The sequence below is a fragment of the Salmo trutta genome, unplaced genomic scaffold (genome assembly GCF_901001165.1).
Source record: "Salmo trutta unplaced genomic scaffold, fSalTru1.1, whole genome shotgun sequence".
Lineage (NCBI taxonomy): Eukaryota > Metazoa > Chordata > Actinopteri > Salmoniformes > Salmonidae > Salmo > Salmo trutta.
The window spans coordinates 4084153-4302933 of NW_021822962.1; the positions used below are offsets into that span (position 1 = coordinate 4084153).

At 44.0% G+C, this 218781-nt stretch overlaps 10 protein-coding genes and 1 pseudogene across 18 annotated transcripts; 1 reads left to right on the plus strand and 10 right to left on the minus strand.

The window, feature by feature from the left end:
• Nucleotides 1-10086: 10086 nt before the first annotated feature.
• Nucleotides 10087-31743, minus strand: LOC115187749 (gasdermin-E). Its single transcript, XM_029746774.1, has 10 exons — nucleotides 31451-31743; nucleotides 29686-29938; nucleotides 28454-28658; nucleotides 25910-26084; nucleotides 21960-22080; nucleotides 21660-21785; nucleotides 20613-20740; nucleotides 12654-12825; nucleotides 12474-12547; nucleotides 10087-10513 (listed from the first exon to the last, which is right to left on the minus strand). The coding sequence occupies exons 2-10, from the start codon at nucleotides 29906-29908 to the stop codon at nucleotides 10286-10288; spliced, it is 1452 nt and encodes a 483-aa protein (XP_029602634.1). The 5' UTR covers nucleotides 29909-29938; nucleotides 31451-31743; the 3' UTR covers nucleotides 10087-10285.
• A 5069-nt stretch (nucleotides 31744-36812) lies between these two features.
• Nucleotides 36813-55816, plus strand: LOC115187657 (gasdermin-E-like). Its single transcript, XM_029746625.1, has 10 exons — nucleotides 36813-36836; nucleotides 40837-41425; nucleotides 41493-41778; nucleotides 45905-46079; nucleotides 49903-50023; nucleotides 50935-51054; nucleotides 53873-54000; nucleotides 54330-54552; nucleotides 54746-54819; nucleotides 55580-55816. Exons 1-10 carry the CDS (start codon nucleotides 36813-36815, stop codon nucleotides 55805-55807), a joined length of 1968 nt encoding a protein of 655 aa, XP_029602485.1. The 3' UTR covers nucleotides 55808-55816.
• Nucleotides 55817-58637: 2821 nt separating this feature from the next.
• Nucleotides 58638-97150, minus strand: LOC115187793 (MAGUK p55 subfamily member 6). Of its 4 annotated transcripts, XM_029746832.1 has the most exons (13): nucleotides 97010-97149; nucleotides 92791-92890; nucleotides 84905-85023; nucleotides 82481-82633; nucleotides 74025-74174; nucleotides 73367-73594; nucleotides 71291-71422; nucleotides 66490-66586; nucleotides 65930-66001; nucleotides 64007-64168; nucleotides 62367-62569; nucleotides 61673-61801; nucleotides 58638-61319 (listed from the first exon to the last, which is right to left on the minus strand). In XM_029746832.1, exons 3-13 carry the CDS (start codon nucleotides 85019-85021, stop codon nucleotides 61143-61145), a joined length of 1620 nt encoding a protein of 539 aa, XP_029602692.1. In that variant the 5' UTR covers nucleotides 85022-85023; nucleotides 92791-92890; nucleotides 97010-97149; the 3' UTR covers nucleotides 58638-61142. The 4 variants fall into 4 exon arrangements, with proteins under 4 accessions (XP_029602692.1, XP_029602693.1, XP_029602694.1 ...); XM_029746833.1 differs by lacking the exon at nucleotides 92791-92890 and having other exon boundaries at nucleotides 97010-97150; XM_029746834.1 differs by lacking the exon at nucleotides 64007-64168.
• Nucleotides 97151-98464: 1314 nt separating this feature from the next.
• On the minus strand, nucleotides 98465-100203 carry LOC115187794 (pro-neuropeptide Y-like). 2 transcript variants are annotated; one of them, XM_029746836.1, is made up of 4 exons: nucleotides 99987-100203; nucleotides 99448-99629; nucleotides 99072-99161; nucleotides 98465-98770 (listed from the first exon to the last, which is right to left on the minus strand). In XM_029746836.1, the coding sequence occupies exons 1-4, from the start codon at nucleotides 100131-100133 to the stop codon at nucleotides 98743-98745; spliced, it is 447 nt and encodes a 148-aa protein (XP_029602696.1). In that variant the 5' UTR covers nucleotides 100134-100203; the 3' UTR covers nucleotides 98465-98742. The 2 variants fall into 2 exon arrangements, with proteins under 2 accessions (XP_029602696.1, XP_029602698.1); XM_029746838.1 differs by lacking the exon at nucleotides 99987-100203 and having other exon boundaries at nucleotides 99448-99919.
• A 4876-nt stretch (nucleotides 100204-105079) lies between these two features.
• Nucleotides 105080-144790, minus strand: LOC115187702 (serine/threonine-protein kinase 31-like). The gene is made up of 19 exons (XM_029746693.1): nucleotides 144673-144790; nucleotides 129996-130140; nucleotides 129760-129885; nucleotides 122664-122779; nucleotides 122238-122394; nucleotides 121895-122020; nucleotides 121446-121628; nucleotides 120956-121078; nucleotides 119845-119964; nucleotides 119210-119341; nucleotides 115940-116041; nucleotides 115025-115105; nucleotides 114653-114778; nucleotides 114149-114280; nucleotides 113556-113642; nucleotides 112307-112456; nucleotides 106142-106273; nucleotides 105751-105822; nucleotides 105080-105568 (listed from the first exon to the last, which is right to left on the minus strand). The coding sequence occupies exons 1-19, from the start codon at nucleotides 144741-144743 to the stop codon at nucleotides 105467-105469; spliced, it is 2283 nt and encodes a 760-aa protein (XP_029602553.1). The 5' UTR covers nucleotides 144744-144790; the 3' UTR covers nucleotides 105080-105466.
• A 458-nt stretch (nucleotides 144791-145248) lies between these two features.
• Nucleotides 145249-147756, minus strand: LOC115187658 (serine/threonine-protein kinase 31-like). The gene is made up of 5 exons (XM_029746627.1): nucleotides 147653-147756; nucleotides 147493-147545; nucleotides 147221-147319; nucleotides 147048-147116; nucleotides 145249-145434 (listed from the first exon to the last, which is right to left on the minus strand). The coding sequence occupies exons 1-5, from the start codon at nucleotides 147657-147659 to the stop codon at nucleotides 145249-145251; spliced, it is 414 nt and encodes a 137-aa protein (XP_029602487.1). The 5' UTR covers nucleotides 147660-147756.
• Nucleotides 147757-154412: 6656 nt separating this feature from the next.
• LOC115187723 (mitochondrial assembly of ribosomal large subunit protein 1-like) lies at nucleotides 154413-159088 on the minus strand. Its single transcript, XM_029746721.1, has 4 exons — nucleotides 158612-159088; nucleotides 157357-157535; nucleotides 157024-157105; nucleotides 154413-155049 (listed from the first exon to the last, which is right to left on the minus strand). Exons 1-4 carry the CDS (start codon nucleotides 158919-158921, stop codon nucleotides 154889-154891), a joined length of 732 nt encoding a protein of 243 aa, XP_029602581.1. The 5' UTR covers nucleotides 158922-159088; the 3' UTR covers nucleotides 154413-154888.
• Nucleotides 159089-159357: 269 nt separating this feature from the next.
• Nucleotides 159358-167041, minus strand: LOC115187642 (sphingomyelin phosphodiesterase 5-like). 3 transcript variants are annotated; one of them, XM_029746613.1, is made up of 8 exons: nucleotides 166834-167041; nucleotides 164584-165783; nucleotides 164059-164134; nucleotides 162579-162719; nucleotides 162237-162326; nucleotides 161778-161841; nucleotides 161146-161305; nucleotides 159358-160182 (listed from the first exon to the last, which is right to left on the minus strand). In XM_029746613.1, exons 2-8 carry the CDS (start codon nucleotides 165760-165762, stop codon nucleotides 160072-160074), a joined length of 1821 nt encoding a protein of 606 aa, XP_029602473.1. In that variant the 5' UTR covers nucleotides 165763-165783; nucleotides 166834-167041; the 3' UTR covers nucleotides 159358-160071. The 3 variants fall into 3 exon arrangements, with proteins under 3 accessions (XP_029602473.1, XP_029602472.1, XP_029602471.1); XM_029746612.1 differs by having other exon boundaries at nucleotides 164584-165870; nucleotides 166834-167040; XM_029746611.1 differs by having other exon boundaries at nucleotides 164584-165873; nucleotides 166834-167040.
• A 1389-nt stretch (nucleotides 167042-168430) lies between these two features.
• LOC115187601 (speriolin-like protein) lies at nucleotides 168431-174801 on the minus strand. 2 transcript variants are annotated; one of them, XM_029746555.1, is made up of 5 exons: nucleotides 173883-174801; nucleotides 172809-173009; nucleotides 170319-170443; nucleotides 168954-169159; nucleotides 168431-168562 (listed from the first exon to the last, which is right to left on the minus strand). In XM_029746555.1, the coding sequence occupies exons 1-5, from the start codon at nucleotides 174046-174048 to the stop codon at nucleotides 168436-168438; spliced, it is 825 nt and encodes a 274-aa protein (XP_029602415.1). In that variant the 5' UTR covers nucleotides 174049-174801; the 3' UTR covers nucleotides 168431-168435. The 2 variants fall into 2 exon arrangements, with proteins under 2 accessions (XP_029602415.1, XP_029602413.1); XM_029746553.1 differs by lacking the exon at nucleotides 173883-174801 and having other exon boundaries at nucleotides 172809-173642.
• A 377-nt stretch (nucleotides 174802-175178) lies between these two features.
• On the minus strand, nucleotides 175179-188087 carry LOC115187600 (protein lifeguard 1-like; annotated as a pseudogene).
• An 8363-nt stretch (nucleotides 188088-196450) lies between these two features.
• LOC115187703 (RNA-binding protein 24) lies at nucleotides 196451-207731 on the minus strand. Of its 2 annotated transcripts, none has more exons than XM_029746694.1 (4): nucleotides 207253-207731; nucleotides 206461-206650; nucleotides 205823-205877; nucleotides 196451-197485 (listed from the first exon to the last, which is right to left on the minus strand). In XM_029746694.1, the coding sequence occupies exons 1-4, from the start codon at nucleotides 207424-207426 to the stop codon at nucleotides 197128-197130; spliced, it is 777 nt and encodes a 258-aa protein (XP_029602554.1). In that variant the 5' UTR covers nucleotides 207427-207731; the 3' UTR covers nucleotides 196451-197127. The 2 variants fall into 2 exon arrangements, with proteins under 2 accessions (XP_029602554.1, XP_029602555.1); XM_029746695.1 differs by having other exon boundaries at nucleotides 196453-197485; nucleotides 206527-206650; nucleotides 207253-207727.
• Nucleotides 207732-218781: the final 11050 nt, after the last annotated feature.

The following is a 218781-nucleotide window of genomic DNA, read 5'->3' on the forward strand; positions in this document are numbered from 1 at the left end:
GGGTTAGAAGTTTACATACACTCAATTAGTATTTGGTAGCATTGCCTTTAAATTGTTTAACTTGGGTCAAACGTTTCAGGTTGCCCTCCACAAGCTTCCCACAATAAGTTGGGTGAATTTTGGCCCATTCCTCCTGACAGAGCTGGTGTAACTGAGTCAGGTTTGTAGGCCTCCTTGCTCGCACACGCTTTTTCAGTTCTGCCCACACATTTTCTATAGGATTGAGGTCAGGGCTTTGTGATGGCCACTCCAATACCTTGAGTTTGTTGTCCTTAAGCCATTTTACCACAACTTTGGAAGTATGCTTGGAGTCATTGTCCATTTGGAAGACCCATTTTCGACCAACCCTTAACTTCCTGACTGATGTCTTGAGATGCTGCTTCAATATATCCACATAATTTTCCTTCCACATGATGCCATCTATTTTGTGAAGTGCACCAGACCCTCCTGCAGCAAAGCACTCCCACAACATGATGCTGCCTCCCCCGTGCTTCACGGTTGAAATGGTGTTCTTCGGCTTGCAAGCATTCCCCTTTTTCCTCCAAACATAACGATGGTCATTATGGCCAAACAGTTCTATTTGTGTTTCATCAGACCAGAGGACATTTCTCCAAAAAGTATGATCTTTGTCCCCATGTGCAGTTGCAAACCGTAGTCTGGCTTTTTTATGGTGGTTTTGGAGCAGTGGCTTCTTCCTTGCTGAGCGGCCTTTCAGGTTATGTCGATATAGTACTCGTTTTACTGTGGATATACATACTTTTGTACTTGTTTCTACCAGTACCTTCACAAGATGCTTTGCTGTTGTTCTGGGATTGATTTGCACTTTTCGCACCAGAGTACGTTCATCTCTAGGAGACAGAACGCGTCTCCTTCCTGAGCGGTATGACGGCTGCGTGGTCCCATGGTGTTGATACTTGCGTACTATTGTTTGTACAGATGAACGTGGTACCTTCAGGCGTTTGGAAATTGCTCCCAAGGATGAACCAGAGTTATGGAGGTCTACAATTTTTTTTCTGAGGTCTTGGTTGATTTCTTTTGATTTTCCCATGATGTCAAGCAAAGAGGCACTGAGTTTGAAGGAAGGCCTTGAAATACATCCACAGGTATACCTCCAATTGCTTCAAATGATGTCAATTAGCCCACCAGAAGCTTCTAAAGCCATGACATCATTTTCTGGAATTTTCCAAGCTGTTTAAAGGCACAGTCAACTTAGTGTATGTAAACTTCTGACCCACTGGAATTGTGATACAGTGAATTATAAGTGAAATAATCTGTCTGTAAACAATTGTTGGAAAAATGACTTGTGTCATGCACAAAGTAGATGTCCTAACCGACTTGCCAAAACTATAGTTTGTTAACAAGAAATTTGTGGAAAGGTTGAAAAACAAGTTTTAATGACTCCAACCTGTGTATGTAAACTTCCGACTTCAACTGTATATCTGCTGTATAATGACAGTCAGCTCACCTCTCAATCTTTTGATCTCCAATGGGTTACTCTTAGAATTAGAATTAGAAAACCAGACATTAAACTCCATTAGGAGCACATCATCCTCGACATCATGAAATAAACTTTACAAAGTACACAAGTGCTAGTGTGCAAGTGTAGATTTGAGTTCACTGGTTACTGTACATCATTGGTCTAAAACCGTAATCTAACCCTTCTGTGTTCACTGGTTACACTACATAATTGGTCTAATACCATAATCTAACCCTGCTGTGTTCACTGGTTACAGTACATCATTGGCCTAATACCATAATCTAAACCTGCTGTGTTCACTGGTTACAGTACATCATTGGTCTAAAACCATAATCTAACCCTGCTGTGTTCACTGGTTACAGAACATCATTGGTCTAAAACCATAATCTAACCCTGCTGTGTTCACTGGTTACAGTACATCACTGGTCTAATACCATAATCTAACCCTGCTGTGTTCACTGGTTACAGTACATCATTGGTCTAATAACATGAGTTTTAATGACTCCAACCTAAGTGTATGTAAGCTTCCGACTTCAACTGTATACAGTGAGGGAAAAAAGTATTTGATCCCCTGCCGATTTTGTACATTTGCCCACTGACAAAGAAATGATCAGTCTATAATTTTAATGGTAGGTTTATTTGAACAGTGAGAGACAGAAAAACAACAAAAAAATCCAGAAAAACACATGTCAAAAATGTTATAAATTGATTTGCATTTTAATGAGGGAAATAAGTATTTGACCCCTCTGCAAAACATGACTTAGTACTTGGTGGCAAAACCATTGCTGGCAATCACAGAGGTCAGACGTTTCTTGTAGTTGGCCACCAGGTTTGCACACATCTCAGGAGGGATTTTGTCCCACTCCTCTTTGCAGGTCTTCACCAAGTCATTAAGGTTTCCAGGCTGACGTTTGGTAACTCGAACCTTCAGCTCCCTCCACAGATTTTCTATGGGATTAAGGTCTGGAGACTGGCTAGGCCACTCCAGGACCTTAATGTGCTTCTTCTTGAGCCACTCCTTTGTTGCCTTGGCCGTGTATTTTGGGTCCTTGTCATGCTGGAATACACATTTTCAATGCCCTGGCTGAGAGAAGGAGTTTCTCACCCAAGATTTGACGGTACATGGCCCCGTCCATCGTCCCTTTGATGTGGTGAAGTTGTCCTGTCCCCTTAGCAGAAATACCCCCCAAAGCATAATGTTTCCACCTCCATGTTTGACGGTGGGGATGAGATTCTTGGGGTCATAGGCAGCATTCCTCCTCCTCCAAACACGGCGAGTTGAGTTGATGCCAAAGAGCTCCATTTTGGTCTCATCTGACCACAACACTTTCACCCAGTTGTCCTCTGAATCATTCAGATGTTCATTGGCAAACTTCAGACGGGCATGTATATGTGCTTTCTTGAGCAGGGGGACCTTGTGGACGCTGAGGGATTTCAGTCCTTCACGGCGTAGTGGGTTACCAATTGTTTTCTTGGTGACTATGTTCCCAGCTGCCTTGAGATCATTGACAAGATCCTCCCGTGTAGTTCTGGGCTAATTCCTCACCGTTCTCATGATCATTGCAACTCCACGAGGTGAGATCTTGCATGGAGCCCCAGGCCGAGGGAGATTGACAGTTCTTTTGTGTTTCTTCCATTTGCGAATAATCGCACCAACTGTTGTCACCTTCTCACCAAGCTGCTTGGCGATGGTCTTGTAGCCCATTCCAGCCTTGTGTAGGTCTACAGTCTTGTCCCTGACCTCCTTGGAGAGCTCTTTGGTCTTGGCCATGGTGGAAAGTTTGGAATCTGATTGATTGATTGCTTCTGTGGACAGATGTCTTATATACAGGTAACAAACTGAGATTAGGAGCACTCCCTTTAATAGTGTGTTCCTAATCTCAGCTCGTTACCTGTATAAAAGACACCTGGGAACCAGAAATCTTTCTGATTGAGAGGGGGTCAAATACTTATTTCCCTCATTAAAATGCAAATCAATTTATAACATTTTTGACATGCGTTTTTCTGGATTTTTTGGTTGTTATTCTGTCTCTCACTGTTCAAATAAACCTACCATTAAAATTATAGACTGATCATTTCTTTGTCAGTGGGCAAACGTACAAAATCAGCAGGGGATCAAATACTTTTTTCCCTCACTGTATATGTTATTGTATTTTTTATTTGATGTTCTTGTCGTATTTGTGTTATCAGTTGCAAACCGAGACATCATCCTCGACCATTTCTGTGTCTGTCTTCCATTGAAGGTGTTTGTTATGATGATGTTTGCTGTTGATGAATGCAGCCTGATCCCTGTGTCCAGTCTGATTGACTCAGACAAACTGGTCCCTCTCTCATTGGTTGTCAAACGCAAGCGTTTCTGGATCTGGCAGAAACCCAAGTACCTGCCCACTGACTTTATCCTCAGTGATGTTCTGACTGGAGACATACCGACCCTTAACCCCAGAGCTGCCCCTCAGTTAAAATGATAGGCTGCTGCAGGCTGCACACCAGGGGGGTATCCTACGAAGCAAGCTAGTTCTACTCAGGGTCTTCTAAAGCTAACCAGCTTCAGTTAGCTTCACATTCCAGCTCAGACTTTATCCGTACTACGACAGTGGATATTGGTCGTCCGCCTGCCGCAAACTCTAGCAGCCTTGTAACTGGGATTGCATGTTGCACATGGATCGTCTCTCCAATAGCGTGTGATTGTTGCCCGCAATTTGAGGCGTTCCTGCATGTGGGCATCCCATTTGGGCACGCCCCCCCTCAAGCATCCCATTGGTTCCTTCATCTGTGGGGTTTGACGGTGGTTGACATCCAAAGTTATGGTACCTACTGTACTGGAGCGCCCCCATCTCCTGCCTGTCCTAGTTTAAATAGGGACCAACAGAAGTATAAAGAGGGGTTCCTGCAGATGCAGGAATGCTCACATGCAGGAACGCCCGGAATTGCAGACCGCAATTGCACCCTTCTCAGTCAAACAACAAACTCTTAACTGTGCATGAAGTTTCACATATATTCTAAATGCAAATGTATTCAAAATAAGACATTTACATAAGTATTCAGACCCTTTACTCAGTACTTTATTGAAGCACCTTTGGTTGTGATTACAGCCTCAAGTCCTCTTGGGTATGACCCTACAAGCTTGGCACACCTGTATTTGAGGAGTTTCTCCCATTCTCTGCAGATCCTCTCAAGCTCTGTCCAGGGTTGTTCAATCGGGTTCAAGTCCAGGCTCTGGCTGTGCCACACTCAAGGACATTCAGAGACTTGTCCCAAAGACACTCCTGCATTGGCTTGACTGTGTGCTTAGGGTCATTGTCCTCTTGGAAGGTGAATCTTCACCCCAGTCTGAGGTCCTGAGCACTCTGGAGCAGGTTTTCATCAAGGATCTCTCTGTACTTTGCTCCGTTCATCTTTCCCTCGATCTGGACTAGTCTCCCAGTCCCTGCCGCTGAAAGACATCCCAACAGCATGATGCTACCACCCCAATGCTTCACCGTAGGGATGGTGCCAGGTTTTCTCCAAATGTGAAGCTTGGCATTCAGGCCAAAGAGTTCAATCTTGGTTTCATCAGACCAAAGAACCTTGTTTCTCATGGTCAGAGTCCTTTAGGTGCCTTTTAGCAAACTCCAAGTGTGCTGTCGTGTGCCTTTTACTGACGAGTGGCTTCCGTCTGGCCACTCTACCATAAAGGCCTGATTGGTGGAGTGCTGCAGAGATGGTTGTCCTTCTGAAAGGTTCTCCCATCTCCACAGAGGAATTCTGGAGCTCTGTCAGAGTGACCATCGGGTTCTTGGTCACCTCCCTGACCAAGGCCCCTCTCCTCTGATTGCTCAGTTTGGCCGGGTGGCCAGCTCTAGGAAGTCTAGGTGGTTCCAAACTTCTTCCATTTAAGAATGATGGAGGCCACTGTGTTCTTGGAGACCTTCAATGCTGCAGAAATGTTTTGGTACCCTTCCCCAGATCTATGCCTCGACACAACCCTGTCTCGGAGCTCTACGGACAATTCCTTTGACCTCATGGCTTGGTTTTTGCTCTGACATTCACTTTTGAACTGTGGGACCTTATATAGACAGGTGTGTGCCTTTCCAAATCCTGTCCAATCAATTGAATTTACCACAGGTGGACTCCAATCAAGTTGTAGAAACATTTGAAGGATGATCAATGTAAACAGGATACACCTGAGCTCAATTTTTGAGCCTCATAGCAAAGGTTCTGAATACTCATGTAAACAAGGTATTTCTGTTTTTTATTTTTTATACATTTGCTAAAATAACTGTTTTTCTTTCTCATTATGGCATATTGTGTTTAGATTGATGAGGACATTTTTTTATTTCATCCAATTTAGAATAAGGCTGTAACGTAAAAAAATGAGGAAAAAGTCAAGGGGTCTGAATACTTTCAGAATGCACTGAAGAGCATCTATACATACATACATCTAAATAATACATAACAAACCAAAGTATCTCTTTGTACTTGAAGCACTATGCCTTTTTATGCCTCTGCTAATGTACCAACAACAAAAAACAGTGAATACATTGAACATACATTTAAATAAAGTCTTCCACTTAAGTATTGTTATCAGCTTGTATTACCTTATAAATGTAAATTAAAGTATAGTGGCTGGTGTGGGACTGCTTGGGGTGAGTGGGTCCTCTGAGAGACTGAAATGGGATGAGTGGGGGCCCCACACATACCTCAGAGAAGTGTCTAACGCCCTCCCAGTCACCTCATCCCAATCCCCTGGATATAGCCCCTCTCACCTCAGAGAAGTGTCTAATGCCCTCCCAGTCACCTCATCCCAATCCCCTGGATATAGCCCCTCTCACCTCAGAGAAGTGTCTAATGCCCTCCCAGTCACCCCATCCCAATCCCCTGGATATAGCCCCTCTCACCTCAGAGAAGTGTCTAATGCTCTCCCAGTCACCCCATCCCAATCCCCTGGATATAGCCCCTCTCACCTCAGAGAAGTGTCTAATGCTCTCCCAGTCACCTCATCCCAATCCCCTGGATATAGCCCCTCTCACCTCAGAGAAGTGTCTAATGCCCTCCCAGTCACCCCATCCCAATCCCCTGGATATAGCCCCTCTCACCTCAGAGAAGTGTCTAATGCTCTCCCAGTCACCTCATCCCAATCCCCTGGATATAGCCCCTCTCACCTCAGAGAAGTGTCTAATGCCCTCCCAGTCACCTCATCCCAATCCCCTGGATATAGCCCCTCTCACCTCAGAGAAGTGTCTAATGCTCTCCCAGTCACCCCATCCCAATCCCCTGGATATAGCCCCTCTCACCTCAGAGAAGTGTCTAACGCTCTCCCAGTCACCCCATCCCAATCCCCTGGATATAGCCCCTCTCACCTCAGAGAAGTGTCTAATGCTCTCCCAGTCACCTCATCCCAATCCCCTGGATATAGCCCCTCTCACCTCAGAGAAGTGTCTAATGCCCTCCCAGTCACCCCATCCCAATCCCCTGGATATAGCCCCTTTTCATTCTCACCAATAACCACCATTACATCTTAGTTGTAATGACAAACAAGGAATAATAATGATTCGACATCCTTTCCTAATCTGTCCTGAACTCTTACTAATTTTGTAATGGTTTTACAAGTCATAAAGAAAGAAATACAATGACATCGTAGCATAATTAAGTTGTTCCTTCTCTCTCTCTAACAAAATCCATCCCTCTCCCCCCTCCCTGTTCTCCCCCTTAACCCCACCAAATCCACGCTTAACCCCCCCTCCCATCTTTACTCCCCCTTGCCTCCCCAAGCCAAGCTTGTCCCACCCTTCCATCCTTCCCCTCTTACCCACCAGACCCAGTTTGTCACCACCTCCCCTCTACTTCCTCATCCATTCTCCTTCATTCACACACAACATATAGTCCTCCACACACCCATTCTCTTCCACCCTCCTACACATATTCACATTCACCCTCCTTCACTCTCCCATTCATATGTATAGACACACCCACACATATACCCTCTGTCGTGACGTTGTATTAGTTAATGTGACGACTGTTGCTCATCGAATGATTAGCGGTTTATAATTGCGTGATTAAATGAATTAAGCAATGAATCAAGCAATTATTAACTCATTAACCTGGGGCACCATGGGAACATTGTTTTGATTGCGTTTCTATTTCCCAAATTAACTCAAAGGATATCAGAATATCGATTTTCCAACAGTCGCTAAATTAATCAATTTCCTCTACAGTCTCATAATCTGAACGTCGCATAATCCGGGAATCTGCACGGACCCGGGCTTTACCACTGAATTTACCACACCAATCTTAGTTGATTATTTATTTACTAGCAAGCTAAAATGATGATAAAAATACACATACACAAAACACAGTCTAGCTATTGATTAGGACTTAGTATAACGGGCCAACACACTATGGCGCTTGTTACCCAAAATGGGGATTTTAAAGAGAGAGAAATAAAGGAAGTACACGAGAGAAATATACATTTGGGTTCATTTGTCAGCCATGCTTATTTAAAATTAGCCTTGCCCCGAACTGCCGCTCTTATGGGTCAGAATATAATGATGTAATTACGTGTTGCAGGTCTCAGGTGGGAAGCTCCGCGTGGGTCGTTTAGGCTTCTAAATGACGCAGTTCTCCGGCGCAACTCTCTGGTTGTCCTCACGATGTCAGTGTCCTTCTTGGCTAAATGGTCTGATCCCTTGCCCTTGATCTGAAAGGGGTCTTCTGAGGACAGACAGCTCTGTAGCTCAGAGCTCACAACTTCGGCCCGAAAGGGGTCGATACCACGATTCAATGGAGAGTGGAGGCTGGGTGGTTCGGCTTGAATTCACCCGCTTAGACACAGCTACTCGTCCGTAGCTCGTGTAGAAAAAGATTTCTTTGTCTTCAACCTTGTGTTTCGTTTTGGGGTTCGTCGACTTTGTTAGACCTTAGCTGCAGCTTGGGGTCAATTAGTCTCCCTTGTTAATTCTTCACTCTCCTGTCTTATACCCTCGGGTCAGAAGTGGGTGTAACCGCCTTTAGGGCAATTCTCTGGGCGGACCAAGTAAAAGGGGGCAAGGCTTAGATTTGGCTAAAAATCCGATTTTAGACACTAACTTCACATATCATCTTTACCAAAACATTCTGTTTGATTTGGATATTTTCCAAACAGCGTACAATGTATAAACATCAGGCATATACTGGGAAAACTCTTAAAGGTACAATGTTTTCATAATAACGTCATCTCTTAACCTTTAAAAACAATACAAAAGTTACATACATTTTAATATTCCACCTCTCGTCATGACCACCATTGTGGCTGACGGAAACCATTGTTCCAAAGTCCCTTTATTGCATGTTTAATGTTCTGAGGCCAGTTCTCCATTGTTAGGACAAAGGAATTTCTCTGTGGCCTAAGGTTTATTATGGGCGTGAGGTGTCATAAACCCGCACATCTTCAGACCCCTAGATCTCTCCTCCTCTGTTGGGGATTTGGGAGATAATCTGTAGGGTGGTGGTCTCCTGTACCCTGACCTGATCAGGACAGTCATGACACCTCTCACCCACACACACACACACACCCACACATATACCCTCTCACACACCCACACACACCCACACATATACCCTCTCACCCACACACACACACCCACACATATACCCTCTCACACACACACACACACACACCCACACATATACCCTCTCACACACACACACACACCCACACATATACCCTCTCACACACACCCACACACACCCACACATATACCCTCTCACCCACACACACACCCACACATATACCCTCTCACCCACACACACACCCACACATATACCCTCTCACACACACACACACACACACCCACACATATACCCTCTCACCCACACACACACCCACACATATACCCTCTCACCCACACACACACACACCCACACATATACCCTCTCACACACACACACACACACACACCCACACATATACCCTCTCACACACACACACACACACACACCCACACATATACCCTCTCACCCACACACACACACCCACACATATACCCTCTCACACACACACACACACACACACACACCCACACATATACCCTCTCACACACACACACACACACATATACCCTCTCACACACACACACACCCACACATATACCCTCTCACACACACACACACTCACCGCATAGGGTTTCTGATGACAAAATGTCTTTGTTGTTCAAACACTGATTCTCACAGATATCACAGAGATGGACCATCATACTGACTCCACATATTGAGCATTGGGGATGTGATCTTTGCGTAAAGAATCATTATTAAAAAGAATAACAACTTAATCACACTGGTATTCTAGGCATTAAGATTACCAGGGTGCTGGACTTCCTCTTTGTTTGAATAAGTATAATTTTTTAACCTGGTAGCACAGTAATGTGAGAAAGTTTACACTTTCAAATGAGTATACAATAATAACAGACTTCACAGAAATGTTTTTGAATATTCTTTGGACATGATTCTGGTGAACAGTATTTTGAACAGGATTCTGTTTCTGTTCTTGTCATGTGGATCACTTGACAATGCTCAAATCTAGGACCCCCCCTCCCTCTGTAATGTGCCTTTATGTTGTATTATCTAATGATTAGAAGAATGGAGGTCGGGACGTCTGATCGTTTGTTGAACTTTATTGAAAACATTACAAGGATACATACACTGTTGTTCACTAGTTCTTTAGCTCAACTAGTGCAGGAGTAAAACATGGAATGGAATTCTGAGTGTATCAGTTCAAACTGGATTTACAAGTTGCATGGACTCTCTCTCTCTCTCTCTCTCTCTCTCTCTCTCTCTCTCTCTCCCTCTCCCTCTTTACAGTAAAGAGGCCAGGCCTTTCACAGTGATACTCATGACTAGAGGAAGGTATCCAGGCTGGTCCTTCATCTCTGTCCTCAGTGTGTCCTCCTCTCTCTTCAGTGTAACTTTAGAGTGACCAAAGAGACTCTCTGTCCTCCCAAACACCACCTCCTCAGTCAGAACAGCCAGACCTGCATCTCTCAGAGAGAGGGTCTCCCCACTCCCTGCTGCCACATGCTGCACCTGGAGGACAAGCAGCACAGGAATACATTGATATGCTTTATTTTCTGGGTCATTCTTGAATTAAGGTGGCATTTGTATCCCTCGACTTTGCAATAATGACAAACACTTTAAAATGACAAATAGTTAGAGATTATACATGTTTTAATTGATATTTAACTGTTTATCAATGTGAAACATAATGGAAGTCCTGTATACTACAAAACTTGATTTTTATGCATTGTTTAAAGTACTTAGGGAAAGCAAATAGTCTTGTCCCAGTAGTGATGAGTAGAGCTGTAGTGACATGTTTCAGGGATTTAGAGACGTCTATCTATTATTTTGAATGCTATAAAATAAACAAATGTTTTTAATATCATTAGTGTTACCGCCTTGTAAATCACTCATTACAAAGACATACAAGGACCGTGAGCTTTCTTTCCAGTGGCAAACTGTTATCAGGGTAGGGGTCTATATTAAATCAGATGATCAGCTAATCACACCCTTTTAGTATGTCATACATGGTATCATTCCAGTGATCATTTGGTGTTTAAATAAAACATGTAATTGGTGTAACTCAATTTAAATGAAGGGAAATTACACTGAGGAAAATTATTAATCAAATTACTTTTAAAGGTTAAATTACCTTAGATTTGAGATCGGTGGCCTAAATTACTAACAAATGTGTCATTGGTGTGACCTGTACTTTGATGCAACTCATCATTCAGGGCAGCCCCACCACTATCCAGTAGATGGTGCTGTTCTGCATGTAATTCTGGTTTTCATTCATGTCACAACATTATATCAGTAAGAAAACACATTTGATTTGTAATTGCTTGAGCTAATAAAGCATACAGGACGTCCTCGCTTCCCTGTTGTATTGTTATTTTGGTACATTTTATTTGAGGAAAGGCAGCTCCCTAATGTAGCTGTTTCAGCCTCCCTCAGTGATCTGGTGTGGAGAGGCTAGCCAGGGAACTCAGTCAGCTGTAGCCCGGTGCTGCTATAGAGATTCATTAGTAGTGTCCGCCCAAGAAGGCTTGATGTCATTTGCCACAGATAAATATACATCTTATCTCCTGTAGCAATTTCATAGTTGTTTATCGTCTTCTAGTTAGCTAGCTGAAAAGTCATCATGAATCATGTCAACAATCACCCAGCAAATAATTTTAAAACGTGTAGAGCTAAAACATCTTTGTGCTCATCAACCACTGAACAGGCCTCAGTTAAATTAGAGCAAGGTAGAAAATAATTAAACCTGAGTGGTTTGGATGGAACTTGCGGTGGCTAACAGCTGTTTGAGGAGGCTAGCTAGCTAGCTAGCTACTACATGTTGTTAATGATTGATGTCAGAATGTAATAACCCAGGGAACTGTATCTATACAATGGTTGAAGGGAGTAGCTTTATAAACGTTGTTGCTTTATTCATAACCTGAGCATCTTGTTAACAGACAGGCAACTGCACTCAGAATGGTGTTCTGCTGTGTCCCAATACTCTAACAATGATTATCAATATTGCAGACCGATGGTGATATATTTCTGAAGTAAAATAGACTTTACTCTATAAAGTATGCTGGACTACCGTGGTCTTCCTTGCAATAGGAGCCAAAGATCTGGGCAGTAGCTTTATACACTGGTCATAACCCTTATGTAATAACGTTTGTGTGTGTGGCTCAAACTCACTGCTGGGATTGGTTATTATTTAGGATGGTGCATTCAATGTGTAGTGTAGTAATTTATCGATGCATATTCACTTTTTTTCATTGAGTTTCCCCACCAATATTTTTATGTTAAAAATCACCACTGGTTCCCGTCATTGGTGTTACTACTGCTAGTGGTGGTACAATGTTATCATAATGGTATAAATATTAGTTTATTTAACATGGGAAGATATGCCCCAATACATTTACATGAACAAAAAGCTAGAAAAATGAACTCCAGGTCATACAGGACTGGAGGCTCAATCAAGCAGGTGTGAACTCACCAGGATCTGCAGGGCCTGTAAGACTGGAGGACTGCAACAGGATCCCAACACAGAGAGACCCTCATCTGTCATTCCTGAAGAAATTATTATGCACACATAAAACCACAGTAGTGAAGCTAGTTTCCCAGGAACTGATCAAATAATAACTGGAGAATAACTGAAAACTGCTCGCCATCTCACCGTCCATGGCACTGACAATGAGGTGGACGGTACTGAGAAGTGAGGATCTGATCTCATCCTCATCCTTCCCAACACATTGGTCTACAAGATCCAGTATGGCCTGGACTGTTTCCCTCTCAGACTCTTCCAGATCACCCAGGTCAGGAGTCTCACCATCACACGTCTGATCCAGCTGTGATGAGAGAGAGAGAGAGAATATATTTAAGACAAGAGCATGTTACAGATTTTCTGGTTGATATATTAACCCCCTAGAGTTGATTGATCCACTGGTGCGTCAATCTAAGTTACATAACAAAAAAATCCCCATCAAAATCTGTTAGTTAAAGCTAGAGATATGTGGTATCTTCCGAACGGTTTGACCTACAAACTACTCCATGGAAAAGGGAGAATCCCACGAAGGTGTTCTCTGTTTTGCTCTACGATCCCCACAAGTGTCAGGAGACTAGTCTGAAGTCGGTACTGTCGATGTGTCAACTACTGATTGGTAGCATCCAAACGTTTGCGATACATAGTAAGGGGACCCCAAAGGGGAGATTCTCCCGAACACGATGGTGTTCTCCGTGTTTCTCTACGACCACAAGTGTCACGGGACTCGTCTGAAGGTAAACATTACCGGAATAAAAAAACAAATGGAAGTATGAAGGTAATTTTGTGCCCTGGTTCACATTTATGTATCCTTAAAAACTGCCTTTAACAAAAGACAAAATAAATTAATCGTTGTGTTTCGATGTGAAGTATTGGTTTTTACTTGCCTAAAACAATAATTGTTCATCTCTCAGTTCAGCTGTCAGAGATTTGAGCGCAAATGCATCAGGGCATTGCATGCATACATTCCTGTAGGTATACTGTATTATATGAATAGAAAATAAATATATGGAAGCTTAGGCCCACTCTAGGGAGACCGAGAGGAAGATAGAGATATAGCGGTGCCATGTTCACCACACCAACATTTCTTTATCCTTGACAGATACTACTGCTATACAGAATGTCTTTATCCTTGACAGATACTACTGCTATACAGAATGTCTTTATCCTTGACAGATACTACTGCTATACAGAATGTCTTTATCCTTGACAGATACTACTGCTATACAGAATGTCTTTATCCTTGACAGATACTACTGCTATACAGAATGTCTTTATCCTTTACAGATACTACTGCTATACAGAATGTCTTTATCCTTTACAGATACTACTGCTATACAGAATGTCTTTATCCTTGACAGATACTACTGCTATACAGAATGTCTTTATCCTTGACAGATACTACTGCTATACAGAATGTCTTTATCCTTTACAGATACTACTGCTATACAGAATGAGTGGAATGAGTTTGACACATTCTTAACGCCATTAAAAACTATAAAACAGCCCTTTACTAAAATTCGTATATTTTCGAGCAGAATATTTGTTTATAAAGATAACCATTATATTAGTAGAATAAATGAGTAAATCCGGTAGACCTAAAACATTGTTCCTCACCTCAAGTTCAACTGTCGGCGCACTGCATTCATAGGCCTGCAGTAGGACTATAGCCTACTAATAACCACACCATCACAAAAGTTTCTTAACTTTATCAGGGTAATGTCAACAGTTTCTTAAATTTATCAGGGTAATGTCAACAGTTTCTTAACTTTATCAGGGTAATGTCAACAGTTTCTTAAATTTATCAGGGTAATGTCAACAGTTTCTTAAATTTATCAGGGTAATGTCAACAGTTTCTTAACTTTATCAGGGTAACGTCAACAGTTTCTTAACTTTATCAGGGTAACGTCAACAGTTTCTTAACTTTATCAGGGTAATGTCAACAGTTTCTTAACTTTATCAGGGTAATGTCAACAGTTTCTTAACTTTATCAGGGTAATGTCAACAGTTTCTTAACTTTATCAGGGTAATGTCAACAGTCAGTCAAGTCATTGTTAATAGGGACAACAGGATCAGGTTACTATATTGTGGCATTACATTTAGAATGATGTCTGGCCCTCTGTTTTTTCTTTGTCATGGTTTGAGTGTAAGTAGGCCTGTAGTAGCCCTATAGTAGCCCTATGGTAGTATCCCTATAGTAGTAGCACTATAGTATCCCTATAGTAGTAGCCCTATAGTATCCCTATAGTAGTAGCCCTATAGTAGCCCTATAGTAGTAGCCCTATAGTAGTAGCCCTATAGTAGCCCTATAGTAAACCTATAGTAGTAGTCCTATAGAAGCCCTATAGTAGTAGCCATATAGTAGTAGCCCTATAGTAGCCCTATAGTAAACCTATAGTAGTAGCCCTATAGTAGTAGTCCTATAGAAGCCCTATAGTAGTAGCCCTATAGTAGCCCTATAGTAGTAGTCCTATAGTAGCCCTATAGTAAACCTATAGTAGTAGTCCTATAGAAGCCCTATAGTAGTAGCCCTATAGTTGTAGCCCTATAGTAGTAGCCCTATAGTAGCCCTATAGTAAACCTATAGTAGTAGCCCTCAATAGTAGTCCTATAGAAGCCCTATAGTAGTAGCCCTATAGTAAACCTATAGTAGTAGCCCTATAGTGGTAGTCCTATAGAAGCCCTATAATAGTAGCCCTATAGTAGCCCTATAGTAGTAGCCCTATAGTAGTAGCCCTATAGAAACCCTATAGTAGTAACCCTATAGTAGTAGTCTTAGAGTAGCCCTATAGTAGCAGTCCTATAGTAGCCCTATAGTAGCCCTATACAAGTAGTCCTATAGTAGCCCTATACTAGTAGTCCTACAGTAGCCCTATACTAGTAGTCCTACAGTAGCCCTATACTAGTAGTCCTATAGTAGCCCTATACTAGTAGTCCTATAGTAGCCCTATACTAGTAGTCCTATATTAGTAGTCCTATAGTAGCCCAATAATAGTAGTCCTATAGTGGCCCCATTGTAGTAGTCCTGTAGTAGTAGTCCTATAATAGTAGTCCTATAGTAGCCCTATAGTAGTAGTCCTATAGTAGTAGTCCTATAGTAGTAGCCCTATAGTAGTAGCCCTATAGTAGTAGTCCTATTGTAGCCCCATAGTAGTAGTCCTATAGTAGTAGTCCTATTGTAGCCCTATAGTAGTAGTCCTATAGTAGTAGTCCTATAGTAGTAGCCCTATAGTAGTAGCCCTATAGTAGTAGTCCTATTGTAGCCCCATAGTAGTAGTCCCATAGTAGTAGTCCTATTGTAGCCCTATAGTAGTAGCCCCATAGTAGTAGTCCTATAGTAGTAACCCTATAGTAGTAGCCCCATAGTAGTAGCCCCATAGTAGTAGCCCAATAGTAGTAGTCATATAGTAGAAGTCCTATAGTAGTAGTCCTATAGTAGTAGTCCTATAGTAGTAGTCTTATAGTAGCCCTATAGTAGTAGTCCTATGGTAGCCATATAGTAGACCTGTAGTAGCCCTATAGTAGCCCTATAGTAGTAGTCATATGGAAGCCATATAGTAGCCCTGTAGTAGCCCTATAGTAGTAGTCCTATAGTGGCCCCATTGTAGCAGTCCTATAGTAGTAGCCCTATAGTAGTAGCCCTATAGTAGTAGCCCTATAGTAGTAGCCCTATAGTAGTAGTCCTATAGTAGTAGTCCTATAGTAGTAGCCCTATAGTAGTAGTCCTATAGTAGTAGTCCTATAGTAGTAGCCCTATAGTAGTAGCCCTATAGTAGTAGTCCTATAGTAACCCTATGGCAGTAGTCGTGTAGTGGTCCTATAGTAGTAGTCCTATAGTAGTAGTCATAGAGTAGTAGTCCTATAGTAGTAGTCCTATAGTAGCCCCATAGTAGTAGTCCTATAGTAGTAGTCCCATAGTAGTAGTCCCATAGTAGTAGTTCTATAGTAGTAGCCCTATAGTAGTAGTCCTATAGTAGTAGCCCCATAGTAGTAGCCCTATAGTAGTAGTCCTATAGTAGTAGTCCTATAGTAGTAGTCCTATAGTAGTAGTCCTATAGTAGCCCCATAGTAGTAGTCTTATAGTAGCCCTATAGTAGTAGTCCTATGGTAGCCATATAGTAGCCCTGTAGTAGCCCTATAGTAGTAGTCCTATAGTGGCCCCATTGTAGCAGTCCTATAGTAGTGGTCCTATCATAGTAGTCCTATAGTAGTAGCCCTATAGTAGTAGCCCTATAGTAGTAGCCCTATAGTAGTAGCCCTATAGTAGTATCCCCATAGTAGTAGTCCTATTGTAGCCCCATAGTAGTAGTCCTATAGTAGTAACCCTATAGTAGTAGCCCCATAGTAGTAGCCCTATAGTAGTAGCCCCATAGTAGTAGCCCTATAGTAGTAACCCTATAGTAGTAGCCCCATAGTAGTAGCCCTATAGTAGTAGCCCCATAGTAGTAGCCCTATAGTAGTAGCCCCATAGTAGTAGCCCAATAGTAGTAGTCATATAGTAGTAGTCCTATAGTGGTAGTCCTATAGTAGCCTCATAGTAGTAGTCTTATAGTAGCCCTATAGTAGTAGTCCTATGGTAGCCATATAGTAGCCCTGTAGTAGCCCTATAGTAGTAGTCCTATAGTGGCCCCATTGTAGCAGTCCTATAGTAGTAGCCCTATAGTAGTAGCCCTATAGTAGTAGCCCCATAGTAGTATCCCCATAGTAGTAGTCCTATTGTATCCCCATAGTAGTAGTCCTATAGTAGTAACCCTATAGTAGTAGCCCCATAGTAGTAGCCCTATAGTAGTAGCCCCATAGTAGTAGCCCTATAGTAGTAACCCTATAGTAGTAGCCCCATAGTAGTAGCCCTATAGTAGTAGCCCCATAGTTGTAGCCCTATAGTAGTAGCCCCATAGTAGTAGCCCAATAGTAGTAGTCATATAGTAGTAGTCCTATAGTGGTAGTCCTATAGTAGCCTCATAGTAGTAGTCTTATAGTAGCCCTATAGTAGTAGTCCTATGGTAGCCATATAGTAGCCCTGTAGTAGCCCTATAGTAGTAGTCCTATATTGGCCCCATTGTAGAAGTCCTATAGTAGTAGCCCTATAGTAGTAGCCCTATAGTAGTAGCCCCATAGTAGTAGTCCTATAGTAGTAGTCCTATAGTAGTAGTCCTATAGTAGTAGTCCTATAGTAGTAGTCCTATAGTAACCCTATAGTAGTAGCCCTATAGTAGTAGCCCTATAGTAGTAGCCCCATAGTAGTAGCCCTATAGTAGTAGTCCCATAGTAGTAGTCCCATAGTAGTAGCCCTATAGTAGTAGTCCTATAGTAGTAGTCCTATAGTAGTAGTCCTATAGTAGTAACCCAATAGTAGTAGTCCTATAGTAGTAGCCCCATAGTAGTAGTCCTATAGTAGTAGCCCTATAGTAGTAGCCCTATAGTAGTAGTCCTATAGTAGTAGCCCTATAGTAGTAGTCCTATAGTAGTAGTCCTATAGTAGTAGCCCTATAGTAGTAGCCCTATAGTAGTAGCCCTATAGTAGTAGCCCTATAGTAGTAGCCCTATAGTAGTAGCCCTATAGTAGTAGTCCTATAGTAGTAGCCCTATAGTAGTAGCCCTATAGTAGTAGTCCTATAGTAGTAGTCCTATAGTAGTAGCCCTATAGTAGTAGCCCTATAGTAGTAGTCCTATAGTAGTAGCCCTATAGTAGTAGTCCTATAGTAGTAGCCCTATAGTAGTAGCCCTATAGTAGTAGCCCTATAGTAGTAGCCCTATAGTAGTAGCCCTATAGTAGTAGCCCTATAGTAGTAGCCCTATAGTAGTAGCCCTATAGTAGTAGCCCTATAGTAGTAGCCCTATAGTAGTAGCCCTATAGTAGTAGCCCTATAGTAGTAGTCCTATAGTAGTAGCCCTATAGTACCATAAATTCCGGACTATAAGCCGCAACTTTTTTCCTAGCTTTGAACCTCGCGGCTTAAACAATGACGCGGCTAATATATGGATTTTTCCCGCTTTCAATTTTTTTTCTTCCAAAAAAACATTCTGTGACGTGCTCAGTTTTTTGGCGGCATGAAGCTTTCATTAGACCAATGAAATTGCCGAACGGGTTAAGGTCAAACAACTTTTTTGTTTACTGTTTAGATTAAATCGAGCGCTCTCAAACTTCCCATCATTCTGATTACGGTAGTCATTTTGACACCCTCATCATGGCAAAGACACGGAGAAATGCATATGATGCAGCTTTCATGTTGAAGGCGATTGATCTGGCTGTTGGAAAAGGAAATAGAGCTGCTGCACGGGAGCTTGGTCTTAATGAGTCGATGATAAGACGTTGGAAACAGCAGCGTGAGGAATTGACTCAGTGCAAAAAGACAACTAAAGCTTACTGCAAATGTTTTATTTTTTGTTACAAGCGGTGTTTCGTTAAAGCCTATTTATTTTTGTTACAAGCCGTGTTAGGGTTACTATAGGACTACTACTATAGGCTACTACTATAGGGTTACTATAGGACTACTATAGGGCTACTACTATAGGGTTACTATAGGACTACTATAGGGTTACTATAGGGCTACTACTATAGGGTTACTATAGGACTACTATAGGGTTACTATAGGGCTACTACTATAGGACTACTACTATAGGGTTACTATAGGACTACTATAGGGTTACTACTATAGGACTACTACTATAGGGTTACTATAGGACTACTATAGGGTTACTATAGGGCTACTACCATAGGGTTACTATAGGACTACTACTATAGGGTTACTATAGGGCTACTACTATAGGGCTACTACCATAGGACTACTACTATAGGGCTAGTAGTCCTATAGTAGTAGTCCTTTACGGCAAGCGGATTGCCATCGGACCCCGGCATCGGATCCCAGCATCGTCTCGGGCAGAATGTATGGCTCTCCACCCGGGATCTGCCCCTCCGGGTGGAGTCTCGCAAACTGTCCCCACGGTTTATCGACCCCTTCCCCATCTCCAAGGTCATTAGCCCCTCTGCTGTTCGTCTTCTATTGCCCCGTACCCTTCGTATACACCCCACCTTTCATGTGTCCTGTATCAAGCCCGTGTCTCACAGTCCCTTGTCTTCCATTTCCAGGCCCACCCCTCCTCCCCGGGTCGTCGATGGCCATCCGGCGTATACGGTGAGACGCCTCCTGAGGGTTCGACCACGGGGCAGGGGTTTCCAGTACCTGGTTGACTGGGAGGGTTATGGTTATGGCCCGCTAGAGACATCCTGGACCCAGCCCTCATCACCGACTTCCACCGCTGGCACCCCGGTCAAGCAGGTATGCGCCCATGTAGGACGCCAGGTGTCGCTCCTAGAGGGCGGGGTACTGCCATGCCCTGATCTGTTTCACCTGTCTTTATGCTTGTCTCCAACCCCCTCCAGGTGTCGCCCATCTTCCCCGTTATCCCCTGTGTACTTATTATACCTGTGTTCTCTGTTTGTCTGTTGCCAGTTCGTCTTGTTTGTCAAGCTTACCAGCGTTTGTCCTGTCAGCTCCTGTCTTTTCCCAGCTTCTATTTTTCTCGCCCTCCTGGTTTTTGACCCTTGCCTGTCCTGACCCTGAGACTGCCTGCCGTCCTGTACCTCTGCCCCTATCTAGATTTCCGACCTCTGCCTGACCTGACCCTGAGCCTGCCTGCCGTCCTGTACCTTTGCCTCTGTTGCTGAAATAAACATTGTTACTTCGACTCGGTCTGCATCTGGGTCTTACCTTATCCTGATAATACTCTTTTTCCTCTAACCTTGGCTTTACTTCATTGAAAAAGGCCTCAATCTTCAGGAATAACAGTAGCCTAGACAAAGGCTCCTTTTACTCACTCGCTCTCTCTCTCCCTCTCCTCAGCAGCAGGGGCACGTCAGGTGAGCGGCCGGAATCAGTTTCAGTTGGACATAAGCTATACATTTTATTGAGTTGCAATTGGCTGAAACAGACATCAAGAGGACGGGTCCAATCAGGTCCATTCGGTTAATCAATTGTAATTGCACATACCCAAAACCCGTGGCAATTAGATCAGACCCGACCCAGAGCCGAGACAAAAGTCAGAATTTAGGATTTCGGATCTGTTGGACCCGTGAAGACCTCTACCACTCACCACACTCTCCAGCACACTGACTGCCTCTCTGTCCTCCATGGTTGTCTTGAGGAGCTGGAGCAGAGAGGAGCGTTTGGCCACCGGAAGGGTTAACAGGAGCTGGAAATGACCACTCAGTTTGTCCAGTTCTGTCAACACACAAACAACACAGAGACCATTTTGTCAAAGTGTCATATTTTTATGTAGCAAATCATTTATTTTTATATTCCAAAAGTGTGGAAACATTGTAATTACCAATCAAAGAGAAAGATTTAAATATGGAACATTCCATTAAGTAGACAACATGTTGACCAGACGTTCCATTCAGTAGACTACATGTTGACCAGATGTTCCATTCAGTAGACTACATTACATGTTGACCAGAAGTTCCATTCAGTAGACTACATGTTGACCAGATGTTCCATTCAGTAGACTACATTACATGTTGACCAGACGTTCCATTCAGTAGACTACATTACATGTTGACCAGAAGTTCCATTCAGTAGACTACATTACATGTTGACCAGACGTTCCATTCAGTAGACTACATTACATGTTGACCAGACATTCCATTCAGTAGACTACATTACATGTTGACCAGACGTTCCATTCAGTAGACTACATGTTGACCAGACGTTCCATTCAGTAGACTACATTACATGTTGACCAGACGTTCCATTCAGTAGACTACATGTTGACCAGACGTTCCATCCAGTAGACTACATTACATGTTGACCAGACGTTCCATTCAGTAGACTTCATGTTGACCAGACGTTCCATTCAGTAGACTACATTACATGTTGACCAGACGTTCCATTCAGTTCCATACATGTTGACCAGACGTTCCATTCAGTAGACTACATGTTGACCAGACGTTCCATTCAGTAGACTACATGTTGACCAGACGTTCCATCCAGTAGACTACATGTTGACCAGACGTTCCATTCAGTAGACTACATGTTGACCAGACGTTCCATTCAGTAGACTACATGTTGACCAGACGTTCCATTCAGTAGACTACATGTTGACCACTAGACAGGAGACATTACCCTCCACTGGCATTATTACCTTCGTTCAGATTTAGGGGGCTGTTGGGAACAAAGTCGCCTCTCAGGTCCACAATTCCATCCTCTTCAATCTCATCCTTTGACCAAACCTTTTCAAAGCCCCCATTGTTGCGGATGAGGCACAGCTCTGTGGACAAGAGCAGACAACCAGTCACATAACCAGACATAACCAGTCACACACAGACAGATACAGTGGCTGTACTAAATACACTGAGGAACATAGACTCTGGCTGTGTACTTTATCATGGTACTTAACCATGCAGCTATACCTGGGACATTGATAAACCATACACTTCCTCACCAAACGTTCCATTGCATTTGACGTAGAGTTCAATCAGACTGTAGGCCATGACAGTATTTGCAGGAATACCCAGCGACACATCACTTTCTGTCTGTGTACTACCGCTCTGCTTCATAGAGGCCTGTGGAAAACATTTAAAATTAGTCAGAGACGTTTGGTGCACAGATGACCCAGATTCTAACCCAGACAGTCACATATACTACACCATTACATTTTCAGGAAGTGGTTCTAATGATAAAAACACGATTTGCTGCCTTTTGAGAAGTGTAACTTGCTCAAATGTATTTGGGGATTTCACCTAATTTGAACAGTCTCTCATAAAGAGCATAGGTTCAACTTCGTAAAAAAACATGTTTTCCCATCTCAAGAGGTATTTTTTTAATGATTATAGTAAGTGCCTATTAAGTAACAGGGTTGACCATTTTAAATCAGCCATAAATATCCTTGTGACAGGGGGAATGGAAGCCTGTTGTTCTCAGGGAGTGGCAGTGGAAAGAAAGCTTCCCCATTTATTTGTTTACATCTATGGATAACAGGTTTGAAGTGTTATGCTCGACCCACTCAGTTTTCCACCACAAAACACCAGAATATTGACTAAAAGAGTAGAAGCAGTTTACCTGCTTTTACACTTTCATTTGACTATTAGATGTTCAGTATTTCTTTAGAAAACAGTTTCACCATATTAAAACAAGAGTTCACTTCACGTAACAGGGTTGACCTTAAAAAGATGGACAGACGTAAATGAATCACAGTAAATAAATACAAATCTTCAGATATGACTTTGTCAAAACAACAAAAGAACTAGGGTTTTTACAATGATGGTGAAAACGTGGAGAAATGTTGGGATAAGTGGGTTAAACATTTTCCAGAAGTCACAGTCAAAATGCTGAATTGTGGCATTTTAGAAAGTCTTTATTCAAATAAAAAAATGGTACTGAAAATATCAAAGGTACCCTGTGAGTATTACGACTACTGAACAGACATCTGTGAGTATTACGACTACTGAACAGACATCTGTGACTATTACCACTACGGAACAGACATCTGTGAGTATTACCACTACTGAACAGACATCTGTGAGTATTACCATTACTGAACAAACATCTGTGACTATTACCACTACTGAACAGACATCTGTGACTATTACCATTACTGAACAGACATCTGTGACTATTACCACTACGGAACAGACATCTGTGAGTATTACCACTACGGAACAGACATCTGTGAGTATTACCATTACTGAACAGACATCTGTGACTATTACCATTACTGAACAGACATCTGTGACTATTACCACTACGGAACAGACATCTGTGAGTATTACCACTACGGAACATACATTTGTGAGGATTACGACCACTGAACAGACATCTGTGACTATTACCACTACTGAACAGACATCTGTGAGTATTACCACTACTGAACAGACAGACATCTGTGAGTATTACCACTACTGAACAGACATCTGTGAGTATTACCACTACTGAACAGACAGACATCTGTGACTATTACCACAACGGAACATACATCTGTGACTATTACCACTACTGAACAGACATCTGTGACTATTACCATTACTGAACAGACATCTGTGACTATTACCATAACTGAACAGACATCTGTGACTATTTCCACTACGGAACAGACATCTGAGTATTACCATTACTGAACAGACATCTGTGAGTATTACGACTACTGAACAGACATCTGTGACTATTACCACTACGGAACAGACATCTGTGAGTATTACCACTACGGAACAGACATCTGTGAGTATTACCACTATGGAACAGACATCTGTGAGTATTACCATTACTGAACAGACATCTGTGAGTATTACCATTACTGAACAGACATCTGTGAGTATTACCACTACGGAACAGACATCTGTGAGTATTACCACTACGGAACAGACATCTGTGAGTATTACCACTACTGAACAGACAGACATCTGTGAGTATTACCATTACTGAACGGACATCTGTGACTATTACCATTACTGAACAGACATCTGTGACTATTACCACTACGGAACAGACATCTGTGAGTATTACCACTACGGAACAGACATCTGTGAGTATTACCATTACTGAACAGACATCTGTGACTATTACCATTACTGAACAGACATCTGTGACTATTACCACTACTGAACAGACAGACATCTGTGACTATTACCACTACGGAACATACATTTGTGAGTATTACGACCACTGAACAGACATCTGTGACTATTACCACTACTGAACAGACATCTGTGAGTATTACCACTACTGAACAGACAGACATCTGTGAGTATTACCACTATGGAAGAGACATCTGTGAGTATTACCACTACTGAACAGACAGACATCTGTGACTATTACCACTACGGAACAGACATCTTTGAGTATTACGACTACTGAACAGACATCTGTGAGTATTACCACTACTGAACAGACAGACATCTGTGAGTATTACCACTACGGAACAGACATCTGTGAGTATTACCACTACTGAACAGACAGACATCTGTGAGTATTACCACTACTGAACAGACAGACATCTGTGATTATTACCACTACTGAACAGACATCTGTGATTATTACCACTACTGAACAGACAGACATCTGTGAGTATTACCACTACGGAACAGACATCTGTGAGTATTACCACTACTGAACAGACATCTGTGATTATTACCACTACTGAACAGACATCTGTGAGTATTACCACTACTGAACAGACAGACATCTGTGAGTATTACCACTACGGAACAGACATCTGTGAGTATTACCACTACTGAACAGACAGACATCTGTGATTATTACCACTACTGAACAGACATCTGTGACTATTACCACTACTGAACAGCAGTTTTTAGTTCATGTCAATTTACTGTACTTGGGAACTGTTCAATTTCTGTGAACCCAACTTTTAATCTCCATTGTGTAGAATGGCCTCTTAAAATATGTAAAACTGCCTAGGTAAAGAATTGTGAAATTTCCATCACCATTACGACTACTGAACAGACAGACATCTGTGACTATTACGACTACTGAACAGACATCTGTGACTGTCACCACTACTGAACAGACATCTGTGAGTATTACGACTACTGAACAGACAGACATCTGTGAGTATTACGACTACTGAACAGACAGACATCTGTGAGTATTACAACTACTGAACAGACATACATCTGTGAGTATTACGACTACTGAACAGACAGACATCTGTGAGTATTACGACTACTGAACAGACAGACATCTGTGAGTATTACGACTACTGAACAGACAGACATCTGTGAGTATTACGACTACTGAACAGACAGACATCTGTGAGTATTACGACTACTGAACAGACATCTGTGAGTATTACGACTACTGAACAGACAGACATCTGTGAGTATTACGACTACGGAACATACATTTGTGAGTATTACGACCACTGAACAGACATCTGTGACTATTACCACTACTGAACAGACATCTGTGACTGTCACCACTACTGAACAGACATCTGTGAGTATTACCACTACGGAACAGACATCTGTGAGTATTACCACTACTGAACAGACATCTGTGAGTATTACAATTACTGAACAGACAGACATCTGTGAGTATTACCATTACTGAACAGACATCTGTGAGTATTACGACTACTGAACAGACATCTGTGACTATTACCACTACTGAACAGACATCTGTGAGTATTACCATTACTGAACAGACATCTGTGAGTATTACGACTACTGAACAGACATCTGTGACTGTCACCACTACTGAACAGACATCTGTGATCTGTCAATATGGTCCTGACATTTACTTTATTTATGAAAGCCTAGCTATCATAAAGTGAGATTATTGAGATTAAAAATCTATTTTACAACTAAATCTGAGTTACCAGTAAAATATGAGGAAAATATCATTCACTTCAACAGAACACTTGGTAATCTTTCCTCCTACCTTCCCGCTCAGGAACACACAGGCACTCACGTTGGCTCCTACATTGCCACGCTTCTGGACATTGTTTGTGACCGGGCAAGGTAGTGACGTCATAATCCTCTCCGTCAAGACGCCTAACACTGCCCTGGGATTCACACGGGTCTGCTTGATCACAGGATGGGACATGTCCAGAACTCTGCAGGAGGGACCCATTTTAGGTAATATTACATAGAAATCTGGAAACACTGGAAAGCTACTTTAAAAGTAAAGAAAATGGATGTACCAATCACAGATTGTCCCTTTAAGCTAAGCTAGTAGGGAAAACAGTGAGGATGTTGTTTAAGTTTAAGGAAGTTGCTAAACCAGTACAGTTGCACTTCTTTGTTATCTGAAAGCACTTCAACCTGAAAATGACATTTTTACACAAAAGATGCCAGCCTGATGTCATTGCAAACAGTTTTGCTCGCTGGTCTTGGGTCTGAATATTGACTCCTTGGGAAAGTGAACTGTATGATGTATTATGACTGTATTATGATGTATTATGATGAATTATGAATGTATTATGATGTATTATGACTGTATTATGACTGTATCAGAATGTATTATGACTGTATAGGACTGTATTGTGACTATATTGTGACTGTATTATGATGTATTAGGACTGTATATGACTGTATTATGATGTATTATGACTGTATTATGACTGTATTGTGACTGTATCGTGACTGTATATGACTGTATATGACTGTAATGACTGTATTATGACTGTAATGACTGTATAATGACTGTAATGACTGTTTATGACTGTATAATGACTGTATATGACTGTATATGACTGTATAATGACTGTATAATGACTGTATATGACTGTATAATGACTGTATATGACTGTATAATGACTGTATAATGACTGTAATGACTGTATATGACTGTATATGACTGTATAATGACTGTAATGACTGTATAATGACTGTATAATGACTGTAATGACTGTATAATGACTGTATAATGACTGTATATGACTGTATAATGACTGTATAATGACTGTATAATGACTGTAATGACTGTATAATGACTGTATAATGACTGTATAATGACTGTAATGACTGTATAATGACTGTAATGACTGTATAATGACTGTAATGACTGTATAATGATTGTAATGACTGTATATGACTGTATAATGACTGTATAATGACTGTATAATGACTGTAATGACTGTATAATGACTGTATAATGACTGTATAATGACTGTAATGACTGTATAATGACTGTAATGACTGTATAATGACTGTATAATGACTGTAATGACTGTATAATGACTGTAATGACTGTATAATGACTGTATAATGACTGTAATGACTGTATAATGACTGTATAATGATTGTATATGACTGTATATGACTGTATGTTGACTGTATGTTGACTGTGTGTTGACTGTATTATGACTGTTATTGTCACGACTTCCACCGAAGTTGGTTCCTCTCCTTGTTCGGGCGGCGTTCGGCGGTCGACGTCACCGACCTTCTAGCCATCGCCGATCCACTTTTCATTTTCCATTGGTTTTGTCTTGTCTTCCATCACACCTGGTTCCAATTCCATCAATTACATGTTGTCCTTGTCCGTAATTGTTTGTTGTAGTGCTGGTGCACGGTATGCTGGTATTTACTGGGTTTTGTTTGATCCATTTATTGTATTGTTCTGTTGACGGTGGTTTATGGTTATTAAACACAACCGTTGTAAATCAGTTTCCGCTCTCCTGCGCCTGACTTCTCTGCCACCAGTAGCATCGCATTACAGTTATGACTGTATTCTGACTGTATTCTGACTGTATTCTGACTGTTATGACTGTATTCTGATGTATTCTGACTGTATTCTGATGTATTCTGACTGTATTCTGACTGTATTCTGACTGTATTCTGATGTATTCTGACTGTATTCTGACTGTATTCTGGTGTATTCTGATGTATTCTGACTGTATTCTGACTGTATTCTGACTGTATTCCGATGTATTCTGACTGTATTATGACTGTATTCTGACTGTATTCTGACTGTATTCTGATGTATTCTGACTGTACTCTGACTGTATTCTGATGTATTCTGACTGTATTCTGACTGTATTCTGATGTATTCTGACTGTATTCTGACTGTATTCTGATGTATTCTGACTGTATTCTGACTGTTATGACTGTATTCTGACTGTATTCTGACTGTATTCTGATGTATTCCGATGTATTCTGACTGTATTCTGACTGTATTCTGATGTATTCTGACTGTATTCTGACTGTATTCTGACTGTATTCTGATGTATTCTGACTGTATTCTGACTGTATTCCGATGTATTCTGACTGTATTCTGATGTATTCTGACTGTATTCTGACTGTATTCAGACGTATTCTGACTGTATTCTGATGTATTCTGATGTATTATGACTGTATTATGACGTATTCTGACTTTATTCTGACTGTATTGTGACTGTATTATGATGTATTGTGACTGTATTGTGACTGTATTGTGACTGTATTATGACTGTATTGAACATACGTACAGTATAGGGTAACTCACCTGTCTTTTGAGTAGTTATGTAACTCCTTCACATCAACCTTCTCTTTGTTCAGGCTGCCAAGGGACAGCTTCTGTTTGGTGGACCATTTCCCTCCCACGGTAATGTTGAAATCAGCCAACTTTGCCTCCACGCTTTCGTCTGCGTTCATTTCTTTCTTGTCACCAAATATCCCACTGTAGTCCACAAAGTCAGACTCCTTGACAGCTGAGGGAATGTTCAACATTTGAATGGACTCTATGCTATTATACCACAGCACATATCTATAACAGCCACATCCATGACATTATCATTGTCCTATTCTGCTCAGAAAAACAAGAGTAGAATAAGTAAGTAAATCAATGGTCAGATATTTTAGAACAACAACAACCCATATGTTACGGATACAGGTATCCTGTGTGTGTATCCTGTATGTGTGTTTCTTTTCTCTCCTTCTCCCCTCACAGGTGACAATCATCACTCCCCAATCAGTCATCAATCAGTCCCCAATCAGAAGACACCTGCTCCTTTTCCCTCAACCAATCACAGCCCCTTTCCCTTGGTTTAAAAACCCAGTCAGTTGTTTTCTCCCCAGATCAATCTTTGTGTTCATTTTCTCAATCTCGCTCTGTGTCCCTCTCGCTCTATTTTGTTCTTGCAACGACATGTCACATTTGTCCGGTAATCCTGTGAGTATTGTTTTGTTGTTTGACTGTTTGTTAGTTTGGTGGGAAAAGGGGGTACCAAGACAAGTCGCCCATGGGCATACATTACCCGTAGGAATACTTTGTCTAAGTACCCAAGTTAGAACTGGGCGGACCACCCACTGTATTTTTGGTTAGTTGGCTAGCTGTTCTTGAGGTAGGCTAGTCTAACTTAGGGGTGTTTTGGATTATTGTTTCTTTGCTTGGGTCCAGCTCAGCCCCTTTTCTCACACCCCATTACCGTGTGTTTAGCAATAAACCTTTAGAGTTTGACGGTAAACTTAAGTTGTCTGTGGTTTTTGGTTCTCACTGTTACTCGTCACTATAATTTGCATGAGTTATGTTACGGGTCTCGTATCCATCCCCCCCCTAGACTGCAGGGCTGAGTTATGTTACGGGTCTCGTATCCATCCCCCCCTAGACTGCAGGGCTGAGTTATGTTACGGGTCTCGTATCCATCCCCCCCCCCCCCCCCCCCCCTAGACTGCAGGGCCAAAAGGGATTCGTAACACCATAGTTATTTGTCACTAGCGGGATGCTCTGGTACTTACTTGGGCTTAAAGGTGTGTTTCCAGGCTCTCCAGGCTTCAGGACATCACCGAGGGTAAAGCCAGGGGACTGGTATTTGGGTTCCTGCCAGAAGCATCTGTGCCTGGTCTTGACAATGAGTGATCGGAGATTCAGTTTGTCTGTGTCATTCAGACTGGACACAGGGATCAGGCATCCCTCATGATCTGTGTCCTTCACGAAGGCTTTTGTGGCTTTGGCAAACATCTGAGAGATGGTGGTGGATCGTGTTTCTGCCTGCAGCAGATGGCAAAGACACAAATGACAAAGACATCTAAGAAACAAAACTAGGATGAACACATCGACACTCAATACATAACAGCTTCTGAAGAGCATTCTAAATACATTTCACAGTTGGCAAGACACTCAATAATGCAAACACAATCTCTTAGAAAGGTTCCCTTTTGCTGGGAAAAGAGTGGATCAGAACAGAGTGGCATTGCTTTTGACAAGACAGGAAACAGGATATAAACACAAACAGGATATAATTTCAGTCAAAACCATTGGTTGTGTATCATTCAAGGCTATTCATAGCATGCTGTAGATTTTTCTTCATTTTTATATCGCAAAAATCAGCCAGAGTTTCAATACTAGGTTCTCACTGCTTCTTCCTCTGGGTCCTTATGACACTGATAAATTGTAAAGATACAGTTTGTTATTAAGAATGACATTCTAGAATGTCTAAAGTGCAGGGAATTGGCTGTCATCCATGTTTAGGTCCTTGGTACATGCCAAGTTACTGATTCTGGATGTTTGTGACAAAGCAAGGTAGTGATGTTATAATCCTCTCCGTCAAGATGCCTAACACTACCCTGGGATTCTGCTTGATCACAGGATGGGACATGTCCAGAATTCTGCAGGAGGGACCCATTATAATCTGAGCCCTGACATTAGCCCTGTACAAACTTAAAGGAGAATGCCACCACTTTTTAACCTCATATTCATAATCAAATGTTCTTAATAGATCATTTGCTGAATACCTGACACCTAAATTAGGATTTCAAGTCAGGAACAATTTTTTTATTAACATTCAACAGTTAGCAAACAACCTAATGTTCACTTCTAATAAAAGTTGTGTGTGTATCCCTTGCTCTTACAACAAAGGGTATAAAATAAACAAGCAGAGGAAACTAAAATAACCACACTTCTTAACCTTTACTTTGAGAGTTTAAAATAGTTTGATCTTGATTCAAATAAGCAATGAACAGATACTGTACTATTAGATAAGTTGCAAGATAATGCCTTTGAATTTGGCTTATCTACCAAATGAGTGGTAGAAAATATCAGTCCAACTTCCGTTACTAGCAAATTCAGACTTGACACCAAGGCTTTGTTAACCACAGAAGTATAGCTTACCACTTTAGACAGCCTACATCTGTGGTTATGCATGTGCGACTTAACCAAGTCACATAAATCTACACTCTTAGAAACATTTTTCCAAAAGTGTTCTTCAGGCTGTCACCATAGAACCCTTTTAAGTTCCAGGTAGAACCATTTTGGGTACCATGTCGAACCTTCTGTAGAAAGGGTTCTACATGGAACGCTAAAAGGGTTCCAAAAGGGTTCTACCTGAAACCAAAAAGGGTTCTTCAAAGGGTTCTCCTATGGGGACAGCCAAAGAACCCTTTTAGGTTCTACATAGCACCTTTTTCTGTGTGTGGCTAAACTTCCAACATTCTAATATCAATGATGCATATATGTATCCAAAACAACCTGTATTTCATAATCTGCAAGAGCTTCAATACTTACAGTTTTTCAGTTTCTTCCTTCAGGTCCTATTGAGTCTGACAATTATTGACTTCAATCACTGTGTAACATCATGGGTAACTCTGGGCATCGGCTTTCAGTTGAAAAAAATGCACGCTCTTTTGGTACTTTAAACCAGCACAGCAGCTTTCACCGATCATAGTGTGTGTATGTTTCTAAAGATGTTACTTTTCTTTTTAAACGTCCTCTTCCACATATATAAGAGGGTAACTTACTTGTCTTTTGAGTTGTTAAGTAACCCTTTTACTTTTACTTCCTCTCTCTTCAGTCTCACTTCCTCTTTCTTCAAAGGACGACTCGAGTGTGGAGACGTGTTCAGTCCAAGAATTAAAGTTTAAATCCACTGCATCTGCTGCCAATTGTGTCCCCATGTCTACGCTGGCTTCTCCGCTGTCACAAAATGTCCCACTGTAGTCCACAATGTCACTCTCCTTGACAGCTGAGGGAAAGTTCAACATGACCATGGACTCTATTATGCCACAAAACACATCTGTGATGGCTACGTCCATGACATGATCATTTTCATAATCTATTCAGACATAGACTAACATAAATAATAAAATATCTATCACAACAACGACACAGGAGATGCATTCCAAATGCCCCCATAGTTTGAGTTTCTACACCCATTGTGCCTCAACACAATCCTGTCCTTGGAGCTCTCCGGAAAATTCCTTCGACCTCATTGCTTATTTTTTACACTGACATGCACTGTCAACTGTGGGACCTCATATAGATAGGTGTGTGCCTTTCCAAATCATGTCCAATCAATTGAATTTACTAAAATCAAGTTGTAGAAACATCTCAAGCATGATCAATGGAAACAGGATGCACCTGAGCTCATTTTTGAGTCTCATAGCAAAGGGTCTGAATACTTATGTAAATAAGATATTTCTGATTTTATTTAATACATTTCTAAACCTGTTTTCGCTTTGTCATCATGGGGTATCTAAAATGGATTAATTATATTTTTTTAATACATTTTAGAATAAGGCTGTAGCATAACACAGTGTGGAAAATATTGTACGTATTCACACCTGAGTCAATACTTTGTAGAATCACCTTTGGCGGCGATTACAGCTTTGAGTCGTCATGGGGATGTCTGTATCAGCTTTGCACATCTGGATTTGAGGATTTTCTCCCATTGTTCCTTGCGGATTTTCTCATGCTCTGTTAAGTCAGATGGGGATTAGCAGAGAACAGCAATCTTCAAGTCTTTCCACAGATTTTCAATGGGATTCAAGTCTGGGCTTTGGCGGGGCCACTCAAGGACTTTCACATTCTTGTTCTGAAGCCCTTCCAGCGTTGCTTTAGCTGTATGCTTCAGGTCACTGTCCTGTTAGAACGTAAATCTCCGCCCCAGTCGAAGGTCTGTTGCACTCTGAAGTAGGTTATCATCGAGGATTTGCCTGTATTTGGCTCTATTCATTGTTCCTTCTATCCTTACCAGTCTCCCAGTCCCTGCCCCTGAAAAGCATCCCCATAGCATGAGGCTGCCACCACCATGCTTCCCTGCGGGGATGGTGTTAGACGGGTAATGAGTTGTGCCTGGTTTTCTCCAGACATAGAGCTTTGCATTCAGGGCAAAGAGAGAAATTTTTGTCTCATCAGATCACTGAATATTTTGCCTTATGCTCTGAGTCTTTCACATGCCTTTTTGTGAACTCCAGGCATGCCGTCATGTGCCTTTCTCTGGAATGGCATCTTTCTGGCTACTCTCCCATAAAGCAGAGATTGGTGAAGTGCTGTCGAGACTGTTGTCTTTCTGGAAGGTTCTCCCATTTCCGCTAAGGAACTCTGTAGTTCTGTCAGAGTGGTCACTGAGTTCTTGGTCACCTCTCTGACCAAGGTCTTTCTTGCCCGGTTTCTCAGTTTGGTCGGACGACCAGCTCTAGGCAGAGCCTATGTAGTTCCATATTCCAGTGACGGAGACCACTGTGCTCTTGGAAACTTTCAACACTCTAGAAATTGTTTTATACCCTTCCCCAGATATATGCCTTATCTCAGAGAGCTACAGACAGTTACTTGGACTTGGTATAGTTTCTGCTCTGAAATGCAATGTCAACTGTGGGACCTTATATAGTCAGGTGTGTTTCTTTCTAAATCATGTCCAAGCAACTGAATTGGCAATAGGTGGACTCCAATCAAGTTGTGGTGATAACTCAAGCATGATCAAAGGATATTGGATGCAGCTGAGCTGCTTATGTAAATTGGTCATTATAGGGTATTGTGTGTACACGGCTGAATGAAAACAATAAATTTTTAATAAATTTTTATTTCAGGCTGTAACAACAAAATGTGGAATAAGTCAAGGGGTATGAATACTTTCTGAAGGCACTGTATGTATTGACTGGTGCAATTAATGAAGTACTATCTGTTACATAGTATAAGATACATAGCATGGTTGGGGTCAATTACAATTTCATTTCAAATTCCAAATCAATTATTTAATCCACTAATGAAATGGAGAATTTACACTAAATTCAATTCTAATTTCAACAATCTTCAAGTTAAGGAATTTATTTAGAATTAGAATGTTTAGACAAAGACTTTGAATTGGAATTGAATTGGAATTCTAAAAATATGTTATTATGGAATTGAATTGGAGTGATGTCTCAAGGATGATCAAAGGAAATTGAATGCACATGTTTCCAGTTAATGGAATTAATGCACTTAGTAGCAACATTTTACTGCCAAATTAGTTTTAAATCATTTCAACTTGTATTTCTATATTTCCAGTATAACTAGGATGTCTGAACAGTGACATGATCATCCTGAAAGTCTGAGGGAATTGAATTTGAATTTGTGGAATTCTGGGGGATAATATTGAATTGGGAATTCCATTATTGGAATGTACCCAAACGTGGAATTGAGAGGAATTGAATTATCTATTAATACAAAGACTGGGGCAGCAGGTTAGAGCGTTGAATCCCCAAGCCAACAAGGTAAAGCATCTGTCTGTGCTCTTGAGCTAAGCACTCAACCCTAATTTGCTTCAGGGGCTCCGTACTACTATGGCTGACCTTGTAAAACAACACATTTCACTGCACCTATCGGACAGTTTTCTGTATAGAGATCTCAGAAATGGTGAAATTGAAATGGTGAGATTAATGCTACCTCCATTATGTGTACCTGCGTCCTCCACATATGCTACAGAAACATCGCCATGCGTCCAATCTATTTAGCAGGCAAGTCCACATTATTCTCACATATTTTAGAATGTAATAATCATTTGAATATCAATGCATTGGCAAGGCCTAAAAAATACATTATTCTTAAAGTGGTAATGGGCTACTTTTTAGGCCCTATACGTACAATTATATAACATTAAGGTCCTTGAAAATTACAATGATGAAAGTCCTTGAATTTGACTTGTGAATGTCTGTATGAAGCCTGCTTAAAGGATGTATAGTCCTAGGACTATGTTGTTGTATAGGTGGAGTTAAGGGTCAGTTAGCATGCATTCACTTTTATTCCTCTAAAGGTGGAACTGCATAAAAATCATTTTTATTTGTTTTTAAACATTTTGAAATGTTGATCCCAATGTCACACATTGGCCACATTATTTATAGAAAGACCCATATACAAGATCTTCAACGGGATTCTATTTTGAACAATCATTTTTTAAAACATGATTCTGGTGTTAACAGTTCTTTTAAACAGGATTCTGTTTCTGTTCTTCTCATGTGGGTCACCTGAGGCGTGACAATGCAAAAATGCAGGACCTTCCCCAAGCACTTTGTTTTCTGGTTTCTCGCCCTTTTAGATAAGCAAAGGCCTCTTTTCCAGGTGAGGAACTACAACTTGGCTCATCCCACTAGGGTCATAGACACACCAGCAGGGCCTCTCCCTGTTTGAACGATGCAAGTAGAACACCATAGAACATAATACGACAACGGTGAATTGAATTCAACCCCAGCTTACCCCCGTGCCAAACCAACCCCAAAACCAAACCACCCTGAGCGGTCAGATAGCTAGCAACAATGACAAGATGTCACGTGTGGGGAATCGTAGATGGCTTGTTTCAGCTTGTATCTTGTCTTGAGGTGTTTTGACTTATGTCACCTCTATGCTAATATGGCAAAAAAATTGCTAGCTAGCTAACCAACCAACTACTCTAATGATGTATTTGAGACAAGTGCCCTTTTGCAAATGTATTTGTTTTTAATAAACATACAGTTTACATGTTGTCAATAATCCTTTGATTGTAAGCCAACCATCTGTTTTGCCCCAAAGTTGTACACTTGTGAGTTTTGTTGGTCTGTACATCCCTGTGTGTAGCCAGCTGCAGTGAGAGGTGGGAGTAAGGGTGCGGTATCCGGAATTGATAGGTGATAGTCGGATCGGATGATACTCGTCATTTTTTATTTAACTAGGCAAGTCAGTTAAGAATATCTTGTAAAGTGTTTTAAGATGCCTAAGTAAAAGGTTGGCAATTGAGTACCATAGTTTGGTGTAGGCTTACCCTGGCATAACGTTTTGATAACTGCTCAAATCTCTCACGGACAAGGTAACTTTGATCAATAATTAGCATTGCATATATTGATAAAACTCACCTTGTCCAAGCGAGAGTTATTGTCACGACTGTGTAGGAACGGACCAAGGCGCAGCGTGAATATCGTTCCACATATTTTATTTTAATGTGAAACTATGCAAGACATACAATAAACCATAAACAAAACAACAAACCGTGACGAAGAGGTGCTACATGCACTAACTCAAAATAATCTCCCACAAACAAAGGTGGGAAAAACAACTACTTAAATATGATCCCCAATTAGAGACAACGATGACCAGCTGCCTCTAATTGGGGATCATCCAAAAAACACAACATTGAAAACTAGAACCAAACAACATAGAAAAATAAAACTAGAATAAACCCCCCCAGTCACGCCCTGACCTACTCTACCATAGAAAATAAGAGCTCTCTATGGTCAGGACGTGATAATTATACGGTTATCAAAATGTTACGCCAAGGCAGTGGCGGTTCTCGCTTGTATGGCTCCCTGGGCGAAATAATAAGACTCATAAATATTAAAAAGGAGTCAATCTACCCCCTCTCCATCTCGTACTTCTGAGTGGGAGACCTTCCCAGGCAGTAGCCTGCCAAGCTCACAAACTAGAATCAGGGTGCCCACTCCGACAAGGTTAATTGACACACAATCCCACACGGTGACATGATATCATTGATGTGATGTGCAAATGAGCAATAGAAAACCGATCGTGCAAATTCAGAATATTATTTTTCTTCATCGTTTTATTTAATTTTTTATTACATTTATTTATTTTTTCATCGGGCGTTCCCACGGCAAAATGACGCCATGGGCGGCTGCCCATGTCACCTATGCCTAAACCCGCCACAGCCAAGGTAAGCCAACATCAAAAGTTATTAATTAGATTTTTTTAATCAAATGAATGGTGGAAAAACCATTGTAACCATTTTTGTGTTTTTATGGGTATTATAATCTCTCAGGTCTGGCTGTTCTGACGGAGGAGGAGGAGGAGGAGGGAGAGAGGGAGAGGGGGAGAGAGAGATCATTACCTCAGTGAAGGGAGCATTCCTCTTGGAACGGCACGACAGAGGACCTGTAGGATGGCCGACCTTTGCCCACGCTTTTCTGGACTCTGGGCTTTTTCAAACCCACCTTTTCCAAAGTGACGCACCTCTATAGCCAAGAGAACACAGCAAGGTTAGAATCTGGTTTTAGACCAATGATGTAGTGTAACCAGTGAACACAGCATTGTTAGATTATGGTTTTAGACCAATGATGTACTGTAACCAGTGAACACAGCAGGGTTAGATTATGGTATTAGACCAATGATGTAGTGTAACCAGTGAACACAGCAGGGTTAGATTATGGTATTAGACCAGTGATGTACTGTAACTAGTGAACACAGCAGGGTTAGATTACGGTCTTAGCCCAATGATGTACTGTAACCAGTGAACACAGCAGGGTTAGATTATGGTATTAGACCAGTGATGTACTGTAACCAGTGAACACAGAAGGGTTAGATTACGGTTTTAGACCAATGATGTACTGTAACCTGTGAACTTGAATCTACACTTGCACACTAGCACTTGTGTACTTTGTAAAGTTTACTTCATGATGTCGAGGATGATGTGCTCCTAATGGTGTTTAATGTCTGGTTTTCTAATTCTAAGAGATCAAAATATTGAGAGGTGAGCTGACTGTCATACAGCAGATATAGACTTTCATATGTCCCTTTCACATTAAATTACACACATGCAGTCAGGCTACAAATAGCATAGTTCTAGCTTTTGGTTTATCTCCTAGACTAGCAACATTGGGTATATGCTACAAATAGCATAATTATAGCCTTTGGTTTATCTCCTAGACTAGCACGGCTGTATCAGGATGTTGGTTAGCTTTAGGCTGTGACAACCAATGATGTATATAAACCTTGGATTGCTGATGCTATGTATTGGCCAATGAAAGGCTTTGAAGCCCCCGATCATCCATATTGGCACTCCCCAGAAGAATAAATCCAACAAACACTGAGTGTACAAAACATTAAGAACACCTGCTCTTTCATGACCAGGTGAATCCAGGTGAAAGCTATGATAAATTATTGATGTGACTAGTTAAATCCACTTGAATCAGTGTAGATGAAAGGGAGGAGACAGGATAAAATAGATTTTCAACCCTTGAGGCAACTGAGGCATGAATTGTGTATACAATGCATTCCACTTTTTGTTATGTTACTGCCTTATTCTAACATTTATTAAAGTTTTTTCCCCTCATCAATCTACAAACAATACTCCAGTATGACAAAGCAAAAACAGTTTTTAGACAATATTTTAGCAAATTGATAAAATAAAAAAACAGATATTACATTTACATACAGTTGAAGTTGGAAGTTTACATACACCTTAGCCAAATACATTTAAACTCAGTTTTTCACAATTCCTGACATTTAATCCTATTAAAAAGTCCCCGTCTTAGGTCAGTTAGGATCACCACTTAATTTTAAGAATGTGAAAGGTCAGAATCTTAGTAGAGAGAATTATTTATTTCAGCTTTTATTTCTTTCATCACATTCCCAGTGGGTCAGAAGTTTACATACACTCAATTAGTATTTGGTAGCATTGCTTTTAAATTGTTTAACTTGGGTCAAACGTTTCGGGTAGCCTTCCACAAGCTTCCCATAATAAGTTGGCTGAATTTTGGCCCATTCCTCCTGACAGAGCTGGTGTAACTGAGTCAGGTTTGTAGGCCTCCTTGCTCGCACATGCTTTTTCAGTTCTGCCCACACATTTCTATAGGATTGAGGTCAGGGCTTTGTGATGGCCACTCCAATACCTTGAGTTTGTTGTCCTTAAGCCATTTTGCCACAACTTTGGAAGTATGCTTGGGGTCATTGTCCATTTGGAAGACCCATTTGCAACCAAGCTTTAACTTCCTGACTGATGTCTTGAGATGTTGCTTCAATATATCCACCTAATTTTCTTTCCTCATGATGCCATCTATTTTGTGAAGTACACCAGTCCCTCTTGCAGCAAAGCACCCCCACAACATGATGCTGCCAGCCCCGTGCTTCACGGTTGGGATGGTGTTTTTTGGCTTGCAAGCCTCCCCCTTTTTCCTCCAAACATAATGATGGTCATTATGGCCAAACAGTTCTATTTGTGTTTCATCAGACCAGAGGACATTTCTCCAAAAAGTACAATCTTTGTCCCAATGTGCAGTTGCAAACCGTAGTCTGGCTTTTTTTATGGGGGTTTTGGAGCAGTGGCTTCTTCCTTGCTGAGCGGCCTTTCAAGTTATGTCGACATAGGACTCGTTTTACTGTGGAAATAGATACTTTTGTACCTGTTTCCTCCAGCATCTTCACAAGGTCCTTTGCTGCTGTTCTGGGATCGATCTGCACTTTTCGCACCAAAGTACGTTCATCTCTAGGAGACAGAACGCGTCTCCTTCCTGAGTGGTATGTCGGCTGAGTGGTCCCATGGCGTTTATACTTGCGTACTATTTTTGGTACAGATGAACGTGGTACCTTCAGGTGTTTGGAAATTGCTCCCAAGGATGAACCAGACTTGTGGAGGTCTACAATTTTTTCCTGAGGTCTTGGCTGATTTCTTTTGATTTTCCCATGATGTCAAGCAAAGAGGCACTGGGTTTGAAGGTAGGCCTTGAAATACATCCACAGGTACACCTCAAATATATTCAAATGATGTCAATTAGCCTATCAGAAGCTTCTAAAGCCATGACATCATTTTCTGGAATTTTCCGAGCTGTTTAAAGGCACAGTCAACTTAGTGTATGTAAACTTCTCACCCACTGGAATTGTGATACAGTGAATTATAAGTGAAATAATCTGTCTGTAAACAATTGTTGGAAAAATGTATTGTGTCATGCACAAGGTAGATGTCCTAATCGACTTGCCAAAACTATAGTTTGTTAACAAGAAATTTGTGGAGTTGTTGAAAAACGAGCTTTAATGACTCCAACCTGGGTGTATGTAAACTTCCGACTTCAACTGTAAGTATTCAGACCCTTTACTCAGTACTTTGAGGAAGCACCTTTGGCAGCGATTACAGTCTTGAGTCTTCTTGGGTATGATGGTACAAGCCTGGCACACCTGTATTTGAGGAGTTTCTCCCGTTGTTCTCTGCAGATCCTCTCAAGCTCTGTCAGGTTGGATGGGGAGCGTCGCTGCACAGCTATTTTTAGGTCTCTCCAGAGTTGTTTGATCGGGTTCAAGTCTAGGCTCTGGCAGGGCAACTCAAGGACATTCAGAGACTTGTCCCGAAGCCACTCATGTGTTGTCTTGGCTGTGTGCTTAGGGTTGTTGTCCTGTTGGAAAGTGAACCTTCGCCCCAGTCTGAGGTCCCAAGCGCTCTGGAGCAGGTTTTCATCAAGGATCTCTCTGTACTTTGCTCCATTCATCTTTCCCTCAATCCTGACTAGTCTCCCAGTCCCTGCCACTGAAAAACATCCCCACATCATGATGCTGCCACCACCATGCTTCTCCGTAGGTATGGTGCCAAGTTTCTTACAGAAGTGACGCTTGGCATCCAGGCCAAAGAGTTCAATCTTGGTTTCTTGTTTCTCATGGTCTGAGAGTCCTTTAGGAGCCTTTTGGCAAACTCCAAGCAGGCTGTCATGTACCTTTTACTGAGGAGTGGCTTCCGTCTGGCCACTCTACCATAAAGGCATGATTGGGGGACTGCTGCAGATATTGGTTGTCCTTCTGGAAGATTCTCACATCTCCACAGAGGAACTCTGGAGCTCTGTCAGAGTCTAAAGCAAAGCAGTGTGACACAGACAACAACACAGAGTTACACATGGAGTAAACAATAAACAAGCCAATAACACAATAAACAAGTCAATGGCACCGCTGAGGAGATCACACCCCTGCTACTACTGCTGCTGCTCTGTGGCATCGCTGAGGAGATCACACCCCTGCTACTACTGCTGCTACTGCTCTGTGGCATCGCTGAGGAGATCACACCCCTGCTACTACTGCTGCTACTGCTCTGTGGCATCGCTGAGGAGATCACACCCCTGCTACTACTGCTGCTACTGCTCTGTGGCATCGCTGAGGAGATCACACCCCTGCTACTACTGCTGCTACTGCTCTGTGGCATCGCTGAGGAGATCACACCCCTGCTACTACTGCTGCTACTGCTCTGTGGCATCGCTGAGGAGATCACACCCCTGCTACTACTGCTGCTACTGCTCTGTGGCATCGCTGAGGAGATCACACCCCTGCTACTACTGCTGCTACTGCTCTGTGGCATCGCTGAGGAGATCACACCCCTGCTACTACTACTGCTGCTGCTCTGTGGCATCGCTGAGGAGATCACACCCCTGCTACTACTACTGCTGCTGCTCTGTGGCATCGCTGAGGAGATCACACCCCTGCTACTACTGCTGCTGCTCTGTGGTATCGCTGAGGAGATCACAGCCCTGCTACTACTGCTGCTGCTCTGTGGTATCGCTGAGGAGATCACAGCCCTGCTACTACTGCTGCTGCTCTGTGGTATCGCTGGAGATCACAGCCCTGCTACTACTGCTGCTGCTCTGTGGCATCGCTGAGGAGATCACACCCCTGCTACTACTGCTGCTGCTCTGTGGTATCGCTGAGGAGATCACAGCCCTGCTACTGCTGCTCTGTGGTATCGCTGAGGAGATCACAGCCCTGCTACTACTGCTGCTGCTCTGTGGTATAGCTGAGGAGATCACAGCCCTGCTACTACTGCTGCTGCTCTGTGGCATCGCTGAGGAGATTGTTTCTAATTCTGCACTGCAACTCAGTGCGGGAGATGCGCTGGGGGCCGATCACCAGTCAGTACTGGGGGCAAAGGTAGTGTTTAGGGCCGGTGAACGGGCAGCGCTGGGGCTCAGAGATCAATACCAGATGCTGTCTCCATTCACTGGTGTTTGTGCCTTAAATAAAAAAAGTAGAGGGCTATTTAGTAACATATCCAAAACATTAATGAACATCAAATATCATTAACCGAGACTATATACTAATAGACTATATAATGTTACAAACGTTTGAGTAGAGTAGGCCTGGCCTAGGTACTTAACTCTGCTCAAATGTTTGCAACATTTTGACTAGCTGGACCTTGCTACCAAACTTTAACTTTGGTGTTACCAATGTAGGAAGCTTATGATTTACTTTCTATTACTAAATTATGTTTGTTCAAAAGTTGTAAAGATCTTTAGTTTAGTTGGTTGGCTTGTTTTCCCTGCACAAGTGTGCTGCTAGGCTAGTTAACCACTAGCCAGCCAAGTAGCTAGCGCTAACTGGCTAGCTATTGTTAGCAAAACAGATACTCTTTTTGCTTATGGCTGTAATGACAGGCTACATTTGAGGAGCAATTATGCGCGCATGTTCGCGTGTGCACACGTTCATCACAAGTTTTGTACCACTCCTTTTTGGGAGTCCGGGGTCAAAAACGTTAAACCCACTGGGATACATGACCGTGGCAACAAATAGAGTTGGGTTGGATATAGTAATGGCAGTCTACAGTATTTCTTACAATGTTCTATTTTGACTAGAATTGTGTTGATCATTATTAACAGGTGCAGCATTTAGGCTATTCCAGTTCAAAATAGTTTCGCAAAATACTTTACCCCCAATAGGTCTGTGCACAGGCTGGCGCTGCTCATGCTAACATATTGTTGATGATGCAAAGAAACTTGGAGCGGTGAAAAAAATGTAAGAATAAGTAAATAGACACGTGTGAAGAAACATTTATAAAACAATATACGAATAAATCAAAACAGAAATGCCCATTACTGTACATTAATTCGTTTTATTTTTTTGCATGTAGGCATACTGTAGTTTATGTATTTACTTATACTTTAATATGTATCATATGTGTCTTCGTGGAACCAAGCTTGTCTATCTATGAATTGAAAGTTCCGTTACATGTAATAAAATCTTATCATCATGGCTACATTATTTTGCAATGTTTTACCACAGCAAGAACAATGAGAACCTGTGGTTTGACTGTGAAGCTGGTGTGCCCTGGACAGGAGGTGGAGATGGAAGCACAGAGAGACAGAACCAAACCACACCCCGTGAACGTGGCTGGAGAAAGGGCTGGGGCGAACCTCTTGTTATTACGGTGTTTCTTCTGCTGTTGCGACAGAATATCTACCTCTATCTAAACCGGTAACTCTAACTTGGAACGGGCTTTCGCGTTCGGATAGGACATAGCCAGGATAAACGGTCAAATATATTGCTCCTGTAGGTAGCCGTAGTTTCAATTTTGAACATATTGAGTCGTGAATTATGAACGCATAGATGGACGTCCATGAACGTTTAGGAATAACAACCACAGTATTTTGACTCTGTGTAATGTCTGATTTCTGAGCGTATCCAGACTGCTACTCATATGGTTCATAGGTCATGGCTTAACGTTTTATTTTTTTAGATAGTAAATGAATGAGAACTTTTCAATGTGAATATTATCGTATTATTAATCTTGTGTTCTTGTCGTGTTTGTTATCAGTTGCAAACAGAGACATCATCCTCGACCATTTCTGTGTCTGTCTCCCATTGAAGATGTTTTCCACGGCCACAAGAAACTTTGTGGAGGAGATAGATGATGGCAGCTTGATCCCTGTGTCCAGTCTGATTGACTCAGACAAACTGGTCCCTCTCTCACTGGTTGTGAAACGCAATCGTTTTTGGATTTGGCAGAAACCCAAGTACCTGCCCACTGATTTTTACCCTCAGTGATGTACTGACTGGAGACACACCCTTAACCCCAGGTAAACACAAGAGCAGCCCTTCAGTTGAAATGATAGGCTGCACACCTGTACTTGCTACCTGTTTGTTTGCAGGTATAGGCTCCTCTCTCCCTCAGTGTGACACTGTGTGAATGTGTTCCTTGTGAAAGATCTGAGCGTCGATTCTGTTATCCATGCTACTGGAAAGATTATGAAGAGGATCCTATCATGATACATAATGATACATACAGTGACTTCAGAAAGTATTCACACCCCCTGACTTTCAACATTTTGTTGCGTTACAGACGGAATTTAAAATGGATTACATTTAGATTTTTTTTTGTCAATGGCCTAAACACAATACCCCATAATGTCACAGTGGAATTATGTTTATCTGTTAGGTCCCTCAGTCGAGTAGTGCATTTCAAACACAGATTCAACCACAAAGACCAGGGAGGTTTTGCACCTATTCAAAACAGCAAATATTGACTCTTTGCATCAACTTCATGTAATTGTCAATAAAAGCCTTTGACACTTATGAAATGCTTGTAATTATACTTCAGTATTCCATAGTAACATCTGACAAAAATATCTGAAGACACTGAAGCAGCAAACTTTGTGGAAATTAATATTTGTGTCATTCTCACAACTTTTGGCTACGACTGTACAGTGCATTTGGAAAGTATTCAGACCCCTTGACTTTTTCCCCCAAAAATGTAACGTTACAGCCTTATTCTAAAATTGATTCAATAGTTTTTTTTCTCTCATCAATCTACACACTACCCCATAATGGCAAATCAAAATCAGGTTTTTAATTTTGTTTGCTAATAAATGTTTAAAAAATTAAACACTGAAATATAATATTTACATAAGTATTCAACCCTTTACTCAGTACTTTGTTGAAGCACCTTTGGCAGCGATTACAGCCTAGAGTCTTGGGTATGATGCTACAACCAAGATTTAACTCTTTGGCCTGAATGCCAAGCGTCACGTCTGGAATAAACCAGGCACCATCCCTACAGTGAAGCATGGAGGTGGCAGCGTCATGCTTTGGGGATGTTTTTCAGTGGCAGGGACTGGGAGACTAGTCAGGATCGAGGAAAGATGAACGGAGCAAATTCCAGAGATCCTTGATGGAAACCTGTTCCAGAGCGCTCAGGACCTCAGATTGGGGCGAAGGTTCACCTTCCAACAGGACAACAACCATAGGCACACAGCCAAGACAACGCAGGTGTGGCTTCGGGACAAGTCTCTAAATGTCCTTGAGTGGCCCTGCCAGAGCCCGGACTTGAACCCAATCTAACATCTCTGGGGAGACCTGAAAATAGCTGTACAGCGACGCTCCCCATCCAACCTGACAGAGCTTGAGAGGATCTGCAGAGAAGAATGGGAGAAACTCAACAGATACATGTGTGCCAGGCTTGTAGCGTCATAACCAAGAAGACTCTAGGCTGTAATCGCTGCCAAAAGTGCTTCAACAAAGTACTGAGTAAAGGGTCCGATTACCTTTTATAACTGCATTTTTCAGTTTTTAATGTTTTATAAATTTGCTATTTAAAAAAAACAACTGTTTTTGCTTTGTCATTCTGGGGTATTATGTGTAGATTTACGAGGGGAAAAAACAATTTAATCAATTTTAGAATAAGGCTGTAACGTAACGAAATGTGGAAAAAGTCAAGGGGTCTGAATACTTTCCGAATGCACTGTATATCACAGCATCTTTCCTCATGATCAGTGTTTTCTTCTTTGCTAACTGTATGCACTGACTATATTCCAACTACCCATATGGGCTGACTGTATTCTAACTGCCCAACACCATATGGGCTGACTGTATTCTAACTGCCCAACACCATATGGGCTGACTGTATTCTAACTACCCATGTGGGCTGACTGTATTCTAACTACCCAACACCATAAGGGCTGACTGTATTCTGACTGCCCAACACCATATGTATGCTATAGTTGAAAAAGGAAAATAGATTTATAATACCAGTAAATGTATTAATGAAGCTGAATACAGCTTTATGCGTAGCCTGGAGAAATCCACTCTATCTGTGCTAACATTCCACTCCTTGCCACTGCTTGTCATGTTTGGCACAATGAGAAGTGGAATGTTGTCACAAACAGACTGGATTTCTCCAAGCTACTTTATAATCATCCCAGAAACATGACTGGAATCATGTTTGCACCCATCAAAGGACAACTTTCTGATTTGTCTCTCCTGCAGGCTTTTGGACATGTCCCACTGTCTGATCCAGCAGACCTGTGAGAAGACCAGGGAGGTGTTTGGGGTGGTGAAGGAGAGGATTGTGACGACCCAGCCGTGTTGGGTCATAGAGGAGGTCCAGCAGGGAGGGCAGTTAGGGGAGCTGCTGATCTTCTGTGGGCCCAAGAGCACCCAGGTAGATGGAGAGAGTTGTAGGATTTATATATAAAAAATAAATAATAATAATGATTGAACCTTTATTTAACTATTGTTAGGCTTGGATAATGTATTTTACTAATGTTGAAGTTAACCATGTAGTTTACCCTGTATAGATGAATCTTTAATATATAAACATATATACGAGGTATTTTCTGACTTTATTAAACAGAGAGAGAGGATAACAGCAGGGAAAGAAAGAGGTTGCCTCAAAGGGCAGCGGGCTGGATTGGACCTATGCCAACACCGCAGATAGGCCTATGTGTGCTGGAGGCTGGATTGGACCTATGCCAACACCGCAGATAGGCCTATGTGTGCTGGAGGCTGGATTGGACCTATGCCAACACCGCAGATAGGCCTATGTGTGCTGGAGGCTGGATTGGACCTATGCCAACACCGCAGATAGGCCTATGTGTGCTGGAGGCTGGATTGGACCTATGCCAACACCGCAGATAGGCCTATGTGTGCTGGAGGCTGGATTGGACCTATGCCAACACCGCAGATAGGCCTATGTGTGCTGGAGGCTGGATTGGACCTATGCCAACACCGCAGATAGGCCTATTTGTGCTGGAGGCTGGATTGGACCTATGCCAACACCGCAGATAGGCCTATGTGTGCTGGAGGCTGGATTGGACCTATGCCAACACCGCAGATAGGCCTATTTGTGCTGGAGGCTGGATTGGACCTATGCCAACACCGCAGATAGGCCTATGTGTGCTGGAGGCTGGATTGGACCTATGCCAACACCGCAGATAGGCCTATGTGTGCTGGAGGCTGGATTGGACCTATGCCAACACCGCAGATAGGCCTATGTGTGCTGGAGGCTGGATTGGACCTATGCCAACACCGCAGATAGGCCTATTTGTGCTGGAGGCTGGATTGGACCTATGCCAACACCGCAGATAGGCCTATGTGTGCTGGAGGCTGGATTGGACCTATGCCAACACCGCAGATAGGCCTATGTGTGCTGGAGGCTGGATTGGACCTATGCCAACACCGCAGATAGGCCTATGTGTGCTGGAGGCTGGATTGGACCTATGCCAACACCGCAGATAGGCCTATGTGTGCTGGAGGCTGGATTGGACCTATGCCAACACCGCAGATAGGCCTATTTGTGCTGGAGGCTGGATTGGACCTATGCCAACACCGCAGATAGGCCTATGTGTGCTGGAGGCTGGATTGGACCTATGCCAACACCGCAGATAGGCCTATTTGTGCTGGAGGCTGGATTGGACCTATGCCAACACCGCAGATAGGCCTATGTGTGCTGGAGGCTGGATTGGACCTATGCCAACACCGCAGATAGGCCTATGTGTGCTGGAGGCTGGATTGGACCTATGCCAACACCGCAGATAGGCCTATTTGTGCTGGAGGCTGGATTGGACCTATGCCAACACCGCAGATAGGCCTATTTGTGCTGGAGGCTGGATTGGACCTATGCCAACACCGCAGATAGGCCTATTTGTGCTGGAGGCTGGATTGGACCTATGCCAACACCGCAGATAGGCCTATGTGTGCTGGAGGCTGGATTGGACCTATGCCAACACCGCAGATAGGCCTATTTGTGCTGGAGGCTGGATTGGACCTATGCCAACACCGCAGATAGGCCTATGTGTGCTGGAGGCTGGATTGGACCTATGCCAACACCGCAGATAGGCCTATGTGTGCTGGAGGCTGGATTGGACCTATGCCAACACTGCAGATAGGCCTATGTGTGCTGGAGGCTGGATTGGACCTATGCCAACACCGCAGATAGGCCTATGTGTGCTGGAGGCTGGATTGGACCTATGCCAACACCGCAGATAGGCCTATTTGTGCTGGAGGCTGGTTTGGACCTATGCCAACACCGCAGATAGGCCTATGTGTGCTGGAGGCTGGTTTGGACCTATGCCAACACCACAGATAGGCCTATGTGTGCTGGAGGCTGGATTGGACCTATGCCAACACCGCAGATAGGCCTATTTGTGCTGGAGGCTGGATTGGACCTATGCCAACACCGCAGATAGGCCTATGTGTGCTGGAGGCTGGATTAGACCTATGCCAACACCGCAGATAGGCCTATGTGTGCTGGAGGCTGGATTGGACCTATGCCAACACCGCAGATAGGCCTATGTGTGCTGGAGGCTGGATTGGACCTATGCCAACACCGCAGATAGGCCTATGTGTGCTGGAGGCTGGATTGGACCTATGCCAACACCGCAGATAGGCCTATGTGTGCTGGAGGCTGGATTAGACCTATGCCAACACCGCAGATAGGCCTATGTGTGCTGGAGGCTGGATTAGACCTATGCCAACACCGCAGATAGGCCTATGTGTGCTGGAGGCTGCGTCATTACTGCTGGACCAGCAAAGCCACAGATGAATGGTTTTTAATGTATGTGGAGTGAAATGAGTAGTGAAGCGTGGATATACTAGTCATGTGAATGACTAATCAGGATTTATTAACACTGCCTTGTCATGTTAGGCTCTTATTCTATATCCCAGTTATCCCTCATGTGCACTTGTTCATTTCCCTTGACTGGTTTGAAAGAAAATCACTCAAGTAAAGTGAAAGTCACCCAGTAAAATACTACTTGAGTAAAAGTCTAGAAGTATTTGGTTTTAAATATACTTAAGTATCAAAAGTAAATGTAATTGCTAAAATATACTTAAGTAGTAAAAGTATAAATCATTTCAAATTTCTTATATTAAGCAAACCAGGTGGTTCCATTTTCTTGTTTTATTTAATTTACGGATAGCCAGGGGCTCCAACACTCAGACATCATTTACCAATGATAGCCAGGGGCTCCAACACTCAGACATCATTTACCAATGATAGCCAGGGGCTCCAACACTCAGACATCATTTACCAATGATAGCCAGGGGCTCCAACACTCAGACATCATTTACCAATGATAGCCAGGGGCTCCAACACTCAGACATCATTTACCAATGATAGCCAGGGGCTCCAACACTCAGACATCATTTACCAATGATAGCCAGGGGCTCCAACACTCAGACATCATTTACCAATGATAGCCAGGGGCTCCAACACTCACATCATTTACCAATGATAGCCAGGGGCTCCAACACTCAGACATCATTTACCAATGATAGCCAGGGGCTCCAACACTCAGACATCATTTACCAATGATAGCCAGGGGCTCCAACACTCAGACATCATTTACCAATGATAGCCAGGGGCTCCAACACTCAGACATCATTTACCAATGATAGCCAGGGGCTCCAACACTCAGACATCTTTTACCAATGATAGCCAGGGGCACACTCCAACACTCAGAAATCATTTACCAATGATAGCCAGGGGCACACTCCAACACTCAGAAATCATTTACCAATGAGCGCTTGTGTTTAGTGAGTCCGTCAGATCAGAGGCAGTAAGGATGACCAGGGATGTTCTCTGTTTAGTGAGTCCGTCAGATCAGAGGCAGTAGGGATGACCAGGGATGTTCTCTGTTTAGTGAGTCCGCCAGATCAGAGGCAGTAGGGATGACCAGGGATGTTCTCTGTTTAGTGAGTCCGCCAGATCAGAGGCAGTAGGGATGACCAGGGATGTTCTCTGTTTAGTGAGTCCTCCAGATCAGAGGCAGTAAGGATGACCAGGGATGTTCTCTTGATAAGTGTGTGAATTGGACCATTCAAAATGTAGCGAGTACTTTTGAGTGTCGGAGGAAAATGTATGGAGTAAAAAGTACATTATTTTCTTTAGGAATGTAGTGAAGTAAAAGTTGTCAAAATATGAATAGTAAAATACAGATACCCCCAAAAACGACTTAAGTAGTACTTTACACCACTGTCCACAGGTGTCTGTGAAGGAGAACAGCAGTCTGCACAAAGACAGCAACGTGTCTCTGGAGATTCCTGCCCATACCGTCATCGCTTACTGCATTATTGAGCTGGAGATCAAGCTCAACGGACACTATGGTGAGGGAGCCTTTATTTTCCAATTTATTTTCCACTTTCTCAGGTGAAAACAAATGTTTTAAACTGTAGTGGGAATGAACAACTCTCACCTGGACCCATAATCAGACTGTAGGTTGTATATTACAAAGCCTTATTAAGTACATGGTCTCTGTTCATGTTCAGTTTGTCCATTGTATTTGAATGTGTCTGTATTAATAGGTTCATACTACTGTCTCCTTGTCTTGTCCTCAGAGCTGTGCCTAATGTCCCACACTCTTGTCCTCAGAACTGTGCCTAATGTCCCACACTCTTGTCCTCAGAGCTGTGCCTAATGTCCCACACTCTTGTCCTCAGAGCTGTGCCTAATGTCCCACACTCTTGTCCTCAGAGCTGTGCCTAATGTCCGTCACTCTTGTCCGCAGAGCTGTGCCTAATGTCCGCCACTCTTGTCCGCAGAGCTGTGCCTAATGTCCGCCACTCTTGTCCGCAGAGCTGTGCCTAATGTCCGCCACTCTTGTCCGCAGAGCTGTGCCTAATGTCCCACACTCTTGTCCTCAGAGCTGTGCCTAATGTCCCACACTCTTGTCCTCAGAGCTGTGCCTAATGTCCGCCACTCTTGTCCGCAGAGCTGTGCCTAATGTCCGTCACTCTTGTCCGCAGAGCTGTGCCTAATGTCCGCCACTCTTGTCCGCAGAGCTGTGCCTAATGTCCGCCACTCTTGTCCGCAGAGCTGTGCCTAATGTCCGCCACTCTTGTCCGCAGAGCTGTGCCTAATGTCCGTCACTCTTGTCCGCAGAGCTGTGCCTAATGTCCGACACTCTTGTCCTCAGAGCTGTGCCTAATGTCCGACACTGTTGTCCTCAGAGCTGTGCCTAATGTCCGTCACTCTTGTCCTCAGAGCTGTGCCTAATGTCCGACACTCTTGTCCTCAGAGCTGTGCCTAATGTCCGACACTCTTGGGGGGTTTGAGGTGGATGGGCCTGTTAAGAAGAGCTTAGTGGGGGTGTCTGGCGCTCACGACGACACCCCAAAGAAGAGCTGCTTTCAGAGAGGTAACGAGACTAATGGAAGTTCCCCTCCTTTTGTAGGCCCACGTACCAATTTAAATAGTTGTTGTTATTATTATTGTTATTATTATTATTATTATCATTAGATTTCTGGCAGGGGAACTCAGTCAGGGTCTCAACTTCCTGTTGAGAGTTAGAATAGTAGAATTCACAAGGTGCAGTTTCAACATTTGGTTGTGGATCAACATGTTTTAGATTGCTAAGTTAGTCTAACCAGCTGTCTAAACTTTGTGACATCAGCTGATATCTCAAAGTGCTGTACAGAAACCCAGCCTAAAACCCCAAACAGCAAGCAATGCAGGTGTAGAAGCACCCCCGTTGATTTGGTTAGTCACTCTCACTCATATCATATTAAAAACTGCAAACATTGTTGCTTAGGGCAAAATCTGACTGCATTTGTGGGAATGGATGTGGGTAGGCAGACCCGCGAGCCACTGCGGCCCCTCAGGATGAGTTCATATTTTTTGTGGCCCCAACCCCCATCAAAGTTCCCGTCCCTGGTCTAGTGGTGGACGTATACTGAATGGAATGTTATGTTGTTCTTTATGTGAAACTCTTAATGACCCTGTCACACTCGGGTTGTACAACTGATTTACAGCACATTTAACACAATGGTTGTTGTGATACAACTGTTATTTTTGTGATAAATTGTCCCCACAGAAATGTTTACTCAATCATTGTGCCGTGGCTCCACAGTCCACAACGCTTGTGTAATTATTTTTGTCCAGAAAAGCTTGTTGTGCCAAATGCATTGTACATACGACATGAGTGTGTACAGGGCCAATGTCTAGCGTATCCTACCGTAGGACCATGAAGGTCCAGAGGTTGTTTATGTAGGGCCGGCAGGGTAGCCTAGTGGTTTAGAGCGTTGGGCCAGTAACCAGCAGGTAGCCTAGTGGTTTAGAGCGTTGGGCCAGTAACCAGCAGGTAGCCTAGTGGTTAGAGCGTTGGGCCAGTAACCAGCAGGTAGACTAGTGGTTTAGAGCGTTGGGCCAGTAACCAGCAGGTAGACTAGTGGTTTAGAGCGTTGGGCCAGTAACCAGCAGGTAGACTAGTGGTTTAGAGCGTTGGGCCAGTAACCAGCAGGTAGCCTAGTGGTTTAGAGCGTTGGGCCAGTAACCAGCAGGTAGCCTAGTGGTTTAGAGCGTTGGGCCAGTAACCAGCAGGTAGCCTAGTGGTTTAGAGCGTTGGGCCAGTAACCAGCAGGTAGCCTAGTGGTTTAGAGAGTTGGGCCAGTAACCAGCAGGTAGCCTAGTGGTTTAGAGCGTTGGGCCAGTAACCAGCAGGTAGCCTAGTGGTTTAGAGCGTTGGGCCAGTAACCAGCAGGTAGCCTAGTGGTTTAGAGCGTTGGGCCAGTAACCAGCAGGTAGCCTAGTGGTTTAGAGCGTTGGGCCAGTAACCAGCAGGTAGCCTAGTGGTTTAGAGCGTTGGGCCAGTAACCAGCAGGTAGCCTAGTGGTTTAGAGCGTTGGGCCAGTAACCAGCAGGTAGCCTAGTGGTTTAGAGCGTTGGGCCAGTAACCAGCAGGTAGCCTAGTGGTTTAGAGCGTTGGGCCAGTAACCAGCAGGTAGCCTAGTGGTTTAGAGCGTTGGGCCAGTAACCAGCAGGTAGCCTAGTGGTTTAGAGCGTTGGGCCAGTAACCAGCAGGTAGCCTAGTGGTTTAGAGCGTTGGGCCAGTAACCAGCAGGTAGCCTAGTGGTTTAGAGCGTTGGGCCAGTAACCAGCAGGTAGCCTAGTGGTTTAGAGCGTTGGGCCAGTAACCAGCAGGTAGCCTAGTGGTTTAGAGCGTTGGGCCAGTAACCAGCAGGTAGCCTAGTGGTTTAGAGCGTTGGGCCAGTAACCAGCAGGTAGCCTAGTGGTTTAGAGCGTTGGGCCAGTAACCAGCAGGTAGCCTAGTGGTTTAGAGCGTTGGGCCAGTAACCAGCAGGTAGCCTAGTGGTTTAGAGCGTTGGGCCAGTAACCAGCAGGTAGCCTAGTGGTTTAGAGCGTTGGGCCAGTAACCAGCAGGTAGCCTAGTGGTTTAGAGCGTTGGGCCAGTAACCAGCAGGTAGCCTAGTGGTTTAGAGCGTTGGGCCAGTAACCAGCAGGTAGCCTAGTGGTTTAGAGCGTTGGGCCAGTAACCAGCAGGTAGCCTAGTGGTTTAGAGCGTTGGGCCAGTAACCAGCAGGTAGCCTAGTGGTTTAGAGCGTTGGGCCAGTAACCAGCAGGTAGCCTAGTGGTTTAGAGCGTTGGGCCAGTAACCAGCAGGTAGCCTAGTGGTTTAGAGCGTTGGGCCAGTAACCAGCAGGTAGCCTAGTGGTTTAGAGCGTTGGGCCAGTAACCAGCAGGTAGCCTAGTGGTTTAGAGCGTTGGGCCAGTAACCAGCAGGTAGCCTAGTGGTTTAGAGTGTTGGGCCAGTAACCGAAAGGTTGCTAGATTGAATCCTGAGCTGACAAGGTAACAATCTGTCATTCTGCCCCTGAACAAGGCAGTTAACCCACTGTTCCTAGGTTGTTGTTGTAAATAAGAATTTATTCTGAACTTTCTTGCCTAGATAGATAAATAAATGGGTAATATCAACAAAAGAGCTCATAAGCAGGATCGTGTGTCTTCATGTTAAAGGTTAAAGGATAGCACTGCCTTGGAGAGATCATTATCTTTTCTCTGACAATTCATTTTTTTAAATAAATTCATACATTATTTATGTCCCATCGTGGTTGCAGAATAAATCGTACATATGATAGTTTTCTGGTTGTGAAATCTCTGTGATACGGTGGCAGCTGAGTCAAACTTCCACTGGATGCAAAGTGTTTGTGTGTTGACAGAACTGGAGAAACTGAGTGGTCATTTCCAGCTGCTGTCAGTCCTGCCAGCAGCCACACGTTCCTCTCTGCTCCAGCTCCTCAAGACAACCATGGAGGACAGAGAGGCAGTCAGTGTGCTGGAGAGTGTGGTGAGTGGGACGTACAGAAACAGGGCCCAAACACACACACAGTCCTACAGTTAGACACACTTTATTATGAGCGGATTACTGGACATGAATCAGCAGCTTTCTGAACATACTAACTTCTCATTACATCCTGTCTGTCATCATTATAGTCTACCATAGTATCCTAAATATCTTCTGTCTCTAACCTTCACTCTTGTGTTTACATGTACATATGACTCATTTACCAGACACTCTTATCCAGAGTGACTTAGTCAGTACATTCAACTAAGTTTAGCAGGAAAAAACAAACCACACATCTCACCTATTCTTTCTAATGTCTCTTCTTCTCGCAGCTGGACCAGATGTGCACAGGTAAGACAGCTGACCTGGGTGAGGTTAAGGAAGCGAATCAGATGCAGACAGTCCAGGCCATACTGGACCTTCTAGAGCATTCCGACTCCAGCCCGACACCCTCCCTCCTCAGTGATTCCAGCCAGACACCCTCCCTCCTCAGTGATTCCAGCCAGACACCCTCCCTCCTCTGGGCCACTCATCTCATTATCAGTGCCATGGATGGTGAGACACTGAGCAGTGAATATTAGTTGACTTGTTGAATATTACGTGCCAGTTCAGTTCACAACAGTCTCTAGCAATTGCATTTATCAGGAAAACTGTCATCTCACTTAATGAACATTTTATTTTCTCAGTACCCACAATGCTCTGAAAACCACTTCCTGTTTCACGCCATCTGTGAATCTTTATTTCTCAGGAATGACAGATGAGGGTCTCTCTGTGTTGGGATCCTGTTGCAGTCCTCCAGTCTTACAGGCCCTGCAGATCCTGGTGAGTTTGTTGCAGTCCTCCAGTCTTACAGGCCCTGCAGATCCTGGTGAGTTTGTTGCAGTCCTCCAGTCTTACAGGCCCTGCAGATCCTGGTGAGTTTGTTGCAGTCCTCCAGTCTTACAGGCCCTGCAGATCCTGGTGAGTTTGTTGCAGTCCTCCAGTCTTACAGGCCCTGCAGATCCTGGTGAGTTTGTTGCAGTCCTCCAGTCTTACAGGCCCTGCAGATCCTGGTGAGTTTGTTGCAGTCCTCCAGTCTTACAGGCCCTGCAGATCCTGGTGAGTTTGTTGCAGTCCTCCAGTCTTACAGGCCCTGCAGATCCTGGTGAGTTTGTTGCAGTCCTCCAGTCTTACAGGCCCTGCAGATCCTGGTGAGTTCACACTTCCCCTTTGTTACACTTAGCCTGGTAAAAAAAAGTCTGTATACTTCTTCAAAAATATTGTACTGTGTGACCTGTTCACCACTTGGCTAAGCTAAATAAAGGTTCAATTCCTCCAATAGTTGTTTGGAATAGATTAAGGGTGGCAGGTAGCCTTGCAGTTAGAGCGTTGGGCCAGTAACCCTAGCCGTGACCCCACTCCCTGTGGGTGTCGGGATATGCAACAAACACCTTTCCATTACACACTTGTGTGTAACAGGACAAATATAAACACCCCCAAATTATTATTACAATACTTCATTCTCCATTTTGAAATTGTCATTGCATCTTACAGACATGACATCGCAGTATATAATCATATTCCTGTGCTGCTTGTCCTCCAGGTGCAGCATGTGGCAGCAGGGATTGGGGAGACCCTCTCTCTGAGAGATGCAGGTCTGGCTGTTCTGACTGAGGTGGTGGTGTTTGGGAGGACAGAGAGTCTCTTTGGTCACTCTAAAGTTACACTGAAGAGAGAGGAGGACACACTGAGGACAGAGATGAAGGACCAGCCTGGATACCTTCCTCTAGTCATGAGTATCACTGTGAAAGGCCTGGCCTCTTTAGTGTAAGGAGAGAGACTGAGGAGCGGTTTCCTTCCTCTCCGGCAACTGAGTTAGGAAGGGCGCCTGTATCTTTTGTAGTGACTGGATGTATTGACACACCATCCAAAGTGTAATGAATAACTTCACCATGCTCAAAGTGTAATGAATAACTTCACCCTGCTCAAAGTGTAATGAATAACTTCACCATGCTCAAAGTGTAATGAATAACTTCACCATGCTCAAAGTGTAATGAATAACTTCACCATGCTCAAAGGGATATTCAACGTCTGCTTTTTTTTACCCATCTACCAATACGTGCCCTTCTTTGCGAACCATTGGAAAACCTCCTTGGTCTTTGTTGAACCTGTTCTTGAAATTCACTGCTCGACTGAGGGACCTTAGTTAACTGTATGTGTGGGGTAGTCATTCAAAAATCATATTAAACACTATTATTGCACACAGTCCATGCAACTTGTGATTTTACTCCTGAACTTTAGGCTTGCCATAACCAGGTTTTCATTTTTAATTCCTTTGTAAACATTTCGAAAAACAATTCCACTGTGACATTATGGGGTATTGTATGTAGATCAGTGACACAAAATCTCAATGTAATCCATTGTGAAACCCGGTTGTAACAACAAAATGTGAAAAAAAGTCAAGGGGTGTGAAGACTTTCTGAAGGCACTATTACCGGATGACGTTGTCATGGCCAATAGGAGTGGTATAACCTTACAGGATCAGTATTAAGACTACACCCAAGAACTGTTGAGTGTTTTAAAAGCCGGTATTCAATCCAAGGCACGTTATGGAATAGTGCACTGGACAGCTGACAATGATCCTTTTAAAGGCATTTTTTGGTTTGTGGAGATTTGCATTCACGGCAAAAGGTGCATAAAGCGTAAATGACCTTTAAAAGTCGTTATTATAGAGCAGTGCATTACACGTGTCTTGGATCCTGGCCTAAAACTACTCCTCAGAATTGGGAGCATTAAGGGATTTATTAAATCCGTACCGCAAAAGTTCAGCGTTCCAGTGTGTTAAATTTAAAGGCAATGTTCCTGCTTTAGCAGAGAACTCATTCACGGTAATCGCTGAATGTCGGCTTAAAAATCAGGAAAATGTTCTTAATTTCTACTGTGCAATCTAACTCTTCAGTGATACAGACTGAGAAGTTCTTTGTTTACCTTTTTCCATGGATCTTTTCTCCTGCATGGCAAGTTACAAGGACGGTCCTCATTTCATTATGCTCTTTGTCAGGATGCTAAAACTTTACACCATTTATAACAGCTGGAGAACATATGGACATCCAGGTACTTTCCGCAGGTGCTGGAGTTGTAGGCAAAACTCATGGAAAACGCTGCTCACGCTCCCAGGGTCGAAACGTTAGAAAATCACCTGGGAGCATGAGCAGCAGTGTGAGGATTTTCCTTTCCATTTTACTGGTGTTTACCACGCCATATATTCAGGTCACTCTAGATAAGTGTTGGCTAAATGACCTACAGTACATTTAAATGTAAAAATGGCAATGATCGGACAGTTGGTCGACTCTACTGGCTTTAGAAAAGTAAAGAGTAGTTTGGAGGAAAACAGGGGGTCTGGTAACATGGTACTGTATGGACCAAACATCAATTATGAGGCTTTTCAGGGAAAATGGCCTCCAGCAAAGCTACACTGAACAAAAATATAAACAACAATTTCAAAGATTTTACCGAGTTAGTTCATATAAGGAAATCGTTAAATTTAAATAAATTCATTAGGACCTAATCTATGAATTTCACAACTGGGAATACAGATATGCATCGGTTGGTCACAGATACCTTTAAAAATAGTTGATCAGGCTGTTGATTGTGGAATGTTGTCCCACTTCTCTTCAATGGCTGTGTGAAGTTGCTGGAAATTGGCGGGAACTGGAACAGGCTGTCTTACGTCGACCCAGAGCATTCCAAACATGCACAATGGGTGACATGTCTGGCCATGGAAGAACTGGGACATTTTCAGCTTCCAGGAATTGTGTACAAATCCTTGGGATATGGGGCTGTGCATTATCTTGCGGCAGATGAATGGCACAACAATGGGCCTCAGGATCTCGTCACTGTATCTCTGTGCATTCAAATTGCCATCGATAAAATGCAATTGTGTTAGTTGTCCGTATCATATGCCTGCCCATACCATAACCCCACCACCACCGGGCACTCTGTTCACAACGTTAACATCAGAAAACTGCTCGCCCACACGACGCCATACACGCTGTCTGCCATCTGCCCGGTACAGTTGAAACTGGGATTCATCCGTGAAGAGCACACTTCTCCAGCGTGTCAGTGGCCATCGAAGGTGAGAATTTGCCCACTGAAGTCAGTCACGACACCAAACTGCAGTGAGGTTAAGACTGGTGAGGATGACGAGCACGCAGATGAGCTTCCCTGAGACGGTTTCTGACAGTTTGTGCAGAAATGAATCAGTTGTGCAAACCTACAGTTTCATCAGCTGTTCGGGTCTCAGACGATCCCGCAGGTGAAGAAGCCTGATGTGTAGGTCCTGGGATGGCGTGGTCCACAGTTGTGAGGCCAGTTGAACATACTGCCAAATTCTCTAAAACGACTTTGAAAGCAGCGTATGGTAGAGAAATAAACATTGAATTCTCTGGCGAAAGCTCTGGTGGACTTTCCTGCAGTCAGCATGCCAATTGCACTCTCCCTCATAACTTGAACACAAGGTGCACCTGTGTAATGATCATGCTGTTTAATGAGCTTCTTGATATGCCACTCCTGTCAGATGGATGGATTAAATTGGCAAAAGGAGAAATGCTCACTAACAAGGATGTTAACAATTGTGAGCACATAATTTGAGAAACTTTTTGTGCGTATGGAACATTTCTGGGATCTTTTATTTCAGCTCATGAAACATGGGACCAAAACGTTACATGTTTTGTTCAGTACAGAGATTGTCTTCAGTAAGTTTTTATACCCATTGACTTATTCCATATTTTTTGTTATAGCCTGAATCTCCTCACCCATCTAGACACAAATACCCCATAATAAAAGTGAAAACATGCATGTTAAAAAATGTTTTCAAATTTACTGAAAATGAAATACAAAAATATAATTTACATGAGTTTTCACACCCGAGTCACTATTTTGTAGAAGCACCTTTGACAGTGATTACAGGTGTGAGTCTTTCTGGGTAAGTCTAAGCACTTTCCACACCTGGATAATGCAACATCTGCACATTCCTTTCTAAATTCTTCAAGCTCTGTCAAATTGGCTGTTAATCATCAGACCACCATTTTCAGGTATTGCCACAGATTTAAGTTAAAGGCTTGCCATAAAGTGGGTTTAATTCTTATTGACTCAAGACATTTCAGCTTTTCATTTATAGTTAATTTGTAAAAATAAAGAATTCCACTTTGACATTATGGGGTGTCATGTGCAGGCCAGTGATAAAAAATGTACATGTAAATCAATAAAAACAATTCAGGCTGTAACAACAAAATGTGTGAAAAGTTGAGGGTTGTGAATCTTCCTGAAGGCACTAACTACTGCCATTTAGTGAACTAAGCCAAATGGTTGTTTCTATTGACTAACAGAGACATTTTGAAATATTATTTGTTCTTTTTTTAATAAACAAATTTACCCTTCTGTGAAACTAATTAAGTCACATTTTTTACACACTCCGGATATGATGAAGATATTACCTGAGATAAGTGCAAGTTGTAAAATAAAAATTTAAAAAAAGTTAATTTATTTGACACATTTGAAAATACAATGTTTTGCTCTGTTGAAATTGTAAAATATATAACTTTTAAGTAGATATGGCAATTGGTTAAGAAAACGGTTAAGTTTCAGTAATATCACATGAAAAAGGGATGGTTCTCTGAGATGCAGTACACTGTCAAGGTCCAGACGAGTATCCTGGAAATATTATTCCAACATAAAACACAGCACCGTACAGACCGGGCTAACAGGCAGACATTTACTGACAGAGTACTGGTAGACCGTCCGCTGACAATACAATGGAATTAAAAGTAGACTCCTCGAGATGGCGTTGCAACGAAGATGTAGAGATGAGCAAGATGCAAGACTATGCTCTCATACAGTCACACAAAGTATCTGCGCATGTGCACTTCACACTGCTACAACGTGGTAGCTACGGGACCAAAACAGCGGAGTAGTTTAACCTCGCGCTTCAACGCTCCCTAGTTGTCGAGGAAATGGATCCACTACGTGTTAACTGTGTGCACACAACGTCATCTGGCTGAGTCAACCTTTAATGAAACCATTCTCCATCTCCTAACACAGAAAGCGATGTAACAAGGGGGGAAATAGTATTAGAAACAGCAACAAAGACCTTTATCTCACAGATGTGGTGTGATATTACCATCTCTCTCTCTCAGCCCTTAGTCTGCCTTAAAGAGAGAACATGGCTGTTATTCTACATGGAGGGTTCAGAGATGACGTGAGACCAGGTGTGAGTCCCAAATGGCACCCTATTCCCTACGTAGTGTAGCGTCCCAAATGGCAGCCTATTCCCTATGTAGTGCACTACTTTTGACCAGGGCTGATAGGGCTCCGGTGAAAGTAGTGCACTATATAAGGAACAGGAGATGAAGTACTGTATGCGATGTAAACTGAGAAGAGGTTTAACACACTGAGGTATCGTCACAAAGCAAGCCCTCCTCACATCTTCTTTCAGAATAAATACTCGTATTATTGTTCTTAACCTTATGATAAATATTGTAGTAGTTGTGAGCAACCAACAGTGATAAAATAAAACATTAAATATTTTTAAAATATCCTCAACTCCATGATTTTGTTTCTCGTTCCATATGGACAGAAAGGTAGTTAAGTTAAAGTTAGAAAACTATGTTCAATAAATAAAGTACTTCTTGTATATTGTGAACATTGGTTCTATTCCGAATAGCTCCCTACTCCCCATGTAGTGCTGGTCAGAAGTAGTGCACTACATAGGGAATAGGGTGCTATTTGGGACATATCCAGGGTGTTGCATAGTGTACAGATGGGGCCTGTGGTGCAGAGCAGACAGCCTGGTGGGGTGGGGTGGGGCTGCATGGTAAAGTCCCATACATACATAAGTCTCAATGGGTCCTCAGCCCTCACATCCCTGTAGGGGTCAATTCCATTTAAATTCTGTCAATTTAGGAAGTTCACTGATATTCCACTTTTCCTCAACGGGAAAAATGTGGAATTGTAGTTTCAGTCTACTTCCTGAATGAACTGAATTGAAATGGAATTGACCCCAACCGTGGTGGTTAGGGACAACCTGGGCCCAGCAGCAGGCGGCGTGTCCTCCAGCCCAGTAGGGAGCAGCCTAACCAGGCAGGGCAGCAGGAGAGGACCGGTGTCTCTCAGTACACCCAGCTGACGGGGACCCACTGGGGCTCAGAACACAGCTGCTCCACGGCCGCCTGCAGCTGCTCAAAGGCCTTGTCCAGGTTGTCGTTAACGATGGTCAGGTCAAAGTAGTGGCTGTAGGCCCGGCGAATCCTGGCGCTCTCATCCACAGTCTTCTTCAGATCTGTCTCCTGGGGGGGGGGGGAGAGAGAGAGAGAGAGAGAGAGAGAGAGAGCAGAAGAGAAGGGGGGAGAAAGAGGGAGCAGGGGAGAGAGAGGGAGCAGGGGAGAAGGGGGGAGAGAGAGGGAGCAGAGAAGGGGGGAGAGAGAGGGAGCAGAAGAGAAGGGGGGAGAGAGAGGGAGCAGAAGAGAAGGGGGGAGAGAGAGAGGGAGCAGAAGAGAAGGGGGGAGAGAGAGGGGGGGAGAGAGAGGGAGCAGGGGAGAGAGAGGGAGCAGGGGAGAGAGAGGTTTCCATCAGTGATTATCTTCTGAATAAGTACAACACTCAGAATTGTGCACAGATCCACCAACATCCAGAGACTGACCGTGAGCAGTTTGGTGGTGAGTCCAGCGTCCACCACGGCTTTGTGCATAGCTCTTAGTGTGTCCAGTTCTGGAGCAGCAACAAACACTACAAACGGCATGAACTCTGCCGTCTTCAGCTGCTTCAGCGCCTGACGACACACACACACACACACACACACACACACACACAACCCATCAACACACACGACTCATCACGTAATTATGCTTATTCAGGTTTTGCTTAAGACCCATGCATCTGTATTTATCTCAATATCAAATCATTTCTGGGTAACAAATTAGGTCCCTTACTGTCATTATTTTCAATCAAAATAGTCAAAAAGAAACAAAAATTGCTTCTTAGCAAAAGCAATTTCTCAAGAAAGAATTTAGCCAAGACTGTCTGGGAGTGGTCTGAATGGGGAGGGGAAAACTAAAAACTAGCTGTTATTGGTAGAGAGGTTTGGAACTCTGTTTCTTATTGGTCTATTAACTCATTTTCCACATGGTGATGTCACCAGGCAGACCAAAACTCCATCCCACAAAAACAGTCTGAAATTTCAGGCGGTCTTTTCAATCAGCTCTTACACTGAAAGGCATGATCATAATGTTCACATTACAGTATTATTCCAACCTAAGTACGGAAATATATATAAAGACCCAGGAGAATCCCATTTTTGACAGCACTGGGCCTTGTGAAATGTGTGTCAGCCCTACCTGTGGGTTAACATCCAGGATGCAGGTACGTCCTGCAGCCACCACCTCGTGGATGGAGTTCATCTTGGTTCCGTAGAGGTTTCCATCGTACTCTCCATGCTCCAGGTAGCGACTGGCCTTGATGTCTGCCTCCATCTGGGACCGAGACACAAAGCAGTATGACTGGCCGTCTCTCTCCTCCTCCCGAGCAGGCCGAGACGTGACTGGAGGGAGGGAGGTGAGGAAATGGTGGGAGGTAAGGAGGGGTGAGGAGAGAAAGAGGGGGGGTGAGGAGAGAAAGAGGGGGGGTGAGGAGAGAAAGAGGGGGGGTGAGGAGAGAAAGAGGGGGGGTGAGGAAAAATCTAATTAATCCATAGGAGACTGAAGTTTGTCTTCTGCTGTACCCCTGACACACACACACACACACACACACAACGGTGGTTCCATAGAGCAGGGGGTTGATATACACACACACGGGGGGGAGGACTGAGACTCACAGGGGACGGTGGTTCCATAGAGCAGGGGGTTGATATACACACACACACGGGGGGGGGGTGGACTGGGACTCACAGGGGACGGTGGTTCCATAGAGCAGGGGGTTGATATACACACACACGGGGGGGTGGACTGAGACTCACAAGGGACGGTGGTTCCATAGAGCAGGGGGTTGATATACACACACACGGGGGGGTGGACTGAGACTCACAAGGGACGGTGGTTCCATAGAGCAGGGGGTTGATATACACACACACGGGGGGGAGGACTGGGACTCACAGGGGACGGTGGTTCCATAGAGCAGGGGGTTGATATACACACACACGGGGGGGGGGGTGGACTGGGACTCACAGGGGACGGTGGTTCCATAGAGCAGGGGGTTGATATACACACACACGGGGGGGTGGACTGGGACTCACAGGGGACGGTGGTTCCATAGAGCAGGGGGTTGATATACACACACACGGGGGGGAGGACTGGGACTCACAGGGGACGGTGGCTCCATAGAGCAGGGGGTTGATATACACACACACGGGGGGGAGGACTGGGACTCACAGGGGACGGTGGCTCCATAGAGCAGGGGGTTGATATACACACACACGGGGGGGAGGACTGGGACTCACAGGGGACGGTGGTTCCATAGAGCAGGGGGTTGATATACACACACACGGGGGGAGGACTGGGACTCACAGGGGACGGTGGTTCCATAGAGCAGGGGGTTGATATACACACACACGGGGGGGGAGGACTGGGACTCACAGGGGACGGTGGTTCCATAGAGCAGGGGGTTGATATACACACACACACGGGGGGAGGACTGGGACTCACAGGGGACGGTGGTTCCATAGAGCAGGGGGTTGATATACACACACACGGGGGGGGTGGACTGGGACTCACAGGGGACGGTGGTTCCATAGAGCAGGGGGTTGATATACACACACACGGGGGGAGGACTGGGACTCACAGGGGACGGTGGTTCCATAGAGCAGGGGGTTGATATAAACACACACGGGGGGAGGACTGGGACTCACAGGGGACGGTGGTTCCATAGAGCAGGGGGTTGATATACACACACACGGGGGGGAGGACTGGGACTCACAGGGGACGGTGGTTCCATAGAGCAGGGGGTTGATATACACACACACGGGGGGTGGACTGGGACTCACAGGGGACGGTGGTTCCATAGAGCAGGGGGTTGATGATGATCAGTCTGTTCTTCAGGCTGCGCCGGCCCACTCCCTGAGCACCAATCAGAACCAGGGTCTTCCTCTGGAACGGAGGCATCTTGGCCACCTCTTCGTAGATCTGCAGCTCGTGGCGGTCAAATTCTGGTCGTCACGACAACAGACACACTACCACCATCAGCTTAGTTTGCTCAGTAACAATACTAACACATAACTACTGAACAAAAATATAAAAACACAACATACAACAATTAACGATTTTACTGAGTTAGTTAACAAAAGAAAATATGTCAATTGAAATAAATTCATTAGACCCTAATTTATGGATTTCACATGACTGTGCAGGGGCATAGCCATGGTTCGGCATAGGTCCACCCACTGGGAGCCAGGCCCAGCCAATCAGAGTTTTTCCCCACAAAAAGGGCTTTATTACTGACATAAATAATCCTCAGTTTCATCAGCTGTCCTGGTAGCTGGTCTCAGACGATCCTGCAGGTCAAGAAGCCGGATGTGGAGGTCTTAGGATGGCGTGGTGTCACGTGGTCCGCGTTTGTTAGGCCAGTTCAACGTACTGACAAATTCTCTAAAACGACATTGAAGGCGGCGTATGGTAGAAAAATGTACATTCAATTCTCTGGTGGACAGTCCTGCAGTCAGCATACCAAATGCACACTCCCTCAAAACTGGAGACATCTGTGGCATTGTGTTGTGTGACAAAACTGCATATTTTAGAGTGGTCTTTTGTCCCCAGCACAAGGTGCACCTGTGTAATGATCATGCTGTTTAATCAGCTTCTTGATATGCCACAACTGTCAGGTGGATGGATTATCTTGGCAAGGGAGGTATGCTCACTAACAGGGATGTAAACTAATTTCTGCATAACATTTGAGAGAAATAAGCTTTTTGTGCGTATGGAACATTTGAGATATTTTCTTTCAGCTCATGAAACCAACACTTTACATGTTGCGTTTATATTTTTGTTCAGTATAATATAGTCATTTATACTAGATATATACACTGGGTGTACAAAACATTAAGAACACCTTCCTTCCTACTATTGAGTTGCTTCCCCTTCATCTATACTGATTAAAATGGATTTAACAAGTGACACCTGGTCAGTCTGTCATGGAAAGAGCAGGTGTTCCTAATGTTTTGTACACTCAGTGTAGAGCCCACAATAGATGGAAAATGAACCTACTCCACACATACGTATTAGTTAGGCTATACTGTAGTACACTTTTATATCACTGAAATATTAAATGAATGGCTGCCAATAACGAGAGATAGAGGTATAATCCAGCTGTTTTTTGCTTTGATATGCATTAGGAGATGGCTCTGGCCAACAACATGTTACTGATAACAACACCCACATGGTGAACTGAAGCCCTTTAGAGCAGGATCAGAGAGGTCTAACGGCTGGAGCTACTGTTATCAGTATAACAACACCCACATGGTGAACTGAAGCCCTTTAGAGCAGGATCAGAGAGGTCTAACGGCTGGAGCTACTGTTATCAGTATAACAACACCCACATGGTGAACTGAAGCCCTTTAGAGCAGGATCAGAGAGGTCTAACGGCTGGAGCTACTGTTATCAGTATAACAACACCCACATGGTGAACTGAAGCCCTTTAGAGCAGGATCAGAGAGGTCTAACGGCTGGAGCTACTGTTATCAGTATAACAACACCCACATGGTGAACTGAAGCCCTTTAGAGCAGGATCAGAGAGGTCTAACGGCTGAAGCTACTGTTATCAGTATAACAACACCCACATGGTGAACTGAAGCCCTTTAGAGCAGGATCAGAGAGGTCTAACGGCTGGAGCTACTGTTATCAGTATAACACCCACATGGTGAACTGAAGCCCTTTAGAGCAGGATCAGAGAGGTCTAACGGTGCTGAACTCACCTGCATTCTTGGACATCAGGTACATCATCTTCTTCTTCTTCTTCTTTCCTGTTAGTGTTCCACAGAGAACACCTAGGAGGAACAAAACACATTAAAAGTTCACTGAACCACAAGAGGGCACCAGAGTAAACATATTTCCTAAGTACGTCTGAGTTGTGGACACAAGTAGAGGGGAAGTAGAGGGGGGGTTATTCATTAGAGTGTGGATTCAGCCTATACTTTCATGGCAGTTTGCTGCCAAATGTGATCATTTGAGAAATAAACTGTCATGTATAGAGGCTGTGTGTATATAGTACACTACTTTCACTATATAGGGTAAAGGGATCCATTTGGGACACAACCGAGGACACAAACAGGTGGGAAGAAGATACGACTTTGGGGTAGATGTCAGTACTTTGTTGAGTATAGAGATGTGTGTTACAATTCCATTTCACCTTAGAATACTGCCTGGTTCAACTGAGTTATATAGGCGGGTGTAAAAAAGTCTAACTACCTAATAATAATGACATTTTAAGCACTTTTCAAACACCCAAAGTCACTTTACATAGTCAGAAATGTACCTGATCCATTCCATTCTCTCCTCACAAAGGCCTTCCTCTTTTCCTCTAAGAACTGACTGGGGATCAGTCCTGTGGCTCCTCCCACAATGTTGACTGCCTGAGGGACAGGATGTGAGGTCAGAGACGTGCTACTTCCTGCTTCTCTTGCTCTACTCTTAAGGATCAGTTCATTTTTTGTAAATTAAAAGTCACAAATGGAATACTAGTCCCTATCCCATTAGGGGCGCTCAGGGCCGGGTAGGACAGTTGGAAGCAATACGATTAAAAGTAGTGACGCACCGATATTACATTTTTGGCCGATACCGATATCTTCCTTGCCAAAAAAAAAATACCGATATCCCCCCAGAAAAAAAAAATGGGCCTTTTAAGCATTCTAGTACAGTTAAATAGTTAACACACACACATGGACGCAGCGGTCTAAGGTACTGCATCTCAGTGCAAGAGGCGTGAATCCAGGCTGTATCACATTCGGCCATGATTGGGAGTCCCATAGGGCGGCGCACAATTGTCCCAGCGTTGTCCGGGTTTGGCCGGGGTAGGCCGTCATTGTAAATAACAATTTGTTCTTAACTGACTTCCCCAGTTAAATAAAGGTTACACACACCAACAAGTTCTTTTGTTGGCATTTACGCATGTCCCCATTACCAGTAAAACATAATCAAAACATATTTATTTCACTTACTTGCTGTGCTGTTTCGTTGTTCATTTGTTCAGTCGTTTCATTCTCAACCAGGATTTCCATGGAACGCCGTTTGGGTCTTTGCGTGTCAAAAAAGTTACACCTCAAATGTGTCAAATAAGCTTGTTGACCAATCAGGATATGACTGCACGTCACATAATAATTTAACAAGTTTTTTTTTACGTAGTTATTACACTAGCACTCGTATTTCATGTCACAACGATTCATCGATACGTATGCTATGATGCTGATAAAGTCGTCTCGTGTACCTATAGTGCTGGTCATAAAAAAAAAGCTAGCTAGCTCATAGATGCAAACAATGTTCTACCCCAAAAACATAGCAAAACGACATCATCTGTTTCAGTAGCTATAGTTACCTGGCTAACTATATAGCTAGGTGTCATCATCTAAAATAACCCTCATTTATAAGACAGTTCTTATTTGATTAATGGTGGTCGGACACATGTGAAGATAGCCACAATAAGGATTAGCCAAAATAGTGGACTTTGCGGTTAGCCTTCAAAATAAAAGGTATGCCATTGACAGTGATGCAAATGAATACAAATAGTATAATTATGGCATAGTTTAATTGATCATGCTAAACGAGGTTGGAATGTTATATAAAATCAACAAAAGACAATTTGTTAATTTGACAAAAGCTTTTGAAAACACACTGGATGTATACTGCTCAAAAAAATAAAGGGAACACTTAAACAACACATCCTAGATCTGAATGAAATAAATAATCTTATTAAATACTTTTTTCTTTACATAGTTGAATGTGCTGACAACAAAATCACACAAAAATAAATCAATGGAAATCCAATTTATCAACCCATGGAGGTCTGGATTTGGAGTCACACTCAAAATTAAAGTGGAAAACCACACTACAGGCTGATCCAACTTTGATGTAATGTCCTTAAAACAAGTCAAAATGAGGCTCAGTAGTGTGTGTGGCCTCCACGTGCCTGTATGACCTCCCTACAACGCCTGGGCATGCTCCTGATGAGGTGGCGGATGGTCTCCTGAGGGATCTCCTCCCAGACCTGGACTAAAGCATCCGCCAACTCCTGGACAGTCTGTGGTGCAACGTGGCGTTGGTGGATGGAGCGAGACATGATGTCCCAGATGTGCTTAATTGGATTCAGGTCTGGGGAACGGGCGGGCCAGTCCATAGCATCAATGCCTTCCTCTTGCAGGAACTGCTGACACACTCCAGCCACATAAGGTCTAGCATTGTCTTGCATTAGGAGGAACCCAGGGCCAACCGCACCAGCATATGGTCTCACAAGGGGTCTGAGGATCTCATCTCGGTACCTAATGGCAGTCAGGCTACCTCTGGCGAGCACATGGAGGGCTGTGCGGCCCCCCAAAGAAATGCCACCCCACACCATGACTGACCCACCGCCAAACCGGTCATGCTGGAGGATGTTGCAGGCAGAACGTTCTCCACGGCGTCTCCAGACTCTGTCACGTCTGTCACCTGCTTTCATCTGTGAAGAGCACAGGGCGCCAGTGGCGAATTTGCCAATCTTGGTGTTCTCTGGCAAATGCCAAACGTCCTGCACGGTGTTGGGCTGTAAGCACAACCCCCACCTGTGGACGTCGGGCCCTCATACCACCCTCATGGAGTCTGTTTCTGACCGTTTGAGCAGACACATGCACATTTGTGGCCTGCTGGAGGTCATTTTGCAGGGCTCTGGCAGTGCTTCTCCTGCTCTTCCTTGCACAAAAGCGGAGGTAGCGGTCCTGCTGCTGGGTTGTTGCCCTCCTACGGCCTCCTCCACGTCCCCTGATGTACTGGCCTGTCTCCTGGTAGCGCCTCCATGCTCTGGACACTACGCTGACAGACACAGCAAACCTTCTTGCCACAGCTCGCATTGATGTGCCATCCTGGATGAGCTGCACTACCTGAGCCACTTGTGTGGGTTGTAGACTCCGTCTCATGCTACCACTAGAGTGAAAGCACCGCCAGCATTCAAACGTGACCAAAACATCAGCCAGGAAGCATAGGAACTGAGAAGTGGTCTGGTCCCCACCTGCAGAACCACTCCTTTATTGGGGGTGTCTTGCTAATTGCCTATAATTTCCACCTGTTGTCTATTCCATTTGCACAACAGCATGTGAAATTTATTGTCAATCAGTGTTGCTTCCTAAGTGGACAGTTTGATTTCACATAAGTGTGATTGAATTGGAGTTACATTGTGTTGTTTAAGTGTTCCCTTTATTTTTTTGAGCAGTGTATTATACTTTAGAATTGCATTGTGGGCATACTTATTTCACTGTACAGCCTTACCTATGGATTGTGGATCAATGACATGGGGTATCAGTCTACTCAGTGACACCCAGAGAACATTAGCATTATAGTTCTTATTGCAGGACTCTGAAACAACTGAATTGAGCCACATTTATTGTCAACCTATACTACGTGGATGTTTTGGAGTCTGATAACTGAGGAGGACGTTGGGAAAAAATATATTGGGTATTGAGTAGACTGATACCCCATTTCATTGATCTCCAATCCTTATGTAAAACTGTACAGTGCAATATGAATGTCAACACGCACAATAGGCTGACTGTGGAGGTGATTTCACACAGTCACAGTCCCGCGATAAGAGCTACAACGCTAATATTTGCGTAAACTCTTCAGTTGTGTTCTGTGGGTGTCACCGAGTAGACTGATACCCCATTTCATTGCTTCACATTCCAACCTTGTTTAACTTTATCTAGTCTAAATATGGCATGATTCCACCAATTGTAACCTTCTGCATCACTTTCAAACGGGTACTTTTATTTTGAAGGCAAACCGCAAATTCCTCTATTGTGCTTAATCCTTTTTGCGGCTAGCTTCACAACACATAACCCAGTCCCATTGAGACTCACTAGCCAGATGAAGCTAGCTGGCTGCTTATAACATTAGCTTTGGGCAACAAGGTTAATTAGCTGGCTAGCTATTTATCTTCATGAACTGAAGTTCAATTTCAATAGGCGAACAACAAGTGGCTACCTAGCTAATACTTACTCACTCACAAGGATTCCTAAATCATTGCTAAGAATAGTGAAAATGACTGCAGTTTCTACTGGTCATTATTTTCAGGCTGGTTGTATTGGTGCTAGCTAGGTACCAAGCTAAAGCTAGCTAGCTACCCCAGAAGTTGCAGTTGAACAAATAATGCTTTATTACCAACGCGGTATTGTAAACACATCGTTCGTGGCCGGTGTTTGCAGACTTTTTTGTACAATTTTGACAGTGCTACTGATAGTAGAGGTGGTGCTTGGCTTGCACGTGCAAATTCACAACACACAACTTTCTACAACAGAACTGTGTTATTTTACGTGTCAAATTAAAAGCTTATTTAACGCATCAAATAGTGTTATTGTGAAATAGTGTTATTTGACGTGTATCTTTTTTGACACGCAAAGACCCAAACGGCGTTCCATAGTATGTCGTGAAGCTAATACTGTGTAACTCCGGTAGGGCAACATCTGAACAATAGCGCACTTGGTGGCGTTAGTGTGCCGGTGCTCGACCAGTTGCGAAAGCCAACATCACCCACGACAGAGAACGGTTGATTGTCAAGAGCAATGAATTCCATTATCTTGGCGTTAATGGATTTCGCCTTTGAGTTGTCTCGCTGAAATGTTCTTACTCTTTCAAATGACTGCTCGATCCACACAGCAGACATTGTGGGCTAGGTTAGGAATGCACGTGTAGCACCACATTTTACGTGGCGTCATTACGTCATATAGGTATGCACGTCAGCTTTGACATCTGTTTTTAACATCGGCGTTAAACTAGACATTGGGCCGATGTTCAACATTTTTAGCTAATATCGTTCGATTCCGATATATCGTGCATCCCTAATTAAAAGTTCCACCTAGCCAATCAGAAGACAAGATGGAGCATGGAGCTATTACCATATTGCTTACACTGCATCTATCCATCCAGTTGTTGTCCATCCTAAGGGTGGATGTGGGAAAGTCATTCAACCCTGAGTCTAAGAGAACGTTCCTCTGAAAGTAGTAGCAGAGCCATATATTTGATCAATAAGGCATGAGGACCTGTGGATTACAGATGAATAACACACAGCTAAGGGCTGTTCTGGGGTCAGCAGTACCTACCTGCCACCAGTTAGGGTCCTCTCTGTTGACAATGTGCAATACATCTCCTTTAGAGAAGGCCAGGCCAGCCTCCTTACAGGGGATCAAGTTGTCTGTGGCTGGGCTGTAATTAAAGTGGGTTTTCAGATGCACCTGGAAAACAAGGTCTGTGTTACCATAGATACGGCTTCAGGTAGAAAAAGGAAATAGGAGGGGTGTTTAACAACAATGACATCCTCTTCAGATTGTAAATCACCAACAGCCCAATGCTCTACAGTCTGTACTGTGAGAATCTACAGAGAGAAACAATCTACAGGACTGTATCTCTCCAGGAACAGGGTTAGAGAGCCCTGTCCTACAGGACTGTATCTCTCCAGGAACAGGGTTAGAGAGCCCTGTCCTACAGGACTGTATCTCTCCAGGAACAGGGTTGGAGAGCCCTGTCCTACAGGACTGTATCTCTCCAGGAACAGGGTTGGAGAGCCCTGTCCTACAGGACTGTATCTCTCCAGGAACAGGGTTGGAGAGCCCTGTCCTACAGGACTGTATCTCTCCAGGAACAGGGTTGGAGAGCCCTGTCCTACAGGACTGTATCTCTCCAGGAACAGGGTTGGAGAGCCCTGTCCTACAGGACTGTATCTCTCCAGGAACAGGGTTAGAGAGCCCTGCCCTACATAAGGCCTCACAGCAGAATGTGCTCTGGTTGGTGTGTATATGTATACAGTTCCCTACTCCTCCCCATGCCCCAGATCAGCTGTCCTTTCCTTTACTCCTCCCCATGCCCCAGATCAGCTGTCCTTTCCTTTACTCCTCCCCATGCCCCAGATCAGCTGTCCTTTCCTTTCCTCCTCCCCATGCCCCAGATCAGCTGTCCTTTCCTTTACTCCTCCCCATGCCCCAGATCAGCTGTCCTTTCCTTTACTCCTCCCCATGCCCCAGATCAGCTGTCCTTTCCTTTCCTCCTCCCCATGCCCCAGATCAGCTGTCCTTTCCTTTACTCCTCTCCATGCCCCAGATCAGCTGTCCTTTCCTTTACTCCTCTCCATGCCCCAGATCAGCTGTCCTTTCCTTTACTCCTCTCCATGCCCCAGATCAGCTGTCCTTTCCTTTCCTTTCCTCCTCCCCATGCCCCAGATAGGCTTTCCTTCTCTTTCATACACTCTCTCCCTCCTCCTCGATCTTCAGCCCTCCCTCCCCTCCCTCTCTCCTTCCTCTTCCCTCCCTCCTTCCTTCCTTCCTTTCTCCCTCCCTCCCTCCTTCCTCTTCCCTCCCTCCTTCCTCTTCCCTCCCTCCTTCCTTCCTCTTCCCTCCCTCCTTCCTTCCTCTTCCCTCCCTCCTTCCTTCCTCTTCCCCTCCCTCCCTCCCTCCCTCCTTCCTCTTCCCTCCCTCCTTCCTTCCTCTTCCCTCCCTCCTTCCTTCCTCTTCCCTCCCTCCTTCCTTCCTCTTCCCTCCCTCCTTCCTTCCTCTTCCCTCCTCCTTAGTGCCCCAGTTATCCCATGAAGTGTATTAATAGGACCAGTGTGTCCCAGGCAGGGTAACAGTTCCAGCCCCATGCCCTGTCATTCTGGGTTAGGACCAGGTCAACTGTCTCCGCCTCAACCACCCTGACAGGTACAAAAACAGAGGGATGTTAAAAGGCAAAGATTACTTGAGTCATTTTCTATGAAGTTAAAGTCACCCAGTAAAATACTACTTGAGTCAAAGTGTTTGGTTTTAAATATGTATCAAAAGTAAATGTAATTGCTAAAATATACTTAAGTATCAAAAGGTAAAAGTATAAATCATTTCAAATATTTTTTTTACTGTAGAAAACCAGACGGCAACATTTTCTTGTTCCAGCCCTGCTTTAAAACATCTGACTCTACTAATCACCTCAATGAAGTGAATCAGGTGTGTTGGTGTAAAAAGTCTACATTCCCAATGTCACTCCAAGAGGAGGATGGTTATCCACCCGTGTTGGAGTCATTAGGATGTGAATGGAAGCTAACTGAAACTGAGGGACCTACCTGAAATATGGTCAATAACAAACTGTTAATTTTGTTTTCTGTTGCAAAACATTTTGCTACGGTTCGCTAATAAATAGGACCCTGTTCTCACCTGTGGGGGTGCTGGAGTGTCGCGGTAGCTGGGCAGGATCTTGAGGGTGATGCCCCCCTGGCAGTCCCTCAGCAGCTCCAACAGCTCCTTGGGATCGCTGCCCACCTCACGCCCGTTCACCTCCCTGATGACGTCTCCCGCGTGCAGCATGCCCTGCCGGTCAATCATACTGCCGTGCAGGATCCTGGCGATCACCATCTCCCCGCGTGCCACCCTGAACGTCACGCCCTGAGGAAGAGAAGAGAGGAGAGAAAGACAGAGGGGGATTGAGAGAGAGAGAGAAAGAGGGGGTTGAGAAAATGGAGAGAGAGAGAGAGAGAGAGAGAGAGTGAGAGAGACACACAGAGAGAGAGAGAGAGAGAGAGAGAGAGAGAAAGAGGGGGTTGAGAAAATGGAGAGAGAGAGAGAGAGAGAGAGTGGTTAATGCATCAGATAAGGGATCTAAATATTCCATGTAACTAACCTGCTAACTACAAACTATGAACAGTCATCCAGATCTTGCAGATTGATTGGTAATGTCTGAGACAACGTCCTAAATGGTACCCTGTTCCCTACATAGTGCACCACTATTGACCAGAGCCCGGCTATTGGTCCCTGGTCAGAAGTAGTGCACTATATAAGGAATAGGGTGCCATTTGGGACTCAGTCATTAACTCACCAGTGGTTCGCCAGCCTTCTTCTGAATGCCAATCATCCTGACAGCGTCAGCGGGCACAAGCTGGCCGGTCGCCATGGCATTACTGTTCACCTCCGACGGCAGCATCTCATAACATTTAGCTGCCACCTTGTCATGGGCCTCAATCAGAGACTGGAGAGAGAGAGAGAGAGAGAGAGACAGAAATACAGAGAGAGAGAGAGCGAGAAAGAGAGATCGAGATAGTTAGCTGCCATTTTGTCATGGGCCTCGATCAGAGACGAGACAGAGAGAGAGAGACTGGAGGAGAGGGACAGAGACTGGAGGAGAGAGACAGAGACTGGAGGAGAGAGAGACAGAGAGTGGAGGAGAGAGAGACAGAGAGTGGAGGAGAGAGAGACAGAGACTGGAGGAGAGAGAGACAGAGACTGGAGGAGAGAGAGACAGAGACTGGAGGAGAGAGAGACAGAGAGTGGAGGAGAGAGAGACAGAGAGTGGAGGAGAGAGAGACAGAGAGTGGAGGAGAGAGAGACAGAGAGTGGAGGAGAGAGACAGAGAGTGGAGGAGAGAGACAGAGACTGGAGGAGAGGGACAGAGAGTGGAGGAGAGAGACAGAGACTGAGAGAGACAGAGACTGGAGGAGAGAGACAGAGACTGGAGGAGAGAGACAGAGACTGGAGGAGAGAGGGACAGAGACTGGAGGAGAGAGGGACAGAGACTGGAGGAGAGAGACAGAGACTGGAGGAGAGAGGGACAGAGACTAGAGGAGAGAGGGACAGAGACTGGAGGAGAGAGAGACAGAGACTGGAGGAGAGAGAGACAGAGAGTGGAGGAGAGAGACAGAGACTGGAGGAGAGAGGGACAGAGACTGGAGGAGAGAGGGACAAAGACTGGAGGAGAGAGACAGAGACTGGAGGAGAGAGACAGAGAGTGGAAGAGAGAGACAGAGAGTGGAGGAGAGAGACAGAGAGTGGAGGAGAGAGAGACAGAGAGTGGAGGAGAGAGAGACAGAGAGTGGAGGAGAGAGAGACAGAGACTGGAGGAGAGAGGGACAGAGACTGGAGGAGAGAGGGACAGAGACTGGAGGAGAGAGGGACAGAGACTGGAGGAGAGAGAGACAGAGACTGGAGGAGAGAGACAGAGACTGGAGGAGAGAGACAGAGACTGGAGGAGAGGGACAGAGACTGGAGGAGAGAGACAGAGACTGGAGGAGAGAGACAGAGACTGGAGGAGAGAGACAGAGACTGGAGGAGAGAGGGACAGAGACTGGAGGAGAGAGGGACAGAGACTGGAGGAGAGAGGGACAGAGACTGGAGGAGAGAGGGACAGAGACTGGAGGAGAGAGGGACAGAGACTGGAGGAGAGAGACAGAGACTGGAGGAGAGAGACAGAGACTGGAGGAGAGAGACAGAGACTGGAGGAGAGAGACAGAGACTGGAGGAGAGGGACAGAGACTGGAGGAGAGGGACAGAGACTGGAGGAGAGGGACAGAGACTGGAGGAGAGAGACAGAGACTGGAGGAGAGAGACAGAGACTGGAGGAGAGAGACAGAGAGTGGAAGAGAGAGACAGAGAGTGGAGGAGAGAGACAGAGAGTGGAGGAGAGAGACAGAGAGTGGAGGAGAGAGAGACAGAGAGTGGAGGAGAGAGAGACAGAGACTGGAGGAGAGAGGGACAGAGACTGGAGGAGAGAGGGACAGAGACTGGAGGAGAGAGGGACAGAGACTGGAGGAGAGAGGGACAGAGACTGGAGGAGAGAGACAGAGACTGGAGGAGAGGGACAGAGACTGGAGGAGAGGGACAGAGACTGGAGGAGAGGGACAGAGACTGGAGGAGAGGGACAGAGACTGGAGGAGAGAGACAGAGACTGGAGGAGAGAGACAGAGACTGGAGGAGAGAGGGACAGAGACTGGAGGAGAGAGGGACAGAGACTGGAGGAGAGAGGGACAGAGACTGGAGGAGAGAGACAGAGACTGGAGGAGAGAGACAGAGACTGGAGGAGAGAGACAGAGACTGGAGGAGAGGGACAGAGACTGGAGGAGAGGGACAGAGACTGGAGGAGAGGGACAGAGACTGGAGGAGAGAGACAGAGACTGGAGGAGAGAGACAGAGACTGGAGGAGAGAGACAGAGACTGGAGGAGAGAGACAGAGACTGGAGGAGAGAGAGAGACTGGAGGAGAGAGACAGAGACTGGAGGAGAGAGACAGAGACTGGAGGAGAGAGACAGAGACTGGAGGAGAGGGACAGAGACTGGAGGAGAGGGACAGAGACTGGAGGAGAGGGACAGAGACTGGAGGAGAGGGACAGAGACTGGAGGAGAGGGACAGAGACTGGAGGAGAGGGACAGAGACTGGAGGAGAGAGAGAGAGACTGGAGGAGAGAGAGAGAGACTGGAGGAGAGAGAGAGAGACTGGAGGAGAGAGAGAGAGACTGGAGGAGAGAGAGAGAGACTGGAGGAGAGAGATAGAGACTGGAGGAGAGAGACAGAGACTGGAGGAGAGAGACAGAGACTGGAGGAGAGAGACAGAGACTGGAGGAGAGAGACAGAGACTGGAGGAGAGAGACAGAGACTGGAGGAGAGAGAGAGAGACTGGAGGAGAGAGAGAGAGACTGGAGGAGAGAGAGAGAGACTGGAGGAGAGAGAGAGAGACTGGAGGAGAGAGAGAGAGACTGGAGGAGAGAGAGAGACTGGAGGAGAGAGACAGAGACTGGAGGAGAGAGACAGAGACTGGAGGAGAGAGACAGAGACTGGAGGAGAGAGACAGAGACTGGAGGAGAGAGACAGAGACTGGAGGAGAGAGACAGAGAAATGATTATTAAAGAGTGACTGTATTATTCCAGTAGAACACTAAGCCAACAGGGGAACTAAAAACATCACCACACAGAAAGGAAACAGAGTAAAGAGTTGGATTCGTAACCTCACTCCTCAGCTGAACATGTCTCCACTCACGCTAGAAAAAAAATTAAAACAATGGCTCACATTTCTATAGAGCAGTTCTGCTAAGACGTTGTCTAGTGTGTAGTCATGTTTGTTTGTGAGGCAGAGGATCCCTGGTTGCAGCCCAGTAAGGGACAAGGAAGGACGTGACACTGTTAATCAAGTACACACCTGTTACAACATCCCAAGACACACCAACATATCACACAGACCTGTATCCACACCCTCCTCCTCAACAACACTATTTATCATGTCATAGTCAAGCAGCACTCACTGATTTACTACCAACTGACAAGAGAAACACACAGCCTACTGGGTAACTGCTCCTCCAGGTATATGAACCAATCACAGCTCTTCTTCACAAATAGACTAGACTTCTTCCAACACAACCAGTGCATGTTTAAGACCAAAAGCAGCATGCAGGAAATACAATCATGAATCAGTCCCAAAGGAAGGAAAGGAGGAACAAGACTGTTAAGTTCTCACCTGCAGAGCAGCCATATCACAGGATGTCTGACTGACTCACACACACAGAGACACAGAGAGAAAAACAGAAAGAGAGAAAGACACAGAGAGAGAGAGACAGAGAGAGACAGAGAGAGAGAGAGAAACACAGAAAGACAATGAGAGAGAGCAGCAACATGCATCAGTACAGATCTGGTTCACACATGATAGAACTCCCTAACCCAGAAATCTGTGTCTACCTCCCCACTAGACCCCTCCACTCCCATTGGACCAGGGACATAGCCCCCCTCAGGCCGCAGTTTCTCATTGGTCCAGACAGAAAAGGCTATTTTTTTTCTCTCTAGGAGGGGCAAGTAGCAGAGGCAGAGAGAGTGAGAGTCAAAGACAGATTATTAATAACCAATTGAGACCAGGGTCTCCTTTACAATGGTGCCCTGAGGACAACAATTTATTATTAATAATAATCATATTATAAATGACAAACTTAACACAACGGCTTCCAACACCACAAAAACAATTATTCAATCCAAACAGTTGCAGTTCTCCTTAAACACATTCAGTATTACAGCTCTGACTGCCGTAGAGGCATCAGAGAGTCAATATGTCTGACGTTCTGCAGGCTTTTACAAAAATGGAGGTCACCTACATCGGTACGTACTAGTGGAACCTGGACAGTTCACCATCCCTGTGAATGGGTTTTAACAGTGAAGTGAGGTAGATCAGAAGCTTGTACAGTAAAGCTTTGTCAACAGAAAGAGAGTAATGAAGTGATGTACAGGACTTTAATGAGGACCAGCCAACCTTTTGATACAGGATGCAGTGATGCGTATTAAAACGGTCACCTGTGATAAAGTGAAGGAAGCTACGGTAGACAGACGGCATCAAAAGGTTTAAGGTTAGTGGCTGCTACACTCCCATGGATGGTGTCACCATAGTCAAGAAGTGGCAGGAGGAGTTGACTGTATAAATCTCCTTCCTGCTGTTTAGGGAGAGGCATCATCTATTTACATAAAAAGAAGCCTACATTCAAATATCCGCTTCTTAAAGGAAAACTCTTTTGGTATTTGTTTCATTAGTCCAGTGTTGACATACAGAATTCATCCCCATATCATGTCAAATGCATCATACAGGGATGGTTTATGTATTTTCAAAGTTACATATCTTGAAAACCTTTTGGGACTATGTCAACAATGGACTAATGAAACAAATACTAAAATATAGTTTTGTGGTGGAATTTTTCCTTTAAACTAGCTCATCTAGGTCAAATTATTGTTCATCCATAAGCCCAGATATTTATAGGCAGGAACCTGCTCGATGAAAGAACCATCCACTGCATAAATGTGTAAGCCATCTGAAGTATTTCTACGAGAATTAGAAAACATCATACATTTAGTTTTTACCGCATGAAGAACCAATTTTAAGTCAGCAAGGACTTTCTGCTAGGTGACAAAATCAGACTGCAGCTCCAACAGCCTGGTCAGCCGTAGGGGCAATAGCGTACATAACAGTGTCATCTGCATACAGATGAAAGTTACAGGTTTTTGCAGATAGACCGTATATAAATAGTAAAGAGGACAGGTCCCCAAAATCGACCACTACAGGCCACCTTTAGTAATATCGAGGTAACTTGACACCATCAGAAAGCACACATTGTGTCCTGTCTGATGGATACTGTACACAAAAGTATGTGGACACCCCTTCAAATTAGTGGATTCGGCTATTTCAGCCACACCCGTTGCTGACAGGTCTATAAAATCGAGCACACAGCCATGCAAACTCCATAGACAAACATTGGCAGTAGAATGGCCTCACTGAAAAGCTCACTGACTTTAAACGTGGCACTGTCATAGGAATTCAGTTCGTCAAATGTCTGCCCTGCTAGACCTGCCCCGGTCAACTTTAAGTGCTGTTATTGTGAAGTGGAAACGTCTAGGAGCAACAACGTCTCAGCCGCGAAGTGGTAGGCCACAAGCTCACAGAACGAGACCGCCGAGTGCTGAAGGCCGTAAAAATCGTCTGTCCTCGGTTAAAACACTCACTACCGAGTTCCAAACTGCCTCTAGAAACAACGTCAGCACAAGAACTGTTCATCGGGAGCTTCAGGAAATGGGTTTCCATGGCCGAGCAGCCGCACACAAGCCTAAGATCACCATGCGCAATGCCAAGCGTCGGCTGGAGTGGTGTAAAGCTCACCGCCATTAGACTCTCTAGCAGTGGAAAATCACTCTTGAAAGATGAATTACACTTCACCATCTAGCAGTCTGACAGACGAATCTGGATTTGGCAGATGCCAGGAGAACACTACATAGTGCCAACTGTAAAGTTTGGTGGAGGAGGAATAATGGTCTGGGGCTGTTTTTCATGGTTCAGGCTCCTGAGTTCCAATGAAGGGAAATCTTAACGCTACAGCATAAAATTACATTCTAGATGATTCTGTGCTTCCAACTTTGTGGCAACAGTTTGGGGAAGGCCCTTTCCTATTTCAGCATGACAATGCCCCAGTGCACAAAGCGAGGTCCATACAGAAATCGTTTGTCAAGATCGGTGTGGAAGAACTTGACTGGCCTGCACAGAGCCCTGACCTCAACCCCATAGAACACCTTTGGGTTGACTGCGAGCCAGGCCTAAACACCCAACATCAGTGCTGACCTCACTAATGGTCTTGTGGCTGAATAGAAGCAAGTCCCTGCAGTAATGTTCCAACATTTAGTGGAAATCCTTCCCAGAACAGTGAAGGCTGATATAGCAGCAAAGAGGGACCAACTCCATATTAATGCCTGTGATTTTGGAATGAGATGTTCGACGAGCAGGTGTCCACATACTTTTGACCATGTAGTGTAGTTCCAACCAGAGAGAAAGAGAGCGAGAGAGAGGCAGAGAGAAAGAGATTATGATTTTTATTTTAATAATGTTCATCTCCAAAGTAAACTTTGGCAACATGTACATTGTTACATCATGCTAATAAAGCAAATTGAAATGAGAGAGAGCGAGAGGCAGAGACAGTGAGGCAGAGAGGCAGAGACTTCAGGAGTAATATGGTGATTGTTGCTGTAAACAGCTCTGACAGGAGAGTCATTCTCTAGTCTACTCTCAGACTAGCTCTAACAACTCAACGGTACTTGTGTGTGTGTGTACACATAGGGGTGTGGGTGTATACATGGGTGTGTGTGTGTACACATAGGGGTGTGGGTGTATACATGGGAGTGTGAGTGTGTACACATAGGGGTGTGGGTGTATACATGGGTGTGTGAGTGTGTACACATAGGGGTGTGGGTGTATACATGGGTGTGTGAGTGTGTACACATAGGGGTGTGGGTGTATACATGGGTGTGTGAGTGTGTACACATAGGGGTGTGGGTGTATACATGGGTGTGTGTGTGTGTACACATAGGGGTGTGGGTGTATACATGGGTGTGTGAGTGTGTACACATAGGGGTGTGAGTGTATACATGGGTGTGTGTGAGTGTGTACACATAGGGGTGTGGGTGTATACATGGGTGTGTGAGTGTGTACACATAAGGGTGTGGGTGTATACATGGGTGTGTGAGTGTGTACACATAGGGGTGTGGGTGTATACATGGGTGTGTGAGTGTGTACACATAGGGGTGTGGGTGTATACATGGGTGTGTGAGTGTGTACACATAGGGGTGTGGGTGTATACATGGGTGTGTGAGTGTGTACACATAGGGGTGTGGGTGTATACATGGGTGTGTGTGTGTGTACACATAGGGGTGTGGGTGTATACATGGGTGTGTGAGTGTGTACACATAGGGGTGTGGGTGTATACATGGGAGTGTGAGTGTATACATGGGTGTGTGTGTGTACACATAGGGGTGTGGGTGTATACATGGGTGTGTGAGTGTGTACACATAGGGGTGTGGGTGTATACATGGGAGTGTGAGTGTGTACACATAGGGGTGTGGGTGTATACATGGGTGTGTGAGTGTGTACACATAGGGGTGTGGGTGTATACATGGGTGTGTGAGTGTGTACACATAGGGGTGTGGGTGTATACATGGGTGTGTGAGTGTGTACACATAGGGGTGTGGGTGTATACATGGGTGTGTGTGTGTGTACACATAGGGGTGTGGGTGTATACATGGGTGTGTGAGTGTGTACACATAGGGGTGTGGGTGTATACATGGGTGTGTGAGTGTGTACACATAGGGGTGTGGGTGTATACATGGGTGTGTGAGTGTGTACACATAGGGGTGTGGGTGTATACATGGGTGTGTGAGTGTGTACACATAGGGGTGTGGGTGTATACATGGGTGTGTGAGTGTGTACACATAGGGGTGTGGGTGTATACATGGGTGTGTGAGTGTGTACACATAGGGGTGTGGGTGTATACATGGGTGTGTGAGTGTGTACACATAGGGGTGTGTGTGAGTGTGTACACATAGGGTGTGGTGTATACATGGGTGTGTGAGTGTGTACACATAGGGGTGTGAGTGTATACATGGGTGTGTGTGAGTGTGTACACATAGGGGTGTGAGTGTATACATGGGTGTGTGTGAGTGTGTACACATAGGGGTGTGGGTGTATACATGGGTGTGTGAGTGTGTACACATAGGGGTGTGGGTGTATACATGGGTGTGTGAGTGTGTACACATAGGGGTGTGGGTGTATACATGGGTGTGTGTGTGTGTACACATAGGGGTGTGGGTGTATACATGGGTGTGTGTGAGTGTGTACACATAGGGGTGTGGGTGTATACATGGGTGTGTGTGAGTGTGTACACATAGGGGTGTGGGTGTATACATGGGTGTGTGTGTGTGTACACATAGGGGTGTGGGTGTATACATGGGTGTGTGTGAGTGTGTACACATAGGGGTGTGGGTGTATACATGGGTGTGTGTGAGTGTGTACACATAGGGGTGTGGGTGTATACATGGGTGTGTGAGTGTGTACACATAGGGGTGTGGGTGTATACATGGGTGTGTGAGTGTGTACACATAGGGGTGTGGGTGTATACATGGGTGTGTGAGTGTGTACACATAGGGGTGTGGGTGTATACATGGGTGTGTGAGTGTGTACACATAGGGGTGTGGGTGTATACATGGGTGTGTGTGTGTACCTTGAAGTGTGGTTCCTGGAGGATGTTGGCTAGTTCCTCAGCGGAGGCGTCTCTACTACTCAGTCCTGTGAGGGAGTCTAGGATCTCTGAGACCAGCTGCTGGTTGTTGTCTCTCACAGCCTCCAGCTTCACATCCGCCAGCCTCTCATGGGCCTGCAGAGACACATTAATACACACAGTATTTAGTTCAGGTCCTTTGGTACTGGCCTTTTAACTATCCCAACGCCTAGGACCAAGAGGCATGGAGAGACAACGTTTAGTTCTGCCCCCAGCCTCTGGAACAGCCTGCCAGAGAACCTGAGGAGGGCTGAAACTGTGGACATATTTAAAAGACATCTTAAAACATCTTTTAAGTTGAGCTTTTCCTTTGGGTGCTTTTTAGTCGTTCAGTTTTTATTCTTATTCTTTCATTTGTTGTGTAGTAAATATGAAATATTTCAGTTTTTATTTGTTTTTTCCTATGAAGCACATTGTGTTGCATTCCATGCTGTAGAAATAAAGCCTGATTTGATTTATGCGTGCCCTGGTCAGTTTTCTTCCTGTGAAAAGTGTAAATGTCCACCAGATGTCAGCATGTCACAACAAGCAAACAAACACTACTCCTTATGGCCTTTCTCTTGCATTTCAAAGATGGTACAAAAAAAATACTAAACATTAAACAATTTTTTTTTTTCTTTGTGTTTAGTGAGTCCGCCAGATCAGAGGCAGTAGGGATGACCAGGAATGTTCTCTGTTTAGTGAGTCCTCCAGATCAGAGGCAGTAGGGATGACCAGGGATGTTCTCTGTTTAGTGAGTCCGCCAGATCAGAGGCAGTAGGGATGACCAGGAATGTTCTCTGTTTAGTGTGTCAATTAGACAATTTTCCTGTCCTGCTAAGCATTCAAAACATAACGAGTACTTTTGGGTGTCATGGAAAATGTATGGAGTAATAAGTACATTTTCTTTAGGAATGTAGTGAAGTAAAAGTAGTCAAAAATATGATTACTATAGTACAGATTCACCCCAAAAAATACTTTAGTAAAAATACTTTAAAAGTAGTAAAGTACTTTACACCACTGCAAAAGGAAAAAAGATTTAATCAAATATGACCAAGGGACAACTGCACAGTGTACTGTACACACTCCCTCTCACCCATACAGCCCAGATGCAGAAACAAGTTTTAAAGTAAAGTACAGATACCCCCAAAAACTGCTTAAGTAGTACTTTAAAGTATTTTTACTTAAGTACTTTACACCACTGCAGTTTATAAATTAGGCAGGCCCCTGGCCTCTACAGACTCTGTGACATGGCTGGCCCTCTGAAACACGTTGTAGATGACATTTCACTGCAGTGTTAAACATAGATGTGCAGCTGTTAACCCCATGCACCCGGCAGTAACTACCGAGACGTAATCTCAAGCAACTTTGCTGTTACATGAAGCAACTCAAATGTGATTAAAATTGCATGCAACAGCCAATCAAATTGAAGCTGATGGTTTGAGAATTCTAAACTCAACCCATGTGATCTGCTGCATTACGTTGTGGTTTCACTAATGTGTTGACCCAACTGTTTGGTTATTGTAACAGCAAGGACACAGTAGAAACGCAGCCTGTACAATTTAGCTAGTTAGCCTAAAGGACATTGCAAACACCAACACCTAGCTAGTTAACAACGAGCTAACCAAGTTAGCACAGTTCATGGTGGACAATTTCAGTTGAAACTGGTCAAAGAGAGGTTTGGCTTCTCTTCGAAATTACATTTATTGACTGCTAAACCATGTACAAATAATGAGTATACAATTCCTGTTGTGTTAGTCTCTGTTCTGTCAACCCTGAACGCGGGTTGTTCTGCGCAGCGCGGATAGCTGTGTTGTTCTGCGCAGCGCGGATAGCTGTGTTGTTCTGCGCAGCGCGGATAGCTGTGTTGTTCTGCGCAGCGCGGATAGCTGTGTTGTTCTGCGCAGCGCGGATAGCTGTGTTGACATGATAGCTGTGTTGTTCTGCGCAGCGCGGTGTGTTGACATGACAGTTGGGTCGGAATTCCGAACCTTCAAATGGATCATGTGACAAAAGTGTTTGTTTTGATTGGCTGTTGCTTGCAACTAGTTGCAAAGTTTCAACTGGATTCAACCAAGTTGAAGATGAGATGCTTATTGGTTGCAGGGGGGTGTTTCCCCAAGCAATCAATAAACAACTCGGTTGCAAGCAACTAAAATTGCTGGCAAGTTGTGCCTTGTCCTGGCAGACTGGCTGGCTAATGGGCCATACCCTACATTCAAACACTCGTGGCCAAAACGTTCCAGACTGCTGCTGTTTGACTCATGGCCGTTATCGGCACAGTCCATTCTGACAAGATGGAGGAGACATTTATATGGTGGCACTGAGTGCCTCTTCCTCTCCTTCTCTACTCTCTTAACTGATGATATGATGGAGTGTGTATGTTACCTTGGCGAGGGAGCGGACTATAGGGCTCTCTATGATTCCCCTGAGGAAGAGGAGGTCGATGTCTTTGGCCCCCGTGGTGGGAGGCAGGTCTCTCAGGTTATCCAGCACCTGCTGCATGGCTGGAGGACAAACACAAAACGGCCTGGTATTTCAGAAACTTGGTAGCAAAGGTCTGCTCCATGTAGGGATAAAAAAAAGAAAAACACTCCCAAAATGAACACCTCCCTCTGGTCTTCCCCCACAACAACACCTGGCATATTCGGTACATAAGAACACACATCATCAACATCAAACCAGGATGTTCTGACAAGAGAATGTTTGTAAATGTGCACTGATGGTGGGACTCATGCCCAGCTACAGTGCATTCAGAAAGTATTCAGAACCCTTGACTTTTTCCACATTGTTACGTTACAGACTTATTCTAAAATTGATTATATTATATTTATTTTCTTTCCTCATCAATCTACACACAATGCCCCATAAACAGGCTGAGAAATGTTTGCCAATTTATTACAAATAAAAAAATAGAAATACCTTCTTTACATAAGTATTCAAACCCTTTGCTAGGAGAGTCGAAATTGAGCTCAGGTACATCCTGTTTCCATTGATCATCCTTGAGATGGTTTCTACAAACTTCATTGGATTCTACCAGTGGTAATTTCAATTACATTTTTTTTTTTTTGGGGGGTGGTTATCACTTGATTTACACAACATGCCTACCACTTTGAAGATGCAAAATATTTTTTATCATGAAACAAAGAAGAATTAAGACGAAAAACAACTAAAACTTGAGCGTGCATAACTATTCACCCCCCCAAAGTCAATACTTTGTAGAGCCACCTTTTGCAGCAATTACAGCTGCAAGTCTCTTGGGGTATGTCTCAACTTGCTAGACACATCTAGCCACTGGGATTTTGGCTCATTCTTCAAGGCAAAACTGCTCCAGCTCCTTCAAGTTGGATGGGTTACACTGGTGTACAGCAATCTTTAAGTCATACCACAGATTCTAAATTGGATTGAGGTCTGGACTTTGACCAGGCCACTGAGATCATGTGACACAGATTGCACACAGGTGGACTTTAACTAATTATGTGACTTCTGAAAGTAATTGGTTTCACCAGATCTTATTTAGGGGCTTCATAGCAAAGGGGTGAATACTAGAGGTCGACCGATTAATCGGAATGGCCGATTAATTAGGGCCGATTTCAAGTTTTCATAACAATCGTAAGTCTGTATTTTTGGCCGCCGATTTGGCCGATTTTCAATGACGGCCTAGGAACGGTGGGTAAACTGCCTTGTTCAGGGGCAGAATGACAGATTTTTACCTTGTCAGCTCAGGGATTCAATCTTGCAACCTTACGGTTAACTAGTCCAACGCTCTAACCACCTGCTTTACATTGCACTCCACGAGGTTACGCGAATGCAGTAAGAAGCTAAGGTAAGTTGCTAGCTAGCATTAAGCTTATCTTATAAAAAACAATCAATCATAATCACTAGTTAACTACACATGGTTGATGATATTACTAGTTTATCTAGCCTGTCCTGCGTTGCATATAATCGCTTAGGTACACGTTGCTCCAACCATAAACATCAATGCCTTTCTTAAAATCAATACACAAGTATATATTTTTAAACCTGCATATTTAGCTAAAAGAAATCCAGGTTAGCAGGCAATATTAACCAGGTGAAATTGTGTCATTTTGCGTTCATTGCACGCAGAGTCAGTGTATATGCAACAGTTTGGGCCGCCTGGCTCGTTACGAACTAATTTGCCAGAATTTTACGTAATTATGACATAACATTGAAGATTGTGCAATGTAACAGGAATAACGTTTTGTTTTCGAGATGATAGTTTCCAGATTCGACCATATTAATGACCTAAGGCTTGTATTTCTGTGTGTTATTATGTTATAATTAAGTCTATGATTTGATAGAGCAGTCTGACTGAGCGGTGGTAGGCAGCAGCAGGCTCGTAAGCATTCATTCAAAATAGCACTTTCGTGCGTTTTGCCAGCAGCTCTAAGCAATGCTTCAAGCATTGTGATGTTTATGACTTCAAGCCTGTCAACTCCCGAGATTAGGCTGGTGTAACCGATGTGAAATGGCTAGCTAGTGCGCACTAATAGCGTTTCAAACGTCACTCGCTCTGAGACTTGGAGTAGTTGTTCCCCTTGCTCTGAATGGGTAACGCTGCTTCGAGGGTGGCTGTTGTCGATGTGTTCCTGGTTTGAGCGAGGAGAGGGACAGAAGCTATACTGTTACACTGGCAATACTAAAGTGCCTATAAGAACATCCAATAGTCAAAGGTATATGAAATACAAATCGTTTAGAGAGAAATAGTCCTATAATATCTACAACCTAAAACATCTTACCTGGGAATATTGAAGACTCATGTTAAAAGGAACCACCAGCTTTCATATGTTCTCATGTTCTGAGCAAGGAACTTAAACATTAGCTTTTTTACATGGCACATATTGCACTTTTACTTTCTTCTCCAACACTTTGTTTTTGCATTATTTAAACCAAATTGAACATGTTTCATTATTTATTTGAAGCTTTATTTAACTAGGCAAGTCAGATTTAAGAACATTCTTATTTTCAATGACGGCCTCGGAACAGGGGTTAACTGCCCTGTTCAGGCGGGATTCATTTCTGCAACCTTCCGGTTACTAGTCCAACGCTCTAACCACCTGCCTTACATTGCACTCCACAAGGAGCCTGCATGGCAGGCTGACTACCTGTTACGCGAGGGCAGCAGGAAGCCAAGGTAAGTTGCTAGCTAGTATTAAACTTATCTTATAAACTATCAATCTTAACAATCACTAGTTAAACTAGTAATATCATCAACCATGTGTAGTTATCTAACTTGTCCTGCGTTGCATATAATCGATGCGGTGCCTGTTAATTTCTCATCTAACATGTCCTGCGTTGCATATAATCGATGCGGTGCCTGTTTAATTTCTCATCGAATCACAGCCTACTTCGACAAACGGGTGATGATTTAACAAGCGCATTTGCGAAAAAAGCACTGTCGTTGCACCAATGTACCTAACCATAAACATCAATGCCTTTCTTTAAAATATTTTTAAACCTGCATATTTTGTTAATATTGCCTGCTAACATGAATTTGTGTCACTTCTCTTGCGTTCCGTGCAAGCAGTCAGGGTATATAAAGCAGTTTGGGCCGCCTGGCTCATTGCGAACTGTGTGGAGTCCATTTATTCCTAATAAAGGCCATAATTAATTTACCAGAATTGTTCATAATTATGACATAACATTGAAGGTTGTGCAATGTAACAGGAATATTTAGACTTAGATAAATACGGTTCCGTATTTCACTGAAATAATAAACGTTTCGTTTTCGAAATGATAGTTTCCGGATTCGACCATATTAATGACCAAAGGCTCGTATTTCTGTGTGTTATTATGTTATAATTAAGTCTGATTTGATAGAGCAGTTTGACTGAGCGATGGTAGACAGCAGCAGGCTCGTAAGCATTCATTCAAACAGCACCTTCGTGCGTTTTGCCAGCAGCTCTTCGCAATTCTTCAAGCATTGCGCTGTTTATGACTTCAAGCCTATCAAAAAAAATCTGGCAAATCGGTGGCCAAAAATACCGATTGTTCTGAAAACTTGAAATCGGCCCTAATTAAAATCGGCCATTCCGATTAATCGGTCGACCTCTACACTGCATGTACAGGTCCTTGTATGAACGGCCTGTCTCACACCTCAGTAAATATCGGGAAGACCAGGCGGTCAGGTCTAGTTTTATACAACGGGTCGGTCTAATCCTGAACCGCATTCCAGCCTGTGTCTATTCCACAAGTTACCAGCAGCTAAATTTATTAAGTTAAAATGCCTATTTACTCTGTTCCATCTGACTGCGCAATCCACTGTCTCATCTACCCTGCCAGGTCATTTATGAACTTCATCTCCACTATAAAAAGTATGTAGACATTATCTACCATTTCTTTTAGACTAACATTTCATTTTCAACAGCGGAGATTTGTATAAACCTTGCTGTCTGTCTCTGACATTTGCAAAATGTTTTCAATATTCAAATTCGATCTCCAGCTGTCCCATAGTAATAAACGAGTCGGGACGAGACAGACAGACAGACAGCGTTTCTCAGCCACAGACAGGGAGGCAGGCAGGCAGGCAGCGTTTCTCAGCCACAGACAGACAGACAGCGTTTCTCAGCCACAGACAGGGAGGCAGGCAGGCAGCGTTTCTCAGCCACAGACAGGGAGGCAGGCAGGCAGCGTTTCTCAGCCACAGACAGAGAGGCAGGCAGGCAGGCAGCGTTTCTCAGCCACAGACAGAGAGGCAGGCAGGCAGGCAGCGTTTCTCAGCCACAGACAGAGAGGCAGGCAGGCAGGCAGCGTTTCTCAGCCACAGACAGGGAGGCAGGCAGGCAGGCAGCGTTTCTCAGCCACAGACAGGGAGGCAGGCAGGCAGGCAGCGTTTCTCAGCCACAGACAGGGAGGCAGGCAGGCAGCGTTTCTCAGCCAGTTTAATCATGAATCAGCTGGCATCATTTTTACATATATACACACATACACAAAGAAATGTCAATTGAAAAAAGGTCAAACGAAGTGCAGCTAGTTTCCAGTCTTTCCAGCTTCAGTTTGATGTGATTGTGTTGGCTGTGTTGTTGGCTAGCTCCTATGAACAACAGAGTCCTGACGAGAGAACACATTTTCTATGCCAGGTGAAATCACGCCTCATTAGCGCATTGGATGTATCCAAATAAATGTCACTAGAAAACAGGTTAAACAAATGAAAATGCAGCTCCTTTGCTGTTTGATGTGACTGTAAGTTATCTGTAGTTGGCTAGCTAGCAAGCAAGGGATAAGAACGTTACCAGCCAGTATGGCAATAGAACATTTAGAACAAACAAACCAGAAAAATGATGCCAGCTGATTCCTGATATGGAATGGCTGAGAAAAGCTGTCTCCTGTCTCGTCCTGAATCCTTCATTACCATGGGACAGCTGGATATTACACTGTTTCAATATTCAAATGTTGCAAATGTCGGAGTGAAAGGTTTATACATATCCCCACTGCTGTAAATGTTAGCCTAAAAGAAACGTGAGGTAATGTCTAGATACTTTTTATAGTGGAGATCAACTTTATAAATTGCCTGGCTGGGCTGATGAGACAGTGGATTGCGCAGTCAGAAAGAACAGATTACATTTAAAAAGTCATAGATTTAGCCGGTTGTAACTTATGGAATAGACACCGGGTGGAATGCAGTTTTAACCAACCAGCATTCAGGATTAGACCCACCCTTTGTATAATTCAAGATGGATGTTGATGAAACACGTCACGCCCCTTTAAACTGTCTATTTTAACTTCTATGGTAACGACATTTGATTTGGATATTAATGAGTGCACAGTGACAAATTCCAAAAATCAAGATCAAACACAAATGTAGGGCCTTGATGTAAAATACCCGGCATAACAAGGCGTGAAACAACTGGAGCAGTAAGCTACCATCAATGGAGTGATTCAGTATGAAAAGCCTTCATTTCCATAACAAGCAACTCGCTAAAACAATGGAGAAGTTCCAAATGGCATCCTATTCCCTTTATAGTGCACTACTTTTGACCAGGGCCCATCATAGTGCACTATATAGGGAATAGGGTGCCATTTGGGACAGACATGGATGGGTCCCACTGGTAGATGTCTCCAACATTAACTATATAAGGGAACAGAACCGTTTCCCAATTCAAACCTGTAAGTGGTTACTGGTGAAACTCTCAAACCAAGGCTTGACACAGCCTACTTACAGCTTTCTCTGGTCTAAGTTCTAATCTTCAGAAGAAAATAAATAAAACAGGAGAAAAGCATAAAGGACGTTGACTTGCACACACTAACATACAGGTAACAATATAAAGGAATCCCCAACATAGGGTGTTGGGCACCAGGAACCAACAGAACCGCTTCAATGCACTAACCAACCCTAGGCTAACCAACCCTAGGCTAACCAACCCTAGGCTAACCAACCCTAGGCTAACCAACCCTAGGCTAACCAACCCTAGGCTAACCAACCCTAGGCTAACCACACACTAACATACAGGTAACAATATAAAGGAATCCCCAACATAGGGTGTTGGGCCACCAGGAACCAACAGAACCGCTTCAATGCACTAACCAACCCTAGGCTAACCAACCCTAGGCTAACCAACCCTAGGCTAACCAACCCTAGGCTAACCAACCCTAGGCTAACCAACCCTAGGCTAACCAACCCTAGGCTAACCACACACTAACATACAGGTAACAATATAAAGGAAACCCCAACATAGGGTGTTGGGCACCAGGAACCAACAGAACCGCTTCAATGCACTAACCAACCCTAGGCTAACCAACCCTAGGCTAACCAACCCTAGGCTAACCACACACTAACATACAGGTAACAATATAAAGGAAACCCCAACATAGGGTGTTGGGCACCACGAACCAACAGAACCGCTTCAATGCACTAACCAACCCTAGGCTAACCAACCCTAGGCTAACCAACCCTAGGCTAACCAACCCTAGGCTAACCAACCCTAGGCTAGCCACACACTAACATACAGGTAACAATATAAAGGAAACCCCAACATAGGGTATTGGGCACCAGGAACCAACAGAACCGCTTCAATGCACTAACCAACCCTAGGCTAACCAACCCTAGGCTAACCAACCCTAGGCTAACCAACCCTAGGCTAACCAACCCTAGGCTAACCAACCCTAGGCTAGCCACACACTAACATACAGGTAACAATATAAAGGAAACCCCAACATAGGGCATTGGGCACCAGGAACCAACAGAACCGCTTCAATGCACCTTGGCAAAGATTCTACAAGTGTGTGGAACTCTATTGGAGGGATGTGACACTATTCTTCCATGAGAAATTCCATCTTTTGGTGTTTTGTTGATAGAAAACACAGTCTCAGGCGCCGCTCCAGAATCTCCCATAAGTGTTGAAATTGGGTTGAGATCTGGTGACAGACACACCCTTTAAACCCCTATGATCCTTTGAGACTCACTATTAGGGCAGGTGTTCCTAAGGTGTGGTATACTCAGGTGTATTATACAACAATACAACCTGTAAACAAACCCCATGTAGCCACAATGCAAACAACAGCGTCCAAATTATAACACCTTGTAAATAATGTGTTTTTGAGAGACATTTGAATGGAACAATAACACTACAGGATGAACTTACCCCTAGGTACAGATCTAGGATAGGCTTCTGCGCCTCCAATCCTAACCATTAGTGGGGGAAAATGCTAAAAGCTGTTCCAAGATCAGTGTCTAAGGGCAACTTCACCCTACATCAAAACCAGTCTGTCGGCCCTACCTCAGGCAGACAACACAGCACCTGGAAGGCTGGAGAGGGTAGGGACCCACATCAAAAGGTTTCCACTTCATCAGCTACCAACCAGGATGTTAACAACAACATTGATCACTCTCTTTCACAAAGTTTCAAAGCCTTGGTGGAGAGGATGGGTTTTTTTCCCCACTCCTCCTGGATAAAGGTTGTGCCCCAAATAGCACCCTATGGGCCCTGGTCAGAAGTAGTTCCTTATGAAGGGAAAAGAGTACATACTGCCCTAACCAACCCCGCCGTCCAGACAGAGGAGAGTACATACTGCCCTAACCAAACACGCTGTGGCTGTGTCATCCGGACGGACGGACGCACACACACACCAGAAAAGACATTTCCACAAGACACATTGTTGTCCCTCTTCACACCTTAGTTACTCAGACATCATCATGAATGGAGCATTGTTTCAAATAGAGATTCATGCTTAACCAATCAGTGTTAAAAAAATGGGGGCCGTACGTGACAGAAGAATGGTAGTAGTAAAGTAGGAAGTGAATCTCTGACACCCACCTATGAATTGTGCTCCAATGCAGCGCAGCGGCTCAAAGCCCTACTCCCAGTACACACCAGTCATCTGGTGCCCTGCCTGCCTGTGGCAACACAGAAGAACCTGAAGGGAACACAGGGAGACAACAACTTGTTATTACCCAATGCCCAATAATAAGGGATTGCTAGCTAACCTGAAATGCTTGCTTTCCAACTTAAATACCTTCAGAGTGACTCATCTGAAATAGCCACGTCGACCTTTAAAGGACAATAGTCCAACCATTTTAGTCTTGCTGTTGACAACATGCTGTAATGTTCAACAGTTTCTATTTGGTCAGATCACTGCCACTCCAGAGGGCTTTCATTCCTCACTCTTAGTGTGTGCTTTGTGATTGGACAAAGAAAGTCATGTGGTCATACCGGTCTGGGGGGGAGACTGAAAAGCATTAATGGCATTATGTTGATTACCCTAGAGGTCAAGAGTGCAAGTAGTCAACTCCAGAGCTGCCAAGTCCCGGGTATCATTAAAAGGCCTATATCTGTCAGGTTGGTTTGCATCACCACAGGGATCAGTAGCATTTAAAGTGTTCAACATTCAAACCGTCCAGATTCTCTACCCAGGCCTTCTCCCTGAGGTGTGTGTACTTAACTCACTACACCTTGTGGGTTCCCACATGAAAGAAATACTATAGTGTTATAGTGTATACTATGGTAGGAATACTGTAGTGTTCACTGTATTGTTGCAAAAACACTACAATACTAGGCTTGGGCGATATACCGGGGTATTTCGAAATACCGACAGTATGATTTTCAATACCGTTTAAAAAAACATATGACTTATTTTGGGGTTGGGGGCACCCCTGCACGCTGGACTGAGGGTGAGTGCCTACGCCACTGCTTATAACTAACTACAAGAAATCTGTGTGTCAAATAAATCCCTGTTTACTATAGTAAACAGTACGGTACAGAATCAATATGACGGTATGAAAATCAGGGTATCGCCCAACACTAATATATACTGTAGTGCTTACAGTTTACTATAGTATAAATACTGTAGTACATTTTTATGTAGAGAAAAAGTAATTACTGTAGTGTTTTTGCAGACTGTAGTATTTACAGTTTACTATAGTACAAATACTGTAGTATTTTTTTATATAGAAACAGTAATTACTGTAGTGTTTTGCAGACTGTAGTATTTACTGAAGTGTTTTTGGGGACATTACTGTATGTAGTATTTACTGAAGTGTTTTTGTTTATCTTTGAGATAGAAGTGGGGAGCTTTCTCCTTGAGGAAACCTACTGGAGAAATACTAAAAGATCAGATAACCTGTAGATAGGTAGGACTGGGTTCTGTGAAAGACTAAAAGATCAGATAACCTGTAGATAGGTAGGACTGGGTTCTGTGAAAGACTAAAAGATCAGATAACATGTAGATAGGTAGGACTGGGTTCTGAGAAAGACTAAAAGATCAGATAACCTGTAGATAGGTAGGACTGGGTTCTGAACGGGGAGTTCAGAGCTTCTACTCTTTTCTATAACAATAGGTAACACATTATATGGTCTGTACTTGTCATGTAGGTTTCTCACTTACAGGTGGCACAAATTGGGATATGGGGGAGGGGGAATGGGCAGGGTATATGCAAATTAAATAGAAGTATTTACTAGTGTTTTGTGTGTGGATAATAACAATATTTATTATAGCATTGTACACTATACTACACAATTCTATACTAAGTACTACACATGATCGAGGGATACTACAGTGTAGTATAGTATTATACTATAGAATTCTGTAGTAAACTGTAAGTACTATAGTAAACTGTAGTATTTTTATTATGTGGGTTTAAATTAGAGCACTAGATCGGTTTAAGCATGAATTTGAGAGGGGATTATATCCACCATATTCCTTAAAGCTACAATCCTTAGTTGCTACATTCATTTTTGGACTTCAATATGAATGCTATATACCCATTGATTGTTGAAGAATATAGGCTAACTTATGTCTCATGAGCTTAGTTCAACTGTTGTACCCCATCAGAACACAAAATATAAACTCCAATGTTTGGAAACAATGTAAATGTAAACAAACACTGTATAGCCTCAAAACATGGTTAAACCTATAATTCTGATATCATGGATGGTCAGTCCTTGCATCCATAGCTCTGTCTATGCATTTGAGAGTGGTTACATTTCTCCAGGCTCTTCCCTCAGCTTCTGAACAAACCTGAAACGGGGTGGGTCACTTTGTTATTGTTTCAACTGAGGTTCACACCAGTCCATTCCTTTACAAATACTGTATGTGAGGGGGAGTGAATGAGTGCAGTACACACTGACTGCACACTTCAGAGGGAATCAGAATTCACACCCTGGTTCTCTCCCAAATAGCACCCTTTCTCTATACAGTACACTACCCTATGGGCCATGGTCAAAAGCAGTGCACTATAAAAGGGAATAGGGTGCCATTTTGGAGACAACCAGGGTATGTTCCCCACTGCTGCTCTTGCCAGCAGCATTCCCACAGAGGCTGAAATTCTCTGGATTCTCCAACACCTCAATTAAACCCTGATGCCAGCCAGAGTCCCAGCCAGGGACCAGGGAGAAAGGGACCAGACCAGGGACCCAACTAAGGACCAGGGGGAAAGGGACCAAGCTAAGTACTCGGGTGAAGGAAGCCAGCCAGGAACCATGGGGGAGGGACAAGGGACCCAGCCAGAGACAAGAGACCAGGGGGAAAGGAGCTGGGAAGGGACCCAACCAGGGACCATGGGGAAGGGGCCAGGGTATATAATAAGCAGCAGGCTACAGGGATGAATGGGTTTCACTGTCAGACCAGAGGCTTATTCAGGAGAGTGCTTCAGTGTAATGTTACAGACCATTTAAATAGAAAAGTATACTTTCCTATCTGAAGCATCGTACTACTGTACTCCATTGAATAAGACACCTACCTGTCTGTCCCCTGAGCTTTGCTTTTATTTCATTAACGGCTTTTTAAAGATGAAAGATGTTTAAAGCTCAATCTCAGACGCAAACAAGGATTTGAACACTACCACAGGAATGAACAAAAAATACACTAATTACAGGAACAAGTCCAAATTTGGCACGACGTTAATTTCTGGTCTGTGTTTTACTGTTGATCCAAAACAGATCACGTCTCCCAAATAAAGGCATTAAAAAGACTTCCGTCCCACCTCGGACCCTTTCTCTGTATAGTGACGCCACGTTTGACCAGGCCACCTAGTGTACTATGTAGTGAATTGGGTATCATTTGGGACACTGGTTAGATGGGACAATCTGTTTTATCATTCATTGTGGCAATGGAAACGTCAAAGTCATGGTGAAACGATGGGCTCATTATGTGAGCAAGCCGGCACTGACAGAATAATGTATAGGGTAACTAACTACACATAGCCAACAACAAAAAAAGGGCCGATCCATGCAAAGTAAAACATGTGTCTACCTTCTCCATTGTTGACACTAAAGTGTTCTTTCTCAACGTGTCTAACATAGCTATGTCTGACCCTTACAGCTCAACACGTGGAACCTTCCAGAAAGCCAACACAAATCTCACAAACACCCTAGTTACACTCCACATAACACATTTGGGACTCACAACTTGTTACAAAGGCACACACATTATTAGCTAGCTTCCTGTGCGGGGTGCGGAACACGTGTAGACATTTTTGGTTTCCCATTCGGCTGAGACGGAGCAGATGAGAGGTCGCATTGAACCCATTCCTAGTGGTTTACTAACTTTATTAGTAAACTGTCCCGTTAGATAAAGCAAATACCACTTTTCTGGTCAATTAACTAATTGGTATTTGAGCTATTTAGAGCACAATTTGACGCTAATCAAAATGACAGCGGAGCATTGGTCCAATTCCACGTCATAACTTGTGGCAAACAATCCAACTGGATATATGGCTTAGCTAGCCAACAAGCAAACTAGTTAAAACCTAGTCTAGAAATACAGCTAACAAGCTCGATGTTAGGTTAGCAATGGTAGCTAGCATGTTATTATTAGCTTGCTAGCAATCAACTGAGTCCCAGCCTGACTGGATCCAGCTAGTGTCAGCTAGCTAACGTAGTTGGCTAGCGAGTGTTGAAAGAATGGTGAGTGGATTGCTAGCCTAACCTGACTTGCGTTTCGCTATTTGAACCCATTTTCGTGGCGCTGAGCCCCTCACGCTGTTTCGAAGTCCAATGCGCTACGAAGAAGATGGTCATAAAAAATGTATGACTTTACCTGACGTTCTCCGTGTCAGAATTTCAAGTCTCCATAGACTCGTTGCACCCCAGACGAGGCTAGTTTGTCTAGCGCGCAGCTCTCCTGTCACGGAGACATGCCGCCGGGTGACGTTTGATCTCGAAGTCCCCTTTAGAGACGAGCAGCTAGCTAATGTAGTTCCCACCCACTCCTTAACGTACTACAGATAGTGTGTGAAAACTTCAGACATGCTCTTTTCTCTTCATATAGTTTAATAGCAGTAATTATTTCATAAATTATAGATTCTGTATTTGACATCGACTATGACCATCTGGGTCTCCTGAGCTCCACAAACCGTTTTAACCCACATAAACACCTCAAATGGCACCCTATATAGTAAAGCCCACTATAAGTAGAGCACTATATAGGGAATAGGGTGCCATTTGGGACGGAAATGCCCTATGTTAGTTACACAACTAGGCACTGTTACACATTCATACTCCTTGTGAAATAAATAACAAGCATTAAACACCAGACAGCAGTAGCCTATGTGTTCAGTACCGCCAAAGACATTACATATAGACCTGACATGATTCTCTGGCTGTCAACATAAAGAATCCTACTGTATGTCTAGTCTCAAATTGGCACCCTATTCCCTACATAGTGCACTACTTTAGACCAGAGCCCTGGTCAAAAGTAGTCCACAATATAGAGAATGGGGTGCCAATTTGGGACAGAATCTTGTTTTACATTTGAGCATTCTAGAACAATGACCCCATTAGTATGCAGGGACTGTTCTATCTTCTGTCTAAAACGGGACTTAGTCCCAAGTGGCACACCACCAGGCAATAAATAGTGCACTACAGAGGGTGCCATTTGGGACACAAATTAGGTAACTGGGTTCATGCACCAGATCTCATTATTACATGTCCCTTTGGAGGTAACTAGGTTAGTGTCCCAAATCGTACCCTATTCCATAGTGAACTACTTTTGACCAGGGATCCCAGGCCATTTAATATGATTCTACACCTTACATTTGTTTTCACGTTAGGCAAGGTGCTGTTATATAGAACGATTGTACACAATCAAAATCTACTCAGACCAGTGAAAGGTTAACAATGTTACACATTGAAATAATGGACAGAATGAATAGATTGTTATTCTCACCTCTCACCCCAGACAGCTGTTTGAAGGCTACATTCCAAGCAGGAGTATAACGGTATCAGAGTACTAAGGCCAGTCCAGAAGAGGGCAGTATATCTTAGTAAAACCAGTGGGAACAAAGAGAACCCTGTGCAGCAGTGGTTCTAGGTGTAGATCCTGGTCCTGGTTGTGGCAGGAACAACTAGTATCCAATAAGTGTAAAAACCACACTAGAAATGTTTTTCTTTAAGACCACGTTGCTTACTTTCTGATTCTGGAGTCCTAGGATTTTCTTGTTTATATTCTTAAAAACAGAGTCACATTATAAACCAAATTCCAAGGTACTTTATATGATGTATTTAATCCAACCAGTAAATGTTTATTTTGGTTTACAGTACACAGTGTGATGCACAAAAGAAGAAAGTAATATATGTACAGGACACTTCTACTATGACAGACAGACAGAGAGAGAGGTGGTTGCATGCAGGCTGCAGATATCTATTAAAGTCCAGGTCGAGTCGGTGACCAACAGGCAGTGTGGTGTTGTTGTGGTGTTGTTGTGGTGTTGTGACAAACAGGCAGTGGGTTTGTTGAAAGGGACTGGTATGGAAGTCCGTAATACACTGGCTTCACCACCACAACGGTAGGTCTTCATATCTGTCAGGAGAAACAAGCAAAGTGTTCATTTATGTTGGGCCATTATTATGTTGGCATTGACTAATAACTAATTGACTACTGCTGTGTCTGTTATTCTCAAATGCACAATATACTATAGCCTATAGGTTATAGTGGATCAATAAACAATGAGGAAACGCATCTCTGACGGTATAAAACTACTTAAAACAAAAATAATGGATTAGATGTAGGCTACTAATCCCCACCCCCAAAAAGATGATGGCTAAAGCTGATCATTCTGAGGACAGGTATATCGGTATCCTTGGTATGTTTTTACACCCACCTTCCATAGCTTGCTAGTGGGACGCTCTCTGTGCTCTCCCTCTGTAGCAGGTCAGAGAACACTGTATCAGGGCTAGATCTTTTCCCATACCTGAGAGAGGTAAAGAAAAAGTCAAAGAAAACAGGAAAACAGGTTTTATTGCAACCCTTTATTTCCTTCAAAGTTAAACCTTATATGAAATACAGATATTTTGTGAAAGGTAACAAAACAGAAGCATCATCATCAGAACCACTTTGGAAATAAGTGTTTTTCAAGTGTTATCTTCTGGGATCAAATGCACATCTTGTTGAATGTATGCATTTAATGGTTTACCCAAAAGAATAATAATAATCTTCATCATATGCTGTATCTTCCCATCACCAGATGAAGAACTCACCGCTGTCGAGTGATTTGGTTGATGTAGTGTCTGAGTGCAGAGAAGTACTTGGCGAAGTCCTCGACAGGTGCATCTTCTGCGGGAATGACAGGTTTGGATGGATACGCGTCCATCAGAGTGGACATGCATACCAGCGAGTACACCGCCAGCAATCCCAGAGACATCGCTGCGTTAGGGCGCATCTAAACCACACAAAAGCGCAGAGAATCAAACTAGAAAACAAATGCACTGTGACTGTGCTCCTGTCCTTAGTTCATAATGTAGCCAATAAAATGCAATCATTTTTATTTGCTACTGTGCGTAATAACTTGTAAAACCATAAAGCCAACGACACCTTGTTATCCAAAACAATATTCCATCATCTTTAATAACCAACTGAAAAAATATGAACCAACTCTGAAAATATAAATGTGCAGAAAACAAGGTTTTCCATGAGAACAAATATTTTCTTTAGTAATTCAATCAAGAACAACTTTACAAAACCCTGGAAGTCGATACAAAGGCAAATAGTCAGCGACAGAAAAGTGCTTTTTACTCACTTTATTTTGTGAAGACTGGAGATGGTTTCGTTGAATGACTGTTCTGTGCTCGCAACTGTCTTTGGCAGCAAGCATCCTGGGAGTTTTATATCTGTGGCATGGAGCGCATTTGGAGGAGGAGAGGGGAGGGTGCCCAAAAGAACACATAAGTAATGTTCACCTCAGACTGCAAGGAAAATAATTCAGGGATGGGTAATAGCACTCTGACAAACGTTAAACCAGGATATATATATATATATATATATATATATATATATATATATATATATGCCTACTTAACTAGTCATCAGTGTTTGACATGAAAATACTGATTTCATGTTGAGATTTAAAGTAAGGAAATGTGTCATTGTCATCGACAGCTTTTATTTGGGTGTGTAATCAAATGTCTGGACGGACATCTGAATAATGTCGCATACCAAATCAATCATTTGTCAACTGTAGGCTGAGTAGAATCCTCTTTGAAGAGACGTAAACTTGTTAAGAGCATCACATCCATAGGAAACTAAATATTTGCGATGAGTCACTAAAAACTTTGCTCAACCATGCCATCGACCTCTGACAACTGCAATTTATGTTATGATAAGCAATGCCAGTGGAAGTCCATGTCTCAATAATGAGCTTCCATTGAAAGGCTCTCTGGAATATGGATGTACCCAGATTCAAGTCTGAATCCAGATAGCATGTACTGAATACTTCAGAAACTGTGCTATAGCCGGAATTTAAAATGGATTCAATTTAGATTGTGTCGCTGATCTACAGTTGAAGTCGGAAGTTTACATACACTTAGGTTGGGGTCATTAAAACTCGTTTTTCAACCACTCCACAAATTTCTTGTTAACAAACTATAGTTTTGACAAGTCGTTTAGGACATCTACTTTGTGCATGACAAGTCATTTTTCCAACAATTGTTTACAGACAGATTATTTCACTTATAATTCACTGTATCACAATTCCAGTGGGTCAGAAGTTTACATACACTAAGTTGACTGTGCCTTTAAATAGCTTGGAAAATTCCAGAAAATTATGTCATGGTTTTAGAAGCTTCTGATATGCTAAATTACATAATTTGAGTCAATTGGAGGTGTACCTGTGGATGTATTTCAAGGCCTACCTTCAAACTCAGTGCCTCATTGCTTGACATCATGGGAAAATCAAAAGAAATCAGCCAAGACCTCAGAAAAAAAATAGTTGTAGACCTCCACAAGTCTGGTTGATCCTTGGGAGAAATTTCCAAACGCCTGAAGGTACCACGTTCATCTGTACAAGCAATAGTACGCAAGTATAAACACCATGGGACCACGCATCCTTCATACCGCTCAGGAAGGAGACATGTTCGGTCTCCTAGAGATTAACGTACCTTGGTGCGAAAAGTGCAAATCAATCCCAGAACAACAGCAAAGGACCTTGTGAAGATGCTGGAGGAAACAGGTACAAAAGTATCTATATCCACAGTAAAACGAGTCCTATATCGACATAACCTGAAAGGCCGCTCAGCAAGGAAGAAGCCACTGCTCCAAAACCACCATAAAAAAATCCAGACTACGGTTTGCAACTGCACATGGGGACAAAGATCATACTTTTTTGGAGAAATGTCCTCTGATCTGATGAAAGAAAAATAGAACTGTTTGGCCATAATGACTATCATTATGTTTGGAGGAAAAAGGGGGAGGCTTGCAAACCGAAGAATACCATCCCAACCGTGAAGCACGGGGGTGGCAGCATCATGTTGTGGGTGTGCTTTGCTGCAGGATAGATGGCATCATGAGGCAGGAAAATTGTGTGGATATATTGAAGCAACATCTCAAGACATCAGTCAGGAAGTTAAAGCTTGGTTGCAAATGGGTCTTTAGAATCGACAATGACCCCAAGCATACTTCCAAAGTAGTGGCAAAATGGCTTTAAGGACAACAAAGTCAAGCAATTGGAGTGGCCATCACAAAGCCCTGACCTCAATCCTGTAGAAAATTTTGTGGGCAGAACAGAAAAAGTGTGTGTGAGCAAGGAGGCTTACAAACCTGACTCAGTTACACCAGCTCTGTCAGGAGGAATGGGCCAAAAATCACCCAACTTATTGTGGGAAGCTTGTGGAAGGCTACCTGAAACGTTTGACCCAAGTTAAACAATTTAAAGGCAATGCTACCAAATACTAATTGAGTGGATGTAAACTTCTGACCCACTGGGAATGTGATGAAATAAAAGCATCTCTACTATTATTCTGACATTTCACATTCTTAAAATAAAGTGGTGATACTAACTGACCTAAGACAGGGAATTTTTATGAGGATTAAATGTCAGGAATTGTGAAAAACTGAGTTTAAATGTATTTGGCTAAGGCGTATGTAAACTTCCAACTTCAACTGTACACACACTAGCCCAAGATGTTAAAGTGGAATTATGTTTTTCGAAAAGTTGACTAATTAAAAATGGAAAACTGAAATGTATGTACGTGCCTTTTATAATAATCTAAGTAATAATCGTTGGCTCCAGTCTATTCAGTGAATCAATCCTTTAGAGACTTATTTTATGGTCATCAATATACTGCAAAAAAAATGAAGAAACCAATAATACATTTCCTGATCTAGAACATTCTCCCGTCTTTTCGCTCACATGATTGACTTTCCTGCATCTAGTCAGACAGGAGAGGAGTTTAGCTGCTTAGCCCTTGTGGCCTTCAGCAATTAAGAAGAGTTTAGCTGCTTTGCTCTTGTGGTCTTCAGTAATTATAATTGACCGTTAATATTGATGGACGTATCGGAGGGAGGATCAACTCCAAGGCAGCGTCCCAAATAGCACACTATTCCCATTGTAGTGCACTATGTAGGGAATAGGGTGCCATTGTAGTGCACTATGTAAGGAATAAGGTGCCATTTTGGATGCACCCCAAGCAGCTAGAGAAAGCAGCAAAGCAGGTTCATTACTTCCAGTGATCCCATCAGTTCATACCATAACATTATTTGGAGAATTTGCATAGTAAAAATCACATCAGTTTGTTTGATGAGGCAAGTCTGTCTACAGCTATACCCCAGACTGTATGTTATTTTACTATCACTGACACCAATATGGATAGCAGAGTATTACATTGGGATCACTGTGAATCATATTCCCTAGTCTGTATTCAGAGCTGTAACCTAATGCATCAGGAGTACATGTGTGAGTGAGGGCACAGCAGGTCACAGTGATCACAGATACGATCACAGCATGCTTTTCATCCAGTCCCTTGTTCACCTAAATGGATCTGTCCAGAAGAGAGATTGCTGTACAACTGCCAGAGTCCAGGCAGGGACAATGTCTTGAAGTGGATTTATAGTTTCAACGTTTCATTTAAAAAGAGTGCCCACTTTGAGATAACTGCTTGCCTGACAAGCTCTTCATGGTTTTCCACTAGAAAACCACTGATGCTTATCTTGAATCGACTGATGGTTCATTTGTTCATTTTGCATTAAAATGTGTTTATGAAAAATATGTCCCAGTGGTTCTGGTGAATGGAGAATTTAGTTCTGTTAGTTTAAAACACTAAAAGGGACAAGAAGTGTATTTTAAAACAGGCTGACAAGTCCTAACAGTAAAAAGTAGTGTTTACATGAACTGTCTGCTCATCTTCCTCCATCAGCCCTTCCTATTACAAAGTGAAGTTTATCAGAATGATGCATCTTCCAGGGGGATAGTGCCTCTTCCAAACACTGAATCACAACAACGTCCTGAGACTCCTACATACACCAACAGGGCAGCAGATAGCCTAGCGGTTAAGAGCATTGGGCCAGTAACTGAAAGATCGCTGGATTTGGAATCTCTAAGCAGACTAGGTGAAATCTGTCGATGCACTCTTGAGCAAGGAACTTAAACCTAATTGCTCTGGATAAGAGCATCTGCTAAAATGTAACAGCCATTACTTGGGACATGTTCAAAGTTGACCATGTGTAAAATAGCAACTTCTACCACATAAGATGCAAGCAATTCAAACAGCCACCCATTAGGCAAAAGGGCATAAAAGTATAGTTAGGTAAGGTTTTGTAAAGAACCGCTCCCGATGGACAGCCATTATTCCTCCTGAATAATTTACCTATCAATTTCAATGCAAGTCTACTCAAAGAAGATGGGCAGCAGTAGTCCTCTCTCACGGAAGCCTGATGTTCCACATCAGAACAACAAGGATTAAGGAAGTAACCATTCCCAGACAGGCAGAAGATGGGCAGCAGTAGTCCTCTCTCATGGAAGCCTGATGTTCCACATCAGAACAACAAGGATTAAGGAAGTAACCATTCCCAGACAGGCGGAAGATGGGCAGCAGTAGTCCTCTCTCATGGAAGCCTGATGTTCCACATCAGAACAACAAGGATTAAGGAAGTAACCATTCCCAGACAGGCAGAAGATGGGCAGCAGTAGTCCTCTCTCACGGAAGCCTGTTGTTCCACATCAGAACAACAAGGATTAAGGAAGTAACCATTCCCAGACAGGCAGAAGATGGGCAGCAGTAGTCCTCTCTCATGGAAGCCTGTTGTTCCACATCAGAACAACAAGGATTAAGGAAGTCATCACCACATAAGGACAAGCCCATATACACATCTGGCTCCATATGGAATGAGGCATTGAAGCAAAACAACTTTAGTATTTTTACTCCAGCAGTTTGGATATGAAATTAAATGATGAGAATGAGGCAAAAATACAATATGAACATTGTGTTTTGACAGATGGAAAATAGACCAAAAAAAAGGCCAACTTCTAATGAATACCTCTCCAAATTAAAGGACATTTGGAGAGTGCAAAACCATCAACCTGCAGTTCTGTAAAATAGGGGCACGTAGGGGGCACAAAAATCTGACCATAGTTTTCAACCAGTGAAGGGTGAGAAACATATAATGATAACAATTTTCTTTGGGGGAGCGTTTTCCAAGGGATTTTCAAAGATTTTACAGTAGATTGATGCTGACAACATCCCGATCAGGCAAGTCAGGAGACAGTCAGCAACAGAGCACAGAACTAGTGTTAAAGAGTACATAGCAGCAAAAACTCTAACTAACTTCTTAGAACTGAAAGCATTGTGCTGGTGGTGGTTCCTTTTGAGTTCTAAATGAGATCAGGTCCATACAGATCAGGTCCATCTCAGAACGGGTCTTTTATTTACTCTAGAAAGTGACAACTGCAAGACAGGATACCCCAACATAATCTAATTACTGAACAGAACATTTAAAAAGGAAAAGAATATACAGTTAAACAACATGATACTGTGCTTTTACATCAGCAGACTGACAAATATATTGTGCTTTTATATCGGCAGATCAACAAAACATTGTAGTATGAAGTAGTCTGGGTACTGGTCTGTTTAGCCATTATTCCACTTCTTGACATACTAAACCATCTTTGGCATGTCACGGAGTGGAATGTTAGCTAAACAGACGTTACCCAGGCTAGTATTAAAGTAAAACTGTCAACCAAACTATCCCAGTATGTACTGGTTACTGTACTAGCTCCTTGTTGCCTGGTTACTGGTCAGACAGGAAGTAGTCCTCAGCCAGGGTCTCAGCTGCAGTCAGTCTTCCAACACACACCAGCAGCTTAGACAGCAGGGCTTGGAGTCTGGCCTCCTGGCCAAGAGGATACACATCATCCTTTTAGCACTTTGTGATTGTCTTTCAATGGAAAGCGTGTTAAAAATGACATGTATTATTCTCCTAATTAAAACACATGGTAGACCTGCAGTTTGGGAGCAAAAATAAAATGCATTCTAAATGAATTGAAGCATGAAAAGGCTATCAGGGTTTCTGACCAGTTTCACTCCGCTGATATCCAGGGCCAGTCTTCCACTATCCAGATCCCCGTTGAACCCTGGGGCATGCAGCTGCAAACAGAGTTGTTGATGACAAAAAATAAATGGTATGGACCCAACTGCTTACTGAGAGCTTATTTTCAACAAGTCTATTGTTCACATCTCCTAGAGTTTCTCCGGATGAATAATCAATGTTATCATTAACTTTTGCTAATGATTTCTCCTGTATGACATGTCAGAGATTCCCTGAAACCCCTTAAAATACATATCAATTCCTGCTGTATTCCACTCTGTCCCAAAGCTGCTTGACCAGGAGCTATAGAGCCATCCATCTTGTGTTATACAGAGACCTGGGCTGATCTACAGAGAGGGCAACATGAAGGTATTTTACCCAGAACAGCAGGCAGCCGTAGGAGTACATGTCACAGGCTGGAGTAGGAGGTGTGCCTTGTGTCTGGCAGAGCTCTGGGGCCACCAGGCTGATAGAGCCGGCCACCATCCCACTGTCCATTGCCCTCTGTACCTGGAACCAACATGGTACATACAACCATGAAACAACCATACATGGCGCTCATTCAGACGGGTGTAAAAGAAACCAAGGTACATGAGATAGTTTATTTAAAATGGAGGGGGAAAACAGTTGTTTTTGTTTGACGAGAGAGATGTGGTAAGTTAGGGTTATGCTATACATTCATGTTTTTTGCATGTTATTTTTATATCTGAGAATTAACCAATGATATCAGGCCACACCCGGCCATGATTACAGACACCTGTGTGTCCTCTGGCACTGTACAAACTAGTGACCCACAGTGTCTGTCATTATACCCTGATGAAGACAGCTTGTCTGTTTAAACTAGTGACCCACAGTGTCTGTCATTATACCCTGATGAAGACAGCTTGTCTGTTTAAACTAGTGACCCGCAGTGTCTGTCATTATACCCTGATGAAGACAGCTTGTCTGTATAAACTAGTGACCCCCAGTGTCTGTCATTATACCCTGATGAAGACAGCTTGTCTGTTTAAACTAATGAGCCCCAGTGTCTGTCATTATACCCTGATGAAGTCAGCTTGTCTGTATAAACTAGTGACCCACAGTGTCTGTCATTATACCCTGATGAAGACAGCTTGTCTGTATAAACTAGTGACCCACAGTGTCTGTCATTATACCCTGATGAAGACAGCTTGTCTGTTTAAACTAGTGACCCACAGTGTCTGTCATTATACCCTGATGAAGACAGCTTGTCTGTATAAACTAGTGACCCACAGTGTCTGTCATTATACCCTGATGAAGACAGCTTGTCTGTATAAACTAGTGACCCACAGTGTCTGTCATTATACCCTGATGAAGACAGCTTGTCTGTTTAAACTAGTGACCCACAGTGTCTGTCATTATACCCTGATGAAGACAGCTTGTCTGTATAAACTAGTGACCCTGCAGTGTCTGTCATTATACCCTGATGAAGACAGCTTGTCTGTTTAAACTAGTGACCCGCAGTGTCTGTCATTATACCCTGATGAAGACAGCTTGTCTGTTTAAACTAGTCACCCGCAGTGTCTGTCATTATACCCTGATGAAGACAGCTTGTCTGTTTAAACTAGTGACCCGCAGTGTCTGTCATTATACCCTGATGAAGACAGCTTGTCTGTATAAACTAGTGACCCACAGTGTCTGTCATTATACCCTGATGAAGACAGCTTGTCTGTATAAACTAGTGACCCACAGTGTCTGTCATTATACCCTGATGAAGACAGCTTGTCTGTACAAACTAGTGACCCACAGTGTCTGTTATTATACCCTGATGAAGACAGCTTGTCTGTATAAACTAGTGACCCACAGTGTCTGTCATTATACCCTGATGAAGACAGCTTGTCTGTATAAACTAGTGACCCACAGTGTCTGTCATTATACCCTGATGAAGACAGCTTGTCTGTATAAACTAGTGACCCACAGTGTCTGTCATTATACCCTGATGAAGACAGCTTGTCTGTTTAAACTAGTGACCCACAGTGTCTGTCATTATACCCTGATGAAGACAGCTTGTCTGTTTAAACTAGTGACCCGCAGTGTCTGTCATTATACCCTGATGAAGACAGCTTGTCTGTTTAAACTAGTCACCCTGCAGTGTCTGTCATTATACCCTGATGAAGACAGCTTGTCTGTATAAACTAGTGACCCACAGTGTCTGTCATTATACCCTGATGAAGACAGCTTGTCTGTATAAACTAGTGACCCACAGTGTCTGTCATTATACCCTGATGAAGACAGCTTGTCTGTATAAACTAGTGACCCGCAGTGTCTGTCATTATACCCTGATGAAGACAGCTTGTCTGTATAAACTAGTGACCTGCAGTGTTTGTCATTATACCCTGATGAAGACAGCTTGTCTGTTTAAACTAGTCACCCGCAGTGTCTGTCATTATACCCTGATGAAGACAGCTTGTCTGTTTAAACTAGTGACCCACAGTGTCTGTCATTATACCCTGATGAAGACAGCTTGTCTGTTTAAACTAGTCACCCTGCAGTGTCTGTCATTATACCCTGATGAAGACAGCTTGTCTGTTTAAACTAGTGACCCGCAGTGTCTGTCATTATACCCTGATGAAGACAGCTTGTCTGTTTAAACTAGTGACCCCCAGTGTCTGTCATTATACCCTGATGAAGACAGCTTGTCTGTATAAACTAGTGACCCGCAGTGTCTGTCATTATACCCTGATGAAGACAGCTTGTCTGTTTAAACTAGTGACCCACAGTGTCTGTCATTATACCCTGATGAAGACAGCTTGTCTGTATAAACTAGTGACCCACAGTGTCTGTCATTATACCCTGATGAAGACAGCTTGTCTGTATAAACTAGTGACCCACAGTGTCTGTTATTATACCCTGATGAAGACAGCTTGTCTGTTTAAACTAGTGACCCGCAGTGTCTGTCATTATACCCTGATGAAGACAGCTTGTCTGTTTAAACTAGTCACCCACAGTGTCTGTCATTATACCCTGATGAAGACAGCTTGTCTGTTTAAACTAGTGACCCGCAGTGTCTGTCATTATACCCTGATGAAGACAGCTTGTCTGTTTAAACTAGTGACCCGCAGTGTCTGTCATTATACCCTGATGAAGACAGCTTGTCTGTATAAACTAGTGACCCACAGTGTCTGTCATTATACCCTGATGAAGACAGCTTGTCAGTCAAAACGTTGGTTATTAGGTTATTAAATTATTACATCTGAGCTCCTAGAGTGTGTGGCTCCTTTCATTTAAGTGTTCTACTCCCCTATCCAGCACCTCACCTAAACAGGTGTTCTACTCCGCTAGCCAGTACCTCTCCTAAACAGGTGTTCTACTCCGCTAGTCAGCACCTCTCCTAAACAGGTGTTCTACTCTGCTAGCCAGCACCTCTCCTAAACAGGTGTTCTACTCCGCTAGCCAGCACCTCACCTAAACAGGTGTTCTACTCCGCTAGCCAGCACCTCTCCTAAACAGGTGTTCTACTCTGCTAGCCAGCACCTCTCCTAAACAGGTGTTCTACTCTGCTAGCCAGCACCTCTCCTAAACAGGTGTTCTACTCCGCTAGCCAGCACCTCTCCTAAACAGGTGTTCTACTCTGCTAGCCAGCACCTCACCTAAACAGGTGTTCTATTCCGCTAGCCAGCACCTCACCTAAACAGGTGTTCTACTCTGCTAGCCAGCACCTCTCCTAAACAGGTGTTCTACTCCGCTATCCAGCACCTCTCCTAAACAGGTGTTCTACTCCGCTAGCCAGCACCTCTCCTAAACAGGTGTTCTACTCCGCTAGCCAGCACCTCTCCTAAACAGGTGTTCTACTCCGCTAGCCAGCACCTCTCCTAAACAGGTGTTCTACTCTGCTAGCCAGCACCTCTCCTAAACAGGTGTTCTACTCTGCTAGCCAGCACCTCTCCTAAACAGGTGTTCTACTCCGCTAGCCAGCACCTCTCCTAAACAGGTGTTCTACTCTGCTAGCCAGCACCTCACCTAAACAGGTGTTCTATTCCGCTAGCCAGCACCTCACCTAAACAGGTGTTCTACTCTGCTAGCCAGCACCTCTCCTAAACAGGTGTTCTACTCCGCTATCCAGCACCTCTCCTAAACAGGTGTTCTACTCCGCTAGCCAGCACCTCTCCTAAACAGGTGTTCTACTCCGCTAGCCAGCACCTCTCCTAAACAGGTGTTCTACTCTGCTAGCCAGCACCTCTCCTAAACAGGTGTTCTACTCTGCTAGCCAGCAACTCACCTAAACAGGTGTTCTACTCCGCTAGCCAGCACCTCTCCTAAACAGGTGTTCTACTCCTCTAGCCAGCACCTCACCTAAACAGGTGTTCTACTCTGCTAGCCAGCACCTCACCTAAACAGGTGTTCTACTCCGCTAGCCAGCACCTCACCTAAACAGGTGTTCTACTCCGCTAGCCAGCACCTCACCTAAAGAGGTGTTCTACTCCGCTAGCCAGCACCTCTACTAAACAGGTGTTCTACTCCGCTAGCCAGCACCTCTACTAAACAGATGTTCTACTCCGCTAGCCAGCACCTCACCTAAACAGGTGTTCTACTCTGCTAGCCAGCACCTCACCTAAACAGGTGTTCTACTCCGCTAGCCAGCACCTCACCTAAACAGGTGTTCTACTCCGCTAGCCAGTACCTCACCTAAACAGGTGTTCTACTCCGCTAGCCAGCACCTCTACTAAACAGGTGTTCTACTCCGCTAGCCAGCACCTCACCTAAACAGGTGTTCTACTACGCTAGCCAGCACCTCACCTAAACAGGTGTTCTACTCTGCTAGCCAGCACCTCACCTAAACAGGTGTTCTACTACGCTAGCCAGCACCTCACCTAAACAGGTGTTCTACTCCGCTAGCCAGCACCTCTACTAAACAGGTGTTCTACTCCGCTAGCCAGCACCTCACCTAAACAGGTGTTCTACTCTGCTAGCCAGCACCTCACCTAAACAGGTGTTCTACTCTGCTAGCCAGCACCTCACCTAAACAGGTGTTCTACTCTGCTAGCCAGCACCTCACCTAAACAGGTGTTCTACTACGCTAGCCAGCACCTCACCTAAACAGGTGTTCTACTCCGCTAGCCAGTACCTCTCCTAAACAGGTGTTCTACTCCGCTAGCCAGCACCTCACCTAAACAGGTGTTCTACTCCGCTAGCCAGCACCTCACCTAAACAGGTGTTCTACTCTGCTAGCCAGCACCTCGCCTAAACAGGTGTTCTACTCCGCTAGCCAGCACCTCGCCTAAACAGGTGTTCTACTCTGCCAGCACCTCTCCTAAACAGGTGTTCTACTCTGCCAGCACCTCTCCTAAACAGGTGTTCTACTCTGCTAGCCAGCACCTCTCCTAAACAGGTGTTCTACTCTGCTAGCCAGCACCTCTCCTAAACAGGTGTTCTACTCTGCTAGCCAGCACCTCACCTAAACAGGTGTTCTACTCCGCTAGCCAGCACCTCTCCTAAACAGGTGTTTTACTCTGCTAGCCAGCACCTCTCCTAAACAGGTGTTCTACTCTGCTAGCCAGCACCTCTCCTAAACAGGTGTTCTACTCTGCTAGCCAGCACCTCTCCTAAACAGGTGTTTTACTCTGCTAGCCAGCACCTCTCCTAAACAGGTGTTTTACTCTGCTAGCCAGCACCTCTCCTAAACAGGTGTTCTACTCTGCTAGCCAGCACCTCACCTAAACAGGTGTTCTACTCCGCTATCCAGCACCTCTCCTAAACAGGTGTTCTACTCTGCTAGCCAGCACCTCTCCTAAACAGGTGTTCTACTCTGCTAGCCAGCACCTCTCCTAAACAGGTGTTCTACTCCGCTATCCAGCACCTCCCCTAAACAGGTGTTCTACTCTGCTAGCCAGCACCTCTCCTAAACAGGTGTTCTACTCCGCTATCCAGCACCTCCCCTAAACAGGTGTTCTACTCTGCTAGCCAGCACCTCCCCTAAACAGGTGTTCTACTCTGCTAGCCAGCACCTCACCTAAACAGGTGTTCTACTCCGCTATCCAGCACCTCCCCTAAACAGGTGTTCTACTCTGCTAGCCAGCACCTCACCTAAACAGGTGTTCTACTCCGCTATCCAGCACCTCACCTAAACAGGTGTTCTACTCCGCTAGCCAGCACCTCACCTAAACAGGTGTTCTACTCCGCTATCCAGCACCTCTCCTAAACAGGTGTTCTACTCCGCTATCCAGCACCTCTCCTAAACAGGTGTTCTACTCTGCTAGCCAGCACCTCTCCTAAACAGGTGTTCTACTCCGCTAGCCAGCACCTCACCTAAACAGGTGTTCTACTCCTCTAGCGAGCACCTCCCCTAAACAGGTGTTCTACTCCGCTAGCCTGCACCTCACCTAAACAGGTGTTCTACTCTGCTAGCCAGCACCTCTCCTAAACAGGTGTTCTACTCCTCTAGCGAGCACCTCTCCTAAACAGGTGTTCTACTCCGCTATCCAGCACCTCTCCTAAACAGGTGTTCTACTCCGCTATCCAGCACCTCTCCTAAACAGGTGTGCGTTTCTTTCGCCTCCAAGTTAGGATTGAGGACAGGCGACTCACAGGAGTCTTTATGAAGTCGTAGTCTCCCACCATGCCTTGGTGTCGGTGGAGGACGAAGATGTTGTTGGGATTGAGGGAGGCATGGGTGACGCCTGCAGCGTGGAGGGCCCGGAGGCCCCTGGCCACGCCTCTCATCACCTTCACAGTCTCCTGATGGGAGAGACAGTACAGTAGGTCAATGTGTTATACTACCAGTGTCCTGATGGGAGAGACAGTACAGTAGGTCAATGTGTTATACTACCAGTCTCCTGATGGGAGAGACAGGACAGTAGGTCAATGTGTTATACTACCAGTCTCCTGATGGGAGAGACAGAACAGTAGGTCAATGTGTTATACTACCAGTCTCCTGATGGGAGAGACAGGACAGTAGGTCAATGTGTTATACTACCAGTCTCCTGATGGGAGAGACAGGACAGTAGGTCAATGTGTTATACTACCAGTCTCCTGATGGGAGAGACAGGACAGTAGGTCAATGTGTTATACTACCAGTCTCCTGATGGGAGAGACAGGACAGTAGGTCAATGTGTTATACTACCAGTCTCCTGATGGGAGAGACAGGACAGTAGGTCAATGTGTTATACTACCAGTGTCCTGATGGGAGAGACAGGACAGTAGGTCAATGTGTTATACTACCAGTCTCCTGATGGGAGAGACAGGACAGTAGGTCAATGTGTTATACTACCAGTCTCCTGATGGGAGAGACAGGACAGTAGGTCAATGTGTTATACTACCAGTCTCCTGATGGGAGAGACAGGACAGTAGGTCAATGTGTTATACTACCAGTCTCCTGATGGGAGAGACAGGACAGTAGGTCAATGTGTTATACTACCAGTCTCCTGATGGGAGAGACAGGACAGTAGGTCAATGTGTTATACTACCAGTCTCCTGATGGGAGAGACAGGACAGTAGGTCAATGTGTTATACTACCAGTCTCCTGATGGGAGAGACAGGACAGTAGGTCAATGTGTTATACTACCAGTCTCCTGATGGGAGAGACAGGACAGTAGGTCAATGTGTTATACTACCAGTCTCCTGATGGGAGAGACAGGACAGTAGGTCAATGTGTTATACTACTACAAAACAAGGGCATGTGAATAAGGTTCCAAAATTGCACGATTTTCCAGAAAACTCTGTTGGAAGAAGGGAAATCCAGGAATCCCCCAACCAAGATTTCTGGAAACCTGGGAATTTTGGGAGAGTTTTGTAACTCTAAACGTGAAATATGAGGAAGGTAGCCGAGAGAACTCACTGTGGCAGTTAGGGGTTTGGCAGCCTGAACAGCCCAGAGACTTCCATTGGGGAAGTATGGCACCATCACATAGGCAAGAGGGTCTGACTGAAAGAGAAGGGATCATAGTAAAACATACATCATGACAAATGGAGAACACGACCTCTAAAAGGCTCTGCCTGGTCAATCAGACATCTGAAGTGGCTGTACAACATTTACTACGATGTAGCCTCCATGGACTTCAGGGCTTTCATACTTCCCACGCTCAGGGGAGCAGAGCTGTTGGGAAGGAAGTTGTCAAGGAAGTGTGTGTGTTTATACAGGACGTAACGCCCTCACCTACTGTCAACCAATCATGTCAACGCAGAGCTAAACAGAGCCCTCTGCATTGTTACAACATTTGGGAGGCTCACGGCGATGCAGTACGGATCTTGACTTGGCCTCTGCACGCCTCAGGAGGCTCCGCAATTACATCACACCCTCCATGCGAAGCCTCCGACCGCATTTTCAGATCAAGTCAAGTTCCTCAGATCATGAAACATGTGGCTTGTAAGACAGGAAGACATATGAAGCTTAGTGACTGGGTCGAGACAGGGAAGCTGAGTGAGCAGTACCTTGCCAAAGAACAGTGCCAGAAGAGGGAGTATTCCAGTGTCAGTCTGGCTCTCCCGCTGCGTCCTGGTTCTGTGAAACTGGGTGGTTCTCTCCAACACTCTGGCCTCTGCCTCCTCATTCACAGTGTAACCCTGACAGGGAAACCAGACACAAACCACCAATAAGGATAACAGCTAAACCTCTGTCAAAAGACCAGGGTCTCTCAGTTGGCACTAAACGTGATCAAAACATCTTTAAAACAGGAGCAGTAATACCTGAACATGTTCAAAAAGAACAACCATTCTGTTTCAAAATGTTTGCTCACATTTAGGCCTGACAGGGTTCCACATTTACACAATGTTTTTAACCTGTAAGGCTAACTCCCGAATTGCACCCTATTCCCTATATAGTGCACTACTTTTAACCAGAGCTCTATGGGGACCTAGTCAAAAGTAGTGCACTATATAGAGAATAGGGTGCTATTTGGGACGTAGCCCTAAAAAGGTGTGTGAAAAAGGGTTTACCTTGAGTATGACCCTCTGTCCCTGGAACTCAGTACAGACCAGAGGCCTGCGTCCACTCAGCTCCTTCATGGGCTCAGCGTCAAACATGTTCCTGTCCAGACTCTTCACCACCAGACCTCCAGAGCTCTGCACACACACACACACACACGGTTGTGGTCATCATACTCACATCTGTGAAATACGTAGGTGCTGCTTATAATACATACATGATGAGAACATGGTAATTAGGAACACACACTGAAATAATACTAGACACATTGACAGATTTCCACTAGGGGATAGTACTGCAGCACAATGTGACCATGTCCTGTTTTCCATATGGTCTTGTACAGAGGTATAGTTGGATCAGTCAGGACTCCGGTTGTGTCTCACCATGTGGCTGTGGATGTCTGCCTCAGGGTAGAGCAGGGGGAGCTCAGGACAGCAGCCTTCAGCCAGAGCACTGAGCTTCATCTACAACTCAAACATGACACAGCTATTAGGGAGGGGTGTGATGAGAAGTGTGGAAGTGTTCCCGGACTTAGTTGGAACACAGAATTAGAATGACAGAACATAAATGACAGAACATATAAATGACAGAATTAGAATGACAGAACATATAAATGACAGAATTAGAATGACAGAGCATATAAATGACAGAACATATAAAGGACAGAATTAGAATGACAGAGCATATAAATGACAGAACATATAAAGGACAGAATTACAATGACAGAATTAGAATGACAGAACATAAATGACAGTATTAGAATGACAGAACATAAATGACAGAATTAGAATGACAGAACATAAATGACAGAATTAGAATGACAGAACATAAATGACAGAATTAGAATGACAGAACATAAATGACAGAATTAGCATGACAGAACATAAATGACAGAATTAGAATGACAGAACATAAATGACAGGATTAGAATGACAGAACATAAATGACAGGATTAGAATGACAGAACATAAATGACAGAATTAGAATGACAGAACATAAATGACAGAACATAAATGACAGAATTAGAATGACAGAACATAAATGACAGAATTAGAATGACAGAACATAAATGACTGAATTAGAATGACAGAACATAAATGACAGAATTAGAATGACAGAACATAAAATGACAGAATTAGAATGACAGAACATAAATGACAGGATTAGAATGACAGAACATAAATGACAGGATTAGAATGACAGAATTAGAATGACAGAACATAAATGACAGGATTAGAATGACAGAACATAAATGACAGAATTAGAATGATGGAAAGATGTTGGAACATGTAACGTACATATTCTTTTCTTTCTTGACCGATTTCTTGGAAAAGAGTGTTTCTGGTCTCAGCGATCTCTTCCTTCTTCTTCAGAATCTCTGTTAGGTCAAAATCTTCAGCCTGACAGGAGAAACCATTAATAACCCTCCCTTTCCTATATTACCACTCTCCTCACTACTGCATTGACAGGAAATCATTCAGCCATTATAACTATACAAACTGAGCACATGAGCTGGGTGTCCTCCGCAGACAAACCAGCTGTTCTGGGACTGTGTTCCAAGCAGCATCCTATAGGCTTGGCCGGTATACCGTATACCGGGGTATTTGGAAATGGCCACAGATTGGTTTTTCAATACCGTTCAAACTATTTGGTCATCTACAGCATGTTTAGCCATAGTATTAGTCCAGAGCAGTCTGGTCAAAGTCTGTGCTTTTGTACATATTTTAGTGATAGGACGATGTTATTTACTGGAAGTTGAAGTGTTTCAATACATGTTTATATTTGTAGCTACTTAGATAAATACCTGCAGTCAACTTGTGCAATACGTTAGGAGATAAAGCAGATCGCGTTGATCATTTCACCTGTCACATTATGAAGCTCACCGTAGTTCCCCAGAACAGTTGAGACAGTCACGTGTTTGTTTGTTTGTAAATAGCACAACAGGAGAAAGCGGGAGTAGGTGAGTCCAGCTTTGTGTTCACAGGGGTCATTGTTTTATATTGAAAGTCATTTTGGTTTTCGCTTCAATAGTGATCAGGGACATGCAACTATAGTTTTCCTTCACGGAAAATACATTAGTGCAACACATTCAGCAGAAAATACATTAGTGCAACACATTCAGCAGAAAATACATTAGTGCAACACATTCAGCAGAAAATACATTAATGCAACACATTCAGCAGAAAATACATTAGTGCAACACATTCAGCAGAAAATACATTAATGCAACACATTCAGCAGAAAATACATTAATCCAACACATTCAGCAGAAAATAGCTTAATTTACAACATTCAGCAGAAAATACATGAATGTATCACATTCAGCAGAAAATACATTAATGCAACACATTCAGCAGAAAATACATTAGTGCAACACATTCAGCAGAAAATACATTAGTGCAACACATTCAGCAGAAAATAGCTTAATTTACAACATTCAGCAGAAAATAGCTTAATTTACAACAGAAGTGCCACACTATTTGGCTGGCAGCCACACAAGTAAATGAGCTTACAATGGAAAAGCAAGGTATTTTTTGTTGTTGCAAACAACGATGCATGGCCATTATATTTCTAATGTTTATCATAGAAAGAATGTAGCCAGCTAAATGTCCTTATGTTTTGTTTTAATCTTGCATTTTAATGGTGAAAAATGGCTGGCTACACTGAGAAAAGTACCGGTGAAAAGTAGCTCCACGTCAGTCAGAGCGCTGTCTGCTGATAGAATGATGGAGAACAGTAGCTCCACATCAGTCAGAGAGCTGTCTGCTGATAGAATGATGGAGAACAGTAGCTCCACATCAGTCAGAGTGCTGTCTGCTGATAGAATGATGGAGAACAGTAGCTACACATCAGTCAGAGAGCTGTCTGCTGATAGAATGATGGAGAACAGTAGCTCCACATCAGTCAGAGAGCTGTCTGCTGATAGAATGATGGAGAACAGTAGCTCCACATCAGTCAGAGCGTTGTCTGCTGATAGAATGATGGAGAACAGTAGCTACACATCAGTCAGAGAGCTGTCTGCTGATAGAATGATGGAGAACAGTAGCTCCACATCAGTCAGAGCGCTGCCTGCTGATAGAATGATGGAGAACAGTAGCTCCACATCAGTCAGAGAGCTGTCTGCTGATAGAATGATGGAGAACAGTAGCTCCACATCAGTCAGAGAGCTGTCTGCTGATAGAATGATGGAGAACAGTAGCTCCACATCAGTCAGAGAGCTGTCTGCTGATAGAATGATGGAGAACAGTAGCTACACATCAGTCAGAGAGCTGTCTGCTGATAGAATGATGGAGAACAGTAGCTCCACATCAGTCAGAGAGCTGTCTGCTGATAGAATGATAGAGAACAGTAGCTCCACATCAGTCAGAGAGCTGTCTGCTGATAGAATGATGGAGAACAGTAGCTCCACATCAGTCAGAGCGCTGTCTGCTGATAGAATGATGGAGAACAGTAGCTCCACATCAGTCAGAGTGCTGTCTGCTGATAGAATGATGGATAACAGTAGCTCCACATCAGTCAGAGAGCTGTCTGCTGATAGAATGATGGAGAACAGTAGCTCCACATCAGTCAGAGCGCTGCCTGCTGATAGAATGATGGAGAACAGTAGCTCCACATCAGTCAGAGCGCTGTCTGCTGATAGAATGATGGAGAACAGTAGCTCCACATCAGTCAGAGAGCTGTCTGCTGATAGAATGATGGAGAACAGTAGCTCCACATCAGTCAGAGAGCTGTCTGCTGATAGAATGATGGAGAACAGTAGCTCCACATCAGTCAGAGAGCTGTCTGCTGATAGAATGATGGAGAACAGTAGCTCCACATCAGTCAGAGAGCTGTCTGCTGATAGAATGATGGAGAACAGTAGCTCCACATCAGTCAGAGTGCTGTCTGCTGATAGAATGATGGAGAACAGTAGCTCCACATCAGTCAGAGAGCTGTCTGCTGATAGAATGATGGAGAACAGTAGCTCCACATCAGTCAGAGAGCTGTCTGCTGATAGAATGATGGAGAACAGTAGCTCCACATCAGTCAGAGCGCTGTCTGCTGATAGAATGATGGAGAACAGTAGCTCCACATCAGTCAGAGCGCTGTCTGCTGATAGAATGATGGAGAACAGTAGCTACACATCACTCAGAGTGCTGTCTGCTGATAGAATGATGGAGAACAGTAGCTCCACATCAGTCAAAGCGCTGTCTGCTGATAGAATGCCCATTCCTGAATTCTCATCCGAGTGGAGAAGCGCAACTGAAGAATGAAATTAGTTTGATGCCGAACAGAAATTACAATAAGAAGCATTTTAGATCTGCGTTTACAATGAGATATGAGATTGATATTTTTTCCCCCTGAGTGAAAAGCATAGAATTCTGCATTAGGGTGACCCTTAAGTTTAACTAGCTAGTTATCTAAGTAAATGGCTGAATTAATAAGGAAATGGGGCATCATATTGTGTTAGCTTTCTGCCCTGTTTGACAAGTCAAAGCCCTTTGGATGAGTTATCTGTACAAGTGCAGCTTGATTTATGAGGGCCATGGTCAAAAGTAGTGCACTAAATAGACTTCCTAGTCTCTCACCTCCTCCAGACTGGCCTCCTCCACCTGTCTCCACCTCAGCTGAGCCCTCAGGCTGCGGATACGTTTCTTCACAGAGAACAGAGAGTCTGGAGTCGGGCTAGCATTCTGCCACTGTAGCATCTCACCCTTAAACTGAATAGAACACAAACTGAATAGAACACAAACTGAATGCAACAAACTGAATAGAACACAAACTGAATGCAACAAACTGAATAGAACACAAACTGAATAGAACACAAACTGAATAGAACACAAACTGAATGCAACAAACTGAATAGAACACAAACTGAATGCAACAAACTGAATAGAACACAAACTGAATAGAACACAAACTGAATAGAACACAAACTGAATAGAACATCCTTGATAAGAAAATATGAGTTTGAGCGAAATAAGAGCTCCAGTCTGCTAGTGTTCTGACACAGCAGAAAGAGAAGCTATATGGTTAAAGACAAACAGCAAGATCTACTCAGATTAGGGTCGCAACATTAAGGGAACTTTTGGGTTTTCCAGAAATCTTGGATGGATGATTCCGGATTTCCTGCATATTCCCTCACAATTCTGGGAATCTTCCAACCTTGATTTCTGGAAAATCTGGTAATTAAACACTTTAAACATTAAAACAATTCTCTCACCTTTGTGTTCAGCAGATATTTCTCCATAATGTCACTCAGCAGACTCTGTTCACTCTGGATGTGCTGCATGACTTTGTGGAAAGCGTTGGACACTACCTTGGTCTCATGGTTGTTCTGCTCCTGTTGAGTAAACAAATAAGTCAACACCAACAAACAAACAGTAAAGAACACGATGAGCTAATGCCGTGTTGAAAATAACTGGGAACTCTCCGACTTCAGTGTGTTTAGGACAACTGGGAAATCTCCGACTTCAGTGTGTTTAGGACAACTGGGAACTCTCCGACTTCAGTGTGTTCAGGACAACTGGGAACTCTCCGACTTCAGTGTGTTCAGGACAACTGGGAACTCTCTGACTACAGTGTGTTCAGGACAACTGGGAAATCTCCGACTTCAGTGTGTTTAGGACAACTGGGAAATCTCCGACTTCAGTGTGTTCAGGACAACTGGGAAATCTCCGACTTCAGTGTGTTCAGGACAACTGGGAAATCTCTGACTTCAGTGTGTTCAGGACAACTGGGAACTCTCCGACTTCAGTGTGTTTAGGACAACTGGGAACTCTCCGACTTCAGTGTGTTTAGGACAACTGGGAACTCTCCGACTTCAGTGTGTTTAGGACAACTGGGAAATCTCCGACTTCAGTGTGTTTAGGACAACTGGGAACTCTCCGACTTCAGTGTGTTTAGGACAACTGGGAAATCTCCGACTTCAGTGTGTTTAGGACAACTGGGAACTCTCCGACTTCAGTGTGTTTAGGACAACTGGGAACTCTCCGACTTCAGTGTGTTTAGGACAACTGGGATTTCCCAGTTTCCCAGTTGTCCTAAACACAGTGTGTTTAGGACAACTGGGAGCTCGGGGTGGGGTGGGGGGACCAGCTAGTAGTTTTGAACGGTCATCCAACTCAGAATTCCAAGTCAGGAAACTCTGCCATCTTTCTAAAGCACCAACTTTCCGACCTGAAGATCACTGACGTCATGTTTCCCAGTTGTCTTCAAAGCACCATAAGACTCACTGACATGTAGGGGTGGACAGATGAAATATGGGCCCTGGTCAAAAGTAGTGAACTATAAAAAAGGGAATAGGGTGCCATTTGGGATGCAACCAAACTCACCCCGACTGACAGGGGAGAGTCCAGCTCCTTGGCCACGTTGATCTCTGCCTGCTTCAGCAGCTCATTCACTCCGTCCACTATGTCATTCACTCCCACCACTGTCTTAGCTGACAGGCAGAAAAACTGAAGGGACATTGGAGGATTAGGATTTCCCAGACAAGCCCAATGCTTAACTCAAAAACCTTTTCAATGGAGAAACTCGATTGAACATGTTTCTTAGTCCACGACTAGGCTTAATCTGTGTCCGGGAAACCGGCCCAAAGTGTACAGTTCCATACCTAGGAAGACCACTGGAGAGGTTTTACATTATTTTTACAAATTACTTTCCGTGGGCATATCTTCAATCACTTTTGTAAAGAGAACAGCTGTTTCCCATTCCCACCCTTCACAGTACACACAAAAGCTTGGGAGAAATAAACACAGACTCTCTTTTTTAAGGTTCTTCATCCTCAGTTCACCCAAACCAAAGCGGTACTGGATCATTCTGTACCTTGCCAACGTTCTCCGACCAGGTACAGAGGGCCTTGAGGGCCTTGTCCGTCCCATCTCTGACAGAGCTGGTGAGCCGACTCCTCTGAGTCCTCCACTGGTAGTACTGCTCAAAGGCCTGCTCTCCAACATCACCCTCCATAGAGGCTGGACCAAACACAGCAGTCAGGGAAGAGCTCACCTCCTGTAACACGGACACATGGGTAACAACAGCTTGATTATAGCACGCGTCCCAAATAATACCCTATATAGTACACTATTTAGGGAATAGGGTGCTATTTGGGCCACATTCTTAGATGTTGATGCATCAGAGCATGTTCAGTTGATAGCCTTGATATAACCCCAATCCTGTAAGGTCATCTAGAAATAACTAACCCTTCAAATATTTGGAATGTTGAATGAAAAAAAAAAAAATTCAGATGACAGAATCATAGTTTTCATTTTCAGTACCTTCAGTTTGTCCATGCGTTGTCTGACTGGCAAACACTTAGTCTCCTGAAGGAAGGACTCTACAGTGGCAGCCAGAACACCTCGCACCTTATTCCGGTTGTCTATCAGATCCCCAAGCTGCTCCTTCTGCAAAATGGATGCCAAAACATGGTCATTTCACTGATGAGAAACTGTATTCTGATCTGATGAGATGTGTGTCATTGTGTCCCAAATGACACCCTATTCCCGATTTAGTACACTACTTTCAACCAAACCACTATGGGCCCTGGTCAAAAGTAGTGCACTAAATAGGGAATAGGGTGCCATTTTGTACGCAGACTTTAACAGTAGCATGCAGACTGACCGTCTGACAGGCCTTGAGTTTCTCCTGAGCCAGGCTGTAATCTCTCCATGCCGACTCCAGCTTCTCCATGGCAACCGGAGCAGAGATGCTGTTGTTTATGACAACATTGATAGACTCCGTAAGGCTGTCACTATCCGTGTTACCTGGGTTTCTCTCTCTGACCAGTAGAAATGAAACCACAATAATGCTAATCAAAAGAAAGTAAGAGTAACTCAATGTGAAAAGTTGAATTGTAAAAAAAAAAAAATATAATAATAATAATAAAACATTTGGTTACTTAATTTTCGTTATTCTATTATAAAATACCTCCTATTCGAGAGGTGTGGGGGGAAGTCAGAAAATGGCGCCTCATTACCACATAGTGCACTACTTTCGACCAGAGTGCACTATATAGGGCGCCATTTTCAACTCAGACCATCACAGTACCTTAATCCTCTCAGAGAATCGACTCTCTCAGCCAGTCGACAGAACCGTTCAGCCACCGCTGAGTCCAGGAGCTTATCCACTTGCTTCTCCTTCTTCTTTAACTGTCCCCTCATAGCCTAAACACAGGGAGAAGCATTCAAAACACCAAAGACAGAAACACAGTAGCACAAATCAAATCCTATTTGTCACATGCTTTGGAAACAACAGCTGTAGATTGGCAGTGAAATGCTTACTTTTCCAACAATACAGTGTTAAAGATCAACAACAAAAAATCTCAAAAAAGGTCAATGGTGACACGAGGAATACATCCACATGACACCTGCTACATTGTTTATGCTGCTAATGAGGACAGTCACATGATCTCCCTTTACGTTCCTTCAGTCTTTCATAACATTCATACTAACTATAACCCAGGGCCCCGCTTCCCCAAAGCGTTGGAATTTAGTCTTACAAGTGTTTTAACCATGTATCTTTCCTGCAACAGCCGAAGATGTAACATGCGTTTCCCAAAACACCACGCAGAAAGAGCGTTCGCTAAGTACGTTGGGCAATGTGTTGCTACTGAAAGAAAGGCAGCGCTGCTCTCGGCCCCTGGGCAAAATCTGTCTGAATCAACATTGTTTTCATGTCATTTCAACCCCAAACATCTATGTGATGAAGTTAAATCAACGTGGAAAACTGATTGAATTTGCAAAAAGTCATCAACGTAAGGGCATTTAGTGGGTTTTTTCATCCAACTTTTAACCTAAATCCAATGACATGGTGACATTTGTCGTGGATTTCACGTTGAATTCACGGTTAGTTGACAACTCAACCAAATGCAAATCAAAACTAGACTTTTAACTGACATCTCTGTCCAGTGGGTGATCAGCTTTTCTCCATTCAAATCTGACCTTAACATTAGAATTATTCTACAATACTGACGATAGATCAGCTAGAGATATTAAAACTTAATGGCTACAAAAATTGGAGGCAGCTTATTCCGTAAGGCACTCATTCATTTGGCGCATCATTGCGCACGTTGTTACACATTAAATATATTGAGGCAAAAATGACAGACAGTGTAGCCTACAAACAGAACATGACATTTATTTCAATATGATTGAAATACATCAGCTGAATGCATTTAAATCTAGGTCATCTAGGTTCTTGTTCAATTGTAAAGACTGAGGCAGACGAAAAAAATGGTGAGTTTTCAAGTGCAACTTTACTAACGATGGTTTGGGGAAACAGCTCGGCGATTTAACAATGTTGCTAGGAAGGTTCTATGGATGAACTGAGCATTAAGATGCTTTTGGAAAACCGGACCCCGGTCTATCCCTTTAAAACCTCATACCTGCACTACCATGTCCCTCCACACTTACGACCCTGCCAACAACAAAAAAACATCATTGAGGACAAAGCCAAACATTTGCATTATACACTGAAGAACAATATAAATGCAACATGTAAAGTGTTGGTCCCATGTTTCATGAGTTGAAATAAAATATCCACATTTTTTTCCATTAGCACAAAAAGCTTATTTTTCTCATATTTTGTGCACAAATTTGTTTACGTAGCTGTTAGTGAGCATTTCTACTTTGCCAAAATAATCCATCCACCTGACAGGTGTGGCATATCAAGAAGCATATTAAACAGTATGATCATTATACAGGTGCACCTTGTGCTGGGGCCACTCTAAAATGTGCAGTTTTGACACACAACACAATACCACCGATGTCTCAAGTTTTGGGGGAGCGTGCAATTGGCATGCTGACTGCAGGAATGTCCACCAGAGCTGTTGCCAGAGAATTGAATGTTAATTTCTCCACCATAAGCCGCCGTTGTCTTAGCTAGCTCTCCCAATCAACACCTGTGATTGCTTTATGCCTCGCCTTATGTCTCTCTCAAATGTCCATATGCCTTGTATACTATTGTTTAGGATAGTTATCATTGTTTTTGTTTACTGCGGAGCCCCTAGTCCCACTCAACATGCCTCAGATACCTCCTTTGTCCCACCTCCCACACGTGGTGACCTCACCCAGCATAACTAGCCCGTCCAGATGCAATCTCTCTTATCATCACTCAGTGCCTGGGTTTACCTCCACTGTACCCGCACCCCACCATACCCGTCTGTACATTAGGACCTGAATCTATTCTACCACGCCCAGAAATCTGCTCCTTTTATTCTCTGTCCCCAACGCTCTAGGCAACCAGTTTTGATAGCCTTTAGCCGTACCTTCATCCTACTCCTCCTCTGTTCCTCGGTTAACCCAAGCCCTGCGTGTCCCCAGGCACTCTCATTTGTTGACTTCTGTAACCGAAAAAGCCTTGGTTTCATGCGTGTTAACATCAGAAGCCTCCTCCCTAAGTTTGTTTTACTCACTGCTTTAGCACACTCCGCCAACCCAGATGTCCTTGCTGTGTCTGAATCCTGGCTAAGGAAGGCCACCAAAAATTCTGAGATTTCCATACCCAACTACAACATTTTCCGTCAAGATAGAACTGCCAAAGGGGGAGGAGTTGCAAACTACTCTAGAGATAGCCTGCATGTTTTGTCATACTTTCCAGGTCTATGCCCAAACAGTTCGAGCTTCTAATTTTTAAAATTAATCTCTCCAGAAATAAGTCTCTCACTGTTGCCGCCTGTTATAGACCCCCCTCAGCTCCCAGCTGTGCCCTGGACACCATATGTGAATTGATTGCCCCCCATCTATCTTCAGAGTTCGTTCTGTTAGGTGACCTAAACTGGGATATGCTTAACACCCCGGCAGTCCTACAATCTAAGGTAGATGCCCTCAAACTCACACAAATTATCAAGGAACCCACCAGGTACAACCCTAAATCCGTAAACATGGGCACCCTCATAGATATTATCCTGATCAACTTGCCCTCCAAATACACCTCTGTTGTTTTCAATGAAGATCTCAGCGATCACTGCCTCATTGCCTGCATCCGCTATGGGTCCGTGGTCAAACAACCACCCCTCGTCACTGTCAAACACTCCCTAAAACACTTCTGCGAGCAGGCCATTCTAATCGACCAGGCCCGGGTATCCTGGAAGGATATTGACTTCATCACGTCAGTCGAGGGTGCCTGGTCGTTCTTTAAAAGTAATTTCCTCACCATCTTAAATAAGCATGCCCCTTTCAAAAAATGGAGAACTAAGAACAGATCTAGCCCTTTGTTCACTCCAGACCTGACTGCCCTCGACCAACACAAAAAAATCCTGTTGCGGACTGCACTAGCATCGAATAGTCCCTGCGATATGCAACTTTTCAGGGAAGTCAGGAACCAATACACGCAGTCAATCAGGAAAGCAAAGACTAGGTTTTTCAAACAGAAATTTTCATCCTGTAGCTCTAACTCTAAAAAGTTTTGGGACACTGTAAAGTCCATGGAGAACAAGAGCACCTCCTCCCAGCTGCCCACTGCACTGAGGCTAGGTAACACGGTCACCACCGATAAATCCACGATAATCGAGAATTTCAATAAGCAGTTCTCTACGGCTGGCCATGCTTTCCTCCTGGCTACCCCAACAGCGCCGTACCCCCCGCAGCTACTTGCCCAAGCCTCCCCAGCTTCTCCTTCACCCAAATCCAGACAGCAGATGTTATGAAAGAGCGGCAAAACCTGGCCATGTACAAATCAGCTGGGCTAGACAATCTGGACCCTCTCTTTCTAAAATTATCCGCCACCATTGTTGCAACCCCTATTGCCAGTCTGTTCAACCTCTCTTTCGTATCATCTGAGATCTCTAATGATTGGAAAGCTGCTGCGGTCATCCCCCTCTTCAAAGGGGGTGACACTCTAGACTCAAACTGTTATAGACCTATATCCATCCTGCCCTGCCTTTCTAAAGTCTTCGAAAGCCAAGTTAATAAACAGATCACTGACCATTTCGAATCCCACCGTACCTTCTCCGCTGTGCAATCCGGTTTCCGAGCTGGTCTCGGGTCCATCTCAGCCACGCTCAAGGTACTAAACGATATCATAACCGCCATCGATAAGAGACATTACTGTGCAGCCGTATTCATCCTACCTGGCCAAGGCTTTCGACAGTCAATCACCGTATTCTTATCGGCAGACTCAACAGCCTTGGTTTCTCAAATGACTGCCTCGCCTAGTTCACCAACAACTTCTCAGACAGAGTTCAGTATGTCAAATCGGAGGGCCTGTTGTCCGGACCTCTGGCAATCTCTATGGGGGTGCCACAGGGTTCAATTCTCGGGCTGACTCTTTTCTCTGTATATATCAACGATGTCGCTTTTGCTGCGGGTGATTCCCTGATCCACCTCTACGCAGACGACACCATTCTGTATACATCTGGCCCTTCTTTGAACACTGTGTTAACTAACCTCCAAACGAGCTTCAATGCCATACAACACTCCTTCCGTGGCCTCCAACTGCTCTTAAACGCTAGTAAAACCAAATGCATGCTCTTCAACCGTTCGCTGCCCGCACCCGCCCGCCCGACTAGCATCACTACTCTGGACGGTTCTGACTTAGAATATGTGGACAACTACAAATACCTAGGTGTTTGGCTAGACTGTAAACTCTCCTTCCAAAATCATATTAAACATCTCCAATCTAAAATTAAATCTAGAATCGGCTTCCTATTACGTAACAAAGCCTCCTTCACTCACGCGACCAAACATACCCTCGTAAAACTGACTATCCTACCGATCCTCGACCCTGGCGATGTAATTTACAAAATTGCTTCCAATACTCTACTCAGCAAACTGGATGCAGTCTATCCCAGTGCCATCCGTTTTGTCACCAAAGCCCCTTATACCACCCACCACTGCGACCTATATGCTCTAGTCGGCTGGCCCTCGCTACATATTCGTCGCCAGACCCACTGGCTCCAGGTCATCTATAAGTCTATGCTAGGTAAAGCTCCGCCTTATCTCAGCTCACTGGTCACGATAACAACACCCACCCGTAGCACGCGCTCCAGCAGGTATATCTCACTGGTCGTCCCCATAGCCAACACCTCCTTTGGCCGCCTTTCCTTCCAGTTCTCTGCTGCCAATGACTGGAACTAATTGCAAAAATCGCTGAAGCTGGAGACTTATATTTCCCTCACTAACTTTAAACATCAGCTATCTGAGCAGCTAACCCATCGCTGCAGCTGTACATAGCCCATCTGTAAATAGCCCACCCAATCTACCTACCTCATCCCATATTGTTTTTATTTACTTTTCTGCTCTTTTGCACACAAGTATTTCTACTTGCACATCATAATCTGCTCATCTATCACTCCAGTGTTAATTTGCTAAATTGCAATTACTTCACTACTATGGCCTATTTATTGCCTTACCTCATGCCATTTGCACACTGTATATATCCTTTTTTTTCTATTGTGTTGTTGACTGTACGCTTGTTTACTCCATGTGTAACTCTGTGTTGCTGTCTGTGTCACACTGCTTTGCTTTATCTTGGCCAGGTCACAGTTGTAAATGAGAACTTGTTCTCAACTTGCTTACCGGGTTAAATAACGGTGAAATAAAAATAAAATACATAGTTTTAGAGAATTTGCAGTACATCCACGCCAGCCCAGGACCTCCACATCCAACTTCTTTACTTGATGAAACTGTGGGTTTGCACAACCAAAGAATTTCTCAGGGAAGCTCATCTGTGTGCTCGTTGTCCTCACCAGAGTCTTGACCTGACCAGTTTGGTGTCGTAACCGACTTCAGCGGGCAAATGCTCACCTTCGATGGCAACTGGCATGCTGGATAAGTGTGCTCTTCACGGATGAATGTCCCAGTCCTTCCATTGCCTCGTACTTGTCAGACATGCCACCCATTGAGCATGTGTGGGATGCTCTGGATCGACGTGTACGACAGCGTGTTCCAGTTCCCTCCAATATCCAGCAACTCCGCACAGCCATTGATGAGTGGCACAACATTCCACAGGCCAATCAACAGCCTGATCACCTCTATAAGAAGGAGATGTGTCGCGCTGCATGAGGCAAATGGTGGTCAGTCCAGATACTGACTGGTTCTCTGATCCACCACACCCCTACCTTTTTTTTAAGGTATCTGTTACCAACAGATGCATAGCTGTATTTCCAGTCATGTGAAATCCATAGATTAGGTGTAGTGAGGCTTGAATGTAGACTCGTTAATGTGCTGTGGTGAGGTTTGAATGTAGACTCGTTAATGTGCTGTGGTGAGGTTTGAATGTAGACTCGTTAATGTGCTGTGGTGAGGGTTGAATGTAGACTCGTTAATGTGCTGTGGTGAGGATTGAATGTAGACTCGTTAATGTGCTGTGGTGAGGGTTGAATGTAGACTCGTTAATGTGCTGTGGTGAGGGTTGAATGTAGACTCGTTAATATGCTGTGGTGAGGGTTGAATGTAGACTCGTTAATGTGCTGTGGTGAGGTTTGAATGTAGACTCGTTAATGTGCTGTGGTGAGGGTTGAATGTAGACTCGTTAATGTGCTGTGGTGAGGGTTGAATGTAGACTCGTTAATGTGCTGTGGTGAGGTTTGAATGTAGACTCGTTAATGTGCCGTGGTGAGGGTTGAATGTAGACTCGTTAATGTGCTGTGGTGAGGGTTGAATGTAGACTCGTTAATGTGCTGTGGTGAGGGTTGAATGTAGACTCGTTAATGTGCTGTGGTGAGGGTTGAATGTAGACTCGTTAATGTGCTGTGGTGAGGATGGAATGTGGACTCGTTAATGTGCTGTGGTGAGGGTTGAATGTAGACTCGTTAATGTGCTGTGGTGAGGGTTGAATGTAGACTCGTTAATATGCTGTGGTGAGAGGTGAATGTAGACTCGTTAATGTGCTGTGGTGAGGTTTGAATGTAGACTCGTTAATGTGCTGTGTTAAGAATTGAATGTTGACTCGTTAATGTGCTGTGGTGAGGTTTGAATGTAGACTCGTTAATGTGCTGTGTTAAGAATTGAATGTTGACTCGTTAATGTGCTGTGGTGAGGGTTGAATGTAGACTCGTTAATGTGCTGTGTTAAGAATTGAATGTTGACTCGTTAATGTGCTTTGGTGAGGATTGAATGTTGACTTCTTAATGCTATGTGTCCATGAGCAGGTGCTCAGGGACAATTGACTAGTAGACATCGGCTCCATACGACACCAGTCTCACCTGCACTTCCTGTTTGGCAACTTTCAGGTGTTTCTCCAGCTGCTCTGATTGGTTCTGAAGTGTGTTCCTCTCCACCTTCCATCTCTCTGCCTCTTTGGCATAATTCGCAGTCTCCTCTTTCAACTTCTGAAATTACAACAACATAAGACAATACTCATACATAACTAATGTCCTGGAAAGCTTGCCGTGTGTGTGTGTGAGTGTGTCAGTGTGTCTCTCCACTCTGTTTGTTCAACCTGGAGCTCTGAGAGGCTGTCTCTCAGCTGGTCCTCCCTGCGCTGGGTCTCTCGTTCTGCCTTCAGCCTCTGGTTTTCCTCCACCAGCTCCATCTTCTTCTTCACTAGGTTGGCAGCATGCTGGGCTGTGGCCGTGCTCTTCTCCCTGAGCAGGAGTTAAAACACACATAGGCTGCTCAACACTATTCTCTAAAGGACAACTTTTGACCCTATGGGCCCTGGTCAAAAGTTGTGCTGTTTAGGGAATAGGATGTAGGAAATGGGGGGCCATTTTTACTACAAACAACCCAGTTAGTAATCACTACTACAAACAACCCAGTTAGTAATCACTACTACAAACAACCCAGTTAGTAATCACTACTACAAACAACCCAGTTAGTAATCACTACTACAAACAACCCAGTTAGTAATCACTACTGAAAACAACCAAGTTAGTAATCACTACTGAAAACAAGCCAGTTAGTAATCACTACTACAAACAACCCAGCTAGTAATCACTACTACAAACAACCCAGTTAGTAATCACTACTGAAAACAACCCAGTTAGTAATCACTACTACAAACAACCCAGTTAGTAATCACTACTGAAAACAACCCAGTTAGTAATCACTACTGAAAACAACCCAGTTAGTAATCACTACTGAAAACAACCCAGTTAGTAATCACTACTGAAAACAACCCAGTTAGTAATCACTACTACAAACAACCCAGTTAGTAATCACTACTGAAAACAACCCAGTTAGTAATCACTACTGAAAACAAACCAGTTAGTAATCACTACTGAAAACAACCCAGTTAGTAATCACTACTGAAAACAACCCAGTTAGTAATCACTACTGAAAACAACCCAGTTAGTAATCACTACTACAAACAACCCAGTTAGTAATCACTACTGAAAACAACCCAGTTAGTAATCACTACTACAAACAACCCAGTTAGTAATCACTACTGAAAACAACCCAGTTAGTAATCACTACTACAAACAACCCAGTTAGTAATCACTACTACAAACAACCCAGTTAGTAATCACTACTGAAAACAACCCAGTTAGTAATCACTACTACAAACAACCCAGTTAGTAATCACTACTACAAACAACCCAGTTAGTAATCACTACTGAAAACAACCCAGTTAGTAATCACTACTACAAACAACCCAGTTAGTAATCGAATACTGATACACAGCCAGTTAGTAATTCACTAATGAAACAACCAAGTTAGTAATATTGATACTACAAACAACCAAGTTAGTAATCACTACTACAAAAACCAGAGTTGAGTAATCCACTACGGAAAGACACCATGGGGTAGTAATCATATACAACACAACCCAGTTAGTAATCACTACTGAAAACTACCCAGTAGTAATCATACTACAAACACAACCCAGTTAGTAATCACTATACAAACAAGCCAGTTAGAATACTAACTACAAACAACCCAGTTAGTACTCACTACTACACACACAACCCATTTCGTAATTCTACTACAAACAAGCCGTTAGTAATCTCTACTACAAACAAGCAGTTAGTAACACTCCTTGAAAACCCAAACAAAAAAAAAAAAGCCAGTTAGTAAATCACTACTGAAAACAAGCCAGTTAGTAATCACTACTGAAAACAAGCCAGTTAGTAATCACTACTGAAAACAAGCCAGTTAGTAATCACTACTGAAAACAAGCCAGTCAGTAATCACTACTGAAAACAAGCCAGTCAGTAATCACTACTACAAACAACCCAGTCAGTAATCACTACTACAAACAACCCAGTCAGAAATCACTACTACAAACAACCATGTCAGTAATCACTACTACAAACAACCCAGTCAGTAATCACTACTACAAACAAGCCAGTTAGTAATCACTACTACAAACAAGCCAGTTAGTAATCACTACTGAAAACAAGCCAGTTAGTAATCACTACTGAAAACAAGCCAGTTAGTAATCACTACTGAAAACAAGCCAGTTAGTAATCACTACTGAAAACAAGCCAGTTAGTAATCACTACTGAAAACAAGCCAGTTAGTAATACTACTGAAAACAAGCCAGTTAGTAATTACTACTGAAAACAAGCCAGTTAGTAATTCACTACTGAAAACAAGCCAGTTAGTAATCACTACTGAAAACAAGCCAGTTAGTAATCACTACTGAAAACAAGCCAGTTAGTAATCACTACTGAAAACAAGCCAGTTAGTAATCACTACTGAAAACAAGCCAGTTAGTAATCACTACTGAAAACAAGCCAGTTAGTAATCACTACTGAAAACAAGCCAGTTAGTAATCACTACTGAAAACAAGCCAGTTAGTAATCACTACTGAAAACAAGCCAGTTAGTAATCACTACTGAAAACAAGCCAGTTAGTAATCACTACTGAAAACAAGCCAGTTTGTAATCACTACTGAAAACAAGCCAGTTAGTAATCACTACTGAAAACAAGCCAGTTAGTAATCACTACTGAAAACAACCCAGTTAGTAATCACTACTGAAAACAAGCCAGTTAGTAATCTGTAATACAAACAACCCAGTTAGTAATCACTACTGAAAACAACCCAGTCAGTAATCACTACTGAAAACAACCCAGTTAGTAATCACTACTACAAACAACCCAGTCAGTAATCACTACTACAAACAACCTAGTTAGTAATCACTACTACAAACAAGCCAGTCAGTAATCACTACTACAAACAAGCCAGTCAGTAATCTCTAATACAAACAACCCAGTTAGTAATCACTACTACAAACAAGCCAGTTAGTAATCACTACTACAAACAACCCAGTCAGTAATCTCTAATACAAACAACCCAGTTAGTAATCACTACTACAAACAAGCCAGTTAGTAATCACTACTACAAACAACCCAGTCAGTAATCTCTAATACAAACAACCCAGTTAGTAATCACTACTACAAACAACCCAGTTAGTAATCACTACTACAAACAACCCAGTCAGTAATCACTACTACAAACAACCCAGTTAGTAATCACTACTACAAACAACCCAGTCAGTAATCACTACTACAAACAACCCAGTCAGTAATCTCTAATACAAACAACCCAGTCAGTAATCACTACTACAAACAAGCCAGTTAGTAATCACTACTGAAAACAACCCAGTTAGTAATCACTACTGAAAACAACCCAGTTAGTAATCACTACTGAAAACAACCCAGTTAGTAATCACTACTGAAAACAACCCAGTCAGTAATCACTACTACAAACACGCCAGTTAGTAATCACTACTACAAACAACCCAGTCAGTAATCACTACTACAAACAACCCAGTTAGTAATCACTACTGAAAACAACCCAGTCAGTAATCACTACTACAAACAACCCAGTCAGTAATCACTACTGAAAACAAGCCAGTTAGTAATCACTACTGAAAACAAGCCAGTTAGTAATCACTACTGAAAACAAGCCAGTTAGTAATCACTACTACAAACAAGCCAGTTAGTAATCACTACTGAAAACAAGCCAGTTAGTAATCACTACTGAAAACAAGCCAGTTAGTAATCACTACTGAAAACAAGCCAGTTAGTAATCACTACTGAAAACAACCCAGTTAGTAATCACTACTGAAAACAAGCCAGTTAGTAATCACTACTGAAAACAAGCCAGTTAGTAATCACTACTGAAAACAAGCCAGTTAGTAATCACTACTGAAAACAAGCCAGTTTGTAATCACTACTGAAAACAAGCCAGTTAGTAATCACTACTGAAAACAACCCAGTTAGTAATCACTACTGAAAACAACCCAGTTAGTAATCTCTACTACAAACAACCCAGTTAGTAATCACTACTACAAACAACCCAGTTAGTAATCACTACTACAAACAACCCAGCTAGTAATCACTACTACAAACAACCCAGTTAGTAATCACTACTGAAAACAACCCAGTTAGTAATCACTACTGAAAACAACCCAGTTAGTAATCACTACTACAAACAACCCAGTCAGTAATCTCTAATACAAACAACCCAGTTAGTAATCACTACTACAAACAACCCAGTTAGTAATCACTACTACAAACAACCCAGTCAGTAATCTCTAATACAAACAAGCCAGTTAGTAATCACTACTACAAACAAGCCAGTTAGTAATCACTACTACAAACAAGCCAGTCAGTAATCACTACTACAAACAACCCAGTCAGTAATCACTACTACAAACAAGCCAGTTAGTAATCACTACTGAAAACAAGCCAGTTAGTAATCACTACTACAAACAACCCAGTTAGTAATCACTACTACAAACAACCCAGTTAGTAATCTCTACTACAAACAACCCAGTTAGTAATCACTGCTACAAACAACCCAGTTAGTAATCACTACTACAAACAACCCAGTTAGTAATCACTACTACAAACAACCCAGTTAGTAATCACTACTACAAACAACCCAGTTAGTAATCACTACTGAAAACAACCCAGTTAGTAATCACTACTGAAAACAACCCAGTTAGTAATCACTACTGAAAACAAGCCAGTTAGTAATCACTACTGAAAACAAGCCAGTTAGTAATCTCTAATACAAACAACCCAGTTAGTAATCACTACTGAAAACAACCCAGTCAGTAATCACTACTGAAAACAACCCAGTTAGTAATCACTACTACAAACAAGCCAGTCAGTAATCACTACTACAAACAACCCAGTTAGTAATCACTACTACAAACAAGCCAGTTAGTAATCACTACTGAAAACAACCCAGTCAGTAATCTCTAATACAAACAACCCAGTTAGTAATCACTACTACAAACAAGCCAGTTAGTAATCACTACTACAAACAACCCAGTCAGTAATCTCTAATACAAACAACCCAGTTAGTAATCACTACTACAAACAACCCAGTTAGTAATCACTACTACAAACAACCCAGTCAGTAATCTCTAATACAAACAAGCCAGTTAGTAATCACTACTACAAACAAGCCAGTTAGTAATCACTACTACAAACAAGCCAGTTAGTAATCACTACTACAAACAAGCCAGTCAGTAATCACTACTGAAAACAACCCAGTCAGTAATCACTACTGAAAACAACCCAGTCAGTAATCACTACTGAAAACAACCCAGTCAGTAATCACTACTACAAACAAGCCAGTTAGTAATCACTACTGAAAACAACCCAGTTAGTAATCACTACTACAAACAACCCAGTTAGTAATCACTACTACAAACAACCCAGTTAGTAATCACTACTGAAAACAACCCAGTTAGTAATCACTACTGAAAACAACCCAGTCAGTAATCACTACTACAAACACGCCAGTTAGTAATCACTACTGAAAACAACCCAGTTAGTAATCACTACTACAAACAACCCAGTTAGTAATCACTACTACAAACAACCCAGTTAGTAATCACTACTACAAACAACCCAGTTAGTAATCACTACTACAAACAACCCAGTTAGTAATCACTACTACAAACAACCCAGTTAGTAATCTCTAATACAAACAACCCCAATCACTGACCATCCTGAGCTTGTTGCAACCCCTACATCTCTAAACAGTCTTTATATAAACATGCTGCAAAAGTAACAAGGTACCAAGCTCACTAAAAGTGGCAGTAATAAAGCCTCTCTTGAAAAAGCCGAATCTTGACCCAGAAATTATAAAAAACTATCGGCCTATATCGAATCTTCCATTCCTCTCAAAAATTTTAGAAAAAGTTGTTGCGCAGCAACTCACTGCCTTCCTGAAGACAAACAATGTATACGAAACGCTTCAGTCTGGTTTTAGACCCCATCATAGCACTGAGACTGCACTTGTGAAGGTGGTAAATGACCTTTTAATGACGTCAGACCGAGGCTCTGCATCTGTCCTCATGCTCCTAGATCTTAGTGCCGCTTTTGATACCATCGATCACCACATTCTTTTGGAGAGATTGGAAACCCAAATTGGTCTACATGGACAAGTTCTGGCCTGGTTTAGATCTTATCTGTCGGAAAGATATCAGTTTGTCTCTGTGAATGGTTCGTCCTCTGACAAATCAATTGTAAATTTCGGTGTTCCTCAAGGTTCCGTTCTAGGACCACTATTGTTTTCACTATATATTTTACCTCTTGGGGATGTCATTCGAAAACATAATGTTAAATTTCACTGCTATGCGGACGACACACAGCTGTACATTTCAATGAAACATGGTGAAGCCCCAAAATTGCTCTCGCTAGAAGCCTGTGTTTCAGACATAAGGAAGTGGATGGCTGCAAATTTTCTACTTTTAAACTCGGACAAAACAGAGATGCTTGTCCTAGGTCCCAAGAAACAAAGAGATCTTCTGTTGAATCTGACAATTAATCTGGATGGTTGTACAGTCGTCTCAAATAAAACTGTGAAGGACCTCGGCGTTACTCTGGACCCTGATCTCTCTTTTGAAGAACATATCAAGACTGCTTCAAGGACAGCTTTTTTCCATCTACGTAACATTGCAAAAATCAGAAACTTTCTGTCCAAAAATGACGCAGAAAAATTAATCCATGCTTTTGTTACTTCTAGGCTCGACTACTGCAATGCTCTACTTTCCGGCTACCCGGATAAAGCACTAAACAAACTTCAGTTAGTGCTAAATACGGCTGCTAGAATCCTGACTAGAACCAAAAAATTTGATCATATTACTCCAGTGCTAGCTTCCCTACACTGGCTTCCTGTTAAGGCAAGGGCTGATTTCAAGGTTTTACTGCTAACCTACAAAGCATTACATGGGCTTGCTCCTACCTATCTTTCCGATTTGGTCCTGCCGTACATACCTACACGTACGCTACGGTCACAAGACGCAGGCCTCCTAATTGTCCCTAGAATTTCTAAGCAAACGGCTGGAGGTAGGGCTTTCTCCTATAGAGCTCCATTTTTATGGAATGGTCTGCCTACCCATGTGAGAGACGCAGACTCAGTCTCAACCTTTAAGTCTTTACTGAAGACTTATCTCTTCAGTAGGTCCTATGATTAAGTATAGTCTGGCCCAGGAGTGTGAAGGTGAACGGAAAGGCTGGAGCAACGAACCGCCCTTGCTGTCTCTGCCTTGTCGGTTCCCCTCTTCCCACTGGGATTCTCTGCCTCTAACCCTTTTACAGGGGCTGAGTCACTGACTTACTGGTGTTCTTCCATGCCGTCCATGGGAGGGGTGCGTCACTTGAGTAGGTTGAGCCACTGACGTGGTCTTCCTGTCTGGGTTGGCGCCCCCCCCTTGGGTTGTGCCGTGGCGGACATCTTTGTGGGCTATACTCGGCCTTGTCTTCGGACGGTAAGTTGGTGGTTGTAGATATCCCTCTAGTGGTGTGGGGGGCTGTGCTTTGGCAAAGTGGGTGGGGTTATATCCTGCCTGTTTGGCCCTGTCCGGGGGTATCATCGGATGGGGCCACAGTGTCTTCTGATCCCTCCTGTCTCAGCCTCCAGTATTTATGCTGCAGTAGTTTATGTGTCGGGGGGCTAGGGTCAGTCTGTTACATCTGGAGTATTCTCTTGTCTTATCCGGTGTCCTGTGTGAATGTAAATATGCTCTCTCTAATTCTCTCTTTCTTTCTTTCTTTCTTTCTTTCTCTCGGAGGACCTGAGCCCTAGGACTACCTGGCATGATGACTCCTTGCTGTCCCCAGTCCACCTGGCCATGCTGCTGCTCCAGTTTCAACTGTTCTGCCTGCGGCTACGGAACCCTGACCTGTTCACCGGACGTGCTTGTTGCACCCTCGACAATTACTATGATTATTATTATTTGACCATGCTGGTCATTTACGAACATTTTAACATCTTGACTATGTTCTGTTATAATATCCACCCGGCACAGCCAGAAGAGGACTGGCCACCCCTCATAGCCTGGTTCCTCTCTAGGTTTCTTCCTAGGTTTTTGGCCTTTCTCAGGAGTTTTTCCTAGGGAGTTTTTCCCAGCCACCGTGCTTCTTTCACATGCATTGCTTGCTGTTTGGGGTTTTAGGCTGGGTTTCTGTACAGCACTTTGAGATTTCAGCTGATGTACGAAGGGCTATATAAATAAATTTGATTTGACTATGTTACGGCATTCAGGTTTCTCCACACACACACCATGTTGATTCTATTGTATAGGCTGACTCTCTCTCTCACACACACACACCATGTTGATTCTATTGTATAGGCTGACTCTCACACACACACACACACCATGTTGATTCTATTGTATAGGCTGACTCTCACACACACACACACACACACACACACACACACACACACACACACACACACCATGTTGATTCTATTGTATAGGCTGACTCTCTCACACACACACACACACACCATGTTGATTCTATTGTATAGGCTGACTCTCTCACACACACCATGTTGATTCTATTGTATAGGCTGACTCTCTCTCACACACACACACCATGTTGATTCTATTGTATAGGCTGACTCTCTCACACACACACACACACACACACACACACACACACACACACACACACACACACACACACACACACACACCATGTTGATTCTATTGTATAGGCTGACTCTCTCTCACACACACACACACCATGTTGATTCTATTGTATAGGCTGACTCTCTCACACACACACACACACCCACCATGTTGATTCTATTGTATAGGCTGACTCTCTCTCACACACACACACACCATGTTGATTCTATTGTATAGGCTGACTCTCTCACACACACACACACACACCATGTTGATTCTATTGTATAGGCTGACTCTCTCACACACACACACACACACACCATGTTGATTCTATTGTATAGGCTGACTCTCTCACACACACACACACACACACACACCATGTTGATTCTATTGTATAGGCTGACTCTCTCACACACACACACACACACACACACACACACACACACACACACAATGTTGATTCTATTGTATAGGCTGACTCTCTCACACACACACACACACACACACACACACACACACACCATGTTGATTCTATTGTATAGGCTGACTCTCTCACACACACACACACACACACACCATGTTGATTCTATTGTATAGGCTGACTCTCACACACACACACACACACACACACACCATGTTGATTCTATTGTATAGGCTGACTCTCTCACACACACACACACACACACACACACAATGTTGATTCTATTGTATAGGCTGACTCACTCACTCACTCACACACACACACACATTCTACTGTATTGGCTGGCTCACACACACACACACACACACACACACGTTGATTCTATTGTTCTGGCTGGCTCATAGCTACATTCTCAGTTTATACTCTTAACAGCCTAAACAGAAGAGTCAATCTCCACTCCAGCAGCTTATCATGTTAAATCCCCAAAGCTACTTCCAGCCACCAAACAAGTCACTTTGTCACATGCGCCGAATACAACAAGTGTTGACCTTACCGTGAAATGCTTACTTACAAGCCCTTAACAGTTCAGTTCAAGAAGAGTTAAGAAAATATTTACCAAATAAACTAAAGTAAAAAATACAAATATAATAAAAAGTAACACAATAACTAGACTATATACATGGGGTACCGGTACCGAGTCAGTGTGCAGGGGTTCAGGTTATTTGAGGTAATTTGTACATGTAGGTAGGGGTAAAGTGACTATGTATAGATAATAAACAGTAGGGGGTACAGGTTAGTGGAGGTCATTTGTACATGTAGGTAGGGGTAAAGTGACTATGTATAGATAATAAACAGTAAGGGGGTACAGGTTAGTGGAGGTCATTTGTACATGTAGGTAGGGGTAAAGTGACTATGTATAGATAATAAACAGTAAGGGGGTACAGGTTAGTGGAGGTCATTTGTACATGTAGGTAGGGGTAAAGTGACTATGTATAGATAATAAACAGTAAGGGGGTACAGGTTAGTGGAGGTCATTTGTACATGTAGGTAGGGGTATAGTGACTATGTATAGATAATAAACAGTAAGGGGTACAGGTTAGTGGAGGTCATTTGTACATGTAGGTAGGGGTAAAGTGACTATGTATAGATAATAAACAGTAAGGGGGTACAGGTTATTTGAGGTAATTTGTACATGTAGGTAGGGGTGAAGTGACTATGCATAGATAATAAACAGCAAGTAGCAGCAGTGAACAAAACAAATGGATCAATGTAATAGTCCGGTAGCCATTTGACTAATTGTTCAGCAGTCTTATGGCTTGAGGGTAGAAGCTGTTAAGGAGCCTTTTGGTCCCAGACTTGATGCTCCGGTACCTCTTGCCGTGCGGTAGCAGAGAAAACAGTCTATGACTTGGGTGACTGGAGTCTCTGACAATTGTATGTGCTTTCCTCTGATACCGCCTGGTATTGAGGTCCTGGATGGCAGGAAGCTTGGCCCCAGTGATGTACTGGGCCCTACACACTACCCTCTGTAGCGCCTTACGGTCAGATGCCGAGCAGTTGCCATACCAGGCGGTGATGCAACCGGTCAGGATGCTCTCGATGGTGCAGCTGTAGAACTTTTGAGGATCTGGGGACCCATGCCAAATCTTTTCAGTCTCCTGAGGGGAAAAAGGTTTTGTCATGCCCTCTTCACAACGGTCTTGGTGTGTTTGGACCATAATAGTTATTTTGTGATGTGGAACTTGAATGTGGAACTTGAACCTCTCGACCCGCTCCACTACAGCCCCGTTGATGTTAATGGGGGCCTGTTCGGCCCGCCTTTTCCCGTAGTCCACAATCAGCTCCTTTGTCTTGCTCACACTGAGGGAGAGGTTGTTGTCCTGGCACCACATTGCCAGTTCTCTGACCGGATCATTCAGGTGAGAAAAAACATCACCCAGATAGGCCAGTCGTGTGAGAATCTCGTCATCATGCAAGCGGTCAGACAAGTGAAAATTATGGTCAGTAAAGAAAACTTTAAGCTTGTCTCTAAATAAATGTAAAAAACGTGTCAATACTTTGCCCCTTGATAACCAGCGCACTTCTGTATGTTATAAAACCGTTACATGGTCACTGCCCAGATCATTGCATAGTGCAGAAAATACACGAGAGTTCAGGGGCCTTGCTTTAACAAAGTTAACCATTTTCCCTGTAGTGTCCAAAACGTCTTTCAAGCTGTCAGGCATTCCCTTGGCAGCAAGAGCCTCTTGGTGGATGCTGCAGTGTACCCATGTAGCGTCGGGAGCAACTGCTTGCACGCGTGTTACCACTCCACTATGTCTCCCTGTCATGGCTTTTGTGCCATCAGTACAGATGCCAACACATCTTGACCACCAAAGTCCATTTGATGTCACAAAGCTGTCCAGTACTTTAAAGATATCTTCTTCTGGAAACCAGGACAACAGGGGAGAATGTCTTCCTTAATTGACCCCCCATAAACTTAACGGACATATACCAGGAGCTGTGCCAGGCCCGCCAAATCTGTTTACTCATCCAGCTGTAACGCATAGAATTCCCTGGCTTGTATGCGAAGCAGTAATTGTTTCAAAACATCTCCTGCCATGTCACTGATAAGTCGTGAAACGGTGTTGTTTGATGAAGGCATTGTTTGTATAGTTTTTTTTTACCTTTTCCCCCAGCATTGTCCCAGCCATATCCGTGGCAGCAGGAAGAATTAAATCCTTCCACAATAGTATGGGGCTTGCCTGTCCTAGCCACTCTGTAGCTCACCATATAAGACGCTTCTAGACCCGTATTATTAATGGGATCTGTTGCTTTTATACACGTCTCACTACTCGAAAGTCATCTTAATTCTCGCTCAAAAAATTCCCGTGGCTTATTTTTCAAATTGGCATGTTTTGTTTCTAAATGTCTGTGCAAGAGTGAAGGTTTCACTGAGTTGTGAGATAGTACTTTCGCACATATAAACACACTGTGGCTGAGGAAAAACACTACTCCCAATATAAGTGAACCCCAAATCAATGTAGTTCTCATCATATTTGCGCCTCTTCAATGGTACAACGTCCCTGTCTGTTGTTCGGTCCTTTCCCGGGTAAGGGGGGCAGTAGCTCTTCAGCTGCATCAGATTCACTACTGTCAGTGTCCATGCTAGCTGGGCTAACAACAAATGTAGAATTACTGATACTAGCATTGGATGTGCTCGTGGAACAACTTGTGTCGTCGACAGGTGCAGGTGTAGTACTGCTGGTAGTAGTAGTACTACCAGTAGAGCTGGTATGTGTCTATGGACGCTGGCCTTACTTTTTTTAACATTAATCAATTTCCAAGCAAACGGAATGAGCAGCAGCTACGTTTGGCTGCATACGGACCGTTAGTGGAATTCCCGCTAAAGAGTAACGGTTAATGTGATTGGATGTTAATTACTTGACTAGGCTTCCTGTATTTGGCATTGTGTTATTTTATTGAACACCATATGGTTTAATTTTATTTTTTGGCAGTGAAACAAGAATACTCCGGTGAGAAAAAAACTCACCCAAATGTATAGCCCCGTTGGAAAATCTAAATGGACTGTTGTAAATTTGAATAACATTTTTAAAAACAAGTGAATCACATTTTTATTTGGCGTACCCCCGACGGCATTGCGCGTACGTACCTCAGTTTGGGAATACCTGGTCTAGGATATCCAGGAGGATGCTGTTGATGTGGGCACAGTGACTATGGGCACAGTGACTATGGTGGTCTGCTTGAAACATGTAGGGATTACAGACTCAGTCAGGGAGAGGTTGAAAATGTCAGTGAAGACTCTTGCTAGTTGGTCCGCACAGACTGAGTACACGTCCTGGTAATCCATCTGGCCCCGCGGCTTTGTGAATGTTGACCTGTTTAAAGGTCTTGCTCACATCGGCTACAGAGAGCGTTATCACACAGTCATCCAGAACAGCTGGTGCTCTCGTGCATGCTTCAGTGTTGCTTGTCTCAAAGCGAACATAAAAGGCATTTAGCTCGTCTGGTAGGCTCGCGTCACTGGGCAGCTCACGTCTAGGTTTCCCTTTGTAGTCCGCAATAGTTTTCAAGCCCTGCCACATCAAAATCAAATAAAATGTATTTATATAGCCCTTCTTACATCAGCTGATATCTCAAAGTGCTGTACAGAAACCCAGCCTAAAACCCCAAACAGCAAGCAATGCAGGTGTAGAAGCACGGTGGCTAGGAAAAAATCCCTAGAAAAGGCCAAAACCTAGGAAGAAACCTAGAGAGGAACCAGGCTATGAGGGGTGGCCAGTCCTCTTCTGGCTGTGCCGGGTGGAAATTATAACAGAACATGGCCAAGATGTTCAAATGTTCATAAATGACCAACATGGTCAAATAATAATAATCATAGTAGTTGTCGAGGGTGCAACAGGTCAGCACCTCAGGAGTAAATGTTAGTTGGCTTTTCATAGCCAATCATTGAGAGTATCTCTACTGCTCCTGCTGTCATAGCCAGTGTAGTAGGATTCCATTTTAATTCTGTATTGACGCTTTGCTGGTTTGTTTGTTTGTCTGAGGGCATAGCGGGATTTCTTATAAGCGTCCGGATTAGTGTCTCGCTCCTTGAAAGCGGCAGATCTAGCCTTTAGCTCGATGCGGATGTTGCCTGTAATCCATGGCTTCTGGTTGGGGTATGTACGTACGGTCAATGTGGGGACGACTTCATTGATGCACTTATTGATGAAGCCAATGACTGATGTGGTGTACTCCTCAATGCCATCGGAGGAATCCCGGAACATATTCCAGTGTGTGCTAGCAAAACAGTCCTGTAGAGTAGCATCCGCGTCATCTGACCACTTCCGTATTGAGCGAGTCACTGGTACTTCCTGCTTTATTTTTCGCTTGTAAGCAGGAATCAGGAGGATAGAATTATGGTCAGATTGGTGCATGGAAAATGCCGCCAGCTCTATATTATCCGTGTCGTCGTTCAGCCACGACTCGGTGAAACATAAGATATTACAGTTCTTAATGTCCCGTTGGTAGGATAATCGAAGATCATCAATTTTATTTTCCAATGATTGCGTGTTAGCTAGTAGAACGGAAGGCAGTGGGAGTTTACTCGCTCGTCTATGGATTCTCAGAAGGCAGCCCGATCTCCCAATACCATTCACACCACAGGATTAGTAATTTCAAGTGAAAAAGTAAAAGTATGGGCCACTGCTAGCACCCCTGATTCAACTACTCGCAAAGCTCTTGATTAGTTGAATCAGCTGTGCTAGTGCTGGGCTGGAACAAAACATTTCCAGTCCTTGGGATCCCAGAGGAACAGACAGACAGGTATCTTACTTCATTATCCCAGAGGAACAGACAGACAGGTGTCTTACTTCATTATCCCAGCGGAACAGACAGACAGGTGTCTTACTTCATTATCCCAGAGGAACAGACAGACTGGTATCTTACTTCATTATCCCAGCGGAACAGACAGACTGGTATCTTACTTCATTATCCCAGCGGAACAGACAGACAGGTGTCTTACTTCATTATCCCAGAGGAACAGACAGACTGGTATCTTACTTCATTATCCCAGAGGAACAGACAGACTGGTATCTTACTTCATTATCCCAGAGGAACAGACAGACTGGTATCTTACTTCATTATCCCAGCGGAACAGACAGACAGGTGTCTTACTTCATTATTTTTCATTTTAGTCATTTAGCAGATGCTCTTATCCAGAGCGACTTACAGTAGTGAATGCATACATTCCATTATTTTTTTTATTTTTTCGTACTGGTCCCCCGTGGGAATCGAACCCACAACCCTGGCGTTGCAAACACCATGCTCTACCAACTGAGCCACACGGGTCCAATTATCCCAGCGGAACAGACAGACCGGTATCTTACTTCATTGAAAAGGGACTCTGGTCGGGGAAAGCAGGCCGTAGTTTGGGCATGCAGACTGTAGAGCCAGGCATGTCCCCATCCCCCTGGGGGCCAGGCCAATCCAACACCCTCTGAGGCCACAGGCAATGGGACTCCTGCAGGGCCCGTACAGACACGGGGCTCTCACGGTTACTCCCCGGGAGGGTGAACTTGGAAAACTTCATCTTCAAAACCTAAGAGAGCATTTTATTGTCAGTTTTCAAGATGTGCCTTGAGTCATAAAAACTCCTTACAGGACATAACAGAGAGGTTTGTTTGAGGACCTCTTCACCGATGTCCAGGTTTCCCTGAAAAGCCTGGACCAGGACGGTCCCGTCGAAGCAGACAGACTTCTTCTGGATGCGGACCTTCTTCCCATAGATCAGATTCTGAAGGAAGGCCTTTCCCTAAAGAGCAAAACAAGACAATGCACATTTTGTGAGCAGAAGGACTCTATTCAAAATACATCACAATGTGTCAACCCATTCACACATATATGACACCAAATACTAAACACTAACCCTTGAGATAAGAATCCTATTTTGTGAGACATAGACATTAATGACATGGAGAGGAACAGAGTACCTGCAGGAAATGTGCTGAGTCTTGGTCAGTGGACACATTGAAGCCCCAGAACTTGTACTTCTTGGCCAGACAAGGTGACTGTAGCTCCCCTGGCAGCTCCACCAGAGCTGACCGACTGACGAACTCTGTGTTCCCATAGTCAATGTAGGATACGTGAAACTGGACACAAGATGGAGATCGGAATGTCAGTCTGCATCCCAAATGACATCCTATTCCCTATATAATGCACTACTTTTGACCAGGGCCTATAGGGATAAGTAGTGCACTATAAGGAATAGGGTGCCATTTGGAAACGATGTTTCTTTTAAAGACAAGTTGGATACATAATCAGTCAGCACCACAGCCAGCCTCCTCACGCCAGTCAGCACCACAGCCAGCCTCCTCACGCCAGTCAGCACAACAGCCAGCCTCCTCACGTCAGTCAGCACCACAGCCAGCCTCCTCACGTCAGTCATCACCACAGCCTCCTCACATCAGTCATCACCACAGCCTCCTCACGTCAGTCAACACCACAGCCAGCCTCCTCACGTCAGTCAGCACCACAGCCTCCTCACATCAGTCATCACCACAGCCTCCTCACGTCAGTCATCACCACAGCCTCCTCACGTCAGTCATCACCACAGCCTCCTCACGTCAGTCATCACCACAGCCTCCTCACGTCAGTCATCACCACAGCCTCCTCACATCAGTCATCACCACAGCCTCCTCACATCAGTCATCACCACAGCCTCCTCACGTCAGTCAGCACCACAGCCTCCTCACGTCAGTCATCACCACAGCCTCCTCACGTCAGTCATCACCACAGCCTCCTCACGTCAGTCATCACCACAGCCTCCTCACGTCAGTCATCACCACAGCCTCCTCACATCAGTCATCACCACAGCCTCCTCACATCAGTCATCACCACAGCCTCCTCACATCAGTCATCACAACAGCCTCCTCACGTCAGTCATCACCACAGCCTCCTCACGTCAGTCATCACCACAGCCAGCCTCCTCATGTCAGTCAGCACCACAGCCTCCTCACATCAGTCAGCACAACAGCCTCCTCACATCAGTCATCACCACAGCCTCCTCACGTCAGTCATCACCACAGCCTCCTCACATCAGTCATCACCACAGCCAGCCTCCTCACGTCAGTCAGCACCACAGCCTCCTCACATCAGTCAGCACAACAGCCTCCTCACATCAGTCATCACCACAGCCTCCTCACGTCAGTCATCACCACAGCCTCCTCACGTCAGTCATCACCACAGCCTCCTCACGTCAGTCATCACCACAGCCTCCTCACGTCAGTCATCACCACAGCCTCCTCACGTCAGTCATCACCACAGCCTCCTCACATCAGTCATCACCACAGCCTCCTCACATCAGTCATCACAACAGCCTCCTCACATCAGTCATCACAACATCATCCTGAGATAAACTAAACAGCCTGCAGTGTTATGGCCGGGGGGGGGGGGGGGGGGGTTATACACCAGCTGCAATTCCAAATCTGTCTAAATCTATTACCTGTCTAACCACTGAACTTCCAAAGCAGGATCTCATCAGCACAGACTCAGGTGGATCCTGACAGATCACGCTTGTGTCAGAATGAAGGTATGAACCACAATGATACATTGATAAGCCCCCTCACATCATGTACTGTAGGCTTTTCCAGACAGCGAGGTGGTCAGCGTGTCCCAAATTCCCCAAAGGGCTCTGGTCAAAAGTAGTGCACTTTATAGGGAATAGGGTGCCATGTGGGTAGTATCCAGACTCTCATTGACTCACATTATCAGTCTGCTGCAGGACCTTGCACCTGTACCAACAGCTGTCCTCTGAGAAGACTGCCCCATAAATCTAGACGCAAACACAAGATAGATGCAATGTATGAATCCAATGATAATGGTCTCTCTCTCTCTCTCTTCTCCATCTCTCCAAGTCTAGCTTCTACCTTTCTTTACCTTCTGAGGATTGGGAGTTCCAAGTAACCTTTGGGCTGTTGGGCATTTGTCTGCCAAGGCATTTCTTATGTTTTCAATGGCTTGATCGTCATTGACATTCTACAACACATGACAAACAGACATGTGGGTTACTGTGTGTACGTGTTTGGGTTACATTTCTTGGGTGTTCTTGTGTAAATCAAATGAATCAATCAACAAGTGAAATGTTCAACCAAAGTTCTAACGTTAATTCATTCAATAGTGGGATGTGCTACGTGTAGCTAGCTAGCTACCTGTGCCCAAAACGTGACGGCATCCAAAACGTGTGTTACTCCAACAAGCTCCACTAAAATTAAATCAAACCAGTATTAATACGGGAAGGATATTTTCCATAATTAAGTGGATAGTTACAGAAATATTTAGACGACAGAAAAAAAGACTCACTGTTCTCACCGTCCATCGTTCATTGGTCTATGTTTCTAGGTTGATTGGCTATGATGTACAGAACACAACATGATGACGCGCTGGTGTGCATGGCTACGGCTCCCTGGCGAGGACAACATCAAATCTAACAACTTAGAAATTCACCTTTTTGGAGAAGTCATTTGTTCTAAAAAAAGATGTTGTCCATGAAGTTACCGTGGAAACAGACAAAAAGATTTGTTTTATTACAGTAGGTCAACCTAATAATCTCACTTGTTTGGATCTTGATATGCTTTAAACGAAATAAATGTATGCACTTTGAGAAAAGTCATGCTGAGGTCAAGCGGTTCATGAAAAAACGAGCACGCGCGAAGACACATTTTTTCTGTGATACTCTACAGTGGGTCTCTTAGCAGGTGTAAATAATGTGTAGTTCATATTAAAGCAATAAGGCACGAGGGGTGTGGTATATTACCAATATACCATGTCCAAGGGCTGTTCTTAAACCTGACGCAACGCGGAGCGCTGTTATGGGTGTAAGATGGCACAGTGATGCCATCTGTTGGTAAATGTTAATTACTGCAACTCCAGTGTTTTACCGGTGTGCTTGAAATACCCGGATGTATTGCAATATACTGAACAAGACTGGTTACTCGCATCCATGCCTCTGTCTCGTCATTTAACATTCAAACATGGTGTCAGAGTCGGATAACTAACCATGCTTTCCGCAAATTAGAGTCACCTGTTCTGGTTTACCCCCTAAAAATGCTTTTCTGAGGTAAACTTCGCCTGACGCCGGAATTGTCCTTAGCTAGAGTGAGTTTGCTAGTTAGCTTCAGTGTTGTTAGCACCGATTAGACATGGCAGCGAACATTCCCCCTCCCGCCGTTATGAAGCTTAGCGGAGACTGGAGCACAAACTGGGATACGTTTAGAGGTGAATGGGAGGACTATGCACTAGCAACGGGACTTCTGGAAAAGGACGATGAGGTAGTGGCTGCCACTTTGAGGACTATAATGGGAACAGAATGCCGACACGTATACAAACACAACCTGAACCTAACAGCAGCTCAGCAAGGTAACGCTACAGCTATTCTTGATGCTCTTGAACATTACTTCAAGCCAGCAAAGAACGTTATCTACGAGCGTTATGTTTTCGGTTGTTGCAAACAGGAGGACGGGGAGTCCATTGACAGCTTTGTCACTAGGCTAAGGGAAAAGGCAGCTACATGTGACTATGGTGCTTTAAGAGATGAACTGATCAGAGATAAGCTAGTGCTTGGCATAACTGATGAGGGCACCCGCAGACGTTTGCTGAGAGAACGCGACCTGACGCTGGTCTTGGCGGTGGAGACATGCCGTGCAGCAGAGCTTACTGATATACGGGTAAGGTCCATGGAACTAGAAAGACAACATATGGACAATGTCAATGCTACATTCAGGCAGCCAGTAAGGAAATTCCCCTTTGCCACTGCTAATGCTAATACTACAGCCAACTCTGCAGCAGACAACCCCAATACGTGCAGATATTGTGGCATTTCTCATGGACGAGGAAAAGAATACTGCCCAGCCTATGGAAAAATATGCAAATCCTGTGGTACAGCTAATCACTTCGCAAGGGTCTGCATGAAAAGCAAGAGAAAGGAGGGTAAAGTGCACTCCATTGAAACAAACACAGATGAAGGGAACAACAGCACAGAGGATGTATATGCTAGCGAGTGCATAGGGGCAGTGAGGGCAAAAGGACAAAAGTGGTTTGTCACTCTGCTACTTAATAATAAACCACAGCAATGCCAGCTAGATTCAGGGGCCACATGTAACGTTATGAGCCTTAGAGACAAAAGGAGGCTCGCGCCCAGAGACAAACTCACACAGAGTAGCACCAAGCTGAAACTGTATTCGGGACAGTTCATGACCTCTTTAGGCCTGTTTGTGACAGAGTGTGTTTTACGTGGCCAGAAACACACCCTTGAGTTTGAAATAGTTGAGGCTAGTCAACAGCCATTACTGTCAGGTTCTACATGCGAGCGCCTTGGACTCATTAACTTCACCATCCCAGCTGATCTTAACATTGTAGACAATGTCCAGGCTGGGCCCCTGAGCAAGGAGACACTCCTGAGCAAGTACCATGATGTCTTCAATGCACCGGTCGAGTCAGTTCCCGGCGAAGTCCACTTTGAGTTGGACGCAGCAATCCAGCCTGTCCAGTGTGCACCCCGCAATGTACCAGTGGCCATGAAAGCAGCTACAAAGGCTCAGCTTGACAAATACGAAGCAGATGGCCACATGATATCCGTCACCGAGCCTACAGACTGGATAAGTAATATGGTCATCGTCAAGAAACCAGACAAGCTACGGATATGCATTGATCCTAAACACCTCAACCGGGCTCTGAGACGCTCGCATTACATTATGCCCACGTTGGAGGATGTTCTTTACAAGCTCCCAAAGGCCAGAGTCTTCACGCTCGTGGACGCCAGAGATGCCTTCCTGCAGTGCAAGCTCGACGAGCCCAGCAGCTACATGACCACCTTTTGGACACCCTGGGGCAGGAAGAGGTGGTTGAAGCTCCCGTTTGGTGTCTCCGTGGCTCCAGAGGTGTATCAGCGGAAACAGCATGAGCTGTTGATGGGACTCAGTGGCGTGGAACCCATAGCAGATGACATCCTCGTAGTGGGCTGTGGGGACAGTGATGAGGAGGCAGAATGTGACCATGATGCCAAGCTGCTGGCCCTGATGGTCAGATGCAGACAGGTCAAGCTAAGGCTAAGCATAAAAAAGCTTCAGTTTAAAGTGCCAGAGGTCCGCTTTCATGGGCACATCTTGTCCTCCACTGGATTGAAGGCGGATCCTGAAAAAGTGAAGGCTGTCTTGGAAATGCCCCACCCATCTGACGTGAAGGCAGTGCAGCGCTTCGTCGGATTCGTCACCTACCTGGCCAAGTTCCTACCGCGGCTCTCTGAAGTGTGTGAGCCACTAAGGAGGCTCATGGACAAGGACACCATCTGGCATTGGCTCCCAAAACATGACGCAGCGGTGAGGGAAATAAAACAACTGGTCACCCAGACACCTGTACTGCGATACTACGATGTGTCAAAACCTGTCACGATTCAGAGTGACTCAAGCCAGTATGGACTTGGCTGTTGCCTCATGCAGGAGGGCCAGCCTGTGGCATTCGCCTCTAGGGCACTCACCCCAACAGAGCAGAACTATGCCCAGATAGAGAAGGAGTGCCTCAGCATTGTGTTTGCATGCCAACGCTTCCACCACTATCTGTACGGGCGCGACAATATTACCGCAGAGACAGATCACAAGCCCCTTATTGCTATATTCAGCAAGCCTCTCCTGAATGCCCCGAAACGACTGCAGAGCATGCTACTGGCCCTACAAAACTACAACCTCAAGGTGGTGTATAAGCCAGGGCCAGAGATGTATGTGAGTGACACGCTCAGCAGGGCTACTGCATCAGGCACTCACACACGCTCCATGCATGAACGACACGCAGTGTGCAGCTTACAAACAGAGCAAGTGGATGTTGAACACATCAACCAGGCTGACTACCTCAATGTCACGGACCAGCGCCTGATACAAATCAGACAGCACACAGACAGGGACGAGCAACTCCAGGCATTGAGGTCTGTGATTCTGATGGGCTGGCCCGACTGCAAGGAAGAAACTGCTTTAGCCGTCAGAGATTATTGGCCAGTCAAAGAGGAGCTCAGTGTTCAAAACGGAGTAATATTCAAGGGTCAGAGAGTCGTTATTCCCCGGTCTCTGCGCCCTGAGATGTTGGCGCGCGTGCACTCAAGTCACATAGGAGGTGAGGCCTGTTACAGACAAGCACGTGACACACTGTATTGGCCAGGAATGCAGAGTGAAATCAAAGACTATGTCAGTAAATGCACAATCTGCAATGAATATGCCACTGAGCAACAGAGAGAGACGATGATGTCCCACGAGCTACCGATGCGCCCCTGGCAGATAGTAAGTCTAGATCTCTTCCAGCACAGTGGCAAAGACTTTCTGCTGGTAGTCGATCATTACTCAGACTTCTGGGAGATTGACCTCCTCCCCGACCTCTCAGCAGAGACAACAATCAAACGCTGCAAGGCTCAGTTTGCCCGCTATGGCCAGCCAGATAGGGTAATTTCAGACAATGGACCCCAATTCTCCGGGGTTGAGTTCCGAAAATTTGCTGCAGATTGGGAATTCGAGCACGTCACTTCATCACCACGACACCCAAAAGCTAATGGGAAGGCGGAGTCCGCAGTCAAAATCGCAAAGAACCTCTGCAAAAAAGCTCTGCGAGAGGGCAAAGATGCCTGGAAAGCAATCCTGCAGTGGCGCAATACCCCGACAGAAGGCATGGATAGCAGCCCGGCCCAGCGCCTCATGGCACGGCGCTTAAAAGCAGCTCTGCCAGTAGCCAGCACTCTCCTGGAGCCATGTGTGGTGACAGACGTGCTGGTGAAGCTACGTCACAGAAGACAGGTCTCCAAGTTCATCTATGACAAATCAGCAAAAGACTTACCTGAGCTCAGGGTGGGTGAAACGGTGCGGATGAAGCCACTACCAGGGGACCGGACTGGCCTCTGGAGACTCGGATCCTGTGTACAGAAAGTGGCACCACGCTCCTACTTGGTCGAGGTGAATGGATCACGGTACCGTCGTAACAGGGTTGACCTTCGGATTGCTGAGCCAGCACCTACTCAGAACCCTGATGGTCAAAGGGGTCGCATGACAAAAGACAGAACCCCAGCAAGTCACATGGGGCCTGAGGCACTGGGCGAAGAGCCAGGGGATCACAGGTCGGCCGCTCCCTCGCCCATCAATACTCCCCTTAGACAGTCAGGTGACACGCCTGTGCGGGAACCCGCAGTCCTCGCAGACAAGCCCCCTGTCTTTTCACGCTGTGGGCGTCTGTCCCAGCCACCAAAAAGACTTAATCTGTAGGTTTCCCATTAGGGATTGTTGACAGACAGAGATAAAAGTGAAGAGAGTATCAAAATGTGTTAAGTTGTTACCTGAAAAAAAAAAAAAAAAAAAAAAAAATACTAAACTGTTCATGTTGGAAATTATTACTAGGTTTGTTTTGTTAGTGAATTGACAGCTCCTGTCCTATTTTATAAAAGGAAAGATGTTATGGGTGTAAGATGGCACAGTGATGCCATCTGTTGGTAAATGTTAATTACTGCAACTCCAGTGTTTTACCGGGGTGCTTGAAATACCCGGATGTATTGCAATATACTGAACAAGACTGGTTACTCGCATCCATGCCTCTGTCTCGTCATTTAACATTCAAACAAGCGCCTGGACACAGCCCGTAGCCGTGGTATAGTAGCCATATACAACAAACTCCCGAGGTGTCTTATTGCTGTTATAAACTGGTTACCGACGTAATTAGAGCAGTAAAAATACATGTTTTGTCATACCCATGGTATAGGGTCTGATATACCACGGCTGTTAGCCAATCTGCATTCAGGGCTCAAACCACCCAGTTTATAATAGTTGATACTCAACAAACTGGATGCAGTCTATCACAGTGCCATCCGTTTTGTCACCAAAGCCCCATATACTACCCACCACTGCGACCTGTACGCTCTCGTTGGCTGGCCCTCGCTACATATTCGTCACCAAACCCACTGGCTCCAGGTCATCTACAAGACCCTGCTAAGTAAAGTCCCCCCTTATCTCCGCTCACTGGTCACCATAGCAGCACCCACCTGCAGCACGCGCTCCAGAAGGTATATTTCACTGGTCACCCCCTAAAGCCAACTCCTCCTTCGGCCGCCTCTCCTTCCATTTCTCTGCTGCCAATGACTGGAACGAACTACAAAAATCTTACTTTGCCACCATGGCCTTTTTTGCCTTTACCTCCCTTATCTCACCTCATTTGCTCACATTGTATATAGACTTATTTTTCTACTGTATTATTGACTGTATGTTTGTTTTACTCCATGTGTAACTCTGTGTTGTTGTTTTTGTCGAACTGCTTTGCTTTATCTTGGCCAGGTCGCAGTTGTAAATGAGAACTTGTTCTCAACTTGCCTACCTGGTTAAATAAAGGTGAAATAAAAAAAATACAAAAATATGGTACAGTACTTCATACTGTGTAAATAAAGGTACGTTTGTTATTGAGCATGAAAGTTTGTTGCATCAACATATTTTTTTTGTGGTGTAAAATACTTGAAAGTACTACTTAAGTCATTTTTGGGGGGGTATCTTAATGATAATTTTGACTACTTTTACTTCCCTACATTCCTAAAGAAACTTTACTTTTTACTCCATACATTTTCCATTACACCCAAAAGTGCTCGTTACATTTTCAATGCTTAGTAGGACAGGAAAATGGTCTAATTCTCACACTTATCAAGAGAACATCCCTGGTCATCCTCTGCCTCTGATCTGGAGGACTCACTAAACACATGCTTCGTTTGTAAATCATGTCTGAGTGTTGGACCACACCCCTGGCTTTCCGTAAATTAAATGTAATTATTTATATTTTTACTCAAGTAGTATTTTCTGGGTGACTTTCACTTTTACTTGAGTCCTTTTCTCTTAAGGTATCTTTACTCAAGTATGAAAATTGGGTACTTTTTCCACCACTGATCAGGAGCTGCACAAGACCATATTTTCTTTAGCTTTATACACTGACTATAACCAACAAACAATTGTTCTGTTGTTCATATACCAAGCTCTACACCAGATGCTGTCATTGTTACCATCTACTGAATGTAATAATGTGTGGCTAGCCAGGAGTCATCATGAACAATACAATATCTGAAGAAAAGTCTTTTTGAAATGAATTCTTTAATAAAATTCAGTCTTCTGATGAAATGCCCAAACCACCATTGCCACCGAATCCCCCTTCCCCACTGCATCAACACATCAACACACACAAAAAAACCCTAAACCCCTAGCTACATTCCAGTGGAAACATTAACAACCATGACTGTAAGACACTTATTGTGTCATGTAGTCTGCATAGCAGACTGGTTTATAATGGTAACAAAGATCAAAGCTTAGAGGACAACTTCAATTTACAGGCTGAATTCAACCAGTAACTGCAGTTTTCAACATTTGGAATCAGCCCCAAATGGTACACTGCTTTTCCCTACATAGTGCACTACTTTTGACCAGGGCCCATAAGACTCTGGTCAAAAGTAGTGCACTATAAAGGGAATAGGGTGGCATTTAGGAAGCAGACTCAGTGTCTCTTCTTTTCAATAAATAACACTCCAGTCTCAACAGTTGTTTAATTGTTGAGTCACTTGGTGACATTGACATGGGCTCCATATATGAAGTCCTCTGGGAGCGTCTCAACGGGGACGGAGCTCAACTGTTCATCAAGAGAACGTAGTGTCCACAGCTTCTCCAGTTCATACACCTCTCTGGTCTCTGGTAGCATGAAGTGGACCACCATCCTTCCTACAGGGAGGAAAGGAGAGAGAAGGGAGAGGGAGAAAGAGAGAAGGGAGAGTGAGAAAGAGAGAAGGGAGACAGAGAGAGAGAAGGGAGACAGAGAGAGAGAAGGGAGACAGAGAGAGAGAAGGGAGACACAGAGAAGGGAGACAGAGAAGGGAGACAGAGAAGGGAGACAGAGAAGGGAGACAGAGAGAGCAATAGGATTAGCAAGTAAGAAATTGACATTTTCACATAAATGTAAAAACCTTACCTTATTAACCACATATCCAGAGAAAATATATCAGTGTAATATTTCTAGAGACCATCAGTGTGTTATTTCAGTAAATTATTCTAATCTTCATGCACTATAATCCAGCACTAGATCATCCTACTGCACTATAAACCACAGTCAGGAGCAGATCATCCTACTGTACTATAAACCACAGCCAGGAGCAGATCATCCTACTGCACTATAAACCACAGTCAGGAGCAGATCATCCTACTGTACTATAAACCACAGTCAGGAGCAGATCATCCTACTGTACTATAAACCACAGTCAGGAGCAGATCATCCTACTGTACTATAAACCACAGCCAGGAGCAGATCATCCTACTGCACTATAAACCACAGTCAGGAGCAGATCATCCTACTGCACTATAAACCACAGTCAGGAGCAGATCATCCTACTGCACTATAAACCACAGTCAGGAGCAGATCATCCTACTGCACTATAAACCACAGCCAGGAGCAGATCATCCTACTACACTATAAACCACAGCCAGGAGCAGATCATCCTACTACACTATAAACCACAGTCAGGAGCAGATCATCCTACTGCACTATAAACCACAGTCAGGAGGAGATCATCCTACTGCACTATAAACCACAGTCAGGAGCAGATCATCCTACTGTACTATAAACCACAGTCAGGAGCAGATCATCCTACTGTACTATAAACCACAGTCAGGAGCAGATCATCCTACTGCACTATAAACCACAGTCAGGAGCAGATCATCCTACTGTACTATAAACCACAGTCAGGAGCAGATCATTCTACTGCACTATAAACCACAGTCAGGAGCAGATCATCCTACTGCACTATAATCCAGCACCAGGAGCAGATCATCCTACTTCCCTATAATTCAGCACCAGGAGCAGATCATCCAACTGCCCTATAATCCAGCACCAGGGGCAGATCCTCCTATAATCCAGCACCAGGGGCAGATCATCCTACTGCACTATAATCCAGCACCAGGAGCAGATCATCCAACTGCCCTATAATCCAGCACCAGGGGCAGATCATCCTACTGCCCTATAAATCAGCACCAGGAGCAGATCATCCTACTGCCCTATAATCCACAGCCAGGAGCAGATCATCCTACTGTACTATAATCCAGCACCAGATCATCCTACTGCCCTATAATCCAGCACCAGGAGCAGATCATCCAACTGCCCTATAATCCACAGCCAGGAGCAGATCATCAAACTGCCCTATAATCCAGCGCCAGGAGCAGACCATCCAACTGCCCTGTAATCCAGCACCAGGGGCAGATCATCCTACTGTCCTATAATCCAGCACCAGGGGCAGATCATCCTACTGCCCTATAATCCAGCACCAGGAACAGATCATCCAACTGCACTATAATCCAGCACCAGGGGCAGATCATCCTACTGCACTATAATCCAGCACCAGGAGCAGATCATCCTACTGCCCTATAATCTAGCACCAGATCATCCTACTGCCCTATAATCCAGCACCAGGAGCAGATCATCCTACTGCCCTATAATCTAGCACCAGGAGCAGATCATCCAACTGCCCTATAATCCAGCACCAGGAGCAGATCATCAAACTGCCCTATAATCCAGCACCAGGAGCAGATCATCAAACTGCCCTATAATCCAGCACCAGATCATCCTACTGCACTATAATCCAGCACCAGGGGCAGATCATCCTACTGCACTATAATCCAGCACCAGGAGCAGATCATCAAACATACCAAAGTCAATGCACATCCAGTCATCTGCATCCTTTCCCTCAATCTTGGCATGTGGGTCCCCATCTTTCTTCATATATTTGTACTGCCAAAATATGAAACATGTATTACAACACAGTGGTGCCAAATGTACATGGCGTTTGCTGCACAGCTTTGACCAGCATGTTCCAAATAGAGTTTCAAAATTCAAGTAACTTTTTCGGAAATTCCCAGGTTTCCTGCTTATTCCCTTCGGATTCTGCGGTTCTTCCTACCAGGATATCTGGGAAAACCTGGGAATTTGTGGAAAGTTACCGGAATTTTGCAAACCTACAATTGATCCAATAAAGGAATTACCACTTTAATGGCGTAGAGGGCCATGGCACGGAGGTGCCTTGAGGAGGACCCGCTGACAACGATAAAGTAGTCGGTGTACTTAATGTCCTCAGGCACCTTGATGACACAGATGTCTGCTGCATTCTCCTGGCGGAGCAGGGACACCAACACGTCCATGTTAAAGTCCTCCTGCGGGTTTCCTACAGCAAGAGGAGAGGGAGGATCATCACATTAAACAGACATTCAGTATGGGGGTGGAAGTGTAGCCTACTGGTTAGAGTGTTGGACTAGCAACCACAAGGTTACAAGTTCAAATCCCCGAGCTGACGTTCTGCCCCTGAACAAGGCAGTTAACCCACTGTTCCTAGGCTGTCATTGAAAATAAGAATTTGTTCTTAACTGACTTGCATAGTTAAATAAAGGTTAAAATATATATATATTCATAAGTAATACACTAGCCTGGGAGATATCATTCCAACTCCCTGTCACTCAATGTCATACCAACCATGTTTGAGTAACAAGGAGTTGGCATGATGGCCCAACAGACTGGCACCCAGGATATCTTCCATACAGGTCAATGTATTGTGGAGGTGAGTAAACTCAGCCAGATGAAGCTTTAGAATTGGTCTACAGAAAAGTGTTGTGCACTTTCGGAAAAACACAAACTTTTTATTTATACCGTTATTTTACCAGGTAAATTGACTGAGAACACATTCTCATTTACAGCAATGACCTGGGGAATAGTTACAGGGGAGTGGGGGTGAATGAGCCAATAGTAAGCTTGGGATTATTAGGTGACCGTGATGGTATGAGGGCCAGATTGGGAATTTAGCCAGGACACCAGGGTTAACACCCCTACTCTAACAATAAGTGCCATGGGATCTTTAGTGACCACAGAGAGTCAGGACACCTGTTTAACATCCCACCCGAAAGACAGCACATGTCCCCAATCACTGCCCTGGGATATTATTTTAGACCAGAGGAAAGAGTGACTCCTACTGACCCTCCAACACCACTTCCAGCAGCAACTGGTCTCCCATCCAGGGACTGACCAGGACCAACCCTGCTTAGCTTCAGAAGCAAGCCAACAGTGGGATGCAGGGTGGTATGCTGCTGTAACACGAAGAGGCTTTTACACGAAGAGGCAGGTATGGCGCTTAGCTAGATCAGATAGTATGACTTTGTAATTGAATTGGGTGCCTTGTAGCCATGTAACGTTAACTAGCTAGCTAACGTTAGTAGTGTATCTGATTTAATCAATTTTAGTTATACTTACTTTGGCTTGAGTCACTCTGCATCTCATATTCATCTTGTTGTGCCAGAAACTTGCCAGGGCTGTCCAGCTTTGAAACATTCTCTTCATTATGTAAATCGGCGTAATATCTTCTAATACCGTTGTAAAATGCAGAGAGATGTGGATGCATTTGTTGAGAGGCAAGACATGTGTAACGTCGATATAAAAACTCTGTGCTGCGTCGCGCTTTCACAATTAAAGACGCACCTCTAACGACACCGGTATACCCTCGAAGAACATTATGTGAAAGTATCTGAGAGAGAAATTGCCGAGAACAATTGAGTACACACATGATTTAACTATCGTGTCATTGCCATCAAAACGCATGTGTTTTTGGTTTGTTTTTCCAATCAGTCTAGAAACAGGAAGTGTTTGATTCCAGGACTCTGATTGGTTGAGGTGGTTTCTTCGCTGTTTACGCCTTCTTCCGTACAGTTCTCCTCCTGGATGCGCTTTACCGCCGCCTAACGTACAGGAGTGGGACTTTGCGAAGTAGCACACCAAATAATATTGCTCTCGTTTCAGCTATAAAACATGACATTAAATATTTAATCGCTCTCGAAACCCATACAATCAACTTCTTATAAAGGTTTCAGAATGTATCCATATTTATATAACTGTGTTACTGTTCTTGGTTTAATCAGTTTCACCACCCCCTCCACACAGCAAATATTATTCTAATCTTTTTTGGACCACCCTTGTATGCAGTAAGAGACTCAAACATTTGGTGCATTTCAGTGAGATCATTTATTTTCCACACGCATTATCGTGAAATCAGAGTGAAAAAATATAAAATATTATTTTCAGTACCAACAATTTACCAAAACTAAGATTGACTGTATAAAAGTGAGTTATCAATGCCCCTGACCTGAAAAGGCCCATACACACATACATACATACATACATACATACATACACACACACACACACACACACACATACATATATAAATAAAACGCAGTGAATCATGCCATTACTCAGCTTAGATTTGGTCTCTGTATGCAGCACCAGCAAATCAATATCAGTTTTAATCCAGCAGCTACCAGACAATGGTACTGTCCAAAACTCTACGTTATTCCCCATAGGGCTCTGGTCAAAAGTAGTGCACTACATAGGGAGTCATTTGGGATGCCTCACCATCTCTATACAGGGAATAGGGTGCCATTTGCGATGCACATTCCATCTCTCTGACTGAGGATGCAGGCCAGATCATCCACAACATAACCCCCAGGCATGTTTCATTGGTCTGTTCATTTTCACAGCAACAATTACAAAGTCAAGTTATTGTTGTACCCGTGTGGTGCATAGTAGATGCCTGCATCCCAAATGGCACCCATAGGACTTTGGTCAAAAGTAGTGCACTATATAGGGAATAGTGTGCCATTTAGAATAAAAACATATCTTTCCCTTCTCCCCAAATGGATTCAGGCGTGGGTTGTCACTCATTCAGACTGGGCAGTGTCTGAGTCCAGGAACACATTGAGCCTCAGGCCCACTGGAATGTGGTCGGTGAGGCCAGCAAGCTGGGTCACAAAGGTCAACTCCTCGATTTCCTATAGCGCAGAGAAACAAAAGGATGTAATAACACCAGAATTAATAACAGACACACACGTTGTTGTGAGCCTGCAGCCAGCCAGCCAGCCAGACACACGTTGTTGTTGTGACACCTGCAGCCAGCCAGCCAGACACACGTTGTTGTTGTGACGCCTGCAGCCAGCCAGCCAGCCAGACACACGTTGTTGTTGTGACGCCTGCAGCCAGCCAGCCAGCCAGACACACGTTGTTGTTGTGACGCCTGCAGCCAGCCAGCCACACGTTGTTGTGACGCCTGCAGCCAGCCAGCCAGCCAGACACACGCCGTTGTGACGCCTGCAGCCAGCCAGCCAGCCAGACACACGCCGTTGTGACGCCTGCAGCCAGCCAGCCAGCCAGACACACGCCGTTGTGACGCCTGCAGCCAGCCAGCCAGCCAGACACACGCCGTTGTGACGCCTGCAGCCAGCCAGACACACGCCGTTGTGACGCCTGCAGCCAGCCAGCCAGACACACGCCGTTGCGACGCCTGCAGCCAGCCAGACACACGCCGTTGCAACGCCTGCAGCCAGCCAGACACATGCTGTTGTATTTCCTAGAACACATCCTCATGATGTTCCAAGCAATCATTTCAATAACACAGGTGGAGGTCAGGAGTGTGGAGAGAACATGAAGGAAGTCAACTCTCCTATACAGTTGAATTAGAAGGCAGGTGTCTGATAGCTAGCTCATGTTAGCCAACCTAGCTAGACATTTACATTTTAGCCATTTAGCAGACGCTCTTATCCAGAGCGACTTACAGTAGTGAATACATACATTTCATGCATTTTTATTATTATTAATTTTTTTGTACTGGCCCCCCGTGGGAATCGAACCCACAACCCTGGCGTTGCACACACCATGCTGGCGTTGCAAACACCATGCTCTACCAACTGAGCCACAGGGAAACAAACCAGAGAGGGGAAAAGTATGGAAACACGTACAGTTCGGCAGTGCTTGGAGATGGAGCTCTCTCTGTAGAGGATGTAGTCGATGCGGCGCCCCACCCAGGGCTGACCCAACTCAGGGTAGACCATGGGACAGCCATCCAGGGCCACAGGAGAGGAAATGTACTGCTTCCTCAAATCCTCTCTCTCCAGGGTCCTAGAGACAGGGAAGGGATCAGGGGAACTTAGGACATGTCCCAAACGACACCTTATTCCATATCAAATCATATTTTATTGGTCACATACGCGTGTTTAGCAGATGTTATTGCAGGTGTAGTGAAATGCTTGTGTTTCTAGCTCCAACAGTGCAGTAATATCTAACAATCTAAAGTAAAGGAACGGAATTAAGAAAATATAAATAGTTGGACGAGCAATGTCAGAGCGGCATAGACTAAGATACAGTAGAATAGGATAGAATACAGTATATAGATATGAGCTGAGTAATACATAGACTAAGATACAGTAGAATAGGATAGAATACAGTATATAAAAAATGTAAACATTATTAAAGTGACTAGTGTTCTAAATGATTAAAGAGGCCAGTGGTTTCAATGTGTTGTAGTGCACTACGATGTTCGTCCAGGGCCCATTGACTACATCCAGTGAATGCAGTCTGAGGGATAGCATACCTTTGAAGATTCTCTGGGGTCCTTACATCCTCATGATACAGAGTAGGCTGTTCCAGCAAAGTGCCTGAACGATATAACATAACAAAACGTTTATTTTCTTGATTTCCACAGATGTGCCTTGTTAAAAAAAAAGATCAAATAAACTCCTTACAGGACATAAAACAACAGACAACATAGGTAAACATGGGCTGGGGCCTGTACAGGAGACTGACTATACAAGAGGTTAAACACATTATTCACGTCACATAAATGTGCACAAGAGGACATCAAGAAATGTTTGATCATTCCTAATGACTTGGAGGCCTGTATGTCGGCTATGTGGCATGTATCCCAAATGGCACCCTATTCCCTAAATAGCACACTACTTACTTTCGGGCCCTGATCAAAAGTAGTACACTGTACAGGGAATAGGATGCCATTTGGGACACAGCCTAAAGATCGTGCAACAGTCCAACTCACCAATGACCCAGGGCTTCTCCTGGCCCGGCCCGGCCCTGCAGGGGTCTCTGTACTCCTCAAACAGACTGTGCCTCTGTTCTAGACTGTCATCTGACCAAGGACCAACACACAGAAACATGGAACAATGTGGAAACCTGTTGCATGACATCAAGCCCACAGATACCCATCTATAGAAGACAAACTGCATGCAGAGACAATGTACTCTACGTAGACAGAAAGGTATCCAAAACAGACACCCTATATAGTGTACTACATTTGACCAAGGCCCATAGGGCTCTCATCAAAAGTTGTGCACTATATATATATATATATATAAAGGTTCAATTTGGGACACAGACGTACCAGGTGAGCAGTTGTCGAAGTTGAAATCCCCAGAAAGCACATCAAACACAACCACCTCATCAGGCTTGCTATTGGTCACCTGGAACTCCTGGATCCACTTGGTGAGCATGTTGAGCTGCTCACAGCGGATCTCCCCTTCACCTGCTCAGCCAATCACAGGACACACAGGGATCAGCTCTCAACACTATTGACTCCATTACAATACAAGCAGAGAGAGACTGGTGCTGGACAGATAATTACTGCGTCCCAAATCAAAGTTTATTGGTCACGTACAGAGTTAAGCAGATGTTACAGCGGGTGCAGTGAAATGCTTGTGCTACTAGCTTTTAACAGGGCAGTAAAATGTCAAACAAATACACACATAACAAATCAACAATGAACTGTCAGATTCTGGCTTGAGATATACTTATTCCTGTCACCATATTAGAGCTTATTGATTACTTTACATAAAGAATAAAAAGTATAAAGAACTATGTTAGGGGTCAGTGAAGGAAGAATAGGAACTTTGTTTATGGAAAGTTACTGAGCGAGACAATGGGAAGTACAGAAAGTTTGTCTGTTTAAACATGTTATTGCTGAATAGTAATATGTCTAAGGAAGGAGGTACAGAACAACAGTCTAGTCTCAGTTCCTGACAAGGCAGGCCAGTTGCTGTGGATCTAGGACCAGGAGGGATGTGGAACTCAACTCAATAAGGTCAACAGTTGAAGAGAAAATACATCTCTGGAGACCAGCTAACTGCAGTCCTATCTCACACACACACACTTCCACGCTCTAATGAAGGTTCTAGACTCATGCAGGGCCATGACAACATCAGTAAGAGGAACAGATTTAGTTCCTGCCTAGCAACAGAGACAGATTGTTTATCTTAGTCATAAAAGGAGGTGACTCCTAGTCAGAAGGTATAGATATGTACTTGTATGTTGTGCTTGCAGCTGAGGCACCCAGCGGGTTGAATAAATGTGGCTTGAGCTTTTTTCTAGTCGTCCATTTGGGTTTTTACTCTGTCTGTTCAGAACCTCAACACAACACTATCATAAAACAAATGCAATCTGTGCATATATACACCAAAAATATATACTAAGAGTGATATGTACAGTAGACACTGTATATTACAGTGAGCTATGTCAGGAACCCAGTATATAAATGTGTGGTGTGCATAAACAGTGTATTAAAAACATGAGCTGGTGCACATCCAGAATAATAGTGTGTGGAGGTGCTGACTAACGGAGAATAAACTATCAACTATCAAAATAAAGAAAGTCGCACACTCCATGTATAAACTCCCAGCCATTTAATGGGTATTTACCAACGTTTCAGCATCACTGTGCCTTCCTCAGGGTGCATAAACAGTGTAAATGGAATGCAATGTACAGTAGTAGCTAAATTATAATGAGCTATGTGAGAAGTTGTGCTGTAAATAGAGAAGAGGCGGCCATTTTGGATTAAGTTAAAAAAAAAATGAATGAAGATGACTTGCCTTCAGGTGCATGGAGGTGTGTGCAGTTAAAATATCCAACCAGCTTCTTCTCTTTCTGATTCTGGCCAACTAGCACCTGGGAACACCCACAAACCATTACTTCACCTACTGGGTATGAACTGTGTTGTTGATGTTGTTGTTTAACCCATGGTAAAATGGAACCGGCCGTTATCATTACAATAACTGACAACAGTAACTCAATACAGTATGAGCGTTAATGGCAACCAGATGACACCACATTTACATTTTAGTCATTTACCAGACACTCTTCTCCAGAGAGACTTACAGTCAGTGCATTCAACTAAAGTTAGTAGGAAAAAACCACATATCACAGTTATTATAAGCAGAAAAAACTCAAAGTGCAGGCGAGAGGTGAGAAAGACAAGAGCTATAATGACAGTGAGTAGCATAGAATTACAAATTAGAACTGTATTTCTCCTTAATTTAATCAAAATGTCTGCCAATATCAGCCCATTGACTTCATCCTCTCTAGTAATGTAATAGGATCTCTGTGGTGAGTGGTACCTTGGCAGAGAGCAGGCCTTTAGCAGCCAGGGCGTCCTCCCCCCGGCCGTTAGGGAAGCAGTGGTACTGGGCCTCCAGCACTGGGTAACGGCTGGCCAGGAACAGGCCGCTGTTGAAGAACTTAAAGGAGGAGCAGCTGCCGGGAGGCTGGCAGGCGTACACCCCTACATCATACAGTATGTGGTTGAACAGGGGCCCCAGGGTGTTGGTCAGCTTCACAGCTGCCCTCTTATCAAACACCTCCTCCAGACACAGGATGTCCACGTTGGCCGGGAAGAGAGAGGACACCTCCCAGGGCACGTCGTCTGGCCCAGCCTGACCGCGCTGGGCGACCCCCTGAGTGCGTAGGGCCCGTGGAGGGTTCCTGTGGCCCTTCCGGTCCTGCTGGTTGGAGTTGTGGTTGGTGTTGATGACGGGGGCAGGAGAATGGGAAGACTCCTCAGTGTCGTCACAGGGCTCGTACACCACATAGTTTGAGTCACTGGGCTTGGGGGGCGTCGTTGTTGGGACCGCTCCGTCAGCTTGGTCCTCGTCTGAATGGGCCTGGGGTGGTGGCTGGCATGCTGGGTCTGTAGCGCCGTATGAGGCAGGGCTGGTGGTGGAGGGGCCGGGGAGCAGGCTACTGGAGGGGCTGAGGGTGCCACAGCTACTGGGAGAGTCCACGAAGATGCGGATGTGTGGCCGGTTCACGCCCTGCACGATGCTCCGGCCGATGGCGGTGGCACGGCGCTGCGTGTGCCCCAGGTTGTTGAAGCGCGCGATGCCGTCCGGCAATAGGCACAGGTTGGCAGTAGCAAAACCAAAAGTGGCCTTGTTGGCCCCTGCCTCAAAGCCCAGGTTCCTCTCCCCCTCCTCGGCTGGTGTTGGTCTCGACGGGGGCTCCTGGTAGTAGGAGAAGGGCCTTCGGGCAGCCTGGAGGGGAGCCCAAAGCAGGAACCCCAGGAAGGCCAGGGGAGCCGTGATCAGGAAGAGGGTGAGGAAGAGGATGAAGCCGAAGAACACCTTGAGAGGGTGGAGGTAACACTCCTGCTCCTGCCGCTGGGTGCGTTCCAGGCTGGTGGACATGCAGACGGCAATGAGGCGGTCCAGGAACCAGAAGCAGGGCAGGATGAGACCCCAGCTCACTGCATGGAGGCCCTCCACAAAGCAGTTGGGGAATGGGGACTCCCGCAGAGACATGCCTCCCTCCTTCAGTCACCTCTGGACACAAATAGGGAGAGCAGGCATCAGGGCTCCCAGCTGCTCACCTCACTCTGGTTATTCACCATCTGACTGAGACTCTGGAATCTACTGGAAGTAAACGTAGAACAACACACAGACAGGACATGTAGAGGGTGTTTTCAGACCTTTCCTGGCTCGACTAGTGAGGTAAATCAATAGTGCATGAAGTTGCGTGGTTGTCAGGGAAATGACTCCCGTTCGGGAAACCAGAATCAACCCAAGGGGGCTGGGCGACAGCTGGTGCGTCATAGTACACGGGATCAATTGGAGTAGAAAGGCAGATTACATTGGTTTACTGGGCTGCGCGCACATGAAGGGCTGGGTTGGTGGATAGACTGACAGACATTGTTGGAAAGGAGGGCAAGAGGAGTAGAATATACGGGTATTTTACCCGAACTACTGTTAATCCAGACGTCACCATCTGCACGAATTCACTAATCGCTATAGCGACAGATGTGTAGTGTACTACTAGTGGTCGGTGCAACGTTCAAAATAGTCCACACAAGGCTCCAAAGAGACCCACACAAAATAGTCCACACAAGGCTCCAAAGAGACCCACACAAAATAGTCCACACAAGGCTCCAAACAGACCAACACTTTCCGACAATGACGCCCGTCCTGAGTGCGCGCATTTCTGCTGACACTGTCATGCCAACCAACAACATCGGTCATGAATGAACGTGATATCGATTGTTTCTCAAGTTCGTTGTGTGTGCTTGTTACTTTGAAATGATCGACTCGCCCCAAATGCTGTTCTCACAACTGACGTGGCGTGGTTAGCTAGCTAGCCAGCTAACGTTAACTTGGAGTACTAACGTTACCTGGCTAATTCAACCAGTTTGAAAATGTTCACTAATTTGGGCTAGGTAGCAGGTGCTCACATGCACAATGTATCATTCATGAACAAGACAATTTTGTCTTACACATTTACATAGCCACACGTTCGTGGACTAATGTTAGCTACTAGCTAGCTAAAATAGGTTATCTGGTTAGCAAACGTTAACATGAGCTATGCACCTTTATTCTTACCTGTCTGCATAGAAGAGTCCACTTCCTTCATAAAATGTGAATTTATCCGTCTAAATAGATGTAACCATGGCTACTGCTGAGTTGGCCTTGTCATGCTGTGGATATTTTTCATTCAATATTCCTGTATAAAACAGAAGACAAGGATTCCAGCGACCAGTGTACGGCTTGTCCCGCGCGGGAAGTAGCCAACTCGTCTAGACAGTATGCGCGTGCGTGCTCGTCTGAAATGACAAGCGAGCTGAACATATTTCCTTAAATGAACAGTATAATGGTTTATAGGTATATGGGGTTATTAAGCGCGGATTCGCGCTTATAAACCCAGGATCGTTACAATATTGAAAGGCAACAATTTCAAAGACTTTACTGAGTTACTGTTCATATAAGAAAATCAATCAACTGAAATAAATAAATTAGGCCCTAATCTATGGATTTCACATGACTGGGCAGGGTGCAGCTATGGGTGGGCCTTGGAGGGTATAGGCCCACCCCCTTGGCAGCCAGGCCACCCACTGGGGAGCAAAGTCCAGCCAATCAGAATTAGTTTTTCCCCACTAAATGGCTTTACTACCGACAGAAATACTCCTCAGCACCCACCACCCAGACGACCCTGCTGGTGAAAAAGCTGGATGTGAATGGGCCGGCGTGGTTACACATGGTCTGTGGTTGTGAGGCCGGTTGGATGTACTGGCAAATTCTGTAAAATGACATTGGAGGCAGCTTATGGCAGAGAAATGAACATTCATGTCTCTGGCAACAGCCCTGGTGGACATTCCTGCAGTCACCATGCCTCAAAACTTGAGACATCTATGGCATTGTGTTGTGTGATAAAACTGCTCATTTTAAAGTGGCCTTTTATTGTCCCCAGCACAAGGTGGACCTGTGTAATGATCATGCAGTTTAATCAGCTTCTTGATATGACACACCTGTCAGGTAGCTGGATTATCTTGGCAAAGGATAAATGCTCACTAACAGGGATGTAAACAAAATTTGTGCACAAAATTTGAGAGAAATAAGCTTGTGTGTATGAAAAATGTCTGGGATTTTTTATTTCAGCTCATGAACCATGGGACAAATATTTGACATGTTGTTTAAACTTTGTTCAGTGTATATGAAAATTAGTTGTGTATACATTACTTAAACACACTGCTTTTTCTTTGTTGAAATGCATTTTAAATGGCCCAAAGAGCCCTGGAAGTATTTATTCTGTCCAGGTTTTTCCATGTCTGTCATTTCAATATGGAAATATAATGTCAGGTAACTCACAAAGACAGCTCAGTGCAACCAACCAACAAACCAAGTGAATGGAAAATATGAATTAAAAAGGCTAAACTAGGAAATGGTCCAATGCAGGAGATGCAGAGCTGTCCTGTCTGCGGAGGGTGTGTGAAGTTTGTATGAGAGAGCGCTTGTCTCCAAAGCAATACAAGCTTAGACACGTTAAGAGTTGGGTTTGAGTCATTTGTTTATAGTGTAAAACCTCTGCTGTGGAGGGAGGTGGTGTCAGTGGCCGTCCCAGTCTAGCTCTGGTCCTAAACGTTTATAAAAGGCCCAGAATCAGCAAGCTGCACGTAACGCCCTGGACCAGAGCTATTCCCAGCCCGTCTACCAGAGGAAGAGGGGCTTGCCGTCCTGCCTTGCCATGAAAGAGAGGCAACTGAACAGCAGCAGGAGATCCTTCAGCAGTTTGCAGGGGGCTGCGTTGATAACTACTCTCCTGAGGAAGTCCGAGCTGTTGAGTTTAGATTGTTGTTTATTGTCCTACAAGAGGAAAATCCTACTACAGCTCATACATTACATACACAAACCTCACATTACATAAACAAACCACACATTACATACACAAACCACACATTACATAAACCACATTGTAACATGGCAGCAAACAAACAACAGTAAACAGTCCCCCCACACCTGCACATATAGGAGGAAGCTTCATAGAATTGTTAATGATTCATGGTGATAAACCCCCCCCCCCGCAGGGATGAAACTCCTCCTGAAGCGTGCAGTGCAGCCTTTACAGTAATTGTCTGACACCTCCAACCTGATGGCAGGAAAGGTGAGCTCTGACATCACAGCCAAGCTTGTACCCTGAAGGGACTACATGGGAGCTACATCATCACCTGTTGTATCCCAGCTCCTGGGCGCTGTAGGAGTCAGCCCTCTGCTTCAGGATGCCGTAGGTGTTGATGATGAACTCTGTGAAGGGGGGATGGAGAGTCATACTATAGCCTAGCTGCTTCAGCTTGGCCATCAGCTCAGCGTGACGCTGGGACAGCTGGAGCCTGTAGCCCTCGTCCACCTTCCCCGTCAGAGGGTGTGTGGACACCTGAGGGGACACACAGTCAAATGTAGTGCACTATATAGTTTAGAAGGTGCCATTTGGGACACTGTCACAACCTCATGGGAGTGGGGGATTAGCCTGTAGAGTTTCTTATTCAGGTATACTGTACATGTCATTATCCAACTCTCTCTCACACATTTGTTTACAACAGATTTGGAATTAACTTCTTAGGAAAAGGAAAACCATTTTGACCTGGGAATAACCCGGTTTAGGAGGCTTTGATTTCCATCTGTGTGTGAATGATTGAAATGACTACATGGCACACAACCACACCCTGGTGGAATATGTTGTTCAACTAGCCTATTATCCCTTAGCTGACAGAAGGAAGGAATATGTTGTTCAACTAGCCTATTATCCCTTAGCAGACAGAAGGAATATGTTGTTCAACTAGCCTATTATCCAGACAGAAGGAATATGTTGTTCAACTAGCCTATTATCCCTTAGCAGACAGAAGGAAGGAATATGTTGTTCAACTAGCCTATTATCCCTTAGCAGACAGAAGGAAGGAATATGTTGTTCAACTAGCCTATTATCCCTTAGCTGACAGAAGGAATATGTTGTTCAACTAGCCTATTATCCCTTAGCAGACAGAAGGAATATGTTGTTCAACTAGCCTATTATCCCTTAGCAGACAGAAGGAATATGTTGTTCAACTAGCCTATTATCCCTTAGCAGACAGAAGGAATATGTTGTTCAACTAGCCTATTATCCCTTAGCAGACAGAAGGAATATGTTGTTCAACTAGCCTATTATCCCTTAGCAGACAGAAGGAATATGTTGTTCAACTAGCCTATTATCCCTTAGCTGACAGAAGGAATATGTTGTTCAACTAGCCTATTATCCCTTAGCAGACAGAAGGAATATGTTGTTCAACTAGCCTATTATCCCTTAGCTGACAGAAGGAATATGTTGTTCAACTAGCCTATTATCCCTTAGCTGACAGAAGGAATATGTTGTTCAACTAGCCTATTATCCCTTAGTTGACAGAAGGAATATGTTGTTCAACTAGCCTATTATCCCTTAGTTGACAGAAGGAAGGAATATGGTGTTTCAACTTTCTTAAAATTCAAAAACTGGAATGACCGCCTTTTGTATAAAGGACAACACACACACACACACACACACACACACACACAGTTCCCACCTGAATGATCTTGTCTCGTATATTGAGCACAGTGAACCCATAGAGTCTGGTCTGGCCTTGGAATACATAGGACAGGATCCTTCGATCCAGCTGGAAGGCTATCTCCCCCACCAACCGCTCTGGATCTGAACAATAAACACCATTACAACACCAACCTCTGAATCTGCATGGATTACTTCAATAGATCTCATTACACCAACAGAAACATTCATCCACACCTAGTTTAACAAAATGTTCCTATTCTAAGCAACATCCCAAACGGCATCCTGTTTCCTACAGTGAGGGAAAAAAGGATTTGATCCCCTGCTGATTTTGTACGTTTGCCCACTGACAAAGAAATGATCAGTCTATAATTTTAATGGTAGGTTTATTTCAACAGTGAGAGACAGAATAAGAACAAAAAAATCCAGAAAAACGCATGTCAAAAATGTTATAAATTGATTTGCATTTTAATGAGGGAAATAAGTATTTCACCCCCTCTCAATCACAAAGATTTCTGGCTCCCAGGTGTCTTTTATACAGGTAACAAGCTGATATTAGGAGCACACTCTTAAAGGGAGTGCTCCTAATCTCAGTTTGTTACCTGTATAAAAGACACCTGTCCACAGAAGCAATCAGATTCCAAACTCTCCACCATGGCCAAGACCAAAGAGCTCTCCAAGGATGTCAGGGACAAGATTATAGACCTACACAAGGCTGGAATGGGCTACAAGACCATCACCAAGCAGCTTGGTGAGAAGGTGACAACAGTTGGTGCGATTATTCGCAAATGGAAGAAACACAAAAGAACTGTCAATCTCCCTCGGCCTGGGGCTCCATGCAAGAACTCACCTCGTGGAGTTGCAATGATCATGAGAACGGTGAGGAATCAGCCCAGAACTACACGGGAGGATCTTGTCAATGATCTCAAGGCAGCTGGGACCATAGTCACCAAGAAAACAATAGGTAAAACACTACGCCGTGAAGGACTGAAATCCTGCAGCGCCCGCAAGGTCCCCCTGCTCAAGAAAGCACATATACATGCCCGTCTGAAGTTTGCCAATGAACATCTGAATGATTCAGAGGACAACTGGGTGAAAGTGTTGTGGTCAGATGAGACCAAAATTGAGCTCATTGGCAACTCAACTCGCCGTGTTTGGAGGAGGAGGAATGCTGCCTATGACCCCAAGAGCACCATCCCCACCGTCAAACATGGAGGTGGAAACATTATGCTTTGGGGGTGTCTTTCTGCTAAGGGGACAGGACAACTTCACCACATCAAAGGGACGATGGACGGGGCCATGTACCATCAAATCTTGGGTGAGAACCTCCTTCCCTCAGCCAGGGCATTGAAAATGGGTCGTGGATGGGTATTCCAGCATGACAATGACCCAAAACACACGGCCAAGGCAACAAAGGAGTGGCTCAAGAAGAAGCACATTAAGGTCCTGGAGTGGCCTAGCCAGTCTCCAGACCTTAATCCCATAGAAAATCTGAGGAGGGAGCTGAAAGTTCGAGTTGCCAAACGTCAGCCTCGAAACCTTAATGACTTGGAGAAGATCTGCAAAGAGGAGTGGGACAAAATCTCTCCTGAGATGTGTGCAAACCTGGTGGCCAACTACAAGAAACGTCTGACCTCTGTAATTGCCAGCAATGGTTTTGCCACCAAGTACTAAGTCATGTTTTGCAGAGGGGTCAAATACTTATTTCCCTCATTAAAATGCAAATCATGTTATAACATTTTTTACATGCGTTTTTCTGGATTTTTTGTTGTTGTTATTCTGTCTCTCACTGTTCAAATAAACCTACCATTACAATTATAGACTGATCATTTCTTTGTCAGTTGGCAAACGTACAAAATCAGCAGGGGATCAAATACTTTTTTCCCTCACTGTATATTGTGCTCTACTATTGACATTTAAGTCATTTAGCAGCCCTATAGGCCCTACTCAAAAGTTATGCATGTCATGACTTCAGTCGAAGTCAGGTCCTCTCCTTGTTTGGGCGGCGCTCGGCGGTCTTCTAGCCATCATCGATCCACTTTCATTTTCCATTTGTTTTGTCTTGTTTTCCTCACACCTGGTTTCAATTCCCTCATTTACTTGTTGTGTATTTAACCCTCTATTCCCCCCATGTCTTTGTGTGGGATTGTTTATGGTTTGATGTATGCGCACGTTAGACTGGTTGCGCTGGGTTATGTCAACCCGTATTGTATTTAGTGTTCGTTGTGCAGTGTGTTTTTGTTCGCCTAAATAAAAGGCTCTGTTTGCTACCCAAATTCTGCTCTCCTGCGCCTGACTCCCTTACAGCCAGTTACGCATACCTAACAATGCACTATATAGGAAATGGGGTGCAATTTGGGACCTATACAATAGTTTTGAATACATATTTTTCTATTCTATTTTGCTATTACAATATTGTCATAATCAGCTCAGTTGATACAAAATGGTGACATTTTTCTCTAAGGATCATGTCACAACATTGTAATGAGCAAACGACCATTTCACACACCTTTCACCTTGTGAGACATGATGTAAGAACAGCTTGCAGTCTCTTCATGTTCTCGTGGGTCTGTGTACATGCAGCTCTTGGTGTAGGACTCCAGGTTAACCGGGGAAGACGTTCTGTGAGAATGTTTGGACGATTGATGCAGCTCATGTTTGAATCTGTCCTCATCCACGATGTCTTGCCACTGAATAGTTGTGTTCCTGCCTGTGGGTAGGAAATTCACATCAGAATCAATTCTAAATGCAAAAAGGGTGACAAATTGAGACAAAAAGAAACCAGGCAAAAAATAATAAGCAATTATATGTAGATGCTCTCCCCTTTGACTACATCCTCCCTCTGCTGACCTCACTGAAGCCATGGGTTGCTTAGACGTCGCACACAACCATTGGTTGATGCTGACAGATTGACAGATTGCTATAACATATGATTTGGTTAGTCGATAGGTAAAATATCTATCCAGGCGTTTTAAGGTCTGGCAACGTCTTAACAATGGAACCATGAACGTTCTCAACCTTCAGTCTCTTGACCTTAGATCAACTCATGAACTTAATGTTGTTTTTACATTATTTTTATTTTTTTTGCTTTACATCACTACGAAATGTCTTTATGTAATGAATAGAGCTATATAAATTGAATAAATTATTTAGTTAGTCATTTAGCAGATGCTCTTATCCAGAGCGCCTTAGAGTTAAGTGCCTTGCTCAGGGGCACAGACAGATGTTTCATCTAGTCGGCTCAGGGATTCGAACCAGCATCTTTTCGGTTAGTGGCCTAAAGCTCTTAACCACTAGCCTATCTGCCACCCTTATTATTATTATTATTATACGTCCAATATTTTAGCTGGCTGTTGCTAGGACCTGCATGGCAGTACTAATGTTGGGATTAATTCAATTTCATTTCACGACGTATAGTGAAATTCCTTATCCAATTACATTTGTTTAGTTTCTCCAACCCTGCTTATTAATTCGAACCGTACTGACGTCCTTGGACGTCCTCTAGTGGCAAAGAGCGGCACGCGCACTACCGTCACCCACATAGATGGAGATTGCGATGCGTAAACCATACTTGAACAGTTACCTGTCGATTCCCTGAGAGTATCGCTGGTTAGAGCGGAGGTTTGCAGTTTGGACTTCAGATCAAAGTTTTCCTTCATCAAGCCAAGCCTTATTTTCAGGTCGTCATTCTCGTGCCGCAGTTTCTCATTCTCCAAGCGCAATGACGCACCGCCCCCCTCTGTATCCATATCCACCCAGACACTTCCCCCGACTCCAAGCGCCTACTTCAGGCGTTCAGACAGTTGAGGCACAACCCGTAAGTTTGTAGACCCTTTCCGTCTGTCTTATAAATCAAATCCTGAAATGAAATAGGTTATAAATAGCATCATAATAGGGTGTCAGAACGTTGGATTTAACTTTTAACACCGTTATGTCGTGTGTCATAATTCCATATTGAACATAATTATAGAATCTCCTTTATGACGTCTAAACAGATAGGCTATACGTCATTCTGACGCTGTACATTTGCATTGCATCAGAGGAAATCATTTCTCACACCATGTTTCTCCAGACTGAAAAGCTGAAAACGAGGCACAAATGTCTTGAAAAATATCATTAACAAACTGACATTCATGCTTTTGGCTTAGAAAAAAATCATATCAAAGTGCATAATCACGATTCATAAACTATTAGAAACGATTTAGCAGCATCCAGTAATCACCAGCACTGATAAAAAGAGAGATTACAATTCAGTTTTAATTGAATAACTATCAACAAATACAGCTGCAAAGACTCACAAACATCAGAAATATCACAAAACAAATTGAATTCAAATATTATTAATGATTCACACTACACAATTTAAACCAGTCTGGATTGTGGTAAAACTGAGCACAATGATTTGTAACTGTGATATAGCACAGTTACAAATATAAATCAAACTGGATGGACATCAGAAATAGAGGAAGGACTAAAAACAACAAAAAATAACTATTGTAAAATAGACTGTGTCTGCAAAATGTGTATAAGGTGAATAAATTGAAGGTAAGGGTTTATTAGTTTACTCCAATTGGGGGATCGGTGGTAGGGTTTGCGGGGAATAATAATAAAGGTATATTCTTTTAAAAAGTATGTCTATATAGGTATGTGTATGTATATATGTGTATATGTATGCATGCATGTATGGATATATATATTTACCCCAAAAAATAAATGGGGGATTGGAAATTATGCAGACAATTACATTGATGGAAGCAATATTCTTTCCGCAATATTAAGCTGATGCCACCCTAGAAGAAAAAAGAAAAATAATTTAAAAAAAGAAAAGAAGACTGAGCACAATGAACATGAGGGAGTACTATCAAGCAGAGTTACTTGCTATGACTGTGATATGTGGTTGTTTAGTTACCCAAGTTGAATGAACTGACTAAGTCAAATCAAATGTTTTGTAACATGCGCCGAATACAACAGGTGTAGACTTCACCGTGAAATGCTTATTTACGAGTCTTTCCCCAACAATGCAGAGTTAAAAAAGTATGAAAATTAGCAAAGAAAAATATTAACACAATAGAAAAATACATGGCTCTGGATAAGAACATCTGCTAAATCAGGGTTTCCCAAACACGCTCTGCGATGACTGACAAGAGGAACTGATGATGCACCACCCCATTTAGAAACGTCACCTTGTGCATTCTACTGTTACAACTTTCAACAGTAAGTTCAAAGCCGGACTGAGTTCGCTAGGGGGCGCGCCCCACAGTTTGGGAACCACTGCTCTAAAAGCGCATAGGGAACCACATTTAGGACAACAGGCGACAGCAGTGTTCACCTGAGACATAGGCACATAAAACAATGTGTAGCAGGTGTTGTACTAGATATGGAAAAGATGAGTAACTCCTGTAAAAAGACTCCTTCATCCTTCAAATGGTTCCTTTAGAGGAAGCTCTCAGTTCCGTGCTCTTCCAACGATAGCCAGGATGTAGAGGAAGATGTTGATGATGTCAGTGTACAGGGAGAGAGCAGCAAAAACATAGTCCTCTGGACTCAGGGCATTCTCCTTGTTGCCAAGCAGCAGCTGAGTGTCCACAGCCAAGAACTGGAATCAATCACATTCAAAACAATGATCATTCTATTATCACAATTAGAATCAGCATTCTACTCATTCTATTTAGCAAGATATGTGCTGTGAGATAAGGTCTCGATTTGGTCTGACAACACATGTAAAATAATGACTAAGACTGTGTACAAAATGGCACCCTGTTCCCTATATAGTGCATTACTTTGGCCAGGGCCCATCAATCAAAACACTTGCATGAATACTTAAATAGTTGCCCTACTACCACCACCAGTATCGTTTCTACAGGAAAAGAGACACCACCTATGATAATCACGATCATTACCAAAGAAAGAGATTTTAGTATGCATCCCTAATAGCACCATTCCCTAAATAGTGCACTACAATGGTCAAAAGTAGTGCGCTATAAAGAAAATAGGGTGGTATTTGTGACAAGGACTTACGCATGTGAAGAGTAGAGCGCCCAGCGAGGCGTAGACCAGTTCCAGGATCTTGTTGCGGATGAAGATGCAGAGGAAGCCGAAGAGGACCAGGACAATCAGACAGACCAACAGCACACCGTGACAGGAAGTGAAGTCATACTTGGTCTGTATGGGGTCGGAGGTCGGGTCAGGAAGAATGCCAAAGGTCAAAGGGACATATTAGTGATTAGCCAATGACGTGACTCTCATTTACTATCAAACAATAATAATATCACTAGCCTCACTGAACAGGGTAGGGTCAGTACCATCACTAGCCTCACTGAACAGGGTAGGGTCAGTACCATCACTAGCCTCACTGAACAGGGCAGGGTCAGTACCATCACTAGCCTCACTGAACAGGGTAGGGTCAGTAGCATCACTGAACAGGGCAGGGTCAGTACCATCACTGAACAGGGTAGGGTCAGTAGCATCACTAGCCTCACTGAACAGGGTAGGGTCAGTACCATCACTAGCCTCACTGAACAGGGCAGGGTCAGTACCATCACTAGTCTCACTGAACAGGGTAGGGTCAGTACCATCACTAGTCTCACTGAACAGGTAGGGTCAGTACATCACTAGCCTCACTGAACAGGGTAGGGTCAGTACCATCACTAGCCTCACTGAACAGGGTAGGTACCATCACTAGCCTCACTGAACAGGGCAGGGTAGGTACCATCACTAGCCTCACTGAACAGGGTAGGGTGGGTACCATCACTAGCCTCACTGAACAGGGTAGGGTCAGTACCATCACTAGCCTCACTGAACAGGGTAGGGTCAGTACCATCACTAGTCTCACTGAACAGGGTAGGGTCAGTACCATCACTAGCCTCACTGAACAGGGTAGAGTGGGTACCATCACTAGCCTCACTGAACAGGGTAGGGTAAGTACCATCACTAGCCTCACTGAACAGGGTAGGGTGGGTACCATCACTAGCCTCACTGAAACAGGGTAGGGTCAGTAGCATCACTAGTCTCACTGAACAGGGTAGGGTCAGTACCATCACTAGCCTCACTGAACAGGGTAGGGTCAGTACCATCACTAGCCTCACTGAACAGGGTAGGGTGGGTACCATCACTAGCCTCACTGAACAGGGTAGAGTGGGTACCATCACTAGCCTCACTGAACAGGGTAGGGTCAGTACCATCACTAGCCTCACTGAACAGGGTAGGGTCAGTAGCATCACTAGCCTCACTGAACAGGGTAGGGTGGGTACCATCACTAGCCTCACTGAACAGGGTAGAGTGGGTACCATCACTAGCCTCACTGAACAGGGTAGGGTGGGTACCATCACTAGCCTCACTGAACAGGGTAGGGTGGGTACCATCACTAGCCTCACTGAACAGGGTAGAGTGGGTACCATCACTAGCCTCACTGAACAGGGTAGAGTGGGTACCATCACTAGCCTCACTGAACAGGGTAGGGTGGGGTACATCACTAGCCCTCACTGAACAGGGTAGAGTGGGTACCATCACTAGCATCACTGAACAGGGTAGGGTAAGTACCATCACTAGCCTCACTGAACAGGGTAGGGTCAGTACCATCACTAGCCTCACTGAACAGGGTAGGGTCAGTACCATCACTAGCCTCACTGAACAGGGTAGGGTGGGTACCATCACTAGCCTCACTGAACAGGGTAGAGTGGGTACCATCACTAGCCTCACTGAACAGGGTAGGGTGGGTACCATCACTAGCCTCACTGAACAGGGTAGAGTGGGACCATCACTAGCCTCACTGAAACAGGGTATAGGACTGTACAGTAGAATCACTAGCATCACTGAACAGGGTAGGGTCAGTACCATCACTAGCCTCACTGAACAGGGTAGGGTCAGTACCATCACTAGCCTCACTGAACAGGGTAGGGTCAGTACCATCACTAGCCTCACTGAACAGGGCAGGGTCAGTACCATCACTAGCCTCACTGAACAGGGTAGGGTCAGTACCATCACTAGCCTCACTGAACAGGGTAGGGTGGGTACCATCACTAGCATCACTGAACAGGGTAGGGTAAGTACCATCACTAGCCTCACTGAACAGGGTAGGGTCAGTACCATCACTAGCCTCACTGAACAGGGCAGGGTCAGTACCATCACTAGCCTCACTGAACAGGGTAGGGTCAGTACCATCACTAGCCTCACTGAACAGGGTAGAGTGGGTACCATCACTAGCATCACTGAACAGGGTAGGGTAAGTACCATCACTAGCCTCACTGAACAGGGTAGGGTCAGTACCATCACTAGCCTCACTGAACAGGGTAGGGTCAGTACCATCACTAGGCCTCACTGAACCAGGTAGGGTGGGTACCATCACTAGCCTCACTGAACAGGGTAGAGTGGGTACCATCACTAGCCTCACTGAACAGGGTAGGGTGGGTACCATCACTAGCCTCACTGAACAGGGTAGAGTGGGTACCATCACTAGCCTCACTGAACAGGGTAGGGTCAGTAGCATCACTAGCATCACTGAACAGGGTAGGTCAGTACCATCACTAGCCTCACTGAACAGGGTAGGGTCAGTACCATCACTAGCCTCACTGAACAGGGTAGGGTCAGTACCATCACTAGCCTCACTGAACAGGGCAGGGTCAGTACCATCACTAGCCTCACTGAACAGGGTAGGGTCAGTACCATCACTAGCCTCACTGAACAGGGTAGGGTCAGTACCATCACTAGCCTCACTGAACAGGGTAGGGTCAGTACCATCACTAGCCTCACTGAACAGGGTAGGGTGGGTAGCATCACTAGCCTCACTGAACAGGGTAGGGTGGGTACCATCACTAGCCTCACTGAACAGGGTAGAGTGGGTACCATCACTAGCCTCACCGAACAGGGTAGGGTGGGTACCATCACTAGCCTCACTGAACAGGGTAGGGTCAGTACCATCACTAGCCTCACTGAACAGGGTAGGGGTCAGTACCATCCTAGCCTCACTGAACAGGGTAGGGTGGGTACCATCACTAGCCTCACTGAACAGGGTAGGGTCAGTACCATCACTAGCCTCACTGAACAGGGTAGGGGTCAGTACCATCACTAGTCTCACTGAACAGGGTAGGGTCAGTACCATCACTAGCCTCACTGAACAGGTAGGGTCAGTAGCATCACTAGCCTCACTGAACAGGGTAGGGTGGGTACCATCACTAGCCTCACTGAACAGGGTAGGGTAAGTACCATCACTAGTCTCACTGAAACAGGGTAGGGTCAGTACCATCACTAGCCTCACTGAACAGGTGTAGGGTCAGTACCATCACTAGCCTCACTGAACAGGGTAGGGTCAGTAGCTCACTAGCCTCACTGAACAGGGTAAGGGTGGGTACCATCACTAGCCCTCACTGAACAGGGTAGGGTAAGTACCATCACTAGTCTCACTGAACAGGGTAGGGTCAGTACCATCACTGAACAGGGTAGGGTCAGTACCATCACTAGCCTCATGACAGGGTAGGTCAGTAGCATCACTGAACAGGGTAGGGTAAGTACCATCACTGAACAGGGCAGGGTCAGTACCATCACTGAACAGGGCCAGTATCTATGATGGCAGGGTCGGGGTCAATTCCAGTTCAATTCCTGTTAAATTTGATTCCATAGGAAGGCTGTTTAAAGGTACACTCAGCGATATGACGTAAGTGCACAAAGTAAAGAGCAGAGTTCATCAATTTCCCCAAACTAAGAGCGTTGAAGCGTGAGGCTCAACTCCCCCTCTGTTTTGGTCCCGTACCTACCACGCTCTAACAGCGGGAAGTGAACCCATACCCAGATACTGTGTGTGACTGTGGGAGCGAAGGTCTTGCATAGAGAGGAGGAGAGAGAGAGATAGGAGAGAGAGAGAGAGGAGATAGAGATAGAGAGCGAGACAGATAGAAGAGATGAGAGGAAGAGGAGAGACAGATAGAGACCAGAGAGAGAGGAGGATGATGGAGACAGAGGAGATGAGACAAGGATAGAGACAGAGAGAAGACAGAGAGACAGAGAAGAGCAGAGGAGAGATGGAGAGAGAGATATAGAGATAGAGAGAGACAGATAGAGAGAGAGATAGAGACAGAGAGATAGAGATAGAGAGAGATAGAGATATAGATAGAGAGAGAGAGAGAGAGAGAGAGAGACAGATAGAGATAGAGAGAGACAGATAGAGATAGAGAGAGAGAGACAGATAGAGACAGAGAGAGACAGATAGAGACAGAGAGAGAGAGACAGATAGAGACAGAGAGAGAGAGACAGATAGAGAGAGAGAGAGAGACAGATAGAGAGATAGAGAGAGAGAGAGATAGAGAGAGAGAGAGAGAGACAGATATAGATAGAGAGAGAGAGAGAGAGACAGATAGAGATAGATAGATATAGACAGATATAGAGATAGATAGAGAGAGACAGATAGAGAGAGACAGATAGATAGAGATAGAGAGAGAGATAGAGATATAGATAGAGAGAGAGATAGAGAGACAGAAACAGAGAGAGAGATAGAGAGAGAGACAGAGACAGATAGAGAGATATATAGAGAGAGAGAGAGAGATAGAGAGAGATATAGAGAGAGAGAGAGAGAGAGAGAGAGAGAGAGAGAGAGAGACAGATAGAGAGAGAGAGAGAGATAGAGATAGAGAGAGAGATAGAGATAGAGAGAGACAGATAGAGAGATAGAGAGAGAGACAGATAGAGAGAGATAGAGACAGATAGAGATAGAGACAGATAGAGATAGAGACAGAGACAGATAGAGATATAGATAGAGAGAGAGAGAGAGATAGAGACAGATAGAGAGATAGAGATAGAGACAGATAGAGATATAGAGATAGAGATAGAGAGAGACAGATAGAGAGATAGAGAGAGAGAGAGAGATAGAGATATAGAGAGAGAGAGATAGAGAGAGATATAGATAGAGAGATAGAGAGATAGAGAGATAGAGAGATAGAGAGATAGAGAGATATATATATATATTATATATATATAGAGAGGAGAGAGAGAGAGAGAGAGAGAGAGAGAGAGAGAGAGAGAGATAGAGATATATATATATATATATATATATATATATATATATATATATATATATATATATATATATAGAGAGAGAGAGAGAGAGAGAGAGAGATGGATACAGACCTGGAGAGAAAAGATAACCACGGTGAAGCAGACAACAGCAGTGATGCCCACGGCCATGATGACTGAGTCAGTGTCGTAGAACTAGCTATCATCCCCACCATGTAGGACATAGCCAGGGTCAGGATGGACTGGAAACACCAGAGGCAAGGAGAGTCAATCAAACTCTTTTACAACTTCAACAATACTTTATGTAGAAGTGCACATATCAACACAAACTTAGTGAATAAGACATTTTTCTTCTTCAATTAGATAAATGTACAGAACCGGCCCATAAAGAATAGCTACGAATACTATTGTTCATTGAGCGTGCTTTTTAGTCCAGGTAAAGGCTTCATCTGAGTTTGGAAAACAGGCCCATAAAGTATAGAATTATAATGGTAATAATGGCCATTTAAATGAGACAGGTCTTATTAACTTACTAGTGCAATCAGGTTCCATGGATGTTTGCGGCGAAACTCTCCACAGCAGCTGATGGTGATGAGAGAGACGAAGAAGACGCCATAGGACACCCAGTAGGTCCATGTGTTGGCCCTGACGAACACTTTGATTTCCTCCACAAAGGTGAAGAGAGCCACAAAGAAGAATGTTACCATCAGCTGGACGGTCAACACCATGAAGACCTGTAGGTGGACAAGGAGACAGAGACTATTAGATACAGGATACATACTGTACTACAAGTCCAACTACAGATGAAATGTAGACTCTGAGGATTGCTCTTTAAAAATGTTTTGAAGCCATTTTGTTTGATTATTATGATGGCTATACAGATGCATGTACAACCATTTTATCTTAAGTTAATATTTTTTCTTTAGTTCAAGTTTGCTTGAGGTCCTGATTTGGAGCCTCTTGTCATCCTGGTTGTCCCTTACTTTCCGGATGAAGGCTCGTCTTATGGTCTTGTCGTCCAGTCCAGAGCCAAGAGAGAAGGAACTATTGTCACTGAAGCCTGGGGGTTGATCATCGCTGTGGTAATCAGTGTTTAGGTCTGGGAAAAAAGACAGACTCAATGCAATGCACATCAGACCACAAACACTTCCAATGCCCCTTTCTATCTATCAATGAATGATAACACACATCGTTTTTGCTCCCTACTGAAAGTGCTCCATCTTGAAAACTTCACTGCTGTCATGCATCCTTTTGTGGACTAATGAACGAAATACTCAAAGATAGTTTGAGTGAACTATCCCTTTAACACTTGAAGTACTCACCATGATTTGGGCTGTCAAAGCCCTGACCGTAGGCCCCAGGCATGGGAGCATAAGGTGCAGTGCCATATCCTGGGTTCCCCTGACCCTGGGAGTACATGGGCTGACCAAATGCACCAGGCGTGGGGAAGGGCATCCCCCCTGGAGCAGGCCCTGGCCCCCCAAATGAGTTTGGCATTCCCTGCGTGTTGGGTAAGGTCATCCCATATCCTGGGTTCCCGTGACCCTGGGAGTACATGGGCTGACCAAATGCCCCAGGCGTGGGGAAGGGCATCCCCCCTGGAGCAGGCCCTGGCCCCCCAAATGGGTTCGGCATTCCCTGCGTGTTTGGTAAGGTCATCCCATATCCTGGTGGGCTTGGCTGCCCAAAGCCTACATTTGGGGGCTGGATGCCCCCCTCCAATGAAGAATAGATATTCCTGTCAGGTTGGGACATCACTAGGAGAGGGGTTCAAGAAGTGTTGATCTTGTCTGGACTGTAGAAACAGGGCACTAGAGACAGAGACACATGATGACGAATGACAAAAGTTACTTTTGACATTTTAGTCATTTAGCAGAAGCTCTTATCCAGAGCAATTTACAGGAGCAATTAGGGATAAGTGCCTTGCTCAAGGGCACATCGATTTTTCACCTAGTCAGATGGCTGGTTAGGATCCTAGTAGGTATCTTAGTAGGTTAGGATGGTAAAGGTTTTAAGAGTACATAATGTCATCTAAAAAGGGGTTTAAGGAGATCAAAGTCCATCCGGGGATCCCTAGGGGATACCTGCCCCAGTATCTGTGTATTACAGATGTCAACAATGAGTAGGATGGTTCTCCTCTCTAACGCCCTGGAAGCTCATATTCAAACTCCCATTAGACAGTTCTGCAAGCGTTATGTCAAAATATGTTCCTTACTCACCAAATATCTTAATTTACTCCCGCTATGGCCGGTATGTACTTCCAAAAAAGGTATAAATAAAAATGAACAAGCAAAGGGAAACAAATGCATATTCGGCATTCATACTGCCACAAACAGAAAGTATACAACATCTCAATACATTGGAGGTGCTGAAAATGACCTTTTTTTGGTTGCTTGTATTTTTATTTAGACCTTTTTTGGAAGTACATACAGGCCGTAACGGGAGGAAATGAACATAGCTGCTGAGTGAAACTCCCTATTTGGTAAGCTCGCTTGTAGAGCTGTCTAATGGGAGTTTGAATCAGTTTAGAGGCATCTCTAATGCACAGATACTGGAGGAGGGAATACTCTATCCACCCTGTATTAACTGTGCATCACGAGGGAGGGAGGGAGGGAGCATGATTCAGCAAACTATCTAGATTAGAACAATGATAAGCAAACAGCAGTGTGCTATTCATTACAATGTAAGAGCTCAAAATAATATAACCAAAAATAAACTGTGACTGTTGATCAGTGACTAAAAATGAACTATGGTTACGGGAAACGAGGGGGCAGTGGTCCAACTTTAAAGTATCCCTCCCCGTCCCGCTCTTAACTACACTGTTCACAACAATTGTCCAACAGTGTGTGATTGCGGCCTGCAATTCGGGGCGTTCCAAAAATAGGCCGTTTATAACAGTTAGTAGTCTTAACATCTGGCACATAATAACTGCACAATGACCAGAACATTTCCTAACATTCATTTGTAGAAGATAATCCAAGTGTTTCTAGCACAGAGACTGAGATTCTCTTTTCAATATTCATCACTCAAACTCTCCTGTTGGATTTATCTATATAGTTATCTACATGCTCAAACGGGATATATTTAAAAAATAAGGCCCAAGGGGGTGTGATATAAGGCCAATATACCACGGCTAAGGGCTGTTCTTAAGCACGACGCAACAAGGTGCCTGGACACAGCCCTTAGCCGTGGTATAGGGGCCATATACCTCAAACCCCCTGAGGTGCCTTATTGCTATTATAAACTGGTTGCGAATGTAATTAGAGCAGTAAAAATAAATGTTTTGTCATACCCATGGTATACAGTCTGATATACCACAGCTGTCAGCCAATCAGAATTCAGGGCTCGAACCACCTAGTGTATATTTACAATTATTAACTGGGTGGTTTGAGCCCTGAATGCTGATTGGTTGAAAGCCATGGTATATCAGATGTGTACCACGGGAATGACAAAAACATTTTACTGTTCTAATTGTTGGTAACCAGTTTACTTAAGCAATAAGGCACGTCAGGGGTTTGTGGTATATGGCCAATATACCACGGCTAAGGGCTGTATCCTAAGAACAGCCCATATACCACACCTCATCGTGCCTTATTGCTTAAGCATAGCAGTCTAAACAAGTTAAACTGACATCCATTGATGAAAATGTTCTGGAGAGTTTAATAGGGGCAATTTATCTTCTATCGTGACCTATTCTTAAACTCGCAATAATTATTATTTTGATGGAAAACCATATTTTGCTTCTCAGCTTATGTCAGTTAAAATTATATTCCTTAATTTGCTTAATAACTTTATAGGAAAAGGATTTATTGGATAAATGTGGCAACTCCTCTCTTGCTGCAACATTTTTGGGGGGGCTAGTTCAGGCATTTTGTATAGGTTTTCAGGGGTCAACGGGTTTCGACCTGATGCCTACATTTGAGCTAGATCTGGCAACCCTGGTTCCATCTGTGTAACGTCATCCTAGTTAGCTGGGTAATCGAGGCTTTCTGAACGCTTCGCCGCTTTCACCAAATTGTGCCGGAAAAGGGTCAATTACTGCGAGCTTCATTATCTGTTCACAATGCACATCAGTAACATCTGCTGTCCAGAAATAAATAGCGGTGTGATTATCAGGTTTTTTCTCCACTGTTTTCATCAAAACTCCGTGGTGTAGCAGTAAATCCTACGTCCCCTTTTTGCCTTCAAATACATTTTAAAAAACAAAACAGAATCTGTGGCATTATTTAGGATGCTGAAGACAGGAGATTATATTATACTAAATAAAACAAATTATTTGAACTGAGCAGAAAGTGTGGTTTCACTTTTTTTCCCTTCTAAATGGTGTTCCTTCAACGGGTTTCGACCTCAGATGTCCCTGAATGGTCCATACTCTTCCTGCTAAACTACCAGTCAGGTGAAACTTCTTGGACAAAATCCTAACTACATTTGGAAGTGCTGTGTCCAGGTCAGTGTTTGAAAGCAGCTTGGAATAGGAGAAGAATGCGCCGAGACAACGGCCAAATCAGTGGGATCTCTCATTTAGCAAAACACGGTTTGAACCAGTCAGATCTTCACTCATGGCTCGGAGCTCCGGTATCATCACTAGCTACCGGTGTCGCCCCGGCCTGCTGTGTACCAGAGACCCAGCTATCGTTACGAGCTACATATCCCGCCTGATGTGTACCGGAGTCCTAGCTAGCTGGAACCCGGTGTCCTTCGGCTTCGCTAACGCCTGCCCTCGCCTTTGTTAACAGCACTGCGGGAAAACAGTCCCGGTCAGGCGGGGGCGAAGGACACTGACTACCGTTGTCCTAGCTAGCTAGCTACCAACGTTGTCGCCCCCGCCTCTTCTGTGGGGTTTATCAACGTTTGGCATCCAACGTTATGGTGCGTTACCGTCACCTACTGTACCGGAGCGCCCCGCCTCTGTACCGGAGTCCTAGCTTTAAAAAAGGTTACCATTAGAAGTACACTACATGACCAAAAGTATGTGGATCATTCCAAAATCATGGGCATTAATATGGAGTTGGTCCCCCTTTGCGGCTATAACAGCCTCCACTCTTCTGTGAAGGCTTTCCACTAGATGTTGGAACATTGCTGCAGGGTTTTGCTTCCATTCAGCCACATGAGCATTAGTGAGGTCCGGGACTGATGTTGGGCGATTAGGCCTGGCTCACAGTTGGCGTTCCAATTCATCCTAAAGGTGTTCGATGGGGTTGAGGTGAGGGCTCTGCAGGCCTGTCAAGTTCTTCCACAACAAATCGACAAACCATTTTTGTATGGACCTCACTTTTATGCACGTGGGCATTGTCATGCTGAAACAGGAAAAGGCCTTCCCCAAACTGTTGCCACAAAGTTGGAAGCACAGAATTGTCTAGAATGTCATTGTATCTATAGCGTTAAGATTTCCATTCACTGGAACTAAGGAGACTAGCCCGAACCATGAAAAACAGACCTAGACCATTATTCCTCCTCTACCAAACTTTACAGTTGGCACTTTGCATTCAGGCAGGTAGCATTCTCCAGGCATCCACCAAACCCAGATTCGTCCGATGGACTGCCAGATGGTGAAGCGTGATTCATCGCTCCAGAGAACACGTTTCCACTGCTCCAGATTCCAATGGCGGCGAGCTTGGCATTGCGCATGTTTATCTTACGTTTGGCTGCTCGGCCATGAAAACCTATTCCATGAAACTCCTGACGAACAGTTCTTGTGCTAATGTTGTTTCCAGAGGCAGTTTGGAACTCGGTAGTGAGTGTTGCAAACGAGGACAGAGATTTTTACACACTGCGCTTCAGCATTTGGCGGTCCCGTTCTGTGGGGTTTTATGTCCTACCACTTTGCAGCAGAGCCATTGTTGCTCCTAAACGTTTCCACTTCACAATAACAGTTACAGTTGACCAGGGCAGAAATTTGACAAACTGACTTGTTGGAAAGGTGGCATCCTATGACAGTGCCATGTTGAAAGTCACTGAGCTCTTCAGTAAGGCCATTCTATGGGGGCAGTAGGTAGCCTAGTGGTTAGAGCGATGGGCCAGTAACCGAAAGTTTGCTGACAAGGTAAAAATCTGTCGTTCTTCTCCTGAACAAGGCAGTTAACCCACTGTTCCCCGGTAGGCCGTCATTGTAAATTAGAATTTGTTCTTAACTGACTTGCCTAGTTAAATTAAAAAACGAAATCTGCTGCCAATGTTTGTCTATGAAGATTGCATGGCTGTGTGCTTGATTGTATACACCTGTCAGAAATGTATGTGACTGAAATAGCCGAATCCACTAATTTGAAGAGGTGTCCACATACTTTTGTATATCATATTAAGAAAGAGGTGCAGATGCAGGAACGCCCCGAATTGCGGGACGCAATTTTACCCTTCTACCAATAATAACTTTCACTGGCAAGATTTCACTGTTACAAGATTCATGAGCTCAGATCTAGGATTAGTTTAGTCGACTAAACTGCGGCTGTGGAGAACTATTACTGCGCCACAGACAACCGTTGTTGTTTTGTACAAGTGGAAAACTATAACAGGCTGTACAAAATATTTAAAAAAAATCCCACTGTAACAAACAACATTCTCACATTACCGGTATTCTCCGTGGATGAAGTTTTAAAGTTTTCCGTAAGTGTTTTCCAAGTTGCTCCCAGTTTTAAATACAGTCGTGTGAAGCTATAAAGGAAAGAAGAAAATTACTTTCCTTTTCGGTAGGCGATATTTGTTCCGCTAAGTCCTGTGTTACATATTTCAGTCCAAGAGGTCATGCGCGCCCCTGAGGCACGTCATTTCTCGAATGAACTGTGGCCCTGCTGCCGCCAGATGGCGCGATTATTCCTTACGTGACAATTACAAAAGACGTGAGGAATAATAGCGCCATCTGGCGGCAGCAGGGCTCGCACATATGTCAACAAAGGGCCAATGATGAGTAAATATTAGAACTTGATCGTTAAAGGGCCAATACATTTATGCGTAACAATTAAGTACCTTACTGTGATTGTTTTCTATTGAAATGGCCAAAAAGAAACAAAAAATAGCTTCTTAGCGAAGATAAATTTCTCAAACAACAATTTTGCTAGGACTGTCTAGGAGTGGTCTGAGTGGGTAGGAGAAAACTGAAAACGATCTGTTATTGGCAGATAGGTTTGGAACTCTCTTTCGTATTGGTCTATTAACAAACGTACCACGTGGTGATGTCACCAGGCAGACCAAAACTCCATCCCACCACAACAGGCTGAAATTTCAGGCGGTCTTTTTAAAACAGCTCTTACACTAAAAGAGCATTATCATTATTTTCACAATTTCACAGTATTATCCTAACCTGGAAATATATATAAAATACAGGGAAATCATGTTTTTGACCGCACTGGGCCTTTAACAACAAGTACTTTCAATAATACCTTTTGTTTATTAATGAGGATTAATAAATTAGTGCCCAGTTAATTATTATTATTTTCACGTAAAAGTGAGCCTAGGCCAAAAGTCCACTAGATGTCAGCATGTCACATCTGAACACACACACACACACACACACACACACACACACACACACACACACACACACACACACACACACACACACACACACACACTGACCTTAGCTCTCTCCCCTTCAACTCTGTTCTTCAGTTAATTCCAGTCTTGGCATCAGGGTGCAGGCTTAATTGCTTCAGCCCAGTATTAACACAACTAATGAAATGAACTGACCACAAGCTCAGCATTTAGTTGAATTGAAGGACACTGACCAAGTCTAACTCTTTCTCACATTGATCAGAATGGAGAAATTAAGACATTTTCAAGGGTCTTGTTTACAAAACACGAGAGGGCTTTTGTTGTTCCTCCTACCCATTGAGTATGATAGAGGCCTCTAGTGGTCAAAAGACAGTTTTAACATGGGCAGCACCATTGAGGGCTTCCAGCATGCTTCCGCCATTTTAAAGTAGTTAAAGTAGTCAACTAGGTGGGGATTCCTGGGGTTGTAGCCTAAATGCCGCTGCCCATGCTGTCAAAGACACTATTATGGCACAGATATAAAGAGGACTCCTCTATCTTTATGCTCCTTCCACTGAGGAGGGCCTGTAGGCCACCACCTGTCCCCACTGTGCCTGCACACACTCAGACACTGAGGCCTGACAGGTGACATTCTGCAGCTGTCTGTCTGCCTAATAGGGTTCAGCTGTTGTAAAAATGGGGACAAGCGTGACCAAGTCTTGGCCTCACAAACTGTATCTCCATGAAAATGAACAATAATGTATGTATCGTATTATAACTCTTAAATGCAGATAGAACACTATATACCATGTCCTCTATTCCACTGAAACTGTCAGACTAATGTTAAAGCTTACGTGGCCATCAGTGGTCTTAACTTTATTCCCATATTGAAGGTCCAATTTGCCTGGAATTCAAAATGATTCTAAACAGGTGGAACAGGGGAAAGAGGAGTTCCCAGGATCCTCTCTGACTGGTCACGTCGCAGATTTTGCAGTCTCATTTGTTCCTGCCTGGTTGCTATCCACACACACACACACACACACACACACACACACACACACACACACACACACACACACACACACACACACACACACACACACACACACACACACACACACACACACACACACAGCTAACCTTTGGCTGCTCTTCCTGACTGACCACAGCAGGGAACATCATGTAGGAACCAATCAACCAATCAACTATCTGATAGGATTCAACACCATGAATGAAGTCAAAGCCCCATTAAAAATGGTTTCTGTATACAGTATAGTGTACTTCATTATGTAGATGTGTGTTAATAGAACTGAAGCGTGGATGTTTATCATCAGGATATGGTAAAGATGATACAGTATGTATTTTACATTGGTCAACTGATATGTTTTGATGAAATACTCAGTGGAGAGTTGTAGATGTCAGAGAGACGTGTGGCTGCAAGTTGGCAGACCAACGACCCTTCTAGGAAGGGTTGAGAGATCAGACTACGTCCCAAATGGCACCCTATTCCCTACGTAGTGCACTATTTTTAACCAGGGACCGATATAGGGAATACTGTAGGGTGCCATTTTGGATGCACACATCAGGGGATAGTAATCAGCAAGATTCAGAATCTCTCAAGAGAGGGGGATAATGTAATCAGCAAGATTCAGAATCTCTCAAGAGAGGGGGATAATGTAATCAGCAAGATTCAGAATCTCTCAAGAGAGGGGGATAATGTAATCAGCAAGATTCAGAATATTTCCAGTTTGAGAGTTAATGTTTAGACTAGAGGACACCAACCAAGATTTGTTCTTCTTCAGATGATCAAGTGAAGTAATAATACAAGTTGTCTAGTTCAGCTTCCTCTTCCTGGTTTTAGTTTGTTTTGATTTGTCAGGCCAATCATATATCACCTAAACAGCAGTGTCATGAACAACATGGGAATGTAGCACCATGGACAGCAACCAAACTGGCAAACTAAGACATTCAAATTCCACATAGAGATGAACTAGACACTGACTCACCTGAATTCATTTTAGTTCTATTTAGAATTGAGTCTTAGATAAAGTTTGAAGAGAACCATTTTGGAAGAGACTTCAGTCCACCGTTGTTCAGACCTGACACACGTAGACAGAGATGATCTGATGGTTAAGAGCGGAGTAGTGTCTCTTACAGTTCGTACATTCTTTGGAAGTGAATGTATTTTCCCACTTGTCCCCATCTTCAGCTGTCCAAACTCTATAACATTGTCTGCTTCCTAAATGGCCCCCTATTCCCTATACAGTGCACTACTTTGGACCAGGGCTCATAGGGTTCTGGTCTAAAGTAGTACACTATATAGGGAATAGGGTGTAATTTGGGACGCAGCCTCTGACTGGATCAGTGCACGGCTGTTTCCCTCTAAAGTCTCTCACCCTGACTGTGTCCTTCACATGTCATTGGACCTCAGCTATGTACATTGTATGGCCTACATACCCTGTAACTCCAATACGTTCCCATGATAAGGCAAGGCAAGGTTTCTTCTAACCTACCCTGTAACTCCAATACGTTCCCATGATAAGGCAAGGCAAGGTTTCTTCTAACCTACCCTGTAACTCCAATACGTTCCCATGATAAGGCAAGGTTTCTTCTAACCTACCCTGTAACTCCAATACGTTCCCATGATAAGGCAAGGCAAGGTTTCTTCTAACCTACCCTGTAGCTCCAATACGTTCCCATGATAAGGCAAGGTTTCTTCTAACCTACCCTCTAACTCCAATACGTTCCCATGATAAGGCAAGGCAAGGTTTCTTCTAACCTACCCTGTAACTCCAATACGTTCCCATGATAAGGCAAGGCGAGGTTTCTTCTATACTACCCTGTAACTACAATACGTTCCCCATGATAAGGCAAGGCAAGGTTTCTTCTAACCTACCCTGTAACTCCAATACGTTTCCCATGATAAGGCAAGGTTTCTTCTAACCTACCCTGTAACTCCAATACGTTCCGATGATAAGGCAAGGTTTCTTCTAACCTACCCTGTAACTCCAATACGTTCCCATGATAAGGCAAGGCAAGGTTTCTTCTAACCTACCCTGTAACTCCAATACGTTCCCATGATAAGGCAAGGCAAGGTTTCTTCTAACCTACCCTGTAACTCCAATACGTTCCCCATGATAAGGCAAGGCAAGGTTTCTTCTAACCTACCCTGTACCTCCAATACGTTCCCCATGATAAGGCAAGGCAAGGTTTCTTCTAACCTACCCTGTACCTCCAATACGTTCCCATGATAAGGCAAGGCAAGGTTTCTTCTAACCTACCCTGTAACTCCAATACGTTCCCCATGATAAGGCAAGGCAAGGTTTCTTCTAACCTACCCTGTAACTCCAATACGTTCCCATGATAAGGCAAGGCAAGGTTTCTTCTAACCTACCCTGTAACTCCAATACGTTCCCATGATAAGGCAAGGTTTCTTGCAACCTACCCTGTAACTCCAATACGTTTCCCATAATAAGCAAAGGCAAGGTTTCTTCTAACCTACCCTGTAACTCCAATACGTTCCCCATGATAAGGCAAGGCAAGGTTTCTTCTAACCTACCCTGTAACTCCAATACGTTCCCCATGATAAGGCAAGGCAAGGTTTCTTCTAACCTACCCTGTACCTCCAATACGTTCCCATGATAAGGCAAGGTTTCTTCTAACCTACCCTGTAACTCCAATACGTTCCCCATGATAAGGCAAGGCAAGGCAAGGTTTCTTCTAAACTACCCTGTAACTCCAATACGTTCCCCATGATAAGGCAAGGCAAGGTTTCTTCTAACCTACCCTGTACCTCCAATACGTTCCCATGATAAGGCAAGGTTTCTTCTAACCTACCCTGTAACTCCAATACGTTCCCATGATAAGGCAAGGCAAGGTTTCTTCTAACCTACCCTGTAACTACAATACGTTCCCATGATAAGGCAAGGCAAGGTTTCTTCTAACCTACCCTGTAACTCCAATACGCTCCCCACGATAAGGCAAGGCAAGGTTTCTTCTAACCTACCCTGTAACTCCAATACGTTCCCATGATAAGGCAAGGCAAGGTTTCTTCTAACCTACCCTGTAACTCCAATACATTCCCCATGATAAGGCAAGGCAAGGTTTCTTCTAACCTACCCTGTAACTCCAATACGTTCCCCATGATAAGGCAAGGTTTCTTCTAATCTACCCTGTGACTCCAATACGTTCCCATGATAAGGCAAGGCAAGGTTTCTTCTAACCTACCCTGTAACTCCAATATGTTCCCATGATAAGGCAAGGTTTCTTCTAAACTACCCTGTAACTCCAATACGTTCCCCATGATAAGGCAAGGCAAGGTTTCTTCTAACCTACCCTGTAACTCCAATACGTTCCCCATGATAAGGCAAGGCAAGGTTTCTTCCAACCTACCCTGTAACTCCAATACGTTCCCATGATAAGGCAAGGCAAGGTTTCTTCTAACCTACCCTGTAACTCCAATACGTTGCCATGATAAGGCAAGGCAAGGGTTCTTCTAAATAAGAGATCAGGCTGATGAGGTGTTGAATGTGTTGGACAGAAAGATGTGCCCCAGCAGGTGAGACTTGGTTGATGTACAGTGAACTGCTTTCTGTCAGTTGTGAATTATGTAAAAACTACAATACTGTCACGGGTGTCGTAGGGTGTAGACCAAAACGCAGCGGGAAAATGTACACTCATCTTCATTTTATTTAGTGAAGAAGGGAAACACAAACAACATATACAAAAAACAAACAAACTGGACAATCTCATCAGGCACACAGCTAAACAAGAAACAATCTCCCACAATTCCCAAAACAAACACACTGCTAAATATAGGACCTTCAATCAGAGGCAACGATAGACAGCTGCCTCCAATTGAAGGCCCCAATCCCCATACCTAAACATAGAAATACAATACCCTAGCACAGACATAGAACTAACAACATAGAACTAACCAAAAAACCCCGGACTAATAAATCAAATACCCCTCTACATGAACACATACTCAAACACACCCTGAACCACATAAAACAAAACCCCCTGCCACGTCCTGACCAAACTAATAAGAACAAATAACCCCTATACTGGTCAGGACGTGGTAAATACGAATATAAGTAGGTAAAAGGCTGTTTATTTAATCTAATTAAATGAATGATTGTATTTGCAGAACAACACATTTGAAAAGGCAAGATAAATAGAATATTGTACTGGAATCTCTGAGAGACTTGGTAGTTTATGTCCAGTGATATTCACAGTAATCTTCTTTAAAAGATATAGTGTGTGTTAACATATTCCTTTGTAAGAAACAGTTCAAGTATAAAAAGTTCCCAACATTGTAAAACAGTCAATCTCACAAAGTTAATAACAAACTCACAGCTATGGAAATAAAATGTAAAAAACAATGTTTTTTAGGATAGAGAGTATTATAATGTATATCTAATAGTTTATACTGTAACATTTCTCTATCGTTGTCCGAACACATTAGAAAGAGAAAGATATCTACAAAATAACTAAATAGGTTGTATAGATAAAGAAAAGCTTTACTTCATGCCGTTATATTTAGGTTTTATAAAAGTCCTAATTATCATTGTAGCTATAGTACATACCTGACAATAACAATGTGAATATCTCAGCAGAACATACCTCTAATATAACATGAACACATTATTTATTCAATACAGTCCTACTCCCTGACTCTTATCTAAAGGGTGCAAATCTCTTTTCTAATTAAAAGATACCTAAATATTTTCCAAATACCAGTATTTTAAGGCACATTAGGAAAAACATTCTATAATATAAAAGCTCCACATTCCGCTCTGTTGCTCTGTGTGTGTGTGTGTGTGTGTGTGTGTGTGTGTGTGTGTGTGTGTGTGTGTGTGTGTGTGTGTGTGTGTGTGTGTGTGTGTGTGTGTGTGTGTGTGTGTGTGTGTGTGTGTGTGTGTGTGTGTGTGGTAGCTGGTGCTCCAACAATGAACATAGAGAGAGGAGCAGCTTCTATAGACAGGAAAAGCTTCAGCTTCAGGCCAGTAGCTGTTCTCTTCTGTCCTGCCCTCACTGGATCTGATCTGACCCCCATAGGAACACAGGACAGACAGCTAACATCACTCCTCTACGTCACTGTTCTGCATAGGTACAAACATTATTATAGTAACATTATTATATACAGTTGAAGTTGGAAGTTTACATACACCTTAGCCAAATATATTTAAACTCAGTTTTTCACAATTCCTGACATTTAATCCAAGTAAAAATTCCCTGTCTTAGGTCAGTTAGGATCACCACGTTATTTTAAGAATGTGAAATGTCAGAAAAATAGCAGAGAGAATGATTTATTTCAGCTTTTATTTCTTTCATCGCATTCCCAGTTGGTCAGAAGTTTACATACACTCAATTAGTATTTGGTAGCATTGCCTTTACATTGTTTAACTTGGGTCAAACGTTTCAGGTAGCTTTCCAAAAGCTTCCCACAATAAGTTGGGTGAATTTTGGCCCATTCCTCGTGACAGAGCTGGTGTAACTGAGTCAGGTTTGTAGGCCTCCTTGCTCGCACACGCTTTTTCAGTTCTGCCCACAAATTATTTATGGGATTGAGGTCAGGGCTTTGTGATGGCCACTCCAATACCTTGACTTTGTTGTACTTAAGCCATTTTGCCACAACTTTGGAAGTATGCTTGGGGTCATTGTCGATTCTAAAGACCCATTTGCAACCAAGCTTTATCTTCCTGACTGATGTCTTGAGATGTTGCTTCAATATATCTACGTAATATTCCATCCTCATGATGCCATCTATTTTGTGAAGTGCACCAGTCCCTCCTGCAGCAAAGCACCCCCACAACATGATGCTGCCACCCCGTGCTTCACAGTTGGGATGGTGTTCTTCAGGTTGCAAGTCTCCCCCTTTTTCCTCCAAACATAACGATGGTCATTATGGCCAAACAGTTCTATTTTTGTTTCATCAGACCAGAGGACATTTTTCCAAAAAGTATGATCTTTGTCCCCAAGTGCAGTTGCAAACCGTAGTCTGGATTTTTTATGGGGGTTTTGGAGCAGTGGCTTCTTCCTTGCTGAGCGACCTTTCAGGTTAAGTCGATATTGAACTCGTTTTACTGTGGATATAGATACTTTTGTACCTGTTTCCTCCAGCATCTTCACAAGGTCCTTTGCTGTTGTTCTGGGATTGATTTGCACTTTTCGCACCAAAGTACATTCATCTCTAGGAGACAGAACGAGTCTCCTTCGTGAGCGGTATGACGGCTACGTGGTCCCATGGTGTTTATACTTGCGTACTATTGTTTGTACAGATGAACGTGGTACCTTCAGGCGTTTGGAAGGTTGAGGTCTACAATTATTTTTTCTGAGGTCTTGGCTGATTTCTTTTGATTTTCCCATGATGTCAAGCAAAGAGGCACTGAGTTTGAAGGTAGGCCTTGAAATACATCCACAGGTACACCTCCAATTGACTCAAATTATGTCAATTAGCCTATCAGAAGCTTCTAAAGCCATGACATCCTTTTCTGGAATTTTCCAGGCACAGTCAACTTAGTGTATGTGAACTATTGACCCACTGGAATTGTGATACAGTGAATTATAAGTGAAATAATCTGTCTGTAAACAATTGTTAGAACAATTACTTGTGTCATGCACAAAGTAGATGTCCTAACCAACTTGCCAAAACTATGGTTTGCTAACAAGAAATTTGTGGAGTGGTTGAAACAGAGTTTTAATGACTCCAACCTAAGTGTATGTAAACTTCCGACTTCAACTGTATATATATATTTGTAGAAGACATATTTCACAAAATATATTTTACAAGTTCAAATTGCATAGTTCAAACTGCAGGTTTAAAAGTATTAAAGGTGAAAAGTGACCAAAAGTGTTTTTGGTTTGACCATCTTGTTTAAGAAATTTGAGGGGAAAATACCTGATTAGACTTCAGTGCACTTGTGAAAGTTGTACAAAATCACACATTTAATTTACTTAAAATTATGAACTTAAACTGGTTGGTTATGAGGTCATATCTTAAATAATAATTCTAGATATTTGTCCTGATGAATAAATATTAAATATTTCTGATATAATGACAACAACAAAAAACAATACTTTAGTGATGACAACACTGATGATATTTGAATAACGAAGTAACTATTCTCTTCAGTTATGAGATGATTCTCTTCAGTTATGAGATGATTCTCTTCAGTTATGAGATGATTCTCTTCAGTTATGAGATGATTTTCTTCAGGCTCTTTTGGTAGCAGCGCTGCATGTTCTAAAGCCAAGGATTGATGACCACCACTCCACTCCACTCTTCATCCCTCCCCCCTCCTCACACTCTCCCCCCACCTCTGTTACCCAGGCTCAGTAATAGTAGTAGTTATGGTCAGTTACTGCATGCGGTCTGCCTGAAGCTGCTGAGGCTGGTACTGGGCGAAGGCTGCAGCTGCAGCGGCTGCTCCTGGGGTGGCTGCGGCTCCTAGGGGCTGCTGGACCGCATAACCATACCCTGCTGCAGCCATGTAGCCCGCAGGGGCCGGGGAGGCTGCGTACGGGTACTGCTCGTAGGCAGCGGCGGCCGCGGCGCTGGCAGCTGCGGCTGAGTACTGGGCGTAGGCTGCTCCGGTGTAGTCGAGATACGGGGAGGAGGCGGCGGAGGCAGTGGCGGCGGGCGACTGCATGCTGTGAGGGATGACCATGGTGCTTGGCTGCATAAAGGCCTGGGGGTAGACGTAGTGGGCTGGGATCCTGCAGGACAAAGATGTCAAAGGTCAGAGGACAGACAGAGCCACTCGGCAATCTGGGACACACACTGAAACCGAGCTCAGGAACACAGGAAAGCAGGCGTCACAAAGACAAAATAACGTCAACCCAGTCCTCATTTCATTAACACAGCAACACCACCCAATGGAACCCTGGGTAAAAAAAGAGAAGGTTTCAAGCCAAAAGGAAAGCAGAACAGCTCTGTCTGAAGCTCAGGAATCATCATGAAACCAGACAGCTCTGCCTGAAGCTCAGGAATCATCATGAAACCAGACAGCTCTGCCTGAAGCTCAGGAATCATCATGAAACCAGAGCAGCTCTGCCTGGAGCTCAGGAATCACCATGAAACCAGAGCAGCTCTGTCTGAAGCTCAGGAATCATCATGAAACCAGAGCAGCTCTGCCTGAAGCTCAGGAATCATCATGAAACCAGAGCAGCTCTGTCTGAAGCTCAGGAATCATCATGAAACCAGACAGCTCTGCCTGAAGCTCAGGAATCATCATGAAACCAGACAGCTCTGCCTGAAGCTCAGGAATCATCATGAAACCAGAGCAGCTCTGCCTGAAGCTCAGTAATCATCATGAAACCAGAGCAGCTCTGCCTGAAGCTCAGGAATCATCATGAAACCAGACAGCTCTGCCCGAAGCTCAGGAATCATCATGAAACCAGACAGCTCTGCCTGAAGCTCAGTAATCATCATGAAACCAGAGCAGCTCTGCCTGAAGCTCAGTAATCATCATGAAACCAGAGCAGCTCTGCCTGAAGCTCAGGAATCATCATGAAACCAGAGCAGCTCTGCCTGAAGCTCAGGAATCATCATGAAACCAGAGCAGCTCTGCCTGGAGCTCAGGAATCATCATGAAACCAGAGCAGCTCTGTCTGAAGCTCAGGAATCATCATGAAACCAGAGCAGCTCTGTCTGAAGCTCAGGAATCATCATGAAACCAGACAGCTCTGCCTGAAGCTCAGGAATCATCATGAAACCAGACAGCTCTGCCTGAAGCTCAGGAATCATCATGAAACCAGAGCAGCTCTGCCTGAAGCTCAGTAATCATCATGAAACCAGAGCAGCTCTGCCTGAAGCTCAGGAATCATCATGAAACCAGAGCAGCTCTGTCTGAAGCTCAGGAATCATTATGAAACCAGAGCAGCTCTGTCTGAAGCCCAGGAATCATCATGAAACCAGACAGCTCTGCCTGAAGCTCAGGAATCATCATAAAACCAGACAGCTCTGCCTGAAGCTCAGGAATCATCATGAAACCAGAGCAGCTCTGCCTGAAGCTCAGGAATCATCATGAAACCAGAGCAGCTCTGCCTGAAGCTCAGGAATCATCATGAAACCAGAGCAGCTCTGCCTGAAGCTCAGGAATCATCATGAAACGAGAGCAGCTCTGTCTGAAGCTCAGGAATCATCATGAAACCAGACAGCTCTGCCTGAAGCTCAGGAATCATCATGAAACCAGACAGCTCTGCCTGAAGCTCAGGAATCATCATGAAACGAGAGCAGCTCTGTCTGAAGCTCAGGAATCATCATGAAACCAGACAGCTCTGCCTGAAGCTCAGGAATCATCATGAAACCAGACAGCTCTGCCTGAAGCTCAGGAATCATCATTAAACCAGACAGCTCTGCCTGAAGCTCAGGAATCATCATGAAACCAGAGCAGCTCTGCCTGAAGCTCAGGAATCATCATGAAACCAGAGCAGCTCTGCCTGAAGCTCAGGAATCATCATGAAACCAGACAGCTCTGCCTGAAGCTCAGGAATCATCATGAAACCAGACAGCTCTGCCTGAAGCTCAGGAATCATCATGAAACGAGAGCAGCTCTGTCTGAAGCTCAGGAATCATCATGAAACCAGACAGCTCTGCCTGAAGCTCAGGAATCATCATGAAACGAGAGCAGCTCTGTCTGAAGCTCAGGAATCATCATGAAACCAGACAGCTCTGCCTGAAGCTCAGGAATCATCATGAAACGAGAGCAGCTCTGCCTGAAGCTCAGGAATCATCATGAAACCAGACAGCTCTGCCTGAAGCTCAGGAATCATCATGAAACCAGACAGCTCTGCCTGAAGCTCAGGAATCATCATGAAACCAGAGCAGCTCTGTCTGAAGCTCAGGAATCATCATGAAACCAGACAGCTCTGTCTGAAGCTCAGGAATCATCATGAAACCAGACAGCTCTGCCTGAAGCTCAGGAATCATCATGAAACCAGAGCAGCTCTGTCTGAAGCTCAGGAATCATCATGAAACCAGACAGCTCTGCCTGAAGCTCAGGAATCATCATGAAACCAGACAGCTCTGTCTGAAGCTCAGGAATCATCATCCTTTAATTAGGCATTAGAGAAGACAGACCGGCCAGCCCTCTGTGTCTGAAAGAGGTTCTCTCACAATGCCAGCTGATCGCACAGCACCACAACACATCAAGAAAGAACTGCAACTCAACTTATCCCAGTCAACATACAATCAGTCCAACACCACACACCACATGCCCACACACGGTAAGTCCTCAAACGCAGATAAACAGTCAACGAAAATGAGAGAAGCCTCACAAAAGAAAATGAAAACGTGGCAGCATGTGGCAGAGAGACAGACGGATTATGTATGAAGGTTCACACTTCAACATTTTCTATTATTAAATGACATACTTTAGTTTTCTAATATTATTGTTGTAAATATTTTTGTAAATGACTCTCTGTCCTGCTATGAGTACTAGTGAATAGAGCTGGGATAAGTGCTATTGTGTGAGTACGGCGACAAGTAACATTTTGAACAATCGATCCTATAGTGAATAGTGGTGTACATTCATTTCTAATGAATCCAGGTGTCTTGTTGAACTCCAGACCCTATGGTTGACTAGATATAAATATGTTTATTATTGGAAGAGCACGATGGAGAGAGAGAGAGAGAGAGACAGAGAGAGAGAGACAGAGAGACAGAGAGAGAGAGACAGAGAGACAGAGAGAGAGACAGAGGGAGAGAGAGAGAGAGAGACAGACAGACAGACAGAGAGACAGAGAGACAGACATAGAGAGACAGAGAGACAGAGGGAGAGAGAGACAGAGAGAGAGACAGATACAGAGAGACAGAGAGAGAGACAGACAGACATAGAGAGAGAGACAGACAGACATAGAGAGACAGAGAGACAGAGGGAGAGAGAGAGACAGAGAGACAGAGAGAGAGACAGAGGGAGAGAGAGAGACAGACAGAGAGACAGAGAGACAGACATAGAGAGACAGAGAGACAGAGGGAGAGAGAGAGAGAGACAGAGAGAGAGACAGATACAGAGAGACAGAGAGAGAGACAGACAGACATAGAGAGACAGAGAGAGAGAGAGACAGACAGACATAGAGAGACAGAGAGACAGAGAGACAGAGGGAGAGAGAGAGACAGAGAGAGAGACAGACAGACATAGAGAGACAGAGGGAGAGAGACAGAGAGGGAGAGAGAGAGACAGAGGGAGAGAGAGAGACAGAGAGACAGAGGGAGAGAGAGACAGAGACAGAGAGACAGAGACAGACAGACATAGAGAGACAGAGAGAGAGGGTATAAATGGAGTGATCCAAGCCTGTGTATCTGGGCAGATTTGGCCCTATTTCCACTCTGAGCGTCAGTCACCTCCAGCAAACAGAGACCAGGTGTTAAAACTGTCCTAAGATGTGTCATACACACACACGCACGCACACACACATACGCACGCACGCACACACACATACGCACACATACGCACGCACACACACATACGCACGCACACACACACACATACGCACACATACGCACGCACACACACATACGCACACATACGCACGCACGCACGCACACACACATACGCACACATACGCACGCACACACACATACGCACACATACGCACGCACGCACGCACACGCACACATACGCACGCACGCACACACGTCCGGGAGAGTGACAGGAGAGGCTGGAGGCTATTTTTTCTCCTCTTGTCATCACTAAAGGACAAGCTGAGCTCCTCTCTCTCCTACAGCAGCACATGGCATGACCTCCTTCAACTCTGGAGGATAACTATTCCCTTCCTCTGTCTCCTCTCTCTCCTCTCTCTCCTACAGCAGCACATGGCATGACCTCCTTCATCTCTGGATAACTATTCCCTTCCTCTGTCTCCTCTCTCTTCTCTCTCTCCTCTGTCTTCTCTCCCTTCTCTGTCTTCTCTGTCTTCTCTCTCTTCTCTGTCTTCTTCATTACAGGCTACAGGTGGGTTGTTAAATCAGCTGTTGAGTGGTGTGGTCTAACAGTGGTAAATGTCAGAGGTCGCCCAATTCCAAATCCTCTTCATAAACTGGAGGGAGTTCATTACTTTGTAAAAGACACACTGACATTTTGGAAACCTCACTAGAGGAGTAAATGTCTCTCTATGACTGTAACAGAGTCCACCTGTCTGTCTCTCTATGACTGTAACAGAGTGCACCTGTCTGTCTCTCTATGACTGTAACAGAGTCCACCTGTCTGTCTCTCTATGACTGTAACAGAGTCCACCTGTCTGTCTCTCTATGACTGTAACAGAGTCCACCTGTCTGTCTCTCTATGACTGTAACAGAGTCCACCTGTCTGTCTCTCTATGACTGTAACAGAGTCCACCTGTCTGTCTCTCTATGACTGTAACAGAGTCCACCTGTCTGTCTCTCTATGACTGTAACAGAGTCCACCTGTCTGTCTCTCTATGACTGTAACAGAGTCAACCTGTCTGTCTCTCAATGACTGTAACAGAGTCCACCTGTCTGTCCCTCTATGACTGTAACAGAGTCCACCTGTCTGTCTCTCTATGACTGTAACAGAGTCCACCTGTCTGTCTCTCTATGACTGTAACAGAGTCGACCTGTCTGTCTCTATGACTGTAACAGAGTCCACCTGTCTGTCTCTCTATGACTGTAACAGAGTCCACCTGTCTGTCTCTCTATGACTGTAACAGAGTCCACCTGTCTGTCTCTCTATGACTGTAACAGAGTCAACCTGTCTGTCTCTATGACTGTAACAGAGTCCACCTGTCTGTCTCTCTATGACTGTAACAGAGTCCACCTGTCTGTCTCTCTCTGACTGTAACAGAGTCTGCTGCTATAACTGGTACGATCGACATTAACCTTTCCTCTGGTTGGAGGACGACAGGGCAGGCGGCCATTTTGTGTTGAAAGTTCAGGGCTAAATAAAGGTGCTTTGTAAATCACTGAGACACATGGGTAATCCCCTAGAACAGAGGCAGTACAGGCCCCCCGGCCCCCGGGCACATGTCTCAGGCAGCCCACCTGTTGTCCGCGGGCGAGCGACTGATGGAGCCAGCGAAGGCCCTGTCTACAACATCCATTATTTAGGGCACGCCGAGCCACTCTCATTTTCCAGCGGAATTTGAGAAGCCGTGTAGAACACTGTGAACAGCTGCTGCCTGACCAGTAGTCTACCACTCTGCAAACGACTTATCTGAGATCAGTTTACACTCCATGTTTACTGGCTGTATGTATGCCTTTTAAATATGCTGGATGTTTTACATGGTAAAGGTTATAACTTCTGTATCCTACTTGGATGTCTTGGTTATTATTCATCTATGTTCCACACTACAAGCTACTTAGATTTGGTATTTGCTGTCAGTTTACACTCAGTGAGAACGAGTATCAGACCTTTGGTATTAAAACAAATGAGATATTGGGTCACCGATGAGCGACAACAGAGTGGATCAGGATGTCCGTTTGAATAAATGAGTTTGTTTTGGAGCTGTGGGTGTTCTCAGTCATCTCGTTTCCCTGTATTGTTCCAGTAGAGTGGCCTGGCTCCATTCCAAATCCATCCACACTATAAACATACTGGCTGGTGTGTCCCACAGTAGTGACACCATTCTCCGATTCCATCCTTCCTCTCCATTATTCTCACTACTCTTTCTCTTCTCTATATGGACACATTTCTACAGTGGTTTATGGCTTCACAGTTCTAGCTAGGGTTGCAAAGCTACCAGTAATTTACAAAAGTTACTGGAATCTTCAGTAATTTTGGTAAATTAACAGAAAATCTATGGTAATCTATCGTAACTTTGGTAATTTATACTTGAATTTTTTTATTATATGTTATTAATTTGTTATATCTGTGTCCATATTGTCCATGATTTTCTAGTAAATAGACCATATGGTTGAAATAAAAATTGCCTAATTAATTTAAAAAAAGCATCTAATCAACAACGGAATTACTTTCAATTACCTCTGCAACTCTCCCAACTAGTGACTTTTATCTCACCTGCCACCAGTTTGACTCCAAAACATTAACAACAAATACATGTTGACAACAAATACACGTTGACAACAAATACACGTTGACAACAAATACATGTTGACAACAAATACATGTTGACAACAAATACATGTTGACATCAAATACATGTTGACAACAAATACATGTTGACAACAAATACATGTTGACAACAAATACATGTTGACAACAAATACACGTTGACAACAAATACACGTTGACAACAAATACACGTTGACAACAAATACACGTTGACAACAAATACACGTTGACAACAAATACACGTTGACAACAAATACACGTTGACAACAAATACACGTTGACAACAAATACACGTTGACAACAAATACATGTTGACAACAAATACATGTTGACAACAAATACACGTTGACAACAAATACACGTTGACAACAAATACACGTTGACAACAAATACATGTTGACATAGTAAAATAACTCAAATCGTTTCATGCTGAAACTCTCAATATAAACACCAATGGTATTCACTAACTTGATGGTTTGTATTTAGGAGAATGTTTTACAGCTTTGTCATTCTATTTTCTGTTTTAAAATCATCTTATTTAATTATTTCCTATATTTTACTTGTGATAAGGCCGGAGAGAGGACCAGAGATGATTAGACACCTGAGATAATCTGTCTTGTGACAGATTACATAAAATCCTTGAAAGATACCAATATAAACTTGGAAAGTTTACAGTAATATATACCCTGCCTTTGCAACCTTAGTTCTAGCCATCAAATATCTTTCACTGAGTTGGTTCCTGGTCTATGTCATGAGCAGGAGGGACAGAGACAGAAGAAGATGATGTGAGCTACAGAAGGAAGCAATGGGTTAATTTGAGAAAGAAAACTGAAACCACAACATCATCAGTATAGAAAACCAAAGGTAGGAAAGGATCTCCGACATGCAAGCCAAGAGTTGTTTTGTTGCGTGGGGGGTCCGGAAGGTCCAAGACAAGTCACGTAGCAACACTGGTGATCAACCCCGTCAACAACAAAACATATGAAAACGTTGTTAACTAAAAAACGGGGAAACAACACAGGCTACAGCACAATCAGTCGTTAAAAATCAAGTAAAAACCACATCAGAATCAACACCCCGTGACAAAGTTAAATCTGAAATATCCAAACTCTCAGCGTCTGCAGAAATACCCCTCATCCACCGCTCCTGACCCCCCCCCCCCCCCCCACTGCAAGTAAAGAGAAGCACGCAGTTAAGCTGAAAACCACTTCATACTGAAACAAAGGCACACACACCAATCTATGGACTATGGAAAACCGCAACAGAAAAATGAAAAGAAAAACAGCTTCCATGCATCTAATCACCATTTGAGCTTGTTTGTGTGTGTCAGAGTATACTGGTAAGACCTTAGTGATCTGCCCAATGCAGACTCAGTTATTCATCCTCAAACCATCATGTCCCTCCATCAGATAATGTTTCTTAACCGTAAGCCAGCCTGTCAGATCAGAGAGAGACAGACAACATTGACAACTGGTGACATCACGTTTACAATCACAATTCGATTCAGACTTTAGAATGTAAGAATGACAGCAGAGATGCACACCACACAAGACACAGTCCCACCTCTACACTCAACAGAGAATGAATGGGCGGTGGCTTACAGTTACACCACTCTGGAGGAGGAAAACCTTACATTTTACAATCCAAGCTATTTTTTAAAAGATGAAAATCACTAGATACTGCGGGTAAGAATAGAAACGGGCACATAGATCAGTCAAAATGAGCAGCTGTGAACAAAACAGGTGGTGTTACAGCATGATATTCTACAACTAGTTTAGGGATGAAAAATTCTGGTAACTTTCCCAAAGTCCCAATCTTCTAACCGGGATTTCTGGAACATCTAGAGAAAGTTAGGGTAATTCTACAACCTTCCACTAGTTGAACATTTTCTACCCTGTAAAAGAAGTTAATAATAATAAAATACATGTTCTTGTCACATACACTGGACAGGTGCAGTGAAATACATAGTTTTAATATGACACACTTCCAACAACACAAGGAGTATCACTATGCCATAACATACCCATAAGGCCTCTGGATGAACGCTGGGTGGATTTGAGGAACACCAAATGAGAAACCTGGAATTAAGAACAAGTTGTTTTTAACTCTACCGTTATTTTTTCAATCTAAAGCTTGAACCATACACATATTATAAATGCATTATAATTCCATTATAACAAATGTGATCAGTGCTTCCAATGTAACTCCTCAAGTACTTATAGATCATGTAAATGGTAGGGGAAAAAACACATTTTAAACATTTGGTGTCTGTTAAAATGGAGACACACTTTAATCATAACGTATCTTCATTCACACTAGCTTCACTGTTTCTGCTAGTTCCCCCCACTACAGTACACTTCATCTGAATCCCATGTTACACATCTACCATGTTACACATCTACCATGCTACACATCTACCATGCTACACATCTACCATGCTACACATCTACCATGTTACACATCTACCATGTTACACATCTACCATGTTACACATCTACCATGTTACACATCTACCATGTTACACATCTACCATGCTACACATCTACCATGCTACACATCTACCATGTTACACATCTACCATGTTACACACCGTGTGTTAACACACTGTAAGCAGGTGGTTAGTTTGCTCGTTTTAGCAGCTCGTCATTGTTTGTACGCCACCTTGGTCGTCCAAGCTGTGAAATAAACGTGTGGCGCAGCCCTCCGCCAGCGCGGCCATCCCCTCACCTGGCTGCATGACCCTGGGCTTGGCCCCCAGGTAGGCCAGGTTCACATTGGCTTTCCGGCCGTCGATGATGGGGTTTGGGTCCTTGCAGGCTCGGTCCGCAGACGCCCGGTCTGCCATCGTCACCTGAGGGATGGAAAGGGAAGAATAAAAAATAAATACATGTTTCCATTGTCTGAACTGATCAGATGTCCACTCAGTGGGGAGGCTGGCTAAAGTTGTTCATTAAACTACAATTCATTTAGAAGTATTAATCATGTCCCAATAAGAAAAGCATGAGGGTATTACAATCAGCATAAGGAAAGTGTAGAGAAAAATGTCCCTTCATTAGTTGAAGGTAAAGACATGGTTTATGAAGCACAAGTCAGCAATTCTAGGATGATTACATCACATCACCGTGGGCCTCTTGAGCCAAAGACACCACGCCTAACCTTCAGCTGAATACTTAGCAGAATAGAATGGTTAGTCCATTCAGGAACTGATCATGCAATGCAATTCACTGACCGTTCATAAATGGGCTACAAAATGGTGTGAATCAATAAGTGACATCAGATGCATTATGGATAGGCTAATGATAGCCTTTTTCATTTAAGACATATTGGTGCTGGAAACATTTTAGATTCTACCCATAATGCCTGCATTTAACAACATGACATAAAATAATTACGCAATCGATCGATCTATCAATCAATCACAATGACATTCAAATGTACATCTATAATACTTACGAATCCATAACCTCTGGATTTGCCCGTCTGTCTGTCTGTTATAACAACAGCCTCGTCGATATCACCGAACACTTCGAAGTATTTCCTGAGACTGGAGTCCGTGGTGTGATATGGAAGACCCCCTACAAATATCTTTGTGTAGGTTGTGTCTTTCTGAGACGAGTGCATCATCATTTTTGCGGTAAGCCGTAGGCAACAATGTTTTATATAGAATGTTTTTGCAATCTCACAGAGATCAGTCAGCTCTGTGAAAGCACAGGCTATTTAGAAAGATTAATTTAAGGTAGGTTTCGTTGGAACTGAACAGACACTTGTTTGACGCGGATTTCCAGTCGTCCCCAACTTCAGTTCAGTTTGACACTGCTTAATTTAGGAGATGGTTACCACTGGTGTCTAAGTCAGCTTCAGCCAGCTGTCACGTCCAGGGGGCTGGGCCGTGAACACGCTCTCTCCCGGGCCCTCCCTCTGTGGCATACAGGGTCACAGGCACCGACCAAACATGAACAGACCTCGATCATAGGATCGCGAAACATTAGCTCATTTCAATACAGAACCCAAAATAACAACACGTCAGTCTGACATTGCTTTTGACTATTCCCACGTGTAAAACATTACTTTACTCTATTTGAAAAAAACGTTCATTTATTGATATCCCACTTGCCATTTACTGTAAATCTATGAAATAATCTCCTCCAATCTAAAAACACTATGTAATGAATCTGAGCTCGCGGGGTCAGATATGTGCATGTTGTTGATGTTGATCCACACACCGTAGCTCTGCATGATGGTGAAGTAACAGATACCACTTGGCTTGACCCTGACACACAAAACACACCTGTTGAGTCACACCACGTTATGGGGTCAACATGGACAGCTGACTGACTCCCACAACAAGGCACTAGTCTCTCACCGGCTCCAAATCAACCATTCTCCCTACTCCCTAGTCCCTACTCCCTAGTCTCTCACCGGCTCTAAATCAATCTACTCCCTAGCCCCTACTCCCTAGCCCCTACTCCCTAGCCCCTACTCCCTAGTCTCTCACCGGCTCTAAATCAATCTACTCCCTAGCCCCTACTCCCTAGCCCCTACTCCCTAGTCTCTCACCAGCTCCAAATCAACCCTACTCCCTAGCCCCTACTCCCTAGCCCCTACTCCTTAGGCACTAGTCTTTAAAACACACAGGTACAAATCTCAGATGACTGGTATAGGTAAAAGCAATATGCCAAAATTCCACCAGCATGTTGGTGAAGCTCTTACCATATTGCTTAAACCTATCAGGCATTTTCAAATCCACATTAGTTACTATCAGAGTATTTCAGCGGAGTGGCGCTGGGGTGGGGCGAGGAGCCTGCCCAATTTGACTGGAGTGCTGAGCGAGTTTCGGTTTTCTCGCCCGCTCCAATATCGCTCCAAGTAACGCTCATTTCACCAGCTCAGGGCATGTCCGGCCCAGCATGCATTTGTGGTCTTCTATAGCCCCTTGTTTTAGCTACTGTCATTGAGTTCGCTAAAGGAACTGATAAAACACACAGGTGCAAAACCAAGGTGACTTACAGAGGGAGTGTGGTGGTATAATGTCCTGAAAGCATGATGATGTACTTACTACGGGCACATGCTAAAAGACATGTATGAGATGGGTAGCTAATTAAGTGTCATTGTAGCAAAGTATCTATAAACAAAACATCTGAGCTCTTAAAATGTTCCTTAATTTTTGTTCTGGTATCTATACAATAGGCCATCATTGATTTTGGACCAATAGGCCTGGCATATTCCACATTTCAAGGAGCTTTCCGTTTTGATTGGGTTATTTTGCCTAAAAACCTTTAGGCCTATACCTATAAATACATTTTTTTAAACTCGGCATCCCTGCCTAGCCTGGCAAGAGCAGCCAAAAGGGTGTTTAGCATCCGCAGTGGCTCTGAAAGCGCTGCTGGTCTGCTCTCCAGGCACCATGGCAAGTACCACTCTGGCCAAACGGGTGTTTCTAAAAATGGATTCAAAGGCACTTTAGCCTTTTAAGGGATTTTTCGTTTAATTTGTATTTAATTCTAAGTAAGTCACAGCCTATATGCGCAATTTATAGACTGTAATAATTGAATACAACCAAATGTTGTTTAAAAGTCCCTGACTCTCTACCAGCCTAGTGTCGCTATGCTTCACAACATCTTTCTTAGTAGGCCATAGGCTTGAAATAATGTAAATAATATAGCCTAAATAATGAATGGTTCCTTCTCAGGCGCCCTGTCAGGCTGCTGACCTGTTTACAGTGTTTATACCGTATGCTGTTTACTATAACATTCTGAAATCATGAGCGCTTCTTACGTTCACCTTTTCATAAATACCTTTCATTCAAATCATATGGTCTTCAATACTTCAAACCCAAACGGTAGGTCCAGGTAGTCACAACAATAGATGGCTGTTGGTTAAATGGTGATTCTAATAAATGGAGTGAATTTGGAGTGGTAGTTATGACTTGTTTTCCCCTGTGAATGCCGAGCGGTGGAGTGACTATGGTTACTATGGACTAGTGCAGGGGTAGGGAACCCTGTTCCTGTAGTGCAGCAGGTAATGCAGGACTTTGTTCCAACTAGGCACCACACACCACACCTGACCAACTGAGCTAATTGATCAGTTCAATGATTGCCTAAATTCAACAAACCTGGTCTTTCAGGTCAGTTAAATAAAAAACGTGAATCTCCTGCTAGCGCCCCAGGACCAGGGGTGCCTTCCCCTTGACCAGAAGCTGGGGGTCAATTTGGAATTGGAGCAACAGAGAACCAGCTGAAGAATTGGTCTGAAACTCTCTCTTTGGAGTGACCAGACAGACAGCCAGGCGGCCAGCTAGACAGACAGCCAGACAGACAGCCAGGCGGCCAGCCAGACAGACAGCCAGGCGGCCAGCCAGGTGGCCAGCCAGGTGGCCAGCCAGCCATACAGCCAGACAGACAGACAGCCAGGCGGCCAGCCAGACAGACAGCCAGACAGACAGCCAGGCGGCCAGCCAGACAGACAGCCAGGCGGCCAGCCAGACAGACAGCCAGGTGGCCAGCCAGCCATACAGCCAGACAGCCAGGTGGCCAGCCAGACAGACAGACAGCCAGGCGGCCAGCCAGCCAGACAGCCAGGCGGCCAGCCAGACAGACAGCCAGACAGACAGCCAGGCGGCCAGCCAGACAGACAGCCAGGTGGCCAGCCAGCCATACAGACAGCCAGGCGGCCAGCCAGACAGACAGCCAGACAGACAGCCAGGCGGCCAGCCAGACAGACAGCCAGGCGGCCAGCCAGCCATACACTATTGTGATGCGGTGCTGGGTCTGAGGCTGTGGCTAAGGCAGGCAGGATCCCCTTACAAAACCAAGCCACAGATGGACTCCCTGTAGGCGGCCAGCCAGAAGCAGATATCCAGACAGCATTGTCCCCAGCACCCTATTCTTGCGGCCAAGTAGTGCACTATATAGGGAATAGGTTGCCATTTGGGGCAAAGTCCCCTTCATGTAGAGCTGAGCTCACAAGAAACACCTGTGTTGACAACTCAGTCTGTCATCCATAGGTCTATGTACTGCTGTCCCACAGGATAGTGTCTGTCACAGGATAAGGATAGTGTCTGTCACAGGATAAGTATAGTGTCTTTCACAGGATAGTGTCTGTCACAGGATAAGGATAGTGTCTGTCACAGGATAAGTATAGTGTCTTTCACAGGATAGTGTCTGTCACAGGATAAGGATAGTGTGTCACAGGATAAGGATAGTGTCTTTCACAGGATAGTGTCTGTCACAGGATAAGTATAGTGTCTTTCACAGGATAGTGTCTGTCACAGGATAAGGATAGTGTCTTTCACAGGATAGTGTCTGTCACAGGATAAGGATAGTGTCTTTCACAGGATAGTGTCTGTCACAGGATAAGGATAGTGTCTGTCACAGGATAAGGATAGTGTCTTTCACAGGATAGTGTCTGTCACAGGATAAGTATAGTGTCTTTCACAGGATAGTGTCTGTCACAGGATAAGGATAGTGTCTGTCACAGGATAAGGATAGTGTCTGTCACAGGATAAGGATAGTGTCTGTCACAGGATAAGGATAGTGTCTTTCACAGGATAGTGTCTGCCACAGGATAAGGATAGTGTCTGTCACAGGATAAGGATAGTGTCTGTCACAGGATAAGGATAGTGTCTTTCACAGGATAGTGTCTGTCACATGATAAGGATAGTGTCTGTCACAGGACAATGTCTGTCACATGATAAGGATAGTGTCTTTCACAGGATAGTGTCTGTCACATGATAGTGTCTTTCACAGGATAGTGTCTGTCACAGGATAAGGATAGTGTCTGTCACAGGATAGTGTCTGTCACATGATAAGGATAGTGTCTGTCACAGGATAGTGTCTGTCCGGAAGTGGCGACCCGTCATTCAGGCTGTTTTGAGCCTCACCTGTTTAGCTAAAATATATATATATATTGTTGTTGTTGCCTGTTTTGCATGTTATTTTGGCATTAATACTGTAATATAATGTAATATACATAAAGCCACATACAAACATTGTCTCTTTGTTGTTTTCTTGAGTGAGACATCTCCAACATGCAGGTGTTTCATCCTAGCTCAGTGTTTTCTGTGGTGAGACATCTCCAACATGCAGGTGTTTCATCCTAGCTCAGTGTTTTCTTGAGTGAGACATCTCTAACATGCAGGTGATTCATCCTAGCTCAGTGTTTTCTGTGGTGAGACATCTCCAACATGCAGGTGATTCATCCTAGCTCAGTGTTTTCTGTGGTGAGACATCTCCAACATGCAGGTGTTTCATCCTAGCTCAGTGTTTTCTGTGGTGAGACATCTCCAACATGCAGGTGTTTCATCCTAGCTCAGTGTTTTCTTGAGTAAGACATCTCCAACATGCAGGTGTTTCATCCTAGCTCAGTGTTTTCTTGAGTGAGACATCTCCAACATGCAGGTGATTCATCCTAGCTCAGTGTTTTCTGTGGTGAGACATCTCCAACATGCAGGTGTTTCATCCTAGCTCAGTGTTTTCTGTGGTGAGACATCTCCAACATGCAGGTGATTCATCCTAGCTCAGTGTTTTCTGTGGTGAGACATCTCCAACATGCAGGTGTTTCATCCTAGCTCAGTGTTTTCTGTGGTGAGACATCTCCAACATGCAGGTGATTCATCCTAGCTCAGTGTTTTCTGTGGTGAGACATCTCCAACATGCAGGTGTTTCATCCTCGCTCAGTATTTTCTGTGGGGGTGGGGCAGCGGAAAATACACAGCGTAGGGGTTGGTCATGTTCTCTAGTTGTGAAGTGATTGGCTCAGTGTTCTGTCACTCCTGGGGACACTTCGTCACGTCAAAATCTATAGGGAGAGCTCAAAAATTCAAGCCTCTTGGGTGCTGCCATAGAGTTACATTAGAAGTGCCCATCCAAGAAGACTCAAGGTCATTGGCCACAGATAAAATTACATCAAATCACATTATATCTACCGTAGCTTTGATTGGACTGATCATGTCAACATCATACTTTCAAAATCTTAGCTAGCAAGCTAGACAAGGAGTCATCATCATGAATCAAGTCGACAATCTACTGGCAAATCCTTTTCATATGGAAAGAAATTATAGATGAAACGTATCGGTACTCATTGGCCATTGGACATAAACATTACACAACAAGTTGGAAATTGCAAATTCAACGAGTGGTTTGTAAGGAATCAGTGGCTGACTGCAAGTGTTACAAAGCAATCACTAGCCTGCTATTCAGAGGAGTGGGTGTGTGGTCCAAGTCTGGGTTTAAGGGTCTCTTTTCCAAGCTTAAAAGGTTAAACATTCACATGCAACACCATGGGCCAGAAAATATTGAATACATTGGCCATGCCTTCAATCCAACATGACTTCTGCCACGTTCAAAACAACTGGAAAGTCAGAACTGTGAATTCTCAGACTTCAGTGAGTTCAAGACAACTGGGAACTCGTAAAGAAACGAGCTCCGACTGGGAAAATACGTTTTGAACGGTTATCCAACTCGGAATACCAAGTCGGGAACTCGGGCCTCTTTCAAGAGTTACGACCGGAAGATCACTGACTTCATGATTCTACCTTGTTTCTTTTGAGTTCCCAGTTGTCTTGACAGCACCATAAATCCAGAGAATAGCAGACTTTGATGACAAAGCTTGATGACAAATTTTGCCCACAAGAAGGACCACCGCAACACCTTCCTGTTCAAGTGAGAACAGCACAACAAGGTGAGTCCAAAAATGTATTTTATGCTGCTGCATAAATGATGTAATATGCCTGGGAGATATGTATACTGTAGCTAAGAAAGCAATACTAAGTGTATGTTGTGTAGTAAGCTGTTAGTAGCCCATAAGATGTTAGTGCCTCACCCAAAGAATTTGGTCCCTTTCCCCCTCATAACTTAGCCTACTGTTCTAACTTGGTGGTGCACATGTAGCCTATAGCCTGTTTTAGAGGAATGTAATCATCAAATATTGTAAGAGCTTTCATTGTCTGCTTATATGCCCCCTTTAATTATCCTACGGTTCTGACTTGGTGTGCAGAGAGAATACTGTAAGAACGGCTCATGTTCTGAATTCTGTTGCTGTACATTTCAAAAGTGATAAACAAATAGTTTTATTGAATATGTCTGTCCTAGCTCTCTCACTAATGTCTTGATCAAAATTACGATTGCCTCTTATCCGCTCGTCGTCCCCTTATGCCATAGTTTATACATCTCAATTGTCAGTAGAAACCACATTTGTTTAAGCAAGTCAGCCATATCAGCTATGTTTTTTTAAAGGCAGTAAATGAGTCTGAATGAACTGTTTCACTGCCAGACAAGACTGTTGATAGCCAGGTGTAGCAGTGGTAAGGATTCACTCCATGGTGCTGAAAAGAAAGCTCTTCTGTTGGGACAATTTTATGTAGGCCCTAACAGTTTGTGGGCACTGTTTGTCCCCGTTTGTCACTGTTATAGTGCAATTAATGTATTGTTTAGTGTTGTGTTGTGTAGTGACTTTGCTGGCATGCATCCCAAATTTGTTTTGGGATTTTTCCCCACCAAGATTTACATGCTAAAATCGGCACTGCTGTCCGGCAACTTCTAACTCTTCTCTGGGTCACTGTGGAGAGCACTACCTCTAACGCAGTCTCTTCTCTGGGTCACTGTGGAGAGCACTACCTCTAACTCAGTCTCTTCTCTGGGTCACTGTGGAGAGCACTACCTCTAACGCAGTCTCTTCTCTGGGTCACTGTGGAGAGCACTACCTCTAACGCAGTCTCTTCTCTGGGTCACTGTGGAGAGCACTACCTCTAACTCAGTCTCTTCTCTGGGTCACCGTGGAGAGCACTACCTCTAACTCAGTCTCTTCTCTGGGTCACTGTGGAGAGCACTACCTCTAACGCAGTCTCTTCTCTGGGTCACTGTGGAGAGCACTACCTCTAACTCAGTCTCTTCTCTGGGTCACTGTGGAGAGCACTACCTCTAACGCAGTCTCTTCTCTGGGTCACTGTGGAGAGCACTACCTCTAACGCAGTCTCTTCTCTGGGTCACCGTGGAGAGCACTACCTCTAACGCAGTCTCTTCTCTGGGTGACCGTGGAGAGCACTACCTCTAATGCAGTCTCTTCTCTGGGTCACTGTGGAGAGCACTACCTCTAACTCAGTCTCTTCTCTGGGTCACTGTGGAGAGCACTACCTCTAACGCAGTCTCTTCTCTGGGTCACTGTGGAGAGCACTACCTCTAACTCAGTCTCTTCTCTGGGTCACTGTGGAGAGCACTACCTCTAACGCAGTCTCTTCTCTGGGTCACTGTGGAGAGCACTACCTCTAACGCAGTCTCTTCTCTGGGTCACTGTGGAGAGCACTACCTCTAACGCAGTCTCTTCTCTGGGTCACTGTGGAGAGCACTACCTCTAACTCAGACTGTTAACTAGCACCACCTAGTGAAACCACTCTTAAAACACAACCTTTGAAAATAATATTGCACCAATGACACAGCATTTCAACTATGAAGCATACAGAAATATACTGAACAAAAATATAAACACAACATGCAACAATTTCAACGATTTTACTGAGTTACAGTTCATATAAGGAAATCAGTCAATTTAAATAAATTCATTAGGCCCTAAAATATGGATTTCCTTTTTCTAAACATTTTTTTCATTTGTTTTTCATGACTGGGCAGGGGTACAGCCATGGGGGGCCTGGGAGGGCATAGGCCCACAGACTAGGGAGCCAGGCCCAGCCAATCAGAATGAGTTTTTCCCCTCAAAAGGGCTTTATTACAGACAGAAAGACTCCTCTGGTCTCAGACAACCCCACAGGTGAAGAAGCCAGATGTGGAGGTCCTAGGCTGGCGTGGTTACACGTGGTCTGCGGTTGTGAGGCCAGTTGGACGTCATTCTCTAAAATGACATTGGAGGCAGCTAATAGTAGAGAAATTAACATTCATTTGTCTAGCAACAGTTCTGGTGGACATTCCTGCAGTCAGGGTGCCAAATGCACGCTCCCTCAAAACTTGAGACATCTGTGACATTGTGTTGTTTGACAAAACAGCACATTTTAGAGTGGCCTTTTATTGTCCCCAGCACAAGGTGCACCTGTGTAACGATCATGTTGTTTAATCAGCTTCTTGATATGCCACACCTGTCAGGTGGATGGATTATCTTGGCAAAGTAGAAATGCTCACTAACAGGGATGTAAACTAATTTGTGCACAAATTGGAGAGAAATAAGCTTTTTGTGCATTTGGAAAATGTCTGTGATCTTTTATTTCAGCTCATGAAACATGGGACCAACACTTTACATGTTGCGTTTATATTTTTGTTCAGTATAATTATTCCTACTTGACACCTTGAATTACACTCAAACACTACAATGAGACTATAATCACAAAGACATAGTTGCACGAGTCTCAATAAATACCTGCATTGACTCAATAAATACCTGCATTGACTCAATAAATACCTGCATTGACTCAATAAATACCTGCATTGACTCAATAAATACCTGCATTGACTCAATAAATACCTGCATTGACTCAATAAATACCTGCATTGACTCAATAAATACCTGCATTGACTCAATTGATTGAATGCAAATAAGAGGCGACACACACAAGTGTTTAGATTGTAAACGTTCTGTATTCTAGAACATCTTTGTACCAATTAAAACAGTTTGTTGAGATACAATATAAATACAATTCTGTACATTATAATATTGCAAATAATACTATGTTCAAATACATTTATATGTACAACTCCTCATTAGGGAGAGCAGCTTTGATCTTGTGTTTAAAGTAAGGTCTTGGGTTTCTTTTACAGCATTTTAAAATTCTATTTCTCCTCAGTCCCACCACAGTTAGCCACAACTAGCTCTGGTCCAGGGCGTTAGCAAGGAATGCACTAACCCAGTTAGCCACAACTAGCTCTGGTCCATGGCGTTAGCAAGGAATGCACTAACCCAGTTAGCCACAACTAGCTCTGGTCCAGGGCGTTAGCAAGGAATGCACTAACCCCCTGGACCAGAGCTAGCCACATCCACAGCTCCAATAAAATACAAAATGTCAGAGACATGGTTCATCATTCAGGTTCTAAAACTATGTGATGTCCCCTCCTCTCCCCTCCCATTTCCTCATAGTGTCTATCCCCCGTTCATACAGCTCTCCCTGTAAAAGAAACTCAATTCATTTGTTGACATGAGTACCTCTTTAAAAAAATACTTTAAATGTTACTCATTAGTCAAATTAACATAGAAAATGCTGTCAGAGCAAATCACTGTAGGCTTCGGTAGGCTTCATCGTTAGTCATTCAACCTAACAGTAACAGTCCAGGGGATTGGAGGAGGGCATTCAACCTAACAGTTACAGTCCAGGGTATTGGTGGAGGGCATTGTAAATGCCTGTGAGCTTCAGGTCATAATGCATCAGGCCAGCCAGCCTTCAGTCTAGCCTCAGTTTCCACCCCCTTGAGAGGCACAATGCATTATAGTATACACTGAGTATACCAAACATTAACAACACCTTACTAATATTGAGTTGCATCTCCTTTTGCCCTCAGAACAGCCTAAATTCTCAGGGCATGGACTCTACAAGAAGTTGAAAGCATTCCACAGGGATGCTGGTCCATGTTGACTCCAATGCTTCCCACAGTTGTGTCAAGTAGGCTGAATGTCCTTTGGGTAGTGGAACATTCTTGATGGACACAGGAAACTGTTGCATGTGAAAAACCCAGCAGCGTTGCAGTTCTTGACACAAACCGGTGCGCCTGGCACCTACTACCATACCCCGTTCAAAGGCACTTAAATATTTTGTCTTGCCCATTCACCCTCTGAATGGCACACATACACAATCCATGTCTCAAGGCTTAAAAATCCTTCTTTAACCTGTCTCCTCCCAATCATCTACAAGTGGATTTAACAAGTGACATCAAAAAGGGATTGCTGTCACCTGGATTTACCTGGTCAGTCTATCTCATGGAAAGAGCATGTGTTCTTAATGTTTTGTATACTCAGTGAAGTAATCCTCACAACCGGGGTCATATTCATTAGTGTACACCGTAGCAAAACGTTCTGCAACAGAAAATGTTTCGCAAAACAAAAACCAGAGTTTCTTATTGGACAAGTTCATGTACTCCTTCCCCTTTTCAGTCTGTTTTCTTCCATTTTGTGCCTAGTGAATACGACCCAGAGGAAGCCTAGTCGCTTCATTCAGATAGTTGACACAGCATAGATCCAACATGGACTCCTCAGTTTCCACCCCCTTGAGAGGCACAATGTAGGACAGTCGAGAAACACGCACAAATAGGATAGTATACGTTTCATTTGTCCTGAATGGAAGACAGAAGTCTTGTCTGAGGAACTCTGCGAGGGTAGATCCACTCCAGTGCAAGAAGCATGATTCAGTCAGTCAGCAATGGCAACAGTCCCAATAGTTTCAGTGGGGGGGGTTATCTGTCATTCCACAGTGTTGCAGTACACCACCAACAACAGGCTAATGAAGCCTACATGGGCAACATAGCATCCACAGTCATACGTACTGTACATCTTCAAATTCATGATTCATGAATTCATGTTCAATTCATTATTTGTTTGCAGACGGCCCAAAAGTTCAGGAGGACTCGTGGCCTAGGCACTATGTTTACTTTAACACACATATAATATGTACACACACACACACACACACACACACACACACACACACACACACACACACACACACACACACACACACACACACACACACACACACACACACACACACACACACACACACACACACACACACGCAACATAAGATATCAGTTAAAACAGCAGATATGAAACCTTAGTTCTTTGGTTACCCCTGATGACATATCACAGTGACTTGGATAACCAATCTGGATATCAGTGAGTTATCAACACTAGTACATTCTGGATCCACACCCCCCAGATGACAACTCTGTCATCATTACAGGAAGATCTGGTGTTTCAACAGGAATAGGAGCTGCTGAGCTGATTGAATGATACTAGCGTTAGATAAACACGTGTGGGTCATGTCTATCCATCTAC

What these genes read in the sequence shown, in the direction of transcription:
- LOC115187749 (XM_029746774.1), bottom strand. Translation starts at nt 29,908, where the DNA reads ATGTTTGCCAAAGCCACAAAAGCCTTCGTGAAGGACACAGATCATGAG. An exon ending in CCCCCTAAATCTGAACGAAG is followed by an intron (nt 20,741 to 21,659) that starts GTAATAATGCCA and finishes GTGTGTTGACAG; the next exon opens with AACTGGACAAACTGAGTGGT. An exon ending in CATTGTCAGTGCCATGGACG is followed by an intron (nt 12,548 to 12,653) that starts GTGAGATGGCGA and finishes TAATTTCTTCAG; the next exon opens with GAATGACAGATGAGGGTCTC.
- LOC115187657 (XM_029746625.1), top strand. Translation starts at nt 36,813, where the DNA reads ATGCCTAAACCCGCCACAGCCAAG. An exon ending in CAAGCTCAACGGACACTATG is followed by an intron (nt 50,024 to 50,934) that starts GTGAGGGAGCCT and finishes TCTTGTCCTCAG; the next exon opens with AGCTGTGCCTAATGTCCGAC. An exon ending in TCAGTGTGCTGGAGAGTGTG is followed by an intron (nt 54,001 to 54,329) that starts GTGAGTGGGACG and finishes TTCTTCTCGCAG; the next exon opens with CTGGACCAGATGTGCACAGG.
- LOC115187793 (XM_029746833.1), bottom strand. Translation starts at nt 85,021, where the DNA reads ATGCAGCAGGTGCTGGATAACCTGAGAGACCTGCCTCCCACCACGGGG. An exon ending in AGAAGGCTGGCGAACCACTG is followed by an intron (nt 73,595 to 74,024) that starts GTGAGTTAATGA and finishes TCTCTTCCTCAG; the next exon opens with GGCGTGACGTTCAGGGTGGC. An exon ending in TCCTGGATGTTAACCCACAG is followed by an intron (nt 61,802 to 62,366) that starts GTAGGGCTGACA and finishes GTGTGTCGTCAG; the next exon opens with GCGCTGAAGCAGCTGAAGAC.
- LOC115187794 (XM_029746836.1), bottom strand. Translation starts at nt 100,133, where the DNA reads ATGTGTTCTTTTGGGCACCCTCCCCTCTCCTCCTCCAAATGCGCTCCA. An exon ending in TCCAGTCTTCACAAAATAAA is followed by an intron (nt 99,630 to 99,986) that starts GTGAGTAAAAAG and finishes TGTGTGGTTTAG; the next exon opens with ATGCGCCCTAACGCAGCGAT. An exon ending in AACCAAATCACTCGACAGCG is followed by an intron (nt 99,162 to 99,447) that starts GTGAGTTCTTCA and finishes TACCTCTCTCAG; the next exon opens with GTATGGGAAAAGATCTAGCC.
- LOC115187702 (XM_029746693.1), bottom strand. Translation starts at nt 144,743, where the DNA reads ATGCCTGGCTCTACAGTCTGCATGCCCAAACTACGGCCTGCTTTCCCC. An exon ending in CAGACATCCACAGCCACATG is followed by an intron (nt 114,779 to 115,024) that starts GTGAGACACAAC and finishes GTGTGTGTGCAG; the next exon opens with AGCTCTGGAGGTCTGGTGGT. An exon ending in ACGGCTGCCTGCTGTTCTGG is followed by an intron (nt 105,823 to 106,141) that starts GTAAAATACCTT and finishes CTCTGTTTGCAG; the next exon opens with CTGCATGCCCCAGGGTTCAA.
- LOC115187658 (XM_029746627.1), bottom strand. An exon ending in CCGTCACGTTTTGGGCACAG is followed by an intron (nt 147,320 to 147,492) that starts GTAGCTAGCTAG and finishes CATGTGTTGTAG; the next exon opens with AATGTCAATGACGATCAAGC. An exon ending in GAACTCCCAATCCTCAGAAG is followed by an intron (nt 147,117 to 147,220) that starts GTAAAGAAAGGT and finishes GTTTGCGTCTAG; the next exon opens with ATTTATGGGGCAGTCTTCTC.
- LOC115187723 (XM_029746721.1), bottom strand. Translation starts at nt 158,921, where the DNA reads ATGTGTGTACTCAATTGTTCTCGGCAATTTCTCTCTCAGATACTTTCA. An exon ending in GCAGAGTGACTCAAGCCAAA is followed by an intron (nt 157,536 to 158,611) that starts GTAAGTATAACT and finishes CTCTTGCTGTAG; the next exon opens with GAAACCCGCAGGAGGACTTT. An exon ending in CTGGATGTGCATTGACTTTG is followed by an intron (nt 155,050 to 157,023) that starts GTATGTTTGATG and finishes TCCTCCCTGTAG; the next exon opens with GAAGGATGGTGGTCCACTTC.
- LOC115187642 (XM_029746613.1), bottom strand. Translation starts at nt 165,762, where the DNA reads ATGTCTCTGCGGGAGTCCCCATTCCCCAACTGCTTTGTGGAGGGCCTC. An exon ending in AAGGCCTGCTCTCTGCCAAG is followed by an intron (nt 164,135 to 164,583) that starts GTACCACTCACC and finishes GGGTGTTCCCAG; the next exon opens with GTGCTAGTTGGCCAGAATCA. An exon ending in CTTCGACAACTGCTCACCTG is followed by an intron (nt 162,327 to 162,578) that starts GTACGTCTGTGT and finishes GTCCTTGGTCAG; the next exon opens with ATGACAGTCTAGAACAGAGG.
- LOC115187601 (XM_029746553.1), bottom strand. Translation starts at nt 173,304, where the DNA reads ATGGTTCCATTGTTAAGACGTTGCCAGACCTTAAAACGCCTGGATAGA. An exon ending in TACGAGACAAGATCATTCAG is followed by an intron (nt 169,160 to 170,318) that starts GTGGGAACTGTG and finishes GTGTCCCCTCAG; the next exon opens with GTGTCCACACACCCTCTGAC. An exon ending in CAGGAGCTGGGATACAACAG is followed by an intron (nt 168,563 to 168,953) that starts GTGATGATGTAG and finishes TAAACTCAACAG; the next exon opens with CTCGGACTTCCTCAGGAGAG.
- LOC115187703 (XM_029746694.1), bottom strand. Translation starts at nt 207,426, where the DNA reads ATGATGATGCACTCGTCTCAGAAAGACACAACCTACACAAAGATATTT. An exon ending in TCACAGCTTGGACGACCAAG is followed by an intron (nt 205,878 to 206,460) that starts GTGGCGTACAAA and finishes TCTTAATTCCAG; the next exon opens with GTTTCTCATTTGGTGTTCCT. An exon ending in TTCATCCAGAGGCCTTATGG is followed by an intron (nt 197,486 to 205,822) that starts GTATGTTATGGC and finishes TTTGTCCTGCAG; the next exon opens with GATCCCAGCCCACTACGTCT.